Source organism: Caenorhabditis remanei, chromosome III, assembly GCF_010183535.1.
Source record: "Caenorhabditis remanei strain PX506 chromosome III, whole genome shotgun sequence".
In the NCBI taxonomy this organism is placed as follows: domain Eukaryota; kingdom Metazoa; phylum Nematoda; class Chromadorea; order Rhabditida; family Rhabditidae; genus Caenorhabditis; species Caenorhabditis remanei.
Genome location: NC_071330.1, coordinates 5,030,903 through 5,313,385, shown reverse-complemented (window position 1 = coordinate 5,313,385; position 282,483 = coordinate 5,030,903). Strand labels below are relative to the sequence as shown.

At 38.6% G+C, this 282,483-nt stretch overlaps 55 protein-coding genes and 1 pseudogene across 56 annotated transcripts in view; 28 read left to right on the top strand and 28 right to left on the bottom strand.

The window, feature by feature from the left end:
• GCK72_009200 (uncharacterized protein) overlaps positions 1 to 2,691 on the bottom strand; it is a gene marked incomplete at both ends in the record, with an annotated part of 4,979 nt that extends 2,288 nt beyond the window's left edge. The window contains 4 exons of the mRNA XM_003095787.2: positions 1 to 20; positions 932 to 1,298; positions 2,404 to 2,496; positions 2,549 to 2,691. The exon at positions 1 to 20 is cut by the window's left edge and continues 556 nt beyond it. Of these exons, the coding sequence (XP_003095835.2) occupies positions 1 to 20; positions 932 to 1,298; positions 2,404 to 2,496; positions 2,549 to 2,691 (623 nt within the window). The remainder of the gene's footprint in view (positions 21 to 931; positions 1,299 to 2,403; positions 2,497 to 2,548) is intronic.
• Positions 2,692 to 3,964: 1,273 nt separating this feature from the next.
• On the bottom strand, positions 3,965 to 6,535 carry GCK72_009199 (uncharacterized protein; the record flags this gene model as incomplete). Its single annotated transcript, XM_053727258.1, has 4 exons — positions 3,965 to 4,102; positions 4,380 to 4,628; positions 5,668 to 5,858; positions 6,364 to 6,535. The coding sequence occupies 4 exons, from the start codon at positions 6,533 to 6,535 to the stop codon at positions 3,965 to 3,967; spliced, it is 750 nt and encodes a 249-aa protein (XP_053586835.1).
• Positions 6,536 to 8,199: 1,664 nt separating this feature from the next.
• On the top strand, positions 8,200 to 10,411 carry GCK72_009198 (uncharacterized protein; the record flags this gene model as incomplete). The annotated part of the gene is made up of 3 exons (XM_053727257.1): positions 8,200 to 8,274; positions 9,526 to 9,680; positions 10,144 to 10,411. 3 exons carry the CDS (start codon positions 8,200 to 8,202, stop codon positions 10,409 to 10,411), a joined length of 498 nt encoding a protein of 165 aa, XP_053586834.1.
• Positions 10,412 to 11,098: 687 nt separating this feature from the next.
• On the bottom strand, positions 11,099 to 12,828 carry GCK72_009197 (uncharacterized protein; the record flags this gene model as incomplete). Its single annotated transcript, XM_003095766.2, has 3 exons — positions 11,099 to 11,197; positions 11,398 to 11,470; positions 12,611 to 12,828. The coding sequence occupies 3 exons, from the start codon at positions 12,826 to 12,828 to the stop codon at positions 11,099 to 11,101; spliced, it is 390 nt and encodes a 129-aa protein (XP_003095814.2).
• Positions 12,829 to 17,619: 4,791 nt separating this feature from the next.
• On the bottom strand, positions 17,620 to 19,099 carry GCK72_009196 (uncharacterized protein; the record flags this gene model as incomplete). Its single annotated transcript, XM_003103191.2, has 3 exons — positions 17,620 to 18,189; positions 18,846 to 19,034; positions 19,082 to 19,099. The coding sequence occupies 3 exons, from the start codon at positions 19,097 to 19,099 to the stop codon at positions 17,620 to 17,622; spliced, it is 777 nt and encodes a 258-aa protein (XP_003103239.2).
• Positions 19,100 to 23,114: 4,015 nt separating this feature from the next.
• On the bottom strand, positions 23,115 to 24,452 carry GCK72_009195 (uncharacterized protein; the record flags this gene model as incomplete). Its single annotated transcript, XM_003103190.2, has 3 exons — positions 23,115 to 23,261; positions 23,958 to 24,122; positions 24,165 to 24,452. 3 exons carry the CDS (start codon positions 24,450 to 24,452, stop codon positions 23,115 to 23,117), a joined length of 600 nt encoding a protein of 199 aa, XP_003103238.2.
• A 7,974-nt stretch (positions 24,453 to 32,426) lies between these two features.
• GCK72_009194 (uncharacterized protein) lies at positions 32,427 to 33,572 on the top strand (the record flags this gene model as incomplete). Its single annotated transcript, XM_003103164.2, has 3 exons — positions 32,427 to 32,705; positions 32,761 to 33,309; positions 33,354 to 33,572. 3 exons carry the CDS (start codon positions 32,427 to 32,429, stop codon positions 33,570 to 33,572), a joined length of 1,047 nt encoding a protein of 348 aa, XP_003103212.2.
• A 3,578-nt stretch (positions 33,573 to 37,150) lies between these two features.
• GCK72_009193 (uncharacterized protein) lies at positions 37,151 to 38,365 on the top strand (the record flags this gene model as incomplete). The annotated part of the gene is made up of 3 exons (XM_003103192.2): positions 37,151 to 37,219; positions 37,993 to 38,154; positions 38,264 to 38,365. 3 exons carry the CDS (start codon positions 37,151 to 37,153, stop codon positions 38,363 to 38,365), a joined length of 333 nt encoding a protein of 110 aa, XP_003103240.2.
• A 2,674-nt stretch (positions 38,366 to 41,039) lies between these two features.
• Positions 41,040 to 41,766, top strand: GCK72_009192 (uncharacterized protein; the record flags this gene model as incomplete). The annotated part of the gene is made up of 3 exons (XM_003103186.2): positions 41,040 to 41,258; positions 41,312 to 41,522; positions 41,582 to 41,766. 3 exons carry the CDS (start codon positions 41,040 to 41,042, stop codon positions 41,764 to 41,766), a joined length of 615 nt encoding a protein of 204 aa, XP_003103234.1.
• Positions 41,767 to 48,853: 7,087 nt separating this feature from the next.
• GCK72_009191 (uncharacterized protein) lies at positions 48,854 to 50,932 on the bottom strand (the record flags this gene model as incomplete). The annotated part of the gene is made up of 4 exons (XM_003103198.2): positions 48,854 to 48,956; positions 49,600 to 49,926; positions 50,642 to 50,770; positions 50,895 to 50,932. The coding sequence occupies 4 exons, from the start codon at positions 50,930 to 50,932 to the stop codon at positions 48,854 to 48,856; spliced, it is 597 nt and encodes a 198-aa protein (XP_003103246.2).
• A 209-nt stretch (positions 50,933 to 51,141) lies between these two features.
• GCK72_009190 (uncharacterized protein) lies at positions 51,142 to 54,173 on the bottom strand (the record flags this gene model as incomplete). Its single annotated transcript, XM_053727256.1, has 7 exons — positions 51,142 to 51,270; positions 51,552 to 51,795; positions 52,412 to 52,667; positions 52,711 to 52,787; positions 52,834 to 52,982; positions 53,034 to 53,171; positions 54,096 to 54,173. The coding sequence occupies 7 exons, from the start codon at positions 54,171 to 54,173 to the stop codon at positions 51,142 to 51,144; spliced, it is 1,071 nt and encodes a 356-aa protein (XP_053586833.1).
• Positions 54,174 to 54,418: 245 nt separating this feature from the next.
• On the top strand, positions 54,419 to 56,930 carry GCK72_009189 (uncharacterized protein; the record flags this gene model as incomplete). Its single annotated transcript, XM_003103111.2, has 5 exons — positions 54,419 to 54,598; positions 55,583 to 55,660; positions 55,706 to 55,798; positions 55,851 to 56,049; positions 56,590 to 56,930. The coding sequence occupies 5 exons, from the start codon at positions 54,419 to 54,421 to the stop codon at positions 56,928 to 56,930; spliced, it is 891 nt and encodes a 296-aa protein (XP_003103159.2).
• Positions 56,931 to 57,457: 527 nt separating this feature from the next.
• On the top strand, positions 57,458 to 60,181 carry GCK72_009188 (uncharacterized protein; the record flags this gene model as incomplete). The annotated part of the gene is made up of 7 exons (XM_003103117.2): positions 57,458 to 57,546; positions 57,591 to 57,674; positions 57,734 to 58,499; positions 58,547 to 58,704; positions 58,980 to 59,192; positions 59,245 to 59,746; positions 59,969 to 60,181. 7 exons carry the CDS (start codon positions 57,458 to 57,460, stop codon positions 60,179 to 60,181), a joined length of 2,025 nt encoding a protein of 674 aa, XP_003103165.2.
• Positions 60,182 to 60,844: 663 nt separating this feature from the next.
• GCK72_009187 (uncharacterized protein) lies at positions 60,845 to 64,591 on the top strand (the record flags this gene model as incomplete). Its single annotated transcript, XM_003103152.2, has 6 exons — positions 60,845 to 61,011; positions 61,080 to 61,392; positions 62,308 to 62,423; positions 62,471 to 63,461; positions 63,854 to 64,124; positions 64,170 to 64,591. The coding sequence occupies 6 exons, from the start codon at positions 60,845 to 60,847 to the stop codon at positions 64,589 to 64,591; spliced, it is 2,280 nt and encodes a 759-aa protein (XP_003103200.2).
• A 239-nt stretch (positions 64,592 to 64,830) lies between these two features.
• Positions 64,831 to 67,119, top strand: GCK72_009186 (uncharacterized protein; the record flags this gene model as incomplete). The annotated part of the gene is made up of 4 exons (XM_053727255.1): positions 64,831 to 65,010; positions 65,223 to 65,619; positions 65,901 to 66,152; positions 66,971 to 67,119. 4 exons carry the CDS (start codon positions 64,831 to 64,833, stop codon positions 67,117 to 67,119), a joined length of 978 nt encoding a protein of 325 aa, XP_053586832.1.
• An 804-nt stretch (positions 67,120 to 67,923) lies between these two features.
• GCK72_009185 (uncharacterized protein) lies at positions 67,924 to 71,497 on the bottom strand (the record flags this gene model as incomplete). The annotated part of the gene is made up of 4 exons (XM_003103098.2): positions 67,924 to 68,244; positions 68,843 to 69,003; positions 69,793 to 70,286; positions 71,349 to 71,497. 4 exons carry the CDS (start codon positions 71,495 to 71,497, stop codon positions 67,924 to 67,926), a joined length of 1,125 nt encoding a protein of 374 aa, XP_003103146.2.
• Positions 71,498 to 74,669: 3,172 nt separating this feature from the next.
• On the top strand, positions 74,670 to 75,646 carry GCK72_009184 (uncharacterized protein; the record flags this gene model as incomplete). Its single annotated transcript, XM_003103140.2, has 2 exons — positions 74,670 to 75,471; positions 75,531 to 75,646. The coding sequence occupies 2 exons, from the start codon at positions 74,670 to 74,672 to the stop codon at positions 75,644 to 75,646; spliced, it is 918 nt and encodes a 305-aa protein (XP_003103188.1).
• An 11,556-nt stretch (positions 75,647 to 87,202) lies between these two features.
• On the bottom strand, positions 87,203 to 87,448 carry GCK72_009183 (uncharacterized protein; the record flags this gene model as incomplete). The annotated part of the gene is made up of 1 exon (XM_053727254.1): positions 87,203 to 87,448. The coding sequence occupies one exon, from the start codon at positions 87,446 to 87,448 to the stop codon at positions 87,203 to 87,205; it is 246 nt and encodes an 81-aa protein (XP_053586831.1).
• GCK72_009182 (uncharacterized protein) lies at positions 87,271 to 90,063 on the top strand (the record flags this gene model as incomplete). Its single annotated transcript, XM_053727253.1, has 5 exons — positions 87,271 to 87,684; positions 88,182 to 88,298; positions 88,487 to 88,993; positions 89,667 to 89,975; positions 90,040 to 90,063. The coding sequence occupies 5 exons, from the start codon at positions 87,271 to 87,273 to the stop codon at positions 90,061 to 90,063; spliced, it is 1,371 nt and encodes a 456-aa protein (XP_053586830.1).
• Positions 90,064 to 100,596: 10,533 nt separating this feature from the next.
• On the top strand, positions 100,597 to 104,309 carry GCK72_009181 (uncharacterized protein; the record flags this gene model as incomplete). Its single annotated transcript, XM_053727252.1, has 4 exons — positions 100,597 to 100,742; positions 101,461 to 101,680; positions 102,927 to 103,053; positions 104,050 to 104,309. The coding sequence occupies 4 exons, from the start codon at positions 100,597 to 100,599 to the stop codon at positions 104,307 to 104,309; spliced, it is 753 nt and encodes a 250-aa protein (XP_053586829.1).
• Positions 104,310 to 105,376: 1,067 nt separating this feature from the next.
• On the bottom strand, positions 105,377 to 113,058 carry GCK72_009180 (uncharacterized protein; the record flags this gene model as incomplete). Its single annotated transcript, XM_003103113.2, has 7 exons — positions 105,377 to 105,751; positions 106,802 to 106,986; positions 107,532 to 107,795; positions 108,753 to 109,148; positions 109,826 to 110,366; positions 111,226 to 112,020; positions 112,954 to 113,058. 7 exons carry the CDS (start codon positions 113,056 to 113,058, stop codon positions 105,377 to 105,379), a joined length of 2,661 nt encoding a protein of 886 aa, XP_003103161.2.
• A 220-nt stretch (positions 113,059 to 113,278) lies between these two features.
• Positions 113,279 to 114,311, bottom strand: GCK72_009179 (uncharacterized protein; the record flags this gene model as incomplete). Its single annotated transcript, XM_003103138.2, has 2 exons — positions 113,279 to 113,387; positions 114,091 to 114,311. The coding sequence occupies 2 exons, from the start codon at positions 114,309 to 114,311 to the stop codon at positions 113,279 to 113,281; spliced, it is 330 nt and encodes a 109-aa protein (XP_003103186.1).
• Positions 114,312 to 114,594: 283 nt separating this feature from the next.
• Positions 114,595 to 117,688, bottom strand: GCK72_009178 (uncharacterized protein; the record flags this gene model as incomplete). Its single annotated transcript, XM_053727251.1, has 9 exons — positions 114,595 to 114,693; positions 114,755 to 115,002; positions 115,255 to 115,352; positions 115,449 to 115,882; positions 115,933 to 116,066; positions 116,258 to 116,327; positions 116,375 to 116,570; positions 116,627 to 116,757; positions 117,287 to 117,688. 9 exons carry the CDS (start codon positions 117,686 to 117,688, stop codon positions 114,595 to 114,597), a joined length of 1,812 nt encoding a protein of 603 aa, XP_053586828.1.
• Positions 117,689 to 120,311: 2,623 nt separating this feature from the next.
• On the bottom strand, positions 120,312 to 120,764 carry GCK72_009177 (uncharacterized protein; the record flags this gene model as incomplete). Its single annotated transcript, XM_053727250.1, has 2 exons — positions 120,312 to 120,480; positions 120,532 to 120,764. The coding sequence occupies 2 exons, from the start codon at positions 120,762 to 120,764 to the stop codon at positions 120,312 to 120,314; spliced, it is 402 nt and encodes a 133-aa protein (XP_053586827.1).
• A 754-nt stretch (positions 120,765 to 121,518) lies between these two features.
• On the top strand, positions 121,519 to 121,980 carry GCK72_009176 (uncharacterized protein; the record flags this gene model as incomplete). Its single annotated transcript, XM_053727249.1, has 1 exon — positions 121,519 to 121,980. One exon carries the CDS (start codon positions 121,519 to 121,521, stop codon positions 121,978 to 121,980), a length of 462 nt encoding a protein of 153 aa, XP_053586826.1.
• A 518-nt stretch (positions 121,981 to 122,498) lies between these two features.
• GCK72_009175 (uncharacterized protein) lies at positions 122,499 to 123,074 on the bottom strand (the record flags this gene model as incomplete). The annotated part of the gene is made up of 1 exon (XM_053727248.1): positions 122,499 to 123,074. One exon carries the CDS (start codon positions 123,072 to 123,074, stop codon positions 122,499 to 122,501), a length of 576 nt encoding a protein of 191 aa, XP_053586825.1.
• Positions 123,075 to 127,322: 4,248 nt separating this feature from the next.
• GCK72_009174 (uncharacterized protein) lies at positions 127,323 to 128,433 on the bottom strand (the record flags this gene model as incomplete). The annotated part of the gene is made up of 3 exons (XM_003103110.2): positions 127,323 to 127,458; positions 127,514 to 128,296; positions 128,345 to 128,433. The coding sequence occupies 3 exons, from the start codon at positions 128,431 to 128,433 to the stop codon at positions 127,323 to 127,325; spliced, it is 1,008 nt and encodes a 335-aa protein (XP_003103158.2).
• A 976-nt stretch (positions 128,434 to 129,409) lies between these two features.
• On the bottom strand, positions 129,410 to 129,785 carry GCK72_009173 (uncharacterized protein; the record flags this gene model as incomplete). The annotated part of the gene is made up of 2 exons (XM_053727247.1): positions 129,410 to 129,548; positions 129,595 to 129,785. 2 exons carry the CDS (start codon positions 129,783 to 129,785, stop codon positions 129,410 to 129,412), a joined length of 330 nt encoding a protein of 109 aa, XP_053586824.1.
• Positions 129,786 to 129,833: 48 nt separating this feature from the next.
• GCK72_009172 (uncharacterized protein) lies at positions 129,834 to 130,178 on the bottom strand (the record flags this gene model as incomplete). The annotated part of the gene is made up of 1 exon (XM_053727246.1): positions 129,834 to 130,178. One exon carries the CDS (start codon positions 130,176 to 130,178, stop codon positions 129,834 to 129,836), a length of 345 nt encoding a protein of 114 aa, XP_053586823.1.
• Positions 130,179 to 130,181: 3 nt separating this feature from the next.
• On the bottom strand, positions 130,182 to 130,547 carry GCK72_009171 (uncharacterized protein; the record flags this gene model as incomplete). Its single annotated transcript, XM_003103167.2, has 2 exons — positions 130,182 to 130,410; positions 130,459 to 130,547. 2 exons carry the CDS (start codon positions 130,545 to 130,547, stop codon positions 130,182 to 130,184), a joined length of 318 nt encoding a protein of 105 aa, XP_003103215.2.
• A 9,616-nt stretch (positions 130,548 to 140,163) lies between these two features.
• Positions 140,164 to 141,792, top strand: GCK72_009170 (uncharacterized protein; the record flags this gene model as incomplete). The annotated part of the gene is made up of 2 exons (XM_053727245.1): positions 140,164 to 141,089; positions 141,186 to 141,792. 2 exons carry the CDS (start codon positions 140,164 to 140,166, stop codon positions 141,790 to 141,792), a joined length of 1,533 nt encoding a protein of 510 aa, XP_053586822.1.
• A 285-nt stretch (positions 141,793 to 142,077) lies between these two features.
• Positions 142,078 to 143,221, bottom strand: GCK72_009169 (uncharacterized protein; the record flags this gene model as incomplete). Its single annotated transcript, XM_003103175.2, has 3 exons — positions 142,078 to 142,219; positions 142,266 to 143,084; positions 143,133 to 143,221. The coding sequence occupies 3 exons, from the start codon at positions 143,219 to 143,221 to the stop codon at positions 142,078 to 142,080; spliced, it is 1,050 nt and encodes a 349-aa protein (XP_003103223.2).
• Positions 143,222 to 143,602: 381 nt separating this feature from the next.
• GCK72_009168 (uncharacterized protein) lies at positions 143,603 to 149,915 on the top strand (the record flags this gene model as incomplete). The annotated part of the gene is made up of 7 exons (XM_053727244.1): positions 143,603 to 143,691; positions 143,740 to 144,139; positions 144,419 to 144,549; positions 144,596 to 144,724; positions 146,475 to 147,278; positions 148,894 to 149,700; positions 149,750 to 149,915. 7 exons carry the CDS (start codon positions 143,603 to 143,605, stop codon positions 149,913 to 149,915), a joined length of 2,526 nt encoding a protein of 841 aa, XP_053586821.1.
• A 4,072-nt stretch (positions 149,916 to 153,987) lies between these two features.
• On the top strand, positions 153,988 to 154,371 carry GCK72_009167 (uncharacterized protein; the record flags this gene model as incomplete). Its single annotated transcript, XM_003103196.2, has 1 exon — positions 153,988 to 154,371. One exon carries the CDS (start codon positions 153,988 to 153,990, stop codon positions 154,369 to 154,371), a length of 384 nt encoding a protein of 127 aa, XP_003103244.2.
• Positions 154,372 to 161,327: 6,956 nt separating this feature from the next.
• Positions 161,328 to 161,703, top strand: GCK72_009166 (uncharacterized protein; the record flags this gene model as incomplete). Its single annotated transcript, XM_003103193.2, has 2 exons — positions 161,328 to 161,488; positions 161,535 to 161,703. The coding sequence occupies 2 exons, from the start codon at positions 161,328 to 161,330 to the stop codon at positions 161,701 to 161,703; spliced, it is 330 nt and encodes a 109-aa protein (XP_003103241.2).
• A 1,086-nt stretch (positions 161,704 to 162,789) lies between these two features.
• Positions 162,790 to 175,592, top strand: GCK72_009165 (annotated as a pseudogene). The gene is made up of 5 exons: positions 162,790 to 162,883; positions 166,578 to 167,018; positions 167,467 to 167,601; positions 172,611 to 172,738; positions 175,344 to 175,592. Coding segments are annotated over exons 1-5 (1,047 nt in total).
• Positions 174,249 to 181,404, bottom strand: GCK72_009164 (uncharacterized protein; the record flags this gene model as incomplete). Its single annotated transcript, XM_053727243.1, has 9 exons — positions 174,249 to 174,260; positions 174,307 to 174,420; positions 174,582 to 174,685; positions 175,379 to 176,444; positions 176,518 to 176,939; positions 177,316 to 177,473; positions 178,221 to 178,560; positions 180,059 to 180,577; positions 181,332 to 181,404. The coding sequence occupies 9 exons, from the start codon at positions 181,402 to 181,404 to the stop codon at positions 174,249 to 174,251; spliced, it is 2,808 nt and encodes a 935-aa protein (XP_053586820.1).
• A 3,002-nt stretch (positions 181,405 to 184,406) lies between these two features.
• On the bottom strand, positions 184,407 to 191,545 carry GCK72_009163 (uncharacterized protein; the record flags this gene model as incomplete). The annotated part of the gene is made up of 8 exons (XM_003103118.2): positions 184,407 to 184,690; positions 185,352 to 186,208; positions 186,969 to 187,121; positions 187,175 to 187,479; positions 188,183 to 188,817; positions 189,242 to 190,172; positions 191,171 to 191,283; positions 191,428 to 191,545. The coding sequence occupies 8 exons, from the start codon at positions 191,543 to 191,545 to the stop codon at positions 184,407 to 184,409; spliced, it is 3,396 nt and encodes a 1,131-aa protein (XP_003103166.2).
• A 642-nt stretch (positions 191,546 to 192,187) lies between these two features.
• Positions 192,188 to 195,806, top strand: GCK72_009162 (uncharacterized protein; the record flags this gene model as incomplete). The annotated part of the gene is made up of 10 exons (XM_053727242.1): positions 192,188 to 192,241; positions 192,325 to 192,382; positions 192,798 to 192,928; positions 193,170 to 193,263; positions 193,583 to 193,673; positions 193,721 to 193,823; positions 194,239 to 194,319; positions 194,368 to 194,477; positions 194,721 to 194,976; positions 195,759 to 195,806. The coding sequence occupies 10 exons, from the start codon at positions 192,188 to 192,190 to the stop codon at positions 195,804 to 195,806; spliced, it is 1,026 nt and encodes a 341-aa protein (XP_053586819.1).
• A 5,726-nt stretch (positions 195,807 to 201,532) lies between these two features.
• GCK72_009161 (uncharacterized protein) lies at positions 201,533 to 204,872 on the top strand (the record flags this gene model as incomplete). The annotated part of the gene is made up of 6 exons (XM_053727241.1): positions 201,533 to 201,645; positions 201,953 to 202,034; positions 202,301 to 202,388; positions 203,739 to 203,827; positions 204,002 to 204,223; positions 204,711 to 204,872. The coding sequence occupies 6 exons, from the start codon at positions 201,533 to 201,535 to the stop codon at positions 204,870 to 204,872; spliced, it is 756 nt and encodes a 251-aa protein (XP_053586818.1).
• Positions 204,873 to 204,964: 92 nt separating this feature from the next.
• Positions 204,965 to 206,025, bottom strand: GCK72_009160 (uncharacterized protein; the record flags this gene model as incomplete). Its single annotated transcript, XM_053727240.1, has 3 exons — positions 204,965 to 205,253; positions 205,862 to 205,929; positions 205,984 to 206,025. The coding sequence occupies 3 exons, from the start codon at positions 206,023 to 206,025 to the stop codon at positions 204,965 to 204,967; spliced, it is 399 nt and encodes a 132-aa protein (XP_053586817.1).
• Positions 206,026 to 206,575: 550 nt separating this feature from the next.
• On the top strand, positions 206,576 to 210,754 carry GCK72_009159 (uncharacterized protein; the record flags this gene model as incomplete). Its single annotated transcript, XM_053727239.1, has 6 exons — positions 206,576 to 206,695; positions 207,452 to 207,667; positions 207,731 to 207,921; positions 207,975 to 208,039; positions 208,798 to 209,021; positions 210,533 to 210,754. 6 exons carry the CDS (start codon positions 206,576 to 206,578, stop codon positions 210,752 to 210,754), a joined length of 1,038 nt encoding a protein of 345 aa, XP_053586816.1.
• A 1,485-nt stretch (positions 210,755 to 212,239) lies between these two features.
• GCK72_009158 (uncharacterized protein) lies at positions 212,240 to 220,704 on the top strand (the record flags this gene model as incomplete). Its single annotated transcript, XM_053727238.1, has 9 exons — positions 212,240 to 212,376; positions 214,043 to 214,212; positions 214,965 to 215,350; positions 216,376 to 216,522; positions 216,894 to 217,228; positions 217,879 to 217,996; positions 218,268 to 218,687; positions 219,849 to 219,998; positions 220,573 to 220,704. The coding sequence occupies 9 exons, from the start codon at positions 212,240 to 212,242 to the stop codon at positions 220,702 to 220,704; spliced, it is 1,995 nt and encodes a 664-aa protein (XP_053586815.1).
• A 507-nt stretch (positions 220,705 to 221,211) lies between these two features.
• On the bottom strand, positions 221,212 to 221,924 carry GCK72_009157 (uncharacterized protein; the record flags this gene model as incomplete). The annotated part of the gene is made up of 2 exons (XM_003103151.2): positions 221,212 to 221,436; positions 221,820 to 221,924. The coding sequence occupies 2 exons, from the start codon at positions 221,922 to 221,924 to the stop codon at positions 221,212 to 221,214; spliced, it is 330 nt and encodes a 109-aa protein (XP_003103199.1).
• Positions 221,925 to 224,091: 2,167 nt separating this feature from the next.
• GCK72_009156 (uncharacterized protein) lies at positions 224,092 to 224,754 on the bottom strand (the record flags this gene model as incomplete). The annotated part of the gene is made up of 1 exon (XM_003103108.2): positions 224,092 to 224,754. The coding sequence occupies one exon, from the start codon at positions 224,752 to 224,754 to the stop codon at positions 224,092 to 224,094; it is 663 nt and encodes a 220-aa protein (XP_003103156.2).
• A 1,532-nt stretch (positions 224,755 to 226,286) lies between these two features.
• Positions 226,287 to 227,300, bottom strand: GCK72_009155 (uncharacterized protein; the record flags this gene model as incomplete). The annotated part of the gene is made up of 1 exon (XM_003103157.2): positions 226,287 to 227,300. The coding sequence occupies one exon, from the start codon at positions 227,298 to 227,300 to the stop codon at positions 226,287 to 226,289; it is 1,014 nt and encodes a 337-aa protein (XP_003103205.2).
• Positions 227,301 to 228,668: 1,368 nt separating this feature from the next.
• On the bottom strand, positions 228,669 to 229,658 carry GCK72_009154 (uncharacterized protein; the record flags this gene model as incomplete). Its single annotated transcript, XM_003103179.2, has 1 exon — positions 228,669 to 229,658. One exon carries the CDS (start codon positions 229,656 to 229,658, stop codon positions 228,669 to 228,671), a length of 990 nt encoding a protein of 329 aa, XP_003103227.2.
• Positions 229,659 to 231,347: 1,689 nt separating this feature from the next.
• GCK72_009153 (uncharacterized protein) lies at positions 231,348 to 232,316 on the top strand (the record flags this gene model as incomplete). The annotated part of the gene is made up of 1 exon (XM_003103201.2): positions 231,348 to 232,316. The coding sequence occupies one exon, from the start codon at positions 231,348 to 231,350 to the stop codon at positions 232,314 to 232,316; it is 969 nt and encodes a 322-aa protein (XP_003103249.2).
• A 1,401-nt stretch (positions 232,317 to 233,717) lies between these two features.
• Positions 233,718 to 234,668, top strand: GCK72_009152 (uncharacterized protein; the record flags this gene model as incomplete). The annotated part of the gene is made up of 1 exon (XM_003103168.2): positions 233,718 to 234,668. The coding sequence occupies one exon, from the start codon at positions 233,718 to 233,720 to the stop codon at positions 234,666 to 234,668; it is 951 nt and encodes a 316-aa protein (XP_003103216.2).
• A 1,179-nt stretch (positions 234,669 to 235,847) lies between these two features.
• Positions 235,848 to 236,798, top strand: GCK72_009151 (uncharacterized protein; the record flags this gene model as incomplete). Its single annotated transcript, XM_003103204.2, has 1 exon — positions 235,848 to 236,798. The coding sequence occupies one exon, from the start codon at positions 235,848 to 235,850 to the stop codon at positions 236,796 to 236,798; it is 951 nt and encodes a 316-aa protein (XP_003103252.2).
• Positions 236,799 to 237,405: 607 nt separating this feature from the next.
• On the top strand, positions 237,406 to 238,350 carry GCK72_009150 (uncharacterized protein; the record flags this gene model as incomplete). Its single annotated transcript, XM_003103119.2, has 1 exon — positions 237,406 to 238,350. The coding sequence occupies one exon, from the start codon at positions 237,406 to 237,408 to the stop codon at positions 238,348 to 238,350; it is 945 nt and encodes a 314-aa protein (XP_003103167.2).
• A 6,071-nt stretch (positions 238,351 to 244,421) lies between these two features.
• GCK72_009149 (uncharacterized protein) lies at positions 244,422 to 245,498 on the top strand (the record flags this gene model as incomplete). Its single annotated transcript, XM_003103149.2, has 2 exons — positions 244,422 to 244,572; positions 245,230 to 245,498. The coding sequence occupies 2 exons, from the start codon at positions 244,422 to 244,424 to the stop codon at positions 245,496 to 245,498; spliced, it is 420 nt and encodes a 139-aa protein (XP_003103197.2).
• A 1,173-nt stretch (positions 245,499 to 246,671) lies between these two features.
• On the bottom strand, positions 246,672 to 248,183 carry GCK72_009148 (uncharacterized protein; the record flags this gene model as incomplete). The annotated part of the gene is made up of 4 exons (XM_003103173.2): positions 246,672 to 246,904; positions 246,967 to 247,138; positions 247,755 to 247,796; positions 248,127 to 248,183. The coding sequence occupies 4 exons, from the start codon at positions 248,181 to 248,183 to the stop codon at positions 246,672 to 246,674; spliced, it is 504 nt and encodes a 167-aa protein (XP_003103221.2).
• Positions 248,184 to 249,220: 1,037 nt separating this feature from the next.
• On the bottom strand, positions 249,221 to 250,838 carry GCK72_009147 (uncharacterized protein; the record flags this gene model as incomplete). Its single annotated transcript, XM_003103131.2, has 4 exons — positions 249,221 to 249,646; positions 249,789 to 249,941; positions 250,397 to 250,472; positions 250,543 to 250,838. The coding sequence occupies 4 exons, from the start codon at positions 250,836 to 250,838 to the stop codon at positions 249,221 to 249,223; spliced, it is 951 nt and encodes a 316-aa protein (XP_003103179.2).
• Positions 250,839 to 254,914: 4,076 nt separating this feature from the next.
• On the top strand, positions 254,915 to 255,352 carry GCK72_009146 (uncharacterized protein; the record flags this gene model as incomplete). Its single annotated transcript, XM_003103172.2, has 3 exons — positions 254,915 to 254,986; positions 255,030 to 255,245; positions 255,290 to 255,352. The coding sequence occupies 3 exons, from the start codon at positions 254,915 to 254,917 to the stop codon at positions 255,350 to 255,352; spliced, it is 351 nt and encodes a 116-aa protein (XP_003103220.2).
• Positions 255,353 to 256,333: 981 nt separating this feature from the next.
• On the top strand, positions 256,334 to 259,673 carry GCK72_009145 (uncharacterized protein; the record flags this gene model as incomplete). Its single annotated transcript, XM_003103124.2, has 7 exons — positions 256,334 to 256,445; positions 256,494 to 256,684; positions 257,281 to 257,390; positions 257,435 to 257,679; positions 257,734 to 257,945; positions 258,626 to 258,950; positions 259,561 to 259,673. 7 exons carry the CDS (start codon positions 256,334 to 256,336, stop codon positions 259,671 to 259,673), a joined length of 1,308 nt encoding a protein of 435 aa, XP_003103172.2.
• Positions 259,674 to 282,483: the final 22,810 nt, after the last annotated feature.

The following is a 282,483-nucleotide window of genomic DNA, read 5'->3' as shown; positions in this document are numbered from 1 at the left end:
GTTGTGTTGAAGATGTTCAGCTGAAATTATAAGTATGAGGTGAGGTTTTGGCTGAAAAATCCTATTCCTAGGCTCATTTTCCATCAAAAAGCTTCAAAATAAAAATTTGTGTGTAGAAAAACATATGAAAACGTAAAACTCAGTGAGCTCTAGGTCGATGACTGAATATGGGAGGGAATGGGGTCAAAAATCATCCGACAAGGTTGAAAACAACAAATTCACATCAAAACTGTCAAACAATTCACAGAAATGTCAAAAAGCTATGATTTTCATGAAAAGATCTTCGAACTGGTTGAAAATGCTCATTTTCAGACGATTACAGTCTCAAAATCATGTTTGATATCGATTTTTGCAATTTTCGACTCATAAATCATCCCGATCAAGAAAATTCTGTGGATTCCAAATCAAAAAAAACGTCAAAAATTGGCAAGAAACTCCAGAAAATAGTCAAAAATGCTAATTTTCTGTCAATTTTTCGCATTTTTACCTTTTTTTAACGTTTCGTACTACTATGAACCATAAGCCAATTCATATTGAATCACAGACATAGAGCTCGCTGAAATCAACATTTTTATGTTTTTCAGCTCACTAAACTTGCCAAATTTCGGTCCCGCTTCAAGAAAAGTAACTATTTTTTGGCCTAACTTTTCAAATTTTTGAAAATTTCAAAAATCAAATTTCTTGATTCATGAATACTGAAGTTCAGTGAAAAATTCGACATTTTCGGAAAAAAAATTTGTTTAAAAATTAGTTCAAAAACGTTTTCGAGAGTGTAAAATTGAAAAAAAAGACGTGCTGGCGGGCCGGGACGAGAAAAATTTCGATTTCGGACAGGCCCGTGACAAGTTTGAATTTCCAAACTATCACAAAAACTGAAAAATCCTTCTCAAGTCCCATTTCTCCCTAAAATTCCCTGCTATACCTCCCTTACCGTTTCATTATTAGCTCCTCCCTGATCAACAGACATATCGACTTCTTGTCGATCCGTCTGATTGAACAATGCCATCGTATCATCCTGTCCACTTCCACCTCCATCATCCGTACCACTACCCGGAACCGTCAGAATTCTTTCCGTCGTTTTCGTCGTTACTTCTGTCGTCTTCTCGTAGACTAACGTCTTCTCACGAGTGATATCAAATAGACGGGCGGTCTCGTTGTTCAGGGTTCGGTCCAATGACATATCCATCGAGGAAACGTCCGTATCCTGTCGATTCGTGTCGAAAATTTTGAATGGTGTTGTTGTTGTTTGAGATGTCGACGATTCGCTGACGTCCATATCCACGCTGGCGACACGTGGTCTGAAAAGGAAGAATCTATTGGATTTTCACGTTTTTTTTTTGAATTTTGGCGCCGTGTTTACTAGGGAAAGCCTCTAGGTGATCGTGAAGTTATGGGATGTGACCTATATCATTGAAAAAACGGAGAAAACGCTGATTCCAAATATATTCAGTTTTTGCCCACGAGGTCTGGTATTCGAGAAAAACGAGGTTAAAATTAGGAAAAATGACAAATTATTGCCTTTTTGACACGCGAAAATTTTGAAACGATTTTTTTCGCAGTTTTCGCGTGTCAGAAAGGTAATAACTCTCTTTTTTTCTAAACTTTGACCTTGTTTAACTTAAATACCAGACCGCGAGGGAAAAAAACAGAATATACATTTGAAATCAGCGTTTTCCCAGCTTTCCAGTGATATAGGTGCCGTTACATAACTCCACGGTTACCTGGAGGCCTTTCCTAGTTAGAATTGAGATTTTTAGCTAAAAAAAACCGAATTTTCGAGGAGGAATCTGTTTCAGAAAATCGAATTTAGTGACGAAAGACCTCAAGAAACAGGTGAGATGTGTTGTAATTGGCAGAAAATTGAGATTTTTTGCCAATTTTTGTATAAAAATGCAAAATTTTCGGAGAGAATAGAAATTTAGATTACCGAAAGAGGTTTTCAGACATAGAAGTCCCTAAAAAGTGAAGTTAATCGTTGACATTTGCTCAAAATACCTATTTTCTGGCGAAAAATATCTGAAAATCGCTTTATAATCTCATTTTTTCATTTCGGAAACCTATTTTTAGCTCAAAAAGCTCAAAAATTTAAAAGAAAGCAAGAAACTGGCCCAAAATATTCAAGTAAAAATTCGATTTTGCAAAATCGAATTTTTACTTGAAATACCAGTTTTTGAGAAATTTTGTCTGAAAAAATCACCATTTTTGAGCAAAAATCGAAAAATAGCTCAAAAACCTCATTCCTGCTTAAAATACCGCGTTTAATGCGATCATTTTTCGTATTTTTGCTGTATTTGCCACGTGGCGCTGAAAAGAAGGTGAATATTCGAAAAATTGCGATTTTCGTTAAAAAACGAATTTGCTGCAAATTTAATCTGAAAATTTCGGTTTCCCGTCGAAACGTACGTCATAGCTCCTCCATCAGAGCTCATCGTGTCGAATGCCTTCTCTCTGACAGGCGTTCCATTGATAATCTTTCCGTATTCTCGGTCGTATTCTCTAGAAAAAAATTGGGATGATTTTCAAATAAAATCCCCCTCAAAAAACTCACTTGACCTGTTTCGTGGCATGAAAACTGACACGTCGATTCGTGACTATCGCCGTCTGAGCTCCTTCGACCACATTCTCATCTGTAATCTCTTCTGACATGGCACGTGGCTGCCTCAGAATCGAACGCCGTCGGTTTCCCTCCATTTTTCGAGCGACTGAAGCGAAAAAATCAGCGGAAATCAATAAAAATTTGTCGAAAAATCAAAAAATCATGCAAAAACTCAAGAAAAACATCCCAAAATCCGCAAAATTCATCACGAAACAGTGGAAATCGCAGCCCTCGGAAATCGAAAATGCATTTCTCCCGCGCAAAAGTGAATTTGAAAAAGTGTGCGATGGCGCGCATTTGCTTCACTTTTTTGGAAGGTGAGACCCCACAAATTCCGAGGAAAAAAACTTCTGGGAAAAATGCTAATCAGCAAGATTGCGCAACTGATTAGCCAATCAGTGCGCTTGGCCCCGCCTTTTGTTCAATTTCCGTCTTTCTTTTTCTCATAAATTGCTTTTGTGTATTTTTCTTCAATCTAGAGATTAATCTGTGTGAAACGGTAAGAGAAAACTTTTGATTTCAAAAGGAATGACGTGGAAGAAAAACAAAAAACCGAAAAAATGCATAGAATATCAAAGGAGAGAAATTCAAACAGCACGGGGACCTTAATAAGAGAGAAACACGTCTAGAACAAACTAAAAAGAATGGGATGGAAATTTAAGGATAAGAAAAGTGGCTAAATCTTTGGATGCCTATGATGACGGGGAAGGGGTGTGAAGGTGGAAGCGGCGACATCAGAAGTTAGACGAAGGCGACACGGTCCTGGAAATAAAAGTTAGAAAATGAGATTTCTGGAGGGATTTGGGATTAAGTTGATCCTTGAAAACTGAAAAAATGTCAAAATGTCGAATTTTGAGTATAAAAAAGTTATTTCTGAACTGGAATTGACTGAAAATGTAGCTGAAACTGAAATCTGGGCGTTTTTCTCAGATAAATCAGCTGAAAAATTGGTTTTTCGAATGAAAATATGGATTTTCAGCCCAATCTAGCAGAAAAACGTTCATAAATGCTTCAAATCTGAAACGGATAATTCAGATTTGGAATAAAATTACTGGGAATCAAGAGAAGCGTCTCTTAATTCAATCTGTGTTATTTTGACAGAAAAAGAGTAATTTTGAACGAAATTGCTTCCGAAAAATATGATTTCTTCACTAAAAATGTCATTTTGACACACAAAAAAGAGTTAAAACGTGAAAAAACACTTGAAAACTGGATCTAAAGCCTACAGAATTGTTGACTACAGGTCTTTTAAATTGGAAATTGTACTGCAATTTTCGATATTCAAACTAATCAGAAAATATGCATAAGAAATGTCTCAAAATCTATTCAATTCATTAATTCTATAATTCAAGAGTTCACTATTTCTCCTCATTTCGTCGATACCTTCTTCTGGGTGAATTTTGCGAACACCGAGTCGATATGAGCCTTGACGTCGGCCATTGGTTTGGCGGCGTCGACAGCGACGTGGACACCGTGCTTCTGGTAGTAGTTGACGAGTGGAACAGTCTGGAAATTGCAATTATAGATGTTTAAATTTTTTTATAATAGCTCGGTGTGCGAAATTGAGAGACGCAGAGAAAAAGAGACATTTTTCAAGGGTATTTCGGTGGAGCGCAGTTGTATTATAGTTCTTACAACTGCGCTCCAGCGAAATACCGTTGAAATAAGTCTCTTTTTCTCTGCGTCTCTCAATTTTGCACACAATTTTCTTCGGTTTCGGTAGAGCGCCGTTGTAAAAAGCGTGCCGTGCTAATAGGTAATTTTCCCTCCAATAAAACCGTACCATCTGATGATACTGAACCAATCTCTTTCTAAGCGTCTCCTCATTATCATCGGAACGACGGATCAAAGCCTCTCCGGTGATATCATCCTTCATTGGGACCTTTGGTGGCTTGAATTCCAAATGATAACTACGTCCCGAAGCGATATGGAACAGGCGTCCGGTGATACGACGGACGAGGAGATCATCGGCAATGTTGAATTCGACGACAGTATCCAATGGCGTCTTTCGGCGTTCGAGAATCTCGTCGAGCTGCAATTATGAGGGTTTCTGGGAGAAAGCAGAGGCTGATTTTGAGTCAAAGTGGGAAATACTGTGAAAAAAATAAAGTTTCGACAAGGATTTTCAAAAAAATTTCGCGTGCTGAAAAGCGCAAGCGCAGGGAGCTGTTGGCGGAGCTTAAACTGCAAGCGGCGCCGTTCTTTTTGAAAAAAACAACTGGAATTAGTACCGCGCCGCTTGCAGTTTAAGCTCCGCCAACAACTCCCTGCGCTTGCGCGTTTCAGCCCGCGAAAATTTTTTGAAAATCCTTGTCGAAACTTTATTTTTTCCAGACTTGTCACGGGCCGGGCCGGGCCGGGCCGAGACCAGGAAAAATCTCGGCCCGGCCCGGCCCGGCCCGCTCGGCTCGTTTTGAAACATTTTGAGTTTTTGAATTTTTTTTGGAATTTTTTGAAATTTTCTGAAAAATGTGAATACTATGTATGATAATTTAAGCATTTTTACTCTATTTTTTCTAAAAATTTCAAATAAAATTTGGTAAAAACGGGTTCCCATTTTTGAATCCGGGCAGACCGGGCCAAGAGAAATTTCGGCCCGGCCCGGTCAAGAAAAATCTCGGCCCGGCCCGGCCCGACGGGCCGAAATCAGGAAAAATCTCGGCCCGGCCCGGGCCGGCCCGATTTTTGACAAGTCTGATTTTTTCATAGTACGGCTAACTAGGCTCCGCCCACTTTCGCAATTATGCCGCACAGTCAATTTCTGGATTCTTCGTCTCATTTTCTAAAACCGCATACTCCCCAAAAGCAAATTGTGCGCCAAAATTGCGAATGGGCGGAGCCTAAGCCACGCCCCTTTTGCTTCGTATTTGAACTATTTGTGAGCTGTCAATAAAAGCGTTATCAGTGGGAAAAACTGAACACAATTTATGACACTTTCACTAATGTCAATTTATGGCGGAAAAACGGAATTTTGATGCTTGAAAATGCGTCGAAGGAGCGCCCGATTTCTCAGTCCATAAGCGCCGAACACGCGCCAGACTCGCGATTTTATGACAATATTCAGCAGAAACCTTCTCAGCTTGTCCACTGGTACGTGGGAATCCATCCAAAATGAATCCGTATTTACACTCGGGCTTCTCCAACTTTTGCTCGATGAGCTTACAGACGACGTCATCGCTGACGAGCTTTCCGGCGTCCATTGTCGCCTTCAATTCTTTTCCGAACTCGGAACCGGAGGCCACTTCGGCGCGGAGCAAATCGCCTGGAAATGGATGGTTTTGGAAAGGAATTTGACAATTTTAAGTTTTTTTCAGGCTTGGAAATCGCATAGAAAGAGCAGAAAATGAGTCTTCACTGTTTTCAAACAGGAAAACGGGCATTTTGACTGGGATATAAGGTTTTTAGCCGATATTCTATAGAATTTTATCAAATTTAATAATAAAAATCTGCGTTTTATCTATTTTTAGACAGCCTACGATAGTTTTCTATAGGATTTCAGCGATTTTTGACCAAAAATAAGCCATTTTGACACATAAAACACCTTGATGAAGCATTTTTGGGTTCTTATTTCGAAAATCGAGTATCAGAATAGATTTCCAGCTAAAATCTAACGTTTCGATCGAGTTTGAGCAATTTTCGCGAAAAAACAATCGATGCTCAGATAATCGGCAACATTTCCATTAATTTTCATCGAAAATGACCATTTTTGGCCAAAAATCCCGATTTTCCGCTTTTTTCCATTGAATTCATCGATTTCTTCTACTAACCAGTCGCCAAATGACATGAGAAGTATTTCGAAGCGAACGCCGGCGCCTGAGTTCCCTTTCCGGATCCCGGTGGTCCGATGAAGATCGCACGGATTCCACGTGCCAATGTTTCCGTTGGTCCAGCGGATTGAGTGGCCGCTTGGCTGGATTGTTGAGTTTTTGGGACACCCATGGCTGAAAATGTGGATTTTAGAGAAATTTAGGGAATGAAAACGCGCAAAATCGAGAAAAAATGGTCCAAAACAGCCAGAAAATAGCATTTTCAGCGCAAAAATCGATGAAGCGCAACGAACTTGGATCGGTCCAATTCAAAGAACAATCGTCGAGTGAACGAAAGAGGGCAAAATGAAGTGAAAAGATGGAAAATCGGAGAGAGAAAAGAGGAGAATTGATAAAAGGAAAGGGGGTAACACGTAACAAAAATGACAATGTTTGATCATATTTTCGGGGAAAAAGTGGAAAAAAAGTGAGGTGATTTTGAATATGATGATGGGAAAGTGAATACGTGGAACGTTTTGAAAAAGTGATTTATGACTGAAAATGGTAAATTTCAGAGGGGAATACGTGTTTTTTTGTCAATTTTTGGAATTGCAGATTTTTTTTAGGTCGAAAATTCATTTTTTTGAGGAATTTAGATCGCAAAAAGTTGATTACTGAACAATGACGAATTTCTGCTGAAAATGGTCATTTTGCATGAAGATCGCGTGGCTGGCGCGCTTGAAATTTCAGCGAAAACTGAGAAATCTGGCGCGCCTTGAACGCGTTTTCAAGCATCAAAACTCCGTTTTCGCGCCATAAATTGACACAGAAGATTAGTGAAAGTGTCATAAATTGTGTTCAAATAATTTTTTTTTTAACGTTCAAATTTTCTCCGAAATTTCAGACTTTTGCATCATGTGTGCTGAAAATGGTAAAGTTGAAAGGGAGATTTCCGAAAAACCATTAAAAATAAGTCGGAAATATGACGGAGTTAGTTAAAATTGTTGTTAACTTTGAGAGGAAGTGATCAGTGTTGTCATGGAGATAAAACTAAACGGAAATTAAATTTTTCCAGCTGTCAGGGTGGGTTTTGTGTGGAAAAATGGAATTTCAAGAAGGAATAGCCAGAAAACGTTGTGATAGAAAGAATATGCCCTTAAGTATTGAAATTCAGGTTTTTCAGACAAAAAATTCTTCTTGTTTCTTGAAAACATACAAAACTACAACATTTCTCAATGAAAAACACTAAAATTGGCTCAATTTCCCACTAAAAAAACCATACTTGTCAAGGGCCGGGCCGGGCCGGGTTTGTTTTTCAAAACGTCAGGCCCGGCCCGGCCCGTCAGGCCCGTCTTTTTGGAGGGAATTTTTTTTTTCAAATTTGATTAAAAGTGTACTAAGGGCTTTTTACGGGCCGGCCTGTCATTTGACAAGTATGAAAAAAACCGAAAATGAGCCTCATCAGAACTTCCTTTTACAAAAAATTAGTTTTATTTCATTTTTCTCTCCAACTTGAATAAAATTATGCTCACAAACTACAAAATTGAGGTTTCCTTGAAAAACACTGCTTAAAAAGTTTATTTCCGTGTTTGATGACTCTATAAAATTTCAGAAAATAGCTGATAAGAAACAAATTGAAATAGACAACTCTAGACTACAAATAAGAGCTCTTTAACTTTTATATTCTTTTTTTTTTGCTGCAGGAAAACTAAAAATCCAAATTTCTCACTCAATTTTAAACAAAACTTAGAAAATTAGGTACCAAAAGATGTAGAATTTTTTTCTAAACCTCCTAATCGAAAAAATAAACAAAAACCGTCGGTTTTCAGCGAGAACAACCATTAAAACTGTTCAAACATGGAGCTCGGGTCCCGCCACGATTTGTGTTGGCACTCGTCGTGTATTTCTCGAGGAGAAGCTGAGAAAAGCGCGGTAATTTGAAAAAGAACGGCTCAACGTGGAAAAAAAAGATTTTGAGTTGATATTTGAAGTACTGAACTAATTTTTCATAGAATAACACAAAAATTAAAAATTTTTATCAAAAATCGTTCAAAAACTGAAGATTATAGCTAAAAATCAAGTTTTTTGTCAAAAAATTGGTTTTTTCTGAAATTTTTAGGCCCAGTCTCAAAAAAAGTAGAAAAACTATTCGCACCGCCCATGTATAAAGATATAAAATGACGATTTCTCTGCGCGTGTGTAGAAAAAAGAAAATGAGAAGAGATGGGAAAAAGAGAGAGAATCGGGTCAAGGAGACAATGTGAAAGAGGACGAATAGACGCGTTTGCGCGCCCGAAATTAATAGGAAATTCGGAATTTATACTTGGAAATACACAGTTTTTGTAGTTTTCGGCGGAAAAATGGCAGGTAAGTCTGAAAATTTCGTCAAATTAGGTTGAAAATAACTGAAAATCACATTAGCAATCATTTCAGGCCGATTTTCATGCAAAAATATCATCAATTTATGCGTCAGAATCCCTCTGGCAACGTTTTTAATTCATTATTTTTCACATTGGCTTTTCAGCAAAGAACGAGCGATTCAGTTGATAAAAGTGAGTGTTTTTAGATTGGGAATGACGAAAAATTTAAAAATTTATTCGATAAAGCGGGAAAATCGCAAAAAAATCGACGAAAAACTGCTGAAATCGAGCTGAGAAAATCTGAAAAATGCTGAAAAGCTTTGCTCGTCGAGTTAAATGCATGGTACGCAATCACCGACACGCAATAATGCACAACAACATTTTGGCGGGAGTTTAAACTCTAGTTTTTCAATAAATTGAAGTTTTCACAGGGTCTCAGGATGAGTAGTGAAAATAAACGCGCTCCGCTGAAATCAGCTGAAATTTTAGCGCGAAATTCAAAATAATTTTTATATTTAAAAATTTTATCTATTTTTTCAATAGAATTGATCTCGAAAAGACGCGCGACGGTCGAAAAACTGACTGAAAATGCGGGAAAACAGACATAAATCGGCTCAAAAAGTGGTCGATTAAGCTGCGTATCAAAGTGCCACAGTGAAACAGCGAATTAAAAAAATTAAAATTTGAATTTACCGCCAATGTCTAGCGGAGCGCATACGATTTCACTACTCACACCTAGACCCTGTGAGTTTTTAATTGAAAAACTTGGAATTTGAAAGGAATGATTTTAAAAAAAGGGAAAATTAAATTTTAGTATATTCAGTTCTTCACCGCCAACCCATCATTCCAATTCGCTGGGCGTGCCGCCCGTGATTTGAGCACAATTCAGAAAATGACTCGATTTTGGCCACCACATCAGGGATATGGATTGGGAGAGTTCTCGCTGGTCTACACGATTTGTTTGATTCTTTTCATGAGGTAAGACAACTGAAAGAATTGAGTAGAAGCTTTTTGAAAGGGGAAAATTCGCACCAAATAATATTTTCACTATCAAAATCGTGTTCAGCTCGCCAAGAGCTTTCAGAAAAGTCTAAGCATGCCTATATTCTGACAACTCTTGTTTTTGATCTACCAATTTTCGCGGTGAGACCCATAACTCTCAAATTTATGCTTTAAAACAAAGAAATCTAAATTTAGCTCACCAAGAGCTTTCAGAAAAGTATAATCATGCCCTGGTTCTGATAAATTGGGTCCCACAACGAAAACCGTCCGTTTTAAAGGCGCATAGGTAGATCAAAAATGAAAATGCAGGGAACATGGGCATTATTATACTTTTCTGAAAGCTCTCAAAGAGCTCGACACGATATTTTTAATTATTTATCGCGAAAATTTCAATTAAAGATTTTGGAGACCAAAATCCTATCAAAACTCGCATTTTCAGACTAATCGACATGCCTACCGTAACCCAATCAGTCGTCGGCACTCGTTACAACTCGAGAATCTTCAACTTCATCGCCACTCCAATTTACACCTCCATCATCCCATTCATCCTGTTATTCCCCATGATGCGTCTCTCCGAAATGCACATTTTCGTCTTGGCTTTGAACTTTTTGCACATTTTGGGATCTTGTTATATCGTCTATTCGGTTTGGTACTTTTTGAAATCTGATAAGACGGAGGTGGAGCAGGAGAAGAAGAAAGTCGAGTAATTTTGATTTAACAAAAATGTATTTTTGAAAGAAAAAAAAAAGAAAAACTGGTGAAAGAATGATATTATTATTATACTTATTAATAACTTTTATTATAATTATTAAATCTTAAATAAAATTATTAATTTTTCAATTCTCAGCACGCTCCAGTAGTTACTCGACATTCCACTGTGAAGTCCGATCGACCGCTGAAAATAGAAAATGTCTGTCTGTGTGTCCACGAGAGGCTAATGTCCGGATGTCCCTTTGTGTCTCCGGATGTCCAGATGTCCACTTTTTTCAAAGAAGATTCGAAAGTTCAAAAACTTTTTGATAGTGGGAATCATCGGATGTCTGTGTGTGTGTAAAAATACACCCAGGTGTCTGTCTGTGTGTCTAGATGTCCAAATGTCCAAAATTTTAGTCTGTCTGCATGCGTGTCTGTCCGGATGTCCGCAACTCGAGGAGACTGGCTCCGAATGTGTGCAGAAGTAACATCACCTCTCCAGACCAGATGCCTGTCCGTGTGTCCCAATGTCCGGATGTCTGTTCTGACGTCCAGATGTCTTTGCAATTTTCTAGATTCGGATATCTGTGTGTAGGAATGTCCGCATGTCCGAGTGTCCGGATCACAAGCATTTTGACGTCTGCCTATCTGTCTGTCTGTCCGTACATCCCCATATCCAGATGTCTGTCTTTATTCCCAACTCACTTATAAGTCCACACATTTCCAGTACTACACAACAACGCATTCGCCACAGAACTAGCCGACCCACATCCAGTGCCCAGAGAGGTACTTACGGAATCCTGCAAAAAAAACACTTTAAAAAAAGCTTTTTTGGCTCTAAATAAACGTTTTCCACGAACTTTTAGTATGTGAACAGCGAAAATTCGTCCTCAAAACTAACTATGGTTTTGACGGTTCAAATAGGTTTTTTGACTTTGAATTCATGTTTTCCGCGAATTTTAATTGTAAAAACCGCGAAAACTCGTTCAAAATAACTTACCACAATAACGTTGATGGCGACTGTCTGCATACCTCCGTCCTCTGGAATACAGTTGATTTGGGCCACGTCGCACCTGGAAATACGGTAGGTTTGCAACATTAGACATCAGGACATCAGCACAGACATTTAAGGACCAAAGTATGTCAGTAGACCAAATACCGTAAATACTGTATTATAACGGCATGCCGTTATATTTTTCAACTGCCTCCTAGAGAAATTTTGAGGTTTCAGAAACTCATTAAAATTAAACGGAAAAAACTTTTTTGGCCGTTCTTTTTGCTGATCAAGAAGTTACTAATTACGCTGCTTCTAATCAGAACCAAGAACAAACATCGGGATAATCATATTCTTGAATTCTGAATGTAGATGGGGTGCCGTTATAATACAGGTGCCGTTCTATTACAGGTGCCGTTATAATACAGTATTTACGGTATGCTTAATATGGACATCCGGATATGCGGATACACAGACCGAAACAGTTTCTTTCGAGGTAAGAGACTTTTAGGACACCCTGGCAAATTCGAGAGTCAATGGTTTCAAACGTTGAGGTGTTTCGGACAGATCGTAAACAATGGAGACGTGCGAACATTCAGATATGCGGATGTAAGAACACTAACCCAGTGACATTTTAGTTGATTTTAGTACGTTGATGTCTTATAGTAATAAAAAAACAGAATACGGATACACGAAATACAGTACCACTCAAAAAGTTATGAACTTTGGCTGTTTTCAGTGGAAAACAACAGACTTTTACAGTGTATTTCTATGTCACCTGAATGTCCGATAAACTCAATTTTGTATGGGTTGCACAGAGCAAAAATCGCACATCATTTTTGTAGTTGATCAATTTTTTGTAGGGACACTATCTTGAAAGTTACAGGTAATCATTGTCATTTCTCCTTGAAACTGACTATTTTCAGATTAGCGAGAACTTAAAGCTTTTCACTTTGACACCCTGTAACTTTTAAGGTGGTGTCCCTACAAAAATGTTCAACTACAAACATGATGTGTTATTTTTGCTCTGTCCAACCCATACAAAATTGAGTTTATCAGACAATCAGGTGATACAGAAATACACTTCCAAAATTCGAAATTTTTCATTGAAAACAGCCAAAGTCGATTACCTTTTGAGCGGTACTGTAGGTTTATATCAACCATTGAAAAAACTATCGAACATCCTTAGGTTCACACCAAGACTTTCATATTCTCTTACCAATTCACCGGATCGACTCCTCTCAAAAAATAAGCAGTTCCTGGGGTCTGAGTAGCTGTTGGTGTGAAAGAGGATCCAGAAAGAGTTGAGACATCGCAAGATGGACAATTTCTTAGAGCAGGAATAGTTCCAGTGGTTCGTGTTGACATACAAGTCCAGACGAGAGGGATTTTAAGAGTAAATAGAGTTAGAAGGAGGTATTGGACTGGTGTTGACATGATACGGAAAGTGAGGGAAATGAAGAGAAAATGAAACGGAAATCTTCTCTGACAGACAAAAAAAATGGTGAAAGTCGTCGGCGATTAACCAGGTCAATTCAAATGATAATCGATGGTTAATTATAGGTGTGATTTCTGAGGGAAATCTGGGGAAAACGATTGGAATGTGAGACATCAGAAATCGGATATGACCACTTTACCAGATAGCGGAAATCTTGTTTTTGCGCTGAAAATGATAAGAATGAAAATTTGTGGAATTTTCACATTGTATAGGAGCTTAAAATGTAAAGAACTTTTTCAAAAGTATAATCAGAGTGTGATAGATTTGTTTTTAAACCTACTTTTGTTGTCAACTTTATCAGAGAATGTACACAGTTGCCAACTTGAAAGTCATTTGAAGGCCCTCTAGTGTTTTGCCAACATAACTTGAACCTTCTGAGGGACGCTTATTTGACTCACTGAAGTTGTTTGAGATCATCTGCCGCCCAAATGCATAATTTCCCAGACAAAGACTCAATTTTGGACGTCAAAAAGGAGAAAAATAGCATAAAAATATCTTTAAGGTTTCAAATGGCCAAAACTCTGCTCAAAATTTCTCCAAAACATGGACTTCTGCTAAAAAATTAGATTTTGATCGATTTCATCAGAAAATCTTTGTTGCTCATCGTTCTCGATGGGAAAAAATCTGAAAAATCGATAAACAGTGGTAAAATCCGCCGGGCGTCATTTGATCTGTTTTATTCTATCTTAATTCGGAAAATTTCATCGATTTTGCTCCATTTTTCATAATCATGAGCAATCATGAGCAATAATACCCGTAAATCGACACGAGTTTGAAATCCCGTCTGAAAACCCTAAAGCCGAAATTGCGTACAGTTGCGGACTTGACGAGCGCGAGCGAAAAATATATTTACCTAACATTTTTTATGTTCCGTTGATTTTTGTCCGTAAAATCGTGCTTAAAAGTTAAATTATGGGATTATTTCAGCAACGTGATGTCGGAAGACGGAAAATCGCCAACCCCCGCGCCATCTGCCCGCGACGTTTACAAGGACGCGTCAAAGACGACTCCCGCCGACTTGCCTGAACCAACACCCGCGGATACCAGCTCCACTCAGAGCGAGGTTAGTAGATTTAAAGTCAAATATAGAAAAAATACCCCGAAAATTTGAAAAATTAGAGAAATCTCGACCAAAAACTATAAAAAGCTATAATTTTTGTCTAAAAATCGTCAAAAAATAGCTGAACGCTAGAATTTTGGTGTCAAACTAAGATAATATCACTAATTTTTAAATAAAGGGAAAAGGCCAGGCTTTCGGCAAAATTTAAGTCGGTTACCCTTAAAAATCCTGACATTTCGACAAAAAATGCTAAAAATCAGAGATTTGAGGCCCTTTTGAGTTGGAACTCAAGTTATTCTGCATAGTTCCTAGTAATACTGCTACGAATGGGTATAAGCTTCACAGCTGACACCGTTTCTTCCCAGTTTTCTTGAAAATTTGAGGAATTTCTCGAGATTTTCAGCCGAAACCCTTATTCTTGGCAAACAAAAAGGTTTTTCGCTGCTTTTTTTCGATTCACGGAACCAGAAAATCAGCGTAAAACTATTAAAATTTTTCGCTGATTTTTAAATGTTTTTCGAGACATGTGCTGATTTTCTTTTTTCGTGAATTGGAAGGAAGCAGCGAAAAACAATTTTTCGCTGGAACATGCCTTTTTTGACACCGCAGGTCTCGAAGCAAACGGTAAAAACACCAACGAAAAACGTTTAAAAATCAGCGAAAAATTTAGAGTTTTTCGCTGATTTTCTGGTTCCGTGAATCGAAAAAAGCAGCGAAAAACGTTTTTCGCTTGCCAAGAATAGGCCCATTACAAGATGCAAATTTTCGAATCTTAGTGAGCGCGCCGCGGTCGCGGTTCGGTGCAAGGCTGGGCAAATTATTTGAATTCTTGTTTTGAATGTGTGATATCATTGGTGAAAGTTGACCAATTTGTTCAAAACTTTCTCATCTGTTTTTAATCAGTAATTCTAACATTAGGTGACTCAATTCAGGGAACAAAGTTATGCGGTCACTGTGAACTGAAAACGTGGTCAAATAATTTGCCCAGATCTGGTTCGGTGCGACTTTCGAAAATATTTCGGATATATACCAAATAACTGGATTATTGCTCATCCCTCACTTTTTGGCCACTATTTCGTTAAAAGTTGAAAGAAATACACTTGAAAACACTGATTTAAAGCATAAAACTCAAAACCCACTCTCATTACCCATAAAAACCTTTTAATTGTACTGTTTTTATTACAGATGAGCGACAACACCAGCGACAACAATTCCGGTGATTCGGACGAAGACGTCTCCATCCGCATCCTGAGTGACACTTCAGCACGCTTGCGAGCAATTCAAGAAAAGATGACAACATCATCCGCACCTTACAAGCGAACTTCTTGTTGTTCGGCTAGTTTCGGACGCAAAGAGGAGGGCAAGGAAAACATGCCAACGTCATTCGCAAAGAAGAGAGGAGCCAAGGTCACGGAGACTCGTGGGACGGAGCCACAGATTTTAAAGATAGTAAGACTCTCCGAGCCAACACCCGCAGCAGTACAGCCACAAGACTGGGAGGTCCGACCTGTTGTCTTCAAACCAATGGATACTGCATTTGCATATGGATCTTCTAGCATAGGTAAACAATAAGCATTTAAAAAGCCTAAAACCTTTTAACGTCATGTCTTTCAGAAGACAAGAATCTGCGTCAGACAATCGATTTTGTCAAGAACAAGTTGGACAAGTCCGCAGAGGACGAGGTGACTCCAGAGTGGATCAGATCAATCGTTTCAAAACTCTTTTGTATAGAGAAAACCATCAGAGAGCGGATCCTGGCCAACAACAAGATCGGTGATTCGGTCCGAAAACTATGTGATTCGGTTCGAAAACTATGTGATTCGGTCCGAAAACTACGTGATTCGGTCCATAAAAAATGTGATTTGGTCCAGAAACTATGTGATTCGGTCCAAAAAAAACGTGATCGCCAAGAATCTTGGCTAAAAGACATGGCTAGAGTAGTTGAAAGCTTCGAAGAGAATCGCAAATTGGTGAGCTCTCTCATAGCACCCATCAGCCGCATCGAAGGCCTCTTGATGGCGACTGCTCCCGGAATCACTCACGCAATTCCATACAAACTGGTCAACACTAAAAGTGGAAATCCGAGGAAAAGATCCGCAAAACGCAACGTAAGTTATCTTTTGATTCATTTGAACTACAACTGATTTAATTTCAGCGCGGTTGCACACTTTGTAACAAGCGCACCCACAACACCAAGAGTTGTCGTAACTATCCGACTTCAGTGGACAAGATTCGCCGTGCCAACAAACTCAACATCTGCCTTCAATGCTTGAAAAAATTTCCGAACAACGACACTGGCTTTCATAAAGGATGTATGATGAGAGACACAAAATGCCGCCGCTGCATTCACAAGCTGGACGACCCAAAGGCCGTGAATCACCACTCGGTGTTCTGTAGCCTTAAGCGGCAGAATAATGGAACCGGAGGACATCGCATGCCACGAAACAAGTCAAAGACTCCACGCATCAAGGTATAACCTATTATACAGTTTGATAGTAAGCAATTATTGATTTTTCAAAAACAAAAGGTTTATGAATATAGTCGTGAATATATTTTTCTGAAAACTCTAAACAAGCTGAATCCAACTATTGGGTTATTCCAATGATATTATTCCAATTAATCACCATTTCCAGACTCTCAACATCTTCTCTTCAACTGGCTCACCATCCGTCGAGTCCACTCCAGTCTCAACTGATGACACCGCTCCTCCAATCTACGCTGAAGACGTCGCCGTTCCCGCCGCTCCAGAATCCTCTCCACCACCACCAATGTTCATTCGTCAGCCGGATGGAACTGAGGAGGTCAACCCGGAAGCTTATATTCGTCGTGGATACGGATGGGACGGAGCTCATCGTCAGAAGTGGGCGGGTCGATTGGCAAGAGGACGAATAATGGCATTGTCCCGGATCCAGAGATCCTAAACTAACCCTGACTGTGTTTTTCTTATATCTCTTGATCAAAGTTGATCAAATGAATTTGAGTGTTATAATTTCAAAACGTTTACATGTCCGGCATGATTATACTTTTAATAAAATTTCTTTTGTTCTAAAAGTCTTCATATCAAATCAATTTCCCTCATCTGAAAAAAACGAAGACCTTTTTTCTGCATGCAATTTTTATTCAAACTAAGAAGTGCGTCGTTTACATACTAAAAGAGTAAGAAACAAAAAGAATCGAGAGATACATATTAACGGGGGTGTGAGGGGGAGACAAGAATCTAAGAGATCTCAGTGAAATTCAGTCGGACAGGAGACAACTTCAGGGAAAATGTGTAAATTTGGGAGTTAGAGACCTTATTACATCTATTTTCTGTAAACGTTCCTGCCACATGGAATTCAATAAATACAATGAATATGAGGAGGGGATATCAGGAGAATCGGATGTACAAGAAATTTCAATGGGGTATTCAGATTCACCACGTCAAGAGCATTCAGAAAAGTATAATCATCATCCCTCATGCACCGTTTTTCTCAGAACTGGGGCATGATTATAGTCTTCTGGAAGCTCTCGGAAAGTTGAACATGAATATCAGATTAGAAACAGAGAAAAGAGGAATGAGGAGTGTAGATCAAAATAATTATCACGGAGAGGAAGTAGAAATCGGGTGAGTGGGAGGGGTAAGTGTGATATTTGTATTTAGGAAGTTTAGTTGTAGATCAAAAGAAATGAATTAATGGTTTTCCTCCTCAGTGCCCTCTTCTTGTTGTCCTTCCTCTTCCTCCTCCTCTTCGTCCTCAGCAACTGGAGTCTCTTGAGAAGTTGGTGATGGAGTTCCACTATAAGGAAGTGGAGAATTTGGAGAGTATCTCTGTGAATCTGGAGTCTTGGATCCAGATTCAGATCCCTCAGAATCAGAGCGAGCTCTCTTTGCCAATGGCGAGTCGGAGTTCGAGCGACTGCGTGGTCTTGCACGATAATTTGGGATCTCTGGATCCGGGATACTGTCATAATCGTGTCCTCTTGCCAACTGATCCGCCCATTGCTGACGATGAGCTCCGTCCCATCCGTATCCACGACGAATATAAGCTTCCGGGTTAACCTCCTCAGTTCCATCCGGGTGACGAATGAACATTGGTGGTGGTGGAGAGGATTCTGGAGCGGCGGGGACGGCGACGTCTTCAGCGTAGGTTGGTGGAGCTGGGGTGTCGGTTTCTGGGCTAGTGGCAATGGTTGCGTCAGCAGTTGAGTGCGGAGTGGACTCGACGGATGATGAACCAGCTGGAGTAGAGATGGTGAGAGTCTGGAAATGAGGATTACTAAAATGTTTTGACTTTGAAAACATAATAGTTGAATTCAGCGTGTTTAGAGCTTTCAAAAAAGTATAATCATGCCAATATTCCATGAACGTTTGTCTTTGATCTACCATTGAACGGGTTTCGTGGTGGGACCCAACTTTCTCAGAACTGGGGCATGATTATACTTTCTGAAAGCTCTCGTCATGGTGAGTTCAAATATTCCATTTTCTGATCGACAAATTAAAAACTTGACTAGAAATCGCGCTTATCACAAAGTATGAAGGTTAAAAAACTGAACTTGTCAAAACCTTGGAATGGTAATACTTTGATCAGAGGAATTTTAAATTTCGCAATTTTCAGACTTTGAAAACATAATAGTTGAATTCGGCGTGTTTAGAGCTTTCAGAAAAGTACAATCATGCCTATACTCCAATCGAATTGAATTTTGATCTTCACCATGCGCTTTTAACGGTTTTCGTGGTGGGACCCATTTGAGCAGAAGCATGGTATGATTATACTTTTCTGGAAGCTCTCGTCACGCTGAGTTCAATTATGACATGAAAAAATGCGGAAAATGAAGTTTTCGGTCTCGAATCTCACAGAACCTAGACATGTTTATACTTTTCTTAAAACTCTAAACGACCTCAACCCATCTACCAACCTCTCCAGCTTCTACAGCAGCTTTTGCAGCGGCTGCAGCCTCAGCAGCAGCCTTTGCGGCGGCAGCTCTTGCCTCCTTCTCCCTCTCGATCTCATCCTCGTGCATCGCCAATGGAGAATCCGAATCCTCGCGTTGAAACGTTGGTGACACGTAGCTATTACGTATTTTGGCAATTCTTTCCATCATAATCTGAAAAAAGGATTACTGTAAGAGAGTACGGTAGTGTAAACACTTACATCCTCGGCGATGTCCATAGTTGCAGTTGAGATATTCCAAGAAAACTGAAATTCAAGGAATTAGGAAATTGTTTAAATTTGAGAAAAGAAGTCAACGGGGCCTTAGTTACCGTAAAAACTCTATTTGAATTGCCCCTCTAATAGAGTTGCACTCCGACGGACCCGTTGAACAATAGAGTTGTATGCACCTCAAATAGAGTTTTTACGGTAATAAACATGAGAAGTGGGTGTGGCATAATAAAAATGGGAGGAGTCGAAAAAACAGTAAAAATTTCAAGAAGTCTCAAAAAGTTGAAAATAATCAAGCAATATTGATATGTGTTTAAAATGACAATTACCCTAAAGTGGGCGTGGCTTGAGAAGGGGCGGAGCTTGAATAATGAAATCTCAAAATTCAAAGTAAGAAAAGGGGCGTGACTTAAAAATGGGCGAGGTCTTAAAAGTAAAAACTTGAGAAAAATCAAAAAAATTCAAAGTGCACAGAATCGTGAAATTCTTCATTCGACTTCCAAATCGAAAACTCAAACATTTTGGTAGTGGGCGGGGTCTAAAAATGGGTGGAGTCTAATAATGAGAACTTCAAGAAAAAAATGTTTCAAAATCTCAGAAATCCCAAATTTCAGAAAGTATATGTGCCCTGACAAGAACTAGTAAGAAGATAAGCTACCTACAGCCAAAAGGGGGCGTGTCCTAAAAGTGGGCGGAGTCTATTCTCCATAATAATGTTGAATTGAAATCGGCTAACACCTGGAAAAGGAACCCAACCAGAGAAAAAGTTTGGAACTCGAGAATGAATTTTTTGAATTTTTCAAGGTTTTGAAAAAAACTAATTTCTTTTCAGACAAAGAATTTCAGACTACATATGCGTATAATATAACTGAATTGAAAAGAGGATTCAGTTCAAGAAGAAGCTCAAGTGAAGTAGAAGAAGAAGAAGATTCTGATGGTGGGACGACGAAATGTTTATAAAAAACGAGAGAAGAGAAATAGTGTTGCAGAAGAGTGAGAGAGGACAAGGAGAGAGAGTGTGACTGGGTGAGAGACGCAGAGAGCGTGGGAAAGAGACGCAGAGAAAAGTGCAGTGGTGGTCGAGTAGAATTGATCGTGACGAGGGAGAGTGAGGGTGACCTTATGCAGATGGCTCAGGGGGGGAGGGGGGCTGTGAGAATACGAGAATACGGGCGGTGCAGTGGATTATGAAAGGGGACTGAGAGAGACAGGCAATGGATGATTTCAGAGGACAGAAGACAGGGAATGAATGAGAAAAGAATACACATGTTTGAAGATAGTGCAATGAGTCTGTAGGTGTAAAGCATACTTGCAAACCGGGCCGGCGCATAGACAATAGAGATTTATATTCCAGCAACACCTTGTGATCATCTTGATCCTTGTGGCCCAAGAGAAGAGGTATCTGAAGGTATATGAAGTATTATACAATAAAAGAATTTTGGGAAAGAAGAGGCTCCGCCCACATTATTGAGTAGCAATCAATTTTCAGAGAAGAAGAGATGGAAAAAAAGTGTTAATGAGATGACGATGACGAACAATTTAGGGTTCTGGTGAAAGAAGCGGAGGAGGTGTAGCAATTTTAAACCGCGCATATTTCCGACAAAAATTAAGAATTGGTCTGACTGTCTCTACAGTCTAGAATCCAACCACTTTCAGGTATTTCAAGAAATACTTGAAAAATGATAAAGCATCATCCAATTTCAATTTCAATTCAATTTCAATACGACGATTACTTTCAGCAGACTAGCAAAATCTCGACCCGGCCCGGCCCCCGTCGGCCAGGAATCAAAAAAATTGGAATTTTTATCAAAAAAAATCGAAAATTTTATGTATGCCCAATTTTTCATCTAAAATGTGACTATTTTTGATGATGGGAAACACAAATAAAATCGGGCGGTGCTCCTGCTCGCTCTCTTAGCCACAAAGGTTAGGAGCCGCCCGTCATGCTTCCGTTTTCTTGAAACCAAACCCAAGACTCCGCCCCACAAAGGAGCTCAGCTCACAGTTGAGAGCGAAATGTAATCTGATGTTAACTTGGGGGGAGTTTGTTAATGAAAAAGAGGACATACATGTACACTCTTCACTATTCGATATAGCAGGAAACCTACTGTCTAAGCTCCGCCCACATTTTCAGAGCTTATCCACCACTTCCGTGTGACCAAGACTGTCAGAAATCGCGGCCGGTCGAGGAGGGCCGCGGCCGGCCGCGGCTTTGTCCTGAAAATTTATAAAAGTCGCGGCTTTCTAGAGTTTCAACTGAAACATGACTTGATATACTTTTGGCTTTTTGGTACCATTCCGAAAACCAGGGTTCGACCACCACTGGTACCAAAACTTTTTTGGGCCGACCGCGACTATTTCAGATTTTCAAGAAAAAGCCGCGGCCGGCCGTGCGACAGCCTTCCGTGTGACCCATTTCCGAAGAAACACAGTGATAAGTCGGAAATAAGAATGAGAAAGTGGCTGACTAGATGTTTCCTATGAAAGATTTTTCATAAAATTGGAGAAATTGGAAATTGGAGACGAGAAAAAAGAAGTAAATACTCTATTTCAAAACGTCAAACAGTTTGTAATCCTTTTCTTTTTTGTTTCGTCAAACGGATTCATTTCAGTCATAAAAAAAGATTTGGAGATTAATCTGGGAAATTCTAACAAGAGAGAACATTTATAACAGTGGATAAGGGTCCAAATCGTGTGCGAAATTGAGAGAATCAGAGAAAAAGAGACATTTTTCAAGGGCATTTTGATGGAGCGCAGTTGTAAGAACTGTGCCAAGCTAAAAGATCAAACAAACCAAAAGTTCCATTTTGGTTGTTGACCATTTTTCGGTACGAATCTAGCGAAGATTCTCAGGAAAGATTCACCTTTTTTCAGTCGGAGACAGAGTTAAGTGGAAAGGGGAAGGCAGAATAAAATGTCAATTATTGTAAAAAGTCCCTAAAATGATTATATTTGTGATAAATTTCATTTTTTCTCGTAAAAACTTATGAAAAAAACCTCAAAAATATCAGTAAGTTCAAGTAGGCGAACAAATTTTTCAAGTTGAGATCCTATAGGAGCAAGGAGGAAAAAATCTTAATATGACCGAACGCGTAAGGCGCTCAACCCTGGTCGAAGTTAACTTCCTAGAAAAGGTCCACACAGAAAAGATGTAAACTGTATAATGGTATTTCTTTCACAAAGCTCATAAGACACCCGACTACTCTTCGATTTGTTTTTGAACTTTTTCTCTATTCTGATCAACTTTTTGAGGATCGCTGCAGCTCATCCTCATAGCCATATCCAACATATAATGCCTGACCAGTAGTTTCGATACCAAGATTCATCTCCCAGCTACAGTAAGCTAGTGAATCAACTCACCACACAAATAAGTTCAACAAATCAGAGACTCATGACTACTAGTGCGTGAGAAAGGTGATGTGAACAATATTTTTTTTTCATATTTTTGTTTCTTACATCTCCTCACATGATAAATTTTTGCAGAAACATTGTGTGGGGACAAATACGTTGAAACAATCAATCTACAGTATCATCGAAAAATAAATATTAAAAGGGGACTGCTCCCTTTAAAGCAGAGATGTTTTAAGATGATGCGGGAGAGCTGAAACACTTATTATGATTTTGATGTGCTATAAATTTGAATTCGTGTCAGTTTTATCTAAATAAAAGAAAAGAGAAAGAGCAATTTTCAGGGATAAGAGTCGTGTAGTGCAAAATGGACATATAGGTGAAAAGGAGAATGAATAAAACAGAAAGTGGGTGGCGCCATAGACAGGGAAACGACTAGGGACAGAAAACAGGAGTGAAATGTATATTCGAAACTCCGCCCCCAAGGGCGGAGCCTACTCGAGGAAGATTTCGGCTTCACAGATATAATTATAACGTCACAGAAAAAACTATCACAAAAATATTGATTGGTTTCGAGAGTTGTAAGTTCGCTCTAATGTGATAATCAGGATGAGTGGCATACGGGGGTAAAAGATAAGTCGATCGGTATCAAAATATGGAAGGGGGCGGAGACTATTTAATAATCTCTGAACGGAGTCGTTGACAGGTTCCTCAATGTCTCGTTCTCCACTGGTGTCTTCCAGAATTCTTCGTTACTGTTGAGTTCAGCGGGGATCACGAAATGAGTGAAGGGGACCGGATAGAAGACTTTGACACAATCATGCTGAAAAATGAGTCCGGTTACCAAGGACAGCTCGGAATACTTGATAATTTTAGAAAACGCGTCACGTACTCCGTTCTTGTCCAATTTCAGAAAGTTTTATTGCAGTTTTTACAGTAAATCTATCACTACAAGATTGTAGTTGGCTAATGTTCTGTTGGACCAATTGAAATAAGAGAAATCATACTTTTAAAGGGTAAGCTTACAGTACCAGTCAACAGGTTATGGACTTTGGCAGTAGAAAATGTCACCTTTGAGAGTGGGTCATGGTAATACGAATTGTCCCATCAAGTAGATTTTTATGAATCATACAGATCAAAAGTAGAGCATTATTTTTGTAGTTGACAACTTTTTTGTACGAACAGAGTTATGGTTATTTTAAAACAAAAAATCGCACCAATTTGCACTATGAGAGGAAGAAACTGTTTTGTCGATATGCAACTTAGTTGGAAGAGTCAGTACAAAGAAGTTGTCAACTACAAAAATGGAGTTCTACTCTTGGTCTGTTTGATCCCATAAAAAGTTATTTTGTGTGACAGTTAGTTTTACTATGACACACTCTCAAAGTTGGGCATTTTCAACTGAAAACATCCAAAATTGAAAATTTTTTGACCGGTACTGTAACCAACTTCAAGCAGCTGTTCAGGGTGACGTTGTACAAAAAAGTTTCTAGTCAAGCTTGAAAACTCAAAAACTTACAATAGCCGTATAAATATTTGAGTTATTCGTAATCAGGTAGTATCTGTACAAACATTCGACTGAAACATCAACAATCGTCTTATGGAAGATGCTTGGGAACGGTGGGAGCACTTTGGTCTCCTCGTAGTTTTGTTGCAAGTAGTCGACGAATATATTTATCATTTCCTATAAATGAGACGTAACATCCGGATATACCAACCCACTTACCTTTACACGTCTTGTGCAGAGTCTCTTGAAATAAACCATATCTCCACCGCCGATCAAACTCGGAGTGTTGAAGAACTCACGGAGGTCGAGAATCTCTGAACGCGTCAAGTCGGTTCTTTCTCCAATGTGATATCTGATATTCTCATTTGAAGCTTCGGCGGAGGCCAGTTGATAGTAGAGAAGTGGCGATGGGGAGCGATTAGGGACTCCGAAGAGGTTCACATCTCGGTGGAGATCTGAGATGGTTTTTGGTTTGGATGGTGGTTGCTGGGATGTGGAGGGTTGCATCTGGAAGATAAGAGAAGTTGTAAAGAAAAAAGTAACAGAGGTAAACATGGAAGAGAGAAGAAGTTTTATGAGCTGAAAATATTCAAAAGGGGAGATCTTTGCGAGTTCTGTCTGTGACTTACAGTACCGGACAAAAAGGTATCAACTTTGGCTGTTTTCTGTGGAAAATGACCAAATTTGAGAGTGTGACGTAGTAATTCTGATTGTCACACCAAGAACATTTTTAATGGATCATACAGATCAAGGGTAGAACTTCATTTTTGTAGTTGACAACTTTTTTGTACGGACACTCCCTAGCAAGTTACATATGAGATTTTTGAGGTGTTGTTTTAAAATGACCATAACTCTCTAGGGAGCGTCCGTACAAAAAAGTTAACAACTACAAAAATGGAGTTCTACGTTCAATCTATATGATTCATTAAAAATTTTCATGATGTGACATTCAGAATTACTATGGCACACTCTCAAAGTTGGTCATTTTCCACTGAAAACAGCCAAAGTTGATACCTTTTTGTCCGGTACTGTCACAGACAGAACACGCCAAGATCTCCCATTTTGAATATTTTCAGCTTATAAAACTCTCTATTTGAATCAAAATAAGGAAAATAATAATAGAACTTTTGGCACAGAAAAAAAAATATGGGGACGCAAGAAGAAAATACATTTATCAAAAGTCTTTCGGTGAAGCGTGATCTATAGCTTTTCATTATCAAATTGCAAACATTTTAACTATAAACATCTCTGGTTGGTCAATAGAACGGGTAAAAATTCAATCCTTTAAAATAGTTAGTGGACGATAGAAATCTTACTACTTAAATTGATCTACACAACTAAAAATAAACGTTTTCAAGCTAAAACCCATAACTAAAATTCTAATTTCCGGTCATTTTCCATATAACAAAAAAAACATTTTTCAAAGAGCTCAATCTCGATAAATGACGTCACATAGAGAGCATTTCATTTTACCACTAATCTACTCACTTTAGCAAAGATGAGTAAGTTATTAGTCAGGTAGAGCAGTCGAGTCTAATTTTTGCATTGATCAAATTGGCTCCAGGAAGTTTTGAAACTGAGACACGCATCTAACAACCGCGCTCTTCTGAAACCGAAGAAAATTGTGTGCGAAATTGAGAGACTCAGAGAAAAAGAGACATTTTTCAAGGGTATTTTGGTGGAGCGCAGTTGTAAGAACTGTGCTGGGCTAATACTCCGCCATCAGGTAAATGAGGCATTCTCTGTTAGAGCCCAAAAAAAAAAACCAAAACCTCAAAATTCAAAGATCCCGGAGCCCACTCTCCTAATAAGCTCATCTAAGGAGCACTCCTTGTTCTCCTTGTTCTACGTGGTAATAAATCTCAAACTCCTTTTTCCCATTTACTACCATCAATCCACCTCAAGAGGGGGTGTCCCTTTCAATATTAATCAAAACTAGTACGACTCATTTCTCTGCCTTTTTTGAGCACCAAAAAAAGAGAGAAATCTCGTAAAATGAACAAGTTATACTACAAGTTTAATGTAATGTGATGTTGAGCGGAGAGAGCAAGAGAGAGCATGATGGGGGAAGGGGGGAAGGCGTACCTCTCGAGAAAGTACCAATTAGATATCTTGGAGCCTTTGAAGCGGATGAAATTGCAGGGTTTCGGTATGTTATGAGATGTGCCAGGTATAAACATATTGATTATTATCAACCTTCTCGAGTGATATGGGAATAGAGTAGAAAAGCTCTTTGTGATATTGCAACTTCGGAAATTGGTGAAACTTTTGTTGAAATTTTTGTTGAAAAAGATACCTTCACACGGGTAGTCTTCGGAGATGCGGCTTTCAAACGATCTATAAGTTTGGTTGTAGGTACTTTCGACTACGTGGATTTTTTCTGCAGTCACAACATTTCTGGAGTCGAAACCGGCTAACAAGGGAACCCCAAGGGGTCGCAAGTTTGGAATCGTTCCAAATTTCTACCATGTATTAAGGACAGCTTGAATAGACATATCCCAAGTTTTTGTTTTGTGCTCGTCACTTGCCGCTGAGAAAAACCGTCTTCACCCCTGGTTTTTGAAGCCATTTTCTGATTTTTACAGGGTTTGACCACAAAAATGAAACTTTGAGACGGTTTTTCTCAGCGGCAAGTGACGAGCACAAAACAAAAATTTGGGATGTGCCTATTCAAGCTGTCCTGAATACCTGGTAGCAATTTGGAACGATTCCAAACTTGCGACCGCTTGGGGTTCCCTTGTAAATGTCTCTTTGACCCGAGTTTTGAGCTCTCAAACTTTTCATATGTGCAAGCTTTTTCACATGGAATTCCAAATCGACCGCATATACGCCACTTAACCTTGAAGCTTGACCTTAAAGCTCATCCATATGAAAAGTTTGAGAGCTGATAACTTGGCTCGCAGAGACATTTAGCCGGTTTTGACTGCCGAAATTAACTCGCCGGAGTCAAATATAACCAAACTTATAGATTATTTGAAAGCCGCGTCTCCAAAGACTTCCGTTGTAAGGGTTTCAAATAATCACAAAAGTTTGAGATTTTCCGAAATGTCTGGTGTCAAAAGGTTAGGGTTGCCAAATGTCCCTATTTCCCATTTTCTGATTTCGAAACGTCAAGGAGTTCTTTTAACACCGGATTGCTTTGCCGGGTTTGAAATTTCGGTTAGCTATTTCAAGCCGGCAAACGCCGATTGCCGACTATCAGTTTGTCATTTGTACATTCAGAAAAAACTCGTCAAGAGTTCAAAATTCCCAATGCTAAAAATTCTATTTTCTGCGACACTGCTTGAAACCTGAGCACAGAGCTAAAACTGGAGTGTTTTATGTCCCAAACATTCTTGAGAATGTGATAAAACAGAAGAAAACGCGCCACCGACACGCCAGTCAAACAAATATTAAAATTCAAACAATTCTAAAAACAATTATTTCTCCTCGCAGACTAGACTTTAGCTATACAAATACGCTCCATTGATAAAATTTCAAAATTCCAAAATTCCAACTCGGTGTGCAATAGAGCGCATCAGCCCACTATGCATTTGTCGAACTAACATAAACACAAGGTATCAATGATTTCATAACAAAAGAAGTCTCTAGACTGAAAATATACAAATTATATACACAACAATTCCTCTGAGATAGGTATATAACAAAATAAGGGGGGAAGTGTCTTCTATATTACCTATAAAACACCGGAAATGGAACAAGCCGGGGAGGGGGCTCTTTTTGGGAGGGATAGGTAATTAAAAGGTAGGGAAGGTATGAGGGTCTTACCAAGGATTATGGATATATCGAGAAGAAGCAAATGGATTCAGTTAAAAGTGTATCGTTTTGTAATTGGAAATTAGGTGGTGAGGGGTAATGAGAGATGATACAATAATCTTATGAGTGACTGCTTAAGAAGGATGGAGAGCTTGTTTTGTAGCTCGAAAGCATTTCACAGGAACGAAAAGAAATACAAGTATGTATCTAATGGGGTTATTAATCACATGTAAAAATGTATTTTTATACAGTTTTCCTTATTCACATACGTCGAGAAACTATTTTTTACAAACCACTGTTTACCGTTGGAATAACTGCATTTTTCGACATGCGTATGTAGAAAAACTGTTAAAAATGGGGAGAAATGTAGAAAAATGGGGAAAAATACATTTTTTATGATCTGAATAACCCCATTACGGAATCAAAGAATAGCAAAAGGAATGGCAAGAAATATTCTATGAAGGGAAAAACTTTGACAAGGAATCAAAATAATGTATTCACGAAAAAAATGCATTCTCTCATAGATATGATATTTAATGGAAAAACTGTATTGTAACGGAATGCCGGTATGTTTGCATACTGCCTTTCAGAACAAAATATCGGATTCCTGAAACTTCTAAAAATTTATTATCTGATCTAGAGGCTTTGGTAAATCCTTTTCTAAAATGTCAAAAAAATTCTAAAATCTAATATAATGATTAATAAAAATGATGAACTCTGACTATAGACGGGGTGCAAAAAAAAGATGAACTCTGACTATAGACGGGGTGCCCTTATAATACAGGGATAGTTCTCAGAATCGCAAAATTCCAAGGATTTGAAATTTTCGAATTTTTTTCACTACAATTTTAAAAATTTATTTTTTGAAAATTTTACCTTTTTTTCTCAAGCATATTCGTCAAAAACAATTGAAACCTACAAAAGCCAGTCTTACAAAACATTATTCCAAAAAAAAAAATTTCTAAAAAAAAACGGCCGGAGAATTTCTAATTTTGGCCCGGGTCGTCGCAAGTCTTCCGAAAATTGTCTTTATAACAGAAAAGTACTGAATAGCAATAAATGTATGTCACATTAGGTTACTATTCTAATTATACGAACAGTTATTGTTTCAGAATCTGATTTCAATGAAAACTTCTTAATTACCCTAATTACCCTTAAAAACTGTAATAGAGGCGCCCCTCCAATAGAGGCGCACCCTCTGTCAGAGACGCCACTGTAATAAAGGCGCACTTTAAGAAGTGATTGAAAAATAGAGGCGCATGCGCCTATAATACACTTTTACAGTATCATATCGAACACAATTACAGTACCGCTCAAAAGTGTATAAAGCTTTGCTTTTTTCAGTAGAAAATGTCCACCTTTGAGAGTGTGTCATTGTAGAACTAACTGTCCCACAAAATAATTTTTTATGGGATCAAACAGACCAAGAGTAGAGCTCCAATTTTGTATTTGACCACTTTTCTGTATGGACACTCGATAGAGAGTTGTGGTCATTTTTAGACGACGGCTCAAAAATCGCACTGAAACTGGTCTATTAGAGGAAAAAACTGCTTTGTGGATGAGTAACTTACTAGGAAGTGTCCGTACAAAAAGTGGTCAACTATGCAAATGAAGCTCTGTTTTTGATCTGTAGAATTCATTAAAAACCAACCTGATGGGACAGTCAGTATTACCATGACACATTCTCAAAGTTGGGCATTTTCAACTGAAAAAGGCAAAATATGATAGATTTTCGGCCGGTACTGTATCTAATACAATTATAATTAGAAGCTTCCGTTAGAAAGCCTATATCGAAAATAGACACCTAACCTATTAATGACCTTTGCAACCTTTGAGACAGATGTTCTTTTTGTTTCTAACCGTTCATCACTTACCTAATCCTCCCAGCGGCATAGACCAAGAAGAAGAAGAAGACCAATCATGGAAGCCTTATGGATTAACCTCTCTTTTCGATTCGAGTGACTCAAATTTCACACAATGTTCCCCCTTACCCCCACTAACAGGTGGTACTAATAATCGGTTGGACCCGGGAAAGGGGAAACCCCAATGACTCGAGCTTATGATGAACCAGGTATAGTTACAAACGGAGCGGTTTCGCAGGTGTTGGATAATGGGCAGAATAGTGGAATTGGATGTTACACAAGAAGGAAGAAGGAGAGAGAGGGGGGGGGGTGTGAGTTTTTTTGAATACAGATGTGTGGTTGGGTAGATCACAAATTAATAGTGGAGGGAAGTCAAGGAAGAGTTGAACTGTGATTTATCTCCAGTTTTCGCACGAAATTAAATTTTGAGCTAAAAACGCAAAAAAGCAATTTTAGTTGAAAATCTTTGCAAAACTTGGCTTACAGAGTTTTCATAAAATTGAAGTGAAAAATTAAGAAAAATGTTTAAAGGAGGTGAGAACGCAAAAAAATTGTGATCGAAATTGTGATTGAGAAGCACCCACATTTATCACAACCCCGAGTGGGCGGCGGCGTTCTCGGCCGTTTAGCTCAGCCTGTTGCGGTTTTGTACCCATGCGCGTTCTGTCATGTGTTCGGGTCCCACAGAGCAATCACTTACCGAATTTTGAGCCAACTTTTTTTTTTGAGTTCTCACCTCCTTTAAAAAAAGTGAAAATTTAAAACAGAAAGTGCACTTTGACTGAAATTTTCCGGTTTTCGTAAACTTTAATGGTAGAAATCTTATTTTTATATCTGGCATTGCCAAAAACTCTTTTTTTGGCAAAATTTGTAAAGTTTTCGCGAGTTTTCTTCCTAAATTGAGAATTTCAGTTCAACGTTTTTAGCATATTTATTTCTTTTCCAAAATAAATGTTTCATTTTTTATTCACCTCCTCAATCTACTTCTCATTTGATAATTCATCGATGGTTAATATTAAATCAGCCATCTGAAAATTTAGCTGAAAATGGGCGGAGCCAAAAAATCAAAAAATAAATGGTAGAGGCGGATTTTTACACAGGCTAGCAGGAATCGGGGATTCGGAATTTTTTCAGCATGCTATTTTCTGTTGCCACAAGTAACCGATATGCAAAAGCAATTACAAACATGAACATTTAAAAACCAAAAAAAATGCACAATAAAGACTTGAAAAACAGAGAAAGCTGTAAACAGATTCCGAATGAATACATACAGTTGAAAATTCTGGGTCTGAAAAAAAGCTATTGTAGAATCTAGATGAAAATTTATAATTGTATGATTCATTCGGTGTTTGACTGACTTCCTGATGTTCGGCTCGAAAAGATAAAAAGAGCAAAAAAATAAATAAAACGAAGTCTATCGAATTTCCTGACTGCTTAAACGACTTTTCTTCTTTCCTTTCACGCCGCCCATGTTTCTCATTGCGCAATCACCTCGTTTGAAATGGCGGCTCTCTTTAGTGACCCGCTGGATGATGATGTAATTTTGGGTGTGAGAAAGTTCCGAAAATAGTCATAATGATTCCAGAAAATTATTGCATCATTCAGTACGGTGATGATTTGAAACTGAGATTTTGAAGGAGTTTGTGGCAGTACACATTCAAAGCGTTACTAAACGAAAATAAAAGTGGAAAATGGGAACAAAATAAAGATATATCATCAGAAGAGCTCGTGTCTTGTAATCATGGCAACTGGACACGTGAGCCGTGTCTAATCTCCACTAATTACTCTGTCTCCTCGGGTGACACCTTCCGTCCTCGTATTTATAAGCGTTTAGACTTTGGACTCTAAGATTGGTTTGGTAAGAACGGTACCATAGTCAACTACGGTCTTTTTGAGTTTTGGAGTAGATAGCAGAGACTGAGGAATTAAATATGATGAAGGTTAAATTAACAATTAGTGAGAGAAGTGTACGATGACCATTGAGAAACTGAAAATGTGTCATTATACATTACTATGTTTTCATTTGAATCAACAAATATCATTTAAAATTCAAAATTTAGAATTGTGTGATTCATTCGGTGTTTGACTGACTTCTTGATGTTCGGCTCGAACTATCCTTTTCTTATTCCTTCTTCTTCTCATCTGGAAATGATCGATTCCTGATAGTAGTGTGTAAAGAGGAATCAGAATTTCTGCTGGTACGTTGAATCATATTCTTGTCCATGTTCTTCCGATTAGTGTCGGATTCATCCAGAGTTTCGATCTCGTATTTTTTTTTTCATTTATTCCAAATTTGTGTAGGATTCATCCAGGTTTTCTATACTCTTTCTGCATCTCATTTGTATTCTTTTTATCCTTTTTCAATGTTTTTTCCCTATTTTTTCCCTATAATACAATAAACTATGTGTTTATGGTTTAAATTCAGTTTTCTCTACATGAGACTGTTTTCCGATTTTTCTGCCGAATTATGGTCAGTAAAAAATTGAATGTAGTTAAAGTAGTTAGTTTGAAAAAAAAAACTTATTGTTTACACCTCTTTACTAATGAATGGAAAATTACTGTTGGCGCTATTTTTGCCAGTCTAGGGCCTAGTAAATTAATGCAGGGTGTTAACAAATGAAACAAAAAGACCAGTTTTGTTTTAATCTGAAAAAGTTTCAGATGAGTTGGCGCACTTCATCAAGCAAAAGACTACAGAGTGTGAAATTCGAACAATAACAGAAACACGTTGGAACAACACTTATCGAAACTTCTAATCAAAAGTTGTCAATGCCTTTCCATTTAACAAGGTGCCCCGATGGCTATAAAACTTGTCTAATTTTAAAATTCATTCGAACTAATCTTTACTTTTCTCGTGTTTTTGATGTCTACTATTCCCGTCTCTCATCGTGCTCTTATATTCGATGAATACAATGGGCCACTCGAAGTTCGTCAGTTTCCAGTCCCTGAACCAGAAGATGATGAGCTTTTGGTAAAATTAGAGTATTCTGGAATATGTCATTCGGATCTTCATGCTTGGTGTGGCGACTTTGCCTTTGCAACAGTTTATCCATTGATTGGAGGGCATGAAGGAGCAGGAAGAGTCGTGAAAATGGGAGCAAAAATCAAAGATTGGAAATTGGGAGACTTGGCGGGTGTAAAGGTTTGATTCAATTGTCTCCTTCTATGTCATATCTACGTCTTGAACTACTTTATAGCTTGTCAATGAGAATTGTTTGAATTGTGAATATTGCAAAACTGGAAACGAACCATTATGCGACCGTAGTCGAATGTATGGTTTAATACGCCACGGGATGTTCCAAGAATATGTTACAATCCGTGATGTGGATACTATCAGGATTCCAGATGGGATGAGTTTGGCAGCAGCTGCTCCCGTTCTTTGTGGTGGAGTAACTGCTTACAAAGCGCTACAAGAAACAAATGTAAAAGCTGGTCAAATAGTTGTTATCACTGGAGCAGGTGGAGGTCTTGGATCATTTGCTATTCAATATGCAAAGGCAATGGGAATGAGAGTTGTTGCAGTGGATCACTCGAGCAAGAAATATCATTGTGAGCAACTTGGAGCCGAGTGGTTTGTCGATGGATTCGAGACTCATGATATTGTGGATCAAATCAGAAAAATCACAAATGGAGGCCCACATGGAGTTGTCAGTTTCGCCTCTTCAAAAAAACCAATGGAGCAAGCACTGGAATATATCAGAAAAAGAGGAACTGTTGTTTTAGTTGGACTACCGAAAGATTCGAAGGTGAATTTAGTCACTCAACCTTTAAAATAATCTTAAAATTTCAGATCCTAGTTGATACAACGCCACTTATTTTCAACGCTTTAACTATAAAAGGATCTGTAATCGGATCTCGTCTTGATACTGATGAAGCCATGGACTTTGTCTTTCGTGGAGCTGTAAAGGTGCCGTTGGAATTCGTCAAACTAGAAGACGTTCCTAATGTTTACGAGAAGATGAAAAAAGGACTAGTCACTTCTCGTGTTGTGGTTGATTTCTCTTTGTGAAAATGAAGTGATGTTCTTATCAAATTAATTAATTTCACTGTCTATTGGATGTTTTGTTTTTTTCAAACTAACTACTTTCAATTTTATATTGACCACAATTCGGCAGAAAAATCGGAAAATAGTCTCATGTAGAGAAAACTGAATTTGAACCATTAACACATGATTTATTGTATTATTGGGAAAAAAAAAGGAAAAATTACATTAAAAAGATGAAAAGAATACAAAAGAGATGCAGAAAGAGTATAGAAAACCTGGATGAATCCTACACAAATTTGGAATAAATGAAAAAAAAATTACGAGATCGGAACTCTGGATGAATCCGACACTAATCGGAAGAAGGTGGACAAGAATATGATTCAACCTAACAGCAGAAATTCTAATTCCTCTTTACACACTACTATCAGGAATCGATCATTTCCAGACGAGAAGAATAAGGAATAAGAAAGTGAAAGAAGAGTTCGAGCCGAAGATCAAGAAGTCAGTCAAACACCAAATGAAGCACACAATTCTAAATTTTGAATTTTAAGTGATATTTGTTAATTCAAATGAAAATATAGTAATGTAAAATTATGATTGGGTAGTTGAAGATAAACTTCTTTTCCGACCCGGCCTTTGGGTGAATCTTAGAGCACGTATTTATTGATTTATTCAATAGAATTGTCGACGTTTCGGCCACATGGCCATCTTCAGTGCAGGAGAATTACCCTACAATTGGTAAAAAATCTAATATGATACAGTGAAGAGAGTTTATCTTCAACTACCCAATCATAATGATGAACGCACAACAGCACAAGAAAAGATCAGCCGAAACATATACTTGTAATGTGTAATGACACATTTTCAGTTTCACAATGGTCATCGTACACTTCTCTCACTAATTGTTAATTTAGCCTTCATCATATCTGATTCCTCAGTCTCTGCTATCTACTCCAAAACTCAAAAAGACCGTAGGTGACTATGGTACCGTTCTTACCAAACCAATCTTAGAGTCCAAAGTCCAAACGCTTATAAATACGAGGACGGAAGGTGTCACCCGAGGAGACAGAGTAATTAGTGGAGATTAGACACGGCTCACGTGTCCAGTTGCCATGATTACAAGACACGGGTTGAGAGCTATTCTGATGATATATCTTTATTTTGTTTCTATTTTCCACTTTTTCGTTTAGTAACGCTTTGAATGTGTACTACCACAAACTCCTTCAAAATCTCAGTTTCAAATCATCACCGTACTGAATGATGCAATAATTTTCTGGAATCATTATGACTATTTTCGGAAAAGGTCGGAACTTTCTAACAACCAAAATTACATCATCATCCAGCGTGTCACTAAAGAGAGCCGCCATTTCAAACAAGGTGATTGCGCAATGAGAAACATGGGCGGTCTCATTTCGGCGTGAAGGGAAAGAAGAAAAGTCGTTTAAAGGCGTATTGTGGTCTGTTGTGATGTTTTCATATTTTAATGTATGAGTTTCGGCGAGTTCATTTTCATAGTTCAAGAATTTTTTAAATTCGATCCACAACCCGCTGAGACCGAGCGCCGGAAAGTTTGGTCATTGAAAGGGTCGCAGAAAATTGGGGTTCACTTCCATGCAACTCTGGGACACCGGTATTCCAAAAATCGAGATTTTTTGATATGAATCGACTCAAAATTTTGTGGAATAGAGAAAAGTCTCTTGGAGCCAGGTCAGAAAATTAGTCTAAAACGAGTTATGAGGCCTCAACGTGTCAAAAAAGGGTCCCTCGCATGGAATTCTTCATTATATTTCAACATTTTTTCACGTGCACGGCGAGAGAATTTTACGTTGAAATATAATGAAAAATTCCATGCGAGAGAGTCTTTTTTGACACTTTGAGACCTCATAACTCGTTTTAGGCTAATTTTCGGACCTGGCTCCAAGAGACTTTTATCTTTCCCGCAAAATTCTGAGTCGATTCATATAAAAATCTCGATTTTTGGTAGTCAGGAAATTCGATAGACTTCGTTTTATTATATATTTTATTTTTTGGCTCTTTTTATCTTTTATCACCATGCACAAGACCGCGCTCTCCAGTATTTTCCTATCCTAGAATCGGGTGCTGAATAAAATTAGGTGGTTATACTTTTTAGCTAGTTCTCTAAACTGTAAAGTCTTTGTGCAGAGAGCACGCAAATAGTTATTAAGAACCGATGAAATCATTTTATACGAGTTACAATGTTTTAAATTCTGAGAAAAATGACGGAAAATGTAGATTAGTTCAATTTTTTCTTAATTTTTTGGTTTGGTTTGAAAAATTCAAGCAGCCTGTATAAAACAGAAGCGTTTTAAAACATTTTGAGAACATATCCTTCTTTGCATTACTTATTAGAGCAAAAAGATTACAACTGCGCTCCACAGGCACTAAAAATAAGTTAACAAAACAGTTGAAAGCAGAGGAATTGCAGAAACAACAAAACTTCGGTAGAGCGCACATGCCAGAACCACTATGCGGTGATGCAAAGTCAAGCAGAAAAACTCCAAAAAATAACAGAAAATCGTTGCATTGATAGAGTTTGGCATTGTAGTAGCTTTAGTAGCTCATGATCTTTCTCGAAACAAACGTCACAAATCGAAATGAAATAGGCTACTAAGATCTTATAATCTACGGAACAAAAGAATCAATGATTCCGATAAACATACTAACATTGACTCATATCATTGCAATATATTTCGAATATTCTCGAAACGAAAAAAATCATTTCAAAAATCAAAAACACTCTTTTGTCCTTCTCTCCTGACACATTCTTCTACTGAGTTTTCTTCTATCCCGATTGCTTTCAACACATGGCTACAAATTCACCTTCTCATTGAAATGTACTCTTATTTTAGAATGATTAGAAGTACAATCTGCGTTACTCCTCTGACTCAAGTCATCCGCCAGATAGAAAATTGAAAAAAATTTTCTGACAAGGGAGCTTTAAGTCGAGGGTCAACACCATCAAAAACTAACCGTATTGATCGAAACGGTAACTACTAGAACCTGTAAATCCGTTTTCAATAACTGCACGTGGAAAGTCAAAAGTTTTAGGCCAAAAACGTTTAAACAAATAGTTTAAACCAGAAAATAACAATGTAGGCTTGAACTTGAACCTGTGAAATACAATTTCAGTTAGACAAATGTCTCTTCAGCACATTTTGAATATCTAGGTTTTCAAATAATCTCTTTTCATTTTCTTGCTAGGAAGTCAACATACTTTATTAAAAAGAGAGGGGACCGGGGTACTGTAGACTTGTTCTTCTATTCAATTATGAAATTTTCTACGAAGATGACTATGATAATTAAATTATTTTGTTTGTCTCGGGAGAAATTGTGTCGTTTTGTACAAAAATAGTCGAGTACATTGTCAGGAAAATGTATTGGGGGATTGGAACTAGTCTTAGCTTACCACGTTCCTGTTTTAAGTTTTCATCTAATAGGATTTCATCACACACTGAGCAGTTATGAGTCATGTACCATAAGGAATCGAACAGAAAACCTGTTGACCAATTTCAGAACATATCTTCTCTTAATTCCGTTCAGAATTTATTATCTAACAATACTTGTATATTTTTCCAGCCAACATGACCACCTACTACTTCCCGTTTGCACAGATTCAAAATGCTCGTAACCAAGTGTTGATGGAGTGCAGAGTGAGTTTACAATACAGAATTCAAGTCTGTCATGGAAGCAGATTGCTAGAATAATAAAAGTTTACAACAACCCCAAATGGGGTTTGAAATTCAGACATTTTTTCAAAAATTTTTGGAAATTTTTGGAAATTTTTTTTTTGAATTTTTTTGCGAGTATGTCGAATTTTTGACTATACTTCAAAGTTCAATCAAAAGCTAGTTATGCATCAAAAAATTGATCTTTTGATGTAACATTTTTATTTAATTTTAAAAATTTGGTTAAATAATAGATACCTTTTCTTGAATTAGGGCGAAATTTGACAAGTTTCCTTTTTTTCGAAAAACATCATGACCGTCTGCAACCCGGTATAAGTTGAGCTAATTGTACTCACGACCGGTCTAGAATGACTTTTTGAGATTATTTGTTGTGACACCTTAGCAGTCTGACATCCTTTCCAGAGTACGCCGGACATACAATACCGCTCAAAAGGTCATAAATTTTGGCTGTTTTCAGTGGAAAATGACCATTTTTTGATGCCCTATAACTTTCAAAGTAGTGTCCCTACAAAAAAATGGTCAACTACAAAAATGATGTGCTATTTTTGCTCTGTCCAACCCATAAAATTTAAAATTTGTCGGACAATCAGGTGACACCGAAATGCGCTGTCAAGCTTGGTAACTTTCAACTGAAAACAGCCAAAGTTGATAACACTTTTGAGCTGTACTGTACCAATAGTTTATGACTGAAATGTTTCACTCCAGTATCTCTTCTCACCTAAAACACCATGTTCCAGGACCTGATCCTGTGTATTGCCAACTACGTCGAGACCACCTACCGTAACCACGGACACGTCACAAAAGTTCCCCAATGGACAGTGGTCATGATCGATGAGTTGCTCCCAAGAATGAACAATATCGGCATCCCGTTCACTTCGCTGAATATCATCATTCCAGCGGTAAGTTGGAGGTTACTTTTTCATAAAGTTTTGAAGTTTTTAATCTTCTCCCAAATAATGATATACTGTTGGATAATACTATTCCTAGTACTTATACATATTATTTCAGTACTTCACTGCCTGCGTCCGTATCCATAATCCATCTGCCGCCAGAGACGTCTTCTACTTCCCGCAACCAGCAACCAACGATACTCCTCTTCCATTGTTGTAAATCATATTTTCTTAGTACAAAATTTACATGAATAGATAGCTAAAAACCATAAGGATTCTGAAATTCTTAACAAGTTTCGTCCACTATCAAAGAGGTCAAATCCTTTAAAACTTTGCAACTCGCCTTATTCAGGTGACAGATAAACTCTGAAAACAGTTACGGAATCCTCATGATTTCAGCTTTCTAGTCATATAAATTTTGCATGTAAACTCATTTTTCTTCATTTTTCATTATCTTTCCATAATGCCCCTCACTTTCCAATTAGTAACTCTGATGTCCTCTCTTTTTCCCACCGGATACTATTTTTCCTTTTTTTGTGATGATGACAATTCTTCTCTTATTTTCTTTTTTTAAAGATTCGAATAAACATTTCCTGAGCTCTTCAAACTTCGTCATTTCCAAACATCAGAACTTCCAGATTTTGATTTTTTTTCCGGACTGATAGGAAATCATCTTTAAATTTAGTATTACCTAAATTCAAGTTTGCCCGGGACGCGTTTTCGTGAAATTCTGGTACAAAATTCAAGATGTTAGAAAAAGTCAAGACTGAAAACAGGTACTAACAAAGTTTTATATGAAAAAATTGTATAGAACTACTTTTTACTGGAAATTTCCAAATTTGCAGTATGGGGGAATCTACAAATTTCGCCGAACATCTACAGAGTCAATTTATGGGCTTCTGAAAATACTAAATTTACCGTAAAACCTATAATAAATGTGCATCCAGCGGTGTCCTTTTGAAGCGGTATATCTCGGTTCTCACAGGATCTATCAAAAAATTGTTAACTGACAAAAATATTCTTCAAGTTTATAAAGTATGGATTTTGGTGGGATAAGTTTAATAACTCAAAGGCCAGTAGAAGTTCTGCTCAAAAAAATGGTAGTAGATGCGTTTTTTTTCGAACAGTTTTTACAATACATTGCGAACCGGGCCGGCTCGTAACTCGCTTCAAACGCAATATTATGAGCTGAAAAATATACCAAAATGTAGATCTCGACGAGTTCTATGTCACTGAAATTATACGGGCCGGATGGCTATTCGTTAATGTGCCGCGGGCCGGGAAAAAGTGCCGAAAAACTCGAAAATAGCCAAAAAAGCCATTCTAGCCGGGTCCGCGGCACATTAACGAATAGCCATCCGGCCCGTATTACATCAGTGACATATACCAAAATGCAGATCTCGACGAGTTCTATTTTTCAGCTCATAATATTGAGTTTGAAGAAAGTTACACGCCGGCCCGGGTCGGCCCGTTTTGGCCCGGCTTGCAAGTATGGTTTCTACGGTAGAACTGAAAGATCACACAAAAGTGAATCAGCAGAAAATTTGCAACGGAATAGTCTACACAATTTTAAAACTTTATGTGTAGTATCCTTCCTCTTATGTGTAGTATCTTTTCTCTTATGTGTAGTATCTTTGTCCAGTTAGATATAGTCTTCTCTTGTTTGTCACCTTCTTATTGTTCTGCCTTTTTGAAGTTTCATTCTTCTTATAATCTCTGCACTTGTCAGTTTTCCATCCTCATTACAACTCTTCCATCTCCTGTACAATAGAGCCTTTTTCCCTCTCTAGGCAACTTGCCAAGAGACATGACCTCTTTTCTTCTTTCTCTCTCTCTCTCCATCCTCTCACTCTCTCACTCTCTTCGCGCCTGCGTCTCTCCCTGTATCAGAATTCAAATCTCAATGACCATTGCCTCTTTCAATGTCATTTCTCCTTCTCTTTCTCTTCTTTTTTTTATATTTGAATTCAAAAAAGAACAAACATTTTTTTATGGGTTCGTAGAAGCTGTGAAGATGTACAGTAAGACAGTAGTTTCAGACCAAAAAAACCTGAAAAATGAGGTGAAAATTGCGTGAAATCCAACGAAAGAATCCAAACAACACGTGGTTTTCCGAACAAATAAACAAGACTTCCCTCCGTTTTTCATTCATCTCTGGTCAGTCTCAGGATGCTTTCTTTTTGTATGAAATACTTCGACAGTCTGTACATCCAGATGTCCGGATGTCTTTCTTTTTGAAAGCTCGTGTTTTCTCTTCCAGCTATGTACTATTGTCTACTTACAAAGGCTGTCAGTTTTCGAGCACAATGAAACGGAGATGAACGAAAACTGAGCTTGATATAAATCTGGCATATTCACTGCGCAGCGACTCAATTGGATACAGAGATTGTGTATGCACCGACACCGGGCCGACGCGTAACTCGCTTAAAACTCAATATTATTGGCTGAAAAATATACCAAAATGTTAGTCTAAGTGAGTTCTATGTCTGTGACCTACTACGGCCCGGATGGCTAGTCGCTACTGCACAGCGTACTGAGCTATAATGGTTTTTTTGATAATTTTTACCTTATTTGGTACTTTTCCTGGTCCGCGGCACATTAACGATCCGCCAATCGGCCTGTAGTAGGTCTCAGTCATAGAGCTCTCCGAAATCTACATTTTCGTATATTTTTCAACTCATAATATTTATCTTGAAGCGAGGTACGCACCGGCCCGGTTTTTAAGTGGATGGGATTTCGGCGGTTCCGATTTGTACCTATGTATTTGAACCCTTCTTTCCATATGTCTGACAGTAAATACTTCCTAGATTTGTCTGTCTGTGTATCTGTTTCTCCTCATGTCCAAATGTCCTTCCCCTCTCAATCCCTCTTTTTTTCCAGCCTCATTCCCCAAAATGGGTGCCTTAAAAGACATGGTCCTCTTCATCTACACTATGGCCCTTTTCGTCCTTCATGCCGCCGGACTCTATCATCTCTTCCATTCCGAGTGGACATCCGGATTCGAGTACAGAGAGATGGCATTCTATTTGGGAGCAATCACCGCTATACAGTACCTCGACATACCATTTTCGTTCTTCCTAACCCGGTCGAACCCGTATGCAGTTTTTGTTCAGGTGAGATGGGTTCATTCGATAGAGCGCACTTTCACACTATCCAACAATTTCAGGTCTCCGGTCGGCTCTTCACCCTCTACGCCGCCACTTACATGGTTGGCTGGAAGTATGTCGCATTCACCCTTGTAGCAGTCTACTTGATCAGTGAGCTCTGCCGTGGGCCCTACTACATGACCAACTGCCTCAAGACACCCAATAAACCGTTGACATGGCTTCGTTACAACGCCTTCAAGGTGTTGTACCCAATTGGATTCACTTGTGAAGGTTAGAGCGCGTTTGCAATGATTCAGTGGAGCGCACTTTCAACAAGACCTGTTTTTCAGCACTAGTCTTCATCAATGTGCTATTTGTCTCTGGAAGAGTCCCAATTGACATCAGAAACAAGAATTTTATGTTCTCCCTGGTCTTCGCCGCCTTCTTCTTCACAATCGTCAATTTCCTATACCAGTCAATGAGCAAAAAGGCGGAGCAAAAGAATAGACAATTGAAAAATATCAAGACTAAGTAATTAAGTAATTATCACCTCATAATATTATTTTCTATTCGAATAAATTCCTTTTATCTGATTTTCCCACACAAACATCTGTATAAACACAGCAGTCTGCGCAAACGAAACCCGTTCGGTCTTTCTTATTGTCGACCCGCATACAAGATTAATTTTATTGATTTTCTCTCTGTTTAACGCATTTTTCTTGTAGAAAGTCTTTGAAAAAGCTTTTAAAAAGTCGGAAAAAACGGGAGAAAGTTCAAAAATTAAATATTCCCTCCAACCGTAACTTTAAAGGCGCATACCAAAATTTTGTTTTGGGGTTTCAGAGCGAAAAGTCTGTGTACTCCTCTCGGACAAACCAATAAATAAATAAATAATGATTTTTCTACTGAAACTATCGAGTTTTCTCGCAATTTTTCTCATTTTTCTATAATTTTCCACAAATTTTGACTTCTGAGTGTTGGCCGCGGCCTAAAAACATCTTAGACCACCCGATGATTTGGCACATAGCCAACATTTTTTCTGTTGGAAGAACCCGCGATTTTAAAATTGAATTATTGGAATTTTAACAAATAAAAGTGATATTTTTTCAGGTTAAGGAATGACAGAAGAAGCACCAGATTCACCAGTAAGAAGATCATTTAGGTATTTTCCTTTTTAATTATTTTTTAAATAAAAAATTTTGTTTGCAGACTGAAAGACAAACCGACGCCAGAGTATTCGTATAAGAACTATTTAAGGGTAATTATTTTTTTTTAATGTTAAAAATCGATAAATTACCGATTTTTAACCAAAAAATCGTTTTTGTTGAGTTTCAGAAGGATTATCTCCCACCGGCGGTGATCGAAACCAACAAAAAGTACGAAGATTTATTTTCGAGTGTCGTTACGAACGCTTTGTCGATGGATATACAGAAAATACCGGACGAATTTCGCGTAAGTTTTGCGAGGAGAAAATTAATGATTTTTAGAAAAATTCTTCCTGGATTTGCTTTTTTTAATATAAAAAATGTATAAAATGCTAAACCGAAATAGAAAACAGGATTTTTCCGTCTTTTAATGTTAAATATGATCAATTTTCTGCTGAACTATTGCTTCAGAAAAAAAAACTTTCGAATTTCGAAGAAAACTTTACCGAAAAATGACATTTCTTTAATTATTTGTTGTAAACTGATGGAAATCGCTCAAGTTCTTTTATCAATAGCATTCCCATCTAAAAATGAGATTTTGGCCGATTTTTAGGCGGAAGTGTGGAAAATTGGACGGAAAATGGCGATAAAACAAGAAAAATCCGTTGAAAATGCGAAAAATCATCAAAAAATTTACTGAAAATAGTGGAAATCTGGACATCCGGACAGACAGAAATAGAAACAGAAATTTTGAGCATTTCCTTCTAAAATAAATGAGTTTTCTGCACGTTTTTCAGCCGGAAAACTCTTTTTTTCACGATTTTCGACTGAAAATACTCATTTTTGTAATGTTTATGCTCCGTCTAGTAAAAACTGTTTTTCGGCCGAAAAATGCTTTAATTCGTCGTAAAATGATTGATTTTGAGCATCTCCATCTAAAAGAATGAGTTTTTTGGTCGTTTTTCTGCCAAAAATTTCATTTTCACTATTTTTTAATGTAAATGCTCGTTTTTTCTTCACAAATCACAAAAATCGCGGCATTTCAATAGTGTTAGCTCAAAATCGTCCAAAATAGCTGAAAATCCGAGAAGTTTAGTCGAAAATACTCAGAAATTATTTAAAAAAAGGGATAATTTCTAGCTATAATTCAAAAAATCTGACTTCCAGACATCCATTTTTCTTGCAGACTTCAAAAGAAGTATCCCAGAAACGTCGAATATCTTCATCAGAGGAAGAGGAATCTGGAGATTCAGATGTCTCAGAAGACATGGATTCAGATGATGCCATCGAATCATATCATGAAATTCAGATGAGAATTGAAGAGGATAATTTATTGCGTCGAGAGAGAAATCTACCGAAGAAAAAGAAGAAAAGATATATTTATAAAAAGAAAAAAGAAATTTCATTTAATGAAGCGAAACCCGATAAACAAACTGAGAAAATGATGAGCAAATTGAAGAATATAGTGGAGAAAATTGAGAAAGGAGTGGAGAGAATGAAGAAGAATCCAGAAGTAATCAGAAGACTTTCGGAAAACTCATCCGATTGTGAAATTGTTGGAATTCTTGTGAAGGAATCCACGTGTTCTTGTGGAAAAGAACTGAATGATCATATGGATTGCCATAGACATATTTATGAGGAGGTACGGACACTTTTCAGCAAAAAAAATTGCAAAAAATCGGGAAATTCTAATGAAAAAGTGTTTTTTTAAGGAAAAATTGAAATTTATGAGTGAAAAATGACTAAAATTTATTATTTTTGGTTGTAAATTTCGCTTCAGAAGACGTCAAATCCCTTGTTTTCTGAATTTGACGTCTTCTGGAGGCTTTCTGACACTTTTAACGTTTAAAAGAGGTAAATTTGTGTTTTAAATGGATTCAGAAGACGTTCTGAAGATTCTGAGACTCCAGATTTCCTCTTCGGAAGACGTCTGGACCATCTGAATTGATTCTGACACCTTCAGAAGCTCCAGAAGCCAAAAAAAAACAAAATTTTGAATATTCAGAAGATGTCAAATGGCTTTTTTTTTCTGTATTTGACGTCTTCTCCCGGAATTCCGCTCCAGAAGACGTCTGAAATAGATTCTGACGTATTCTGGGTGGCTACGGAAATGACCAAAACTCTCTAAACGGATACTAGGCTATTCTGACACCTTCAGATGCTTCAGAAGCCAAAAGTTAAGATTTTGAATATTCGCAAGACGTAACGCTCGTTCTAACGTCTCCATATTATGCTTTCACTGCCAGAATCTTCCAGAAGACGTCAGAGTCTCGATAGAAACTGATTTCAATGATTCTTATAATTTCGCGCTCTTTCTTCTGAATCCCAAAATTTCCCCAAAATTTGAGCTCAATAATTATCGAATAATCGAAAACGAAAGAGAAACCGGGAAAAAATGACAAAAAAGTTTCTTATCTTTCTAAACCGTTCCTGTCAAGTTGTTAAGTTGCCATATTATTCTGAGCGCTGTCAATCAGATTTTATCAGCCGGTTATCAGCAGAATTATCAGCAACATCTGCATTTGAGCGCGGTAAAATCACAAATTTCGATCCAAATCTCATTAACTCACTAGGGAAGGTTATGAAGTCAGTTTGGAGTTATGAGACGTTATCTATATCATAAGAAATCTGAGAAAACGCTGGTTTCAAATATATATTTAGTTTTTGCCCTCGAGGCTTGGTATTCGAGAAAAACAAGGTCAAAACTAGGAAAATAGAGAATTTTTACCTTTTTAACATGCGAATTTTTTTTGATTTCAAATAATGTTTCGCGTGTTAAAAAAGGTAATAATTCTCTATTTTTCTGAACTTTAACCTTGTTTTTTTTCTCGAATACCAGTCCTTGAGGGCAAAAACAGAATATATATTTGGAATCAGCGTTTTCTCAGCTTTCCAATGATATATGCCGCGCCTCATAACTCCAAACTGACTTCATAACCTTCCCAAATGAGGTAATCAGATTTGGAACGAAACTAGTGAATTTACACCACTCAAATGCAGATTTTTGCTGATAAACTGATTGACAGTGCCCAGAATAATATGACAACTTGACAGGAACGAGTTAGAGAGATAAGAAACTTTTTGTCATTTTTTCCCGGTTTTTCTCTCGTTTTCGATTATTTGATAATTATTGAGCTCAAATTTTGGAATTGTAGGTTTATTTGTGCAAAGAGAACCACGAAATTATAAGAATCATTGAAATCGGTTTCTATTGAGATTCTGACGTCTTCTGGAAGTTTCTGGCAGTGAAATCAGGATATGGAGACGTTAGAACGAGATCTACGTTATCTGAATATTCAAAATACGAATTTTTGACTTCTGAAGCATCGGAAGGCGTCAGAATAGCCAAGAATCTCTTTTAAAAGTTTTGGTCATTTTTGTAGCCACCGAGAAGACGTCAGAATCAATTCAGATGGTCCAGACGTCTTCTGAAGTGGAATTCAAAAATAACCTACTAGCTCAAAATTCATTTTCCAGCACTTTGACAACGATATCAATGCGGACTGCAACAAATGTGGATGGCGTCTTGAAGAGATTCGTAAGCATCACGCATGTCCAATATGCTATCGATTCGCTTTGGATCTGGAAGAACATCTCGCAAGTCACTACCGTAATTGCACTTCGAAACACGCTGTGATGGAGTGTCGATTCTGTACGAAACAGTTCAAAAGTAAGAGGACAAACACAGACACACAGACAGACATTTAATTATTTCAGCCGTAAAAGAGACAATGACTCACGAACAAGAGAAACATTTGACTAAACCACTCCGAAAACTGCCTCTATGTTACAAATGTAACGAGTGTCCATCTGCATTCGCTACTCAAGAAAATCTCACTTATCACTACAATTCACACATCGATCTCAACGAATTGAGTGATAAAATCGATGAGCTACAGTATAAAGTCGATGGTGAGTTGGTTTTGAAAGATCTGGCGTGCCTCTGACGCTTTTAAAGTATAGATTTATAAAAACTGGCGTGCCTTTGACGCGTTCTCGAATTTTTCAAAAGTTAGAAACTTCCGGACATATCGAACACAGAAAGTACAAAAATCTTTAATTACTGTCATCTGGCGCGCCTTTGACGCGTTTCTGCCTTTTGAAAATTTCACCTGAAAGTGTCAAAAATTAAGTTACGAAAAAAGTAATTTTTTGATTTTTCCTGAAATTTTTCTAATTTTGTATTCAAAAACATGTTTCTGGGGGTCTATCCTTGAAATACTTACAGTTTTCATATAAATTCTCGACGTTTGCTTTCGAAAAACTCATTTTTTCAGACAATTTTCTTGAATTTTTCGATTTTTTTGGTTCGAGGTTTTCGGAAAAAAAAGTTTTCGCAAGTTTTTCGGAGAGATTATGACACACAGATAAACCTCGGGGCATCTGGGAACCTGAAATCACGTATAGACATGCTCAAAATTCAGAAACGGGCGTGCCTTTGACGCGTTTTGGGATATTTTTTACTTGGACACACATAAGTACAACAAATCAAGGTCTGGCGCGCCTTTGACGCGTTTTCAAACTTTTTGGGATATCCGGATGCACAGACATACCAACGGACATCTGGGGGCACTTTTGACGCGTTTAAGCATGTGAAATTACTGGAAACGACTGTCTGGCGTGCCTCTGACGCTTTCTTTTGTAACCAAACCTACAAAATATCAAAAATCAAACAACTGGTGCGCCTTCGACGCGTTTTCACTCAATTTCATTTAATTTCAGCATCGAAAGAGGAGTGTCCATTCTGTCGTATAAACTTGGTATCCCGAAAGACATTCCGTGCTCATATGCTCAAAAAACACTGGAATGCATGTAAATCTTTGTTGAAAATGACACTGAGTGAAGTGCAAACGGATCGAGAGATCAAACAAGAAATCGATGAATTGACGAGACTCGCCGAGATTCAAGAAACGGCTGAAACGACGACGCTGAAAGAGGTTAAGAAAGAAGTGAAAGAGGAGATTCTCGATGATGGATACGATGTTATCACGCTGGATTGATTTTTCGACTGAAAATACGCGGGAGTTTTGAAATTTTGGGTGAAAAATGGTGGAAATTCGATTCTCCGTACTCGAAAAACTATTTATTATTCCAGAAACAAAAAAGTTTCGCCACCGTGGGGATTGAACCCTGATACTTTGGAACCTTAACCACTCGGCCACCACTTTTTTCCAAAGACTCTTTTTTCGATAGTCTGAATCAATCTTTGCGGTTTTTAAGGTTGGGATTAAGTTCCCTGATTCTTAGACAATTTTTTATCATTGAAATCAGTTTCTATCGAGATTCTGACGTCTTCTAGAAGATTCTGGCAGTGAAATCATGATATGGAGACTTCAGAACGAGCTCTACGTCTTCTGAATATTCAAAATCCGAATTTTTGGCTTCTGGAGCTTCTGAAGGCGTCAGAATAGCTTAGAATCAGTTTAGAAGACGTCCGAATCAATTTAGATGGTTCTGTTTAGATGGGTCTTCTGGAGCGGAATTCCGGAATTTTTGACGTCTTCTGAAGTCTCAGAATCTTCAGAATCAGAATTTCATATTTTCGAATGTTTGAAACTCCAAAAACTCGAAAATCATATCACGACGTCTTCTAATATAGGAAAATTTACGTCTTCTAAACATTAAAAGTGTCTAAAACCTTCAGAAGACGTCAAGTACAGAAATAAACCATTTGACGTCTTCTGAATATTCAAAATTTTGGCTTCCGGAGCTTCTGAAGGCGTCAGAATCAATTCAGATGGTCTAGACGTCTTCTGAAGACGAAATCTGGAGTCTCAGAATCTTCAGAATCAGAATTTCAAGTTTTCGAATGTCCAAAACTTCAGAAGACTTGAAATTCATATCACGACGTTCAAATGGAAATTTACTTTTTCTGAACTTCAAAAGTATCTGGAAGCCTTCAGAAGACGTTAATTTCAGTAAAAAGCTAATTTTACAACCAAAAATCCAAAAATTCCATCATTTTTCACCCATAAATCTCAAAAATTCCATTTTCTCCCCTCTACTTTGCACATACTTTTCACCATTTAGGAGGCTCCGCCCCCTTTTTCCCAATTTTCTCATTTTCGCCCCGATTGAAATTTTTTTTGATTTGCTTGTTCAATTTATAGACTCCGCCCATTTAGCCCCCGCCCCCTGTTCTAATCACTCACTGCTCCTGAGGCTCCGCCCATTTTAGGCCACGCCTCTTTTTTGTCTAAATTCAGGGCTGTGCCCGTTATATTGATCCCCCGTTACTGTACAATTGTCCCTCGATTTTCGCATTTTTTATAATTTTATAACTTTAAATGTTTTTTTAATTTTTACTGTAACTTTTCAAAAAATTACCCACTTTTTTATCCTGTAATCACTTTTTTGTATTGTACATTTTAGGATTTTAAAAGGTTTTTTTGGCGGGAATTTTTTTTTAGTATTCATATTTAAAAATTTTATACAGATTTCTATTCATTTTTTTAAATTGATAAAAGTTGAAATTATTTATTTCTCAAAAACTTTATTGGTCATTTCAATGAGATTCGGATTGCGAATAACGGCTCCAGTGAATCCTATCTGACGGAGTATTTCGAATTCTTGGGTCGCGCTGAAAATTTTAAGGGAAATTTGAGAAAAAACCGACATTTTGAAACTGGGACGTTTCGAAACGGTCGTGGTTACGAAATGATTAGTTTTGAAACCACGAACGCGGCATAGTTGCGAAACGTCACAAATTTCGAAACGTCCCGAAATTTTGGATTTTTTCGAAATCAAAAAAAGAAATTGCAAAAAAGGTCTAATTTTCGACTTGATTTTTTCAGAATTGTTATGAGAAAAATAATTCGAAAATCGGCTAATTTCGGATAACGCTCGAAATCTCCCGAAAAATCGAAATTTTCTGCATTTTGTCGTCAGATATGGTGCATTCGGTGTTTGCGGAACTTGGTGAGCGGGAATTTGAAATTTTGATTGAATTTTACCGATTTTATGTCACAAAACCTATATTTACTTTGAAAACCTTGAAATTCAACCAAAATTTCGAATTCCGCTCGTCGAATTCCGCAAACACCGAATGCACCAGATCTGACGACAAAACGCAAAAATTTGATTTTTTCAGAATTTTAAGAAAAAAAAGGCGAAAATAGGCTTAAAAAACTCAAGCTTATATAGGATTTTGACTAATTTTCGAGTTTTTTATTGATTTTTTTTTGCCAAAAAAAAATCAAAGGCCTTGACAAGTATTCACTCACCTGTCCATATCTCTAAACCTCAAAATCCTGGCGGCCAATGGTTGAATATCATGATCCAACGATCCCTGAACAGCCGTCCGAATACTACTATTCCAGTGGATATCTCCATCATTAATCCGATGATAACTGATGATCGAATGAGTGATTCTTCGCTCTTTCGTATCCCAAATCATCGTGAATACCGTATTGTCCCACGACTCGACGTCTTCTGAATTTAGATTTCTCATCGCGATTCCGGCTATCGATTTGTCGGCGATCAGACGGGGGATCCATGAGTTGTGGGCGTGGTTGACAGGGTCGACGAGCAGTTTCGGTAGAGCGAGTTTGCTGGAAGTCGTTCTGTGTGTCCAGATGCCCAGCTCAGATTGCACTACATCTTAGCATTCAGAGCAAGCCTCAGTTTATCCAAATGTACAAGAAACGCGTCGCAGGCGCGCCAGATAGTTGCTCGGCGTAATTGATGCTTCCGTGCGGGGGCTTGCCAGATGTCTTCGTTTATGGGGCTTCTGTGAAACGCGCCGAAGGTGCGCCAGAGTTGTTGAAAGTCCCTCGCGCCAAAGGCACGACAGCTAATTCTGTCTCTCTATGCTTGAGATTTTCGGATGTCAGTCTGTCTGTCTATCCGGATGTCGATAGGATCACCTATCACGAAGCATCCAAATGTACAAGAAACGCGTTTCAGGCGCGCCAGATAATTGCTCTCTGCAGGCTTCCGGAGGTTTGCCCGGATATCTTCGTTTTTATTGGAGCTTTGAGAAACGCGCTGACGGCGCGCCAGACTTGTTGAAAGTCCCTCAACGTCCAATCTGTGACAGATCGCGCCAAAGGTGCTCCAGCTTCAAAGCAAGTCTGGTTTTCAATCAGCCTATCCAAATGGCAAACAAACGCGTCTCAGGTGCGCCAGATAGTTGCTCGGCGGAATTGATGCTCCCGGGGGCTTGCCCAGATGTCTTCGTTTATGGGGCAGCGTCTTCTTTCTCTCTGTATGTGAGATTTCCGGATGTCTGCCTGTCTGTCTGTCCGGATGTCTATAGACACTCACCTATCGCGAAGTTTCATAAAACTCGCAAGCTTATAATCATCCACTCGTCCCTCCCTCCTCTCCATGTCGATCAGAAGACCGTCGGCCCCATTACACCGGTTTTTGACGTAACGGTCACTTGGGAAATATCTGGAAATTGAGGGGATACTGTAGGAGATATGGGCGGTACGGAATTATTTTCGAAAATGGTTCGAGCCCAGCGACCATGACTGTTGTATCTTCTGAGTCGCTGCTTAGCGAAATTGTAACTCACTTGGTTAGTCGTACTCTTACCAGAGAGCGAAGATGCATAGTTAGTAGTTAGTTGATTAGTTGATTAGTAGAAATAAAAGAGATTTTTGATTTTCGAATGAATCTTTTTTTAAACGTCACGTGATCTTTCATTTGTAAAATGTCACGTTTTGAGAGAAAAATATAAAATTTATTTGAAAAAAAAGTGAAGAGAGATCAAATTATATAGAAAAAATGAGCAATTGTAGTATCAGTAGAAGGCAGCACACTTAATGGCGTCCACTTTTTCGAGTTTCTGAAAAATGGAGATTCAGAATAGATGACGTCATCAATTTCTGAGGGTTGCCTGAAATGTCGATTTTGAGAACCGAGATTGGCTTTTGAGATCCAGAATCTATCTGAAATTTCTTGAGCTTCCGGACTTTTTCAGTTCGCGGAAAATGCGCTCTGCCACACAACAGTTGGCACTGTGCCAAAAAAAACTTGGCACAGTGCCAAGGATTTTTACGTTTATGAGTCGTATTTTAGAGGCGAACTTGGTTTGAACCGCGACGCGCACGCAACGCGGCTTGGAAAAATTCCTATCTATTCGTCGACGTTCGCTGCTGTGTAGTTTCGAAACTTCTGATTTCGAAACGCGTTGGAGCAGAAGTTTTGAGTAAGACTTCTTCCTCCTCACCTTGATCTTCCCATCTGGTTGCTTCATGACAAACGGTCTGAACTCGATTCCCCGACATACTCTAGTCGGTGCATTCAAGAATCTTCTCGTGAATCCACCAGATACCAGTACATCCGACAATGCATCAGGTACTTGAGCATTCTTGAGTGCTTCAATGGGGATACTTCCAAAACAACGGTGAAACACTTTTGTGGTGCCATCGGAGTCATTGAAGAAGAACTTCCACAGGCAGCAGGGTTGGTCGCTGGAAAGTTAGATATCTCGGAAAACGGTCTAGCTGTAATTCCAGAATGTGAGCTACCTAGATGTCACTATGCTAGATACAATCTAGGACGCTAACCAGGTGTAGATTGAGATCTAAACAACTGAATAGACCCAAATCCCAGCTCCTGTTAGACCACCCAAAAATCTAAGCCCATGCATGAAATTATGGATCGTCTAGACCTATTTTTGGAACTTGGAAGGTTTTTAGCATACTTGCAAACCGGGCCGGCTCATAACTTGCTCCAAACTCAGTTTTATGATCTGAAAAATATACCAAAATGTAGATCTCAGCGAGTTTTATGTTTGTGACCTACTACGGGCCAGATGGCGGATCGTAAATGTGCCGCGAGCCGGACTAGAATGGCTTTTTTGGCCCTTTTTCCCGGCCCGCGACACAGTAACGACCCGCCATCCGGCCCCAGACATAGAACTCGCCGTGATCTACATTTTGGTATATTTTTCAGCCAATAATATTGAGTTTTAAGCGAGTTAAAAGCCGGCCCGGTTTGCAAGTATTTTTAGCTTTATTGTTCTGCGATTACAGTAGTCCGGACTCCAGACCACTCCCCTAATCTGCTCAGAATCTGACTACTTACGTTCCCTTATCCATATCACACTCCTTGTCGAACACCACCCTCGGAAGAATCGAATCCGAGTAGACCGTCACCAAACCACTCAGTTTTCTCGGAAGCAAATATCGATTATTCCAATAATCATCCAGTTTGATCATCACTTCTCTTATCCGACATCTCTCATTATACGAGTTGAAAAGCACCGTTTTATGGTACCGCCCATCTTCCGTCCAGTCGGTGGGCTTCGTTTCGAATGGTAGTAATTTGAGGAATGAGTCGCCTGGAGTAAGGGTCAGAGCCTACAGTAATCCTCAAAGTGTTACCTTCATAGCAAATATAGATCAGTGGGGATCTTTCAGCAATATTTCGAAACCATCGAGTTGGTATGTGGAATGTTACACTGAAAAAGATTGATAGAGACCACGCCCACTTTCAGCATTACTTACTTCAAAACTGGAATAGGAATCGGCTTTGATGGGTTGAACCATACACCGTCTCGATATGCATCCGGTACATGAAAGAATTGGTTGGTAGCTAGCCGACCACAGAATTGAGACACCTCGTTTCCAGAAATACGGTTACCGAGAAATGTTGCCTGGAATAGAGACACAGGATGATCTAGATTACAGTAACCCAAACGGCTCACCGACATACTCACCGAGTAATTCGACTCCGCCCATCCTCTAGCATAGTAGTCGATTCCGTTCTCTTCTTCGATTGCATCTTGAAATGCTTCCTTCACCATTTCGTGTAATTGGTGGCGGAGTTCAGTTTTATTGTCGGCCTGGAAAACCGGATTCTGGGATTTTTGTCAGAGCTAATTCACAAGAGACCTAATTTTCACTGTTGAAGCTGTGGTCTCGAAAATTTTTAATTTGAACCAAAGTCTATGAGTTATAGACAGTTAGAAGGGAAGTTGCTTTAAAGAGTGACTATTCCTACCGCTGTGACGCGTAGACGTTTAATGGTTGCCAGTCATTGGCGGAACTTTCAGAAATCGTTCTTCCGACGGACACTGTCATAACTCTCGTAGCCCTCTACAACATGGTTCTTTCAAAAAGTCTCAAAACTCAAGAGTCTCTGTGGTACAAGACATTGAGAGGATGGGCCTGACAGTTATGCTCGGCTCATTAGGGCCTATTTTCTTTTCAAAAGGAGTTACAGTACCGCTCAAAAAATCAACTTTGGCTGTTTTTCAATGGAAAATGATCAATTTTGACAGTATATTTCGGTGTCACCTGATTGTCCGATAAACTCAATTTTGTATGGGTTGGACAGAGCAAAAATAGCACATAATTTTTGTAGTTAACCTTTTTTTGTAGGGACACTACCATGACACTTGCAGGTTGTCAAAGTCAGTCCTCCCTGAAACCAACTAATTTCAGTATTGGCGAAATTTTGAAGCTTTTCACTTTGACAACCTGTAACTTTCATGGTAGTGTCCCTACAAAAAAAATCATAAACTACAAAAATGATGTGCTACTTTTATTCACTCTAATCCTTACAAAATAAAGTGTATCGGACATTCAGGTGACACCGAAATACACTGCCAATGTTGGTAATTTTCCACTGAAAACTACCAAAGTTGATAACCTTTTGAGTGGTACTGTATGATGTAAACCGGCTGTCCGATTTTCACCGAATCTGGCTACAGTAGTCCTCTCTCCATAAGACGTGGAACAAACTTAAAACTACAGTACCCACTAACCTGCATTCCCTCCCGTCGTTTCGCCTCTATGATATACTTTGAGACTGGATCCATTAGTCGGTATCCAAAAGCACTCATAACAAGCAAAACGAGCAGAACAATGTGGGGTTTCATTCTAGTTTCAGAAAATTCCAGAAAAATCGGAGAGAGAGGGAGCAAAATATGACACAATGAGGGGGTGCTGCTCCGGCTCTCTATCTTATCATTTTGATCTTTCACAATTGAAAAAAAAAAGTTTTTTTCAGAAAAAAATCTGAAAATCTCCTGATTCTCTTTTCCTCTTATGATGAAAAACATTCCAGCAAACACAAACAAAAGCAACGATGAAACGCCTCGTGACGTCATCATCCACGGCGGTTACTGTAGCTGCGGATCTCGAGGATACTGTAGTTGTGAAATGGAGACGTGACGTCGATTGGATTCAGAAGATGAGGAAGGATATGATGGCGCCGGTGGATACGATGGGATGTCACAAGTTGGCGGATCCGTTGGCCAAGCCGGAGGTGTGTCTGCTTATCCGGATGTCCCATTCCAAACTGAAAAACGCGCAAAACGCGCGCCAGTGGTCTATTTTATTTTTGAATTTCACCGATTCGTTTGTGGCTAAGTCTGTCCAGATGTCCGTTTTTGCAAATGTTTCGATTTGAAAACCGCGCCGAAGGCGCGCCAGTCTGTTCTGAAACGAATTGTTGTCAATTTTGAATGAAAACGGCTTTTGAGAAAGTCCGGATATCCCAAAATCGAGCTTACAAAAGCGCCAAAGGCGCGCCAGACAGTGTATTTAATTGAATTTTGAAAAGTTTCACCGATCCGTTCGAGGATATGTCTGTCCAGATGTCTTTAATTAGAAAAACGCGTCAAAGGCGCGCCAGTATATTAAAAAGTACATAAAAATCTTATTTTTCTTGCGAAAAACCTATGGAAATTCATTATTTTGTTGATCTGAATCCCCGGATAACCAAATTTTGGTCTGTCTGAAAATTCTGGATATCCAGATTTTTGTATTCATCGTCTATCTGTATGCCTCCCTTTTCCGAATGTCCAATTTGCTCATTTTCGCCCAACAAAACTCGTCTGAGGCACGCCAGACAACAAATTTTCTAAAAAAAATGATATTAGCTCGGCACAGTTCTTACAACTACGCTCCACCGAAGTGCCTTTGAAAAATGTCTCTTTTTATCTGATTGTGAGTCTCTCAATTTTGCACACAATTTTCTTCAATTTCGATAGAGCGCAGTTGTAACAAGCGTGTGACCTGCTGATATTAGCACGACAGGCTTTTTACAACCGCGCTCTACCGAAATCGAAGAAAATTGTGTGCGAAATCGAGAGGCTCACAATCAGAGAAAAAAAGACATTTTTAAGAAATCTCGAAAATTGGTTATCTGGCGTGCCTCCAGCGCGTTTTTGTTGAAAATCGTCAGCAAATTGGACATTCGGAAAAGGGAGATTTTCTGTGTGTCCTCCCATCCTGATATCTTTTCCAGGTCCACCGATTTCAAGTGCTCGTCGCCCTGATGCTCTCCAGTCAAACCCGAGATGAAGTCAACGCGGCTGCTATGAAAGTGGGCACTCTTCGAGTCTTTTCCAGATAATTTTCAGCTTTTTAGAGACTTAAAGATCATGGATTATCGATTGAAAAGATTCTGGAGTTTCCCGTACCAGATTTAGAGCGAATTTTGTGTCCAGTCGGGTTTTATAAGGTTTTATTTTTTTTTGGGATAATTTTCAGAGAAATCATGTTTTTTTTTTCAGCGAAAAGCAGTGTATCTCCAGCAAACTGCGAAAATTCTCGTCGATAAGTATTCTGGAGACATCCCGGATTCACTAGACGGCCTGTGCTCTCTTCCAGGTGTCGGACCGAAAATGGCGAATTTAGTGATGCAAATCGCGTGGAATAAGTGTGAAGGAATCGCTGTGGATACGCATGTTCATAGGATTTCGAATCGATTAGGTACAGGGGGAATTCAGGAAATTAGAAAAATTAAAGGAGGACTGATGTCATATTTTTTATTTCAGATTCTGATACTTCAGAAAATTCTGAGCAACTTTCTTTATTGGAGCATAAGCCAAAAATTGCTTTAAACGCTCTAAATTCCCGTTTTAACGGCTCAAAAAAAGAATTCGTGGAAGAGTTTTTCCACCGTGTAGTCCTCTCGGACAAAATTATTTTTCAATTCCTTGTTTCCTCGCTTTTTTCAACAAAATCTCAGGTTTTTTTTTCTTTTTTTACGATATAAATCGAAAAAAACACGAAATTTTGTAGAAAAAAGCGAGGAAACGAGGAATTGAAAAATAATTTTGTCCGAGAGGACTACACGGTGGAACAAACTCGCGTGGTATAACTCTTCCACGAAGGCTCAGAGAGTAGGGAAAACGTGAATTTAGAGTGTTTAGAGCGATTTTTAGCATATGCTCCAATGATGAAAGTTGCTCAGCATTTTCAGAAGTAACAGAATCTTAAAAATTGAACAAGTTTGAATTTCTTTTTCAGGCTGGATCAAAACGGACACTCCTGAGAAAACGCGAAAAGCCCTTGAAATTTTGCTCCCAAAATCTGAATGGCAACCGATTAACCATCTTTTAGTGGGATTCGGTCAAATGCTCTGTCAGCCATTGAGACCGAAATGTTCCACGTGTCTTTGTCGATTCACTTGTCCCAGTTCGACAGATAAGAAAATGAAAAAGGAGGAATCGGATGAGGAGGCGGGGCCGAGTGAAAAACCAAAAAAACTGAAAATCGAGGTGGAGAAGGAGGTGAAAATTGAGAAAATTGAAGAGGAAGAATCAGTGGAAATTGAGAAACCGAAGAAGTCAAGAAAAGCCACGATATGAATTCTAACATTTTTTAAATAATGATTTTTAACTGAAAATAACGCATTTTTGTCATATTTTTTTATGAAGATCTCTATTATTCGTTTGTTTTTTCGTTTTTTTCAAGCGAAATCACTTTTTTTTTCATTTCTTGACACCTTTTTTGAGCCCACGACAGATGCCGCCTTAGAATTTAAGTACCGCCCCTTTTCAGCAATCTCGGGCAGGGTTTTACGCAACTCGCCGCGCACTTTTTTTTCGCATTTTTAATTCGAAAAAAAGTCGGAGAATTATTATTTTGTTGTTGTTAAAATTGTTGTTTTTTCTTGAAATAAAATGAAAACTGTTGATTTTTCATATTTTCTCAAAGCGTTTCAATTGCTGAAAACTATATTTTCAGTCCATTTTTTTGGTTTTCATCATTTTTCCTTCTCTTTTTAGAACTCATGGACCAACTAACCTCTCCCAAATCCTTGCGAAAATGCATACTTTTCGAATTTTTCCGCGGAAAACCAGTTTTCGAAACTTACAAAAGTTTCTGTGAAGTGATGGGATACGAAGCAATCACACTCAAGGAATTCGAGATTTGGTATAATCGATTTTCTCGCGGAGAGTTTGATCTAGAATACGATATCAGGTAGAAGACAAACTTTTGACAATTTGTAGTTCAATAAATTTCAGATTGGAACCAAAAACCCGCGATTTCTGTCAGCTGCCGACTTGTGTCATTGAGAAAGTATTGGAAAAAACGAGTTATAAAGACCAGTGAGTGAAATAATGCAGTATTTTTAACAAAATTTTAATAAAAATTCCAAAAATCACAGATTGACCGTCCGAAAAGTGTCTCGTGACCTCAAATCTATCGTTGATTCCATGAGATCCTCCCTGAAATCGATTGAAATGATTTGGCATTCGGATCACATTAAGTGTCGCTTTGATGACCATTTAGTTGTGTACTCGAAGAAAGAAAATATCAAATGCGTTGGTGATGACGTCATCAGAGTAATTGATAAGAACTATGAAGGATTGGCGCTTCGTGATTGGAAATTTCCGATGAGAAATCCGAAACTTCGATTGGATATTCTCAAAATTGAGTGCAAAGAGCCTAGCAATAGAATGAGGGAGAACACGAAAATCGAGAAGTTGAGCGAGTTTGTCATGGACCTTCATGACGCTATCGAGTCAATTTGGAGAGTTAATGTTCAAAAGCTTCAAATCGATAGTTTCCACCCGAAAATCAATCATGTCGAATACATTCTCCAACATCTTGTACCAGGATACCTGAAATCCATCGTAATGCCAGATTTTGATCTGAAACGTGATGAGTTGAACGTCGAAATGCCCACTGACCCGGCGCCTGGGGTGGAACCAAGCGAAGCTTATAAAAGAGCAAAATCCAATTATTGGAGAGCTTGGTCCTTGAAGAATGACATCTACGAAGTTATCAAGTTCAAGCAATGGAAAGAGGCGGAGGAGTTGCATTTGAAATATAACTGGGATTACTTCTATGATGAAGATCTCATTCATTTCAAACGATTCCATTTCACGGATTGTAATCTTGATCGGAAAAGATTGATTCATTTGAGAGAGGTTGGCAGTTGTTATAGACAGTCCATCACTAAATTCCTGCATTCCAGATATTCTCCGAATCAACTAATTTCGAGTTATGCACTCTCACTTCACCCAATTTCCAAATCTGCTCTGAATATCTCGAATCGTTCTGTGAAAAACTCGACTCGGGAGATCCATCCGTTCTCATTTTAAACTACAAGATTCCTGACGATTCAAACAAAATGTTGGAGTTTAAATTAGACTATAATCAGCGGAAAATGATAATTTCGAAGAAAATTTTTTAATTTATGCTTTTTTTATTGCTACTGTTATGAAATGTTGATTAGAATTGTTCATTTTTCTCATTCTTATGCGTCCTTAGCGCACCACTTTATTTTCTCTCGAGTTTACATGTTTATCTTCTTTATTATTCAAGAAAAGCGAAATTCCAGAATTCATGAACCAACTCACCTCCCCCAAAATCCTGCGATCGTGCTTACTTTTCGAATTTTTCCGCAGAAAACCAGTTTTCGAAACTTACAAAAGTTTCTGTGAAGTGATGGGATACGAAGCAATCACACTCAAGGAATTCGACATTTGGTATCATCGATTTTCTCGCGGAGAGTTCGATCTGGAACACAATATTGGACCGAATATGTCTGCCCTCGAATTCTCCAATTTGCCCACCGACGCAATTGGGAAAATCATTGAGAAATGTGATCTCAAAGAGCAGTAAGTAACCGAAAAACCGCTCGGAACAAACTAAAATTATTCGAAATTTCAGATTGACTCTCCGAAAAGTGTCGAAAAACCTGCATTCTCTAGTCGATGAACAGAAAATTGCATACAAATCGATCGAAATCTATCTGGAAGATTCGTTTATCTTTTGTGCGCATAACGACAAAAAAGTTGTGTATGCAAGCGAGAATCTGGATGAGAAGAAAGGATATGGTTACATTTTCAAGAGATCTTTCATTATCAGAAGCGAAGATTATGTGAAAATCGCTTTGAATGATTTGTCGATTGCACTGAAAAATCCAAAATTGCGGTTGGAATTCTTTGATCTGAAAGTCTTCAGTGACTCCAATGATATAATGAATCGATTGGAGAGCCTTCTGAAACATCAGAATCACAAACAATACGTCAAAAGAGTGTCAGTCTATTCGGAGTCCCCTGAATGTCTTCTATCGGGTCTCCCCTGTCTCAGACCGAAAGTGCTTGAGGGTATTTCAATTTACGGAAGTGGCGAAGACAGGGACTTTTGGGCATCGAAAGAATCGGAACGAGTCAGAGAAATCGCGAATCTGGAGCAATGGAAGCAAGCGGAGGAACTCTTTCTATTCCCTTTCAATCATTTCCCGTTGGAATTTCTCATTCAAACGTTTCCTGATTTTCGATGATGTCGGCAAGGATTTCTTGATGGTTCTGAAAAATGTTAGTTATTTTCAGTAGACAAATGATTATTTTCGAATGTTATAAATGTCAATTTATCGATTTCATCATTGCAGTTATTCTCCACGTCTACCGAATTCGAGTCATGTACTGTCGAATTATTGGGACTCGAAAACTGCTCTGAGTACCTAGAATCGTTCTGTGAAAAAGTAGACACCAAATATACATCCGTTCTTCTCTACCGCTTCAAGATTCCTGACGAGACGAACAAAGTTTTGGAGTTCAAATTAGATAAAGATGAAATCATTATCAAGAAGAAGAATTTCTGATTTTTTGCTGCACTTTAGATTTCTAACTGAAAATATCGAATTTTTGTCATATTTAAATGAAGATCTCTATCATTTCTCCGTTCTTTTTTCAAGAAGAACCACTATTTTTCACGCACAAACTCGCGTTTTCCAGCTAAACTTTATGCACCGTCCGACAGTAAGTTTCTGTCGTCAAATTAAATGCCGCGTCCGCATTTGCGCGTGTTGGTGTTTGCGTACAATTTTTGGCGCGGGCGCTAAAAGCAACGATTTGAATCGCAACGTTTTACCGCATTTCGGGCGAAGGTGTCGGTTTTTGATAGAAATTCTCAGTTTTTGTCATTTTTCAGGGTTTGAGTGAGTTTTTCAGGTATTTTCTGATGATTTTGTGTGATTTTCAGTAGTTTTTACCCCTAAAAAGCGATATTTTTCTGTGGGAACAGTTTTCCGCATCCGTAGATCCGAAATTTGTGACATGAAAAATGTTTTCCTATTACGTTTTTGTGTTTGGTGATTTCCCGCATTTTTCTAAGTTTCAAGCTGTTTTCCAGTAATTTCTGTTTTTTTTTTCACCTTGACGAATAAAAATTCTTTTTTTTAAACCATTTTCCCACTCTTTTCTGTGATTTCTCTCTATTTTCTCATTATCCTCTCTATTTTGCAGTAATCCACACTAACACCACCATGTCGAACCTCGACAACCCCGGAATCTATTACCAGGAGCGTTTCTTCGCCAACGACGGTGTGCCAGACACTGGAAAAGAGTTGATCGCCGAATATCGTCAGTTGATTACTCAGTTCCGCAACTTTATTCGAGATTTCTCGACCGGAGGATTCGGAATGATTTACAGGTATGGAAAATTCGAAATTACCACATTTTCAACTTCCCAATGATATAAATTATGTTATTTCTTTCCAGAGATCAACTGAAACGCAACTACTTCAGTCACGAGTACCGTCTCGAAATCAATATGAATCATTTGAAGAATTTCGATGAGGATATCGAAATGAAACTCCGAAAATTCCCGGGAAAAGTGATGCCAGCATTGGAGGAGGCTGCGAAGATTGTGGCGGATGAGATTACTGCTCCACGACCAAAAGACGAAGAGAAATTGCATGATATTCAAGTTATGTTGACACTTGATGAGTATCCAACATCACTTCGTCAAGTTAAATCTGCTCAAGTCTCGCATATTGTCAAGATTTCCGGAATTATTGTCGCTGCTGCTCAGGTAAAGCTCAAATCGCGTCGGTGATGCGCTCGGAATATGTAAAATCCGGGGAAACACGTTGCAGGCACGCCAGCCTTGAAACAAAATGTAACTGTCTATGTTCGTCTGTCAGTGTGTCTTTGTGTCCGGATCCGAAAACCCGGAAATGACAAAAAAACGCGTCGCAGGCGCGCCAGACTACTCAAGACTGGATCTGTCTGTCCGGATGTCCAGATTCCTCAAAAAGAAGCCGAACGCGCGCCAGTCTGAGCCGTTGCAATGCAAACCGAAATTTGATGTCTGTCTGGCGTGCCTTTGAAGCGTTTTTACTTTTGTATTTTCTTTTTGTGAAAAGATCGTTAAAACACGCGATCTCTTGAACACATTGAACGATTTTTTCCTGAATGCAACACTTCTCAAAATGCGCCGAAGGCACGCCAGACAAGACACACGTCTTAAAGTATGTCTGTGTGTCCGGTTGTCCATTCTTGCTGGGTGAAAACGCGTTGCAGGCGCGCCAGCCTTGAAAAAAATGTAATTCTTCGTCTGTCAGTGTGTTTTTGTGTCCAGATCCGAAAAGCCCGAAATGACAAAAACGCGTCACAGGCGCCCCAGACTACTGCATGTCTGTCTATGTGTCTGTGTCCTGTTGTCAGAATTTCACGATCTTGGAGTTTTGCGAAATGCGCTAAAGGTACGCCAGCCAGTATCCACTTTTCAAGTGCTTAAGTGTCTGTCTGTGTGCTCGAATCTCCACATTTTGTGTAACAGTTAAAATCAAGGAACGCGTCAAAGGCTCGCCAGTCTGTTCCGATCTTGAAGTTTACTAGAAATGTGCTTGGACATCTGGACGTTTGGAAACAGGCACAAACCAATTTTTCAGTTCCGAACGAGCGCTCATTTCTAAAATTTCCCCTTTCAAAAGCCTATCTTCAGGTTCGCTCCAAAGCCACCAAAGTGACACTCCAATGTCGTCAATGTAAGCACACCATTCCAGATGTTGTCATCAAGCCAGGATTGGAGGGATTCTCCCTGCCAAGAACTTGTGCTGCGTAAGTGAAAAAATTCCACCTAAAACTATAATTTTTCGATTTTTCAGCCCACAACAAGGACAAATGCAACGTTGCCCAATCGACCCATACGTTATGCTTCCCGATAAGTGTGAATGTGTCGACTATCAGACTCTGAAGCTCCAGGAGAATCCAGAAGACGTGCCACACGGAGAGATGCCACGTCATCTCCAACTCTTCGCCGAGAGATATTTGACAGACAAAGTGGTTCCGGGTAATCGTGTCACTATTGTCGGTGTCTATTCGATTAAGAAATTGGTACAACGAAAAGGAGGAGACAAGACACTTCAAGGAATTCGATCGCCGTATTTAAGAGTATTGGGTATCCAAGTGGAGACTTCCGGCCCCGGAAGAACTAATTTCACCATTTTCACACCGGAAGAAGAGAGAATGTTCAAGACATTGGCACAGAGAAAAGATGCATTCGAACTCATCGCCAAATCTATCGCCCCCTCAATCTACGGTTCTGCTGATATCAAGAAATCGATTGCCTGTCTTCTGTTCGGTGGATCTAGAAAGAAACTTCCAGATGGAATCACCCGACGTGGAGATATCAACGTTCTCCTTCTCGGAGATCCAGGAACTGCAAAGTCTCAGTTGCTGAAATTCGTAGAACAAGTTGCACCGATTGGAGTGTACACTTCTGGAAAGGGATCATCAGCTGCTGGTCTCACTGCATCCGTCATTCGTGATCCACAATCCCGTTCGTTCATTATGGAGGGTGGAGCTATGGTGTTGGCTGATGGAGGAGTCGTTTGTATTGATGAGTTTGATAAAATGAGAGAAGATGATCGAGTGGCGATTCACGAGGCTATGGAACAACAGACTATCTCTATTGCTAAGGCTGGAATCACTACTACATTGAACTCTCGTTGCTCGGTGCTCGCGGCGGCTAACTCGGTTTACGGACGATGGGATGAGTCGAGAGGAGATGATAATATTGATTTCATGCCGACGATTCTGTCACGTTTCGATATGATCTATATTGTCAAGGATACTCATGATGTTAACAGAGATTCGGTTAGTAGGAGTGCTGAAAATCATACTTTCAAACCGGGCCGCCCGTAACTCTCTTCAAACTCAATATTATGAGCTGAAAAATATACCAAAATGTAGCTCACGGCGAGTTCTCTGTCTGTGACCTACTCCATAATGGTCGTTAATGTGCCGTGAATGTTTTTTTTGCCATTTTGCCGTTTTTGACCATTTTTCCCGGTCCGCGACACACTACCGATCCGCCATCCGGGCCGGAGTAGATCACAGATGTAGAACTCGCTGAGATCTACATTTTGGTATACTTTTCAGCTCAGAATGTTGAGTTTGAAGAGAGTTACGCCCCGGTTTGCAATAATGAACTGCAGTAATTTTCCCTTCTAATAAACCACTTCAATCCCATAACTCTTTTATTCCAGACCCTCGCCAAGCACGTCATCGAAGTGCACGTCAACGCGTCCGCCGCCAAAGAACGTGACAATGCAGGAGTACCAAAAGCACCGGCAGTGGATTCAGATGGTGCAATGACAATGTTCGATACTGATGGTTACTTGACCATCGAATTCCTCAAGAAGTTTGTGACCTACGCTCGTTTGAATTGTGGACCACGCCTGACGCCACAAGCCTCCGAGAAGTTGGTTAATCATTATGTGAAAATGAGAAATCCAGTGGTTAATGCAGATGCTTTTAGTGAGTTTATATATAGTCAAAGCACCTAAACTCCTTGAATTTCAGAATCCGGAAAGAAGGCTCACCACTCAGCCATCCCCATCACTGTCCGTCAACTCGAAGCCATCGTTCGTATCGCTGAAAGTCTCGCCAAGATGGAACTTCAACAGTTTGCCACCGACAAACACGTCGAGGAGGCTCTCCGTTTGTTCCGCGTCTCCACAATCGAAGCGGCCGCCACTGGAAATCTGGCAGGAGTCGAAGGATTCACATCGAACGCCGATCAAGAGGCACTGAATCGTATCGAGGTGCAAATGAAGAAGAGATTCGCCATCGGAACACACGTCTCCGAGCACTTGATCGTTCAGGACTTTGTTTCTCGACAACATTATAAGGAGTCACTCGTCAAGAAAGTTATCGATAATCTCGTTCGTCGTGGTGATCTTCAGCAGAAAATGCAGAGAAAAATGCTCTATCGTGTGCGATAATTCTCCCGATTCTCTCTAACCCCTCTTTTTACTCGGATCTCTCATTTATTATTCCTCACTTTTTCTAATTTTGATTGAAATTTTAAACTTGAATTGAATTGCAAATATTGTTGTCAAATGAACCCTTTTCAGCGTGTCCCTATTCTCCAATTGACCCCTCAAATAATTTTCAGCGCTGCGAAAAAATATCAAAATAGTCGAATTCGCGATGCTCGAAATTCATTTTCTATCAAAATAAAATGTCAAGAGCATGGTCGACTTCAGAAGAAGAAGAAGTCGTCGATGAAAATAAAGAGGATTATTCATTGTTACTATTTTATATGATTGGCACACACTTCTGCTTCTTCCTTATCACTTATTTCTGGTTGTATCCGACGGCCGAACCACCAAAAAACGCCATTATGCACAAGTTGACTTCGGTGAGAGCGCACTTTTTTATATGACTTCGATGGTGCGGCGAACTTCTGTGCGCCGTGGTGTAGTGGTTAACAGTGTGGGCCAGGAATCTGAGGGTTCCTGGTTCGATTCCCAATGGTCACAAATCTTTTTTGCTTTTTTTGCAAACCATTTTCTTCGTTTCTAGATTTCCAAAATGCGCTCCATTGCACAAAATGCACAAAAACTGTTACAGGACTCGAAAAAGTCTCGACTAACCGGTGAACCCGTCCGCCCGGCAACTCGTCTCTCAATCCGTGAAATCAGTTTTCTGAGTCGTCGTCAAATGTGTCAAGAGAGAAAATATCAGTTGACAGAAGAGGATCAGAAGACGTTGATGATGGCACGAGACGGAGAAGTGAACTATTTGAGAGAAGCATCTCAAATGCACACTGATAAGACGATGAACTATGGGTGTCTGATTGTCGAGAGAGGTGTACCCATACCAACGGATACGGATTTGAAGCAAGATATTATGGAACCGATTGAGGACGACGACGCGGCACCTATTGAGGATCTTGCCAGACTGAAACGACATAAGGAACCAGAGAAACCGAAAACTAAACGGAAAAAGACAAAGGAGAGAATGGAAGGTGCGTTGGAAAGGGAAACAAAAAATGTTTTTAAAAAAGGGAGGTATTGGGAATTGAACTCTGGTACCTTGGTTTTAGGGTCCGAGTTGTAACCGGTTGCGCCATGGGGAGCTGCCGTCTAGAGAAACCTTTATATCTGCCTTCTTCACCGCGCCGCCGGCTTGCCTATTTGGTTCACCTGGTAACAAAGCAGACTACCATTCTATCGACCCTGGTTCAATCCCCCCTCCCTTCCCAATTTTTTTGTTTTCTTTGGGATATCCAAAAATCTTTTTTTCCAGCCCTGGACCAGCTAACACGTGGTGTGAGTGCTGAGAAGCTATCACTATTCAAACAAAACACGACACCGGATCAATCAAGGAAGCTCCAACGGACGATATCATCTATGCTCCGACCCGAACGGACACAGGATGGAGCAGCGACGATAGAGGATGATAAGACTCAGCAGAGGGTGATTGTGAAGAAACCGAGTAGTAAACCAACGCAAAGACCGTCGACACTGGAAGTGAATAAGAAGAAGTCGAATACACAACGTGAGTGGACATCATAGTTTTCCGGAATCTTGATTCCGAAATTCCGGGTTTTTTTTAAATCATTCGGTTTCCGGATTTTTGAGTTTCCGATTTCCGGAATCCGGAAGTTAAAAGTTTTCAATTGTTTTTGAGTTTAAAAGACGATTAAAGTACTTCATTTTCAAATTTGATCTTTAAAAGTATCTTTATTTATAATGAAAAACACTCGAAAAAATGACTTGGTCTTGCTAATTAATTTAGCAAATTATTCGATATTCCGAAATTCCTAAATTCCGAGTTTTCGTCATTCCGGTTCCAGATTCCGGATTCCGGAAATCGATAAATTTCATTCCGTACAACAGAGCTGTGCGGAATTCCTTCCTTCGACTTCCTTCTTCCTTCTTCCGTTGAAATTGTTTCACAAAAATTTTGTAATTTTCGACGGAATTTCAGCGGAATTTTGGTGGTTTTTAATGAAATTTTGTATGCAAAACAACGCCAAAATTCGTTTTCAGAGATGACTAGAAAAAAATTTCCTCAAATTTGTCATTTTCAAAATTAACTTCCGAATTCCGGGTTCGGACCCAACTTCCTTCTTCCTTCTTCCGGGCTTTTTTCACTTCCTTCTTCCTTTTTCAAAATGTTACTTCCGCACAGCTCTGCCCTACAACTATGGTAGACATCGGACATTCGGATGCACAAACAGACAGACATAGTCTTAAAGATGTCCTGTACAATATCTTGTAACCATTTCATGACGAGATCTTTGTCTGTCTGTCGATCTGTCTATCTGTCTATCTGCGGACAGCCACCCCAATATCTATATTTCCATTTTCCAGGAGGGGATAACTCAAGGAAAGTCCCCCACCTTGTTCGGGTTCCCCAAGTTGAAAACAAAACCAATACTCTGGAGTCTTCAATGGCACGGACAATAGAGGAAACGACACGAACGAAAGGGACTGGATCCAGGGAGCCGCTGGGTCCGTGATGGAGAATTATGGAGGAGTTTTATATTGTTTGTGTTGGAAATGAATGTTGGTTATCTCTTGACAATTGTTGATTGGATATGAAGGGATACGGACATCAGGACAGACAAGCACACAGACAGGGGATTTCGGAAAGCTACCAAAATATTGTTATAGGAATGGGGCATCTGAAAGTCCTGAATTCCGGACACTGGTAGGTACAGACAGAGCAAATATCTCGCAGCTTACCAAAGCGAGTAATCACAAAGAATGTGCGCTCTTCTGCATATAATTTTATATTTCAAGAACTCTGGGACATCCTATAATACCATTTTTTGGTTATTTCAATTTATTTCATCCAGAATTAAAAATTTTTTTCGAAAAACAAGACTTTTTCGAATAAAGTAAAGTTTATTTCTGCAATTTCCCCTGCAAGTGTTTAAATGTTTCTATATGAATGAACCCTCCTGTTTTCCGTCAGTCTCTGGAAATTATTCAGTCTGAAATTCCGTCTTTTAAAATAAAGCTTTATTTAACACTCAATAATAAAAACTTACAACAACACATAGATATTTATAAAAAGTTAAAGAAAAAAGATCACTATATGATATATAAATGAAATGGAATTTTTGGCTGCGGAAGAAGAAAGAGAAAAAACTTCGAGATTTTTGGTAAGACATTGACAAGGAACATGGAAAGAAGAGAGAGAGAGTCATGGGAGGGTAATATGAAATAAGTTTTATTTTAAAATTGGCGTTGAGCTGGGAAGAAGCGGGAAGAAATGCAAACGCGCTCTATCGCACTTTTCCCGAAAGAGCGCACTTGCATTACTCATAAACTACATGTCTAACTGCTCCCCACTGTCTGATGTATCTAGGTGGTGGTGGTCGTGGATCAGCATTCCGAACCGGGTCAGCAATCCCGATAAGTCGTCCATTCGGTGGTCCCTGATCATCGATCGGATCGATATTCGCACGATGAGCATTCACTCCACGACGACGTTCCAACTCTTTGCCACGACGAGTCGCATTTTTTGCCATGAATTCAAGCACGGCGAGTTGAGTCTTCTCGGAGAGATCACGCCAGTACGTTTGTGCACGGAATTGTTGTGTTGTTTGGGTGACGGCCACGTATTCCACGATGATGCGCTGCAAAATTAAATAATGTTTTTGAGATAAGCGTCACCTATTAATGGGGAGTAAGCGCCTCTTCTGAGAGCGCGAATCTCAAAAACGCGAATAGTTTTCAAAAAGTTGTTAACTATTGAAGACAAGCCCTAGAAATTTCCTGTATTTTTGTAGTTGACAACTTTTTAAGAACTCTTCTAGGTTTCGAAATATGCATCTTTAAATATAAGCATTTAAAATGGAGAAGGAGGGAAGGATGTGGAAAAGCCACTGTCTTTAATGACGTGTATCTAGAAAGCGAAACAAATTGCCAAGAAATTTTTAACTATCAAATTAAAGCCATTAAAAAGTTCTTCATTTTCATAGTTGAGTGTATTTTGATAACTCTTCTAGATTTTGAAATATACACCCTTAAAGGCAGGTTGCTAGATTCAGGGAGAGGTTGAGAGGGCGCAGAGAAGTGAGTCGCTCTCGGTTCTCTGCGCCCTCCGCTCTCTAAGAACCTGGACGTTTATCTCTATATGATCTACACAAAAATGTAGAATTCAACTCAATCGAGCAAACCACTCTATTCTGTTGAACAGACGCTCTCTGTACATCCAGATGTCCTCCAACTCACCAAAAGTCTCTGCATCTTGAACTTTTCGACATACGAGAAGCATTTCTCCGTCTTCTTTTGATACTCATGATAATGGGCACACATGAACATCTCACATGCATCGACCATCGGTTGACACTGATAACGATCCGCCATTTGGAGAAGGAAATCCAACGATTTTTCTGCAAATTTTACTTTTTAAAATCAATTTTTAGTTCAGGTTTTTTCTGTCACAGTAGTTCTGGCCTATGATCCGTCAACTCGGTCATCTCCACGAAAACGGCGTCATTCGACACAGCGGGAAACGAGTGCTACCGTAATATTTTAGGGGAAAAATTCGAATTATGTTTTATCATACTTGCAAACCGGGCCGGCACGCAACTCGCTGAAAACTCAATATTATGAGCTGAAAATTATACCAAAATGTAGATCTCGTCTAATTCTACGGGTCGGATGGCTCCTCGTTAACATGCCATGGAAAAAAACTCAAAAATGGTTAACAAAATCATTCTAGCACAGCCCGCGGCACAATAACCATTTGCCATCCGGCTCGTAATAGGTCATAGACGTAGAACTCGCTGAGATCTACATTTTGGTATATTTTTCAGATCATAATATTGCGATTTAAGCGAGTTACGAGGAGGCCCGATTGAAAAGTATGTATTTTCCTTTTTCGATTTTCCACCGATTTTCTTTAAAACTTTTATCGATAGTCAACTATTATTTATCATTACAAAAAAATCGTTTGAAAATGGCCCGAATATTGGTGCCGAAATTCAATTTTTTCCCAAAAAAGTCAAATTACGACTATGTTTCTGAATTAGAAGAACTTCTGAAGAATCATCAATAATGTTCACAATTTTGATGAAAACTTAAAATCTGTCAAAAAAAACTTCGAAAAAAAGGTTTTCTATTGAAGCCGGGCCTTGACAAAAATGAATGTCACATAAAAAAGGAAAAAAGGAACTCACTCGTCACAGGTTGTCGATGTGGATAAAGACATCGAATGAAGCAAATCATCTCTCTGAACTTCTCCTTCAATTCATGAATCTCGAGATCTTGACCGAGTTCTCCATAGAAGAGAGCTTTGAAGAATGGAGACATCATCGACAGATATCTCTTATTCACTCGAATCAGTCTATCTTCCACTTTCAAAAGAGTGCTCTCTCCATCTGGCATCATATCGAAATATTCATAGACCATTCCAAAGTTGTGAACTCGCACCAGATTCATCACCAACTCCACTTTCAACGCCTTGATATTCTCTCTTGAAATATGCTCCTGGAGTTTCAGAGCACGGAAATAAATATGATTGTTTCCAGTGAAACGAGCGACAAACTTCTCGGATCTCACTGAGTTCGTGATGTGGGTTCGGAGCTCGAATTCGATTTCAGCTGACCACGTGGCGGGCGCTTTGAAGTAGGCGGCGAAGCACTCGAGTGAGTTGGCACGCAACTCGATTTGCCTAAAAGAAATTATGATTGTTTACTTGTGATCAGAGAAAGAGAGCTGGAATCTAGATTGTAGCTTTTTTAGTGTTTTGGTAATTCGAGGGCGCCTATCTCAAAACCTGAAATAGCTACTAAACAGTTGTCAACTACAAAAATACAGAAGTTTTTGAGGACTTTCATCTGTTGGTTTACAATTTTTAGCAATTTGTTTTGTTTTCTAGATACGCGCCTTTAGGACAATAGCTTGAAGCCTCTCCCATTTCAGCTCACATTTAAAGGCGCATATCTCAGAATCCAGAAAAGCTATCAAATTACTGTCAACTAAAAAATTAAAGAATTTTTTAAGAGCTTTAATTTAGTATTCGACAATATTTGACAATTTGTTTAGTTTATGAGATGCGAGCCTTTAAATACGATAGCTTTCCACATACTCCGCTTCACTTCCATTTCAGATGTGTATATTCAAAGATGCGTTTTTCAAAACCTGAAATAGTTGTCAAAACACTGTCAACTAAGAAAATATACAACTTTTTATGGGCTTTAATTTGTTAGTACACAATTTTTCAGCAGTTCTCTTTGTTTTCTGGATACGCGCTTTTAAAGACGGTAGCTTCTCCACATCCCTCCCTTCTTTTTTATTTCAGATGCTCATATTAAAAGGTCCATATCTCAAAATGTAAAAAAGCTATCAAAACACTGTCAACTACAAAAATAAAGAACTTTTCAAATGCTTCATTTTTGTTGTTACTAATTTCTTGATAATTTGTTTAGTTTTTAAGATACGCGTCTTTAAAGACAATCGCTTAAATTTCCTCCATTTTCAGATGCCTATATTTAAAGCTGCATATCTCAGAATCTAGAAAAGCTATCAAAAAATTGTCAACTACAAGAATGAAGCTGATAGTTCGATCTACATGAGAAATTAAAATTTTAAAGGATTCGGATTTTTCATTGTCCGAGTTTTATGTAAACAAGTTTTGGAAGAATTTCTCAATTTTTGTTCAAATTCTAGCTTTTTTGTTTCTCTATTTAGCAAGAAACGCGTCAAAAACGTTCCAAAACAATCGAAAACTCACCACTTCATACACTTCAAATAGATCCAATACCGATGCATATGATTCTCTTCGTCCAGAACCATTTCCAACGTTTTCATCGGCTGAAAATCATCCTGTAAATCCACAATATCCACCGGATACTCTTCAGCAGACGGGCGGTTCGGTGGCATTCTGAAATTCAGGGAAATTTCAGAGAATGAGACTAGTTTGGCTTGCTAGCTGAAAATGAGAACGAATGTCGTCGCGAGAGCGAACGGAAAGCGAGAAGAAAGAGAGGGGGTGAATCGATAAACAACTGGAGAAGAGAGAGAGGGTGAGAGAGTGTGTAGAAGGGAGAGACGACAGACACATTCAACCACACGTGGAGTTCTCTGCGTCTCTTATCTATTGGCTCTGCGGGAAAGAAGCGAATAATGTGACCCCAACTGTGGTGTATTCGGAGAAGGACACCACATGTGACTAGTGGAGAGAATGTAGACAGTGTTAGCTAAGGAGGTTATGAAGGAAAGTTAAGAAATAGGGTGTCTGAAAGGTCATAGTGTCATGAGAAAGAAATTGTCAGCATTTTACAGTACCGGCCGAAAATATATCATATTTGGACTTTTTCAGTTGAAAATGCCCAACTTTGAGAGTGTGTCATGGTAATACTAATTGCCCCACAAAATAAATTTTTATGGTATCAAACAGACCAGGAGTAGAACTTCATTTTTGTAGTTGACAACTTTTTTGTACGGTCACTCCCTAGAGAGTTATGATGATTTTAGGGCGACCGCACAAAAATCACTCTATTTTGCACTGAAATAGGACGATTTGAGGGGGAAATTACTTTGTCGATATGTAACTTGCTAGGGAGCGTCCGTACAGAAAAGTTGTCAACTACAAAAATGAAGCTCTACTTGTGATCTTGTATGTTACTGCATGGTACTGTCGCTATAGTTTAGCTGCGTTGCGATCCAAAATGAATCAAATTAAAACAAAGTTCTTGAATGTTACAACGCAACCAAAAAAGGACCGTGCAGTAACATACAACGTCACAAGTAGAGCTCCGTAAAATCCATCTGAAAATGATTAAAAATGCAGAAGGCACCTGTATTATAACGGCACCCGATCTATACTCAGAATTCAAGAACATGATTCTCCCGGTGTTTTTTTTGGTTCTGATAGGAAACAGCGTGAATAGTAGATCAACAAAGATCAACAAAATTCAACAAATAAACGCCCGAAAGACTATAAAAATGAAGATCTACTTTTGATCTATATAATTCAATAAAAATTTACTTGTTGGGACAATCAGTATAACCATGCCACACTCTCAAAGGAGGTCTTTTTCAAAACCAAAACTTAATATACTTTTGAGCGGTACTGTATAACTATAAAGGCCTTGATTTGAGTTACACGTTCTTCGTGGATCGAGTGACTCAAGATTTTGCTGCTTCTGATTTTCTATCCTTCGACATCCGTTTTCAGAAATTACTGATTTCTATTAATTTGTGCGCTTATTGTATGTCTCGGCTTGGACATCCGGACATCTATACACACACACACAGACTAAACACTCCATCCCACCAACGTACATAATATTTCAATCGGAATGTTGTTTTAAACCTGATAATTGCCCTTTTATTATCACTCTGATACTTGAAAAACTGGATTTATTCGGAATGAGATCATAAAATATCTATCCTTTATTTTAACTTTTCTCAATAAATCACTCGAATGTACTTTTCATAAGATCTTCAGATGCGGAGGGGATCATCAGACACGACGTCAGCTAGAACATTCCCAGGGTGGTCTTCTGATGTTCGGTTAGTCGACGGAAGAAAAAAAAGGGATGACCGTGAAAAAGAAAAAGAAGATGAAAAAATACAGGTTTTTTCGCACTTTCCCCTCTGTTCATCGGTGAAAGCGGAGAAAAAATCAGATAAGGATGTGGATGGAATTTCGAAATGTTTCGGAAAGAAACGTGGATTAAGAGTACTGTAAGAGGAATGAATTGTCTAATTATGGAATAAGCTCAGTCAAACTAAAATTTCAAAATTGTGGGAAAGCTGGACACAGAACATTTCAATTTCAGATGTCTGAAATTTCACTAATCTTGTTCTTTATTGGGTTGAAATCCATTCGCAACTCTCAAAACATTATTTGACTATTTTTCTTACGACAAAACTATCTTGAGAACTGGTATGAGCTTAAAGCGGGTCGACTACAAAAAATTCTAGTGGAAGTGAAAATGTGACAAACGAAATTTCACTCATAAAGTCTTTTCAGATAAGATTCGTTGGTCCGAATTTTCAAAGACAAGATAGGATTATTAGTACCGATCACACTAACTAGGGAAGGCCCTCGAGTCAGTGTGGAGATATGGGACGTGACTTATATCGTTGGAAAGCTGAGAAAACGATGATTCCAAATATATATTCAGTTTTTGCTCTCGAGGCCTGGTATTCGAGAAAAACGAGGTCAAAGTTTAGACCCCTGGCAAGTCATTACCACGCTGCCGATATTTTTAACACGTCAGGAAGGTAATGACTTGCCAGGGGTCTAAACTTTGACCTCGTTTTTCTCGAATACCAGGCCTCGAGAGCAAAAACTGAATATATATTTGGAATCAGCGTTTTCTCAGCTTTCCAACAATATAAGTCACGTCCCATATCTCCACACTGACTCGAGGGCCTTCCCTAGTTAGTGTGATCGGTACTAATAATCCTAATTGTTTCTGTGCTAGAACTTTCTCAAAAATTCATGTACAAAAGGGTCAACTAGAAATCTACAAAACACAAGTCACTGGGGCATTCTTCCGAAAGTCCAACTTGATGTCTAAGTTTTGACTGAAACTATAACCTTAATATGTACTAAAAATACCTCTCTGGCTTGCTCCACTATTTCGTAATTTTGGGCTAATACTGTACGTGGATAGAGTCTGTTGGCTAGAAACAGGCTGAACTGTCTAAAATTTGGGGTTCCGAAATGTTTCGATAAGTTTCGAAACCGAGCCGTTTTGAAACCATGACATTTCGACACCACTTTTCCTTGCTCAGCACTTCCAACCTGTCTTCTCTATCATTCCCTTTCCTGTTAACCCAATTCCAATTCTTAATTATTTCATAAATTATTCCACTAATCACCCACTCATCTCCATCAATCATACCCATTAAAAACATCATTCCAATTGGAATAAGGAAGGCAAAAAAACTGTTTGTCGGTGATTTTTTTCGGTTTTTTTTCTCCCCCTCGCCGCACCCACCGGATCAAGTTTTTTCGTCTTTCGACGACCTATCGAGAAGGAGTATAAAAAGGAGAGGAGGGGAATATTGAGTATTCATCTGAATTCAACAATTCAAGATGTCTACAATCGGTTACATCGGCGCCTCGTTGTGCCTCGTCGGCGTTCTCTCTTCCCTCTTCTCAATCAGTCATATCGTGTCTGATATCAACTCTCTTCGCAGTGAAGTCGAGGGACGTGTCGATGAGTTCAAGGTTCTTGCCGATGACACGTGGCAACGTCTTCTGATTCTTCAATCTCCAACCGGAGAGACCGAGAATGTGATGCCATCGATTTTCCGTTCCAAGAGATTCGTCTACCCTGGAATGTGTAATTGTGATAGCAACTCCCAAGGATGCCCAGCTGGACCACCAGGACCACCAGGACTTCCAGGAAAGCGTGGAGACGAAGGACAGCCAGGAGACCTCGGACGTACCGGAGCCACCGGAATCTCTCTTGCCGCCGTCCATCACATTCCAGGAGGATGCATCAACTGCCCAGCTGGACCAGCCGGACCACCAGGACCACAAGGACCAGTCGGAAACCAAGGATTCGCCGGAGTCGTCGGACCATGCGGACCATCTGGAGACGATGGACAACCAGGACCACAAGGAGTTCAAGGAGACAAGGGAGCTCAGGGACCAAAGGGATTCGATGGAGCAGATGGACCAGACGGTATGCCAGGAACCGCCTACTTCCCAGGAGCACAAGGACAGCCAGGAGAGCCAGGATGGTTGGGACAACCAGGACTTCCAGGAAAGCACGGAGAGCCAGGAAAGGACGGAGAGGAGGGACCAAAGGGACCAGAGGGAACTCCAGGAGCCAACGGAAGAGATGCCTATCCAGGACAACCAGGAAAGGCTGGAGAGCCAGGAGCTGTTGGTGAGTTCAACTTTCTTAAACATTTTCTTTCTCTTATTAATTTTCTCATTCTCTTGCAGGAAAGGACGCCAACTACTGTCCATGCCCAGCTCGCCGCGACTCGAAGACCGAAAGTGTCCACGAGCCACCAGCAGCTTCCCAAAACGGAGGATACAGAAAGGCCAAGAGACACTAAATCTCAATGGATTAACTTATTTTTTGGACTTTGTTCCTTTAATAAAGTCATTTTTCATTCTAGTTTTGTTTAAGCGCTGAGTTAGCTCCATGACGACAAGAAGACAAGAAACTTACAAAATATACAGTACCGGCCAAAAAGTTATCATATTTTTTCTGTTGAAAATGCCCAACTTTGAGGGTGTGTCATGGTAAAACTAACTGTTCCACAAAATACATTTTTATGGGATCGAACAGACTAAGAGTAGAACTCTATTTTTGTAGTTGACAACTTTTTTGCACAGTTACTTCCTAGAGAGTTATGGTCATTTTAAGACGGCAGCTGCTCAAAAATCGCGCTTTTTGCACTGAAATTGGTCGATTTGAGGTAGAAATAACTTTGTCGATACGTAACTTTCTTGGGAGTTTTCAGAGATGAATGAACTGCTTTAAAAATTTGCGTAATTATGATTCTAGGTATTCTGAGGCATTCTGAGACTCATGTTCAAAGTTAAACAATTATAAAATGTCTGGTTTCTAATTCTCGTAGTTTCAAAACGCCAGAATTCAAACTATTTGAAACCATTTAAAACATAGATGTTACAAATGTGTGGATGTCTGTCTTTGTGTTTTTCCAGATGTCCATTTCTATTCAGATCCTAAATCTTGTATAATTTCGAAAATAAAGAATTTCTCATCTGATGGTGAAGCTATTTTCAGAGCTTTTGGATGTCCTAATCTCTGTGTTTCCGGATGTCTCATGCTCCTATCTCATGTCTATCGGTCTGTCTGTCTATCCAAATGTCCGGATGTCCACATATCTTCTGGCGCGGCACGGACTTTTAAAATATCCTAAACGGTCAAACAACACATTTCAAATTTGGGGTTTCTCAAATTTCCCTTCTTTCCCTGCTTCCTTTGTCTCTCGAATGATCACATCGTAGCTGGCGTACCTTAGACGCGTTCAGCGAAAAAAGTCTGTAAACCTGTCTGTGTGTCGGTTTGTCCAACTTGCTCCTTAGACAGATTCTGAAATATGTCAGCATGTCCGGATGTCTTCATATCCCTGATTCAAAAGTCTATGTTGTTTTTGACGTGTTCTTCTAAAAACACCTTGTTTCTGCGTTGTCCGTCAAAAAAGGTCAACCACACCCTATACTAGATCTTTTTTTCCATCATTTTCTTTTATTATAAATTGATATCAGACAGTTGTCTTCGCTCTTCCCAATAACCTAGTTTTGTCTTTTCAATGGAGCGTGCCCTCTCTCATGGTTTTTGGTCAAATACAAAAGAAGACAAATGATAATAAGTTGACCCACTAGAGAGAGAGAGGGACAAAAAGAGAGATAAGAGCGGAAGGAATGTGAAGAAGAGAGAAACGAGTACAAGTATACATATACTAGCATGTTTTTATTATGATGATTGTTATTTTAGTGCTAATAATAGGTGGGAACTTTGTGGGGTTGTAAATGCGTTAGAAATATATGTTATGATTATGAAATGTTTTAATTAAGGTAGATTTACTTTTAAAGTTGACAATTTTCTAATAGGGGCTCTAGGTTCTTACTAGGGAACGATCCCGAGTCGAGATGGAGTTACAGGTCGAGATATATATCACTAGAACGGAAATTTTGCGCTGATTTCAAATCTGTAGTCCAATTTTGCAAAACTATTCTTTGAAAAAAGTTATTTGCGTTTTTGTGGCTTTTCAGTGCAAAAATGAGCATTTTCGAGACTCTCAAAAATAACTTTTTTCTCATTTTTTTCAAATTTTTTTGTGTTATACGTGTATTTCCAATCATGTAGTTTGTATTGTTTGTGTTGGAACTTCAGAAAATTTTCAAACAAATTTTTTGTAGATGCGTCATTATTGAACATTTAAGAAACTCTACAAAAATTTTTCTGAAAATAAATTTTGAAATTAAACTATGCCAAAATCATCTTTACATCCGTAATCATACGTTCAGCACAAAACAATTTGAAAAAAATTAGAAAAAAAGTTATCTTTGGGAGTCTCGAAAATGCTCATTTTTGCACTGAAAAGCCACAAAAACGCAAATAACTTTTTTCAAAGAATAGTTTTGCAAAATTGGACTACAGATTTGAAATCAGCGCAAAATTTCCGTTCTAGTGATATATATCTCGACCTGTAACTCCATCTCGACTCGGGATCCTTCCCTAGTTAGCTATTCAAGGTAGGTACCGAGAGAGGCAGGCTCTGCGTTCTCTTTTCACCATTGTATTTCAAGATCTGAAAAAAGGTATCAGAAAGTTGTCAACGTTAAACATATAAAAAGTATTATGTAATTGTTGATGTGGGTACATATTTTGTGATAGTTTTTCTAGATCCTGACATATATGGGTATGTAGGCTGACATCGGAGTCAAGTAGGAAGGGGGAAAAGTCATGGAGTCAGTTTGGAGTTATGGGACGAGACTTATATCGTTGGAAAGCTTGGAAAACGCTGATTTCAAATATATATTCATTTTTTGCCCTCGAGGCCTAGTATTCGAGAAAAACGAGGTATCAGCGTTTTCCCAGCTTGCGAATGATATACGTCTCATAACTCCAGGCTTAGTCCATGACCTTCCCTAGTTAGTACAAATCTACCTATCCACTATAACTTTTTGGGTTAACAACTTTTTTCTCACAAGTGGACCTTGCAACGTTATAAGTCCCATTTTAGGAAGGACACTATAAATTTGACTGTCCGAATCTTTCTTGACATGCGCCCAACTTGAAGGGCGTGCTACCGTATCAAGAAATGTTTTTATTTCCTTGAATGTAAACATTTTTGATATATCGAACTTTAAGCTGTGTTTTTGTAGACAACTTTTTGATAACTAATCAAAAAAGGGACCGTCCAAACTGGGTACCTGATGTCTCTCGCAATAATTTTAAAGAGAGGATCCGTACAAAAATAAAGATCAGTGGTCAAAAATATTTCATATTTTGCCTCTTTCAGTTGAAAATGCCCAACTTTAAGAGTGTGAGATGGTAAAACTAACTGTCCCACAAAATAGCTTTTTATGGGACCAAATAGACGAAGAATAGAACTTCATTTTTGTAGTTAACAACTTTTTTGTACGAACACTCCCTAGCATGGTACCCCTCAAATCGTCTTATTTCAGTGCAAAATAGTGCGATTTTTGAGCTGTCCACTCAAAATGACCATAACTCTCTAGGGAGTGTCCGTACAAAAAAGTTGATAACTACAAAAATTGAGTTCTACTCTAGGTCTGTTCCATCTCATAAAAAAAGTTATTTTGTATGACAGTTAGTTTTACTATGACACACTCTCAAAGTTGAACATGTTCAACTAAAAAAAAGCAAAATATGACATGCCAAAACTCAAATAAATACGTCTATCTCTGTAATTGGTACAGTACGCTAAAATCGGATACTTTAGACTAAAAGAAGCCAAAAATTTTTATTGCTTCTCAACTTTCAGGGATGACTCCTATAAGAAAGTTGCCAACTTCAAAAATGATGATCTAGAGTTGATCTACAAGAATAAAATAAAATAGGAACATCGAATCTAGGTTCCATGGCTCTCTGTCAAAGTTGAGCATTTCATTTTACGTTTGTCTCTTGACCCCTTCAACTCTTAAAATTTCTGGACAAACCGCCACACCGATAGTCTTTTTTCCCCGCATTCTCTAGTTTTTGTCTCTTCTTGAATAACTTTTCGCAACATCTAAAAGAAATCGACAAACAATTGTTGTCTTATCATTTCCTGGCCGTTATCATCACAATGACTTCCACGTTTTTCCCAACAAATTGCAACATTTCCACTCTCCACTACATACAAAAAAAACTTCCCCTTTTATTCCAATACATATTCTCCACTTCGTCTTTGATCATGGGGCCGCCCGTCTATTTGTCCAATCTCTTTCTCTCTTTCTCTCCCAACTCTCCGCTCATCCCCATACTATTTCTTCCCCTGTGCGCGGAACACATCGCCCCCAGAAACCTCAGTTTCTTTCCTAACCATACGCTCTTGGCGCGGCGCCAACTTTTTGTGAGGGGCCCCGAGTGTCTGCGTCTCTTCGAAGACTCTATCTATCTCCATACCGTATGACACTACTATTTGTCATGTGTCCCTTTGTGTGGTCGACAGTTGAAAGAGAAGGGCGCCATGGGAGAGAGAGAGTAGTCACTGAACAACTTTTTCTCTGATTCTCTCTCGTGATGACGTCGATACGCCGCGGATTCTTCCATTTATTTCCCCAAAAAATTCAAATTTAGCGCGACTTCTTTGTGTCTAACGGGGGATCTGTTTCTTGATGTGCGTGATTTATGGGGGTCAGCCATCAGGATACATAGTGTCATTGTACTTCCTGACTCCGCCCCTTTGAAAAAGTGTCTTGAGAGTGGTTACTATAGAAACAAGGTAGTGTAAAAAAGGGGCGGAACCCTTAGGGTTCTAAACAAAATTTGAAAAAGAGATTAATAAGTTCGACTAGAATTTCTGGCTGAAAATTGATAGTAATTAAAACATGGAGAATAATTTAGTATCTGAGATATAGAGAAAAACGGGAATACCGTAAATCATGGAATAAAAGCGCAAGGTCTCTGACGAGATGGCAAAAAGTTATAAAATGACAAAATATTGATTGATTTTCGAAGAATATTCCCATCTGCTGGAAATAATTTTATAGAATTGAGGTCCGAACATTTCTTAGTGGGTTTGATCGGTTGTACGATACCGTCTGTCACTTGAAAGCGCTGGAAATCAGCTTAAAGGAAATAGGCTCAGAAAATATGTAACACTTTTAAACATGAATCTCTAAAAGTTTCCCATATTTCACTGGCCAATCCATCTGTACTTAGGTAACTTTTTCGAAGCAGCAATAAGAATCCACTCGTGTCGAAATATGCAGATCTAACTTTTCTGTTTGACTAACTAGGGAAGGCCTTCAGGTTCCCGTAGAGTTATGGGACGTGACCTATATCGTTGGAAAGCCGAGAAAACGCTGATTCCAAATATATATTCAGTTTTTGCCTTCGAGGACTAGTATTCGAGGTATTCGCCTCACTACCACCTACACCATGTTGACGATTTTTTTGACACGTCGGTAAGGTAATGACTTGTCAACGGTCCGAACTTTGACCTTATTTTTCTCGTATACCAGACCTCGAGGGAAAGAAACTGAATATATATTTGGAATCAACGTTTTCTCAGCTTTCCAACGATATAGGTGACGTCTCATATCTCCACGGTCACCATGAGGCCTTCCCTAGTAAATACTTCATTCTCTAATTCCTAATTTATCTTTGGATTTCTAGGCCACCTGCAAAGAAAGAGCGAACGTGTCTATTGAAATTATAGAAAAGTCGAAAAAGTGTGCATTTTGACGTGACGGTGTAAGCACCTTTTCTTGAGCATACCGTAATCATTGATACTAAACTACTGAATGTTGACTGTTAAGGTTTGGAATATATTTACAGTACCGCTTAAAAGTATATTAAATTTTAGTTTTTTGAGTTGAAATTATCCAACTTTGAGAGTGTGTCATGGTGATACGGATTATCCCATCAAGTAGGTTTTTAATGGATGTTATAGATCAAAAGTAGAGCTCCATTTTTGTAGTTGTTTTTGTAGTTGGCAACTTTTTTGTACGGACGCTTCCTATCAAGTTATATATCGTCGAAGTAATTTCTCATTCAAATCGACTCTTTTCAGTGCAAAATTGTTTTTTTTGAGCTGTCACCTTAAAATGACCATAACTCTCTAGGAAGTGACAGTACAAGAAAGTTGTCAACTACAAAAATGAAGCTCAACTCTTGGTCTGTTTGATCTCATAAAAATTTATTTTGTGTCATAGTTAGTTTTGTAGCAGTGATTGATAACCATGTTTTTGTACGATTCGTTTTTTATCGTATTTCACCTTATGATTTCCAGGTAGTTAAACCTAGCCCTGAAGATGGTTGTAAAACCGAAATATTGGCAAATAAATACGTGCAATTTACCGTCTTGCAACTTATGTACGAATACATCATATAACAAAAGGTCCACCAAGAAGCATACTTCATTCTATGAGAATAGTTAGTTTTACTATGACACACTCTTAAATTTGGGGATTATCAACTGAAAAAGGCAAAACTTAATATACTTTTGAGCGGTACTGTAGATATTAAAATTCTTGTAACATGTTACTCTGCAGTATAACAAAAAAGTGAATGCTCACAGAAAACATTTGTCCAAATTTAAGGCATCGGTCTCAGTTTACCGTAACAATGCCTAGGACAAGTTTGATTGAGTTCAATAATAAAGTATCACCGAAATTTCAACAGAGAGAGAATCAGAGTCTGGGATCCTGAAAGTCTGAAAACTCATCTACCTCCCCCCAGACACGTGCAGCATAATCTCATTCTAACATTACTTATTCAGTCTTACATAAATCGAATCAGTTACTGTAAGTCATAACATCCCTGGATTGACATTAATGCGACATTTCAAACTGACTTCTGATTCTCATCACTAAACCAAAAACATTATAATTTTTTGGAAATCTTGATTAATCTCCTCACCCTTTCGGTATCCTTTGAATACTAGAATCTCATTCATCTATTCCATTTATTGCTTTCCTATCCTCCTTCTTCTAAATCTTCTGAATCTCATTTTGGGGCAAATAGAAGGGAAGCGGATTTTAATTATTTTCTTCTCATCCTACTCCAGATGGAAAAGGCTTACTTTTATTGGGATCCTCAAATCTTTGGATTTGAAAAAAAGGAAAAAAAATCTTGGTTTATTTTTTCGCTTGATTATATAGAATAGTAGTGATCTGGAGAGCAGGAGTTATGGATTTGAGAAAATATAGAGTTAATTGCACACGATTAGTTAAAATTCAGATAAAATTTAAAAATTCCGTACCACAACATACTTTCAGAGGTCATTGAAGAATATACACTTTTGATTGAAAGTGCCCAATTTTGAGTGACTGTAACGCTTTCCTCATGAACTCTATTTCAAAAAAATTACAATCAGAGTATAGATCAAATCTAGTACTATATTTTTGTAGTTGATATCTTTTTGATAGTTTTTATTGTTTTAGAGATACACGTCTTCAAAGATCAGTTTCTAAAAAAGAAATACTTTCACTTTTCCAAATACAAGTGAATCCATCAAAAAATGTTTAATTACAAAAATTTAGCCCTGACTATATTCTACAAGTTTACAAAACTGTAAAACGATGAGGCAATCCATGAGACTGTGACGAGCAGTTGGACTGCCTCACTATGACATCAAAAAATGATTTTTGTATTTGATACGGTAATGAAAATTTCAAAAAAAAAGACCAAAGTGTGTACTGTTTAAAAATATTTCAATTTTTGATGACTGGGTGGTCCTTGGCACCCCGCCAACGTTTTGCTTAAATTTCACTGTCAGTCTCGGTTCCGTAACTTCCTAGGGTCGCATCTTACAAAAAAGTTGTCAACTGCAAAAATGTAGTATTAGTATTGTAGTATTATACTTATAGTATTTGAAAGCATTTCAATTTTAAATAATCATGCAGTTCTTGGTAGCGCGAAACGCTCTCAAAGTTGATCAGTTTTTACTTACTTAAACTTTCTCACTACCGTAACTTTCCAGGGATACACCGTACACTTAAGTAATCAACTGCAAAAATGTAGATCTAGTTTTGTAATATCTAAAAACCGTAATTTAAAAAAATTTTGAACAAATCTGAGAGCCGTGTGTTATGCTCTCAAACTCGGTACCGTCACTTTCTAGGGTCGCATCTTACGAAAAAGTTATCAACAGCTAAAATGTAGTTTTGAATTTGAATAATTCGAAAATATGTTAATTTGAAGAAATAGAACAGTAATTGACTCCGTCCCATACTCTCAAACTTGGTTCTTTTTTCTAGATTTTCAGATTCTTTATTTCCCACAATATTTCTCTCTGCAAATTCTCCAAAATCCCGTGTGACCCCCTACCTCTCTGTCCCCAAAGATAAATCGATCACTTCCGATTGGCTTCTGCTCTCTCTCTCAGTGAGTAAATGAGTCAGAGAGAGTCGATCAAAAATAGTGCCACCTGTCTTCTTTGAAATGTGACCCCCACTCACTCTGGATTCTTCTACTCCTTCAACTTCTGAATGGTCCCCCACCCCCCTCACAATTTTTTTTGTGGGTGCCCTCTCTCTTTCCCTGGTTATCCCTGTGATGCCCCCAACTGCTCCTCCGTCACTCTGAAGTTTTACGAGAACGAGCCGCAGCAGGAGAGATCCTCTAGATCTTTTTATTGGAGGCTGGCGTGACTTTGGCGCGTTTTCCCTACAGTGTCGTTGACAGAACCTTCTCGATCGTTGTCTCTTCTTCCCATACCCCCATGACGTGGCAAACAAAGAGAACCGTGATCTACAGTAATCCTAGTGCCCCTCCTACCACATCAAAATAACAATAGTAGAGACGGGTCCTTGAAATGGGCGGAGTCTGGGGGTCCGCACTTTCTGGGAAAAGGAGATGCGTCGTCCTCGTCTCTCTCTCTCACTCAACACATACATGTCTCCAGAATCCCTCCCCCCGATGACGTCTTCTTCTTTTTTCTCATTTTTGGTCCCCCTCTCCACCCGTTCGCAACGGTTCCCTCATAATGGGCCCTTCAAGGTGTGCGAGAGTTCCCACAGGTGTGGCGCAGGTGGTTGAGCGCGCGCACGGCAAACAGAGGGTTCCGGGTTCGATTCCCGGTTGGATTTTTTCAAATTCTTTCATTCTCTTATATACCTTTCAAGCTAGTGAGAGATTCGGCAGGTGTAGCTCAGCTGGGTGAGCACTCGGCCAGCAAGCAAAAGGTCTGCGGCTCAATTTTCATAATTTCTCGTTCTCCCCTTCCTTCATATATTCCCTTCAAGATGACCAAGAATTCCGTAGGTTTGGCTCAGTTGGGTGAGCAGTCAACCGTCACCCGACGAGTCCCTGGTTCGATCCCTCTTCCAAAAGTTCTCTCATTCTACTCATTTGAATTCAAACTCTCCTTTCCTTGATTTATGACCTTCTATCCTTCTGGGCGCCCGCGCGCTCCATCTTTCTCCTTGTCGTTTTTTCTACTTGGGTGGCCTTTCCGATCTACCGGCGCGGCGACACGCCCACTTGGCACCATGCCAACTTCTAACGTGTTTGCTTCTCTTTCACCCTGTCCGCCCCAATTTGCCTCATCATTGCCCCGAGCGCTCACACTGGTCATCTCTCTCCTCGCCTCCTCTCTCCCTACCGACCGCGTGTCGACCGCTCCGCGTGAGCGAGACATTGTGTCGATCGAAGAGACGCCAGACGTCAAAAGATGGAATACCGCTACTCTCCGTTATTGACCTACTCTCTATCTTCCCCTGGTCCTCCTCATTCATTCGACGCGTAGAGGGAGGCCCCTGTGTCCACCATCACCCAATCCAACAAACAACTCGTGATCAGAAAGAGAAGGGGGGTCTCCCCCTCCCTCTCTAGGACACTCCATATGCCTTGGCATCGTTCCAAGCCCCGCCCACTTTCGCCTCGCGGCCTGCGCTTCCCCTCACGGCCACTATTTCTCTTCCACCGTTTGTGTGCTGCCCGCGCGCGATCTCATCTCTTCTGTGTATGTGTGTGTGAGGGGGGCTACGCGCGCGCGTTCTTACCAGCCCTCACCACTTTTTTTTTCTTGGCACGCTGCCAGCTTTGCCTAGACTCTCCTTTTCGAGAGTGAACGCGTCGATGCATGTGACCAAACGTCAATCGATTCGCTGCTTTTTCAGTTTTGAAAGAAAAAAGGGGGCGGGGCTTAGATGCTTCAGAGAGAGAGAGAGGGGAATCCACTGATAAGGCAGTAAAGGGCGGGGCTTAGGAAGTGTACTGTAGATGGGTACGGTATCAGAGATTTAGGATTCAAGATTCATTGGGTTAGCTGGGTTTCAGAGGATGCGCAAAAGCCTGGTCAATCCGACAAGTGATCCTATGGGGGTACTGTAGAAAATTTTTTTGGGCTGTGTATCCCATCCCAAGTTGATTGAATACGATGTGTCCTTGACGTTTTGGGGGAGATAGAGATGGACACATCCATTCATTCCCTTCTTCTTCTTTTTCTTTCTTTTTTTGTGAGTATGTGTGTGTGTGCAGGAGAGGGGCCGAGATGGATGATGGGTAGTGTGTGTGTGTACGGCCGGGAAGGCCGACCTCCCCGCGCGAGTGAGTAGTCTTCCCTCCCTCGTCTTCTCCCTTTAGTTTTTTCTCTGCTCACTCTCTCCCTTGTTACCATATCCACCACAGTACTTTTTTTCGTATGTAGTTTGATCGGGTGGTTTTGTAGGGGGCGGAGCTTGCGGCTTGGGTGGTCCCCCCCCCCCCCCCCCACCCACCATCTGACCACCATTAGACCTATTCTCTAGGGAGGGAATGGAATGCACTTTTTGATCATTGATGCATTAAGTTTTGATTTGACCCCCACTGCTGCCCCCCGCTAAAAGTTCCGCGTTTTCGTCAGGTGGTGACGGTGGTAAACATTTCTTCTTCACCATGCCCTTTATCCGGCGCCCTTGAGGTGTCGGTGCCGGCGCCATTGTTGTCCGCTGATTTTTTAAATTTCTTTCTCTTCCCCTCACTTTTATATACATTCTTTCCCATCCACTTCATTTCATGCAGACGTGGCTCAGATGGGAACGCGTTCCAAGGGGTCGGGTTCAATACCCCGGCACAGCATAACTATTTTTCTTTTTACTTATGAATCATCACTATGCCCTTTCATGCCGCAGAGCAACACTCACAAAACCGTACAATTCCTATGAGTCACAAGCTACAGTACCCCCATTCTTGTTTTTCAGTTTTTTTTGGAATGTATGTCCCCCTTCTCAAGTCCATTCGATTCCTATGTCCGGGACGCGCGCCGGTCAAGGCCGGGGGTCTTCTTCTTGTCTTCTTGCGCACTAAGAGAAGAAGAATGCCCATTTTTTATCCTCCCTCCTTACTGTGGGGTCATTCTCATTTCTTTTAACTTCTTTTCTTCTTTCTTTCTGTTCTTCATGTCATGATCTTATCTCTCTCTCACTCTTCTCATTCAAATTTCAAATATCTACCTAACTTTTATTACAGGCCACGTTGCTTTCGACACTCCCATCTACCGTCTTCACTTAATCCATCCCCTCTATACCCAGTCTCCTATAACCAACCAATAACTTAACCGAGGTAAGTATAAAGAACTCAATGTTTTCTCTCTGCACCTCTCTATCTCTATCTCTATCTAGAAATTGCATGTTTTCTTAAGTGTTTTAGCACTTCTCAAAGGGTGACGATCTCACATCTTATCACGTCTTCTGTGTTTCCCATCTGGACAGAAGACGTGAGTGACGTCACACCAGAAATTCATCTTTCTCTATTTGCATGATGTTGGTGGTCCGTAGGCTCTCTTTCTCTTTCTCTATCTTGTCCTTTATATCCACCCTAACCACCTCGCGTCGCCTTCTGCCCTGGTGGCCGAGGTGGTAAGGAGTCTGATCGGCGTTCCGAGGGTCGATGGTTCAACCCCCGCACGGCGCCAAAACTTTTTTGCTTTTTTTCTTTTTCTATCCTTTCTTGTAACTTTCTCTTTCTATATCTTTCTATCCTAAAAATATCGCTTCTCACTGTTGTTTCTTGTGCTGTTTGCAGCGTGTTGGCGATTCGTTACCACCGATGCCGCCAACTGCCCAGAACTCGCAACAACAATCGTATCCGAGAAGCGATAAGGGTGGCCTTCTGAACTATCCACCACCACCAATTCCTCAACACCATCATCATCAACATCAACGAAACCAACCATACCACCAACATCACTCATCTTCCACAAATTCTCCTCAAACTCATTCTTCATCTCCTCATACTACTTCATCTAATCAATACCATCATCATCCTCCATCACGTACCAACAACAATCACCATCAGAATTCACACTCCTCTCAACAAGCACATAATTCAAGAATGAACACGTCTTCGGTTGCCGCTCCACAACAGCAACAACAACAACAACAGCCGCAAGGGGCTCCTCAACAAGGTGGTCAAGGACAAGGACCACCACAACATCATGGTCAACGCCAATTCTATGGAGGGGTGAGTTATGGAAAAAAAAAGAATTTTTAGAGGGTTCTAGGTGGTCTAGAACAGCCGAGAACGGTCTGAAATAGTGGAAATCGGTTGAGATCGGTTAAGACTGGCTGAGATAGTGTTCTACCGTTTTCGACCGTCCCAGTCTGTTTCAGAAGGTTTTGACTGTACCAGACCGTTTTAGACCGTTTTAGACCGCTTTCGACCGTTTTAACCCGTTTTCGATCTTGACAGACCATGTTAGACCATCTGAGATTTCTTCAAGTTTCAGAACGGCCTAAAACGGTTTTAGTTCTTTTTACCGTTTTGAACCGTTTGCATTTGTTAAGACCGTCAGAAATCGAAAATCGTCTATGAGGGCCTAGAATGTCCTTAACGACCTAACACGGTCTAACACTGTATCAACCGATTTTTTTCCGATCTTAATAGTTCTTGACTGTCCCAAATCCCCCTTTCCATTTACCTCCAGTATAGAACTCTCCAATCAACAAAAATCATTACAGCGTCCCCAAAACCATATGAGAGGAGGAAGCGGACCGTTCGGAAACAGCAATGGCTACGGTCGTTACACGGCTCCACGTGACGGTCAACAACACCATGACTCGACTCCATTGAGCTCGGTGAGTTCGCGACGAGTTCCTCTTCCACCATCACAACCACCCACTTCACAACGTCAACCTCATCCCTCCTCGAATTTCGCCACCGCCACGCCCAGTTCTGTACGGCCAAAAAATCATTAGTAGACGTTAGACGTCTCAATTCCTCATTTTATTCGGTGCCGTTAATCTGACCATTCCCATTCTTTCAGACCAATCTCTACATCCGTGGATTGGCACCAAACACGAATGATGACACTCTTCGTGAGATGTGCTCCAAGTATGGAAACATCGCCTCGACTAAGGCAATCATGGACAAAGCCACCAACAACTGCAAGGGATACGGTTTCGTCGACTTTGAGTCTCCACAAGCCGCCGCCGCCGCCGTCGATGGACTCAACACTGAGGGTGTCCAGGCTCAGATGGCGAAGCTTCAACAACAAGAGCAAGACCCAACCAACTTGTACATTGCGAATCTTCCATTGGATTTCACTGAACAAATGTTGGAGAGCGAGTTGAACAAGTACGGAATGGTCATCTCGACACGTATCCTCCGCACTCCGGACAACAATTCTCGTGGCGTCGGATTCGCGAGAATGGACTCGAAGGAAAAGTGCGAGGTGATCATTTCGGCACTCAACGGAGGACGATTCGAGAACATGACTAAAGAGGGACCGGCTCTCCTTATTAAACAAGCGGATACCGGCAGGAAGAGTAAGGTTGGTACCGGTATACCGAGACACCCATTCCAACAGTTTAGCTCTCTGGGACCGCCTGTGTTGAACGCGTTTTTAAATGGACAGGTAGGGAGGCCTTGCGCACGTCTCTGTGGGGTTTTCTAGGCCCATTTTTAGAAAAGGTACTAGCCTTTATAGACTATCTTATTGAAAAAGTTCATTTAGGTTTTTCTAGTTTTCTGTATAAGGGAGTTAAAATTTATGAATTTCGCTTCCAAGAAAGCATTTAAAATTGCATTTTCTTTTTAGTCCTTATAGAAAAATTTAGTGGAATTTGGCTCTGAAGTTAGTGGACTAACTTTTTTGGGTTTCTACGTCATCACGCTATTTTGCGTTTTTCTAGGTTTCAGGTACAATTTTTTTAGGTTATGAATTATAGCAAATGATTATAACTAAGTTTTACATATTCTTATTAGAACATTTTTTGAAATTTCCTTGCGAAAATTCGTAGAAATTGGTTGTAAGTTGGCGAATTTTTTTTGAATTTTCTAGGTTACTAGTGGGTAGATTTACAGTTTTTTTGTAGAATTCGATAAGACACCCCTACCTGTCGCGCCTAGTTTTACACCGACCGCAACGCACGGTCGACCACGCGCGTTGCGTATTGCACCACACCACATCAGTGATCCAATTTTCAAATTTCTTTCACTTTCAGCACTCGATCAACAACCCGGACATGATCCAACGTATGCAGTACCCACAAGTCTATCAATCGTACTACGGTTACCATCCGGCCGCCGTCTACCAACAACACTACGACGTCAACTCGTTGGCCTCGCAGATGGGCGGTATGCACGTCGGTGGCGGTAATCCACAGGCTAACGGTGGAAACGATATGTACGGAGCTCACATGTACGGAGCACAGAACGCCGGTGGACAGGGTGGACAAGCTGGAGGGCAAGGCGGACAGGGAGGCAATCAACAGTTCTACAACATGAATCCAAACAATGGACGCAACAAAAAGGTGTGTGGCGTTTCGGCGGCCGACTCCGCCCACTTCCAGATTCAAGCAGCATCCTAAAATTTAGTATTTCCAGCCGATTCCACAATAAGCGAGCCGCCCGTCCTGAACTTCTCTTTCTCTCTCTGAAATCCTCAATCACTCCAATCCTCAAAAAACCCCAACCAAACACACACAAAATGCGCCGCAATCAATACCCATGTTCATATTGTTAGCCGCCCTTCTCTCTCACTGAAACAATCCCTCTTTTTCATTCATCAACTCTGAAAAAAATACTTTTTTTGTTTTTGTTTTTGATCTACCACTTGTCTAGTGGAGCCTCCCTTTCCACCATTTTCCTTCACTTTTCTATACGCCCTTCGCGATTGATGTTCTCATCGCGGTGAGGTGGCGCAGGTGGGAACAGGGATGGATGAGACTCCGGGGGTTTTTGGTTCGATTCCTCCCACTTTTTTTCTTTTGCATTCTTTGAAAAAGTCAAACAACGTGAATGGAATCAAACCTAAAACCATCGGGATCCTCACACCTCCACTAGACTCCACTAGATCAAACCTCTCTCTCTTCTCTACACATGTTGTTAGGCGAATCAGATTACACCACCACCACCACCAGAAATCCCAAAAATGTTGATGAATCTCTCCAAGAAATAATCGTTTCATGAAGACAACAAGCGAACCCCCCACCCTCGAAACTCCTCCCCCCTGAAAATGCACTGGTTTTTTTGTTGATTTCTCATCATCTCTCTCCGTCTGCGTCTCTCTCATTTCAACACACTCTCTCTTTTCTATAAATCTAACTATATAAATCTATCCTAACTAACTATATGAACTGATATTCCCCCCTCTATCTATAACTTTTTCTGTCTCTTTGACTGGTTTCAAGTGCTCATTTCTTTCTTTTCCTCCTTTCTGTCCCCCTTTTAAACGAACATTTCCCCTCATTTCACTTGTACATAGACCCCCCATCTAGGAACTGATTGTCCTTTTTCTCTTTCATACACATTTTTGACCTCTCTCTTAAAATAAGCTCCGCCCCCTCCCTAATTAAACTAATTGTTGATTGACCGTTTGTTCTGTTATTGTTGTTTACTTGGGTCCACTCTCCACCGTACCGTCGCTCCTAACCATACATACAAAACCATACAAACTCTCTTATCCCTATCTGAATCCTCCCCCCACTCCTCCCGGTGACAAGTGTTGCGTCATCGTCGAGTAGTCCTTTATTCATCCACCCCTAAATCTTCCTACTCTTCTAAAATGATTTCCATTTTTTGAAATTCCTAACCATTTCAATGACAATCACATTTCCTTCCCCACCACATCTTCCCCCCTTATTAAGTAAATTGTTCGTTCCTTTCCACCCCTCTAAAATTATTTCATTTTGAGACTCTCTTTGTCTTCCCACAAACAAAAAAATTCTGATGAGCAAGAATGATGTAAATAAATGATTCCAGATAATTTCATCTTTTTATTTTACTTTTATTTGGACATTCAGAGACACAGACATCTAGATAAACATACAAACATATAGACTCATAACCTTCAAGATTTGAGCAGCCTGGTGCGCCTGAGACGCGTCTTTTGATACCCTAACTGAGATAGTAAGAATTGAAGTGTTCGAATCACTGGAAAAGGGACATTCGGACACATAGACATATATCCGGACATACGGTTAAACAGACACATAGACAATCTCATAAGATTTGAGCCGGCTGGCGTTCCTTTGACGCGTTACATGATTTGAAAATTTATCACAAAATCTGGACATTCGACAGACACAAATAGACATGTAGGCACTTTTAAAAAGTGGATACTGGCTGGCGTACCTTTAGCGCGTTTCCAAAAACTCAAAAATCGCGAAGATATCTGGACAAACGGACACACGGGCCCACGGACAGACATAATCAAATCCGGAAATCCGGATAGACAGACACATATGCATTACGCTGGCGTGCGTTTGGCGCGTTTTTTGTCATTTCGGGCTTTTCGGTTCCGGGCACAAAGACACACTGACAGACGAACATAGACAGTTACACTTTGTTTCAAGGCTGGCGTGCCTGCAACGCGTTTTCCCCCAGCGAAAATGGGATATTTGAAAATTGACAGGCGTGCCTTCGGCGCGTTTTGAGAAGTGTTGACTTTAAGAGATCCCGTGTTTCAACGATATTTTCACAAAAAGTAAAAAACGCGTCAAAGGCACGCCAGAGAGGGAAAATATCCGTTTTCAAAAAAAAAAATGCGACTGGACAAACAGACACACATACATACATCGAATTTCAGTATGCATAGCAACAGCTCAGACTGGCGTGCGTTCGGCTTCTTTTTGAGGAGTCTGGACATCTGGACAACCGGAAACACAGACAAACATCACTTTCAGGTTTTAAGCTTATTTCTCTACAGTAGTCCTACCGGACATCTAGACATCTGGACACACATACCTCTAACCTATCCTAATCTACTACAGTAATCCGCGCGTTAGCTCTCACCTCCAGGATTACTGTAACCTACACAAATCAAATCTAATCTCTCTGACAAGGAAAGGGACCGCCAATATGACGGATGCCTATTGTCGACTCACTCTCTCTCTCCCACACCAACCAAACACTCGATATATTATAATAAGATCAAAAGGTTTTCGATTGAAGAGAGAGAGAGTGTGCGGAGGCGAGAGACGCAGAGTACATCGTGTCAACGAAATTTTGTGCAACGGAACGGCAAACGACGGACCAAGTGGTCAGCAGGGAGAGAGACAGAGTGTTCTCTATCCAATCACGTGAACGGCGTGAGGAGAAGAAGGTGAACGACCTGATAGAGTAATAATACAGGTAACTGTTCTTTTTTTTGAGTGGGAAGGGACCATTCATTTTTTATGAAAAAACTCAAATATTCTGACAAAATTGACCATCCATCTTTCAAATGGGCCAACCTCGTTGGAACAACGCGTCGAACGTGCGCCAGACTCAAGGCACAAAATGTGATTTGCTATGTTCGCCTGTCTGTGTGTCTTCATTTTAAAAGTCAGAAAAGTCAGAAACGCGTAACAGGCGCGCCATACCGAAATTCGATGTCTGTCTGTGTGTCTGTTTGTCCAGTCGCAATTATTTTTCTGAAAACGGACGTTTTCCCTCTCTGGCGTGCCTTTGACGCGTTTTTCACTTTTTGTGAAAAGATCGTTAAAAACGGGATCTCTTGAACACATTGGACTATTTTTCATGAATTCAACACTTCTCAAAGCGCGGCGAAGGCATGCCAGCCTTGAAACAAATCCATATTTGTCTGTCAGTGTGTCTTTGTGTCCGGATCCGAAAAGCCCGAAATGACAAAAAACGCGCCGAAGGCACGCCAGAGTAATGCATGTGTGTCAGTCTATCCGGATTCCCGGATTTGATTATGTCTGTATGTATGTCCGTTTGTCCAGATGTCCGAATATCAGGAATTTGCAGTTTTTTCAGACTTTGCAAATGCGCTAAAGGTACGCCAGCCAGTATTCACTTTTTTGAAGTGTTTCAGTGTCTGTCTGTGTGTCTGTGTGTCTGTGTGTCTGCTTATCCAGACGCCTCATAGTTTTCAGAAAAGGCATGGTCCTAGCTAGTCTGTCTGTATGTGTGGATATCCTGATGTTCAATGATAGAATTTGGTTAAACCTCGTTATGAGCAAGACAATCGGACACACTGACACACATACAGACACAAATTTTATAATCCAAACACTGAAATTCATCGAAAATGATGATAATATTGAACATGTAGATTTATAGGTGGGACATCGACATCGGGACCGACTGACACACAGACAGACGGACTTCCGGATAACACGTACATCCAGACAGACTTCCAGTCATCTGAAGCGTCATTCAGTCTCCATGGACTCAACGACTACTGTAGTTACTTTCTATTCAGACATCTGGACATTCAGACAACAGACAGACATCCAGACAGATTTAAGATATTTGAACACACAGACAGACAATATTTTTTGTAAATTCGGACGCCCGATACTTCTACGATTCAGATAGTCTCAGTCTCTGGTGACGCAGTGCTTAGGCGTCTGAGTTAGGACATCCGGACAAACATACATACCGACAGACATTCGATAATCTGAACATCCGCACATACATGGACATCCGCTTTTATAACGAAAAGTTGTTCTGTGTGTCTGTCAGTCGGGATGTCTTACTTTTATGAAAACTCTTAATGCAACTCTAAATAGTGATAATCTTGAATACTGTGTCTGTCTGTGCGTCTGTCCATCCAGATGTCCCCGTCTCTCCGAACACTGTAATTACCACCAACACTTACTCCCCATTACCTAATCCTAGCAGATCTCTCTCTCTGCCAGTGTCATTCATCAAACAAAAGAAGAAGAAGAAGACTGTTCACCAATTGGTAGGTGCCAAAAACCCGCGGTCTCCCATGAGAATCACGTGAATTGTGTGTTGGTCTATTGGTGTAAGCGACGACGGTGGAGAGAAGTGGTGGGTGAGGGACCTGAGGATTACCTTTGAAGGAGAGGGAGGATTTGAATACGCTTATGGTATGGAGATTAGAAGGAGTGGACGGGAAGCGTGGTGGATTTGAAATTAGATACTCAAATTACCTATATTTTCAGAAAAAAACAGGATTTTCAAAAGTTGCCGAAAATGTAACTATACAAACGGCGTCCAATTTAAGCCGAGTTATGGCGATTTGAAGTTGGTGGCCTAGAAAACCAAAAACTGAAAAAGTTAGATCACAAACCTATTTTTGATTTTAGAACACCTCCGGTGCCTAAAACAATATTCGAAACTCAAAAATACCCAATTTAAGCTGAGTTATTACGGTTTGAAGCCGATGACCGAGAAAACCAAAATTGAAGAAGTTATGCCACAGACCTCAACTCCAAGTTTTTGACTTTAAGTCCAGATGTATGTCTGTCACTCAATCCTGATGTCCGGATGTCCAAACATATTTGATTTCAAAAGACTTCTGAATCTGAATCAGATGTCTGTCTGTGTGTCCGTTTGTCCGGATGTCCCAATACGAAAGTATCCTGATGTTTTTCAATAATGTTCTGAACGTCCAGACAACCGCCTGTGTGTCTGTCTGTCCGGATGTCCAAACTAAAATTTTAAGACTATCGAATTCCTAGACGCTTAAACGGGCAATTTCTGTGGGTTGTAGGCACAAAACTTACAAAAGTTGAAAAAATCGGACAATCTGTACGTTTCCCGACGTCCAGATGTCCACATCTTTTCAATTTCAAAAATTTTGAGATTCGGGCTCATGTAATTTGGAAAAATGAAGAAACTTGGGCTGACTACTGTACGTTTTTGTATGGCTGAATGTAAGTCTGTGTGTCTGTATATCCAAATGTCCAAATTTTGAGTTTTTGTTTAAAAAAAAGGATATAAATGTTCTTCTGTCTGTCCGGATGTCCAGATGTCCAAACTGGAATTACGAGATTCCTATACTCAAATTTCGAACTTTTCCCGATCTATCTGTGTATTCGGACTTCCGGATGTCTTCAGAACCCCAAAAAACCGCCCCAAAAGCCCACCAGCGATTCCTAGCAGTCTTGCAATCAAGATTTCTTAAGCCAAGCTGACCTACTTACACAACGCGTCAACGTCACGCCAGCCACGCCACCTACTTACCGAGAGATCATATCCATTGAAGAAACGCAGAGACACACTGGGGGGATTCCATTTGTCGTTGAAATATACAGTTGGATTAGTTGAGTGAATCTCTGATCAGACTACATACAAAAAAAGTGATCAGGGTGTATTTGTATCTTGGACGGACCTTCCCAGAGGCAGGGGTAAACACACCCCCCTCCCCGACTGTCATGTTGACCCCTTGATGACGTCAGATAAGTGACGTCATCAATCTTCGATTGCCACGTAGTACAGTACTAATCTTGTGAAAGGTGTCGTGTTTGAGTGGTGGTAATGGAGATTTACTGGGAGACAAGTGAGTTGTGGGAGACACTGTGGTGGATGCTACGGTAGAGGGGGACCAGGAATGTTTTTGAGAAATTCGAATTGGATCTGAAATCCGTCTGAATTCGAAATTGTTGAATAGTGGAACAAAAATGGAAGTTTTAGCAGATACAGTTCCGGCCAAAAATCAATCATATTTTGCCAATTTCAGTTGAAAACGCCTATCTTTGAGAGTGTGTCACAGTAAAACTAACTGTCACACAAAATAACTTTTTGTGGGATCAAATAGACCAAGAGTAGAACTCCATGTTTGTGGTTGACAACTTTTTTGTACGGACACTCCCTAGCAAGTTACGTATCGACAAAGTCATTTCTCCCTCAAATCTTCCTATTTCAGTGAAAAATAGTGCGATTTTTGACCTGTTGACTTAAAATTACTATAACTCTCTAGGGAGTGTTTGTACAAAAAAGTTGTCAACTACAAAAATGAAGTTCTACTCTTAGTCTGTTTGATCTTGTAAAAAGTTATTCTGTGGGACAGTTAGTTTTACCATGACACCTTCTCAAAATTGGGCATTTTCAACTGAAAAAGGTAAAATATGATTGATTTTTGGCCGGTACTGTAGGTGTTAGAGTTGCATGGAAGTAAACTCGGTAGTTAGACGGAAGTGAGTTTTATTTCGACAATATGAAACGAACTTCAAAAATATGAAGTTAATATGTTGTATTAATGGTATTACTACCCTTCGAGCATAAAAAATTCCGAATTTTTTCTTATCCCCTACCAGTAGACCTGAAAAAGTCTTCACTTCCGACTTCCGACTTCTGGGCTTCGAATTCGGCTGCTTTTTCAGGTCTACTGGTAGGGGATAAGAAAAAATTCGGAATTTTTTATGCTCGAAGGGTAGTAATACCATTAATACAACATATTAACTTCATATTTTTGAAGTTCGTTTCATATTGTCTAAATAAAACTCACTTCCGTCTAACTACCGAGTTTACTTCCCAACAACTCTGGTAGGTGTGCTACCCAGGTTTACCAGTAAAACGGAACAATTTGTCTTTACAAAATCGCAGAATAGAGACAGAGCTATGAGTTTCAAGCAATTTTGGATCCGTCTGTCTGTCTGTCCAGATATCTGGATGTCCGAGCTCAAACTATGAAGACAACCCAGAGTTTTCAATTCATGTCTGTCTTTGTTATACAAATTTCCAGACTCTGTCGAACAATTTCAAAGCAAAATCTGAGTGAAAATTTCACAAACTTTTTGTAAAGTTTCCGAAAATCACGTAAATTTGATTTTCCTGAAAATTCTGAATAACGAGATCGAGACATCCGGATTTACTGACACACACAGGCATCTGGATATCAAATGTGGAATTTCATCTTACAGAAACAGAGAAAGTGAACATTTGGACTTCCGGATACACAGACAGACAACGCGGACATCCGGATGGAGGGATTTTGAGACAGACACCTCAATACTTGAGTGCAGAAGAGCAAAAAGCTTTGACATTTTTGAAATTACTGACATCATGACTCTCGGATATACAGTGCGCGTCATAAAGATAGCCCCCCTTGCGATTATGTCGGATCTGGCTCAGCCGTAAGTTTTCATGAAAAATGGGTAACAGCATTCGATTCCTCGTGCGAAATAACCCCTGAGCGCAAAGTTTCATGAATCTCCTACGAAAACTACGGGTACATCATCGAAAACTCGAAAAATAGACCGCGTCATAAAGATAGCCCCCCTTGAGAATTTTCAATTTCTCCATGATTTTTTACCGTTTTTTCACTAAAAAACGTTTTCAGTCAATAAAATTCGAATTTTTATCAGCGTTATCTTATTTTTCTCCATACTTTTACAGCAAAAATTCTACTTTGAAGAGCCAGTTTATGCTAAAAAGTCCAAAAATCGGGATTTTTGAGGAAAATGATCGTAATTCGCATTTCAAATAAAGGGAGCAATGTTTTTGCACGGTATTTTACTTTTTTCGGTACTTATCTGATAATTTTATCTTACTTTTGGCTGAAAAAAACGGCTCTGAATGCTCAGAGGCCATCCCAATGTGAAGGAGATTCACTTAGGAAGATGGTTTCGAGCTTCTTCAAGATGAAGAACGTCTGAGAATCTGTTTTTATGGTATAGTTTTTGAAAGAAATAGTAGAATCAAGTCTCATGTTATTACCAAGACATAGCTGAACTACTTCGACCAATTAGTAACAAGTACTAGTCTTTCAAATCATGATCTAGTGTCCCAAATCTTTTTTCACTAGTAAAACACTGGATATCGTGAGTTTAACGATGAGTAGACAACTTTTTGAAAAGAAACTGCAAACATTGTTTTTGTTTGAAGGTTTCACACCCATTTCGGATAATTCTAAAACTTTTGAATCTTCTATTGATTCGAGAACACAATATTCCTTTGTGAAAATAACTTGACCATGATTTCTACTGCTAGTACTTATCTGTAACCTGGTAAGGTCTTTTAGAAATGTCTTAGTGACATAACAAAAGTTTATTTGAATCATTCTCGCAAAGGTTCCACTTCAGAAGCAGATTCTCAGACGTTCTTCATCTTGAAGAAGCTCAAAACCATCTTCCTAAGTGAATTTCCTTCACATTGGAATGGCCTCTGAGCATTCAGAGCCGCTTTTTTCAGCCAAAAGTAAGATAAAATTATCAGATAAGTACCGAAAAAAGTAAAATACCGTGCAAAAACATTGCTCCCTTTATTTGAAATGCGAATTACGATCGTTTTCCTCAAAAATCCCGATTTTTGGACTTTTTAGCATAAACTGGCTCTTCAAAGTAGAATTTTTGCTGTAAAAGTATGGAGAAAAATAAGATAACACTGATAAAAAGCGAATTTTATTGATTGAAAACGTTTTTAAGTGAAAAAACGGAAAAAAATCATGGAGAAATTGAAAATTCTCAAGGGGGGCTATCTTTATGACGCGGCCTATTTTTCAAGTTTTCGATGGTGTACCCGTAGTTTTTGTAGGAGATTCATGAAACTTTGCGCCCGGGGGTTATTTGGCACAAGGAATCGAATGCTGTTACCCATTTTTCATGAAAACTTACGGCTGAGCCAGATCCGACATAATCGCAAGGGGGGCTATCTTTATGACGCGCACTGTACAGACAGATATAGGAAATTCGGACATCAGGACATCCGGGCACACAGACAGACAGAGATCACAGCGATAAGATCCTAAAAGTGCTCAAATCGCAAAAACTTTTAATCCGATATTTCAATGCTTGTGACAGTAAACAGTAAATTGTAAATCTAAATTATCTATAAAAAATGTACAAAAAATACGAAAATCGTTGAAAAATCTGTGAGTAATAGTCAAAAATCGGTAGAAAACCTACAAAATGCGTTGCAAAATAAGAAAAATCATTGACTTTTCTCTCCAAAAGCTGAAAATTCTGTGATCTTTTAAAGGCGTATTGTGGTCTGTTGTGATGTTTTCATACCATAATGTATGAGTTTCGGCGAGTTCATTTTCATAGTTCAAGAATTTTTTAATTCGGTCCACAACCCGCTGAGAGCGAGCGCCGGAAAGTTTGGTCATTGAAAGGGTCGCAGAAAATTGGGGGCCGTGGCCTAGAAATTCGACTTCGAAAAAGTTGATTTTTTGAATTTTGACGGTATTTTCGATTATTTTTGTTGTATTTCTTCAATAATTTCGATAGAAAACGGCAAATATTGATAGAAAAACACTAAAAACTATAGAAAAGAACGCCAGAAATAGCAGAATACTGAAAAAACAACTTTACAGAAGTAAAATTTCTAGAAAATTCTCGCTGACCAAACTTTCCGTTGGTTTTTTCAGTATTCTGCTATTTCTGGCGTTATTTTCGATAGTTTTTAGTGTTTTTCTATCAATATTTGCCGTTTTCCATCGAAATTATTGAAGAAATACAACAAAAATAATCGAAAATACCGTCAAAATTCAAAAAATCAACTTTTTCGAAGTCGAATTTCTAGGCCACGGCCCCCAATTTTCTGCGACCCTTTCAATGACCAAACTTTCCGGCGCTCGCTCTCAGCGGGTTGTGGACCGAATTAAAAAATTCTTGAACTATGAAAATGAACTCGCCGAAACTCATACATTAAAATATGAAAACATCACAACAGACCACAATACGCCTTTAAGGAAACTCGAAAAAGTGGACATCCGGATTTCGGACACACATCAGGACATCTAGACATCTTGGGTCTTACAGACAGACAAGCAGTTTTTCGAAGAACTTCACAAACAGACACAGTATTCAATATTTTTGTCTCTGGACAGACATCCGGACATCCGGACACACAGACACACAGAGAAACTCACTCGATGCCCTTCGCAGCGATATAAATCATAACTGTGTCACCTGAAATCACATTCTTGTCATAAAAAAGACATATTCGTTGCATCAGATCATTTCTTATCAACTTAAACAAAATGACACACACCGAACCCTTTTTCCTTTCATTCCTACTGATAAACACTGTTTATCAGAAACAATCGTTTCATTGTGGCTGTCAACTTTCCGATTTTTTTCTCCAATTCCCCTCTTCTATTAGCTCGACACAGGTCTTACAACTGCGCTCCACCGAAATCCAGTTCTTCTTCGGTTTCGGGTAAGCGCGATTGTAAGACGTGTGTGTAGGGCTAATAGTTTTCCTCTTGAAAATACCTTGATTTCCAGCGTCATGGTTCTGACGGGAGTCACTTCCAAAGCTGTCCGCAAAGGGGACCCCGAACCACCATTGGCTCCGGGGAAGTTCAGAGTTTACAACATGAGATTCTGCCCGTGGGCTGAGAAAGCAATGATTTATGTCGCTGCGAAGGGCATCGAGTGAGTCAGTCTGTGTGTCTGTGTGCCCGGATGTCCGGATGTCTGGTCCATGTGGATTTTGTGTCCAGAGACAAATATGATAAATAGTGATGTCTGTCTGTAAGCGGGGGTGTCCATATGTCCGTTTTGCTTTTTTTTTCATCATAGCTCACAAACTTCTATGGTTTCCAGAAGAAAACTATAATTTTTCACGATTTTTTCAAAACAAAATTGAGAAATTTCTCTACGATTTTCCACCTAATTTGATGAATTTTAGGCGATTTCCGATAATTTTTCAATCAATTTTCGTGTGTTCTAGTCATTTTTCAATGAAAAATTTCCACTTTTCTCAATTTTCGAGTCACAATCATTGAAATATCGTATTTTTTCCATTTTTTGTGATTTGGTCACATAGTTGTGATCTCTGTCTTTCTGTGTGTCCGGATGTCCGAATTTCCGAAGTTTCCCCATATCTGTCTGTGTATCCGATAGTCCACACGCGCGAAGCGCTCAAGTATTGAAGTGTCTGTCACACAATCCCTCCACCCGGATGTCCTCGTTGTCTGTCTGTGTGTCCTGATGTCCAAATGTTCACTTTCTCTGTTTCTGTAAGATGAAATTTCACCTTTCCTGCCCGTGATTTTCCGCTTTTTCGCTCTTTCACTTTGTCTGTGTGTCTGTGGATCCGGATGTACATCCAAAAATCCAGATGTCCTCTCTAATTCCTTAAATTTTGCAGTGCCGAAGTGATCAACATCAATGTGACCGACAAACCAGAATGGTACTTTTCGAAGCACTATCAAGGGAAGGCGCCAGCTATCGAACACAACGGAAAGATAGTGATCGAGTCTGGATACATTCCAGAATATTTAGATGACGCATTCCCGGAATCTCGAATTCTGCCGACTGATCCTTATGAGAAGGTTCAACAGAAATTGTTGACGGAGAGATTGACTGCGGTAAGCAAAAAAAAGGGACCCGGAGAAGCAAGAGTGTCTGACTTCTCTGCGTCCTCTCCCTCTCCCCCCATTCCAGCCATCTATATTTACAGACGCATATCTCGAAACCTAGAAAAGTTCTAAAAAAGTTGCCAACTACGAAAATGTAGAAAATTTTATGGGCTTGTTTTTTGTAGTTAACAACTTTTTGACAACTATTCGCGTTTTCGAGATACAGTACGAGCCAAAAGTTTATATAATTCTGCAGTTGAAAAGACCAACTTTGATAAGATGTCTGGGTATTCCTGATTTACCTACAAATAAAATTGTTTATGGAGTATACAGATCAAAAGTAGAACTCTATTTTTGTAGTTGATATTTTCTTTGTACGGGCACTTCCTAGAGATTTGTGGTCATTTTAAGAGGACGGCTCAAAAATCGCACTATTTTGCACTGAAAAGAGTCGATTTGAGGGAAAAATTGCAAATTATAGTCAATTAAAGTAAAACGGTCAAATCATGTTAATTCAAGTAAACCAAATCTTGTTAATTCAAAAAATAAATATATTCACCTTTAATTGACTGTAACTTGCTAGAGAGTGCCCGTACAAAAAAATAACCAACTACAAAAAAGAAGTTCTACTTTTGATCTGTATACTCCATACAAAATTTTCTTTTTTCGGTCAATCAGGAATACCGAGACATCATCTCAAAGTTAGTCTTTTCAACTGAAAACAGCAGAATTATATAAACTTTTGGTTTGTACGGTATCTCAAAAACGCGAACAGTTATCAAAAAGTTGTTAACTACAAAAAACAAGCCCATAAAATTTTCTACATTTTCGTAGTTGGCAACTTTTTTAGAACTTTTCTAGGTTTCGAGATATGCGCCTTTAAAGATAGATGGCTGGAATGGGGGAGAGAGGGAGAGGGAGCAGAGAAGTCAGACACTCTTGCTTCTCCGGGTCCTTTTTTTTTCGCTTACCTAAATTATATAAATTTTTGGCTCCGAGGCGTTTTTCGACCACGTGTTTCACAGCCTCAATTTTCCCGTTTTTTCAGGGTTAACTTGAATTTTCCGGACAATAAATTGTTCGAAAAAGTCAAAAATCGTTTTTAGTGAATTTCATCTTCGGATAGTTCTACGAGAAAAAAACAGTTTTCAGCTTTTTCGAAAAACAACTTTTTTTTGGTTTTTTTGCACAAAATTTCTTTACCGTCTCGGAGCCAAATTTTTTGGCCGTACACATGGACAATCCATACTTCCAGGTTGCCCACGCAGTGCCACTTCTGTTCGCCGTAATGCGAGATCGTTCTCTGAAAGAGGAGAAACAGCCAAAGGTTTTCGAAGTGTTGAAGCAAGCCGAGGACTTGTTGGCCGATGAATTCTATGCCGGTATGTCTGTGTGTCTGTGTGTCCCGATGTCCGAAATACTCCAATTCGCGAAATGTCCGAATGTCGGTCTGTTTGTCCGGATGTTCACTACTCACTATTATTATCTCGGCACAGTTCCTACAAGTGCGCTCCACCGAAATTCCCTTGAGAAACGTCTGTTTTTCTCTGAGTCTCTCAATTTTCTTCGATTTCGGTAGAGCGCGGTTGTCAGAAACGTACCGTTCTAAAAATATAGGTGCCTCCATTTCATTTCTGTCTGTACATCCATGAGTCCAGACGTCTGCATTTGATTTTCCGGATGTCCTCTGCATAGTTTCGAGTCCAGAAACGTCAATCCGTGCGTCCGGATATCCGAGGGTTGTCTTTTTGTCCGGAAGTTCATCTGTGTATCCGTGTCCGGATGTCCGATTTCTTCGTTATCTGTCTGTGAATTCAGATATCCACAATTTATATCTGTGTATCCACGCATCTGGATCAGGCTTGTTCAAAACCGGAAATCGGAATTTCCGATTTTTCCGATTTTCCGACTTTTTTCGGAAAATTTTTCCGACGGAAAGTTTACCGATTTTTTTTTTCGGAAAATTTTTCCGTATGGAAATTCTCCGAATTGTTTTTTTCGGAAAATTTTTCGAATATTTCCGAAAAATTGATTTTTTGAGGTACTGAAAAAAAAGCAAAACATTCGGTTGATGGATTTTGACTATCAGAATAGCGGGCCTGACAATTAATATGTTATTTTTCTTGGTTACTCTCGATAATATCATTGATATTTCAATTATATTCCTTGATTTTAGACCCGAATAAGTCGTTTTTGTCATTTTCCGATTTTTCCGAAAAGGAAAATCGGAAAAAAATTTTCGTTTCCGATTTTCCGAAAAGTTTTTTCCGAACAAGCCTGATCTGGATGTCCGCATTCTTTGTTGTCTGTCTTTTTGTGCACCCGGATGTCTAGATGTCCATCTGTGTGTCTGCAATTCCTCACATCCACTCTTCCAGGCTCCGCCCCCGGCTATCCAGACTATCTCTCGTTTCCATTCTTCGAGAAATGTTGGTGGGCAGCGAGTCTCGACGGCGTCGTCGATCTCCCGACGACTTCGTTCCCCGGAGAAGAAAAATATCCAAAGTTGACTCTTTGGTTCGACAGAATGCTCAATTCCGACGCTATCCAATCGGTCACCCAATCCATTGAACATGGAGCGGCGTTCATGAACGCGTACGCGACACACCAGCCAATGGATTATGATTTGGGATTGTAAATTGATAAATGAATGGATTGTGTATTGAGATATGAATAAAATTAGTACATAGAGCAGGTGGTGGGACCAGTGGGGAATTACAGATAAAAAGTGGATCGTTTCAATGAGAATAATCGAGAATAAAGCCTAATTATGGTCTGGGACCGACAGGTGGGTGGTTATGAGGAGAAATCGTAGATAGTTTCAGCGATTTTCAGTTGATTTGAGACCAAAATTTTCATAATTAAGAGATTTTGAGCACAAAAATACAGAAATTTTCAGAAACCAACAATTTTCTGCACAAAACATACGGAAACTCAAAACTTTTCAGAACTTCCAGAGAGCCGCAACTGAAAAATCCGAAAAATTCGAATTTGGAGCAAATGTTGATCTAAAAACCAAAAATTTCAGACTTACAGCAACCAAAAACTGAAATTTCTCTGAAAATCTACCATTTTGCCGAAAAACCATGAAAATTCGTGAAAAATAATACGGTGAAAAAGATCGAAATAGGGGGATAAGGAATGTCATACAATCGTGAGATTTTTAAAAAGAGGGAGATTCTGCAATTAAATAATAGAAGTTTGATATAAAAAGGAAGAGGAATTATAGAAGTTAGGTATAGACAATGGCTGAAAATCTCATTTCTATCTCTAGGATAAAATTCTACTTCTAGGAGTTTCAGCGATTTTCAGGAAATTTCAGTTTGAAACCGAAATTTTCAGATTTGGTTTTCAGACCGATTTGGAGCATTTTTAGGCGTTCCGTCAACAATTTTCAGCTCAATATTTTTTAGAATTCGAATTTGGAGCAAATTTTGATTCAAAAACCAAACAATTTCAGACTTAAACACTTAAAAAAAACTGAAATTTCTCTGAAAATCCACCATTTCGCCTTAAAAACCAAGTAAATTAGTGAAAAAGGGGGGATAAGGAATGTCATACGAGATTTTTAAAATGGGCGAGAGGCTGCAATTAGGAGATTGATATAAAGGAGGAATTTCAGAAGTTAGGTACAGACCTTGTCGGCTGAAAATCTCATTATTTTGGCTTAAAAGGGGGTAAAAATGGGTAAAAATGGATAATAAATTATTCAAAATCCATGGAATCGTCTTCATCTTCGACTGGATTCGCCGGTTTTTTGAATGGTTTCTCAACTGGAGGTGGCGGTGGTTCCTGCTGCTCTTCGACTGCTGCCAATCCCTGCATTCCATCCAATTCTTTGAATTTATCCGCGTGCATTTCTCTCTTCAACATTGTGATTTGCATTGAATTGACTCGTTCCTCCAGTGACAACGTCTTATCGTCAGTCACTCTCACATTTCCCAAATTGCAGAGGAAAAGACATGAGAGAAAGTATCGACTGATTTCAAACCACGGACGACCGATCACCAGATCAAGGATACTTTTCGTTTCTCCTATCTCTTCGTACTCGTCGATCACAATTCGGCTGACGAAATTGACCTGAAAATAGGGGAAGAATTTGAGATATGATTTGGGAACAAGTTTGAGGGTTTTTGATTGAAAAATAGGCTATTTTATGAATGGAAAACTAAAGAAAAATTGGTAAATCAAAAAGATTTTGGTTAGACAGTCTTTTTTCCAACTTTTTATGCTTTAAAAATGACGAATTTTGATTTTTTTTACGATCGAGAAATTGTTAATTATGATGTGATTTTTTAAATTGCGTTCTAATCATATCGGTCTGAAAATAGTGTATTTTGATCATCTCCATGCAACAAACGTGATTTTTTTCTGATATTTCAATTACAAACTCAACATTGTCGTCTAGTTTGAGCGACAATCGGAAATTCCGACTATTTCATTTGAATACTGTACGGTTTTTACTATTTCCATCTGTAAATCTACCTGTTTTGAAGGGGGGCACCACAGTCTGGAACGAGTTATGAGATCTCAAAGTGTACGTGCACGACGAGGAGCGGTTTGTTGGCACTTTGAGGTGTCATAACTCGTTCCAGACTGATTTTTGGACATATCTTGAAGACGATTTTCTCTTTTCCCCGGCTTTCTGAATCGATTCATATAAAAAAATCTTGAATTTTTGAAATAGTGGTGTCCCCCTTTAAATAAAAACCGTACAGTATTCAAATGAAACAGTCAGAACTACCGATTGTCGCACAAACTAGACGAATATGTTGAGTTTGTAATAGAAATCAGAAAAAAAAATCACGTTTGTTGCATGGAGATGATAAAAATATATTATTTTCCAGACATGGTATAATTAGAACGCAATTTTGTGAAATTATATCATAGTTGACAATTTCTCGATCGTAAAAACATCAAAATTCGCCATTTTTAAAGCATAAAAACTTGGAAAAACGTTGTAATCTGAAGGCCAAATATATAACAATTTCAGATGAAAAATTCCTGGTAAACTGACAAAATGTTGTTAATTATACCTATTCAATAAAATTCCCGTTTTGCCAGTGTATTAATATCAATTTTCCTTAGAAATCCCATATTTTTCAGCCCCTCCCCCTTCCATCCACTCACATCATATTCCTTTCTCGTCTCTCCCTCCTCAAGAATCGGTTCCATTTTCGCGTGCCACGTGTCGACTTGTTCCTGAAGATTCGACACGGCAATATCGACGTCTTCATAGGCTTTCGCCATCTCGTACGCCATTTGTTCACGATCCGTTTTGTGTTCGGCAAACTTTTTGAGCAATGGGAGGGCCTCTGCAATGAGTTTTTTATGGAATGAAATTCTTGAAGAATCACTTGAAATTTCGGTTCCAAGACATTTCGCAGCCATGAGTTCCACAGCCTCAATTTTCCCGTTTTTTCTGTGATAACTTGACTTTTTCAGATAAATTATTGTTTGAGAAGTCTAAAAAATAAAATGTTTTGTAATTTTGATAAACGGGACCACAAGAAATGTTGTCCAAAAAAGCTGAAAACAGTTTTTCTGATAGAATTAGCTGATTTTGTCATTTTCTGAACCCTCAAACCTTTTGGTTGTACGGTTAGTTCTTCGAGAAAAAGTTTTCAGCTTTCTCAACAAAAACCATTTCTGTTTTTTTGGACAGAAATTCTTGTGGGCCCCTTTATCAAAACTACAAAAAAAGTTCCTTTTGACTTCTCAAACAATAAATTATCTGAAAAAGTGAAGTTATCACTGAAAAAACGGGTAAATAGAGGCTATGGAGCTCATGGCTCTGGCTGCGAAACGCCCCGGAGTCGAAATTTCAGCAATTTCTGATCATTTCTACTAATAAACTCACTATCGATGAACAAATTTCCGGGCAAATTAATGACACTATTCAATTCGGCATCATCAATATCCTCGAAAAGCAATGGTTTGAAAGTAGAGGGACGTGGAGCAGCAATATCAGAGGGAGCATCGAACTCATAATTCGGAATATCTTGATTCACTTCTTCTGGAGCAACTTCTCCACGTGGTTCCACATCATCGTCATCTTCGAATCCACCACCGAGCACCGAGAATTCGACTTCAGCGGCGAGGTCTTCGTCGACAACGTCGTCGTCTGAAACATTGGAATGAATTAGGTTGGAACATCGAGATCTTGTCATTTTAAAGCTGCTAAACAAGATTCTGACTTTCGACGGAAATAAAAAAAAAACACATCGCTAAAATTTCCGAAAGTCAGACACTATTAGCCAGCACACGGTCTCCCTCACAGCGAAAAAGAACTGCAAGAAGCCGATTTTTTCCACGTTTTAATTCAATTCTTTCATTTTTTTGCACTGAACATCCAGTATTTCCAGGTTTTCGGACGTCGCAATGGATCGCAAAGGTCCCATCCATCAGAATTGTAGAAAATAAAATGCTCTATCAAATGAGCCAAAAAACGTGAACATTGGTGAGAAAATTGACTTTTTTGACACAGAAAAACTGATTTTCAGAAGATTGAGTATAACTTTTTTCGCAGAAAACATTTTCGACCAAAAATCGCACATAATTTACTTAACGATGTCCTGAAACTGTTACAATGTTCAGAAAATGAAATGTTAGCTGAAATAGCTGAAAATCTCATTTATCTGAAAATCTCATTTTTCTGTATCAGAAAAGTCATAAATAAAAAATTCCATTTTCCACAATTCTGATGGATGGGACACTTTTTTCATCCGTTACGACGTCTGAAAGCCAAAAAAACTGCATTTTCAGTGCAAAAAATGAAAGAATTGAATTAAAACGTGAAAAAAATCGGCTTCACGTTTCTTGCAGTTCTTTTTCGCAGTGTGGGAGACCATGCCGCGCTAAAAATCAGAAGTCTATCAGAATTTCGGCTCTGCTATTAGCACCCGCTCTACCGAAACCGATGAAAATTGTGTGCACAATTGAGAGACGAAAAAGAGAAATTTTTCAAGGGACCTTCGGTGGAGCGCAGTTGTAAGAACTGTGCTGAACTAATAATTGTTAATTAGCGCCACAAAAACAAACGGAATCTTCTAATATCTTTCCCCATGTTCCAACAACTAACATTCCGCTCCCATCGTCCGTCTATTCGGCACTTCATTCTCCTTCTCATCACCCATCAACGCCGCCTCATAATCCTCCAATGGTATCGTTCCACGTGTCGATCGTTTTCTCTGCACATTCTGAGCGCGAAGATCCCTGATTTTCGCCGTTTTCTCCTTGCATCTTCTCTTTTTTTCAGTCAAAATCGCCGTACGCAACGCCTCGATTTTCCAGTCTTTATCCGGATTAATACGGGCGGCGCTTCTCCAATAATAATTATCTTGAAGGTAGTTGTGAGTTTGCATGAATTCGTCACGTCGAGTCAATGGGATCTTCGCCTCGCGAGCACGTTTCTTTTTGAGCAAATTTTGGACAGTTTGTTGCGGTTTGGCGAGAACTTTCACTGGTTTTCGGGTCACTGAAAACATGAAAATTATGAGAAAATTTAGTAATTTCAGCTAAAAACCAAAGATATTCCAAGATTTTCAGGCAAAAACCACATTTTTCACACACAGAAAGGAGTTCTAAATAGGGAAATCTTGTTTTCAAAATAAAAACTACAATTTTCGGCAGGAAAACTCAATTTTTGAACAGTAATCACAATTTTTCGATGGCTAATCGAATTTTTACAGTTCAAAGCTAGTTACAAGCGCAAAAAACCAATTTCCCCATCAAAAATGTAGTTTTAAACTCTAAAATTCCACATTTTCAGCGAAAGACTGTAATTTCCGATACAAACTCAATTTCAGTCTCGAAAGTCCAGAAAACAAGCTGAAAATTATTCCAAATGTGCTAGAAAGTTTTTTTTTGTAGGAATTTTCTATATTTGAATTAGCTCGGCTCATTTCTTACAACTGCGCTCTACCGAAACTGAATAAAATTTAGTGCGAAATTGAGAGGCTCAGAGAAATTTTTTTCATGCTGAATAGCAGATTTTCCGTGCCTAACATACATTTTTCCACTCCACAGAAACATTTCAGATTTTCAGAACTCACTCAAAACCTTGATTTCCAGCTAAAAATGTTAGATTTCCATCAGATTCTCTTTGAAAAAACGGCCGAAAATCCCCATTTTCATTCTCAAAAAACCCCTTACCTGGAATATCCTCATCTCCCGTATACATGGGAATCTTGACTTTCTCCAAATCATCCCACGGCACCGGTGCTTTTCTCTCGTGTCTTCTCGTCAAATTCCTCACATAATCCTCTGATCCATCGTCATCGTCATCGTCATCATCGTCGATTCCTCCGAAATCATCATCAAATATATCATAATTTCCAGAAGTCGGTGGACGAGTATTCTCTCCTCCATCCATATCCATATCATTTCCAAATTCATCGACAATCATATTGACTAATCCAGCGTCGAGATGAGTGCTCGGTCGATTACTTATCTTTCGCCCCTCGACAAACGAGACCAAATCATTGATATTATAACGGCGACGTTCGATGAATGGCTGGGAGAGACGTTGGCTCTGTTGGCTACCGTATCCCTGAGAGTCACGGATTTGTTTTGTGATGGCTGCTGACGTGGCACGTGATGTGGCACGGGATTGAGCTTCCAGATTCTGACGAGTCGCTTCTTTTTCGATGAACCAACGGGGTGGAGCGACGACTTCACGGCCAGAGAGAGGGTCCTGGAATGAAGGGAAATAATGGGGAGGTTATGAGAAGATAGGGAATGGAAATGGAATCTACAGAAAGTCGACTCGTAACTAACTATAAACACCCGAAGCTCATACTTGCAAGCCGGACTGAAACGGGCCGGTTTCAAGTATGGTAACTCGCTTAAATCTCAATACTATTATCCGAAAAAATAACCAAAATGTAGATCTCAGCGAGTTCTATGTCTGTGACCTAAGACGGGTTGGATGGATAGTCGTTAATATATATCGTGGGCCGGGCTAGAATGGCTTTTTGACCATATTTGTGTTTTTGGCACTTTTTCCCAGCCCGGGGCACATTAACGACTATCCATCCAACCCGTCTTAGGTCACAGTCATAGAACTCGTCGAGATCTACATTTTGGTATATTTTTCAGCTCATAAAACTCAGTTCGAAGCGAATTACGCGCCGGTTCGTTTCGGCTCGGTTAAGTATGCAAAAAACTATCATATTTTGTAGTTTTCAATAAGAGTTTGAAAAATTGATCTCAACACGTATGTGTTTGGTACACTAAAAACCATTTCCGACAAAGTTAATAGAAATGTATATTCTGAGATGTTCCAGATCATTATTCATTCCTAAAAACTGTAATATAACGGCACTTTCTACATGCTCAAAATTCCTCACTAGTATTCTCCTGGACATGTTCCATGATTCTGATTAAAATTAGCGTAACTAGAATAGCATTTTTAATAGGAAACAGAAAATCTAGAAATGTTTTTTAATGAACTCGAAAACCATCGAAACTTATTTGGAAGGCAGTTGAAAAGTATAATGTTATAATACAGTTTTTACGCTAAGCCCGTCATCTCAACAATTTCCAATCCTTACCGTAAACGGTCCATATGCATTGATCTCCGTCTTATTCTGCTCTCTATCCAACTCTACTTCCACATCAGCCACTCCGAAATGAGCTGCCAACACCTTATTATCCGGAACCCAACGGGCACCGGGCAACGTGAATACATCAACATTCTTCCGATAGTCATCATGTGATACAATCACTTGTTGCTCATGAAGAATCTCTCCCTTCTTCAAATCGAAATCCTTCACTTTTCCAATCACATCCGCCCGTTGTTTCGCATTATAAATCTGCTCGTCAGTTCTATTCAATTGTCCATAATTGAGTTTAAACATGAATTGCGTCGGTTTCGCCACCAAACAACTTCTCCGCTCATTTTGTGCCTCAGCGATCTCCACAGTCTCCACTAATCTCAACGAATCGATCGCCTTCTTCTCCTCTGCCAACGCCTTCTCATAGTTTTGAAGTCCCTCTTCTTTCAGTGATTTGATATCAATTAACTCGTAATCAGTCGATCCGAAATTCAGATTCCGTCGACCGCCTCTTCCACCTTTCCGTCCTCCATTTCCTCCTGTTTCTCCTCCTTTATTCTCAATCAAATCCACGACGGACAGTGTCAATTCGTAGACATGATCTACCTTCTTACAGTAAACCGACGTCGATCCTGACAGAATTCGACTCGCATTCTGGAAATCGAAGAATCGAAAAACTTCCGGTATCACTTTTCCCTTGTCGTCTAATTTCGGATTCTTCGCGTATTCTCTCGAGTGTTCCTCATTTCGAATACTTTCATCTTGGATTACTTGCAGATAGACGGAGAGACACTGAAAATGACAAGAATTTGACAAGTTTGGGTTAAAATTTATTATATTTTTCGGAATTTTGAGCTCAAAATACAAAAATTTTCAATAGTTCGATTTTGTTCTAACTTTTGCCTTCCGATCACAGCTAGGAGCTAAAAATGTAACTTTTCCGTTGAAAATTCAGTAAAAATCGGGTTTTTAACCAAAAATATAAAAGTTTACAAGAAAATTTCTTTAAAACTAGCAAAAATTCATTTCAGAAAGATTTTCAACTGAAAATTCACATTTCTCGGCTTGAACTTGTCAGAAATAGCTTTGAAAGCTGAAAATTCGCTGAAAAAGCTACAAATTTTATTTCAACCAGATATACGGAGAGACACTGAATATGACAAGAATTTGGGAAGGGAAATGGGGTTTTTAAGCGAAAATTCATTATTTTTTGGGAATTTTCAGTTCAAAATACATAAATTATCAATTCTATGACCACAATTTCAACTCTAAGCTAGCAAGTAATGGGTTTTTTGAATGGAAATGCAATAATTGGCAGGTTTAAAATCAGATGAGACAGAAAATCCTCTGAAATCCGTTTATTAGCCGAAAAAACCGGTATATGTGCTTCTGAATACGGAAAAAAAAAACCAATTTAGTCAAAATATATTCAAAATCTCTGAGAAAATCCAAACTTTTGTCTGAAATTTGCATTCCAGAAGCTAAAAATGTAATTTTTCCTTGGAAAACTTTGAATTTTACGAGAAAATTCCCGTGGAACTAGTAAAAATTCATTCAAAAAGCTGTGGGAGCTCTCTCTTGAGCTGAAAATTCAGTTTCCGGTTGGAACATGTCAAAAATAGTTTCGAAAGCTTAAAATTCGCTGAAAAATATCGAAATTTTGCATTTTCCCGCCGTTTTGAAGCAACTTTTGCCCAAATTAGCATAATTTTCCACTATTTTTACCTTCAACACATCAATTGAGAAATTCTCGACTAAATCTTTCGCCGGTTGGATGAGATACGCTAAATTTGATCGCTCCTCTCCGGTTTGAGGATTGATATTGCTCATTTCGGTCTGAAAATTGACAAATTCGGCTGAAATTTGAAAAAAACAGGTATTAGTGGTTAAAAAAAAAGAAAAATAAGAAATCGGAAGAGAAAACCGAGTTGAAATGGGAGAAAATAGAAAGAAAAATGTGGTTTTATCGTTTATATAAAATCTACAACAGATGGAAATCTAAGGGGGAAAATTCTATGAATTTCTGAAAAAATACAATTTTCGACATTTTTTAGAAATTTTTCTTCTCTGGAAGCTTCAATCCAACAATACGGGCGCTCTCTTCAATACTCTTCTCGCCACCTTTGTATTCCTGTTGTAGAGCATTAAGCCGGCGATTTCTGCAATTATTTTTTGAATTTCATTCCCAAATTTTTTTAATCAATGATTGGTTGGCAAGAGGGAATCAAGTTAAAAAGAGAATAGGAATCGTCAACATGGATTCGGAGAAGTTCGTTCAAGATTTAAAAGACAGTAGGTGGTTACGTGAGCTGGGAGCTTACTTGGTAGCGGAGTTAAGAGAACAAAGGGAATCCGACAGAAGAGCTGCTAGAAGAGCTGTTAGGAAAGAAAGGCAGGAGATCAAACGTCGTATTAGGTCACAGAAGAAAAAATGGAAGATGGTGCAAGAGGAGCTTCAAATTGCTAAGAAACGTAAGATGAGAAGTCAAAGAAAAACCAGGAAGTTATATAGAAAAAAGATGAAGAAAGCAAAAGATCGACATTGGCTAAAGTTTCGGGAATTGAAGTACAAGTTCGTGTTTTGTACTCGAGTAATAATGCGGCCGCCAATCTTGTGTGTTTCACCTGGTATCTATCGTGTAAGGTCTTTGCTTCTCACTTTCGAAGCTTCTTTTAAAGCAAGAAACAAGAAAAGGAAATACAGTAAATGAAGGAAGTTCACGTTTTTAAGGATAACGGTCACGGACATATTGAACTCTCAACTCTTAATTTTCACGTACCTTGCGTGCGTATTCAAAATAAATAAAATAAATAAATAAATAAATAAAAAAATCGGTCAAAAAAATCAATAAATCAACGAACCCTTGAAGATAGCTTAAATAAAGCTTGGCGACACTCTCCGACTCATTTTCCGCCTTTGAATACCGTCTTGTGGTCACTTGATCGGCTCTCATTTGCTCCATTAGGTACTTATATTGCTGGGAAGCCGGAGTGAACGTCTTATCGATCTTTTTGAGCTCCGAAATTATGTTTTTGATGGTGTTGAAGGCGGTAATTCCTTTGCGAGCTGCTTCGGCGGCCATTTTTTGCTGAAAAATCGATGAAAAAATATGAAAATCGATGAGAAATCCGGGGAAATCGGAAAAAGAAATATTTGCATTCAAATCGCGCGCGCGCAAACGCGTATTGTTTAGCGGAAAACGGAATTTTGGAGTGTCGTTCGGGAAAAATAAATGCGAGGGAATTCAAATGTAGTTTTTTCTAAATAAAAAGTTTTTGGAGTTTATGGAGGAAAATAGATTAAGTTTATTGCATATTGGAGTACAAATATTTATAAAATATAATAAAAACAATATTTTCTCAAAATTAATACCAAATCTCAGGAAAATAATCTGTCGAGATATTATCCCACTCGGAAATGCCGAAATTTCCAGTGCCAATCACAAATAACGTGTCGTTTAGAGTCTGAAACAGGAAATATTGAATAAAAAATACAGAATCTTCTAGAAGAAGTCCATTACAATACCTTTTCAATGACATCTTCAGGAATATCCACTGACGTCATCACCAATTGATTCCCAAATTTCACAAAAAGGTGAGAATCGATTAAATGGATAGCAAATCTGTAGAATTTGCCGAATTTGATCTCTCTTCTGGCTTGAAATTCAGCAATTTCAGTTCGATGGACAAAATCGGAGAAAACTTTGGTTTTCCCGGTGGAAAAGTTGATTTCTACGAAGATTCCACGACAATTTGTCACTTCTATATCGCATCCTGCAAAAATTAGTGGTAGAAAGGGAAAGATTGTGAAAAATTTTAAAATTTTCTTTTTGAACATCGCCGGAGACTCCGGAAACACCCTGACAACCCCCGAAACGCGCGCGCTCATCTATGCCCGCGCTACCTCTTTCTATTTCGTTAAAGTGGGGCAGTCGGTAGCGAGCTAGTTTTTGGTTCACACGACCCTGGTTCGATTCCTTCCCCCGGTTAATATTTTTCGTTTTCTTCAATTTTTCTCCTACTCACCACTACAATTACTCCGAAGTCCCAAAATAATGGATTCCGCTGTAGAATTCTCGGGAATCGTCACATCAGCTTTCAGTAAGCTATTCTTCCCGCGGTATCTGTAAACTATGGAAGTGCGCTCCACTGACAAAATGTTAAAATTTCAAATACTTAAAAAAAAACCAAGAATCTAAAATTAAAAAAAAAAAACTCACGCCATAACAGCATACGGTGTCCTTGTCCTCCCTGTACACCAACTGATAGGCGGTTCCGTGACTTTTTGCACCGCCCGTCCCTCTCTAACCACCCAAGACCCCTTTTGAGGCATCCAGAATCGAGGTTCCTCATCTGGTGAGTATTTCGAGAAGTCATCGAAATATTTCAACGGAAATGCCGGAGTGGGTACAGTAACCCGCTGGGGTACTGTAACTGGAAGTGTGGTTAGCACACCGAATGAGTCAATGGGAACGGAGAGTTCGATGATGTTTTGGAGGAGGGGAACGGATTGTGGGGCGACGAAATTTAGGGAAACATTTAGTCGATTAACTTGGAATTGGGAAAATCCGGTAAATTCAAAACGAATATTTTGATTTGTTTTGACAGAGTAGGGAAGTGGAGATGAGTATTGGCAGAGGGAGGATTCATAGCTCTGAAAACAAGTTTAGAGGGACATCTGGAAAAAAAAACAGACACACTTACCATAGTCTCCACAAAAATGGTGAAGTCGTGGCCATCCGTGTAGGTCACATAAGTCCCGCCCCCTTCAAATCGGCCGCTTCCACGTCCGTGAGATAGAATCCGCCAGCCACGTTTCACATGACCAGTCACGTATTCTATAAGTTTTGAGTTGAGAGTGGAAGTGCGCTCTAATGATAATTGTGCGAAAGTGCGCTCCATGGAGAATAAGAGTGCAAGTATGCTGTTCTGAGAAGCAAATGTAAACGCGCTCTATAGAGAAATCGTGAGCTTTAACTCTCTGCTTTGCGTCTGCAAGGTATGTAACAGCGCTCCACCGCAAACTCACTCAACACGTGAAACGCGTTTTCCGTCTCAAATTTCTTCTCATCCACCATCGACAATCCACACCGCCACCACTGGATTTGTGGGTAGAATGCAGACATCAAGTGCCAGGAGAGCATACTGTAAGTTTCATGGACATCTGGACACACAGACAGACATACGCAGTAATATTTCCATCGACATAATTCCAATTCATCACCCGAGCCATACAACCTAATCCACTGCCTCGATTGTCAGTACTGTAGTCCTCGCTTGCCCAGATTGTCTTTCCACTTTTTTGGACGCTAGGAGGGATGCGACCACCCGGATAGTGGACACTAAACAAGATTAATACATAGTTCTCTTGGATAAGTGGACACACAGACAGACATACCCAATAATATCGTAATCATTGATAAAGTCATTATCCAGTAGTCTGCGATAGCTATCATCCATTTGAAAACCTTCGCCAGCGACGATAAGAGTTTTATTGAATCCAGAAGAATTGAGAGTTCGGCGGAGTTCCTGAGAGAGAGAAGTGCGCTCTATTGAGAAAGTGCAAATGCGCTCTAAAGTAAGCATGAATGACAGTAAACTCGCTCTAAGGAAAATAGTATGAAAGTATGCTCTATTAGTTACCAACATATTCAAACGCGCTCTATTGCCAAATCTGGCTGAAAGTGCGCCCAACAGAGTTGCATGGATTTCCAACTTCCGATTTCCGACTTCCAGCCTTTTCTCCATTCCGACTTCCGACTTCTGCCATCACACTATGAAATTTACGAAAAGTACATTTCGCAGAAATACATTGAAAAATGGTCTTAAAGGACAGAAAACAGGCTTTTCTTCAGCCAAAAACTAATTTTTCACTGATTTTCGCGAATTTTATGATGTTTTTCTTAGAGTTTTTGCATATTTGCAAAGAATCTAATTCCGACTTCCGACTTCCAACTTCCGGATAAGAAATTTTCACTCCCATGCAACTCTGGAGTGTAAGCAAATGCGCTCCACAGCCAATTCTGTGCAACTGCGCTCCACTGCACCCTGTCCTTACCCTAACATAACTCTCTGAGAAGTTTCTCTCATTCCACACTCCAACACAATACGTATCGAATCCCCATTGCTCCTTCCCTATTCTCAACCAATCCACCACGTATCCGGCAGTCTCTTTCTCATTTTCATACGGTTGATTTCCCAACCATCCAGGGAATGACCACGGTAAGACACATATCGGAATAGAGGGATTGACTTGGAGCACTTCATGAATCAGTTGGAATTCGTAGTTGGTTTTTGAGAATTCATGTTTTTGGGATTCATGGGAAGACTCGGTGCCTTCGGTCGATTGATCGTCACCGCCCATCTCTACTTTCAGCATTTGGAGTCCATCGTTTTTCTGGAATACTTCGAATTGAGTATTCAGGGAGTAAGTGCGCTCTATGGCCAATGCTATGTGCATACAACATATACCGGCTATATAAGTTCGAACGTGCACCGTGACGCAAAAAATGTACCATTACTGCCAATAGGGCGCGGCTGCATTGGTAGCCCTAACCTCATCGTGTGTTCGTTAAAAAGTCAGCTGGAATTTGATCCGCGCCACTTGCAGTTTAAGCGTTTCAGCCTGCGAAACTTTTTTGAAAATCTTCAGCCAAACTTTATTTCTTCATAGTGATAAGATGTGAATACGACACGGTAAGTAAGAGCGCTCTAATGACAACACAGTTTTTTATAACTTTTTCCCTAAACTCACATTAAACAACACTTCCAGCACCTTTTTCCTCTCAATTTCTTTTGGAAAATATGTGAAAAACAGCTTAGAAGTTGCCTGAAAACCCAAAAAACTGTTGATTTTCTTGATCTACCCGACGAACTCCCCCGCCATTAACTGCACCGAATCCATCGAAAATTTGAGATGATTTCCAGGTGTTTAGGTCGATTTTATAAGGATTTAGAGGGTGGAACAAGAGGAAAAATATATAGAGAATCATAGTTGAGTGAACGAATGAATTGGGACGAGAATAGGAAAATTGAAATAAACAGAAACATGAAATAGGAGCTGAAATTCGATATATGTTGATGATTTTTAGAAATATGTCACAAGTTGAATGTATGTATGTGTGTTTACTATTGCTAAACTAGTCCAGAGGCGAGACGCAGAGAAACGAGACACTCTAGCTTCTCTGCACTCTCTTCCCTACAATCTTTTTTCTGAAAAATTGTGAGAATTTCGCTTCGAACATGCGATGTTACCGTCAAAGTTGAAAAATGCCAATTTTTTCCAGAAAATAGCCTAAATAATGTATATTTACTGATTTTTCTCAAAACTCCCTTCCCTCTTCCCTATTACACAGACCTCTGGGACGCGTTCGCACATGAAATAAGTTTGAATGTGGCTGAGAAAAACGTAGTCTGAAATATGAAAAAAAAAACTGTTTGTTCTCTCTAAAAATTTATTGAAAAATGTAACTTAAAATATCAAATATTTTAGAAGAAACTTTTATTGATAGAACCTTGAGGTTCCAAACAAATAATGGTCCTTCCGACAGTGAGACGATCCCGATATCCAACTTTTACAAGATTATCCGATATATTTTTGACTTTGAAGTAGTTGGTTTTTGGAACATCGAATGGCGCATTGAACACAATAACTCGCTTGAAATGTTTCCAAACTATTTCATTTCGTTCTCTGGCTCAAATCTATCCGGTTTAACTTCGATTGAAACGCTTGGAACAGAGCGCCGCGGCTTTGCCTTTGGAACGATTCGACTCCGGTGCTTGAATGCGTCCAAGGATAAAGGTCTCTTTAGCGGAAGATTTTCTACTTCCTGATATTGAACATATAATAGGACAACATTTCCGGCAGAGTCAAGTCGGTCGTCTTGCGATTGTCGGCTAACTGGTCGGGATTTCGGTTAGCTTCGAACCACGCTTTCATCAGTTCATTGGATTTTTTCAGCATATTTCCAGCTTTAACAGCATCAATTCCTCGAGTATGTGCCATCAACAAGTGGTGAATCGATTTGTAGCAAAACGTTTCACCAGTTCCTCCAGGTCTTCTCACTTACATCAACTCGTTGATCAATATGCTCCAATATCTGCCAATATAAATGTATAAACACCTTTTGTTTTGAAAATACAAGAACTTATCTTAGAAGTGGCCAAAACCTCTCTTCTTAGGCTAGGTCCCGAAAACTCTCGTCACCCATTTCATGTAGACTCCATCCCCATCTCCGAATCTACAGTAGTACGGGATCTGGGTCTATTAACCGACTCAGATCTCAAATTCGACCTTCACATTTCCAAATTATCCTCGTTAGCTTTACTCCGCTGTAACCAACTGCTGAAAGCCTTCAAGTCTAGATCTCTATCACTCTACAGACATCTTTTCAACAACTATGTACTTCCCTTGCTTGAATACTGCTCTGTTGTTTACTCTCCTTCACCTTCTAGCGTTCTGTCTCAAAAACTTGAAAAACCACTCAGATTATTCACTAGAAAAGTTCTACAACGTTGCAACATCCCTTATTCTTCTTACCTCGACCGTCTCGAAATTCTCGATATTTACTCAGCCCGCCATCGCAGACTTAAATCACAATTAATCTTACTTTATAAATTTATATGCGGCGCAGCGTATTTTCCAAATATCCAGTCGTATGTCAGACTGTATAATTCGGCTAGACGACCCATGACTTTAATTTGTGTTTGGCCTGACGTTAATGACTTCTTCTCTTCTACAATCCCCATATGGAATTCTATCATATGTAATACCCATGACTTCCTCCCCCCCGGTAAATTTGTCTCCCTGCTCAATAATTCAATTAATAGACTATGATCTCCCCCTGTGAATTTGCTCTTTACCTTGCCCCCTCTTCCCCTTTTCGGTTATTTCACCCATTTCATTCTTATTTTCTCTCCTCATGACAATTAATTCTCGTTCCCCCCATTTTTCCCCATACCTTCAGACCTAATATCTTGCTTTCTATTTCGCCCTCCTACCAGGTCTTTAGCCTCGTGAGGGGCATGATCCGGACTCCTGTTTAATTTGCATGATTTATATTCCAGTCAATAAATAAATTAAATTAAAGTGGAAGCACAGGAGGAGGGGAAACTCTAGTATTCAATAGAGTACGGATGATTCGTCCCAAAATGTTTCCAAATGGCATATTTGGATTTTGACAATTCACGTATTTCTCTCGAACCTCCGGACAGTTGTAAAGAATGTTAACAATCGTTTTAATAGCTTCGGTGCTTGAATGCGTCCGATAAGAGTGGTCTCTTTTGCGGAGGATGAATTCCTACTTCCTGATGTTGAACATATAGTAGGACAACATTTCCGGCAGAGTCAAGTCGGTCGTCTTGCGATCGTTGGGCAACTGGTCGGGATTTCGGTTAGCTTCGAACCCAGCTTCCATCATTCGTTTTGATTTTTCTTTCAGCGTCTTTCCAGCTTTTGCAGCATCGATTCCTCGAGTTGTGAAGTAGACTTGTTTGTGCTCTTCGTGGATGTATTGTCGGTATATGCGACGATCCATGCATCGGAAAACCGAAATATACCAGGCGGCTTCACACGCTGTCATGGCGCACTTTCATCTGAAATAACGACGATTTACTTTAGGAATTGTTTCGAAAATACAGGAACTTACCTTAGAAGTGGGTGTACAGGGAAGGGGAATCTAGTATTCAATTAGAATCAAGAGAATGGGATGACCAACCATTCCGGTAGGCGGTCTGAGAGGAAGAATGAGATGGGAGATTGTCTATGGCTTACGTCGAGTGGAAACATATCTGCGTACTCTGCGTATTAGCTTGAAGAGCGCGCACCACATTCCTTCGATGATTTTTCCCAGGACCCAAGACACCCTACCTTTGACCGTAAAATTGGTGCGCGCTCTTCCCAGAAGGCAATACGCAGAGTACGCAGATATGTTTTCACTTGACGTAAGCCATAGACAATCTTCCATCTCATTCTGCCTTCCAGACTGCCTACTGTATGGCTGGTCACCCCATGCTCTTGATTCTAATTGAATACTAGATTTTTCCTCCTCCTGTACTCCCACTTCTAAGGTAAGTTCCTGTATTTTTAAAGAGGAGGCGCAACGGTACCTGACAGGTTCTTGAACGTCTGATGAGTTGAACTTGGCCATCAAGATGGGATACGAAGTCAAGAGGATCCACGAGGTTTGGCATTGGGATGATCACAAATGGTTCAAAGGAGGATTTTTCGAGTAGTTTTTGGCTCCGCTTTTGACGTTGAAGCACGAGGCTTCTGGATGGCCGCGCCCTGACATGCCCGCCGCCGAGAAACAGAAACACATCGACGACATTTTGGAGAATGATGGCATCCTGATTGATGAGGCAAATGTTGCGAAGAACCCGGCACTCCGTCATCTTGCCAAACTATTCTTGAATAGCGCGTGGAGGAAGTTTGCACAGAACCCACTGAAGACGGAGATCAAAATGTTTGACGTAAACGATGGAGACGCCGTTTTTGAGTTTTTCAATTCAAAGCTTCATCAGCCGGTGTCTCTAGACACATTCGGGAGCAAGCATATCATTGCATCCAGGGAGCCACTCAAAGAAGGATTAATTGGCGCAAAGTACACAAACATTGTGTATGGATCCATCACCACTGCCACAGCCCGGATGCGTCTAGACGTTAGCAAACAATCAAAACAAGACCGGATGATATATGTGGACGGATGCACAGCTAATCGAAAATTCTCAATTTTTTTTAATAAAATGAAATAAATATTGTACAAATTTTCATGTTGATTGCAATCACAGAGCATACATAAACTTTTACAGCATAAATAAACTCTTTGGAGTTGGTAGTGTACTGCATATGCAGTTTACTCGTCGACTTCAGACAACATCGAGCCGGTCGATTACAAAATCATGGAGCTTAAAATTCTGCACATTTTATTTTTTAGCACCTTATATGGAGCATTGAGGAGTCGAGGCATATACACTGTGGATGAAGAGAGGAGACGCAAAGAAGCGAGAGTGTCCAACTGTCTGCGTTCTCCTCCCTGATCTTTCATTTATTTCCTTCAATTCTCACATTTTTCAGATTTTCATACTAAATAAATCAGAAAATTTCCAGAAAATTACAACCAAAATGTTAATTTTTCTCGGATGTTTTCTTTTACTTGAAAACCCACAAACAAAGTTTTTTTTAAGATGAACTTATTTGTTGATTGAAAACATCGAATATTTATTAGTATAAGATACATTTGATGTCACATTAAAAATAAATTAAAAATAGTTTAGAATTTTCGATAAGCTGTGCATCCGTCCACATATATCATCCGGTCTTGTTTTGATTGTTTGCTAACGTCTAGACGCATCCGGGCTGTGGCAGTGGTGATGGATCCATACACAATGTTTGTGTACTTTGCGCCAATTAATCCTTCTTTGAGTGGCTCCCTGGATGCAATGATATGCTTGCTCCCGAATGTGTCTAGAGACACCGGCTGATGATGCTTTGAATTGAAAAACTCAAAAACGGCGTATCCATCGTTTACGTCAAACATTTTGATCTCCGTCTTCAGTGGGTTCTGTGCAAACTTCCCCCACGCGCTATTCAAGAATAGTTTGGCAAGCTGACGGAGTGCCGGGTTCTTCGCAACATTTGCCTCATCAATCAGGATGCCATCATTCTCCAAAATGTCGTCGATGTGTTTCTGTTTCTCGGCGGCGGGCATGTCAGGGCGCGGCCATCCAGAAGCCTCGTGCTTCAACGTCAAAAGCGGAGCCAAAAACTTCTCGAAAAATCCTCCTTTGAACCATTTGTGATCATCCCAATGCCAAACCTCGTGGATCCTCTTGACTTCGTATCCCATCTTGATGGCCAAGTTCAACTCATCAGACGTTCAAGAACCTGTCAGGTACCGTTGCGCCTCCTCTTTATGTGTGCACTTGCCACCATTTTATTGGATTGCGCACGTCCCACACAGCGGGAGCAACAACTTGTTATTTGCCCGGAAGGGTAGGACCCTGAAATCCAATACTGAGGGTGGAAGAACGTCACAAAAGACAAGTCCGCGATACCCTGTTGGTTTTCTTTTGACGATGATTTTGAGGTTGTCACGAATCACTGTTGGTTGACCCTTGGGGTAATACGCACCCTTCATGTTCGTCCACGGGTACAGGCTGCAGTAGTCAGGTATTCGATGGTGTAGGTAACACACGCCTGGAACGGTTGCGCCCGACCGCCAAACATTGTTTGTGCTCTTCGTGGATGTATCCTCGGTGAACGATATGCGACGATCCATGCATCGGAAAACCGGAATATACCAGGCGGCTTCACACACTGGCGTGGCACACTTTCATCTGAAATATTGACGATTTATTTTAGGAATGTTTTGAAAATACAGGAACTTACCTTAGAAATGGGTGTACAGAGGAGGGGAAAATCTTGTATTCAATGAGAATCATGGAGAAGGGGAGACCAGCCATACAGTAGGCAGTCTGAGAGGCAGAATGAGATTGGAGATCGTTGCTGGCTTACGTCGAGTGAAAACATATCTGCGTACTCTGCGTATTGCTCCTTGGAAGAGCGCGCACCACATTCCTGCGATGATGATTCCCAGGAGCCAAGACACCCTACCTTTGACCGTAAAATTGGTGCGCGCTCTTCCAAGGAGCAATACGCAGAGTACGCAGATATGTTTTCACTGCCAGAGACGATCTCCCATCTCATTCTGCCTTCCAGACTGCCTACTGTATGGCTGGTCACCCCATTGTCTTGATTTTCGAGTCAGACCCTGAGGATCCCTATAGCCTGGATGATGTTGATCTTGAGGAACATGATGACGTCAGCCGCCAACAAAGCCCTGAAGAGGACGATCACCAAGATTTTGATATCTCGGGAAAACTTTTTCGATAATGCTGACTTCGACGCTACGCAAAACTTGGAAATACCTGAAAGAGAAATCCCGGAGGAAGACAGCTCTGAAGATGATGATGATTCTTCAGTCGATTTGGAGATCGGGATGTGCAACTCAGATTTGGGAAGATTATCATGATGCGAAAGAATGCGAGATTCTGATTAACTTGATTTTAAAAGGATACGGTCTGTATTTTTGTTTAATATTGTTTCTGTTTTGTTTATTTTTTCTGTCAACTTGTTAATAAATTTTTTATGTGGTTTCATGAATTTAAAACAAAACAATTCAAGAACCAGTGAAAGAAAAGTTATAGCAAAGAAACTGCAGCGAATTCAGATTTTCTATGAATTTATAACATTGCCAGAAGTTTTCTTTGAACACACCAAAGTCTTTTATAATATCTTTTAATGCTACAAATTCCATAGCTTGCTTGTAAAGTGGTTCCAGTGGTGATTGGATGATAGTTTATTAATTAGATGTCAGAATACAAATCTCAGAAATTAGAACTCTTAACCAGAGTTCTGCAAAGAATGAATATATAGTGTAACAAGACAACTATTTATACTATTTTCTTCGGCTCCGCCTTGCCTGCTCCTCTCATCTATCCTTGATCTTTTCCTGTGGAGGCGTTGATGGGACGTTGTGACATACTGATACACTGTACTGCATGTGACCTTTCTACTGCGGCTGCTCCTTTGATTGAGGTCGATTCTCTGCTCATCCTGGGGTCACCTGCTCCCTTCGTCGTACTTCTCCTCTAGGTGTTGGGGTACCAGTTGTTCGTCCGATTGCTTATTCTTGCTAACCACTATCATCTTGATCCACGGTCTCCTGCGCGTAAAAAATTCTAAATAAATTTCCACATCATCTGACCTTTCACGCTGAGTATTGTCCTTGGCTATTTTTGAGAAAAAAGTAGGGCAATTGTTTACAACGCTCTAGCTTCAAGGAAAAGTATCAACTTGACAGGAAGTTTTCAAAACGAATAGAGGAAAAAAATCCCTACATTTTGATATGCAATAGTAATGTGAACTTAGACTTTGGACGCCAGTGAACGAGAAACAGAAAAACTGGGAAACTTGACCGAATTTGAGAAATGTAATCGACTAATTGTTGTTCATGCGCTATAATTTTGTTGAACAAGTTGTTAGTGATCGTTTAGCTATGAAAAACCAGCCGGAAATCTTTTTATGTTCCTATACACTCCGTTCTCAACCAATATTCAGTCACCTGAGATACCGTATACCTAATTACGACATTTGATTAAAAACTGTTTCCATGGGGTTGTAGAAATTCTTGATCTGATCATTATTCAAGTAGAATGAATCTTCCTGGAGCAAAACCACAAAAGCAGATCCCAATTTTCGATGTCAGTTCAAAATGGCAAATTTTCTGCACATTTTCCGATTTTTCTCAAGAATTAGGTCAAACTTCAAAAATGTGGCATCTTGCAAAGTTTCTAAATTTTATTCTGATTTTAATGAGCCGTCAATCAAGAATTTTCATTGGAAAATAAAAAAGTTGATCTAGTTTTAAGAAGTTCCTTCGACTGAGTAGTAATTCTTATATATGCATCTACTTTTTTATTTTTCAACGAAAATTCTCGATTTATGGCTCATTCGAATCAGAATGAAATTTAGAAACTTCGCATGGGGCCAGTTTTTTGATTTTTTACTTTGTTTTCAAGATATTTGCCAAAAAGTACGAAAAAATCGTATTTTTGTACTGAAATTGAATTTTTGAATCAACTTTTTCAGTTTTTGCCTAAAATCAAAATTTCAAGGTGCAAACTGATTAATTTCAGATTCTCTAAAAACTCATGGCAAGCGATTTTTGAAATACATCGTAATTAGGTCATCGGCAGTAGAAAATCATCGTATTATCTACTGAATTCCTAATTTTTTCATCCATCTGATGTTTTTCTGAACGGTTTCGGTGTACAAACTGCTTACGGAAGCCTTCATTAACAGTCTTCTATCCAATTTTGAACGAAAAGTAGACTACATCTCCGAAAATGGGTCAAAACACTCCATTTGATTACACAAGAGATAATGAGCTCCATAGACGGCAGAATGATATGTTTAATATATGAAAATGCTGGGAATGTCTTCCTCCATCTACTTTTCATAAAAATCAATCAAAATCCTGCTTCTTCCAAGTCACCAGATAGCTTAAAGTTACGTCTATAAAGAGAAAACGAGAGATAAAAATCACAGTGAGAGACGCAGACGACGTGCAAATTAATAAAAAATTTCACGTTTAGGAGACCGTGAATGCATAGATTTTTCGCTTAAAATGTTCGAAATCTTTGAAAATTTAATGGATTATCGTGTTTTTCGTTCATTTCGCAACAGCTTATTAATTATTCCATTTTTTCCAGTAAAAACCTTCAAAATGGTCAATGTTACCGGGAGAAATCCATTGGCTATTCGCAGGCGTATCCTCGAAGAATACAAAAAAGTTTACATTGCAACTAACCTGAAACTTTGGAGATCAGTGACAATTAGAGCTCATGAACAAATATGTGAAGAAAGTTCAACAAGTGTTTTTTCTCTAAACACGCCACAGAGGACTCCCTCACGCAGGAAAGAGGAAGGATTTTGAAGGAAAATGAACGGGTTTTTGAAGGAAAAACACTGTAAAATCAATATTTATAAACTTTTCAATGACTTTACAATCCTGTGTACCCTCATAAAAATGTTCCTTGAATTTGTTTAGAATATTGAGATGGCAGAAGTAATTATTGTTATCATGGGAATGGGGAAACGTCTCTGATTGGCAGAATATCAGTTTATTTCAAGGAAAAGTAGGAAAAAAGGAAAACGGTTAAGGGAGGGATATGTTAAGAGAAAAGTCAGTCCTTCGTAGTTCATAATGGAGGAAAGCAAATTGTGAAGACACAAAATCACTTAAATTTTTAAAAAAATCACTTAAATTTTTCAATCATTATTTCTCAAAATTCATTTAAAAAAGCAAAATAAACCCCCAATTTTTTCGTTCAAAGTACTGCAAATTATGGAGGTTTCGTGTAATTTTGTCAGAGAAAATGTTGTTTTGGTTGAAAATTAACGACTTCAGAGTCTCACAAATAGCCAAACGAACAGGTTGAAAAATAGAAGCAAATGCGCCTATATTACAGTTTTTACGGTAAGCTTAAACTTAATCTTAAATTTGAGATAATATCATTGATCAGAATGACACTTAATTTGTCCAATCTGGCCAAACCATTAACGCGAACATATTGTGAAAACCATCGCTGTGATTGGTAACTGTACCAACAACACCATCCTCTCTATCAATATTGAATCCACCGTAGATCGGGTGCACATCTGACTCACTGGAAACAACAAAGTTAAATGCTCGTATATCCTAACTCCATTCATTCCACTTACCTCATTTTATATTCTTTCTTTTCTATAAACATTTGATACATAATTCCCTCTAATAACTGATCAAGATCTTGATTGGTTGTTCCAAAACGTCCACATTTCAAATGTGACAGCAACTCTCCGTGTTGCCATCCTTTCAGAATCTCATTAATGTCTCCACAAGAAAACGAAGTTCCTTCCAGAGTAAGCCTGGTGCAGTTCATGTAATTCAAATGCGTTTTTTTGAGCCAAGATCCTTGAAAAATACTCAGATATTCTGTTGGAATAGCCATGAGTGAAGTCGTCGGGTTATTGGTGCGAGATCCATTAGCAGTTGAATTGAATCGAATATTTTTGAAGTTATTGAGCCCTTCGATTGCATCTTGATTACAGTCAAGCCAACAGTAAGTGAATACTGTATTCCGACTACTCATCCATTGGAGAATCCATTGAATTTCTGATGACATGGTGAGATGTGAAATTGCAAAACTACTAATTTCGCAGTTGAAACATTCCATCGAGTGTTCCACTACACGTTTGATAACTTCTAGTGTGTTCTTACAGTAGATCGTCATATTTCTTTTGCCCATTTTTGCAATTACATTGCCGACTTTTACATTTTCGAAATGCTCCAGATTTTCATTCTCCGAAAACTTTGAGACAAAAAGAAGTGGACAGTCTAAATATTGAATACGAGATGGCTCGTTTCCGTAGAAAATCAAGTGCAAAGAATTCTTATTTTTCCATTTGTTAGGAGTATACTTTATGACTCGGGCAGCTCTTTTCGAACACAGAGAGATTTGTATTCTGCAATAAGTTATGTAAGAGGATATCCAAAAGAAAAGAAATACTTACATTTCGTCAGGAGTTGTTGAATTGAACACTTCTGATAGTACAATACGAGGAAGACGAAACAGAGGAAACGGAGACGAGGTAGACGTCATCTCCTTTTGCAGGGAGAATGAATGAGTGGACGTCGATTCTTCTTCACAATGTGCACGAATCCCTCTTTGGTATTTACCCAGCAAACAATGAGACTGCCACGTCACTCACGAAATGATGAATTAGTGGAGAGTGTGAATCAGAAGATGCTACCTTATGGGAAGAAGGATCAGTACGAGAGATCTCAATAAGAGTGCAAATATATCTGTCCCGTAATGCCCACTATCTCCATCCTACATCTTCTCTTTCCCACATTAGTTGTCCCAGTTGAGTTGAGTGACGTGACTGTCCCTTATTCATTGCTTACCAAGTGTGAAAATATAGAATTCACAATAAATCCCTTTATTCAACCAGATGCGAATTCGAAAAAACTAACTATTAGGGTGCTTCAAAAGTCTTTGCACTTTTTCTATCAGTTTTTGATCAAATTTTTCTTAATGAGAAAAGAGTTCTAATAAGTTATATATTGTTAAGAAAGGTTGATATAAATTTTGGCCAAGTTTTATCTTATTATGGTTCTAGTTTTGATGAAGTTGAAGTAGTAGTGCACGTTGTACGACTACACCTAACAACTGTAATGCACAAAGGAAATATGGATCACTCGGGGGAATGTTTTAATTGCGAAGTTAGTAGTTTTGCAATTTCACGTTGTCCATGCACTGAAATTAGTCGGTTTCAGGGAGAACTAGCTTTGATTACCTGTAACTTCCAAGAACGTGTCCCTACAAAATAATGATCAACTACAGAAATAATGTCCTATTTTTGCTCTCTCCAACCCATACAATATTGAGTTTATGGCATTCAGGTGACACCAAAATACACTGTCGAAGTTGATAATCTTTTGGGCGGTACTGTAGGTTTATAAGGAACATATGAAAAGCTCTTAGAAATAGAAAAAATATATTGAATTCTTGAAGAATCAGTTTATTAAACCAGAAGCCATTTTTAAAAATTAAAAAAATACACCGATAAATGTTGTTAAGAAGCCAACTTTGACCAGACTGCAATTCTTAAATGTGTTATCGGAAGTTCAGGATGAGTTTCTGTGCATACTGTAGCAATGGTTCCATCATGCCGTTTGATATCGTAGCCACCCGGAAAGTTGATCGGCTTGTCCCTGAGAACAATATTTACAATTATAGAATATTTCCACATGTACTCACGATAATATTATGTCAAACTCTCTTACAATGCCTTCTGGCACTTTAACCCCATCCAATCCTTCAACCACTTCTTCCAAATTCAAGAGTTTCGGGAATCCCAAATCTAGATATTTCAGAAGAGGACACGCCTCTCCAGCCTGCCATTTTTTCAAAAAACTATTGATTTCTTTGTTAGTGAATAGAACGTTCATAATTTTAATGAAGCGACAATTCATTGAAAGCAAATGACTCATTCTCATTCAAACTCCAGCATAAAAATTCACGACGTTTCTTGGAAAAGTCCAAAATTGACTTCGTTGATGTCGATAGGTTTCAGGAAAGCGTCCATTTAGACAGGCAATTTTACTGATCTGGATGTTACGGAAAAAGAAGTTCAGATCATCCGTCGTTACATTATTACAGTCCAGTATGAACAAGGAGAATGCAGTTTTCCTTTTAGCCATCCATTGGAAAATATAGTGAATCTCGGATGACGTCGCGTCTTCGGTTATATCAAAAGTTTCGATTTCAGAGTTAAAAATGTCCATGACGTACTCCATCACACTTCTGACTCCTTTTAGCTTATCCTTCCAGTAAGTGACCATATTTTATGTGTTCGCTGGAACAATTGACTTCCCAATCTTCAAATTCTCTAGATATCTCTGATTGTCTGCTTTAGAAATATGAGAGACCGATAGAAGTGAGAACTCCTTATATTTCACAACGGATGGTTGGGTTTCTTGCAAAATCAATTCCAAATCTTTTCTTTTTTTCCATTGGCTAGAAGTATACTTTATGACTCGGGCAGCTTTTTTCGAGCACAGGGAGATTCGTATTCTGCAATAAATTCTGTAAGAGGATATCCAAACGAACTGAAATACTTACATTTCATCAGGAGTCGTTGAGTTGAATACTTCTGATAATACAACATGAGGAAGACAAAACAAAGGAAACGGAGAAGAGGTAGACGTCATCTCCTTTTGCAGGAAGACTGAATGAGTGGACGTCGATTCTTCTCCACAAGGAATGCTAATCCCTTCTTTTTTATATACTTGGCAAACAGTGTATAAGGGACAGTCACGTCACTCAAATGACATCTAACATCTGTCCCGTAATGCCCTAGTATCTTCTTTTCCATCCTACACCTTCTCTTTCCCACTCTCCATTAGTTATCCCAGTTGAATTGAGTGACGGGACAGTCTCTTATGTTTGCTAGGTAAGTCAGAAAGTTAGACGTGACAACGGTGTCGCGCTAGCTTCTGGTAAACAGACAATAAGCGGAAAGACGAGAAAATCAATAAACACAATTGTCTAGATAGTTACGAATTTATTCTAGTAACAATCAATCGATTATCTGCTCGATAATCGATTACAAAAGAGCGAGAAAGTAATAATGAGTCTAACAGCTACCCTAAGCTAGAAAGACAAACAAAAGCTAATTAAAACAATAGAAAAAAGGTGACAAAAACCACCCAAAAAGTATAAACGGGCGAAACTTGACTGAAACGGGTAAAAATCACCTAACTCTAGGTGACCCCAAGCTCAAGAATGATTACAATTCTCCTTTTCTCTTCACTTTTACATGTTCGCGCCGGAGAATAGATACAATGCGCTAGAGCGCAACTGCATCGAGCCCGCGAGTTATGAAGGCAAGTCTAAGACTTGGAGTGACTTTATAGACTATTTAGAGATAAAAACCGGTACGTACCGGACATCTCCGGGTCCTTTCGAGTCCCTTCTCCCGTGGCTTTAATGAATGACACGGAACAGTTGTGAAGATACTAGGAGATACAAAATATGGAGCTTTTTGGGTTTAAATTAAAACAAGATAACTAATTAGCAAAACAACAGAAGAAGTTAAAGACTTCTCGATAAAGGTTAGGACAGGGGGGTAATCGTCGGTGGAAGGGGGGGATAGAATTTAAGACTATAAAACAAGAACCAGATATAACATGAGATGATTGGAGAGTAATTAAGGAATAAATGTGAATAACAAAAGACAAACAATTTAGATAATTATCAAGGAAACTATCCATATCAGCGATTGTGCCGGAATTTTGAATATGATCCCAATCCGTATGATCCCGATCTGCTTCCTCTACTATTGTGAGCTCGAATGGGCCCAAATCCAGATCCACTTGCTCCTGTAGCTTCAGTGGCAGCAGGTTGATTTGTTTCCACTGCCTCCAAAGTGGCTAGTTTGAGATGTGGCCAGATAATCTTTTCTTCTTTCACAATGCGCACCAGATCCTCCCAATATTTTAAGCAGTTGGACCGGTCGGATACGTTCAACAGCGTCCTATTCAAATTGAACTTCTCTGTGAAGTCTGGGCCAAGCACGGTGAATTTTCCCTCCAATCTGTACAGTTCTTTTACCAGTTGAGTGAATATTTCTCCTTCGGCGTGATCGAATTGAGTGACGTGGCCAAACACAACGATGACATCGATCTCTTTGGGTACAGCATGAATCGCTTCCTGCCACGAATCCTTAGACTGTTCAGATGTGGAGAAAGGGATTACGAATACTGCCACATTCACTTCCTTAGTCTCCAAATTCTTTCTGATTCGTTCAGCTACAGTGTCTTCATCTTTCAATAGTTTCACATGTTTCAATGCCAAAGCGACCGATTTCAACTCGACTCCGGGAAAGCAGAACACCATGGCTGACATGGATTGCAGCAGTTCGGAGCCTAGACACTTTTCCAGAGTCATGGCATACTGCAATTCAAAGGCTTCTCTCCACAATACAATATCCTTCACCCAAATATTGAGAGTGGGACATTGACCAAGAATCATCCAAGCCTCCTCTGTTGGTAATTCTGGGAACATTGGTAATCGTTTTTGCACGAGCATCATCATATCATCCTTTTTCAAGTCCTTGTGTTTCTGCAGAAGTTGAGACGCTCTTGCAAATTGTGTGGGCGAGTGGAACCGCAGATCCTTGTTGTGTGGAAGGAAGAAGACGCACGGTTTTTGGCATCGGCACCAGAATAGTTCACTGAAAATACATAAGTCATGATTATTGTCTTCAACCATTTTCCCCGAAATTTCTTCTACAGCTGTATTTCTTAACCGCGCGCGTCCCTTTTTAGTTTCAACTGGAGTGTTATCCATTTGAGGAGGAATATTACGCAGATTCTCAAATGGAACTTTCAGTAATTCCCGATTACCTCCAGCAACTGGAACAAGCATTGCTGAGTTTTCAGAACATGAGATTACTCTATATGGACCTCTCCATTTGTTTGTCAGTTTTGGGTAACGAGCTCCCATCTTCTCAGATGGAATTTCCACAAGTACTCTTGCTCCGGGTTGTGGATACGATTTCTGGGAAATGCGATGTTTTGCGTCAAATAACACTTTATGCTCTTGCTGTTCCTGCAGAGCATGCTCCTTAACAAAAGCGTATGCTTTATTTAATTCTTGCACTAACAAGTTCTTGTATTCATCCATGTCCACATAAGACACACCGCAGGCGTCATCCCCGATTTTTTCAAGTCCGCCTTTCGCGTCTCTGCCATACATTAAAAACATGGGTGAATCTCCCGTAGTTTTGTGGACAACTGAGTTGTATGCATATACTGCAAATGGAACTTGGTCGTCCCATTCTGCAGCTACCGCATTCTGCTTCTTTATTGTATGCATTAGTGTTTTATTGAATCTTTCTACACATCCATTTGCTCTACTGTTATAGCCTTTAGTGGTGATATGTTTCATCTTCACTAGTTCTGCGAACTTTTGAAAATGTTCGTTACAGAACTCTTTCCCTTGATCAGTTAATAATACTTCCGGAACTCTTCCTTCTCCAATGGCCCATCTCTCAATGAAAGCCTTCAACACTGTTACACCTTTCTTGTCCGGAATAGGAACCCCGATTCCGTATTTAGTGAATAAGTCTATGATTGATAGAATGTATCTATTCCCTTGGGTAGATAGCCCAACATCAATAAGGTCACATGCTACAATCTGCAATGGATACTCTGTTTTGTATGGATTCAAAGGAGCCACCATTTTTGTATAGTCATTTGTGTAAAGGCACTTTTGACAACTTTTCACGTGATTTTCCACTCTAGCTCTCATTCGTAACCAGAAGAACTTTTTATTCAATTGGCGAAGCATTTTCTCTGTACCAAAATGCCCAGCTAATTCTCCTTCATGAGCCTCCTTGATTAATGATGGAATGATTTCTTCAGGAACAACTAACCGACTACAGTTTTCATCTTCTGTGTTTCTCAGCGATTTACCTATAATCATATAGTTGTCAAGCCATATCCCTTTCTTTATTCCAGGGATTTTCACGGACCCTGTTTTCTCTCCATTTTCTAGCTTCCCTATAACCTCGCTCCATCCTTCTTCCTTTCTCAACTTTCCGAGCCATTCACTAGTGTCGAACTTATTCCCTGCTTTTATCATTTTCACTTCCCCAATGATATTTGGCATATCTCCTGTTTCCATGTCATCTGGATCAATCAGTGGGCATCCTCCCCTACTCAGCGCATCAGCTACCACATTGGCTTTTCCTTTGACATATACAATCTTTGGGTTAAACTCAATCAACTCTATCGACCATCTCATTAACCTGTCTGCCAACCTAGAACCACGCATGAGTGATATCAATGGTTTGTGGTCTGTAAACACAATTACTTGTGAGCCATAGATGATGGTGCGAAATCTTCTCAAAGCGAACATCATAGCTAGTGCTTCTAGATCAGTTATGTGATACCTTGTCTCTGCAGAAGTCAACGATTTAGAAGCGAATGCAATAGGGTGCTGTTCACCATCATTTGCCTCTTGGGCTAACACGGCTCCCACTCCCTGACGACTTGCATCCGTGTATATTAGATACGGGCGAGCTCCACTGATTGCTGTTTCAGGATCAGGTTGTCTTAGCACAGGTGCGGAACATACCGAGCTTTTTAACTGCACGAAAGCATTTTCTTGCTCGGTACCCCAGACCCATGCATTTTTCTTTGACGTGAGAAAATTCAACGGATATGCTATCTTTGAGTAACTCATAATGAAGTTTCGATAATATCCTACTAATCCTAGAAAAGATTGCAATTGTTTGACGTCTTCTGGTCTAGCAAATTTCTTCATTTTGTCTACTTTGGCCTCTTCTGTTTTTACTCCTTCTGGAGTGATCATATGGCCCAAGTAGTCCACCTCTTCCCTTGCTATCCAACATTTGCTGGCTTTCAGCTTCATTCCACTTTTTTCGATTCTTTCTAGAATCGTTTGGACATGGATAGCGTGTTCTTTCATGTTCTCACTAGCAATTAGCAAATCATCGACATATACAAAGACACAAGTCCCTAATAAATCTCCAACAACACATTCCATAGCTGCTTGAAAAATAGCAGGAGATGTGGCTAACCCGAATGGCAAAACATTCCATTCGAATAACTCTGATCCGATGGCAAATGCTGTAATTTCTTTACTTTCCTCTTTCAGAGGAAGTTGCCAGTACCCTGCAAGAAGATCAAATGTGGTGAAAACCTTCTTTCCTGCAAGTGAAAGAAGCGTTGTTTCAATGTTCGGTAGCGGATGCGCATTGTATTTGATAAGCAGATTCACTTTTCTGTAATCAATGCACATTCTCACTGATCCGTCCTTCTTCTTCACTAACACAACCGGACTCGCCCATGGAGATTTACTTTCTCGTATGACTCTTTGTGACAACATTTTCTGAATCATTTTCCTGATTTCCCCTCTGATCGCCAACGGAATAGGTCGCGCTTTCTGCCTCACTGGCTGAGCTCCCTCTGTCAACTCAATCTCGCACTCAACAACATTAGTTCTACCCAACTCAGTATCATCCGTAGCAAATATATGTTGATAGTCTTTTATGACCTTCCACACATCTTCTTCTTCTTCGGACTTAGCACATGTTTTCTTCAACTGCTCACAAAGAATGTCCCATCTTTCCCCACTATTAACATTTGTCTCGATCAGATTGATGGTCTCCATATCTTGTTCCAGAAGTTTCGACCTTTCGAAGAATTCTTCCAGCAGTTTCATGTTTTCTTCGTTTTCTTCAATGACGTCAAACCCCTCTACTTCTCCACTAGCTATGAGTTCACCTTTTTTCAGAAAAATTGCTTTTTTCCCTAAATTACTCATTTGAACCCTCGCTTTTCCAGACTTTCTGATTTGATAAATAGCTGGTGCAAGACACGAAACCATTGGTGTAATCAGACAAAGACTCTTGTCTTTTCTAATTGTTCCTTCAACTGAAACCTCAACAATTTTCTCACTTCCTGGCGGTATTTTCACTTGTCTAACCATTCGAATATCTCGCGGTTTCTTTTGAAAACTCATCTGTATGCCTAACAACTCAAATTGATCAATTCCCAAGATTACAGTATCTCTGTCAATATCAGTGACATAGAACTTTAGATCCCTTGTGCGAGAATGGAGCGATGTTTCCACCTTTACTTGGTATAACAAGTTCATCGGAGTGTTGTTTGCAGCGTAAACATCGATCTTTTCTGGGTTTTTAAGAATTGCTTCTTTTTCCCATTCTTTCCCTCCATTCTTCTCCACAACTTCTTTCCAAGTGTTCTCCGAAATGACTGAAATGCAAGCCCCGCTATCAATCACAAAGTTTACTTCCGCTGAGCCAATCCTTCCTTGTTCAATTCGAACTGGTGTACGACTATTCTTATTTTGTTTGGATTTTTCAGCTTCTGGCATTTCCAGACACTCCTTTTTATCAAGTGTTTGCACTTTTGCCATATCCCCTTGGCTATTTAGTTGTTGTGCACTTTTCTGCGGACAGTTTGGAGCAATATGTCCTTGTTCATTACAGCGGAAACAGACAACAGGATTGCTTTTTCTTGGTGTGCTTGACCCCGGTGCTCTCGAGCACTTTGGGTCATGACATCCAGTTAATCGACACTCTGAGCACTCACTAAACCCCACCGACTTATTAACCACATTATTACCACCAGCATTGTTTGTCGGAACAAACTTTCCCTGAGATCTTTCTCTCCAGTTCTGCGACGTTTCATCATTGCCTACAGTTTGCTTATTTCTTGAATATGAAGTGTTTTGGTTTGAGTAGTTGCTTTGCTGGTTTGAGAAATTTTGATTCGACTGCTGTCGATTCACTTTCTTCTCATTCAGCTTTGCTTTCCCACTTCTCCATTCTTCATCGAAACGCGTTGCTTCTTCTCGGCACAGCTCGTATTGTTCCATTTCAGGACATTTTCTCAGCTGTGACCCCAGAATTTGCAACGACACCTCGAATATAGAGTGTTCTTTCATTTCATCGAGCAACTTTGTAGTTTTCATAGAGGAAATTTGATGTTCTGGTACGCCTTTGTACCCAACCCGAACTATTTCATCCATTTGCAAACAGAAACTCTGAATGGATTGTTCTTTCTGTAGCTTTAGCCCTTGAAATTTGCTCTTAGCTCGGCGTGATTCTTCTGGTTCTGACTGACTCAATCGTCTTTTGATAGCGTCTAGAATGCGCGAAACCGAATATTTATCTGATTCTGGCAAGCCTTTGTATACTGTCAACGCGTTTCCCGCCAGGAATCTTGTTTCCAGAAAGCTTTTCTGTGCCTCGATATCAAAGAACCTATATTTCATGTAAAATGCCCTTTCAAAAGTTTCTGCATTGACAGAATTCTTTCCTGCAGAGAATACCGGAGGATCTGGCAGAGCTTGTGTCATTCTCCATTGCATATTCATGTTCGGCATTTCATGTCCATCATGGACAATCATGCTTCTTTGAGCATCTTGTTCAACTATTCTTTGATTCCAATTTCCCCCAGAATCACGCGATTCTTGGCGAGTAATTGTATCAATTATTTCTGACGTGTCTGCATTGTAAAAACGCGCATTTTCTCTTGACTCCCCCACTTTTCCGTTTGTCTCACCTTGCCGGTGCATTCCATGTTGTGGCGTTGATGTTGCGAACATGGAGTGCCTTCCCGTAGTCTGAACAATATTGTTATTTTTCTCAGTAATGCTTTGACGTTGCTCACCATAGCGAGTCAGACTATTTGACTGATTATTCGCCGCCACAGTGTCATTCTCCTTTTTCAATTTCTCGTTTTTCTCCTCTTCAGCCTTCAGTTTTAGTTGTAACATCACGATTTGTTGTTTTGCTTGGAAGTATTCTTCTTTTGATCGGTCCGACTGCTCACGTGCTTTCTGCAATAATTCTTTGTGTGTACTTAGCTCATTTCCCAGCTGCTCTATTTTTCCGAACAGTTCATTCAATGCTTCTTCATTATGAATTTCATTTACTTCTAGCAAACTCACCAGCTTCCATCTTTCCTCATTTCCTTGTATCGATTGCCCGGACAACACACTTGTTGTTGGTGGCTCTTCGAGTGGCGTCGGCGGCTGTGGTGGACTTTTTCTTTCCAATTCGTCCTGCAATGACAAAACAGTTTTATTTAGTTTGACATTCGTATTTTCCCAGAATTCACTTTCTTTCTTTTTCCCACGGAATTGTTCTTCTACTTCTAGAATTTTACCAATGAGTGGCGACAACAATACTCTACACTGTTTCGTGCTGAATTTTGTCTGGTTTTTGATGTCAGTGCAGGTTTCATTGATGGCCTTTTCAATTTCCGCTAATCTCACCTCCTGGACTCGTTTCTCTTCCTCTCCTTCCTCCATTGGCTCTTCTTCTTCCAACAATTCGTTTTCCAGTCGAATTCTTTCTTCCTCAGCCAATCGATTCGCCTCTTCTTCAGCCCTTCTCGTCGCTTCGTCTTCGTCGATGTCCGCCATTTTCTCGCAATGATAGAGTTTACCCTGGAAAATTATACTTGATTATTCAATTTCGCAAGGCTATGTTGACGAAAAAGATGTAAATTCACGATGAAATGACGATTATTTCGAAGAAATGATACAGCTTCTCCGAAGAATTCACACACAGTTATTCTCTGCGAACAATTTGAATTTTCCGACAAGAAAATACTTGAATTTTAGAAATTCGCAATGTTTTTGCCAAATTCTAATTCAAATATTAGCCTTTTCGAAAAATTTTACTGTTTCAGCACGAAATTTTCACCGAAAATTAATTTCCGACGAAAAAAAATCAATAATTTTCCCGGAAAATCGACGTTTCCGTTGAAAATTATGTGCCGAAATCAGTAAAACTGACAAAAATTGAGTGTGCTTCCGGGTTCACGTTTAGCAACACTTAATTTTTGTAACACGAGGCAGAGAAAACTGAATGTGCTTCCGGGCTCACGTGTAGCACACACAATTTCCAACAAGAGACAAATAAAAACTGACTGTGCTTCCGGGTTCACGTGTAGCAACAGACAATTCTTATACTAGAGGCAGCGAAAACTGATTTTTGCTTTCCGGGTCCACGTGTAAGCAAAAAACAGAGTTCTTATCACTTCGCTAGTTTTTCTTTCCGGGTCCACGTGTAAGAAAAACCAACGAAATGAACAATTCTCGTCTTCCGAAGAAGATTTCGGTAACGAGAGGTCAAACAACGGCGTTCGGCCCCCAAGTCAGAAAGTTAGACGTGACAACGGTGTCGCGCTAGCTTCTGGTAAACAGACAATAAGCGGAAAGACGAGAAAATCAATAAACACAATTGTCTAGATAGTTACGAATTTATTCTAGTAACAATCAATCGATTATCTTCTCGATAATCGATTACAAAAGAGCGAGAAAGTAATAATGAGTCTAACAGCTACCCTAAGCTAGAAAGACAAACAAAAGCTAATTAAAACAATAGAAAAAAGGTGACAAAAACCACCCAAAAAGTATAAACGGGCGAAACTTGACTGAAACGGGTAAAAATCACCTAACTCTAGGTGACCCCAAGCTCAAGAATGATTACAATTCTCCTTTTCTCTTCACTTTTACATGTTCGCGCCGGAGAATAGATACAATGCGCTAGAGCGCAACTGCATCGAGCCCGCGAGTTATGAAGGCAAGTCTAAGACTTGGAGTGACTTTATAGACTTTTTAGAGATAAAAACCGGTACGTACCGGACAGGTAAACGACAAAAATAGATTAGCCTTCTTTGCGGAGAAGAATCGACGTCCCATTCAGTCTCCCTGCCAAACTAGATGACCTCAGCCTCTTCTCCGTTTCATCTGTTTAGTGGCTTCGCCGAAGTTCTACATTCTCGAAACCCATTGGAAGAAAAGAAACAAAAGGAGAAAAGGCACGTGGAATCTGGACGACACAAGCCACGTCAAAGGCTAAGGTCAAAGGCTGATGTGAAATTGAACTTTCCTTAACTAATCAGTTCTAAGTTCTAAGTTCCAAGTTTTGCTTATTGGCAACAAATAAACGCTCTTTGACTTGTAAGTTTTAGTTGTGTTCTTAGTTCTCAAAGTATGTTTCTGTCCTAAGTGATAGAAATAGATAACTTGGGGGCCGAACCAAATTAGTTGTATTAGCAGTAGTCAGACGCTGGTGAAGGTGATAAGACATGATCCGAGCTCCTTCGCTATTAGAACTATTTCTCAATTCGAATTCGAAAAAAAACCTCTCGTTGACTAAACATCAGCGAACGTTCGAAGAGTCGGACAAATAGAAACGGTGAGACCGTGGTGAGATACTTTGGTGTGATATTGGTGAGACGGTGGTGAGAAACGGTGATGTCGTTCAGTACGGAGAGAACTAAAAAGAGAAGCTCGAGTGTTACTTCTTCCGAGATGTCATGGGCTGTCCAAATGAACGAGGTGACACTGAAGGAGAGACGCAAGTTGGTGAAGGGATTCACTGACTTTTTGGAGTCTTCGGGTCGTATGGAGAGTGATATGTATGAGGCACTCAAGGCGGCGTACAAAGGCAATGAGAGACAGTCAGAAGTGCTTGTAGAGCCGGTGAAAAAGTACTGTCATGAGTTGCGAGAACGATTTGAAGAACTTGGCGGAGAGAGATGGCCGCTAGAGATTATTGGAATAATGAGGGAAAATGGAGTGGAAACGGTAGAAGAGTTGCGTGAACTCTGTGAGAAAGGTGTAGAAATGGTGCCAGGTGGCATCGTGGAGAATGCCAACAAGGCCCAGGATGAGTTGGCATTGTCACAAGATGCTTGGAATGAGGAGAGAGAGACGTTGTTTAGAGAATTGAACAAGCTGAAAGAGGAGAAGAGATTGGCTGAGGAGGCTGTCTCGAAGTACAAAAAGACGCTAAAGGAGGAGCGTAAGGCAAGTAGCGAGTTGAGAGGACTGCTCAGAAAGCAGGAAAGTGAGCCTAAGAAGGCTGGACATTCCCGTGATACTAAGGAAGTTCCGGTGCCCTCGAGGTTGGAGGTGGTCAGAAAGTGGTCCCCAGGGTATTCGGATGACGAATTCTCGAGGCATGGAAGGCGTGGAGAATTCTCGGATAGTGAAAGAAGTTGGGGTGAAGATTGGAAGAGTGGCAGAAGTTCCAGGTATAGCGCGAGGAACGAGGTTATGATGGGAATGGTGGCATCTATGGGGAGAATGATGAAAGCGTTGGCGTTGACAGAGCCAAAAACGTTTGACGGTACTGGGGACTTCAAGGAGTTCAAGAGAGCGTTCTTGCTGAAATACCAGTAGGTTACGGATGAGGATAATGAGCTAGTAGCCATATTGGAGGAGAGATACTTGAAGGGGGCAGCGAAGTCGTTGTTCAAGTCACTGGGAGATAGGCAGGAGAGGCCGATTGCTGAGTTGTTTGTGGAGTTTGAGAGAAAACTCCGGAAGAGACAGGGGGAGGCTGAGGCCTTGCATGAATTCGATTGCCTTCAGAAGGCTCCGGGACAGAAGTTGTGGGAGTACCTGGTGGAGGTAGAGAAGTGGTCGAAAAAAGCGTATCCCGAGGTCGAGAAAGCGACGTTGTCGCAGATGAAAACGACAAAGTTGATGAGAGCTACGGAGGATGATGACATGCTGCAGTCGGTGCTGGTAGCTAAACGGTTGGAGTTGCCACTGGCGGCGCAGTATGACCAGTTGAAGGATATTGTACTCCAGAGGGAGAATGAGAAACTGCGGAAGCAGAAAGAGAGAATGGGGAGATTGGGAGATCAGAGAAACAGTGATGGTCGTCGGTCGCCTGAAGGTAGTAACGATGGTGACCGGAAAACTGTAGGGGAGAGAAGAGATAGTGGAGCGAAAATGAAATGCTTCACTTGTGGAGGAATTGGACATGGTTCCTGGCAATGTGTATCGAAAAGAGTCGATAAAGTGCAGATCCAGGAGGGGACTGTCGAGAATGCCCTCAAAATTGATACGAAAAACTTTTCACCATTCTCTTAGGCTTAGGTTTCTTAGAAATTGGGAAAAAATTGACAAAACCGGTTATTAATCGTATTTGTCAATTGTTTTCCGATCTTCTAAGAAACCTAAGCCTAAGAGAATGGTGAAAAGGGAATCCCAGAATATTGCTAAAAAAGTAATTGAGTTTTAAAAAAGTAATTGAATTTGAGCAAGTATAGAATTCATGAAGAATTAGTTTATTTAACCAGAAGCAATCTTTGAAAATTGAAAAAAAATTGAATATAATAGAAAGAGGCTAGCAAGTCTAGACCTTGATAAATGTTGTTAAGAAGCCAATTCTGGTGAGACTGCAATTTTCAAATGAGTTTGCGGAATTTGAGGAAAAGTAAATATGCATACTGTAGCCATGGTTCCATCGTTCCGTTTGATATTGTAGCCACCCGGAAATGGGATATTCTTGCCCGGACTGAAATCAATACTTATAATTATTGAATACTTCTAAATGTACTTACTACATCCCTATCTTATACTCTCTAATAACGTCACCTGGCACTTTAATCCCATCCAATCCTTCAATTATTTCTTCCAAATTCAAGAGTTTTGTGAAGCCGAAATGTAGATAGTTCAACAGAGGACATGCCTCTCCAGCCTGCCATTTTTTCAAGAAACAATTGATTTCTTTGTTGGTAAATGGAACGTCCATAACTGTAATGTTGAGACAATTCATTCTAAGTAAATGACTCATTCTCATCCAAGACCCATTGTGTGCATTTATGAGGCCTCTTGGAAAAGTCCAAAATGAATTTCTTTGGTATCGATAGGATTTAGGAAGAAGAAATCCCTCTAGACAGACAGTTTCATTGAATTGGATGTTACGGAAAAAGAAGTTGAGATCATCCGTCGTCACATTATTCAAGTTCAGTATGCAGACGGAGAAGACAGTTTTCCTTTTAGCCATCCACTGGAAAATATAGTGAATCTCGGATGACGTTGCGTCTTCGGTTATATCAAAAGTTTCGATTTCAGAGTTAAAAATGTCCATGACGTACTCCATCACACTTCTGACTCCTTTTAGCTTATCCTTCCAGTAAGTGACCATATTTGATGTGTCCACTGGAACAGTTGACTCCCCAATCTTTAAACTCTCAAGCTGTCTCTGATCTTCTACTTCAGAAATATGGGAAATCGATAGAAGGGAGAACTCCTCATATTTCACAACGGATGGTTGGGTTTCTTGCAAAATCAATTCCAGCCATTTTGTCTTTTTCCATTTGCTAGAAGTATACTTTATGACTCGGGCAGCTCTTTTCGAGCACAGGGAGATTCTTATTCTGCAATAAACTTTGTAAGAAAATTTCAAGACGAAAAGAAATACTTACATTTCATCAGGAGTCGTTGAGTTGAATACTTCTGATAATACAACATGAGGAAGACGAAACAGAGAAAACGGAGAAGAGGTTGACGTCATCTCGTTTTGCAGGGAGAATGAATGAGTGGACGTCGATTCTTCTCCACAATGTGCACCAATCCCTCTTTGATATTTACCCAGCAAACAATGAGACTGCCACGTCACTCACAAAATGATGAATTAGTGGAGAGTGTGAATAAAAAGATGTTACCTTATGGGAAGAAGTGTCAGTACAAGAGATCTCAAGAGATGTGCATATATATATTTTCCGTAATGCCCACTATCTCCTTCTCCATCCTCTCTTTCCCACTCTCCATTAGTTGTCCTAGTTGAATTGCGTGACGGGACAGTCTCTTATGTTTGCTAAGTAAACTACAAACAGAGGTTAGTCTCCTTTGTGGAGAAGAATCAACGTCCCTTTCAGTCTTCCTGCGAAACGAGATGACGTCAACCTCTTCTCCGTTTCCGCTGTTTCGTCTTCCTCATATTGTATTATCAGAAGTTTTCAACTCAACGACTCCTGATGAAATGTAAGTATTTCTTTTCGTCTGGAAATTCTCTTACAAAATGTATTGCAGAATACGAATCTCTCTGTGCTCGAAAAGAGCTGCCCGAGTCATAAAGTATACTTCTAGCAAATGGAAAAAGAGAAAAGATCTGGAATTGGTTTTGCAAGGAACCCAACCATCCGTTGTGCAATATGAGGAGATCTCCCTTCTATCGGTATCCCATATTTCTGAAGTAGAAGATCAGAGACAGCTTGAGAATATGAAGATTGGGGAGTCGATTGTTCCAGTGGACACATCAAATATGGTCACTTACTGGAAGGATAAACTAAAAGGAGTCAGAAGTGTGATGGAGTACGTCATGGACATTTTCAACTCTGAAATCGAAACTTTTTATATAACCGAAGACGCAACGTCATCCGAGATTCACTATATTTTCCAATGGATGGCTAAAAGGAAAACTGCATTCTCCGTATGCTTTCTGAACTGTAATAATGTGACGACAGATGATCTGAACTTCTTTCTCCGCAACATCCAGTTCAATAAAATTGTCTGTCTATAAGGACGTCTTCCTAAAACCTATCGATACCAAAGAAATTCATTTTGGACTTTTCCAAGAGGCTTCGTGAATTTAGACAATGGGTTATGGATGAAAATGAGTCATTTACTTACAATGAATTGCTGTATGATTACAGTTTCGTATGTTTCATTTACCAACAAAGAAATCAATTTTTTCTTGAAAAAATGGCAGGCTGGAGAGGCATGTCCTCTTCTGAAACATCTACAATTTGTATTCGAAAAAATCTTGAATCTGGAAGAAATGATTGAAGGATTGGATGGAATTAAAGTGCCAGATGATATTATAAGAGAGTATAAGATATTGTAAGTACATTCAGAAGTATTATATAATTATCAACATTGTTTTCAGTCCGGACAAGAATATCAGCTTACCGGGAGGCTACGATATCAAACGGAATGATGGAACCATTGCTACAGTATGCACAGAAACTCATCCTGAACTTCCGATAACACGCTTAAAAATTGCGGTCTGGCCAGAGTTGGTTTATTAAATACATTTAATACCCATTCGCCGGTCTATCTACTTTCTATTCAATTGTTATTAATTTTTGATAATTGATTATGGTTTAATAAATAGATTATTTTTTAATTCTGTGTTTGTCACTTTTCCAACACGTTTTTGTTAGTTTTTCGGCCGTCGCGAGCTTTTTTGAGATTAATTCTATTAAAAATGATTAAACATTTTTAGTTAAAAATTTTCGCTGATTTCAGCGGAGCGCGATTGATTTTAGTACTCACTACCAGACCCGTGCCTACATGAAGATTGTTATTGCAAAGTAAAAAACTATCTGATTTCGCTATCCACAACTGACCCAATTCCTCACAGGATAATCTCTCATCCGTACGGATTTTTCCTGAAAACTACATTCTGAGCCCTGCCGGCATTTTCAGACCACCAAAATTAACAAATGATAGCTTAAAATGAAGCAAACAGCATTTCCTATCAGATGGTCGTTTTGGATTTTCGGAAAAAGCGTTCCCACGTAAATTTTAGATCAAAATTTTTTTATAGATCACAATAATTATTGACGCGGGAGGCTTCGCGGGCTACACGTAAAACGCGTCAGTAATCGATAGTCTGAACTGGATTCGCTGTTTGGAATACCGTGCCGTTGTTTTATCTCTTCTCACCCGCGTAAACCGACTATTATCTCCTGAGAAGTTATTGATTTTTGACATAATCTCCGACGTCTGTTCAGAAATTCCCACTCCATTTGTACCTATCCAATGTCCACTGTTTTCCCCCTGTTCCGTTTTCCTCATGTTGTATTATCAGAAGTATTCAATTTAACGACTCCTGATGACATGTAAGTCTTTTTTCGTATTTAAATGATAACTGCCATTTGGGGAATCATATTTTGGAGTTTGTAGTTATGAATGCAGGTAGTGTTGATTAAGCGCATTTTGCAGCCTTTTTTCTCGCAGGAAAAACCAATTTCTCAGGAGACGACTTGACATTTTCGAAAACTTTGAGACGTAATAGTGCTTGACGAACTTTTTTATGGAGTTTATGCTTAAACCATATTTGTCAAGGCTGGGGTCGGACCAGGGCGGGCCAAGGAAAAATTTTGAAGGCCAAATTTTTTTCTTGACGAAAATTACACTTTTTAGCAAAAAAGTTTCAAAAAATACTTTAGAAAATTGAATTCTCAGTTTTGGCGCCAATTATCCGGACCTAATGCCCGAACCTTAACTTTGCTGACAAGGCCTGTCCCGGGCTTGACAAGAATATCCTAAACAGTTCCAGAGGGCTGACGGAAAAAAGTTATAAACTTTGACCGTTTTCAGTGGAAGTTGTCCTACTTTGAGAGTGTATCATAATACTGATTGTCATACCCAGTAGATTTTAAATGAACCATACAGATCAAAGATAGAGCTTCCTTTTTGTAGTTGACAACTTTTTTGTACGGGCACTCCCTAGCAAGTTAAGTATTGACAAAAATTTCTCCCTCAAATCGACCTACATATTTCAGTGCAAGATAGGGCCATTTTTGAACTGTCCCCTTAAAATGACCATAAAATGACCATAACTCTCTAGGGAGTGCTCGTACAAAAAAGTTGTCAATTACAAAAATGGAGCTCTACCTTTGATCTGTAAGGTTCATGAAAAATGTGCTGGGTGGAACAATCATTATTACTATGGCACACTCTCAAAGTTGGGAATTTTTAACTGAAAACGGCTAAAGTCAATTTCTTTTTGACCTCGTCGAACGAATTCATTTTTACAGAATAAAACTATCATTGTGCTCTAAAAAGGCCGGACTCATCATCAGATACACTTCGAAGAAATGGAGAAACCTCGGACGTTTGAAGTTAGTTCTTCGAGACACCGAACCATCCACTGTTCAACACTCTGATTGTACACTTCTCGCAGTTTCTGATGGTTCTGCAATGAAAGATCCAAGATACCTTGTGGATTTCAAGATTGGAGAGATAATTGTACCCGTGAACATATCAAATATGATCACTTACTGGGCGGATAAACTAGAAGGAGTCGGAAGTGTGATGGAGTATGTCATGGATATTTTCAACTCTGAAATCGAAGTTTTTGATATAAAAGAAGACGCGACGTCATCCGAGATCCACAACATTTTCCAATGGATGGTCGAGAGAAACACTGTGTTTTTTAGCGTTGATTTCGATAGTGGTCAGACTACATCCGAAGACCTCAACTTCTTTTTCCAAAATATCAAAACTTCTGGATGCCTGCAAATTCGCGGATCACCTAACAGGGACTATCGTAATCCATCAAATTCATGCTTCTCTTCTCTGAAATATTTCATCAATATAATTGATGCGTTTTGGCTGGAAAAGTGGCATTTGGGTTCATTGAATTGTTCTATCATCTGTCTATTCAACACATCGTTTTCTTGTGTGGATATGAATGTTTACTTGAGAAAATGGAAGAATGGACAGGCGTTTTCACTTTTGAATATCGGATTTTTTGAAAGTTCTGATAGGAATGTGGATCAGTTGCTAGATGGATTGGATTCAACGGAAATACCAATTGACACGAGAAGAGAGTATAGAAGGTAGGTAGAGAATCAGTAAGATATACAATTTGACCTATTTGTTACAGTATCACTGATTGTCCCACAATGTAAATTGTGTGTAAACCATACAGAACAAAAGTAGAGCTTCATTTTTGTAGTTGACCATTTTTTGTACGAGCACTCCCTAGCAAGTTACATATCGACAAAGTGACAAATCGTCCCATTTCAGTGCAAAATACTGTAATTTTTGAGCTATCCACTTAAAATGACCATAACTCTCTAGGGAGTGTCCGTACAAAAAAGTTGCCAATTACAAAAATGAAGCTCTGCTTTTGTTCTGTAAACTCATTACGAAATTCACTTTGTGGGACAAACAGTAATACCGTAACACCCTCTCAAAGTTGGTCATTTTTAACCGAAAAAGGACAAATTGTATATCTAATTGCACGGCACTCTAGAATATACACATGAAAAGTTATCATTTTCAGTCATCTCAATGTTGCTTATGAGCTTTACGGAGGATTCGATATCACACGAAACGATGGAGTACTTGCTACAATAATTTTTCATAATTGTCCTGGTCGGAATATTTTCTCGTTTTTCGTTTGGCCGGCTTGAAGTCATGGAATGCATTTAACTGATGAATGAGTGGACTATGCTGACATTAATTTTATATATTTAACATTATTTTTATTTCTCGATTTTATTTTTCTAAAGTACTATTAAATGACGTTTAAGACTCTTCTTCCTCATATTATCGAAATCTGTATAAAAAGAGGAAATGGTCTAGGATCCGGAAAATCCCTTGAAAATCGAAAATTCTTCCCAGAAGACAGTGTCTCTATCGATTCTCCTATTTCTTCTCTGCAGGGAATCAAGAATCCTCTCTTTAATAGAATGGCGGGTCTCCTGGTAGGTCAGATCACAAAAATCAATAGAGACGGGCCTCTGGGAAAATAATACAACTGGTTTGCGCGGGAACCTCTTATATACATCCCAACCCACACTCTCCCTCATAACTCTCTATAGAGATGTCCTCCACCCATTTTCCTCTTTTCCATCTTCCCCGCGTCGTGTTGTCAGAAGTGTTCGAAATGACGGAACCTGGTGAAATGTGAGTTATTATGATTTCAAGGGGTCTGGGGAGTTAGGACTGTAATTAAACGCGCTCCACTAGACTTGGAGGGAATTTCAAATATTAATTTTTTTCAATTTGACGTTATGCGTGGCATTTTGATACGCAGCTTATTCAACCACTTTTTGAGCCGATTTATGTCAAAGTGGCCCGAAATATTTTAAATTAAAAATTTCGAAATTTATTGGTTTTTGTCGTTTCCTCTCGAAAATATCTCAAAACCCATTTATTTCGAAAATTCAATCGAAAAATCGAGTTTTTCAGCAATTTCGGATTGAAAAAGAGTGCATTTCGAGAATAAACGCTCTGAAGTTCAAGATAGATTTGAAGCAATAGAACCGATATTTGCTAAAGCAACATCCAAAAAATCACGGTATAACGAGTTTTTAAATAAAAAATATCTTTTGAATTTCGCGCTGAAATGTTCGTTGGTTTCAGCGGAGCGCGTTTACTTTCAGTACTCACACCCAGATCTCGTGCGCTTGCCGGAGGCCTGAATTCACAATAGTTTCTTTTCAGTGTTAGAATATATATGTGCTCCAAAAAGGCGTCTCTCATCATAAAGTACACTGTGATAAAATGGAGAAAGAAACCTGGAATGACATTGGAACTTGAAGGAACAAAAGCATCCGTTTTGAAGTTTTATGACCACACACTTCTTTCGGTCTCTGATGTTTTCGACCGTCAGACATTGGGCACATGCAAGATGATTAAAATTGGCAACTCGATTGTTCCAGTGGAAACAAAAACGATGATGACCTACTGGGGGAATAAACTAAAAGGAGTCAGAAATGGAATGGAGCACGTGATGAAGATTTTTAGTTCTGAAGTTCAGAGTTACACGATTTCGAATGACTTGAAACCGGATGAAATTCACTGGCTCTTCCGATGGATGGCTAGTCGGAATATTGTATTCACCGACTGTACTCTTCACTTTGGACAAGCTACCATCGAAGATCTCAACTTTTTTTTTCAAAACATTCGATTTGATTCCAAAGTGATCATCCTTGGAAAACCACCTGATGGCTTCCAGATGCCTTCCACTTCCTTCTTGGGTTATCCATCCAAATCAGTAGAAGTTTACAATGGAAATTGGCTGAAAATCAGTGATATTTTTTCTATTGAGAGTTATACGATTCTATTAGTAGACACCCCATTTTCTAGTGTGGATATGAATGGATTCTTGAAACGATGGAAGTGTGGAAAAGCGACTACCAGACTGAAAGTTGGACTGTTTTACACGAAAGAACTGAATATAGATGATGTATTTAAAGACATCGAAAAGGTTGAAGTACCAAAGGAAACCAGGAGAACATTTAAACTGAGGTGAGTGAAAATTTCATTCCGATTCTATTTTATACTTTAGTCTTTCCAGCTATGATCATTCACTCGATATGGATGGTGGATACGATATCAAAGGGCAGGATGAAGTCATTGCAACCATTTGTGAAGTAGTCATTGAAAATGGAATCCATGTTCTATTCATGGCCGTTTGGCCGGATTGGTCAACTGGCGAAGAAAGCTTCGATGAGTGTATTTAGTTTGAGAAACAATAAAGTATAAAAAGTTATTTCGCTTAATTTTTTGATAATTGTTGTCATCAGAAAGAGTGAGCCAGTTTCACTTCTCAATGGGTCCCCCTCTTTCTCATTGATCTGTATCAGGGACGTGCTAAACAACTTGTACTCGGGAACTTCGTATCGAAAAAATCGGGAAACTTTTTTTTCGAAAATTTTTGACCGAAAAAACTCAAAAAAATTAGCAAAAAAAACTGTCTGAAAAAAATGAGTTTTTCGGAGGCAAGAATCTTGAATTTGTTTGGGAACTGGAAGTCTTCAAGGACAGACTCCCAGAAACCTGTTTTTAAGTACAAAATTGCAAAAAAATTCAGGAAAAATCGAAAAATTACTTGTAACTTAATTTTTGAAATTTTCTGAAAAAAAAACAGACAAATATCAGGAATTCTGTACTTCTAGAAGTCTGAAAATTAAGGATATCCAGGCACATAAATCCACAGACAGACATCAGGATAACCAGACATAGATACAGTATTGGCCATGAAGACACGCCACTACAGTCTGTGGTCAACTTTGTGAGTGTCAGACGGCCTCTCTGATTGTATTACAATATCGATTGTTTATGGAGTGTATACAGTGCGCGTCATAAAGATAGGACACCCCCTAAAATTTGTCGTTCTGAAAAATCCTGAATAGTTATCAAAAATCGGTGAGTGCAGTCCGATTCAGCGACCCTAAAAACCCTATGAGACAACTGATCGTTTAGATTGAGAAACTTTGAGTAGCTCTGTGCTCAAAAGTCACTTTTGAGGCCGCGTCATAAAGATAGGACACCCTCAAAAAGCAGTACTTTGCGAGTCTTTTTCCTAGAAAATGTGGAATTTTTTGATCGGAAATTGCTTGAAATGCTTTAATTAGTCCTATTTTGAATGTTTTCACAAAAATTATTCCTAGAAAACTTGTTCGAAAAAACTCGTATAAATGCGATTTTCCAATTTTCCAATTATTCTTCACTTTTTTCGAATTTTATCATGAAAAGTGATATCAATCACTTTGAAGACATTTCAAAGTTGAAAATATTAATTTTCAAGGCGTGATTTGTTATTCCGGATACATAAGTATTGAAAATTTATTGGTGTTTCCATATAATTCATTGATGAAACTCGAAAAAGTGAAAAATCACTAAAAAGTCTAAAAATCGAATTTTTAAAACAAGTTTTCTAGGAACAATTTTTGTGAAAACATTCAAAATAGGACTAATTAAAGCATTTCAAGCAATTTCCGATCAAAAAATTCCACATTTTCTAGGAAAAAGACTCGCAAAGTACTGCTTTTTGAGGGTGTCCTATCTTTATGACGCGGCCTCAAAAGTGACTTTTGAGCACAGAGCTACTCAAAGTTTCTCAATCTAAACGATCAGTTCTCTCATAGGGTTTTTAGGGTCGCTGAATCGGACTGCACTCACCGATTTTTGATTACTTTTCAGGATTTTTCAGAACGACATATTGTAGGGGGTGTCCTATCTTTATGACGCGCACTGTAGATCACAAGTAGAGCTTCATTTTAGTTGTTGACAACTTTTTTGTACTGGCACTCCCTAGAGAGTGATCAATCGTCGAAGAAATTTCTCGCAAATGTTGTCATTTTTTAGTGTAATAACTTCTTAGGATGTGCCAGTACAAAAAAGTTGTCAACTACTAAAATGAAGCTTTACTTGTGATTAGAGTTGAGTGGAATGCGATTTTTGAAATGGCGGAAGGTGGAAGGCAGAAGCGAAATTTTTCGGTGGAAGGCGGAAAGCGGAATGAAAAAATTCGCAAAAAGGGGCCTTATTTTGTTGTAAAAAGCTTTGAAAAATGATTAAATCTGTATTAAATTTCCTTTTTTGGTAAAAATTGTTAGTTTTGCTGCAAAAAACTCAAAAAATATCAGTAAATTCGAGTAGGCGAACAAATTTTTCAAGCTGATATCCTCTAGGCGGAAGGCGGAAAAAAATCTTAAAACGGCTGAAGGCGGAAAGCGGAAATAGGCAAAAATTTAGCGGAAAGCGGAAGGCGGAAGGCGGAATTCCGCTCAACTCTGCTATACACTCCATAAACAATCGATATTGTAATACAATCAGAGAGGCCGTCTGACACTCACAAAGTTGACTACAGACTGTAGTGGCGTGTCTTTATGGCCAATACTGTATCTATGTCTGGATATCCTGATCAGGGCTGTGCGGAAAATTTTTCCGACGAAAAATTTTTTCGGTTTTTTCGGTGGTTTTCGAAAAATTTTGGGGCGAAAAATTTTTCGGTCAAAATTTTCCGAAAAAATTTTACGGCGAAAAATTTTTCGGTGCGAACTTTTCGAAAAAAATTTTCGAACGAAAAATTTTCGGAGAGTTTCCGAAAAAACGGTTCCAAAAATATTGGAAATTTTCATTGAAATTGTCAAAAATTAAGTAACAAAATTAGTGATTTTTCGATTTTTCCTTAAATCTTCTCTATTTTTGTACTCAAAAACATGTTTCCGGAGTTTTTCCTTGAAATGGTTACAGTTTTCATACAAATTTAAGATTTTTTCGTCCGAAAAACCCTTTTTTTTCCGGCCATTTTCGTGAAACTTTTTTTTTTCGAATTTTTCGGTTTTTTCGGTCAAATTATTTCGAAAAAAAAGTTTTTCGATTTTTTTCGGTCCGAAGTTTTCGAAAAAAAAATTTTTTTCGATTTTTTCGGTACGAAGTGTTCGAAAAAAAAGTTTTTCGAAAATTTTTCGGAAAAGTTTTTTCGCACAGCCCTGATCCTGATGTCTGTCTGTGTATTTATGTGTCCGGATATTCAAAAATTTTCAGAAATTCGGTTTCTTAGATTTTCAGATTTCTAGAAGTACAAAATTCCTGATATTTGTCTGTCTGTGTGTCTGTGATTCCCAAAACCCACAAGATTTTTCTCTCCGAATATAAGGTCCCCTCTTCCTATTCCGATTTTCGAAAATGTCATCATGTCTAATCCAGCTCTTCACAATAACAAAAAACATGTCAACGACTTTGAAACAATAGATGTCAAGGTCAAAGGTTCCGAACTTCACATATGTAATTAGCACTGTCAGATCTGTCAGAACGGTAATGCTATTACAAGCTATAGAGATCAGGAGACGCTCGATTTCTCATGTCATAAATGGTCGATTCAAGTTAATTATGTGATGTTTATTATTATGTCATATTATTGACTCTAAAACAAATTTGATGTCCAAATTTGATCTACTGATGGGAAACAATTATTGAAGGGGGTTTTTTGATCTACTTCCACGAAAGTGTAGGGAATTCTGGAGGGAATGTGGGGAAGATGACAGAAATGGAGGAAAAAATCATTTGAGTTCGTGTTCAGATGATCAAATGACCATATTAATTCTCATTTCGAAATTCAAAGAACTTTCTTTACTAAGGAATGGAGTCAGTTTGGAGTGGTGGGGCGTGACCTATATCATTAGAAAGCTGAGAAAACGCTGATTTCAAATATATATTTAATTTTTGCCTTTGAGGTCTGGTATCCGAGAAACACTAGGTCAAAGTTGGGTGAAATAGAGAATTGCAAAAAAAAAAATGCAACAAAATGTTCGAGTGTCAGAAAGGTAATAATTTGACATTTTTCAGAACTTCGATCTTTTTTTTCTTGAATACCAGGCCTTGAGGGCAAAAATTGATAATATATTTGGAATCAGCGTTTTCAGCTTTCCAATAATATAGATCCCATCCGATAACTCCAAACTGACTTCATGACCTTCCCAAGTAATTTAGACTATCTCCGTGGTTGTGAGGATTCATTAGAACCGTCAAACTCTGTGGTATTCCATATCTATTCTAGTATTTCCACTCTTCAAGACCCCATCTTTTAAACCAATTTTTTGAAAACTTGTTATTATTTTCATTTACACATTAACAACCGTAAAACAGTGCTAACACCGTCTATGACAACAATATGTGAAGATGAAGTCGATGACTCCGCCCCCTCTCCCCATATGAGGATAGTGGTCCACTGTCACTCATTCATTCCCATTTTGGTTCTCCCACCAAATCGTTCTTATTCTACTCTCTAGAACTCTACTATTCCCAATGCCGTCCGTCAAGCCTACGAAGCCACATATAATGGCTCTTTGTAATAAAGTTAAGGCCCGACAGGCCGGTTTGGAAAAAAGCTGGGACAACGAGTCTAACAAGGAGACCGAGAGTCCTGCTGAAAAGATGGCCGAGAAGAGCACAAATCAAGTTTCAAAGCCCAGCAGAAAACGAGCGGCCGACTCATCTAGTTTGCCGAAAACCGATAAGACAGTCCCAGTGCCTCCGAAAGTTCCGAAGATCGAGAAAATCATCAATATAACTGTTAATCCAATAAGCCAAGAGGAGACAGATTCAGCTGTTCAAGGACTTCTGGAAGCGGAGGAACGAGAGGAGAGAATTGTGGCAGAGTACGGAGAGTACATCCCGAAGAGATGGTAGATAATCTCCACTTCGGATCATCGACAACGACGATGTCTTCATAGGATTTTAATTATTCTCGATTCTTTCATTTACTTAATTCATTCATTGGCATATTCATTCCATCAACCAACTCAAACTGATCTCCCGTTAAACTTAATTGAAACTTAAATTCTTATACTTATATACCGACTATCTCTCCCCATCTGTGTCATATGATCCAACAATTATTCGAAATGTAAATGAACTTATATAATTCTAATCAAGTGGTTTTTTCTTTTACACAGAATCCAGGGATGTCTTATAACTCGAGAAAGAGGTGCTCTTTACAGTACTCCATGAAATTGAAGCCGTGTTGAAACGTCAGAAACGTTAGATGAAATTTCGGAGTAAATATCAAGTTACTCGAGGGTTACTGTTAAAAACACTGCGTTCATATCAAAAACTCTGAAAATCGGCAGTTTTGGAAGATTTTTACTGAAATTGCAATAGTCGCTTCCAGTCATTTTCATTCAGCGGAAAATTTGTTTGAAACTATTGGAACTTTTTCCCTTGACATCTTTTGTTTAAGATCGTTGACATGTTTATTGTTATTGTAAAAGAGCTAGATTAGACATAATGGAATTTTCCAATACCGGAATAGGAAGAGGGGAGAGAGAAAAATCTGGAGGCTATTCTATATTTCATATTTTTAGGTAAAAAAAAACCAAAGTTTCAGAAGGAGGAGCACATGGCAGTGCTAACTTAGAGTTTTGGGAACATCTGGAACCAACAGACACACAGACACAGAGACAGACAAATATCAGGAATTCTGCGGATCAAAAACTCTTCAATAATTGTTTCCCTCCAGTAGATCAAATTTGGACATCAAATTTATTTTAGAATCAATAATATGACGTAATAATAAACATCACATAATTAACTTGAATCGACCATTTATGACATGAGAAATCGAGCGTCTCCTGGCCTCCATGACTTGTAAATGCTATCGTCCCGACAGATCAGATGGTGCTAATTGCATATGTGAAGTTCGGAACCTTTTACCTTGACATCTATTGTTTCAATGTCGTTGACATGTCTATTGTTATTGTAAAGAGCTGGATTAGACATGATGACATTTTCGAAAATCGGAATAGGAAGAGGGACCTTATATTGGGAGAGAAAAATCTTGTGGGTTTTGGGAATCACAGACACACAGACAGACAAATATCAGGAAATCCGTACTTCTAGAAGTCTGAACTTCTGAGAAACCAAATGTCTGAAAATTTAGGAATTTAGGACGAGAAACTGTGATGGTTGTCAGTGTGGCTGAAACATGCATATCGTAAAAACTGTATTTGAGTTGCCCCTCAATTTGAAGTGCCCCTCTAATAGTAGTGTCCCCCCCCCCCCCCCCCCCCACGGACCCTTTGAACAATAGAGTTGCACCCTCTAATTGAGGTGCCCCTCTAATACAGGTGCCCTCCAGCAGTTTACACTTTTCTCTAAAATCATCATTAACTGACTTCGAACTGTTCTCTCACATTACTATTTCAGCGTTTTTGTTGTTAAAAACGTAGTTTGCTATGAAAATTCAGGATGTTCTCCGTTTTTTACGAAAAAGTTCGATTAATTCGGCATAAAAAACTAATAAAATCAAACAAATTCCAAAAATAGTCGGCTGTGAAGTCGGGCGAATTCGTCGAAGAAAAATAGAGGTGCATTCTCTATTTGAATTGCCCCTCTTATAGAGTTACAGTCCGACAGACCCTTTGAGCAATAGAGTTGCATGCACCTCAAATACAGTTTTTACGGTAACTACCATCGATGTCCGCTTTTAAGTAACCGCACTTTTAAGTCTTTGCACTAGATAGAAATGAAAACAGTCAATAAAAATCAACAATTTTATTAAGGGAACGTCTTAAAGATGTCATTAGATGAAATACAAGAAAAAATCAAATTTATTGTTTATCCTGCTCGAATGAAAAGTCTGGCCAAACAACCATTTGCACGAAGTGTCTAGTTCGATTAGTATCGTAAATAGATTCTTGGCAAAAAGAAATTGTAGCAATGACTCCATCGTTTCTTTCTGACGATTTCCTTTGGTATCTTCCTTACTTCAATGTCCTCAAACAGATGGTTTGGATGTTGGTTTTTCAAGCTAAAAACTCCCAATTTTAGACGTTGACACGCCTTTCCAACCTGCCATTCTCTCAAAAAAAAAATTCATGTCTTGGAATAAAAGACGAATATGATATCGAGATGATCGATCGATACTTTTTTCACATCTCTGCAGTTTCTCATTTCTTAGATTAGTACTATTAATGTGGAGAAGATCTTTTTCAATTTACAGTGTAACTTGAAATGCGCGAAATGTGCCATGTCCAGACCAGCCCTGACAACATCTGTGAAATATTTTGTGATAAGACAGATCAGAGGAATGATTAGATAAGGTTTGTATTACTTTTTTTCAAGCTGACTGGAATGGATAAAGTTTCAAGCGTCTTCTTCGCTTTTCTGACTTTCATCCAGTTTTTGACAGCTAGTCGAAGTGTTGCAAAACAGTGAAATAGATAAAATAACAGTTGAATGAAACAAAAAAATAAATCAAGCCATGGCATCCTAACGTGATGTCTTAAAAAGCCAATGCATAAAATGACGACGATCAAGAAAATGAAATAGAAGATGTGCAAACTGATGTAGAGGATATCCTGGAAATATTTTGTTTCTTTTAAAATCAATTTATTAAAAGAATACCTACCTCACGATTATTTCGGTTATTCAAATTCTTGTGTACAGCTTGCTCCAATGCCTCATCCTTCAGTTTGGAATGTTCTATGTCTTCAGTGACATACCTTCTGAAACCAATGTACTCCATTTTAAGTTGTTTTTTTTTGAAGCAGAGAAAAGTTCACCATTGAAATTTTAGTAGTCAATCCGTATAAAAATTGAGTTTGAAGCGGATCACAAATTTTCAAACTGCTTTGTTCTATATCTTTATCATAGATGGTCCAAGATCTTCTGATACAAAATCACAAAAAAATTGGCTCATTTCAATCAATAAAAACTAATAATTTGCTGAAAACCGAAAAATGCTTCTTTGTAGAGATATTGATGAAATCTCAACAGGAAGTGAAAGTAGGTATTATTTGAAGGCTTTTCTTGTTTAAATCAAATTACCAATCAAATCACAGAGAAAAATGACATTTTTGATGAAAACTTTAAAAAATGTTACTTCTTCTCAGGGAAAACGTTGGCCTGAAAAATGTTTGTACTATGTCAAATGAGATAATTTTAGAATATAAAACCAGTGGTATGTTTTTACAGAACCATCTCCTATCAGAAGCGTGCCTTGTCAAAACTCTCTCTTTCCAGAACTGTTGCTCAGTAGAACTCATTTTTACGTGATAAACTGAACAAAATGAACTAAAGCAATCAAAAATCTCTCAATTTTTCCCCCTATTTTCGATTCAGAACAGTTCTGGAAATTTACATTTCTGAGAAGGGACACAGTTCTCGAGAAAAACTGTTCTAAAAAGGGAATTGCCAGAAATCCGTACTGAGAAAGATCCATTTCCAGTTTTAGAAATGTCTCATTGGGGTTGAGATGTTTTTTTGGTGCTATTCTTTTCTTTAATCAACCATCAAAAACAATAATGATAACAAAAATGGACAGACAGACAGACACCAAGTCTGGAAACCTAATGTTTCAGCAATATCTTATCTACAAAAAATAAGTTTTAGCAAATGATCGAAGCATTTGGAGAAATTTTATCAAAAAATAATTCAACATTATTTCTATGCAAAAACGCTCAGAATGTTTCTAGAAACTGTTTTGTGATACATCATTTAAGTTAAAAACGTTTTTGCATAGAAATAATGTTGAATTATTTTTTCGGTAGAATCGACAAAGATTACGATTTGTGTTTCTTTTTGAGTATCAAGTGTGTACTTTTTTTTCATTATTTTAATTTTGGATAACTAACTCGATAGCCCAGTGGTGACAAAGTAGGTGTTCCATCGTCGTCCACCACTCTGAATAATCAAGATGGAGAAACGATCCAAGAAGTAATATAACTCCGCACAAAATAGGCAAAACGAGTGTGTTCCAGTTAAAGACAGTGCAGCCGAAAGAGATCAGAAGAGCGACCGAAAAGAAGAGGCAACCTCGGATAGTGGAGCAGTTCCTCTGAAAAGTTTTGAGAACGTTGAAAATGTTTATATGACAACGATGAATTATATGAGAAGTTGAGCACACTCTTTATATTATAACTCGTTTATAATGTAACCGAAATCTATGATTTTGGGCTCAATTGGAAGCTCTGATTAATTGCAGAAATGTCGGGTTAAACGATCTATGAATAAGAAACAATCTGGTCAATTAACTGACAAGGGAAGTTCATGACGAGGTGAGTTGAACTTTTTCTAAAAATTGGACCCCTGGTACTTTCGACCCTGCTGATTCCAAAAATGCAAGAAAAATCAGCGAAATGCTCACGTGAACCGAGTTAAGACCCGTCAAACTTGCAATTCTACAGCACAAGGGTCGATGAAAACGTGAAAAGCTTAACCACGTGAACAAATTGAAAAGTTTGACGATTTGAAAAGTTTGATAACTCGGTTCACGTGATCATTTTGCTGATTTTTCTTGCATTTTTGGAATCAGCAGGGTCGAAAGTAACAGGGCCCAATTTTTAGAAAAAGTTCAACTCGCCTCGTCATGAACTTCCCTTGTGAGTGTATTCGAAAAACAGATGTTTTCAGTTCATGTTTTGAATAGAAATAATTCTAGAAATATCCAACCGAAAAATCTGCAAAAACCAGACTTGTCACGGGCCGGGCCGGGCCGGGCCAAAATCAGGAAAAATCTCGGCCCGGCCCGGCCCGCTCGGCCCGTTTTGAAACATTTTTCAAAACATTTTTTGTTTTTCAACTTTTTTTTGGAAATTTTTTGAAATTTTTTGAAAAAAGTATAGTTTTCGAATAAACATTTAAAATTGAATCAAAATTTGAATATGTATGATAATTTAAGCATTTTTACTCTTTTTTTCGAAAAATTTTAACAAAAAAAATTGGTAAAAATGGGTACCCATTTTTGAATCCGGGCCGACCGGGCCGGGCCGGGCCAAGAGAACTTTCGGCCCGGCCCGGCCCGGTCAAGAAAAATCTCGGCCCGGCCCGGGCCGGCCCGATTTTTGACAAGTCTGGCAAAAACTCACGTGTTACCGATCCCTTTCCCGACAAAACTGTGTGATAGACTTTTGGAAAATGCGCTGATCACTGAGAAAATTAATAATAACCTCATTCCCCGTTCAAAAATCTTCGCACGTTTGTTTTTTTAATTACAAATTAACGTCAAAAACGTTTTCACGTGAACTCTAGTAGTGTATTTGCGAGAAAACGCGCCCAAGGCGAGTCAGACTTAGCTGGTAAAATTATATTTTCCTGAAATATAGAAACCACGAGAACTTACAAAAGCTCGACGTTGGACTTCCAAATCTTCCAAGCTGCTGATGAACCGTTCAACTGATCTCGATTTCATTTTCAAGTTATCAGGATAGCACAAAATATGTATAAAATGTGGGGAAACAGAGAACAACTATGCTCAATGGTTCGTCAGAGAGAAAGGAGAGAAAGGAAGAGAGAGTGTGCGTGCGCACCTTTGTCTGCGTCAATGGCTTACTATTAGGCGTGCACTGTCTCCATGGTGAAAAAAGAGGAAGAGAGGGGACCTCCTCTCTAAATGAAGAGTGCCTGAATCCCTCTCGCCTTCCTTGTCCTCATCCTTTTCCACCCCTCCTAGGGTCCCTTCTAATTACCGACAATAACTGGAGACGCAGACCTTCGTGAAATGAGAATGGAATCACTTGTTTTCTTTTGCATCAAAATTAATGTGTTGCTGAAATTTACTCAGCGAAAGTTTGATCTTCACGCTGGCTTTTTTAGTGACAACACAATATCAGTGCTGAAAGTGTCGAGCGAAATTCAAAATTTTCAGGAACATCTTCTCAGATCATTCTTGTCTTATCCTAAAAGTTTCCGCCAAAAAAAGGACTTGCGTGGTGTTGAAGTTTCTTGTCAAGACTGACTTTTCATAGGTTTCAAGGGTTTTTGAGAAATATATTTGAAGACAGATTATGGAAAATTTTCAGAAAAAAATATTGTTGAAAATTCTAATGAAAATAATTCAATAATTCGATTCCGGATCGAACGAACCGGCGGGAACCGTCCCGAATTTTCGCAGGTATGATTTCAACCATCCTATCACGTTTGGGCGTGCGGACATGATCTCATGACATGATGGTCTAAGGACCGAAACGTCGGATAAAATCATTCAAAAATTTGTGCCAAACTTCTACTAAGGACACCCAAAATTGTTCTAAAATGCACAAAGACTACACCACCTCTATCAAATACCGTAAAAACTGTATTTGAGGTGCCCCTCAATTTGAAGTGCCCTCTAATACTAGTGCTCTCCGACGGACCCTTTGAACAATAGAGTTGCACTCTCTAATCGAGGTACCCCTCTAATACAGGTGCCCTCCAGCAGTTTACACTTTTCTCTAATATCATCATTAACTGACTCCGAACTGTTCTTTCACATTACTATTTCAGCATTTTTGTTGTCAAAAACGTAGTTTACTATAAAAATTCAGGATTTTCTTCGTTTTTTACGTAAAAGTTCGATGAATTCGGCATAAAAAACTAATGAAATCAAACAAATTCAAAAGATAGTTGGCTATCGAGGTCGGGCGAATTCGTTGACGAAAAATAGAGGTGCACCCTCTATTTGAATTGCCCCTCTAATAGAGTTGCACTCCGACGGACCCTTTGAACAATAGAATTGCATGCACCTCAAATACAGTTTTTACGGTATTTTTACGGTACCGTCCGGTAGTCTCCCACATTTATAAATATATCACGACATGGAGAAAAATTGGGAAGAAGAAAGAAGAGATTATTTTTCTCAAACGATGCCAAAAGTTTAATATCAAACCATGTTTTATTATGGAAAAACTGAAAAATGGAAAGTTGGAGAGGCGTGTCAACGTCTGAAATTGGGAATTTTCTACTTGAAAAACCAGAATCCAAACCATTTGTTTGAGGGGATTGAAGTAATGAAGGTACCGAAGGAAACTGTCAGAATAAATAAGCTAAAGTAAGTTTCTTGAATTAAATTTATATAAATTTCGAAAATTTTTCAGCGCGAAGGAAGAAGTGGCAATTTTTGGAGGATTTGATATCAGAAGAAACGGCGTAGTCATTGCTACAATTTCTTTTATTCAAGAATCTATTTACGATACTAATCGAACTAGACCCTTCGTGCAAATGGTCGTTTGGCCAGACTATTCATTCGAGCAGGAGAATTATTAAGTTCGACTTTTTCTTGTGTTTCATTTAATGACATCTTCAAGACGTTCACATAATAAAATTATTGATTTTTATTTATTGCTTTCATTTTTATTCAATGCAAAGACTGTGGAGACACCAGAAAGCTGATACATCGATGGTAATTATTCAAGTTTCAGCCACACAGACAACCATCACAATTTCTCGTTTCAGTAATTATCAGGGAACACGAAAAATTAGTTTTTCTTTCCAACATAACTTTTACTTATAAAATTTATTGAAGAATCTTTAAATGTCACTCCTCTGTCAGGGACACATTCTGCGTGTCCAGTATTTTACTTTCTATCTCAAATATTCGTCACCTACACAAATATCTTCATGCGCTCACCCGTCGGTTCTCGTCCTTTCTTTCATTCGAACAATTTTTCTCAACATAAAAATGTACTTTCTTCGTTAGTTACTCGGCTCTGTTTATTATATGTATTTTGACCTGTAGTTCTCGGAAAATAATCATCATAAAGCTGCTAAAAATAGCTTTAATGGATGAATCCTCACTACTCTTTGACCCTGTACGACCCCATCTCTGACCCCATAAAAGATTCGGAACAAAATAATAAAATATAGCAACAAGAGTTTCCTTATACTGTACAGAGCCAGTTATTCTTTGGTAAATTCAGGTTGTATATTTATAACGTTTTTTTGTAAATGACAGTATTTCTGACTTTTTGTCATTCTATCACAGCCATGACTGAATTCAGTGCACTGATTTTTTCACACTTCTAATTTGAATCTTCGTCTCACATTTCGTTAAAGTTTCATATTTGTTTCATAGTTGCAAGCGCCTTTTTCATATTTTCTTTGTCCTCCCCTTTTTTCATCTTACCACCTGCCAAAACCATTAATCTTCTTTCATATCCAACACGCCTCATGTTTGTATTCTCCTCCTTTCTGCCTTCGAGGCGTCCAAAAGTTTCTTCTTTCTTTATTTCGTAAGTTTTTTTTCTCGAAAATTTTTTTAAACTGATGTAGACAATGCTTCTGACTATTTATTGTTGGAAACTCTATCGTAAATATCTCTTTACCTTATTCCCATCTCATTTAGCAACACTAATGTACAATCTATCAAAAATTTCAGATTTGGTTCAGCACCAGCGAAAACATGGAGTGGAGATGTCGAAGAGTCAACAGATCGCAGTTTCAGTATGTAAGTTTTTCTGAAAAAAACAGCCTATACCTATGATTAAAAATATTACGATAGGTTAACTAAAAAATTGGAAAAAATTGGACCGGCCCGCCCGGTCGACGCGGATTCAATTTTTCTGTTGAAATTTTTTTTTGAAAATCAGAGACTCGCCTTCGTTTTGATTGAATTTTGAATTTTAGTCAAAAACTGGATTTTGAGCAAATTTCGCTGTTGAAACATGCGAAAACCTTACCTAATTTTCCAAATTTTTCAAAGTTGAAAAGTATATCCGGTTTAATCTTTGCCTAATTTACTTTTATTTCAGGTTAGGTGTTATCTGAACACCCGTTTCCTTCGATGGGCAATCAATTTGTTTCCTATTATCAGATAAGTCAATCTTTTGTATTGTCTCGTAAATTAATGTTCCCGTTGGTTCAACAATACTTTTCATCAGATACTGTACTTCTTCGTCATTCGGCCAATTGATTTCATCCTGAATTTGCTTCAATTTCCTTTGCGATGCAGATCACTATTCCCAGTACAAATAGGTGAGTTCGTCTTGAAGTGCATATTGTACCATAACTAATCGTTTCACTGGGACAGTAAAATCCAATTGAAAATGGCTAAAAATGCAGATATACATACCGTAAAAGCTGTGTTATAACGGTACCTCCAACATGCTCAAAATTCCTCCCTAACATTCTCCTGGACATTTTACATAAGTTTGATTAGAATCAGCATAAATAATATAGCATTTACAGTAGAAAACAGACTTTCTAGAAAAGTGTTTCGATGAACTTTTAAGAGTCTCAAAAACCATCAAACCTTCTCTGGAAAGCAGTCGAAAAATATAACGGCATACCGTTATAATACATTTTTACGGTAGTAATAATTTTAACAAAATAATAATGAAGATAGTGAAAAATAGACGATTGATGTCTTTAAAAGTAACAGAAACAAGAAATTAGGTAATTTTTGTGATCATTTTGAGAAAATTTGTGTGTCTCAGCATATATATTTATTTATAGTTTCAAAAAAAATTTTAATGTGAAAATTTTAAATATTCAACAAACTTACTTTATTGATTTTTTTAAATCGATTAGTCTGAGCAACCGACGTCGCGCCGCGGCGTCGCGCCGCGGAGTCGCGACGTCGCGTCCGTACGGGTCTCGCCACGATTAGCCATAGAAGATGTAACGGTTACGATAAAACTTTTTCAATCGATATCATCCGATTTCGCAATCACTTAATTTCAGATCACAATTTTTGCTGAAACATATTTTTGTGAGTAAAATGTTTGATTATCAAAAATATCAGTTTTGATATTTTCGAAATTTCATTTTATCTTCTTATAATTGAAAATTGACCAATTATTACAATAATTGACACCTCACACCATCCCCCTCCTCTTACCCCCTATTTCTTGTGGTTCCCCCATTTTCCGCTATATTGCACAAAATGTTTCGAAAAGCCTCAAAACTGAGTGCTTCATCTCAAATTGATTATGTTGACATTCATGTGAGTACCACAGACAAACGGATCATTTTCGAAACTAGTTATGAGCAACGACTGGCAAACGATTACATTTTATATAGCTTTGTCAGTCGTCTCTTCATTTTTGCGGTGATTCTGCTTAAAAAGAAATGATTTAAGGAATTTTTGTGAAAATTTAATGACTGTATTCAATTTGTTGTTAATTTATTGGCCCAAAAGGGAGAGATAGTTCTAAGACATGTTTTCAGATGGTTCGTCTTAAAGATGTAGTTGTGCAATGTGTAAAGTTTAGGTTACCGTAAAGTCTGTGTTACAACGACATATATATATATATATTTGCAAAGGTCTCGCTGAGAAATTTTCAATTTTTTGGCCTCTTAGAATTTCTCAGAAAAAAACGTTTCCGCTTCTTCAGTTTACTGTAGTGAGTTAATGGACCGCAATGGCCCTAATCAGATTTAAGAAACCATTTCAGAAATTGCATGAAATCGTTTTTTTTTAGTTATTGAGCCACATTTTACGTCTCATATAGCTATAAGGGATTTTTCTAGTGTTTATTGTAATTTTGGTTCATTTTTTCTGACGTGAATATGCAAAATAAAGTTACCGTAAAAACGTCATGCCGTTATATTTTTTAAACTGTCTCCCAGAGAGACTTCGAGATTCTAGAAACTCATAATCATCGCTACCCTAGAGGTTACTAAATACGCTGATTCTAATCAGAACCAGGAAAAAATACCGGTATCATCATATTCATGAATTCTGAGTATATGTAGGTCGGGTGCCGTTCTGTTACAGGTGTTGTTATAATACAGTTTTTACGGTATCTTTGACAATTTTTTCAACTCAAACCACTTAAATGTTTCTTCCGCCTCCCCAAAATAATAAATGCAGTTTAATTTCAACTTTGCAGATAATCTACTAGAAATGCGTTTCGGATCGATTAATTGGAAGAATCTGAAAGTAAGCATAACCCCCCATAAATTCAGTGAAATATAGTTTTTATTCCAGATAACAATTCTCCACAATTCGGGTCGATGTGGTTCGGCTCACACTCTGTTCCGACACAGAAATGACTTCTCGTGTATTCTGACAAAAGAACAGAGAATTGAGCTGGAAAAACTTGAGAAATTTCATAAAGATGTTTCAAAACATCATGAGTGTGAAATGAAACAAAAGGAGGAAGTACAAGAAATGGTGGATGGAATGAAGAGGAAGTTTTTTTGTTTTATTAGTAGATCACAGACGAAACGCCTTAATTCGTTTGGTCAAAAATTTCAAATATTTTGAGAAAAAATTGTGCATACAACATTCAAAAACTCGTAATTTTGGTATTTTTATTTTTCCATACGGTTAAGCTTTTCACGTGAATTTTCAATTCACCGAATAGTCTTCGTTAGAGGGGTCAAAACTCAGTTCATGTGAGCATTTATCAGATTTTTATTGGAGTTTCGAATCTTCTAGGCCCAAATTACCTATACGGTCAAATTTATAGAAAAAATTCAACTCGGTCAGTCATATACAGTACCGCTCAAAAGTATATTAAGGTTTGCCTTTTTCAGTTGAAATCGTCCAACTTTGAAACTGTGTCATAGTAAAACTAATTGTCCCATCAAGTAGATATTTAATGAATTGTAGAGATCAAAAGAAGAGCTTCATTTTTGTAGTTGACAACTTTTTTGTACGGACACTTCCCAGAGAGTTATGGTCATTTTTAGAAGACAGCTCAATAATCGTGTTTTGCACTGCGACGATTTGAGGGAAACATTATTTAACGATACATAACTCTCTAGGGAGTCCGTACAAAAAAGTTGTCAACTACAAAAATGATGATTTTTTTTAATCTGTATAGTTCATTAAACATCTACTTGATGGGACAATAAGTATTACTATGACACAGTTTCAAAGTTGGACGATTTCAACTGAAAAAGGCAAACCTTAATGCTTCAGTACTTCCTTTGTAAAAAAATTGAATGCTAATTATAAATAAAAATAATTTGATTAATAACTCGACTAGGCACGGTTTTTCCAAAGAACTTTGTCAGTTGGACGGCAGAAAATAATAGCTTCTGAATGTGAGACTTGATGAAAATCCGGTTTGTGTTAGATTTTTGACGAGCAATGCTAGCTTTTTGAAGAAAGTTTTTTTCAGGTTTTAAGTTGATATTTTGGTTAGACAATCTCGTAAGGCGTAAATGTTCTTTAATATTTTTTCTTACAGAAACCCTGAAAAAAATTGAGGAAAAATTCGTCAGTTTTGTTCAGAAAATTATACACGAAAGCAAGCAAGCAGTGGTAACGTTTATCCCTGGAGGACTCGTGATTTTCTTCCGACGGAACCTCAATGAAGACGATAAAATTTGGAAGATGGTTTGTTCGGATGGAATCAGAAAAAACATTTTTAAGGATCGTGAGGAAATGAAAATGATCACTTTATTTCGATGCAAAGAGAAGGATTGCAAGTGGAAAGGAAAAGGTCATCACTGGTATGTCTGGAGTTCCCATGAAGTGATGGACAAGGAAGTTGGGAACAAAGAAGGAACATTTGTCGAAATCAACGAGAAATTAATATATGATGAAAATGAAACTCTTCTTCGACTCGTCCGAGAAAGTCACCCAAATTATGAAGGAGATAACGAAGAACTAAAGATTCAACTGAAAAGTGGGTTTATACAGTACCGGTTAAAAGATTATCAACTTTGACAGTATATTTCGGTGTAATCTGATTGTCCGACAAATTTGATATTGTAAGGGCTGAACAGAGCAAGCATAGCACATAATTTTTGTAGTTGGCAATTATTCTGTAGGGACACTACCATGAAAGTTACAGGTCATCAAAGCCATTTCTCCCTGAAACTGACTTATTCCAGTTAGCGAAATTTAAGAGATTTTCACTTTGACAATCTGTAATTTTCATGGTAGTGTCCGCACAAAAAAAAGGTCAACTACAAAAATGATGTGCTATTTTTGCTCTGTTTAGCCCATACAAAATTAAATTCATTGGACATTCAGGTGACATCGAAATACGCTATCAAACTTACCTTTTTAGCGGTACTGTATTTCTACGATCCGAGAAAAGTTATTGTATCTTATAAATGTAAATATTGCAGGGCAACTGAATATGCTCATTCCAACGTCCAGTGAGAATGAAACAGAAGACGATTCGGAAAAATCAAAAAAGAAAATGAAGAAAAAGAAGAAAAGGAAGGATGAGGGGAACTCAATGTTGGAAAGTGTTGATGAGAGTAAGTTACTTTTATTCTCAGGTCAAACTAGCTCGGCACAGTTCTTACAACTACGCTCCACCGAAATACCCTTGAAAAATGTTTCTTTTTCTCTGAGTCTCTCAATTTCGCATACAATTTTCTTTGGTCTCAGTAGAGCGCGGTTGTAAGAAGCGTATCGTGTTAGTATACACCACAAATTCAATAGGAAAGTGGGTCCGGGATGTTTAGAAACCGACACGTTTTTAAATAATAGCTCAGTTCCCAAACATCCGGATATACTAGTATATACACACAAGGGGGCATTGAATTTTTAGGCTGATTTCCCGTGGATATTATTATTCACGCGGAGAACCTCACGTCTTTTTGGCTAATGTCATTTTTCTTTTGTTGAATTATGAACAAATTTGACATTTTTTCATTTCTTTATTTCTTTATTACTTTTTCGAAAGGGGAACAACCGAATCGATAGCTCTTTTAGTAGCTCTTTAGAAGACGAATAAATTGATTAACTTGTTTGAAGAGGAGAATAAAAAGCTACTCTCTACTGCTCGACACTGTATGTTGTAGCCCTCATCAATTTTATAAGCATCCAAAATTGATACGGTTCATCATATCCGCATAAATGTATCATGAATAAACTAGTTTAATTTTTTGAAGTCTCGAATGTTCGTAATGAGTCTACTCACGAAGAAAATTGTTCTATTCACAATTGCAACTTTATCAAGCTTCATGAAATAAAAAAGGCAACATTTCATTCGTGAATAGAATTAAATCGCAAGAAATGTATTAAACGATACATGCTTTCTTTGTTAGTAGGTCTTTAAAACAGGACACCCTGGAGCTTGCTCTCGCCCCGCCCCTATGCTCAGCGTCCTGGAAGTAGTGATTACCTTAAAACAGGACACCCTGGAGCTTGCTCTCGCCCCGCCCCTATGCTCAGCGTCCTGGAAGTAGTGATTACCTTAAAACAGGACACCCTGGAGCTTGCTCTCGCCCCGCCCCTATGCTCAGCGTCCTGGAAATAGTGATTACCTTAAAACAGGACACCCTGGAGCTTGCTCTCGCCCCGCCCCTATGCTCAGCGTCCTGGAAATAGTGATTACCTTAAAACAGGACACCCTGGAGCTTGCTCTCGCCCCGCCCCTATGCTCAGCGTCCTGGAAATAGTGATTACCTTGAAACAGGACACCCTGGAGCTTGCTCTCGCCCCGCCCCTATGCTCAGCGTCCTGGAAATAGTGATTACCTTAAAACAGGACACCCTGGAGCTTGCTCTCGCCCCGCCCCTATGCTCAGCGTCCTGGAAATAGTGATTACCTTAAAACAGGACACCCTGGAGCTTGCTCTCGCCCCGCCCCTATGCTCAGCGTCCTGGAAATAGTGATTACCTTAAAACAGGACACCCTGGAGCTTGCTCTCGCCCCGCCCCTATGCTCAGCGTCCTGGAAATAGTGATTACCTTAAAACAGGACACCCTGGAGCTTGCTCTCGCCCCGCCCCTATGCTCAGCGTCCTGGAAATAGTGATTACCTTAAAACAGGACACCCTGGAGCTTGCTCTCGCCCCGCCCCTATGCTCAGCGTCCTGGAAATAGTGATTACCTTAAAACAGGACACCCTGGAGCTTGCTCTCGCCCCGCCCCTATGCTCAGCGTCCTGGAAATAGTGATTACCTTAAAACAGGACACCCTGGAGCTTGCTCTCGCCCCGCCCCTATGCTCAGCGTCCTGGAAATAGTGATTACCTTAAAACAGGACACCCTGGAGCTTGCTCTCGCCCCGCCCCTATGCTCAGCGTCCTGGAAATAGTGATTACCTTAAAACAGGACACCCTGGAGCTTGCTCTCGCCCCGCCCCTATGCTCAGCGTCCTGGAAATAGTGATTAACTTGATATTCCGAGTTCGCAACAGGCAAGTATCTATTTCTTAATTCGACAATAGAAAAAACAAAACAAGAGCAACCCTCGTTTTCATCGCGTGAAATGCACAAAAATGCGCTATTCAAGTGTGAGTGTTAAAAACGAAATTGACGTGAAGTTATTGGCTCCGGGACATTTCGCAGCTAGACGTTTCGCAGCCGAGACATTTCGCAGCCAGACGTTTCGCACCCAGACGTTTCGCAGCCAGACGTTTCGCAGCCGAGACGTTTCGCAGCCGTGAGCTCCACAGCCTCAAGTGGACCGTTTTTTCAGTGATAACTTGACTTTTTCAGATAATTAATTGTTTGAGAAGTTATATAGAACATTTTTTGTGATTTTGAATAAGGGGACCACGAGAAATTTTGCCCAAACAAACCACAAAAAAAACTTTTGTTGAAAAATTTGAAAAAATAGGTTTTTCTCGTAGAACTAGCCGTACAAATAGAAAGTTTAGTTTCAGAAAATGACGAAAACCACTACTTCTACGAGAAAAGCCTATTTTTTCAAATTTTTCAACAAAAGTTTTTTTTTGTGGTTTTTTTGGGCAAAATTTCTCGTGGTCCCCTTATTCAAAATCACAAAAAATGTTCTATATAACTTCTCAAACAATTAACTATCTGAAAAAGTCAAGTTATCACTGAAAAAACGGTCCACTTGAGGCTGTGGAGCGCACGGCTGCGAAACGTCTGGCTGCGAAACGTCTCGGCTGCGAAACGTCTGGCTGCGAAACGTCTGGGTGCGAAACGTCTGGCTGCGAAATGTCTCGGCTGCGAAACGTCTAGCTGCGAAATGTCCCGGAGCCAAGTTATTTTGAGCAAAAATTTTCTTTCTAAATGTGGCCGCTTGGAGAAGTGGTTAACGTGGATGGATTTGAATCGAAAGGTTCTTGGATCGATTCCCACCGAGTGCAAATGTGTTTTGTATTCGAGGTGGGAGTCATCCAGTCCACCGCTATGCCCCCTAAAAATGCCCCTTAAAAATGCCCCCTCGTGTGTAGATACGGGCGCGTAACATCCGGTTAAGAAACGAGAACCGGCTGGCAGAAAAAGAATATATCTGGATTTGCTCACACCCAGACAGGCATGTTCAACTATAAATTTTCAGATAACAACACCAAGTAATTGCGAGAAGAGGTTCAACACACGACTCTCCTCATCAGCAACCTCATGGCGAATGCCCAAGAACTGTCATCACGGTACGGTATCGTTTGAAATCAGGACGGTTTAGAACCGACCTATTTTAGATCAGACGTGGTTCAAAACAACATTTGTTTCGAAACCACACTGGTTTGGACAACAACTTCCGCCGACCTGCTCTCCTTTCACCGTACGGATGAATTTTAAAAATTGACACCAATGATTTTCCTTTTACTTGCGGAACCAATGAAGTGTAGACCAGAGTTGCATGGAATTCTGATTTCCGACTTCCGGATAAGAACTTGTCTCTTCCATGTGATAATTTCAACTCTGAATTTCGGTAGACCGCAGTTGTAAGAAGCGTGAATAGACTCATGATCAACCGCAAGCTGAGGAATGAATGTTTTTTGTTATCCAGGGTTTTTATAATCTCAATTTATGTTTTTCAGGCACTGCAGGTAATCAGCAGCACGACGATTCTTCGCTAATTTATTTTTGACTTGATATTTATTTATTCTATTATTATTTTCTTGTCTCTATTTTCTAATCACTCTCGCCAACAAACACCCAGTTGTTTTAAACCCCCCGGTATAGGTTTAGTATATTTTTCCGATTCCCAGTTTCAAATCTAATACCCATGTATGTATGTTTTCTTTTCAAATGTTTCATTATGTTGAATACCAGCTGGCTGGTGCGCCTCTCGCGCTGTTTCTTATAAATTGTGAGAATGATATTCTGTATGGTCCAAATAAATTAATGGATACCTGATTGTCTGCAGCGCGAAGCATCGACTTGAATTTAAGCCCCGCCCACCAATCGAGAAAGAAAAAAGTAGGTGAGAGATGTTTGCGTCAGTTCCCAGAACAGAAGAACTAGTGAAGCATTTTTCAAGTCTGTAATTCATTGTTAACATTGAAACCTTAAAATTGAAAAAAAATTAATTCTTTATTGCACATTATTTGAGAAAGACAACTGTCAATGCGATAAAAAGCCACGAAACCATCGAGTTCACAACACCAATATTACTTTCCTTGCTTTCTTGTCCACTTCCAGTCGCACCACCTGTCTCCATTTCAGATCTCGGAGGAGCAATGCACAATCCTTGTCCTGTCTGTCCATGAGTACACTTTGAGCCAGGCGGACCACGTTGAAAATCAGATACGGAGAATGTTCCACTGAAATTATTGTGGGGATTTGATTTGATAATTTTGGGGAAGTGTGACGGAATGTCTGAGCAATTCACAGTTTTCTGTATTTCATGGAATCAGAACAGGTATAGCTGTTCTCTTCTAAACCACTAAACTCACCGATATCTATAAATAGAAATTGTTTTTCGAACATAGGTCGTGTTCTCTTCATGAAAAGGGAATCTACACTCGGCGGTCAACGATGTACCCTTTTTCGATGTACCCTTGGATTATGGGCCGAAAATCTGTTTTTCTGTATCAAAAAAATCAATTACTTACAAAAATTTACGCTTTCTGGCTCATTAGATAGAGAATTCAATTTTCCACAAATCTGATGGATGGGACCTTTTTTCATCCATCGCGACATCTGAAAACCTAAAAAATACTGGATTTTCAGTGCAAAAAATGAAAGAATTGAATTAAAACGTGAAAAAATCGGCTTCACGTTTTTTGCAGTTCTTTTTCGTTGCGTGGGAGACTGTGTATGAGAAAACATTTTCCGTTTTAGGACCCGTGGTAGTCCACATTTTTGTAATAGTTTTTAGAAGCTCGTCGACAATTTTCAGTTTGATCTGTCAATTGCACTCAATCTTGTTATACTGATATTGTGATGAGTTCTTGGCGTCGTGATGATACAAATTAGCTCTGAAAAGTTCTTCCATATTGTGACGGTTATTAATGGAATAACAGTTTTTATCAATTCGTTCGGGATATACTCGACTATTACTTCTTTCAAAGAAGCTGGTTAGTTGAATTCGAATTTGAAAAAAAAGCAAAACTCATTTCAGCAACTTATGAAATGGGACCTGTTCTTTCTGTTAGTAATCTTCCACTTAATTTCAAGTATGAGGAAATAGATGAGTTGGTGAACGATTGTGATTACTCCTGGGCACACATTTTCATCGGACAAACTCAGGTTTCTTTCAATTTGAATCCCATTTGAAAAAGAGAAAATTTCAGAAAATACTTGTAATCCGTTTTTCCTCGAAACAGAAAGCTGTTTCGTGCGAGAACAATTTATTTGGAACCATTTATGCCGGAAACATGATTATGGTCTCCGTCTTGGACTAAATTATTATTTGAACTTATTATGATATGCTCAGTGATTCAGAATAACAGACGATAAATGTTTGACAAGGGAACCTTTTAAGTGGTACCTAATGCCATCAAAAACGACCTATACAGGGTGAAAGAGCATGTTTCAAAACCTATAAATCAACTTTCAAAAGTTGCTTACGTGACCTGTAAGTGTCTGAAATTGCCATCTGAAAATTGACCATTTTTACCATTGATTTGCTGCATTTCGCCCTCTCGCCTCCTCCAAATCCTATCACGTTTGTAATAAACTGCGGCGGCACTTTAAAAACGTGTTCGAGTGGCGCAGGTGGTTAGCGTCTACGCGGAGGAAAATTTTGGGCTGGTTCGACCCCTTCGCCATTTTTTCTTTTTTTTTGTGTGATTTCTTTTTTTCCAGTTTTTTTCATTGGTTTTTGGAAGCTATCATAAAAGTTTGGCGGCACCTCCATCTGTCAACCGGCAGATCTCTCTTATAATCACCAATTGAAAGGGATTCAGAAGGGTATCACGTTGATGGTGGTACAAAAAAGACTTTTATGATAGCTTCCAAAAACCAATGAAAAAAACTGGAAAAAAAGAAATCACACAAAAAAAAAGAAAAAATGGCGAAGGGGTCGAACCAGCCCAAAATTTTCCTCCGCGTAGACGCTAACCACCTGCGCCACTCGAACACGTTTTTAAAGTGCCGCCGCAGTTTATTACAAACGTGATAGGATTTGGAGGAGGCGAGAGGGCGAAATGCAGCAAATCAATGGTAAAAATGGTCAATTTTCAGATGGCAATTTCAGCCACTTACAGGTCACGTAAGCAACTTTTGAAAGTTGATTTATAGGTTTTGAAACATGCTCTTTCACCCTGTATAGGTCGTTTTTGATGGCATTAGGTACCACTTAAAAGGTTCCCTTGTGAGCCTCATATGTATACTTCTAGTTTTTTAAAAGTATTCAAATTTATCGATTTGGTCTCTCATTGCTTCATCCTCCTGCGTTCACATGCAAATTTGATGATGTTTATCAAAAACTATTATGGTTCGACACTTCAAGGTTGCCTTCGCTTCACATCTTATTAAATTGCCGGTCTGGATCTGAATGAAGTCCTATTTTGCTCATTTAAGAAATCTGAATGAAAACCTTAATTTACACGTAAAAACACTATAGAGAACACATTTGAGAACGAGATTTGAAACTGGGGGAGCGGGTCGTCAAAATATAAAACGGGTCATTAGAACGAAATAGGTGGGGGTGGGAAATTTGAAGAAATGATTATAAAAATTAAGACAAGGAAAATATTATAAATTTTACAAAAAAGTCAATTAAAAATTAGAGAAGAGTGTTCGTCGATTCATTGCTTCACTTCGAGGGCTGAAAATATCAGAATTAGATTAATCTGAAACTGAAAAAAACTCACAAAGAATCTCTCAATGAGTGGCTTTTCGTGCTCAAAGTGTCCACGCTTCACGAGTTCCGCAAGCAGACGAGAGATCACTTGGGTGTCCGCATTGTATCCCCAATCCGACTCGGCCTGCAACTATTTGATTGGTTAGAAATGTGGAAAATCTAGAAAAGTTGCGGAATGGGATGGTTCTGTAACGTCCAGTTTCGAAACTCATTCATTTCTAAAAGTGAACAAATTCCCCTACTAATCGATTGAATTGCGGTTCCGTTTCGAAACAGTAACCCTACCTTGACACCAGTTCCTTGGCACTGTGCCACAATGTTGTTGATGAGTTGAGTGGTGGCTGGAATCGGGTTGCGCTTCACCGCTTCCACTCGTTTCACAATGTTTTCTGAAATAAGAAAAATGTTGAGAGGATTTCTGCTTTTCACAGTTCCTAGATCGCTGGCCCCACCACGAAAATCTACAGTAACCTATGGCTAGTTAAGCATGCCCTGCCTCTATTCCCACGCGTCATATGGCGGATGGCGGAACCCGTGAGATGTCGGACGGATGAGAAGGTGTACCCTTATAAGCGACACTGGTTACTGTGATTGTCCTATCCCTCAGTGAGTAGTACTTTACAACGTCCTGAGGGATATGTCAGGGATTCATTCAGATGCATCAGATACATTCGATTCGTTGTCTGAATGGATAAACGATCACTGCCAATTCCTCAGAAATTGGTGTTCCTGAGGAGAATATCGAACAGAAGAATCGATCGACAACTATTAGAAATGGAATTAATCAATGCATGTCATTAATTACATCTGTAATTGGAGAACGAATAAAACAAATTTTTTGAATCTTTTCGATATGTTGGATATGGATCATAGTTGTCCGGAATTCCGGGTTTTTTGATTCCTGTTCCCGATTCTGGATTCCGGAAAATGAAAAATCTCATTCCGGCTCCGGATTCTGATTTTTTAAGTTTCCGATTTCAGGAATCAGTCGAAACATTTAATTGTTTTTGAATTTAATATACGGTTATACAAAAAATCGCTTTTCAGAAAATCGACATCTGCTCTTCTAAAACAAAACTCACCCGCCACTTCAACAGCTCTCCCAAACGCCTGCAAACTCATTCCACAACTCTTCAAAGGAGCGGAAAGTTGAAGAATGACACGGGCGGTGTCTTCCTGGAATCTGCTCTCAAAATCGATATCCAACTGATCGATACGATCCATCGCTTGCTTCAGATGATCGATTGTTTCAATGACTTGAACACCATCATCATCATCGTCGTCGTCATCATCTGACACAACGTCATCTCCATCAGAATCCAAATCGGCGTCATCTGAATCCGACGATTTGCTATTGTACTCCTCCTGATCGCCGTCCAAACTTCCCAAATCATCGTCGACATCTCCAACATTCACATTATCCGGAGCCATCGCAGCGACCTCATCGAACTCGTCACCGAATGAATTCGTGTGAATATGGAGAGTGGGTTTCGGTGTGAATCCATCAAACTTCTGAATCCACTTCTGAATCAGAAGTTTCGCCACGGGAGGTGTCAACTCATTTCCACACAAATAGACGTGTTTCAGATGACGATGAAGCTGAGGATTCAGATGATCGATGACATAATTGCATCCGGCGTCACGAAGAAGACAATCCGAGAGATTCAAAACCTCGAGTTTCGGCCATGATTCAAGAGCTCTCGCCAGCGCTTTCGCTCCTTTCGGTAGTACTGTATTGTCTTCAAGCCACAGATGACGCAGGTTTCTATTGTGTTTCAGAGCAGTGACCAGAGCACGGATTCCCTCTTCATGGATTCCATTTTGACGGACATCAAACCATTCGACTGTCTCAAGAGACTTGAAAGTCGCAGCCAACGCATGAGCTCCCGGATTCTCCAATCGATTTCTTCCGGCGACGAAAGTCTTCAATCGAAGACGATTCTCTCCACCGACTGCAATCGATTTACGGAGACATTCAGTCAGAGATTTGGCAATTTGTTTTCCACCAACACCCAATCCATTATTATTCAATTTCAGAACTTCCAGTGTGTAGGCAGATGGAGATTCGAGGAATTCCTTAAGAGCATCTGCTCCAATCGGTCCGAATGCGTTGTCGGAGAGGTCGAGTTCGCGAATTTTGCAGCCAGCCTGAAGAAATGAAGGAAGTGAATGTTGAAATTATAAGTGAAATATCAAAAATATTGCTGAAAATCGACCAAACCTTAATCATGGCCTTTCCTAACGCCTCCAAAATCGGTGGAATCTCATTTTTAAGTCTTCCGGTGAACAGATCGCTCCAAAGACATCGTTCAAGTTCCGGATGTTTCTCCAGTGCCTTCGCAATCACATTTCCCGCCGCAATTCCAAGTGTATTTCCACGTAATTCCAACGCTTTCATTGTTTTCGCCGAGTTGATCAGTTTGACCACTTGTTCCGCACTTTCAGCCGTATCCAATTTCAGCGATTTGTCGAGGAATGTGACGAGACCTCCGTTTGGTGCTGATTGATCGGAATCCGAGATTTTGAAGCATCCGAATCCACGTGTCAACATTTCATTCATCATGTTTTCGGCGAGAACAGCGTCTGCTGGTGATCGCTCGATTACTGTGTTGCCAGAAGTGTTGAGAACATCAGAAAATTGACCTGAAAATCATTTTGAGAATAATTTGGGAAATTTGGCTCAAAATTAGGGAAATTTGGCTCAAAATTAGGGAAATTTGGCTCAACATTAGGGAAATTTGGCTCAAAATTTGTGAAATTTGGCTCAAAATTAGGGAAATTTGGCTCAAAATTTGGGAATTTAGGCTCAAAATTGAGGAAATTATGCTCAAAATTAAAGAAATTGGGCTCAAAATTCAAGAAATTAGTTTCAAAATTAGGGAAATTAGGTTGAAAATTTGGAAAATTTTGTTCAATTTTCCTGAAAAATTTCCGCTATTTTCACATTAAAATCGTCTAAAATATTTCAATTTTTCATCCATTTTCTCTAAAATCTCCCTGAGACTCTCATATCACTCACCCTCTTCCATACTGGCATCCTCCGCCCCTTGTTCCTCTCCATCTGAAGACAACAACTCGTCGTCTCCACGTCTTCCAAAGTCAATATTTCCTCTTCCGTGTCTCGCTTTTGCTGAATCGAAATCCTCACCAAACATGTTGAATGATATGTCTACGTGGCTGCAAAAATTTGGTCTTTTAGTGAATAGGCTTTGAAAACGATATTTCTTGAAAAATCAGTTTGAAATTTCTGAAAAAACCAGAAAAATTCGAGAGAAACTTTCAAATTCACGAATTTCGCTCCAAAATTTTCATTCGTGGATTTACGCTAAACAACACGCGCCAGGCGGAATATCGGAGTGTCGTTGTTATTTTATCGGATTTTCCGAGAAAGTTTCAGGTGAAAATAGACTGAAATTGGTGAGTTTTGAGATCTAAAAGTTCCGAAACACGACGCCAAGACTATTTATGTGATTCTGAAGCATAATTTTTGAGTAATCCGTGTCAAAATGAGGGTTTCAAGTTTTAGCACTTTTGAGTGCCAAAAAAATCAATTTTCAGCAGAAAACATCAAGAATTGTGTGATGTATCTGAATTTGTGAAAGGAAAATCATATATTCTCAGCGAAATGCATGATTCTCATTTTTCTTGGTAAAATCAGTTTCAAACTTTTCTAGCATATTTCGATAAAACTTCTCTGCAAAAATTTTAGAAAAATTCCAAAAAATTTTAAAAATTCCAGACTAGAACAAAGTCACGGCTATTTGTGTAATTCTGAAACATAATGTTCAGGTAAACCGTGTCAAAATGAGATTTTCAAGGATTTTGTCACTTTTCAGCAGTTTTGAGTGTAAAAATTGACTTTCAACAAAAAACAGCAAGAATTAATGTGAATTTTCTGAATTTTTAATTATCGATTTTCCTTACACATGAGACATTCTGGCGGAATTGAAGAAATCTCCGATAGCATCAATGACATCCGACGTGATATTATTTCCACTTAACACAACTTTCTGAAGACAATCACGTCTTCTATCGAGACCCGAGAGAATCGCCACAACTCCAGGATCATCACAGACACAATCTCCGAGATCCAAAACTTGAATATGATGAAGTTCTGGAAGGACTTCAGCCAGTTCGAGAGCTCCTTCTGGGCAGACGAAGTTATCGTTTATATCAATCACTCGAAGATTCGGATTCGCTGCGAACGCCTGAGCGAGTGCTTTGATCGCTTCACCGCCGATTCCGTTTTGTGGAAGACGAATTTCTGGAAAATAATTGATTGAAATGAAACCGTTTTTGTTGAAAATGTTGTTTTTAGGTGGAAAATGTTAAAAATTGGCCGAAAATCGTGGTTTTTATCGACTTTTGTGTGGAAAATATCTGAAAATCGGTTGAAAATTTTGCTTTTTTGACAATTTTTAGATGAAAAATGTCTAAAATTGGCTTTTCCGTTGAAAATGTTGTTTTTGAGGTATTTGTGAGCAGCTGCGAACAGTGGATTTTCGAGTCTTCCGAATAGTCAAAAATAGTCCAGTACGCTTAAAAACCGGAAAATTTCTAATTTTTCAGAAAAAGCGAATCCGACGTCTTCTGGAGACTCGATAAGAGCCAGAAGATGTCAAAACTCCCCGAATATCCAGAGGCTTTCGGCAAATTTAAATTCTTTTCCGAATTATTTCTGACGTTTAGACTACAAGGTTCAGAGGGAATTCAGACAGAATCAGATATCTTCTGAAGCGATTTTGAAGCTCTCAAGTCTACAAAAAATCTTGAAAGCGTTACAGACAAGGCAAAACAAACCCTAGACATCAATTTAAGTATTCCGAAGCGTCTATTACCACGGCACTGTTCTTACAACTGCGCTTCACCGAAATGCCCTTGAAAAATGTCTATTTTTCTCTGCGTTTCTTAATTTCGCACACAAATTTCTATGGTTTCGGTAGAGCGCGGTAGTAAAAAGCGTGCCATGATAAAAAATTATCAAAATTCAGGCTTTTTTGCAATAAATTTGTATTACTATGTCGCAAGTGTACCTAGAAGACGTCAAATACATTATAAGAATTCTAAGAGACGTCAGAATCTTCTATAGCATTCAATTTCACTTTTCCTGATTCAGATTCTCCCATAATCGCTAGTAAATACATATATGAATGAAAAGTCTGCAATTTCAGGGAAAACACTTTCGGTAAAAAATGTCGGAACTTTTTTATTCCGATAATAGAAGACCATTAAAAAACAATTTTATGACCTAAATTCCTAAAAAATTACCTAAATTTCTTTAAAATAACCTAAATTCTTCAAAAAAAGACGATTTTTTCGACATAAAAGTCTCCAATTCCAGACAAAAAACCACGTATACCATACTTGCAACCGGGCCGAGTCCGGGCCGTGAGCGGGCCTTTGAATAACTCGCTTCAAAATGAAAATTAGGAGTTGATCAACCTGTCGAATTGTAGATCTCGGTGAGCTCTACTCAAATCTATTTTCATTTTCATTGTGAGTTCAGTGAGAGCCGCAGTACAATCCATTTAGTGGCCGGGCCGTGAACAGCCGGGCCTTGAATCACGGCCCGGCCACTTAATGGATTGTACTGCGGCTCTCACTAAACTTACAGTAAAACTGAAAATAGATTTGAGTAGAGCTCACCGAGATCTACAATTCGACAGGTTGATCAACTCCTAATTTTCATTTTGAAGCGAGTTATTCAAAGGCCCGCTCACGGCCCGGACTCGGCCCGGTTGCAAGTATGACGTATACCGTACCTTCAAGTGTTTTCATCATAATGAATGCATTTGTCAATGCAATCGTCGACACAATTTCCAATCGATTCCTTCCACAAACGAATTTCTTCAATTTCAGTGGTCTTCCCTCCTTCCTCGACGTCGCAATCAACTCACAGAGTGCCTCTCCGACAGTTTCTCCCGCCAAACCGAGTCCATTATTGTTCAAAATCAGATTCTCGAGAGAAAACAGTGCTGGAGACTGGAGAAAATTGAAAAGTGAATCCCTTAATCCGGCGCCAAACGCGTTATCCGACAGATCCAACGTCGTCAAATGACATCGAGAAGCCGTCAACGCTTCACCGAAATAATCCAAAACAAGGGGAATCTCGTGTTTGAGTCGTCCAGTGAACATATCACTCCATAAACATTCTCTCAGTTCTTTCCTCTTTTTGAGAGCTTCGGCAATTCGTTTTCCTGCGTCGACGCTGATTGTGTTGCCACGGAAATCGAGAATTTCCAAATTCGCATGTTTCGAGATTAGGTTCACCACTTTTTCGACTGAAAATATAGAGAGTGATGGGGTGGGTTATATGGGGGCGATTTGAAGCTAACAAGTTGAATTTTCGTACCAAAATGGCTAAATTTCGTGCCAAAGCAAAGGTTTTTAATAGTTCTAGAGCTCAAAAATCTGATTTTTGTTTAAAAAATGGGAAAACATCGTTCTAAACTTTAAAACTGAACATGACCGAAATCCAGTTTTTTTCAGAAAAATGTTAAGCTCAGAAACTGGGATTTTCATTCGGAAAGCAGGAACTTTCATAAAAACTTTTTCGACTGAAATTATAGTAAGGTTTCGGTTGGATTTGAAGGGACGCTTTTGAACATTAAAGTGGAATTTTTGGTGACAAATAGCTTTCGAGCTCAAGAATCTGATTATGGCATTAAAAAATGAGAAAACATCGTTTTAAACTTCAAGACAAAAAATTACAGAAATCAGGTCTCTTCAGATGAATTTTTAGCTTAGAAACTGGGATTTTCAATCGAAAAGCTGGAATTTATTATGAAATTTCATCAAAAATAATCAAATTTGATGGAAAAATCAACATTTTTCATTCAAAAGACGATTTCCATCTTGAGTTTGGACATCTAGACATCCGGACACTTTTTTCGCTACAAAATGAATATTTCGGAATCAAAATTGCTCAACTTTATGGAAAACTGATCTACAATTTTCCAATTTTCAACATTTTCTGGTCGAAAAAAGACCGTTTTTATTCAAATTTCCACTCAAAAACTGGGATTTTTCACTAACTTTCTTCTTCCGAATCCAATTTGAGCTGATGTCCGAAGAAGGACAACGTATTCTGCTTCCCACTGATGTCCATTTCGAATAGAAGTCTCTGAAAATGGAAATTTCATTCTAAAAATGACAAAATTTCAGACATATTTTCCATGATTTTGAGTGGATTTTTCACCAGAAAAATTGGGAGAGCAGACAGGAAGAATAGTGAGAAATAGACGGGGTAGCATTGGATGGGCGGGGAAAGGAATATTCGAATTATTTGGGAATTTTAGAGAACAAGGAGGTGGGAAGTGGGAGAAAGGACACAGTTGATCGGAGAGAATAGATAAGAAAAGTTATGAGAGAGAGAGAAGTTAGAGAAAAGAAGTATAAAAGAATAATAATATTGATGGGGAAAAAGAAGACGAATGATAAGAAAACAGTGTCTGACACTTTGCCATCAACAGGGGGTAATTACGATAACAAGTGTGTCATTCTGGAGACAAGTTTACTTTTTTTGCAAACTTGTCACGGGCCAGGCCAGGCATGTGCGGAACGGAAATCGGAAATTCTCATAGTTGTCAAGGCCCGGGCCGGCCCGGAAAATTTCCCGCCAAATTCAAAAATTCAAATTTTTTTTTCGAATTTTTGATTTTTTTTTTCGCGAAAAAGTCAAATTTTCGACTATAACTCAGAACTAGAAGAAATTCTGAGAAAGCATAAAAAATGTTCACATTTTTGATGAAAAATTGAAAAAATTTCAAAAAAAATTTTAGGGAAAAAGGATCATTTTTTGAAGCCGGGTCTTCGGGCCGGCTCGGGCCTTGAAAATTTTCTACCGGGCCTTGACAACTATGGAAATTCCGAAATTTCCGACATTTTTAGTGAACTTTTTTCCGTCGGAAAATTTCCGATTTTTGGAACTTTCAATTTCCGAGGATATTTGTGTGGAATCACATGAAATTGCTGCAAAATCACCGTGAACGGTGCCAAAACGTTACATCTGTGTCAAACTTTACAAAATTTTCAGTTTTTACTGCATTTTTACTGATTTTGACTATGAAAAATTTGAAAAACCGAGTTTTCGAATTATTAGCTGAGAAAGTTGGAATTTCGGCCTCGTTTTATGCTGAAAACTTTCAAAAATTACTTTTTTTCAAAATGACTACACTTTGATGTTCCACTCCATATTTTTGACTTTTAAGAATAGAAAAAATATGTAAAATTTCGACTGAAAAAACTGAAAATTGTTTCCAAAAATAGACCGTTTGGAAGCTAAAGGAGGATTTTGGCACAGAAAATGTAAATTTAAGGGAAAATGAGAATTATGGAGCGTCCAAATTTCCTACAAACAACAGAAGCGACAAATCTGCACCGTCTGAAATGAAATAGTTGAAAATTAGAGAAAATCAGCATGAAACTTGCAAATTTTTGAATGAAAACTGCAAAAACCTTTCGAAAAACTGACACTTTGGTTCGATTTAATTCGAAAAAATGTTGTGCATAACGCGCACCCGTAATTCCCGAGTACGGGAGCATAACGGCCAAGTTTTGAAATAAAAATTATAATTAAAATGATATACGTGAGCCCCGGAAAACACTTTTCGAATACATTTTTTCATTTCCAAGAATTTTACGTGATAGAAAATGTTCCCGATACCAAACTTGAGTTTTCAGTTATCCCGCTGTTAGATTTGAAGCAAAATTTTGTGCGAGCGGTTATTGAGTTCACTAAATTGAGGTATACAAATAGATAAAAAGAGAGTAGGAGGGAAAAGAAAGCTTCCGAGGGTCCCTATTTAAAGTTAATCGCTACTTCCGGGGGTCGTGAGCCAAGAGGCGGAGCGAGAGCAAGCTTCTGGGCGTCCCAGTTTTAAGGTAATCACTACTTCCAGGGTGCTGAGCCTAGGGGCGGAGCGAGAGCAAGCTCCAGGGTGTCCATGTTTTAAGGTAATCGCTACTTCCAGGGTTCTAAGCCAATGCGCGGGGTGAGAGCAAGCTTCTGGGCGTCTGTTCGTTGAAATTCACATTCCATGGCAAGCGGAATAATTGGTAATGAACAAGAAAGTGGGAAACACGCGGTGAGAAAAAAAAAAAACCTCCCTGACCTCACGTGGTCTACAAAATTCTGAAAAATTAATGTGGCCTTTATGCTCCCGTACTCGGGAAATACAGAGAGGCGTGCATAACAACAAAAAACTAGTTGGATTGCGAAATTTTAGACAAGTACTTTTATTATTTATTTTTTAACTAAAAGAATATCCGAGTCTGAAAAATGTCTGGAAATTTAAAAATTGAGATTAAAACTGGAGAAAATACAGATAAGCTGGAAATGCTGAGTCGGATTGTTCGGGTTTCAGTAAAATTCGAGCTAATCTCAGTCTCTTTTGCATTGAAAATCGTCTGAAATCAACTAAATGAACTGAAAATTTCCAACGTCAAATTCCGTTTTCGGCGATTTTTCTAGCTGAAATCCGTCTCAAAATCACTTTTAAACCAATAAAATTATCTTTTCAAAACTAGACCAGTCCACCACTAATTGTGTGTCAGTTGACCTTTGAAAAGATGAAAAATAGAACAACAAATAGAAAATAACAAGAGAGAAACACCTGATTTTTGCTCATCTTCAGTGAGAAAGAGAGGGGAAATTTGAGAAGAAAAAAGTATAGAAATCGGAATTTTACGACTTTTCTCTTACAAAATTTCAGCTTAAATTCAGGGAGTAAAGTGGGAGTGAATAAATTTATCAAAAAAAATGTTAAATGATTTCAGATGAAATCGACTGCGGCTAAAACTTACAGATTGAAAAAATAACTTAAAATAATGAAAGAAAAAACATGATAATTCAACAACAACAACCGTGGAGATCATATTGATACGATGGGAAATGAGCGGGAAAATGTAAACTCGGACAAATTTAGTGTAGATCAAATCGGAATTTTGTGAAAAATTACGGGGTTTTAGTAGAAAAAATTCAAGTTTCTGTACATTTTGACACAGAAATCTTGAGAAAAATACCAAATTTTGAGAGAAAAATGCATTTTCACTCTAATAAAAACAAAAAGGGGAATAAAATATTAGAGCAAAAAGAGTAAAAATGCAATATTATTGTCCAAGTCTCTTCTGTCTCATCTTCAGAATCGGTCCGAATCCTTCCAACGCCGCCTGCCCGAACGATCCGACTTCCTGGGTATCCGGATGGAAAAACGAGGATTTCGGAGTCTTTGCCTTCTCGACAAGCTGCTCTTGAACCCATTTGATGTGTCCTTTGATCCATGACGAGTGATTTCCTGTCGTGTTCGCCGTCGCCTCTTCGAGAATCAATTCCAGATTTTGTGGGAGAATGATCATACGGGAGAGGGGAACCCACGCGGGGAATGAGTCTCCTTCTGAAAGAGAAATTGGGTTAGAAGAGGGGGATTTTTCATTAGGAAATGTTTTAGGCGTAACTCAGGTACTTCTCAACACGCTGATTCCGAATATGTGATGCAATTTCGCAGAACGCTCCACTGAACAGAGATATATGCATTTAAACTCATTTCCAGTGCAAAATTGCATTTTTCAAGAGACTCAAAATCAATTTTAATCCCAATTTTTCCGATTCTTTCCGTGTAATACATGTAAACAAAGGTTGAAACATTAGCAACGTTTTCTGATTGAAAATGTTTTCAAAAAAGTTTAATCAAAACTGCTTAACTGTCAAAAATGAAAGTGATACAATATTTTTCTGAAAACTTTTTTAATTAGAAAACGTTGCTACCCTGCTTTTTCAATCTAAATTAACATGTACTACAAGGAAAAAATTGGAAAAGTTAGGTCTAAAATTGATTTTGAGTCTGTTGAAAAATGCAATTCTTGCACAGGATATGACTTGGAATGTATATATCTCTGTTCAGTGATGAGTTCTGCAAAATTGGATAACATTTTCGGAATCCGCGTGCCGAGAAGTACCTTATAGGATATGAGCCAATATGAAAGACCGAGTCACGTCTCTGCGTCGACGTTTCGAACCCAGAATCGTCCGGTTTCAAAAAGCTGAGAAATACTCACGATCCGCCGGGAACTCCTCGATCAACCACTTGCAGAACTTTCCGAACATTGTCTTCTTCTCGACGTCGTCCTTATTCCGAATCTTCGTCCACTCATCATAATCGATCAACGCCTTCCACGTCTTCTCGATCTTCTCCTTCAACTCAACAGAATCCAAATGGAATACGAGAAGATCCGCAAGCAGATGGAACGCCCGAGCGAATCCTTGGACTGTCGCCTCGTCATTCGGCTGGTGAGCCATATTCCACTCGAGCATCTCTTCCACTGACATCATTACATCCAGATCGTCTCCATATCCAGTTTTCAGAATTTCCAGTGGAATTCTCATTCGATGCTTCATCTCGGGGTAACGGCGTTTGTAGAAGTCTACGACTTCCGAGACATCCGTCCCATCCCTACAACTACACGCACAATAATAGGCGCGGGTGAGGAAATCCGCGAATTTCTCGAAGCTCTTCGTCTCCGTGTCGGCGAGACTCATCAGAGTGTGAGCAGCCTTTCCGAATTGCTTATTAGCAATCTCTCTGGAATATCTGAGCTCTTTGAAGTTGTCCAAATAGGCGTCAACTCGTTCTCCGCCCTGTTGCAACAGCACATCGTTCCGTCCGTTTCTCTTCAAATAATCACACAGATACATCTCAAAGTCATCGTTTCGATACGCGTTCTTGAATCGTTCGAACGTCTTCTGTCGGGTACGGTTGTCGACGGCCAAGTAGTGTTTGATGAGGAGTCCAAAGTCTTTGTGACGTTCGGCGAGTTCCATTGCGTCTGGCACCTTTCCGAGATTTATGAGCTCCTGGAGAATCTTGTCGTTGTCTGGACGGAGATCTGACTCGTGGAGGTAGAAATCGTAGATTCTGGAAAATGGAAGCATTTATATAGGGATGGACGGATACACAAATGAACCGGAAAACAGAGTTCAGGACATCTGGATATACAGACAAATTCTGAAAAAGTGTGAGTCTGTGTTTCCAGAATTCCGTATGACCGGAATGTTCGAAATTCTGTTTTTTTTTCTAGATCAAGATATCCGGATAATAGGTTTCCTGAGAATCTGAATATGAGGTATCTTGTCTGTCTGTAATTCTAGATTTCCGGATGTCTAGATTTTTAGCTGTTTGTATATCAACACGTCCGGATGTCCACAAACTACTGAAGCTCGAGTTTTTGCTTCCAAATTGTCCGTTCGATGTCTGTCTGGGCGTCCAGATGTCCGGATGTCCACATTCTCAAAACTTGAAAAGTCTGTCTGTCTCTCCAAATGTCCGGATGTCCGCACATGCGAAATTTTCAAAGAATCGCTGTTTTTGCATTGAAAATTCTGCTTTTTGAATGCACATTTCAGGATTTCTGTCTTTCTGTCTGTCCATGAGCAAAGATGTCCGGATGTCCATATGTTTAAAACTTTAGAATGTATGTCTGTATGTGAATCCGAATATCCGGATGTCTGAAAATCGCTCTACATGTGAATCACGACGTTCAGGTGTCAGAAAGTCTGCGTCTTTATGAAATCATAATGTCCGCATGTCTGTCTGTCTGTCTGTATTTCCGTAGATCCACCTGACCATTTTGTGTCCAGATGTCCTCATTTCCTTCCTCTTTATCTCCAAAACTCACCCCAAAATATACAACATGAGACGAGTCCTCTCACTCTCCGACGCTTGTCCCTCCTTCAATTCCTCAATGATTCTCTCGGCAACCTGTCGATACGAATCGACGAACGTCTCGACAGTCCACCAGAGAATGATCTTCGGTACGGCGATTCTCGTTCTGCAACTTTGGGAGAGGGGTTAATTGGGCTCTAATTAAATTGGGAAACTTACTTTCTCCAGCTAATAATCGCCTCGCGAATATCCATGAGCAGATCACACACCGAATGGAAAATTTCCAATCGGTGATTTCTCGTCTTTGTCAGAATCTTCTTATCCAATTGTTGAGCGGCGACGACCGGAATCAAATGGAGCAGATTGCACCGTCCGAATAGCGCATCCTTGTCCTTCAGTCCGAGACTCGAGACTTCTGGAATACGGAGAACTTTCTCGATGACCACATCGAATATCGCCGCGTTCGCCTCGTTCGTACACTTCCATTTCCAGATTGCGGCGGTGGCAGCGACACGCTCACTGACCTGAAATTAGAGATATTAAAAAGGGGAATGGAGGGTTTCTATAGGTAAGAATGCTTGATGCTAAGATTATGGTAACGTCTGTATGTGCGTCCGGATGTCCAGGGAGCCCGATTTTGAGACTTTTACTGTATTTCTAGGCGAGGATGCCTAGGTTCCTGAAAACCGAGAATTCGGATGTCTTGATGCACAGGACACGGTAATGTCAGTATGTGTGTCCGGATGTCCAACAAGCCCGATTTTGAGCCATCTTTGAGACTTTTACTGTATTTCTGTGGATTTAGGTGAGGATGCCTAGGATCCTGAAAACCGAGAATTCGGATGTCTTCATGCCCAGGGCACGGTAATGTCTGTATGTGTGTCCGGATGTCCAAGAAGTCCTATTTTGCATATTTGCGAACCGGCCCGGCACGTAGCTCGCTTAAAACGAAATGCTATGGGCTGAAAAATATACCAACATGCAGATCTCGGCGAGTTCTACGTCACTGACTTACTACAGACAATGGCTTTTTAGCAATTTTCGCGTTTTTTGGCGGTTTTTCCCCGGCCCGGTTTGCAAGTAGCCTATATTGAGACATCTTTGAGACTTTTACTGTATTTCTGTGGATTTTCAATGTACATCTGTCTGTTCAAAAGTCCAGATTTCCTGGTTCTCTCTGTGTCTCTCTGTGTGTCCGGCTGTCCCAATTATCCCCTCAAACCGTACCTCTCCGAGCATAATCGGTCCGACTCGCTGCACCGACACGCCTCCTCTCATCACTGGACACTCTGTCGCCATCATCCGATCGAATATTGCCATATGCTTCAGAAATAGATTCATTCTTGACGTGAGGACTCTCTTCGCGTGCAACTCCGTGTCCGTCTTGTTCGCCGCATCCGAATAATCGATAATCGCGTTGAGGAATTGAGCAACGACACGTGTCAACTCTTGATCGTTCATCTTGTGAATCTCTTTCAGCTCTTTCGCCGAATTGACCATATCTTTCTCGGAGAACAGCTCGAATGCCTTATGCAACGACTGGAATACCGGCGTTTTCGGCAATCCGGACGCCACCATTTCCGACAACAAATCACCGAGAACTCCCCAGTCTTCGGGTCCCGCAGCCAACGAGGGCACCGCGATCTGATGCTGTTGAGCATACATAACTGAGCCGTCTGAAAATCCACGTGGCAACAGGCGTACTGTAGAGATGCCACCCTCCAACATGATCGTGTAGACGTATTGTTTGCCGACAGCGTATCCGATGAGCTGATCGCTGGCGGGAAGAGCAACGTGTCGAGAGATACATTGATATTTCTTCGGTGGATTCATCAAATTAATTGGCAAGTAGACGGAGAGCGCTGAAAAATGGAGAGAAATTAGGTGACTTGGGTAGTTTTACAGCAAAAATGACGAAAAAAATCCGCCGCTCTGACTAAGGAAGGTAATAAAGTAAGTTAGGAGTTATGGGACATGACCAATATCATTGGAAAGCTGAGAAAACGCTGATTTCAAATATATATTCAGTTATTGCCCACGGGGCCTGGTATTCGAGAAAAATGAGGTCAAAGTTCTGAAAAATGACAAATGTTTAACCTTTCTGCGTTAAAAGGGTAATATTTTGTCATTTTTTCAGAAATTTGATCTTGTTTTTCTCGAATACCAGACCTCGAGGGCAAAAACTGAATATATATATTTGAAACCAGCGTTTTCTCAGCTTTCCAATCACATAGGTCACGACCCATATCTCCAAACTGACTCGATGAGTGAATTCATCCTCCTTACCGAAGAAAGAGTGAAGGAAGATGATTCCATCAGTCCTGTCGGCTGACTTCGAATTCGCCGTGTCCTCAGGAATACAAATAGTTAAACTCGAGTAGACTGACGGGTCATTCTTCCCGAGTACAGATCGGTACTCGTTGAGTGTGATCCTTGCCGACCATTGGATCTCTTTCGGCTCTTCCGTCTGCCAATTCGGTCCGAACCAGCACGTGAACATGTGAACTTGATTGGAATCTTCATGTGTTCCACCGACCAACACTAGAAGACCATCACGGAACACGGCGGCGTCGATCAGTTGACATTTGACGAGATTGGCGATTCTCTTCAAATCACTCTCGAAGAATCCACAAACTTTCGGCTGGAAGAACTTGTCAGCTCTCAGTGTCCACACTTCTTTCGGTGTCAACATATTGTATACAGACACGGCGTCCGTTGATATCGTCACAACGAGCAACGCGGCCTTCGTGTCATACTGGAAACTGTTCATGACGAGTGACGTGTCCTCTTGTCCTCCGAACATTATCGACGAGAGACGTCTTCTGAATCCACGCGAGTCTCTTCCAATCACTTTAGTGCACGTCAGAGCTCCCGTCTTCCCAGAATCCGAACCCTCTCCACTCAAGAAATAAATGGTTCCTGATGTAGTCGTCAGCAGGAACGACGCCGACTTCCCTTCAACCGGCTGATCCGTGATCTGCACTCTCAACGCCACTTCACTATTGATATCCAACGTCTTCTCGATATAATTCTGAGATTCAATGGATGGCCAGTGACGGAGGACGCCTTCTGGAGAGATGATAAGCACTCCGGGAATCGGAAGTTTCGTCTTCTGACTGATGTGTGAGCTATCGTAGACGACGACACATTTAGCCGAACGGGGAAGGCCACTGGTGGGGAGAGGCAGTTGAGTTGGGTTGGTCGCACGGTGGGAGGTCTGGAAATTGAGATTTTAGAGAATTTTCGATGAAATTTTCATTATGAAAACGGCTAGATTCCACCCATTTTTTGCAAGTTTGCCGCGTGGTTTGAAGCAATTTTTAAAATTGTTGCGTTAATTTGAACCGATTTTTGTCATTTTTCAATTCGCCGGGTTGTCCAGATGTCCCGATTTTGCTTCCTGATCATGTTTTTCATTGAAAATGTTTTTTTTTTTGCTCAAAATACCTCGAAAATCATCAATTTTAAACTTTTTTGCATGAAAAACTTGAGAAAAAAAAGATTTTTTTAACCTGTAACCTTCAAAACACCAGTTTTCTCAGAATATTTTTCATTTTCCTACTATCTAACTGTCTGCATGTATGATTAACTGCTGGTAAGACCGCTTTTCCAGTTTCTGTCGCAAAATTCAACAGATTTCCTCATTTTTAAGTAATTTTGTTGAAATATTAGCCATTTCGCTGATTTTTCACTGGAAAGCCTTTAAAATCGCCCTCGCTGAAATCAGGAGATATTCGACTGAATTTCACTGTTCACTTTGAATTTTCGACTGACAATCCGTGATTTCTTGCTTATATAGACCGAAAAAGTCTTCAAAAGGCAAAAACCGTGCGGAAAACTTGCGCAAGCAATTTTTACGAAATTCTTCATATTTTCAGCGATCTTTCGGAGAGAATCACCGAAGTTCCCAAATTTTCCAGAGAAAGCCCAATTTATAACCGAATTTCAACAAATTGAAGAGGCTCTCGTTGAAATATTAGCCATTTCGCTGATTTTTGAACTGGAAAGCCTTGGAAATCGCCTTTTTCGACCGAATTCCAGCTTTTTCGATGAATTTTCTGCTGAAAATTCGTAATTTCTTGCTATTGTAGACCGAAAAAGTCTTCTCAAAACACAAAAACCCCTGTTAACAAGCGATTTTTGACGAATTTCTTCTTATTTTCAGCGATTTTTTCGGGCAGAATCACCGGAAAATGTCAAATTTTCTCCACGAACCTTTGCTCGTTCCCAGATGAACATCTGATTCCGTGACAAGACCCAACAATGTCTATCGTTGAGAGATGCGCAATTCGTCGTAACCTCTGTCTGATGAGCTGAAGCATGCCAATCTGAAAATAAATTTATATTTTCAATAGAAGGAGAAGTGGAAATGACTTTTTCTAGCTGAAAAATGACTCATTCCAGCTGAAAAATGACTTTTATCAGCAAATAAATAAATAAATAAATAAATAAATAGAGAAGTGGGAACTCACTGTTCAAAAACGCTTCCTTCACGAGCGCCGGATACTCAATCGGGACTTTGTCGAGTGTCAACTCGAGCTCTTTGTCTGTCACCATTTTGACATGAGTATACGGCTCCGGCAACGGCATTTTCAGCGAAATCGGAGAAGGATTAGCTGTAAAATGGATGAAAATTGAGTGAAAACGGAGAAAAATTCACGAGAATGGAGTGAAAAAAACGAAAATTCAAATTTTGGCGCCAAAGCGAAAAATAGTAGTCGTTGTGAAATGAAACCAAGAACATTTGTGAAAGCATGCGCCTTTAAAAACATACGGTATTGGACAACAATTTTTAAATATTCTGAAATAAAAAAGTATCACAGAACGGAGTATTGTCATGAAATATATGCAAATTTATAACATTTTTTTCTTTATGTAACTTAGTAGTTTTAATTTTAAAAATAGCGCAAAACAGCAGAAATTCGAATGTTCAAAATAAAGCCACCGCGAGACTCAAAGACAATTTTCTGGCGTGCGCCTTTAAAGACTACGGTATTTATTTTTTATTTTATTCTTTTTTCAAAAATAAAATCATTGAAAAACAGCTTTCTGAACAAAAAACAAGCGATTCTGCGTAAAAAAGCGAATAAAATTCAAATTCCCTCATTTTTATGTGCCAATAATCTCTCGCTGGCACACTTGCCTCTCCATTGACGCCTCTTTGCCAACAACTCTCTTTTACAGGTGGCAATGAACAAAAAAGAGAAAGAAATTGTGGCAAAAATATTAAAAATGAACGAAAAAAAGCCGGATTTGTTTATGCAAGATTTGGAAGAAGAAGAAGAAGTGAGTTTTATCGATTTTTTGGTCTGAGTGTCGTTTTGAAGTGGAAATAAGTGATTTATTTGGAAATTTCTATGTGTTTTCAGCAATTCTATGAAACAATCGACCCAGCACAACCATCGACTTCAAATCGTTATATGCACGGTGAGAATTAAGTGAAAAATTAGCATTTGAAGACAAAAATTGTTTAAAAAAAATGAAAATCTGTCAAAAAACACATTTTTCCTGTGAAAAAATATTGGAAGCATTGAAAATAAAGTGAAGTCAGCGAATTTCATTTCAAAACCCACTAAAATACTTGATTTTCGTTGCGAAACTAAGAAAAATACTGTTATTTAACAGAAATATCTTTTTTTTTTAACATTTAACTCAAAAAAACGCAGTATTTGAATGAAAAAATTTATGAAAATACTGTGAAATCTCCATTTTCCAAGTCAAAATCACAAAAACTCAAGAAAAAACAAATTTTCTTACAAATTTCGCATATTTAATCAATAAAATCCAGTTTTCAATCAAATTTTCACTACTTTTTGCTCAAAATTCTCTATTTTCTTCTCAGAAAAGTTCCACTACGCCGTCGCAGTGCCATCACCGCCGACTTCATCGAAAAATCGTCTGAGAGCCCAGCGACAGACATCGAAAGCAGTTGCAGAGGCGGCTATCAAGAATGGAATGCAAACTGTCGATAGGGTGAGAAAACTCATTTTTTGAAGTCAAAAAAGTGAAAAAAAACTCACTTTTTTGTCTAAAAAATCGCTAAAATTCATGATTTTTCCTTTAAAATGTTTAAAAATCCCCCAAAATTGCAATTCTTTGGTCAAATAAGTAAAAGAAAAGATAAAACAACACTTTTTTTTGTCTAAATTCGCTAAAATTATTGATTTTTCCTTCAAAATCTCCCAAAATCCGTCATATAATTCATTATTTTCAGTCCGGTTCGAGTTTCGTCGTTCCCATCACAATGCAAGCACATCCAACACAATTAAACGATAGAATATTGGCAGAGAAAGACGATATTTTGAGCCGTAAGTAGGATTTTTAGACGAAAACTTTGAAATTGTAATGTTTTGTTGAGGAAAACTGGAGACAAAATCAGTTTTGAGCTAGAAAAAGTGATTTCCCATCTAAAAACGTCATTTTTCAGCTTAAAAAGTTATTTTTCAGCTAAAAAAGTCATTTTTCTTCTAAAATCGTCATTTTTTGGTTTAAAAAAGTCAGTTTTCAGCTAGAGGAAGTCTTTTTTCAGCTAAAAAAGGCATTTTTCAACTTAAAAAAGTAATTTTCTCCCTATTTTCCCTCAAAACTCTGAAATTTTCTGCTTTTTTCCCATATTTAGTATTCCAGAAAGCACAGCATTCCCATATTGTTGTTACTGTCACTCGATTTTCAAAACGTGGAGAGGATTCGAGTATCACGTGCTACAAGTTCATTTAAAGTGAGTTTTGAGGCGCTGAAATCACTCAAAATCTCTTCTTCTTTCAGATACCGCCCATTCCGTTGTTTTCATTGTCAGAAAGAGAGTTTCTACACAGAAGAAGAAGGACGATTCCATTCGAGTACTTGTCATCCAAATGAGGATATTACGGTAAAAATTGACAGCAATCCTTTTTTGACCGAAAATAGAGCATTTTCGACTTGAATTTTCTGCTATTAGCTTGCTTTTTTCCGAAAATTTTTGACCGAAAAAAAAAAATCAAAAATTTTGACTGATAAAACTGAAAATTTCAAAAAAAAAAAATCAAGAAAACAGTCTAAAATGAGTTTTTCAGAGGCAAAAATCTTGATTTTGTATGAAAACTGTAAGTATTTCAAGGAAAGACTCAGGAAACATGTTTTTGAGGGAAAAGTTAGAAAAAGATTTCAGGAAACATCAAAAAATCACTGTTTCTGTTACTGAATTTTTGACATTTTCAGCAGAAACTACCAAAATTTTCCCATTTTTTTCGAATTTAGTGATATAAAGAACGAATTCCGGACACCCTGAAACGTCTATTTTTCAGCTCGTCAAGGAGTTCAAAGCCGCGAAAGAAACCGAAGCACAAGAGGCATTCAAGAGCATTTTCCTTATGTGTAGAGATGGAGTGAGTCTGAAATTTTTTTTTTTAATCTGGAAATTTTCAATTTTTCAGCCAGAAGTTACACGAGAAAGAGTGTTCCAATGGGAGCAGGAGGCGTTTCAACAAGTAATGAAATTTCATTATTTAAAGTTCAAAAGACCAATTGTAGTGACCAAAAAATTGTAAGTTGGTGCTAACAAGCCCCGCCCCTTTTTGCAGTTTTGCCGCGTGCTTTGTAAATTTAGTTATTATCTCGGGGCACAGTTCTTACAACTGCGCTCCACCGAAATCCCCTTTAGAAATGTCTCTTTTTCTCGGTTTCGGTAGAGCGCGGTTGTAAGAAGCGTGCCGATGGAGTGTGCGGCAAAATTGCAAACGTGGGCTGAGCCTCAGGATCGTGGGCGTGGCCTAATTCCTATTTTCAGACCGACAATGTCCCGTGAGTCTCAAACTGAAATGGTGAATATTCGAATGATGATTCCGCCACTTATCAGCCATGAACACCAGACTCCGCCCATTTTTCAAACCCCGCCCCCTCAGAATATATCATTGGGAGGACCATCGACGTATGTATATCAGGGATATCATCAAATGACGTCACAGCCACGTCATCAAGTCATTGGAAGACCGAGAAGATCCACTGCAACACAACATGATGAGGATCCAAGTGATAGGGACAAGGTACGGACAGACACGTGGATGTACAGACAGACCAATAACTGAAAATTTGAATTTCAGCCAGATTTTTACTATAATTATCGCAATTTCAAATTATCCGTAAAACTATAGGTCTTGAACACAAATCTCACTATTTTCTTCAGATTTTTAAACTTAATTTCTTGAAATTCAAAAATTCTGGACATCCGGACACACATACACACAGACAGACAATCCAATAACTGAAAATCAAAATTTCAGCCAAGTTTTTTTTTGTTTTTCAAGGTTTTCGCTTCAATTTTTAGCTGTTTTCATGAGAAAAACTTTAGAATTTTCAGAAAAGTGAGTTGAAAATCGATTTTTATAAACAAAATCTCCTATTTTAGTCTGGACATAGGGACATTCTGATGCACAGACTGGCAGACATCCAATAACAGAAAATCAAGATTTCAGCCAGATTTTTACCATAATTTTCGCAATTTTTACATCGGAAAACGGATTTTTTTGCTTTTCTGGGTTTCCGCTTCAATTTTTTGTAATTTTCGGTTTAAAAAAATTTCAGGAAAATCGATTTTAAAAAACGAAATCTCCAATTTTAGTCAGAAATTTTCAGTCAGAAAATTATTTGAAAAAAATCTGAAAAAATTTTTAAAAAAACACTTAAAAATCGCTTTTGAATCCAAATTTCATATTTTTCTTCAGATTTTTCAATTTGATTTTCTAAAGTTTGAACATTCTGGACATCCGGACACACAGAAACACCGACAGACATGTATCCGAATTCTTGAAAAAATCAATAATTTCAGAGAGTCGCCGCCCTGATGCTCGCTGTCACGTCATCGAATAATCGATAATCGATAATTTCTTCTTTTTTGTTCCATTTTCCCCGATTTTTCGTTCTCTTTTTTAATCAATTCTAGTTCCAGAATCATTCCAAATTTCTAGTTTTCTTTTCTGTTAGTCACAAAATATTGCCAAATTTTCAATTGTAGTCCTTTCATTGAAAAATACGGTTTTAATTTCAAAATTTGATATTTTTTTTGAATCCAAAATGTGGAATTACAAGTTGGATATCTTTTCAATTTCTTTCTTTGTTTTGTCTTCTTTTTCTAGATTTTTCTCCTATTTTAACCATTTCTCCCCCGTAAAAGCGCCCACGTCACGCCAGTCACTCAAAAAAGTCATTAGCCCTCGGAGGAACACAAGTGAGATTTCGATCAAATTGCGTCCATTTATGTGGGGAGGAGAAGGTGTTTTATGAATTTATTGGGTGTTTTTAGGAGGAATAGAGGAAGGTCAAACACACACACTCTTTCCGCCACGTTTAGCATTCTGTTCTCATAAGAGTGTCTGTTCAAAAGGTCATTTTGGATCGTTTCTTTGGGAGAAATGATGTCTTTAAGATATATTTACCGCCTGGTTTAGTACTAGGGCTGTGCGAAAAAACTTTTTCGTTTTTTTCCGGCGGTTTTTGAAAAATTTTACGACGAAAAGCTTTTCAGTCCAAATATTTCGAAAAAACTTCGGATAGTTTTCGAAATAACCGTTATTATTTATGAAATTTCTACTGGAACTTTCAAAAATTAAGTAACAAAAATAGTGATTTTTCGATTTATCCTGACCTTTTTCTAATTCTGCACTCAAAATCAGGTTTCTGGGGTCTTTTCTCAAAATATTTACAGTTTTCATACAAATTCAAGATTTTTGCCTCTGAAAAACACAGTTTTCTCGATTTTTTTTCGATTTTGTTCGGTACGAAGTTTTCGGAACAGTTTTTTGAACAGCCCTGTTTAGAACTGAGTGCTATAACATATTTCTACCAGATTTTAGTATACTTCATGTTGAAGACCGAAAATTCAGAAAATTCCAGATCAAGCCTGGAAATCACCTTTGTTTCGAGATTACAACCTAGAAATGGTTTGGTTTGGTTTTCTCGGCCACCATTCATAGCTTACAGAACCGCAGAATCAATTAAAACCTGGAATATATCAAGTTTCAGCTTCTTTAATGACAAAGTTTATAGACTGACAGTCTGAAATTCCGACAGATTTGAATTTTGGGGTTTCGAAGCCCGGAATGCACATTTCTTGGCTTAATTCTTGATTTTTTGACTGTCAATATATTTTGTAGAACACTTCTGATCTACCGTAAGTCTACAGTAAGCATTCTTGTGAATAGTCGATTTTTTTTCAAAAAGAATCTGATAGTAATGGAAAGCTGATGTCCTGAGGATTCCGAATCCGTTTTCAGATTCTGTCTAGCATCAAAATGAACGGAGATACATCTATTTTTGTCTGGAAATGGGTGTAGCTCGGTTCATTTTGAGGATAGATGAAATTTGCCAATAGATTCAGAATCCTCACGACGTCACATTTCGAGCGAAATCGAATTTTTCTTAGTGAATTCAATTTGACGTCAAAGGTGCACCAGCTTCCATTTTTTTTCATTTTTGAAGATCCCGCTTACACCAGGATTCCGTTAAGCGCCCAAGGCGCGCCAGTCTTTCCTCTGATCCCTCTAGTTCTGCTAATACAGCAACCAGAAGCAAACAAACTTTTGCAAAAACCATATCCGGCTCTGCAAAAGTCGAATGTTTCATGATTCAGACAACGAATTCCACGTGTATTCAATCACATAGCCTACCCACAATATATCTATCTGCTGTGCAAACATAGTTTCGTCTCTGCGTCTCTCTCTCTCTCATCTTGCGGGAAAATTTGGCGCAAAACGGTAGGAGAAGGGAAGAATCGACGTGTCGTCCATCCCGCCTTGTACAGTTGTTCCCTTCCCTCTGTGTCTCTTTCGATGTCTGCGTCTCTCTCAATCTGTATACTCTCTCACTCTCTCACTTGTTCCTGATGAGAAAGAAGGCTTTCTCTTCTTTTCCCATCGGTCACTTTTGGACTTCTGTTATGTTTGCTTATCATTGATTAGGTCAGTCAGCAGGTGGTGAAGCTTGTTTTGGACGGATATTTTTGAGATATTTTTTTTGGGAATTTTGTAGTTTTGAAGTTCGCTCGAGATTTCGCAAAATTTGCAGTTTTTTGACTGATTTTCAGCTCGGTTACTGTAGTTTTGATGGGTTTTTTCAGCTTAGTTTTGACCGTTTTGACTTTATCAGCCTTACAGTAAGATTTGAGGACTGTAACACATTTTTTATCTCAAAAATCCGCTTTTTTGACAGTTTGGGTTTGATTTTGAAGATTTCCAGAACATTTTAGGTTATGATTACTGTAGTTCCTTTATATTTCTGATTGCGACAGTTTTAGTATCAATTCGTCTGAAATTCCAGGTGGATATCAATGAGTTATTTCATTTTTACAAATTTTCAGCTTGGTTCAGTTTTTCTAGAATTTTTGGCAGTTTTCTGCCCACTTTACAGCGCAGGTTACTGTACTTCATTTTATCCTCCGAATTTTTTTCGAAATTACCTCCGATCAACTTATTTTTGACCGTTCAAAGTTTTCCATAGTATTTGTATGATTTTAGCGAACTTCAACCTTTTTTAATATTTTTGCAGTTTTCTTACTGTAGGTGACTCGGATTTTTATTTCTGACAGTACTACTTAAGCAATCTTTTAAAAACATATTTTCTGAATTTTCAGTCGGTTTCTCTGTCTCAATTTATCATTTTCTACTCTTTTAGATTATTTCTCAATTTTAGCAATCGGGTTACTGTAGGCATCTCGATCTTGAAATACTCAACAATTTGAGCGTATTTGTGAGTTTAGAGTAGGGTTTTGTGACATTTCTAACTAACTTCACGATAAAATTTTTTTTTTGAAAATCTCAAAATTTTCAATTTTTCTCAATTTTCTGTTGGAGTTTCGAAACTTTTAATTTCATCATTTTATAGAGTAAGTTCAGGATAGGGACAGACAGACACACAGACAGATCGATTATGGAAGACGCGTCGAAGGCGCGCCAGATCCAGCTCCATCTTTTTTGAAAGAATTCCCTGGGTTTTTGGCAGTATTCAATAAAATAGAAATGCGCCAACGGCACGCCAGAATTCCCCCCCCCCCCCCCATTATCACGCTCTAGTCGTTCTGTGTGTCGAGTTTGTCCGAGAAAACGCGTCAAAGGTGCGCCAGACGCTCTGAAGTCATCAAAAAAGCTCATTTCATTGAGAGTTTACCACCTCAAAAACGCGTCGAAAGCGCCCCAGATCCGACCTGATTGTGAATCTCCACTGTCATAAATCACTTCAATTTTTCATCTTCCCACATGACACGTCATCTGAATGTCATCCTTTGCACTCCCGTGAACGAACAATTGAATATTCAATTGGTTTCTCTCGTTCTCTACGTCTCTCTCTCTCTCCTTTTCCCAATTGTATGTATAACTGTTTCTATACATACATTGGGGCGCTGTACCCGCTTTGATGTTGATTAGTTGCGGAGAACACGTGGCATTGTTCTCAATGAGTCATCGGGATTCTATTAAAGAATTGAGAAGATTGAAAGTGCGCTCTATTGATGATAGCTCACAGTCTCAACAATTTTGACAATAGAGCGCACTTTCCTTCTCTAAGATCTCGATATCATCATACCTAAACATATATATATATATATATATATATATATATATATGTATGAACTCATCGACCTTTGTTCTGATGTGCACAATTGAGCCCCCATTCCCCGTCTCTCCTCAGCGACGGAGGGAATGAAATGTGTCAAACAAGGAACTCCTGATGTTTGCCAACCAACCACGTCGTGCTCATATTGAAAACTGTTTTCACTATGGGGGGACGGCTTTAGTCGTTCTGTGTGTCGGGTTTTTCCGAAAATACGCGCCAAAGTCGCGCCAGGAGGGCTAAATTTCAGTTTTTGTTGTCGAAACGCGCCGAAGGCACCCCAGACGTTTCAATTAGGATCTTTTTAGTCGGTCTGTCCGAAAAGACGCGTAAAAGTCGCGCCAGCCTCTAAATTTCAATTTTTGTTGTCGAAACGCGTCGAAGGCACCCCAGACTTTCCGATTTTGATCTAACGATCCGAAGTTCCCAGTTTTAGTCGTTCTCTTTGTCAAGTTTCTCGGAGACAGTGCGTCAAAGGTGCACCAGCTCATTTCAACTAGTTACTGAAAAAAACGCGACAAAGGTGCGCCAGATTCATATTTTTCGAAGGAACGATTATGTTCCTTTGATTTTTTGGGGTTTTCGGTAAAATAGAAACGCGCCAACGACACCCCAGCCTTTCTGATTTTGATCTGATGAACCGAAATTTTCAGTCTTCGTCGTTCTGGGTGTTAAGTTTGCCCGAAAACACGCGTCAAAAGTGCGCCAGACGTTCTAAAAGCATCAAAAAAGCTCATTTCATCGTCAGTTTATCACCCAGAAACGCGCCCCCATATCTAACCTTGTTGTTCTGAAGGTAATCACTTGGTTTTACCTGCTACAGTTTGAAAAAACGCGTCGTAGACGCCCCGACCTTTGCAATTTTTGACCAAGGGTGGTATTATTTGAGGGTGTGAGAAGTAAGGAGGTCTTTTCTAATCCCCCTCTTCTTGATTCTTCTCATTTCTTCTTCTTCTTCATTTCTATTCCATTACTACCACCCTACCTCCATCTCAAATTACTCCCTCCCTCTACTTATATTCCTCCTTCTTCGCTCTTCTCATTACTTACTTTTCCCTTCATCTTTGTTTCCCGTCATTATCGCCTTCTTTCTCTATTTGAAGATCCGGTTTTGAAACGGGGGACCCTGTTTTCAAAGGACCTTTCGGAACTGTAAATAATAAGACAACGAAGAATTCACTTATTATCATCACACCGTTGCCTTTTTTCTTTGATTTTTAAAAAAGAATCAAATTTCTTCAATTTTGCAGATGACGGACGGCGCGTCGGCCGCCAAGTTCATGTCAGGCCTGGTGCCTTCGACCATATTTGATCGGAGTGAGTTCTTGCTTAATTGAATTCTGAGTACAACAGAATCTAGGCTTTGGTCATAAGCACAACCCCCTTCGGATTCAAATGACGAGTGTTTCAGAATCTTCTCTTTTTTTGGAATTTTCTAAACCCAGATAACATCTGAAAATATAGCAATCCATAATCTGGGTCATTGGAATACAGGAGGGTCAACCCTTCGACTCCCTCCATGTTTTGTTTTTTAGACACCAAGCGATTATAGTCTGCATAATCCCTTTCCTTTGTTGTTTGTTTTCACAATTCAGTCAATTCAAATTCTTTTTTTTTTTGGTTCGATTCTTTCAAAAGTCACATTTCACTTATGAAAGTTTTTTAAATCAACAACAAAATTGTAATTTTTGTATTAATCTGATATTCTAAAAACTATGACAAAGGGTAATCACACGTTGAGTCCCATGCTACCTATGCAAACGCGCTCTGAAAAAGACATGGTCCGCAATACGTGGCGGTGAACATTAGAATCTATTTTCCTAAAGAAAATTTTAGGATACGTGAAAATATTTTCATTTCCACGTAGTTTCTCGTTAGAGCGTGTTCTCATAGGTAGCCTGGGCTTCAACGTGTAATCAATTGGTGTGAAATTAAAAATAGAGCATGACATAATTAACCCAAAATCTCTAATCTTCTATTTCATTTTCAGTCCACTCGGACATGGACGTGTCAGAAGAGATGGAAGAGATCCGAGAGGTTCTCTACGAGATGATTAAAAAGAACTTTCCGATGGGAGTGGCGGCGACACATCTTGCTGAGAAATATCATGAGGAGTGAGTGTTTTGGAAATAAACTGCAGAATTTAAGCTCCGCCCACTTAGAAGAATAAAAATCAAACATTTCAGAAATCGGGCCGGCACGGATTCAAGAATTTAACAAAATTTTTTGAAAATTTTTGAAATTTAGATTAAAAGTGTTTGAATTATCATACATATTCACTTTTTGATTGAGTTTTGAATTTTTGGTCGGAAACTTGACTTTTTCAAAAAAAATCATATTTGGTTTCACCAAACTATTGAAGTGTGCGGCAGAATTGCCAAAAAATTGGCGTTTTTCAGTCAAAATCTGAAATTTCTGCAGATTTGTGTCGAAAGGACTCGGTCGAGAACTACCAGACGACTGGATTCAACAAGTCACAGCGGCGGAGGAGTTCGAGGCGCAGGTGAGAAAATTTCAATGAAAATTATGAGAAAAATAGATGAAAAATACAAAACAACCAACAAAAAACACAGAAAATATATCACAAAAAACACCATAGCACCAAAAAACACCAAAAAAACAAAAAATCACAAAAATATCAGAAAACCTCGAAAAAACAAAAAAAACGGCTTAAAATTCGATTTTTAGCGTATCTCGCAATAAAAAAAGAAAAAAACCCAGATTTTTAGACAGAAATCTATAATCTCTGCAACAATTATGACCTTCCAGACCCGTGGCCCCATCACTATTCTCTTCGTCCGACTATCCAACACTTCATCTTTCAAACGACCACCGATTAACTCAGTCAATGTCAGAGGTACTTCATCAGAATACACTAATTTTCTCAAAGAAATTACATAATTTGGACACGACAACTTAATTGACTAATTATGGCTAACTGTCCTTTTCTTGTCCTTCCGGCGATGCGTCTGTCTTTGTATCTCTACGTCTCGGAGTCGTTTATTCACAAAAAATTACAAAAACTAGGCTCCTCCAATACTTACAGTTTCCGTACAAATTCAAGATTTTTGGATCCAAAAAACTAATTTATTCAAACAGCTTTCTTGAAACTTTCTTTTCGAATTTTTCGGTTTTTCCGGTCAAAAATTTTCGATTAAAAAAAGGTTTTTGGTTTTTTCCATGCGAAGTTTTGAAAGCTTCTAAGTCGCTAAATATTACAATCGCGGAAATTTCCTATTAGCTCGGCACAGTTCTTACAAGTGCGCTCTACCGAAATGTCCTTGAAAAATGTCTCTTTTTCTCTGAGTCTCTCAATTTCGCACACAATTTTCTTTGATTTCGGTAGAGCGCGGTGTGTCGTGCTAATAAGTTCCGACAAAAAGAGTTTACCATCACTAAAGCTACAAAATAACTGAACGCGTCACAGGCGCGCCAGTCTTAGCTTCCTGAAACATCTGTCCAAACATCCGTGTTTATTTACCTATATTCCACTTCATTACCATTTTCAATAACTGCTTTCACACACTGTCCCATCTCTATATTTCTGACTAAACAATGCTTTGCTCACGTAAAGTCCAGGACAATCTATGCAGACGCGCTCTATTGCCAAGGGGGTTACACATTGTCGTAGCGGTGAACTTTAGAGCTTTCTGTGCATACCGTGGTGAACATTAGAATTTATTTTTTAACATTAAATTTTTAACGTTGAATTAATTCTAATGTTCACCACGGTATGCACAGAAATTTCTAAAGTTCACCGCTACGACAATGTGTAACCCCCTTGGCAATAGAGCGCATCTGCATAGATTGTCCTGGCCTCAATGTGGGCTTCTTCTCTAACATCGCATGATATATCTAATACACTATCTCCTGCTGTGTCCCCCTTCCTAATCCATACTTTCAGTCATCTCCTCCTCATCCATCAAATCCGTATTAACACCACCACATCGTCGCTTATTCTCACACACATTTTTCCTCATGTTTCTCTCTTTCTAACCAAATTGATGACGTCATCGGATTCAGAAGACGTCGAGAGGATTCAGAATTTCAAGCTTTCTACTAATACAGTGAGTTTCTGCTATATTAACCGTTGTGTATGTGGTCTCCGTGTGGTTTTTTTGGTTTTTGCATGCTCTTTAGGCTCCACGCCTTTTGTGGGCGGAGCTTCATGAAAAGTGGGCGGAGTCTAACCAGAATAGTCTTACAGTAATCAATACGGATCGAGAGCCAACGGCAGATGAGTTGAAGAAAATCAAGCAGAGGAAGGAAAACGAGCCGCCGGAGCACGCGAAAACGGTAAGACGATAGGAGCTACAGTAACCCGAAGATTGAGAACCTGCGCATCTACGCTGCGAGTTTACGTTACAGTACAGACTACAGTATCCAAGACTTCTATTTAGATGTGCAGGTCTTCTTACTGTACTTTAAGCTACAGTATGCATAGTTACTGTACCCCGTTCTATTTTCCAGTTATCCCGCCAATCATCTGCTCTAAAAGAGGGTTCAACCGTCTCAATTGTCTACGCCGACTCGCCTCGTCGCTTCTTCATTCGAGCACTCTCCGACGACGATCAATACGAGAAAATCGGAACGACACTGGCGGAAATTTATGCTCAAGAATCACCGCCGAGTCCACTGGATAGTCGAGTGGCGATTTATGAAATTGTGGCAGAGGGAGCCTATGCATTACAGGTGGGAAGGAAGGGTTTCACGCTACGAGTTTACTATTTACGCTGCGAGTTTACTATTCAACGCTGCGAGTTTACTGATTCACGCTGCGAGTTCGCTATTCCACGCTGCGAGTTTACTGACTCATGCTGCGAGTTTTCAAGACGTTGCGAGTTCCCTATTTCACGCTGCGAGTTTGCTATTTTACGCTGCGAGTTTACTATTTTACGCTGCGACTTTACAATACACGCTGCGAGTTCCCTATTTCACGCTGCGAGTTTACTGTTTCACGCTGCGAGTTTACTATTTTACGCTGCGAGTTTTCAAGACGTTGCGAGTTTGTTATTTCGCGCTGCGAGTTTTCTATTTCACGCTGCGAGTTTACTGTTTCACGCTGCGAGTTTATTAAGTTCACGCTGCGAGTTAATATTTCACGCTGCGAGTTTACTGATTCACGCTGCGAGTTCGCTACTTTACGCTGCGAGTTCTTATCGCAACGTCATCTTTTCAGGATTCCAACGGAACATGGTTCCGAGTCATTGCCAAGCAACCCCCTCAATCCGGGCAAGTTCTTTGCCACTTCGTAGATGTCGGAGTCTGCGAGAAGTTCCCCGTCGCGGCGATTCGTCTGTTACCCCCAGCAGTTCATCCAGTCATGTCGAGTGAGTTTTAATTTTAAGATTAACGGAAAACTATTTATTTTACAAAAACTGATATCGATAACTCTTGATGATTCCGCTCTTAATTCGCCCGGAAATTCTTTTTTCATCCAGCGAATTTTCTCGAATACTCGCTGAAACTGATCATCCCATCCTGGTTTTTGTCCATATCACTGATAACTTGATCCACTTGAACCTCAATACTCTCCACATCGATTTTCTCCATCTTTCCACCATCCTCATCCGCGTGTTCAATTATCAATTTGAACAGTTCGATGCCATCCAAATTGTTATCTTTATTCGAATCGCCCACTTTGAAATAATAGAATTTTCGATCACCGGCGGAAGTGTGCTTCTCGATATCAATCTTATTTCCGTAGTGCTCTTTTAGGTGTCTGAAATAGATTGTTGAGCTGGTGGCCTAGAAAATCGGGAGAGTGGGAAACTAGTCCGCGGAATTTTCGGTGGCCTAGAAAACCAGATTTGGAAAAACTAGTCCCCCATTTTGTAACATTCTAACTTTTAGCGCCGTTTCCTGAATGAAACACGTTTGGTGGCCTGGAAAATCAACGTTTGGGAAACTAGGCCATTTATAATTTCCTCGTTTTTAGGTTGAATTTTCGCATATTTCTTACTAGTTTAACGGGTTTTTTCCGGAAACCAGAATAAAAAATTGATGGCCTAGAATACTAAAATGCTGGAAAACTAGTCCCTCACTTAAAATCGTCTCATTTTTCTGGAATTATCTCTAGTTTTTATAGTTTTTGCTCTAATTTCAATCATTTCGGTGGCCTAGGAAATCAACTTTTTGGAAAACTAGTCCCCCAGTCAAAAACGTAGTAATGAGTGGCCTAGAATACCAAAAGCTGGAAAAACTATTCCCCCGTACCGAAATTTCACTTTTGATCAGTTTTTTGCTGAATTTTCAATATTTTTATCTTAAATTTTGTCATTTTTCGTTATTTTTTTAGCTAATTTACAACAGAAAAACTGTTGAACTCACTCAATACTCAAATCGTCATCCGAAGCGAAACTACGAATTCTCGATCGACTCTTGAAACTGCTCACACACTGAAAAAATTTAATTTCTAGATGAACTTTTAGAATTTTCTCGAAAAAACGTACCAAAATCATAAAACTTGAGAGAAAAACGAGTGAGACTTTCATCTTCACAAAGTAGGGAAATGAAACGATTCTTGTTGAGAGCTGTTGGATTTTTTCAACTCCACGTGGCGAATACGTGGAATTTTCGAATCGAAAATTCAAAAAAAAAATCACAAAAGTTCACGTTTTTCACGTGAAAATTCTATTTTTTCGATTTTTTTTTTTTGCTCAAAAATGTCTGAAATTTTCCTTTTTTTTAAGTTAAAAAAAACATTTAAAATTAAAAAAAGCTGAATGTGTATGATAATTTAAGTACTTTTACTCTAAATTTTCAAGAAATTTCAAAAAATTTGTTTAAAAATGAAATTTTTCCGATTTTTATTCACAAAAATCTCAAAAGCTGGCCTGTTTTGAACCAAAATTTGAATTTATTCGAATTTTTTCTGAAAATAGTCAAGTTTTTGACTGAAAATTTATAATTCAATCAAAAGGTGAATATATATGATAATTTAAGCACTTATACTCTAAATTTTCAAGAAATTTCAAAAAAATTTTTTAAAGAATTAGTTTTTTTCGATTTTTTTCTCAAAAATGCAATATTTCAGTCGGCGCAATGGCTCGAGAAGTATGTTTGGAGATCAACGAAGAAGACGCTTTGAAATGGAATAATCGATTCATTGATTTGACATTTGAGACGAAAGATGATGGGGTCCAGGTGCCCGTGAATCTTACGGTACGTCAGGGATGTGCCTATGGAGGCGCTTTGGGCGCTGAAAGATTTCAAAGTGGGCGAAAATGCGACGAGAGAGAGTGTGTAAAATCGAGAGAGTGTGTCTGCGTCTCTCCATGTCGCACACTCTTTCTCGTCGCATTTTCAAATTTCGGCTGAAAATGCGAGGCGCTCAACGCCACCCGGGCACATACCTGCGGTACGTCTAAAAATAGGAAATTTCAGCGATTTTCAGAAAAACATCGTACCGAAAAATCGGAAAACGTTTTTTTTCGAGATTTTTTGACCCATAAAAACGAAAAATTCGAAAAAATAAATTGTTTTTCGGAGTCAAAAATCTTGAATTAGTATGAAAACTGTAAATATTTCCAGGTAATATTCCCAGAAGCCTGTTTTTGAGGACAAGATTAGAAAAAATTTCAAGGAGATTTCGGTGGAGCGCAGTTGTAAGAATTGTGCCGAACTAATAAAAGCTTCATATTTTCAGAATGCTTAAATGCTCTAGACACATCGATTAGTAGTACTGTAGGCTACATGATTATGCTTTTTTTTTAAAGTACAGTAATTCTATCCGGTCAAGAATCTATTAACTGGGACACAGTTCGTACAACTGCGCTCCACCGAAATCCCCCTTAAGAAATGTCTCTTTTTCTCTGAGTCTCTCAATTTCGCACACTATTTTCTTTGGTTTCGGTAGAGCGCGGTTGTAGGAAACGTGCCATGCTAATACCCGAATCCCAATATTTCCCCCATTTTCAGCTCTCCAAATTCGACGCCTCCACCACCGATTCCACCCTTCCCATCGTCGACCTAACGAATTCAGAAGGCTCATCGATCACTGAAATTCTCAAAAAACCATCTGGAGTCGTCCGTCTGACGACTCCAACGAAGACAGCGACGTCGTCCCCAGTCACTACAGTAACCCCATCGTCGACGGCGTCCAGTTTGACGTGTCTTTTCGATAAACCAGCGACGGTGAGTGGATGGCCTAGAAATCCAAAGGATTGGAAAACTAGTCCACCAAATGAAAATTTCCAGATCCAACCAATGACCGTATCCCAAATGCCAATGTCCGCGTTCCCAGCCAATGCGATATTCGCTGCGGGACCCACCGATATCTCGTTGAGACAACTCTCCCTGGATCCAATGCCAGATTATATGTATGCAAAATTGAAAGAGGAATGCACTCTACCCGATTCTCAATTAGACACACCACCTGAGTTGGGAGCGTAAGTGTGGGCGGGGCTTAGGGGGAGATTTGATCTACAATTTTTTTTTTCAGATTCTACGCAGCGTTTATCGACGAACGATGGGAAAGGGTTCAGTGTATTCGGGCGAGTAAAATTGGTGAGTAGGGGGGGGGGCGTGGTTTAGAGAAGACAGGTGTGTCCGCCCACTTTTAGAAAAAAGTAAAAATGGACGGAGCTTATTCTCAAATAGTGGTTAAGAATTGAATTAAGCTCCGCCCACTTTTTGATAGAAAAAATGTGAAAATGGGCGGAGCTTCTTCTTTTCAGTCAGATAGTAGTTAAAATCTTACTTAGGCTCCGCCCACTTTTTGATTTAAAAAAGTAAAAAAAATGGGCAGAGCTTTCTTCTCAAAGAGTGGTTAAGATTGAATAAGGCTCCGCCCACTTTTTGATAGAAAAACGTGAAAATGGGCGGAGCTTCTTCTCAAATAGTGGTTAAGATCTGAATTAGGCTCCGCCCACATCTTCTTTTGGAAATTCGAAAATGGGCGGAGCCTAACCATGAAAGCTCCGCCCACTTCTCGCAGTCAGAACTGAAAAATGGGCGGAGCCAAAAGAGTGAAGCTCCGACCACTTCTCGCAGCCAGAACTGAAAAGTGGGCGGGCCTATTCACGGAAGCTCCGCCCACTTCTTGCAGCCAGAACTGAAAAATGGGCGGAGCCAAAGGAATGAAGCTCCGCCCACTTTTTGTTTGTTTTTCTCCAGAGCAATGGGCGGAGCCTAATTATTTCAGAAGCTCAATTCAAGATTATGTTGTAGTTCGTACCCAACCTATGAAAAAGTAGTCGTAGTCTTTAAAAGCTCCGCCCCTTTTGCAATTCTGCCGCACACTTCCATTACACATCTCATTCCAGACAAACAAGCCTATTGTGTGTATCTTCTCGACGTCGGCGCATTCCAATACGTGCGAAAAGAAGCGATGCGTCGTCTGAATTCGACGTCTCCATTCAAGAAGATGCTCATGTTTAAATGTAAAATTGGAGGCATCAAACCGGTGACTGGCGGAGAAGTTTGGAGTCGAGAGTCACATGAAGCAGTCAGAGAATTCTTCGAAGCGGCGTGTGGGGAACCCGTTGTGGTCAGTTTTTGGGGATTGGAAAGTGCGCTCTATTGAGAAATCTATTATTGGCTGTGATGTGAACGCGCTCTAGTGAGAATGTTAAAGTAATATTTAACAAAAGTAGAATGGAGCTCAGTTACTGTTTTTTGACTATTAGAACGACACGTTTCTTACAACCGCGCTCCACCATAACCGAAGAAAATTGTGTGCGAAATTGAGAGACCCAGAGAAAAAGAGACATTCTTCAAGGGGCTTTCGGTGGAGCGCAGTTGTAAGAACTGTGTCGAGCTAATATACCTTTTTCGAAAAATTGAAAAACTATTCTAATTAGAGCGCACTTGCTTTTTGATAAAGTGGGCGGAGTCTAACTTATTGATCACCTCAAAGCTAAAAACTGCATTGAAAAAGTGATCAAATCAACTTGATATTTTATCCTTAAATTCACATTTCTTACTGTATCTCAATCAGTTTTACCCCACAACCTCTGAAACTTATATATCTGAAATCAGCAAGTTGAGACGCTTCGAATGAGTATAGTCATGCCTAGGTTTAGAAAATTTCGGATTTTGGGTCTCGCCACGAAAACACTAAAATCCTCGTATCTCAGCGAATTTCGTGTTTTGAAGAAGAATAAAACTACGGGTAGAATCAGCAACACGAGGTGGTTTCAATGATTATTATCGGAATAAAAAAGTTCCGACATTTTTTACCGACGCGCAAGAGTCGCGGCACTGGTAGATCAGAAACGCCCACTCATCATTAACATTTTTTCTGCAATATCAGGGCACGGTTTCAATTCTATTTACCATACTTGCAAACCGGGCCGAAACGGGCCGGCGCGTAACTCGCTTCAAACGCAAAGATATGAGCTGGAAAATATACCAAAATGTAGATCTCGGCGAGTTCTCTCTCCGTGACCCATTACGGGCCGGATGGCTATTCGTTAATGTGCCGCGGGCCGGGCTAGAATGGCTTTTTTGGCCATTTTCGCGTTTTTTGGCACTTTTTCCCGGCCCGCGGCACATTAACGAATAGCCATCCGGCCCGTAATGGGTCACGGAGAGAGAACTCGCCGAGATCTACATTTTGGTATACTTTTCCGCCCATAACATTGAGTTTGAAGCGAGTTACGCGCCGGCCCGGTTTGCAAGTATGCTATTTACATTGATCTCGCGGGTAAAATTTTGATTTTTGTCCCTCAAAATTCTATAGCGGAATTGAAATTTCAAGGAAAATAGATCAAATTTGATGAAAAAGTGGTATTTTTAACAAATTTTACCCGCGAGATCAATGTAAATAGAATTGAAACCGTGCCCTGATCTTGCAGAAGAAATGTTAATGATGAGTGGGCGTTTCTGATCTACCAGTGCCGCGACTCTTGCGCGTCGGTAAAAAATTTCGGAACTTTTTTATTCCGATAATATATTAATGAAATTTTTTGAGATTTTTGAATTTTCGGAATTTTAGCCGATCTCAACCGATCTCAACCGATCTTAACATATTTTACTCCTCTAAATTCTCCTTTCCAGGTCGAACCCACCCCACCCGGCTGGTCCCAATGGAAACAACTCAACGCCCCCGCAGTTCCGACGTGTGAAGCCCGTCTCTCGTGTTGTGGTCGTGATATCGGTGACTGGTTGATTGCGTGTGGATTGGCACTTCCACTCAATGCACCCGTTCCCAGTCCAAATTCTCAGTCATTGCTCACTTTCGTCCCACCACCCATCAATATTGTTGGCGGACGGATTTGATCTACTGTTTTTTTGCTTAAATTTGATCTATATCCTATCAGATTCACGCTTTATCGATTTCTTTTCTTGTAAAATTTTATTGAATTTTCATAGATTTTTCCCCATCCCCGAGTAGATTTCTAGAACGTCTTTCCACCCAATTTCGCTCATTAATTTTCAGTTTTTCTTTATTAGAAGTGTTGGAAACTGTGTAATCGCGCCCTATTGACAATGATGAGACTCTGCGTCTCTCATAGAGAGATAGTTATCAATAGGGCGCGATTGCTATAATTTTCAGCATGGTTTTTTCAATTTTTTCAGTTTTTCCTGTCTCTGTGATATTTTTTCTAGAATTTGCTCTACTTAATTTTAAAATTGGTGCTTTGCTTTTCTTTCAGATTTTTTATTTTATTTTTTGAAAAAAACCTTTTTTTTTTTTAAACTTTGCCCTCATTTTTTGCTCTTTTCGTTTTTCAAACGTGTTCAACTGATGCCACGTGTCAATTATCTCTTTTTCATTTTTTATATCAATTTTGTCTTAATTTTGTGTAATTTTTGGCGATTTTTGTTGAATTTTGTGTAATTTTTCGATATTTTCAGCAAAAACTTTAACTAGAAACTCGATTTTTGACCGAAAATTGTAGTTTTTGCTTTAAAAAGTGGAATTTTTCGAGTTTTTCCGCAGTTTTGCTCAAATTTTCTCAGTTAAAACTGTTTTATAGTGCAAACTGCAAATATTTTATTGTTTGAATTTTTTTTCTCAATTTTCAGAAATAAATTCAAAAAACTTTAACTGAAATAATCCAAAAGTAGTAAATCATTCAAATTTTAGTGACCAAATGATAAATTTCGCAAATTTAGCATTGGAGCGTCTTTGCTGACTCATGAATTAGGTGTATAACTTTCATTTTTTCAGCAAAGCCTGCCAGCGTTTCATTTTTGAGAAGAAAAATACTTTTTTAATCGAAAAGTTGAAAAAATAAATTCCGATACATTCACTTCCTTGTCCAATGACGGGATGAGCAATAACGCATAACTGCAAACCTGCAAATCTACAAATCAGCTTTGGACACCGCAGATTTGTCGTTTTTGCTGTTTTGTAGCAACTTTGGACGCACCATAATCTTTTCTCCTGATTTCAAGTTTTTTTTGCGTTTTTTTATGTGATTTTCCCTTAGGACTAAAATGGGCGGAGCTAAACCTTTTTGTCTGAAAAAACTTTAAAAAATACCAAAAACTTTGTCTAGCGGCCGGAACTTGAAAATGTTCATCTTTATATTAGCTCAGCACAGTTCTTACAACTGCGCTCCACCGAATTCCCCCTTAAGAAATGTCTCTTTTTCTCTGAGTCTCTCAATTTCTCACACAGTTTTCTTCGGTTTCGGTAGAGCGCGGTTGTAAGAAGTGTGACTAATAACATTTTACTAACGAATTTTGATTTTCTCTATTTTTTCTCTCTGAAATACCCTCCAAAAACTCATTCATTTTCAGCCTCTCCCGTCTTGAATGCTGAGCGTTGGCGGTGGTCGTTCGGCGGTATGTCGTGCCGTGATAGCCACTTCCATCGTCTGGTTACTCATTGACGTCGTCATTTTATTCTATTATTTGGATCCGTCGTCGACGTCGCAACAAGATGATAATAGGTAAGCTGTTTAGAGATTATCTTGTAATTGCGCTCCACTGATACTCAGTGGAGCGCGATTGCTCGATTCAATTTTATTTCCGGCGGAAATTTCAAATTGGCGGTGGAGGGGCCTGTGAATTTCATAATATTTCCAACAGATTTCGGGTCGAAAGAACGACGAAAAGAAGCTGGGAAACGGATGAGAGCAGCGAGTTGGTTGTTGACAGCCAATCAGTTTTTGATATTCTTTTATTCATTGACGAACGATTTTGTTATTATCGGTTCGTATCTCAGAGAGTGAGAGACGGGAGAATTAGTTTAACGATGTTCTGGTGGTTTTTGAAAACTTAGGACATCCGGACAAACAGACAGCGATAATTACAGATAGAGGTTTCGGAAAATTGAAATTTCGTTGAATTTTCTCATTAAGTAAATCGGATTGTCTAGCATAAGATCACATTTTTAGACCGATTCTAGTCTAAAACTTTTTTTCTCAAATCTTATTTTTTCCAAACTTGTCAAATTTCGGCACGGTTTCAAGAAAAGGTACCTATTTTTGACCGGATTTTAAAATTTTTTAAAGATTTTACATTTAAAAGGTCCAATTTTTTGATGCATAACTAGTTTTTGATTGAATTCTGACGTATAATGGGGTTATTCAGGTCATGTAAAAATGTATTTTAATACATTTTTTTCTTATTCACGAGAGTCGAGAAACTATTTTTTACAAATATCAGTTTACCGTTGGTCTAACAGCGTTTTTCCCCTTTTTTGCATTTTTCGACATGCGTATGTAGAAAAACTGTCAAAAAATTGGGGAGAAATGTAGAAAAATGGGAGAAAAATATGTATTAAAATACATTTTTCACCGGTCGTGAATAAGGAAAAAATGTATTAAAATACATTTTTACATGACCTGAATAACCCCATAATCAAAAATTCGACATTTTTGGGAAAAAATTCAATTTCAAAAAATTTGCCCGGCTCGCGACAAGTTTGATTTTTTTCCATTTCATATTCTAGTTTTTGTCTGAAAATCCCATTTTTCTCTTGCTGGCAGCTTTTAAAACAATTTTTTAATGGAAAAATACGAAGTTATTGTTTATTTTTGCGAAAAATTAAAAATACGCCGGAAAACTTCAATTTTTCGTTCTGAGCAACGAATTCTCAGTCAAAAAATTGCAAAATTGACGCGAAAAGTTACATCAGGTGTTGGTTTTTAAACAAAATAGTCGAAAAATCGAAAAAAAAAACAAACAATTTCTGCTTTGAAATTTCTAGAAAAGCCTAATTTTCGATACGAAATTGAATTTCTAGTCTTGAACTCAGTTTATGGGCTGAAAAATCAAATTTTCCGGTATGAAATTTTATATTTTCGAAGAAAAAAGAAATTCATAGCACATTTGGACACACAGACACACAGACAGATTATCCAAGTATGATTAGGAGCATCGTTAAACGCTAATTCTCCTCTTTCTCCCAATCAAAACCGATTTCAACAAAAATCCGTTCAAAAAACTTCAATCAATCGCTTCAAGACCCATTCTGATCCCTAGCATCCTCCTCGTTTTCCTCCTCCAAAAATCCTTAGTTTTCTCTTTAGTTTTCGGGTTTTTTCGTTCTAAATTACAGCTGAAAATACCTCCAATGAATCTCCTCTCATCACTCCCTCAAAGTATTTTCAGAATTCTGACACGTGGCCAACGACGGATAGACGGCGCCGACGCGTTGCATCTGGCAGCGCCACGTCATGAATCGAATGTCGATGCGATTAGAAATAAACCAGAGAAAGCGGTGGAACAGGTGTTCCCAGTGGATAAAGAGACGGCCAATCAGTTGAGAAAATTGATGGAGAGTGAGTTGAGAAATGGAATGGAAAATGGGGGAAAAACAGAGATTTTGATGGGAAAATTGCCGAATTTTGAGCCGAAATATTAGCACGGCACGCTTCTTACAACCGCGCTCTAGCGAAACCGAAAAAAATTGTGTGCAAAATTGAGAGACTCAGAGAAAGAGAGACATTTTTCAAAGGGAGTTCGGTGGAGCGCAGTTGTAAGAACTGTGTCGAGCTAGTACTAGAAATTCGAGAAGATGGACATCTGGACACACAGAAACGGCTTCTGAAAGTTCTGATAGAATATGAGAATATACATTTTACAAATGTTCGAAAAATACAGAAAAATTAGCACTCAGAAATAAGAGAGATAGGACATCTGGACAGACAGACAGACATCTGGAAGGAAATTGATACATAGAGGACATTCGGACAGACTAACACACAGCCACTGAATGTGTAGGACACCCGGATCCGGGCTGTGCGAAACAACTTTTCCGAAAATTTCTCGAAAAACTTTTAAAAAGCATTTTTGACCGAAAAAACCGAAAAACTTCGGAAAAAAGTTTTAAGAATACTGCCTGAAAAAATTAATTTACCGGAGGCCAAAATCTTGGATTTGTAGGAAAACTGTTAATATTTCAATGACAGACTCACAGAGCCACTGAATTTGTAGGACAATAGACAGAAATCTGAAATACTCCAAGAAAATTGTGTCAAATTTTCTAATTTTGAAATATGATTGAAATCGATTCAATTTTCCAATTTTGCAGCGCAAGCATTCGGACCGGGATATTATGGCCAAGGAGGTACTGGAGTGACAGTACCTGAAGACAAAAAAGATATCAAAGAGAAGAGATTCCTTGAGAATCAATTCAATGTCGTCGCATCCGAAATGATCTCAATCAATCGAACTCTTCCCGACTATCGATCAGAAGCGTGTCGAACCACTGGTAACTCGTTGAAAACCGAGGGATTGCCGACGACTTCAATCATTATTGTATTCCATAATGAGGCATGGACGACACTTCTCCGAACACTTCACTCAGTTATCAATCGATCGCCACGTCATTTGTTGGAAGAGATTATACTGGTGGATGACAAATCGGATAGAGATTATTTGGTCAAGCCCTTGGATGCGTATATTAAGAAGTTCCCGGTAAGAAGATAGAGGGAGACATCGGGATGCACAGACATTTTAAAGTTTTAGTTTTGGCGAAAATAACTGAAAAGCTCGCAGGACTTACAGACACACAGACCGACCGTATATCAGCTGGTGTACGGACATCCGGACGGACTTTTTTCGCACAAAAACGCGCAAACGGCACCCCAGGCATTCGGATCAGAGCTGTGTGAAAAAAATTTTTTTCGAAAGTTTTTGACCGAAAAAGCCGAAAAATTCGAAGAAAAAATTTCAAGAAAACTGTCTGAAAATAAGAGTTTTTTTTTGAGGCAAAAATCTTGAATTTGTATGAAAACTGTAACGATTTTAAGGAATGACTCCGGAAACATGGTTTTGAGTACAAAATTAGAAAACATTTCAGGAAAAATCGAAAAATCACTAATTTTGTTACTTTATTCTTGAAAATTGCAGAAGAAATTTCCAAAATGTTTCGAACGGTTTTTTTTCGAAAACACCCCGAGAATTGTTCGCCTGAAAAATTTTGGTCCTAAATTTTTTTGAAAACCGCCGAAAAACCCTGATTTGGACTAACTTTCCGCTTAAAAACGCGCAAAAGGCACCCCAGACATTCGGAAATTGACTTTTGGAAAACAACAGATTTTTCTAGAATTTGGAAAACAAAATTTTCCAACTAAAAACGAGTCCGAGGTACGCCAGACACGTGAAAGTTGCAGTTACGATTTTCAGCCCAACTTGTTATGTCCTTTGGTGGAGGAGAAGGGAATTATAAAACCATTTATTTACATGGTGAGAATCAACAACTAAGAGTTCTCTACATCTTATATAGGCAGATCTTCTTGCCACGTGTGACCTCGGGGTTGGACGTTCACTAGGCTAGGCCATGCTAGTTCACGCCACAACACCTCCCTTTCTTTAATGAAAGTTCGTTTGTCTACTGTCTTGCATCTTCGGTTCTTCCACGACAGCCGCTGCCTAGACTCCACAGCATTTCTTCTTTTGGACCCATGTCCGCATCATTGCTTCGATTTTCTGATCTTCAGCCAACGATCTTCAGCAGATGTCATTTCCCTATGCATCTCACAGCTTCCACACGAAATCTACCATTCGAAATCGTTGAACACGAGTACCTCGATCCATCTTCACTCGGTGCTGCTGCTGCTGGTTCTTCAACGGTGTCTTCCTTCCGGGTGATCCCATGATCTCGAGCTCGTCACTCTCCAACCCTTCTTACCGCTGGTTTGTTGTCGATGTTGTCCACCGGGATCTCTTTTCTTCGGCCTTCTCCGTGCGCACCAGTCAACGGTCCCGTCCGGCATGCGCGTCCCCGGAGCGTCGGTTCGTTGATCTCATCCTGATCGCCACTGTTATGTCCTTTGGTGGAGGAGAAGGGAATTATAAAACCATTTATTTACATGGTGAGAATCAACAACTAAGAGTTCTCTACATCTTATATAGGCAGATCTTCTTGCCACGTGTGACCTCGGGGTTGGACGTTCACTAGGCTAGGCCATGCTAGTTCACGCCACAACACAACTAAACCTAAATCTGATATTTTTAGGTGCCAGTCCACTTGGTTCATCTCGAAGATCGTTCCGGTTTGATCCGTGCTCGTCTCACTGGTTCCGGAATGGCGAAAGGAAAGATTTTATTGTTTTTGGATGCTCACGTTGAGGTGACTGACGGATGGTTGGAACCACTTGTGACACGAGTGGCAGAAGACAGAAAACGAGTCGTCGCCCCGATTATTGATGTGATTTCTGATGATACTTTCGAATATGTGACTGCTTCTGAAACGACGTGGGGAGGATTCAATTGGCATTTGAACTTCAGATGGTACGCCGTTCCGAAGAGAGAGTTGAATAGGAGAGGAGCTGATAGATCAATGCCGATTCAGTGAGTTTTTTGAGGGGAGACATCTGGATACACAGACAGACAGAAAGATAAAACTATAACTTTTTTGTTAATAAAATGATGAATTTCATGTCTGAAACTGGAATTTTACTAGAAAATTCACAAGAATTTACTAGAAATTCTGACAGACAGACATCTAGACATCAGGACACACAGACCTCCCAACATACTTGTCAAGGCCCGAATACTTGGCGCTAAGGTTCAATTTTCAAATTTTTTCGAATTTTTCGAAATTCACCACATTTTTGAGAGTAAAAAAGAAATGTTGTGTGAAAAAATCTGCAAAAAATAAGATTTTCCACTGAGAATAGCTCAAAAATCGTCTTTTTCGCAGTTTTTCGACCTAAAATTTTCATTTTGAAATGAAATTTTTTTTTAAAACTCAAACTCAACAAACAAAATCAAAAAAATTTTTGCTCAAATAAGCGATTTTAGTCTCAAAAACGTGATTTTTTTTACTTAAATTTTCATTTTTTCTGCTAAAACCCGTTTTTTCAACCTGAAGACTCGGTTTTTCCAAAAAAAAAAACCAAAAATACATTGATTCTATTGAAAAATTCACAAGAATTTACTAGAAACTCATTGCACAGACATCAGGACACACAGACATCTCAATAACATCCAATTTCCAGAACGCCAACGATCGCCGGAGGTCTCTTCGCCATCGACAAACAATTCTTCTACGATATTGGAAGTTACGACGAAGGAATGCAAGTTTGGGGTGGAGAGAATCTCGAAATATCGTTCAGAGTGAGTTTTTGACTGGAAACTACAGTAATCCAGAAGATTACTGTAGTTGATTTGTAATAATTTGTTGGATTTTTCAAAAATTTCGAAAATTGCGAAAACTACAGTAACCCGGTCGGTTTTTGTCTGGAATTTATTAAAATTGGAGATTCAGAATCTGCAAGTTGGGTCTCACCACGAAAACTAACGTAATCCGGATCTAAAATACTGTAGTTTTTGTGTCGACACCCCGAGAATTTGAGATCAACTTTCTTATATCAAACAATAATTCCAGGTTTGGATGTGCGGAGGTTCTCTGGAGATTCATCCGTGCTCGCGTGTCGGTCACGTCTTCCGTAAACAGACACCGTACACATTCCCCGGTGGAACTGCCAAAGTCATTCATCACAACGCAGCCCGAACGGCAGAAGTGTGGATGGACGAATACAAGGCATTCTTCTATAAAATGGTGCCAGCCGCCCGTAATGTCGAAGCGGGCGATGTGACGGAACGAAAGAAATTGAGAGAGACACTTCAGTGTAAATCATTCAAATGGTACTTGGAGAATATCTATCCGGAAGCCCCTCTCCCTGCGGATTTCAAGTCATTGGGAGCAATTGTTAATCGATTTACGGAGAAGTGTATTGATACGAACGGAAAGAAGGATGGACAGTCGCCTGGCCTTCAAGGATGTCATGGATCCGGTGGTAATCAGGTTCGTATAAAGGGGAGAGGGAAATTTAATGGTTTTTTCTGTAGAAAAATGGCTAGAATTTTAGATAATTATGTGCCTTTCTGCACTAATTCTTGTTTAAAATCATATTTTTGTTCGACTAGGCAAAAATTTATTTTTCGTGAATTCTGGTGTATTGTACGTAGTGACAAGGTAATTGCGTACAATGTGCCAGATTTGACGACAATATTCAAATTTTTTTTGCGAATTCCCACATAAAAATCACGGTTTTCGACTAGAAATCATTTTGAACCATCAAAAAAAAAAAGAAATTTGTCGTCAAATCTCACGTTTAGTACGTAATAAACCGTGATTGTGTACGATGTGCCGTAATTGACGACAATATTCAAAATTTAAGCAAAAATTGACGACAAAATTCAAATTTTCATGCGAATTTTGACTCGAAAATTCCGTTTTTCGACCAGAAACTATTTCAAAACTCCAAATTATCACATTTGTCGTAAAATCTGACGTGTTGTACGTAGTGAACCGTGATACGATGCGCCGTAACTAACGACAGTTTTCGAAAATTGAACGAAAAATAGAAATTTTCAGCAGTTTTTCTCAATGTTTAATCCGATTTTTGATTCAAGAGTCACGTTTTTCGACAAGAAACTGTTTCGGAACGCCAAATTATCAAATTTGCAGTCGATTCTAAAACTTGGACGTAATAACACCGTGGCTACGTACAATGTGCCACATTTGACGACAATTTTCAAAAATTGAGCGAAAAATCCAATTTTTCATCCAAATTTTGACAAAAACCCCGTTTTTGTTGACCAAAACTTGCCAAGCCTGACGAAAATATTATTTTACACAATTTGAAAAAATTCAGATTTAATCTTTCAAAAAAAAAACGCAATACTAACCCGTCCGTCACTAACAGACATTCCAATTTGCTGACCGTCACAAATTACACATTCGAGTACTCGTCAATCGATTTGAACGGTCACCGTTATTGGTTAACACGCAGGTTCTGAATTATTATGCAGTGATCTCACTTCTTTTGGGATTTTCGGGACTTATTTCTTATGGGTTTTCAGTTTTTTTTGTTGATTTTCCTATCGGGTTTCCAGGGCAATTTACTCCCATCCTCTGACTATTGAGTTTATTCCCCCTTACTCATCACTGAAAAAGTTCCAGGCGTGGTCGTTGACTGGAAAAGGAGAAATTCGATCGGATGACTTGTGTCTATCGTCCGGCCATGTCTATCAAATTGGATCGGAGCTGAAATTGGAGAGATGCTCCGTGAGCAAGATCAATATCAAACACGTTTTCGAGTTCGATGAGACGGTAAGTGAATTTCCCGAGTCACCACGAAAATTACAGTAACCCAAAAATATCTTTATAGTTTTCTTTCAAATCGAAGATCAAGATACGGTAGGGTTACTGTAGGTTTATGTAGCGAGACGCCAAAACATTGAATCGACTACTATACAACTACAGTAACCCAGCCTCTTTCGGGTACTGTAGTTTGAGTGGCGAGACCCAAATAGCTTCAAATCTAGATCTCATTGGGGATGAATTGATGAAATGATGTCCGGATCAGGGCTGAGCTAAAAAAAACTTTCCCGAAAAATTCGTACCGAAAAAATCTGAAAAATTCAAGCAAACGTACTAAAAAAAGTTTTTCGGATGCAAACATTTTGAAATTATATGGAAACTGAAATTATCTTAAGGACAGACCCCCAGAAACCTGTCCGAAAACATTTTTGCACCGCCCTGGTCCGGATTAGAGGTCTGTTGGGTCTCACCACGAAGACACGGTAGTCAGAATGTCATTACTACTGTAGCTATAGTTCCGAGACCTAACTTATTCTAAATCGAAGAAAAATATTTCAATTTTCATAATTTCAAATTCTTGCAGGTCGGCTCACTTGTGCACAAGAAAACCGGTAAATGTGTGACGGGAGCGGATCAACGAGTGACTCTCGACGAGTGTGGTGTCGGAAGAAAAGATCAATTATGGCAGTTGGAAGGATATCAGAATTCTCATTAGATTAATTTTTTTTCATTTTATTTCAAATTTCCCCAAGTCACAACAAGAGCCGCCCTTTTTCAGTATTTCCTTCATTTCCTGATTTCAGTCTCTCTTTTTCAACAATTCTCGGTGTCCATAAAAGTCAAATCACACAAAAAGTGTGTCCCCATACCACCAGTGCCTTTCCCTCTCTTTTTGAGTGATGCAAACGCGCTCTAATGATAATTATCAATAGAGCGCGTTTGCATCATCCCCGTTCTATAATAATTGTAATTTATGTAATGTGATGACCCGCCAAAAGCATAATTTATTAGATTTTTGTTGTCGTTTTTCAGCATTTTTTGATTTTCCGTAATATCCATTTTATTGCATTTCACTTCTCCTATCCATTCCGAAATCAAATCGATTTGGTTGTGAACTTGTCCCCCCTTTTCTCTTCTATTCGCAGCATTTTACGAGTTTTTTTTTGGTTGTTTCCCCCCTCCTCCTATAAATTGATGTGAAAAAATATTTATTATAATTCCTTCAAGTAGCCTTCATCAGAATAGTCGCATCTCCTTGATGTGCTCCCCCTTTGAACGGTGCTTGTGGCTCAGTCTCATCCGCCGGAACCTCCGCCCACAGAATCATTAATTTGTCGTCTTTCACTGGTCCCTCCAAACGGACGATCTCGAATTTGGTCTTTCCTTTCGCCTCGATGAAACCGAACACCGGACGGACACGGTAGTTTTCGTTGTTCGAACTTTTCACCTGCAGAGAGTTCGAATTTTTAGGGAATTGTCGCAAGGACTTGGAAGTGTTGGCGGGAATTCAAAAATTTGAATTCGAGCGGAATTTGTCGTGAAATGGAACTAAATTGATATAGAGGGAATTTGAAATTTTGAATTCCCGGCAAACCGAAAGTCTGCAAACACCACAAAATTTGCTCGTAAAATATGGTGTCTGCGGACTTGGCGGGAATTAAAATATTTCTCGAATAATTGAATTCCCGCCAAATTTCTCGAGTCCGCAAACACCTTACGACAGTTTTTTTTTCAAAAATTTGAAATCACGATAAAAAGTCGTAATTTAGGGACTTACGAGACTGTTTGAAAATTTTCTAAATGCAACTGCGCTCCATTGCCAATCCCTACCTTAAAAGCGATTCTGGATTCATATGTGGAATTGATGAAATGAGTTGAAGTGCCTCCAGAAGCAGGGAATGTTGCATTCGGTGGATCCACAGTTACCACAGACATTTTTCAGACAGAAATGAGGGAAAATGATGGAAATTGGAAAAAAAGTGAAATGTGATAAAACATTTGAATTTTAATGGGGGAACATTTCACGGGGAATAAAACAAATTTTTAGAAATTTTTTATCGTTGTTTCACGTCTTACTGTACTTCTAGCTATGGCATCCCACGCGCACTTTATTTGAAAATTTCGAAATCAGTTTCTATTTTGAATTCTAAATTTAAATTAGTAGCACGTTTTAAATCTTTGTCTCGTGCTTCGATAGGAAAAATTTCCCAAGAAATTCTCAGAGGAAAAAGGGAAAAAAGTTCGATTTTCTTCGAGTTGCTCTCAGCTCCTTTTTGATCTGTTGTAGAACATATCCTTGCATCGTGTGCCTGTCCGATATTTCCAATCCAAATATCGAACACCAACTGGCTCCTTTAGCTTCATCGTCAGCCAGAATCGCTTTTCTGGCACTGTCACTCGTGTGTCCAGTCCGCGGATTTCTCAATTTTTTCGCAACGTTGACTTCTGCATTCTCTGTATATTGTCGATGGTTACGTCTTTATTAGAACATAGAACAATCACCTCTATAACGAAACCTCAGTGGCTTTTATACATAGAAAAGGGCCCCCCGGAGGAGTTTTAATATACATATGAAAACAATAAGTGATATGGGGGAATGTCGGGGGATAAGAATGTGAGGATGAGGAAACAATATCAATCAGGAAGCAAAGGGGAAAGTGCAAAATAGATTGATTCATCATCAAAAAGGCACCCGGAATCGGGTTCAGGATGTGTCCGTACAAAAAAAGTTGTCAACTACAAAAATGAAGCTCTACTTGTGATCTGTATAGTCCACTAATAATTAAAATTGTGAGACAATCAGAAAGGCCGTTTCACAGTCACAAAGTTGACCATTTTCAACTGAAAACTGCAAGTGTCGATGGAAGCATGAAAGATAGGATGATTGAAGTTATTCAGAATAATGAAGGAGAGACCAGTTATTTAATTGTGCGATGTTTTTTTGTGTTTTTGAATAATCAATAAAGTTTTAGAGCTCTTTCATACTAGTCATATTCGTGAAAAATCGAAAAAATCGAGGGTGTCTTATCAATTTTGGACGGCCAAAAAAGTGTTTTTTTGAGGTCACGTGCTCAGAAACAGGTATTTTTGTCGAGAAATTTGTTTGTGGGGGTTTTCAAAGGTTCTGAATCGAACTGCATTCACAGTTTTTCCAGAACACATCCAATTTTCTCGGAACCTTCGTTTTAGGGGGGGGTGTCTTAACATTATTGGACGCACTGTAGAAGCAACTTCCATCTCTTTTTACTTCACCGTAGGGGGCGTTGAAATTCTGTACAAAAAATAAACTGAAAAAAAATGTTTTCCTAGTTAAAAATTGTAAAAATGATGAAGATAGAAATGGCGAAAAAGCCACGCAAGGCCTTTCGGTAGAGAGAACATTCCGTTAGCCATTTCTCAGTAAACACAGAAAATTTTTTTAGGAATTTTTGAAGAAACAAAGAAGCAATTTTGAAAAAAAGGCAGAAGTTTGAAAAAGAAGGTAGGAATTTTGAAAAAAAACACAATTTCTAACAAAGTGTTTTGCTTTGGTAAAGCACGTACAATCATTGCTCGATTCCGTTTTATGACATTGTTTAAAAATCAAAACATGAATTATGTTGTTTCAGTTTTTGCTTTGCTCATTTGTATACTACTCTTCCCAAAATTGTCCGTTTTTCATTTGCTAAGATCTTGTTTTCTCCTCCTGATTAAAAACACAGAACGATTTCAAATTTTCAACCTTTATTTTAAAGTAATATAAAGAACAAACAGTTCGTAAATGTTTAAATTGAAAATAAGGAAGATGTTGTTCACAGAAAAAGGAAGAATAATTGAGATAAGAAATTACTGTTTAATAGTATTAGATTTCAACTAGAGTAGTAAAACGTACAGGAAAAGGTTAAGAGACATGGAATGTTATAGAAGGAACAAAAAAGGATTTAGTAATGAGAAAATTCAAAAACTGCATATTGAGTTTATTAAGAAGGATTATAGAAAAGGAAGCAGTTAAAAAAGTTTTGTAAGCAAGAGAATGAGAAAATGAACTATAATGAATTAGAGAGATTGGGCGACAGTGCGGAGTTACAACATTTAAGTTGTGGAATTAGTTAACATCAGAAATTTAAATACTCATAAACTCTTGGAGAATAAATTGAAACCAAGTATCTTCAGAGTAAACAATAGCCTTGGTCCCATCCTTTCTTCTGATATAAGAACCACCTGAAATTGTTTCCGTACGTTCTTCGGATGTACCCATGCATATCACGCATGTCATCTTCTCCCCATCAGCCATCTTTCGGTAGTTTATTCCATGCAACAACTCCATTGCAAACTCCTCTCCATCATCCGTTTTCGATTGACCTCCAACCGAAAGATACTTCAGTCTCGGATTCGATCCAGCGATCCAATGCTTCAAAAACCGATTGAAATCTTTCCCGGTCATCCGAGTTGTAACGATTTGAATTTCAGAGATATTCATAAGAAGCAAGTCATCAAGATTCAATAACGAAGCTTCTTCTATTATAATATGATCGAGACTTTGAATGAAAAATTGGCTCATCTTGGTGTGATTCCAGACGAAAAGCGGGCTTCCATCCAAAAAAAAGCTACGTGTAGGCTTTATCGCATTCAAATATATCATTGCGTCGACATCAGAATTTCCTTCAGAAAAATAAAGATCTCTTATTTCTAATCCATTAATAAGTTGCTGCATCGACTCAGGTGGATACAGATCATTACTTGAAACCAAAATCTCGTCAACTCTATCGTGATGGAGTATCTCCATGAAATGATCGATGAAATCTCTCACTTTGAATGTTCTATTCACCCATCCAAAGAGCTCAGATTCGAGTCTATTGTTAACTATTCGTGTGGCGTAGAGCTTAACTATTAACGGTATCTCTGTCACTAGAGCCTCTCTCAGAGTTCTATTTTCAAAAATTTTGAAATCAATCCTTATTTTGAGGTCAAAACATCTGATTTCCAAATCACACGATTCAGTCGTGCCTAATGTGAATCTATAAGATTGAAGGTTAAACGAGCTTACGATTTTTTTCGTTTTTGTCGATAAAATAGAGATCATCATTCTGGAAATGAATTAAATATAAAAATGCAAAAGAATAAAAGAGTTAACTCACTGCTCAACTGTTTCCATGCTTTTGATTACTGATAGGATAACATTGTCCGGTAGAAGAAACAGTGGGAAATCGGGAAACATTGCAGGAATCAATAGAAAGTGTGTTTGAAGAGAACATACACACAGAATAAGGGAAGAGATGTTAGCCCCGTCAGCCGATGAGATTGTGAGGGGGGAGGTACTGTCATGACGTCATCAGATCTCATTGTCACCCACTCGTTGTTAGTCTTCTTACCAATCGTTTAGCGGTTCTTGACACCTTTCTGTCTGTCTGTGCATCTTTCTGTCCTGATGTCACATTTTTCTGATGTCAAATAGAATCGAAAAGAAATGATACAAAAAGCAAAAGTTTGACATTGTTTGGAGCTAAAAATCAAGAAAACACTCCAGGCGGATCGTAAACTCACAATGTTGACCCCGCGGTATTTAAAGGAGGTGAGAACTCAAAAAAAAATGTTGGCTCAAAATTCGGTAAGTGATTGCTCTGTGGGACCCGAACACATGACCGAACGCGCATGGGTACAAAACCGCAATCACAATTTCGATCACAATTTTTTTGCGTTCTCACCTCCTTTAACAGACTTCCAACTTTTGCAACAGAAGATTTTAGAATGAAGACGTTGACATGCAAGGGAAATAATATCAATTATGTTGCTGCCGTGGTGATTGTCACTATTCTTGTTGCTATAATCGAGTCATGAGGACGTCTACTAACCCTTGCCAAGATCAAACGAACTGGCTAAAAAAACGAGCAATTACTATAAATTTTGTCATTACAATCACAATCTTTCTTGTTTTTTGTCCTTTTTTGTATCGTTATTTTCCGAGATTCGCAGAAATTGGTTTAAATGAAATGGCTTTATGTTTGGATAATGTTCATTAACAAGTAGAATATACATATCTGAAAAAGGAATACTGAATGAAATCACTCATAAAGAAGTAAGAGTGAGAGGGAAAAGGTTAAGAGGCATGAAATGTTATAGAAGGATCAAAATAGAATTAAGAAACGAGAAAATTGGAAAAAAGCAAATTGAGTTCATTGAGAAGGATTTTAGAGGAAAGAGCAGTTAAAACAGAAATTTGTAAGCAAGAAAATGGGAAAAACGAGTGACAGAATGAGAGAGATTGGACGACAATGCGAATTCCCCATTTTAGTTGTGAAAATAGGTAACATCAGAATTTTAAAAGTTCACCAACTCTTGGAGAATCAAATGAAACCGAAGATACTCAGCGTGGACGATAGCCTCAGTCCCATCTTTTCTTCTGATATAAGAACCACCTGTCATTTTTTCCCTACATTCTTCGTATGTACCCATTCGTTTTATGCAGGTCCTCTCCTCCTCATCCGCCATTTTTCGATGATCAATTCCATTCAACAACTCCCTCTCGAACTCCTCTCTATCATCAATTGTCGAATCATCTCCAACTGTAAGATACTTCAATCTTGGATTCGATCCAGCGATCCAATGCTTCAAAAACCGATTGAAATCTTTCTCGATCATCCAAGAACTATTGATTTGAATCTCTGAGATATTCATGAGCAACAAGTCGTCAAGAGTTAATAAAGGAGCGTCTCCTATCACAATGTAATCAAGATTTTGAATGAAAAATTGGCTCATCCTGGTGTGATTCCAGGCGAAAAGCGGGCTTTTATCCAAATAAAAGCAACGTGTAGGTTTTACTGCTGCATTCAAATATATTATCATATCGTCATCAGAAATTCTCACATTTCCCTCATCAGAAAAAGAAAGTAGTCTTATATCCAATCCATTAACAAGCTGTTGAATCTCCTCTGGTGGATACGCATCATCGCTCATAACAGACAATTCATCAATCCAATCGTGATGGAGTATCTCCATGAAATGATCAATGTAATCTCTCACTTCGAATGTACCATTCTCCCATTGATAATCCTGTTCCATTGTCCCATTGATAAAGTATTCGAGTCCTTCGAATGTTCTATAGTCAACTATTCGTGTAACGTAGAATCCGACTTTCTCTGGTCTCTCAATCTCTACAAGTTCTCTCTCAGCGTTCCTTTTTTCGAATTTTTCGAATGCCACGCATATTATGAAAGGAGAGAATCGGATTTCCAAATTACACGATGCACGCGTGTCTAATGAGATTTTCTCAGGGTGAAGATTCAACGAGCACACGATTTCCTTTGTTCGCATTGATATCATGGAAAGTAGCATTCTGGAAATAAATTCAATATAAAAATGAAGTAAACGTTAACTCACAGCTCAACTGCTTCCATGCTTCGAAATACTGATAAGACAACATTGTCCGGCAGACGGAATAGTGGGAAGCCGGGAGACATTGCAGGAATCATTAAAAAATGTGTTGAAGAGAACACCGAATAAGGGAAGACTTGTTTGCCACGTCAGTCGATGAGATTGGGAGGGAGGGGGTACTGTCATGACGTCATCTAATGTCCTTGTCACCCATAGTCATGAGAATGGACTCGTTGTTTGTCTTCTTACCAGTTGGTTAGCGACTTGTGTTGCGACACGTTAGAGGGACCGTCTGAAAGAAGGTATCTCAACATTCTGCCGTGGCGAAAAGAAACTAAAAAAAATTATTTTCTTCTTCCAAGTCCTGAAAAATGTTGGTATGTAACTTCAAAATTCCGTTTTTGATTGACTCGGTAATTTCTTTAGATTTAAAGATGTATTGTGATCACTTATGATATTTTCATGGCATATATGTAGCTTAATACTGGCGATAAAGAATATCACACTTGGGGTTTTTAGTTGAAAATGGTCAACTCTGTGCGTGTGAGGCGGCCTCCCTGATAGACTTACAATATCGATTGTTTATGGAGTGTAAAGATCACAAGTAGAGCTTCGTTTTTGTAGTTGACAACTTTTTTGTACGGGCACTCCCTAGAGAGTTATCAAACGCCAAAGAAATTTTAGAAAATGTTGCTCTTTTCGTGGTAAAAGGAGAGATTTTTGAGCTGTTTGCCTCTAACTAACTGCCTCTAACTTCTTAGGATGTGATCGCTCAGAAAAAAGTTGTCAACTACAAAAATGCAGCTCTATTTGCGATCTTTACATTCCATAAACAATTAATTTTGGGATACCATCAGGGGCCTTCTCACACTTGTTCATTTTCAACTAAAAACTGCAAGTGTCGCATTTTTTATAACCAGAACATTATGCGTTTCGCCGAATTCATTTTCATACTTCAAAAATAATCTCATATTTTCCGAGTAAAACATGAATTTATTGAATTAAATGGTTTGAATAATGTATATTGACAAGAAGAATAAACAGATCTGAAGAGGGAAAACTGAATGAAATCACTGATAGAGTAATAAAATGGACAGGAAACGGTTAAGAGACATTCAATGTTATAAAAGGAACAAAAAAGGATTTAGAAACAAGAAAATTTAAATGCAGCATATTGAGTTTATTAAGAAAGATTGAGGGAACAGTTAAAGAAAACAACTTTGTAAGCAAAAGAATGGAAAATACGGGTGACAGTACTATAATGAAAGAGAGAGAGAGAGATTGGATGACAGTGCGGATCTACGATTTTAGTTCCGTAATTTCAGAAATTTAAATACTCATAAGCTCTTGGAGGATCAAATGAAACCAATGATATTCAGCGTGGACGATAGCCTCAGTCCCATCTTTTCTTCTGATATACGAACCACCTGTCATTTTTTCCTTACATTCTTCGTATGTACCCATTCGTCTTATGCACATCCTCTCCTCCTCATCCGGTATCTTTCGGTGGTCTATTCCTTGCAACAACTCCCTCTCGTACTCCTCTCTATCATCAATTGTCGATTGACCTCCAACCGTAAGATACTTCAGTCTTGGATTCGATCCGGCGATCCAATGCTTCAAAAACCGATTGAAATCTTTCCCGGTCATCCGAGTTCTATTGATTTGAATCTCCGAAATATTCATAAGTAACAAGTCGTCAAGAGTCAATAAAGGAGAATTAGCTATCACAATACAATCGAGATTTTGAACAAAAAATTGGCTCATCTTAGAGTGATTCCAGACGAAAAGCGGGCTTCGATTCAAATAAAAGTTACGTGTAGGTTTTATTGCATTCAAATATGTTATCATGCCGTCATCAGAAATTCTCACATTTCCCTCATCAGAAAAAGAAAGTTCTCTTATATCCAATCCATTAACAAGGCGTTGAATTTCCTCTGGTGGAAACGCATCACCCCCCGTAACATACAATTCATCAATCCAATCGTGATTGAGTATTTCCATGAAATGATCGATGTAATCTCTCACTTCGAATGTACCATTCTCCCATTGATAATTTACATTTTCGAGTCCTTTGAATAATCCATAGTTAACTATTCGTGAAACGTAGAATCCGACTTTCTCTGGTCTCTCTATCACTACAATTTCTCTCTCAGCGTCCCTTTTTTCGAATTTTTCGAATGCCACGCGTATTATGAAAGGAGAGAATCGGATTTCCAATTCACACGATGCACACATGTCTAATGAGATTTTATCAGGGTGAAGATTCAACGAGCACACGATTTCCTTAGTTCGCATTGATACCATGGAAAGTAGCATTCTGTAAAAAAAATCAATATAAGAATAAAGTTGTGTAAAACTTAACTTACAGCTCAACCACTTCCATGCTTCGAAATACTGATAAGACAACATTGTCCGGTAGAAAAAACAGTGGAAAGCCGGGAGGCATTGCGGGAATCAATAGAAAATGTGTTTGAAGAGAACACAGAATAAGGGACGATTTGTTTGCCACGTCAGTCGATGAGATTAGGAGGGAGGAGGTCCTGTCATAGCGATAAGGTCATCTAATCTCATGCCGACTCTTCTGATCCCATTGTCATCCATAGTCATGGGAATGGACGGACTCGTTGTTTGTCTTCTAACCAGTTAGAGATTTGTGTTGCGACTAGTTAGAGGGACGGTGAGCCCGTGTCACATTTAGAGTGCGTGAGGAACAAACGGAAGGAGAGCAACTACAACTTTATTAGCATGCCAGTAGAAAGTACTGTTGGCGTCCGAGGTCGAGGCATTTCATATCGGTTGCTTGTCACAGGGGATGTGTCATACTGTTTGACCAACAAGACCCTTCCGAACCACGGTGTCACAGGATCTTCATAGATTGACAGTCGAACGCAGAGAGTAGGGAGTAATTGATAGATGACGGTATTCAGACGACTTCGCCTTCCTTTTATGTATTCAAAGCAAATGTAGGGTAGTTCCTTATCGCAAGGTCACCAGGTTGTGAGACTGGTGGCTCAGGAGTTATAAATCAAATTGCAAGTTAATAACTTGTTAATTCTGAAACAAATGTATCTGTAAGTCCTGATGTAACTTCTGAATTTCTGAAAGAAAGATGCACACACAGACAAAAATATAGGTTTTTTAAGAGTTGTTGCGGAATTAATAAGTTGCAAACTTAATTTATTGGTCCTGAGCCACCAGTCTAACAGTACTCTGTACTGTAACTTTAATAAAATTTTAGTTGCTCTCCTCCTTTTTATTCCCCTCTAAATGTCTCTAAATGTGACACCGTCCCTCTAACTAGTCGCAACACAAATCGAATCGACTGGTTAGAAGACAAACAACGAGTCCATTCTCATGACTATGGGTGACAATCAGGGTTGCCGCCGAAAAAAATTTGACCCGAAAAAAAATAAATTTTTTTCGGCCTCCTGAAAAAAAGCCGAAAAAAAAATTTTTTTCGGCCTCCGAAAAAATACCCGAAAACTTTTTTTGTTCGCCTAAAAAACCTCTCAAAAAACCCGAAAAATCAAAAAAATATACTGAAAACAGTTAGAAAATTAATAAAAACACCTTAAAAATTGACCTTCTTTTCCAAAACCGAAAAAACGAAAACTTTTTTTTCGGGAGACGAAAAAAAACCGAAAATTTTTTTCCCGTTCCACGGAGGCCGAAAAAAATAAAATATTTTCGGCTCCATACACCCGAAAAACCCGAAAAACCGAAAAAAATTTTTTTTTTCGGCGGCAACCCTGGTGACAATGAGATCAGATGACGTCATGACAGGACCCCCTCCCTCCTAATCTCATCGACTGACGTGGCAAACAAGTCTTCTCTTATTCTGTGTGTTCTCTTCAAACACATTTTCTATTGATTCCTGCAATGCCTCCCAGTTTCCCACTATTTCATCTGCCGGACAATGTTGTCTTATCAGTATTTCGAAGCATGGAAGTGATTGAGCAGTGAGTTAACTTTTACACATAAATTATTTTTAATATTGAATTCAGAATGCTACTTTCCATGCTATCAATGAAAACTAAGAAAATCGTGTGCTCGTTGAACTTTCCCCCTCGGAAAATGTCATTAGGCACGTGTGCACCGTGTGAGTTGGAAATCCGATTTTATTCTATTATAATTCACGTGGCATTCGTAAAAAGTGAGAAAGAGGACGCTGAGACAGGACTTTTAGAGATAAAGAGACCAGAGAGAGTCAGATTCAACGCTGTACGAAAAGTTGACTATGGAATAGTCGAATCTGTGAGTTGTCAATGGGAGAATGGAACGTTCGAAGTGAGAGATTACATTGATCATTTTATGGAAATACTCAATCACGATAGAATTGATGAATTGACTGTTACGGGGGATGATGCGTATCCTCCAGAGTCAATTCAACAACTTGTTAATGGATTGGATATAAGACAACTTTCTTTATCTGACTGGGTTTCTGATAACAACGTGAAAATATATTTGAATGCAATAAAGCCTTCACGTAGCTTTGATTTGGATAGATGCTCGCTTTTCGATTGGAATCACACCAGGATGAGCCAATTTTTCGTTCAAAATCTTGATTACATTGTGATAACAAATGCTGCCTTATTAACTCTTGACGACTTGTTACTCACGAATGTTTCGGAGATTCAAATCAATAGAACTCGGATGATCGAAAAAGATTTCAATCGGTTTTTGAAGCATTGGATCGCCGGATCGAATCCAAGATTGAAGTATCTTATGGTTGGAGGTGATTTGACAATTGAAGATAGAGAGGAGTACGAGAGGGAGTTATTGCAAGGAATAGAGCACAGAAAGATACCTGATGAGGAGAAGAGGACCTGCGTGAGACATATGGGTTCATACGCAGAACATATGGAACCCTTTTCAGGTGGTTTTTATATCAGAAGAAAAGATGGGACTGAGACCATCGTCCTCTCTAAAAATCTTTTTTTTCATTTAATTCTCCAAGAGTTGGTGAATGTTTAAATTTCTGATATTATCTATTTCCACCACTATCCATAATGGTATATCCGCACTGTCATCCAATCTCTTTGTGTATAATGTCATTCGTTTTTCTCATTCTCTTGCTTACGAAGTTCTTTTTTTAATTTCTTCTTTCAATTTCTAATATCCTGTTTATTCTTCTCATTTCTAAATCCTTTTTTGTTCCTTCTACATATAACATTCCATGTCTCTTAACGGCATACTTGTCAACGGGCCGAAACGGGCCGGCTCGTAACTCGCGTCAAAATGAATATTATGAGCTGAAAAATATACCAAAATGTAGACCTCAACGAGTTCTATGTCCGTGACCTACTACGGGCCGGGGGCTATTCGTTAATGTGCCGCGAGCCGGGAAAAAGTGCCAAAAAACGCGAAAATGGCCAAAAAAACCATTCTAGTTCGGCCCGCGGCATATTAACGAGTAGCCCCCGGCTCGTAGTAGGTCACGGACATAGAACTCGTCCAGATCTACATTTTGGTATAATTTTCAGCTCATAATATTCATTTTGACGCGAGTTACGAGCCTGCCCGTGTCGGCCCGTTTCGGCCCGTTGACAAGTATGGTTTTTTGTCCCTATCATTGAGTGATTTCATTCGATGATTTGACTCTATGAGTGATTTCATTCAGTTTTCCCTCTTTAGATCTGTATATTCTACTTTCAATAAACATTATTCAATCATAAAACCATTTCAATCAATGTATGTGTAATAATATGAGATTGTAACCTAATGTTTTGTTTTTAAACGCGATTTCAACTACCTTTTACAGACATTAGATCTGTTAGTTGCAACTTTTCTGAAATTGTATTGCATCTGAAAGTTATAAACTTCTACTTTAGAACTTTTTCTAAAGCCTAAGAGAAGAATTTTCAGATAACAAAAATTGAAAATATCGAAATGTCTCTAAAAGATAACATTTTTTAAATTTCAAAATTATTCGAAGAACCCAAAAAGACTTGTTTGCCACGTCAGTCGATGAGATTAGGAGGGAGGAGATACTGTCATCGCGATAAGAAAGATGCACAGACAATCAGAACCGAACGTGTCAGAGCCTCTAATCGACTGGTAAGAAGACAAACAACGAATCCGTCCGTTCTCATGATTATCGGTGCCAATGAGATCAGATGACCTTGTCTCCATGGCAGTACCTCCTCCCAATCTCATCCACTGACTTGGCAAACAAATCGTCCCTTATTCTGTGTGTTCTCTTCAGACACGTTTTCTATTGATTCTTGCAATGCCTCCTGGTTTTCCCTTATTACGTTTACCGGAAAATGTTGTGTTATCAGTATTTCGAAGCCTGGAAGCAATTGAACAGTGAGTTAACTGTTAATTTATTTTCATATTGAATATGTTTCCAGAATACTACTTTCTATTTTATCAATGCGAACGAAGAAAATCGTGTGCTCGTTGAACCTCCACTCTAAGAAAATCTCATTAGACGCGTGTGCATCGTGTGGATTGGAAATCCGATTCTATTCCTGCGTAATAAGCGTGACATTCGACAAATTCGAAAAAAATGAGAGAGAAATTGTAGAGATAGAGAGACCAGAGAGTGTCAAATTGCATGTGGCACGAAAAGTTAACTACAGAGTTGAATATGAGGATTATCAATGGGAGAATGGAACATTTGAAGTGAGAGATTACATTGATCATTTCATGGAAATACTACATCACGATTGGATTGATGAATTGACTGTTAGGAGTGATCATGCTTATCCACCAGAGGAAATTCAACAGCTTGTAAACGGATTAGAGATAAGAGAACTTTCTTTTTCTCATGACGGAAATTTGAGAATTTCTGATGACGGCATGATAATTTATTTGAATGCGATAAGGCCTTCACGTAGCTTTTATTTGGATCAAACCCCGCTTTTCGTCTGGAATCACTCCAGGATGAGCCAATTTTTTGTTCAAAATCTTGATTATATTGTGATAGGAGACGCTCCTTTATTAACTCTTGACGACTTGTTACTTATGAATGTTTCGGAGATTCAAATCAATAGAACTCGGATGATCGAAAAAGATTTCAATCGGTTTTTGAAGCATTGGATCGCCGGATCGAATCCAAGATTGAAGTATCTTATGGTTGGAGGTGATTTGACAATTGAAGATAGAGAGGAGTACGAGAGGGAGTTATTGCAAGGAATAGAGCACAGAAAGATACCTGATGAGGAGGAGAGAACCTGCGTGAGACGAATGGGTACATACGAGGAACGTACGGAAACAGTTTCAGGTGGTTCTTATATTAGAAGAAAAGATGGGACTGAGGCTATCGTCCACGCTAAGTATCTTCGGTTTCATTTGATTCTCCAAGAGTTTTTGAATGATTAAATTTCTGATGATGTCTATTTCCACTGCTATCCATAATTTCTGCTTCCTCTTCTATAATCCTTCTCAATAAACTCAGTATGCTGTTTCTAAATTTTCTCGTTTCTTAAACTTTTTTCTTCCTTCTATTCCATGTCTTTTAACCTTTTCTTTCTCACTTTTTCTACTCTATGAGTGATTGTATATTCTACTTTTCAATAAACATTATTCAACTAAAGTCTATTAAGGCTAAAGTTCCAAGAATTGAGGTACAAGTTTGTGTTTCAAAGTCGCGTAATAATGCGGCAGCCAATCTTATGTGTTTCACCTGGTATCTATCGTGTATGGTCTTTGCTTCTCACTTTCGGAACATTTTTCAAAGCAAGAAATAAAAAGAGGAAATACAGCACATGAAGAAAGTTCACGTTTTTAAGGATAACAGACACGGACATATTGAACTCTCAACTCTTAATTTTTACGTACCTCGCGTGCGTATTCAAAACAAAAATATGTAAAAACTATTAAATCATCTTTACAAACACCAGATTCTGTATGTTTATGTGTCTGTCGCCGATCCTACCGTCCTTCCTACTGAACCGATTTTCTTCAAATTTGGACCAAAAGATCAGAAATTTTCTCTTAATGATGCCCGTCTATTTTTTTAGTTAAAACAAATCTCAACTAGGTCACTAGGTGAAAAAACGTGGTTTTCAAGCCTTTCAGTGGCTGTCGTTTCCGAAATAGGGAAATAGGAGTTCACGGGGAAAATAATTATAGAACTTTTTCTTTCTTCAAATGAATTCATTTCTTCAAATTGTGATGTAGAAAAGGAGGTTTAGTCGCCGTCAGGCGACGTGAACCGACTGGTTTAATTCAATCAGGCTCAGCTGTTTGACTGTTCAGAAGACAAACAACGAGTCAGTCCATTCCCACGGGTGCCAATGAGATCTGATGACCTTGACAGTGACCTTGACAGTTCCTCCCTCCCAATCTCACTCGCTGACGTGGCAAACAAGTCTTCAAGTCTTCCCTCATTCTGTGTTGTCTTCAGACACGTTTTTTTTTATTGATTCCTGCAATGCCTCCCAGTTTCCCATTGTTTCTTCTGCCGGACAATGTTGTCTTATCAGTATTTCGAAGCATGGAAGTGGTTGAGCAGTGAGTTAACTTTTACTTTATTTGTATATTGAAATTATTCCCAGAATGCTACTTTCCGTGGTGTCAATGCGAGCCAAGAAAATTGTGTGCTCGTTGAACTTTGACCCTAGGAAAATCTCATTAGACACGTGTGCATTGTGTAAATTGGAATTCCGATCATATTCCTTCTATATCAGCTTGAGCTTCGAAAAATTTGAAAAAGACGCTGAGAGAGAACTTGTGGAGATAGAGAGACCAGAAATAGTCGAATTCTACGTTGCACGATTAGTTGGCAACAGAATTGAATCTGAGAAGTATCAATGGGAGAATGGAACATTTGAAGTGAGAGATTACATCGATCATTTCATGGAGATATTCCACCACGATTGTATTGATGAATTGACTGTTAAGAGAGAGGATGCTTATCCACTAGAGTCAATTCAACAACTTATTAATGGATTGGAGATAAGAGAACTTAAAATTTATGAAAGAAATTCTGAAGACGACGTGATGAACCGTTTGAATGCAATTAAGCCTTCTCGTACCCTTTATTTGGAGCGAAGCCCGTCTTTCGTCTGGAATCACACCAAGATGAGCCAATTTTTCATTCAAAACCTTGATTATATTGAGATAGGAACAGCATCTTCATTGACTCTTGACGACTTGTTACTTATGAACATCTCGGAAATTAAAATCAATAAAACTCGGATGACCGGGAAAGATTTCAATCGGTTTATAAAGCATTGGATCTCTGGATCGAATCCGAGACTGAGGTATCTTACGGTCGGAGGTCAATTGACAGATGGGTACGAAAAGGAGCAGTACGAGAGGGAGTTGTTGCAAGGAATATACCACCGAAAGATGGCGGATGGGAAAAAGAGACCCTTCGTGAGATATATGGGTTTATACGAAGAACGTACGGAAACAATTCCAGGTGGTTCTTATATTAGAAGAAAAGATGGGACTGAGGCTACCGTCCATTTTGAGTATCTTCGGTTTCATTTGATTCTCCAATAGTTTTTGAATATTCAATATTCTGTCTCTCGTTTTTCCCATTCTCTTCCTTACAAAGTTCTTTCATTTAACTGTTCCTTCTTCTATAATAGTTTTCAATAAACTCTAAATGATGTTTTTATGTTTTCCTTTTTCTAATTTTGTTCCTTCTATAACATTCCATGTCTCTTAACCGTTTCCTGTCCCTTTTTTACTCTATCAGTAATTTCATTCAGTGTTTTCCCCTTTCAGATCTGTATATTCTACTTTCAATAAACATTATTCAACTATTAAATCATTTTATTCAATCAGGCTCAGTTGTTTGACTGGTAAGAAGACAAATAATGAGTCAGTACATTCCCCAAGGGTGACAATGAGATTTGATGACGTCATGACAGAACCTCCTCCCTCCCAATCTCATCGACTAACGTGGCAAACAAATCTTCTCTTATTCTGTGTGTTCTCTTCAAACACATTTTCTATTGATTCCTGCAATGTCTCCCGGTTTTCCTTTATTCCGTCTGCCCGACAATGTTGTTTTATCAGTATTTCAAAGCCTGGAATTGGTTGAGCAGTGAGTTAACTTTTACTTTATATTCATATTGAATTTATTTCCAGAATACTACTTTCCATGGTATCAATGCGATCTAAGAAAATCGTGTGCTCGTTGAACCTTCTCCCTGAATGTGAAGAAATCTCATTATACAAGTATGCATCGTGTCATTTGCTATTCCAACTCTATCCCTTCAGAATACGCGTGACATTCAAAAAATTTGAAAAAGACGCTGAGAGAGAACTTGTGGGGATAGAGAGACCAGAAATAGTCGAATTCCACGTGTCACAAATAGTTGGCAACAGATACGAATCTGAGCAGTATCAATGGGAGAATCGAACATTCGAAGTGAGAGATTTCATTGATCATTTCATGGAGATACTCCATCACGATTGGATTGATGAATTGACTGTTGTGAAAGAGGATGCTTATCCACCAGAGTCGATTCAACAACTTATTAATGGATTGGAATTAAGACAATTTAAAATTTATGAACAAAATTCTGAAGACGACATGATGACATATTTGAATGCGATAAAACCTACACGTAGCCTTCATTTGGAGCGAAGCCCGCTTTTCGTCTGGAATCACACTAAGATGAGCCAATTTTTCATTCAAAATCTCAATCTTATTGATATAGGAAAAGCATATTCATTGACTCTTGACGACTTGCTTCTTATGAATACTTCGGAGATTCAAATCGTTACAACTCGGATGACCGGAAAAGATTTCAATCGGTTTTTGAAGCATTGGATCGCTGGATCGAATCCGAGACTGAGGTATCTTTGGATTGGATGTGAATTGACAGATGATTTTGATGAGGAGCAGTACGAGAGGGATTTGTTGCAAGGAATAGACCATCGAAAGATGGCGGATGGGGAAGAGAGGACCTACGGGAGACATATGGGTTTATACGAAGAAAGTACGGAAACAATTTCAGGTGGTTCTTATATTAGAAGAAAAGATGGGACTGAGGCTATCGTCTTCTCTGAAGAAATTTTTTTTCATTTGATTCTCCAATAGTTTGTGAATATTCAAATTTCTGTTTCCCGTATTTTCCATTCTCATGCTGACAAAGTTCTTTTATTTATCTGCTCCTTCTTCTATAATTCTTTTCAATAAACTCAATATGTTGTATTTAAATTTTCTTGTTTCTAAATCCTTTTTTGTTCTTTCTATAACATTCCATGTCTCTGAACCGTCCTCTTTATTACTCTATGAATGCTTTTATTCAGTTTTTTTCTCTTCAGATCTGTACACTCTACTTGTCAATAAACATTATTCAAAAATAAAATTATTTAATTGTATTTATTTATTGTAGGAGGGACATGCCACTTAGGCTACACCAGTATAAGGGGATTTTCATTCAATCAATTCATATATGTTTCACAGAAAATATGAGATTGGAACCGAACGTTTTGTTTTAATCACTATTTCAACTGTTTCAGAATTTTGATCTGGTAGTTGTGACTTCTCTGAAATTGCATTGTGCCTGAAAAGCATAAACTTTCAGTTTAGAACTTTGTTTTACAAGGGAATCCCAAGCACTTGTAAATTTGGATTTGATGAAACTTTGGTGGGAGATCAAGGACCCCTCCTATAGAGCTCCCTCAAAATATACTTTCCGGAAGGTTCCATATGTTTCAATAAAAGTGGATTTTGGTGCTTTGATTCACTTTTGTTTTCCCGGTTCCCAACTTTCTCTAATAGCTTGATTTCGTTTTTGAAAATTAAAAAAATAATCCAAATAGTCAATCAATAGCCACATTTCGCATGTAAAGGCCAAAAGTTTATACCCACATCTAAAATTTTGTATGGACTATACAGATCATATGCTCACAAATTTGGTATTTTTCCAATGAAAGTAGTTATAATTTATCAACTGTTGGCCAATAGTCAATTTATTCAATTTCTGTGGTGTTTTCAAATTAAAATAAGAATCAGGCCCAAAATAAAATAAACATACAGTAGCGAGCATAAGTGAGTATACCTCCATACTTTCATATGTATCTCAGCTGAAACAAGTTCGTTTTGCATAAACTTTTTTTTCAAAGATAGCTGAAGTGACCAGTAAAATTGACAAAAGTTTTTTGTTTCAAGTGATCAGATGATTTTTTAAGATTATTGATTTTTCCTGATCTTGATTTCAAAATCCGAAAAAAAAACTTTTTATTTTTGTACTGGACCCTATGATTTTTTGAGTCCAAAATGTTGAGCAACGTTCATAAAAACAAAGTATAATGTTAGAATGCTTCTGTGAATCTTGACCATCGTGCTACAGCTTCAGAAGTCCAAAATGGTATGCTCGGCTAAATCATCATAACTTATCGAAAAATGATTCAAATTGGTTGAAAAGTGCGGGAAAACATGCGTATTATGTTTATCAACAATCTTATATTTAAAAATAATAATTTTGAAAAAAAAATTTTTCGAATTTTTTTCACTCGAAAAATTTTGGTTTCCAACTTTTGCTCAATTTTTTATGTTTTTTGATTATAAAACAGTAACAATTTGCGAGTTTGAGTTGAATTTTACATGAAACATCAAATTTAGATTTACATTAATTTAATTACAGCTGTTTCAAAATCAAAAAACATGAAAAATTGGGAAAAAGTTGGAAATAAAAAATTTTCGAGTGAAAAAAATTCGAAAATTTTTTTTCTCAAAAACATTATTTCTAATTATAAGATTGTTAATAAACATGATACGCATCTTTTCCAACATTTTTCGGCTTATTCGACCCATTTTTCGATAAGTTATGATGATTTAGCCGAGCATACCATTTTGGACTTCTGAAGCTGTAGCACGATGGTCAAGATTCACAGAAGCATTCTAACATTATACTTTGTTTTTATGAACGTTGCTCAACATTTTGGACTCAAAAAATCATAGAGTGCAGTTCAAAAATAAAAAGTTTTTTTTCAGATTTTCAAATCAAGATCAGGAAAAATCGATAATCAAAAAAATCATCTGATCACTTGAAACAAAAAACTTATGTCGATTTTACTGGATACTTCAGCTATCTTTGAAAAAAAAGTTTATGCAAAACGGACTTGTTTCAGCTGAGATACATATGAAAGTATGGAGGTATACTCACTTATGCTCGCTACTGTACAACGAGAAAGGCGAGAATAAATATGTAAGATGAACTACAACAACATGTTCCAGTTTTGGAGAAAAAACATATTTTTCTAGTCTCCTTCCGCTGCGGAAGGAAGTTGGGATACCTTCTGAAATATCGCTTCTTTCCAAAACATTTTTTTCTCGATAACGTTTTAGTTGCCCGCGTACGAATACGGGGTGATAGGGTCCTGATAAAATATGACGACAAAGAACACAGTTTCTTACAATAAATTTACTTTATTGCAAGAAAATAAATAAAGAGAGCGTAAAACTTACAAAACAATAGTTAAAACAACCAACGCTAAAACTAGAACTAACTCTGAAAGCCAACCGACTCCAGAAACTACTTGTTGCCACGTGGAGTACACGTGTCCACGTGAACTGACGCGCTGAGGTTACGGTAGGCGCGTGAGGCTTTGACGGAGTGTCGTTGCGTATTTATTGTGAGGACTCGGAGACTACAGGGTTATGAGGGTACCTTGCCACCGGCAACTTTTTAAAAGGAATATATATTTTCAGTGGTTCTCAGAAGAAGTTTGATGTTTTCTCTATTAAGAACTGTTCGAAATGAAACTGGAACTAATGAGAACCGGCTAAAAGACGGTTGTACGGTTCATTCCCAAATTTTTTTCATCAATGATTGGTTGGCAAGAGGGAATCAAGTTAAAAAGAGAATAGGAATCGTCAACATGGATGTGGAGGATATCTTTCAACATTTAAAAGAAAGTGGGTGTATCCGTGAGCTGGTAGCGGAGTTAAGAGAACAACGGGAATCCGACAGAAGAGCTGCTAGAAGAGCTGTTAGGAAAGAAAGGCAGGAGATCAAACGTCGTATTAGGTCACAGAAGAAAAAATGGGAGATGGTGCAAGAGGAGCTTCAAATTGCTAGGAAACGTAAGATGAGAAGTCAAAGAAAAACCAGGAAGTTATATAGAACAAAGATGAAGAAAGCAAAAGATCGACATTGGCTAAAGTTTCGGGAATTGAAGTACAAATTCGTGTTTTGTACTCGAGTAATAATGCGGCCGCCAATCTTGTGTGTTTCACCTGGTATCAATCGTGTAAGGTCCTTGCTTGTTACTTTCGAAACTTCTTTTAAAGCAAGAAACAAGAAAAGGAAATACAGTAAATGAAGGAAGTTCACGTTTTTAAGGATAACAGACACGGACATATTGAACTCTCAACTCTTAATTTTCACGTACCTTGCGTGCGTATTCAAAATAAATAAATAAATTAATTAATTAATTAATATCATTAGACCTAGATTTGATGGTTCTGATTTGTACCAGTTCTATTTGGGACAGTTCTGATTTGTGTTCTCACCCACAAGGACTACACGGATCACGGAATTAATTCTGTTAACAAGAACGTGCTTATTTTCTTTTTTGCGTTATTCTCATTTTCAGACAAAAAAATTGAAAAGATACACAAAGTCTCTGAAAGAGAACATTCAAAATTTGAAATAACCCTGGTTTCCAAAACTCTCTCTCAAAAAGGCGCCTACGGCGCGCCAGCATTCCTCGGTCATTTTGATCTTCCAAAAACCTTCCAGAAAACAACTTTCATCTCTCCTTCTTATTATTCCATAGATTACATCTTGCCCTCCCCCCTTCTCTATATTTTTCAATTGTCCATTTCCGGCTCGATTCCTTATTCTCTTCTTTTTTCTTCTTTTTTTTCGTTTCCAGCATTCCAATTTCACACCTTTCTCTTCTTTTTTTCCTATAAAAATTCAGGAGTTGTCCGTATGGAATGTGCATCTGAAGCGGTATGTCAACGGAGGGATAAAGAGATCTGCTATCTCGGATGGATCCTTTTATTCTCTTGGTTGATTATGGTCATTTATATTACAAAGGTACATTTCGATCTTTTGATTTTTTGGTCTTTTGATTCCTGGGGTGTCTTGAAGTGCTTGTAGACTTTATATGACTTTGTAATATGCTGATAGCAAAGATAAAAGCGTCTGGCGCGCCTTCGGCGCTACCGCTACCTAACTTCGAATTTCGATTATTCCTTAATGGAGGCTGGACTACTATGACTTTTAAGAAAAAAGGAGAGTTTGTCAATAAGAATTTTTGGATTAGTTTTAGAACTGGAACTGCCCGTAGGCTGGAATATCCCAAAACTAAAAAATAAATTAGACCTATGAATCGGAAGACCTGGGAGCTAGAAACGGATTCAGTTTTGTTTGTTCCAGACAAAGTTGAATTCGAAAATGCTCATTGAAATGGAAATAGTGTTTTTCTTCAATCTGTTTTTTTGGATTTAATGTTCGATGGAATTCATTTGAATAGGATGTAAGAATACACTTGAAAGTTTGGATTTAAAAAAAACGTTATCAACTTTGGCTATTTCCAGTGGAAAATGAGACACTTTGACAGCGCATTTCAGTGTCACCTGATTGTCCGACAAACTAAACTTTGTATAGGTTGGAAGGAACAAAAATAGGACATAATTTTTGTAGTTGATCAATTTTTCTGTAGGGACACTACCATGAAAGTTACAGGTTGTCAAAGCCATTTCTCCCTGAAACCGACCAATTTCAGTGCATACTAGCGAAACTTTGGAGCTTTTCACTTTGACAACCTGTAACTTTCAAGATAGTCTCCCTACAAAAAAATGATAAACTACAAAAATGATGTGCTTTTTTTACACTGTTACAACATTGAGCTTATCGAACAGTCAGATGGCACAGAAATACACTGTCAAAGTTGTTCATTTTTCACTGAAAACAACCAGTTGATTAACTTTTGAATGGTACTGTACCATTGGTCATCAGTAACAGATATGCAGAAATTTTAACTCGGGTTACGGGTTACGGTAGTACTGTAGGGCTACTGATGACTAATGATACATTTTGAAAAATATTGCTAGCACCCATACCAGGACGAGCGGCAACGGAAAATTTCGGCAACCCGGCAATCCGGCAATTGCCGATTTCAAAAACCGGCAATTTTCGGCAGTTTTCTGCAACTTTTGGCAATATGTAACAATAAGGGTTTTCCTAAGTCAGGAGAAAAAATGCGAGCAAAGTACACTTTATTTTGCCAGTGACTGTTTTTTTTTGACTAAATGAGAGTATTTTCCAATTTTTTTGAAAAATATTCAAAAAATTCTATTAGAAAAGCAAAAAATATCGATTTTTGTATCACTTTTGTCGAATTCAGCCTAAAATTGAACAGATTTAGAAAAAAACCTTCAAAAACCAGTGCCGAAAAAAGTCGGCAACCCGGCAGGCAACGGCAATGCATTAAAAAAAGTCGGCGATTCCGGCGATTCGGCAACACGGCAAAGGCATTGCCGCTCGTCCTTGACCCATACGTGCTCAAGTCTCACTGAGAATGCGTTATATGATTTCTTTATTTTAATTGAAGTTTAGTGTGTACAATTATTAGATGTGAGAAATTGTGGTTGTCTTCAATTACGAGCGTATAGCTCTTTAGTAATGTCTTGTGCGAATAGTTGCCAACTACAAAATGTAGCCCAAATATTTTTCTGTAACATACATAAAATTCATAGCAATTTGACTATACGTGACTCCACAACACCTTCTCAAACTTTCCCCCAATTTTCTCTCTTCTTTCTCAATTTCTAGCGGATATCCTTAAGTAGACTTTCCGTTAGAATTTTCCAGAAGTCTAGTCCCCCAACTACTTGATCTTTTCAGTATTCCCTCAAAAAAGTCACGTCCGTTTCAGGAGATCTGGTTTGGCGCCCCTCTGTCCACCCCTTCAACTTCCCTGAATTCACTTTCACGTGACGTGAAAACGACGTCTTCTCGAAGAAGAAGGAAACTATCCGATGATGACGTCATCGAACTGGATTTCATCCGGAATTAATTACAGGAGAAAGGCCAATATGCAAATTATACTCAAGTGTCCCCCCTCCCCTTTTTCTTCTTTTTTTTCACTTTTTTTCAAAAAAAAAGTTTGCACCCAAATTCACGTCTTTCCTGAACAACCTACTTCTAAATGTCTATACTCTGTCTTACTGTACTCATCTGGGTTACTGTAGTTACAGTATCCCATGCGTGTGCACCACACGGTGTATCTCAGCCGTGGACAAAAACAACGAATGTCAACAATCATCATCATCATCATACAGTTGAGAATATCTATTTTGGTAGGTCAAATTTTGTTTTTTATGGGGAGGAAGGCATCTGGATGACAGAAAGACAGAAAATGAGTCTGGCGCACCATTGGCGCGTTGAAATTGTGGGGAAATCTGGACAAAAAGGCGCACAGACATACTAAATTGTGTCTGGCGCACCTTCGACGCGTTTCAGTAAATGCTCTCTTCATGGTCTCAAGAGTTTAGATTTGTGAATTTATGACGGACATTCGGACATGGCGTACAGACATACAGAATGACACTGAAATTCCAAGTCTGGTGCGCCTTTGGCGCGATTTATATCATATTTTTGGATGTTTGGCCCCAAAAGCATACAGACAGACATCCGGACATCAGGATCTACAGATAGACAAACAGAAAGTAAAAAAAACAAGTGTCTGGGGTGCCTTTGGCGCGATTTTGCATAATATTTTCGGATTGTTTAGACGAATTTAGCTAGATGACATGAACACATCCGGACATCAGAATCTACAGAAAGACAAACAGAAAATAGAAAACCAGTGTCTGGGGCGCCTTTGACGTGTTACGATCACTAGGGGTGTTATTTGAAAATCATATGTCTGGCGCGTCTTTGGCGCTTTTTGGTAGTTTGTTTGGATTTATTCACCATCCGACACTATGTTTTATGCAACATTTTCCAATTTCCAGACAACCGAACAATCTACAACAAAATAGTGGAAATCGAGAAACGTATCGATAGAATTGAGGAAATGGAGAAAATGATACCGTTGGAACCGGAAAAACCGAAGAATCCATTAGTTGTGAATCCACCAGTGAAGCCACCAGTTGACCCAGGGAATCCAACAATTCATCCAGTGGAACCACCGAAAAAGACTGATGAGGTTACTGTACCAGAGAAGGAGGAGGAGCCAGAGCCGGAGCCAGATAAGGAGAAAAGCGAGTATCTTCGGATATGATCAAGTGTGCTCTATTGGACATTCGGAAAATGTCCAATTGAGCACACTTGCTCTTCCTTCATACCGCCTAATCTTCCATTTTCAGATTGCCTGTCGTGTCCTTCCAAACCGCCCGTCTTAGAAGACTGTGAGAGTTGTGTGTCTGTGATAACATCGCCTCCATTCGAGTATTATGCGTGTAAAGCTGTCGAGATAAAATGTGCAGATGGAGCGAAGAAATTGAAGATTTCGGAGAGCAACACAAGATTTATTGTTGAGAATAAATTCATGTTGGAGTGTCGCAAAGGTGGGTTAAATGTTAGGTTTTTGTGATGGTCTCGAGAAACGCATCAGTCATACAGTACCGTCCAAAAAGGTTGTAACCTTTAGCCGTTTTCAGTATAAATTGTCCACTTTTGAGAGTGTGTCATGGTAATACTGATTGTCACATAGAGTAGGTTTTCGTTGAATCATACAGATCAAAAGCAGATATCCATTTTTGTAGTTGACACCTTTTTTATACGAAAACTTCGTAGAGTTATAGTAATTTTAAGTCAACAGGTCAAAAATCGCACTATTTTGCACTGAAATTTGTCGATTTGAGGTATAAATTACATTGTTGATCTGTAACTCTCTAGGGAGTGTCCGTACAAAGAAGTTATCAACTACAAAAAATGGAGTTCTATTCTTGGTCAGCTCGATCCATAAAAATTTATTTTGTCGGAGTTTTACTATGACACACTCTCAAAGTTGGGCATTTTCAACTGAAAAAGGGAAAATTTGATTTTTTTTTGGAGAGGTACTGTATGTCTATGCTTTGGAAATTTATCATTTTGGTAGACCCAGAAGTTCCAGATTTTTTCGAAAATCCGACGAAAATGAGTCAGTATCGGGAAAACATCAATGCCGCTATTTTTTTCGCTTTTTCAAAAAAAAATCTCCGACTTCGCGGAAAAGCTCCAAAAATGCTTCAATTTTTAGACACCGGCGATTTTTGGCGCATTTCTGGGTACCCTGTCAAATTCAAATTCTTTACCTAAAATATCAAATATTTTTCCAGGTGACTGGGTGCTCACAGCCGCCCATCAGGAGCACAAAATCGACACGATAAGTTGTCTAACAATGTGATTTTTTTCTCTTTTTCTTCCAATTTCTGTACAAAAAATATTTTCTTTAAATAAATAAATAATTTATTCATTTACACCTAAAACATTTTGTCTCCCTGCCTTCTTTATAGATCTTGCATCTGAAGCCCCGCCCACATGTCTCACAGCTGATAGTCTCAATATCATAGTTGATGTCATCCAACACTCGATCCGTCACCACTATCGCCGCTTTTCCAGCCACCAATCCAGCCGAGGCTCCGCCCAAAAACGAGCCCACAGCCGTCCCGATACCGGGCATGATCAGAGAACCTACTGCACCGCCTGAATTTTTTTTTTGAAATTTTCCATAAATTCTCAATAGAGCGCATTTCATTTCCACCCACCAATTGCTGCTCCACTCCAACCTCCGAGCACACCTCCGGCTACAGTAGCCGTTGAGCATACTGTATTTCTTGTCGTATTCTGTCCTATATCGTTGATAACACTTCCAGTGACTTTCAGGCCGTCCCACGCCCATCCTGCTGCTGTTCCCATTGTGGCGAGCCATCCAGAAGACTGAAAAATAAAAAAATGAAGAGGGAAAAAAAGACAAAAAAGATTTGTCACGGGTGGGGGTTGAACCAGGGACTGTTCGGGTGGGAGACAAAAATGTTACCAGTACGCTAATCGGGATACTGCAAAAGGGGAAGGGAGGCCGTATAGGAAAGTGGGCATTGCGGGAAGTAGGCGGCAAGGGATGTGCGGAAATAAAAATTTCGGAAATTTCGGAAATCGGAACTTTTCCGAATTTCATTTTCGGAAATTTTGGAACTTGGAAATTTTCCGAATTATTCTTTTCGGAAATTCCGGAAATTTCGAAAACTCGGTTTTTCAAACTTTTCATAGTCAAAATCCAATAAATATGCAGTAAAAACTAAAAATTTTGTAAATTTTGCCGACGGAAAACAATTTTTTTTCAATTTCCAAACCTATTTTACCATGAGGAATAAAGAAAAAGAAGAAAACATATTTTGGCCTGAGAGGGAATTGAACCCGCATTAGTAGATTGTGAGACAAAAATGTTATCCACTACACGATGCCGATCACTGAGAGGGATGGGGGCAGGGTTGTACACAAAACTCTTGATTTTAATTTTTTTTGCGCGTTCGGAGAATTTTCAAAGAAAACATACCGTCGCCTGGCTTCCAGGGATCACATCTGATGATGAAGACATCTGGAAATGTATATTTTTTTAAATAAAAAAAAGATCTAATCAAAAGTAAAACGAAAGAATCGATAAGTACATACATATGACATCTGAAATAAGAAAATAAAATAAGAAAACAATAAGAATGAGAAATAGAAAAAGAAGAACTCGGAGACGCAGACAGTGTCAATGTGTGACCATCGTTTCTGTCTGTTGCTCTCGTCTCTCTTGATTTTTCTCTCTATTTCCAAGGTTATTTCTTCCTCGTGAACAAGAAATGAGGAAGATTACGTGTTCTGGCGGATTCTGGCGGGAAACAATTTGAATTTGAATTGGGAAGCGTGGATCCATACTCACCGGGAAAGTTTGAAAGGACATCGGAAGGTTTATGGATGGAAGGGGATAACGGAGCATCGCTGGCACATTTTCAAAAATTCAAATCGCTTTTACAACTTGGCCCTTTGAGAATCAATTAAAAAAAAAGAGCAAAGCAAAATACAGACTATTTTAATGATTTCTAAGCATATTCCGTATGTCAGAAAATAAAAATTTTATATTACCGTAAAAACTGTAATAGAAGCACCCCTTTATTTGAGGCGCCCCTCTAATAGAGGCGCACCTTAAAAAGCGGTTTGAATAATAGTGGCGCACCCTTAATACGTTTCGAAAATTTTTTCTGGTTTTCAGTCATTCTTTTTCAAAGTTCGTGAAATAACACAACTAAAACCCAACTTTTTCGTTCAAAGCACTGCAAATTTGGGGATTTTCGTGTAATTTTGTCCGAGAAAATGTTAGTTTGGTTGAAAATTATTCACTTAAAAGTTGAAAAAATAATCAATCGAACAGGTTGAAAAATAGAGGCGCACCCTCTATTAGAAGCGCCCCTGTAATAGAGGCGCATCTGCGAACGGTGGTTGAAAAATAGAGGCGCATGCGCTTCTATTACAGTTTTTACGGTATGTTGTGTTTATTTCTTGCTCTGCATCATACAATATGATGAATAAAATTGTAAAAGCAATTTGAATTTTCAAAATTTTGGCAACGAAGCACTGATATCCCCTTCCATCCATAAACCTTCCGCCGTCCTTCCAAACTTTCCCGTTGAGTATACCGAAGGTCCTCTCGATTCAAAAAAAAAGCGGGAAAACGCCATTTTTCAGTGAAGCGCGTTTGCGTTTCAGTTTTTTTCAGCAAAAACACTGGGTCTAAAACTCTAATCAAGCTCGTTCCTCAACAATAATCTATAGGATACAGGGCAGTAGGGCAACGGAGTTATTTCAATAAGTACAGTAACCTGAAATGTTATTCTAGAAAAAGAATAAAAGAGTTGATAAATCGTTTTTGTATTTTATTGATCAGAAAACAGAAAAATCGTAATTATGATTAACAAAATGGAAGATGGACATGTAGGGACAATAAACCCGAACGAAGGAAAATGAGTAGTTTCGCATTTAGACAACATTAATCTCTGGCTCAATTTCTTCCTGATCTTTCTCTTCTACTTTAACGGAAGGTTGGGGTGGAAATGAAAGAGGTGAGAAGCATGGAAAGCCAAGAGGAAATGGAAATGGGTTGGGAGGTAGGACTCCAGTGGTGAATTGAGAGAAATAGGGAAGAGTATATATGAAAGGATTGATGGGTGTGGAAGTTGGAAAATGAGAATTCGGGAATACTGGAGGTGGAAGACGTGGCATTAATGGAGAAACAAAAGCAGTTATTGATTTCTTTGGTTGAGGAGAGGAGACTTGAGAAGTACTTTCATCTGTAGTTGAGTCATCTGCAGACGGAGACCTTCTCTTCCGGTCTCCTTGACTTCCTTCTCTTAATCCTTTGGCATATGGATTGAATTGAATCTTGAGTTTTTTGACAGCATCGTTCTGAAAAGAGAGAGAATAAGTGTGAATAAAAAGATGAGAAACATCGATTACATGAAAGTTCACACATGTGTTAATACACGTGTTAATGCAACAACAAAAGTTATCTAGATATGCATTCAGTAGTTGTGTTTTCGGGTGTTACCTGGTATGCAGTGACAGCTATGAATTCTGTGTAGTCGAGTCGTACTGAGGTGACGAGACGAGTTGATGGTTGAGGGATTCCAATTGGTGTCTCGGATTGGCTTTCGTAAACAGAAAGCACGGGCGTGTATTTATGCATTGAGTGAAGGAAGATCTAAAATATCAGTAAATACAGTACCGCTCAAAAGTATATTAAGTTTAGCCTTTTTCAGTTAAAAATGCCCAACTTCGAGAGTGTGTCATAGTAAAACTAACTGTCCCACAAAATAAATTTTTATGGGATCGAACAGACCAAGAGTAGAAATCCATTTTTGTAGTTGTCAACTTTTTTATACAAACACTCCCTAGAGAGTTATAGTAAATTTTTGGAAAAAATTTCTTTGTCGAAACGTAACTTGCTAGGAATTGCCCGTACCAAAAAGTTGTCAACTATAAAAATAGAGGTCTGTTCTTGATCTGTTGGATCCAATAAAAACGTTATTTTGTGTGACAGTTAGTTTTACCATGACACACTCTCAAAGTTGGGCGTTTTTAACTGAAAAAGGCTAAACTTATTATACTTTTGAGCGGTACTGTACTTTGAGTTTAAGGACATTTTAGATAACTTACCATAGAAGCATTCGACGAATCAACGCTGTTTGTAATTTTGACACGGTCGAAACAGATCGGATTGGTCATCCAGTCTCTGGAATTAATGGATAAACTGCGGAACTTTCTCAACTATGATTGTTCTATTAGCATTCCAATAAACTCACTTTCCACTTCTCACACCATCTGGATGCCACAGCTTCTTTGGTTCTTCGTGCTGTTCAGCTTTTCCAGATTTCATCCATTCTCCACTACTGAATTTATATCGACAATCATCCGACTGCTCGATATGAAGCATCATTGCATAAAGCTTGTTCTGACAGAGTCCTCGAATCACGTATTCCAATTTTGGAAACAATTTTCTTCCGGACTTCATCACAATCATTTCATTTCTGTGAGAATGAAACAGTTTCCATAGTCTATCTTGTTCTTCTTTGAGTGATATTTGTACTTGATTCGACATTTTTTAACTGGAAATCAAAACAGGTTTATTGAGTAATCAAAGTCTGAAAAACAAGAATCCGAAAAAATAGGAACGTAGCGTGAATAACTCTTAGTTGTGAGCAAAGATTATCGGTCGACAATGTCTAGCCGCGTTGTCACGCCTAAATGGGCGGAGACTCGAGATACGGTATCTCTGTGTTAAGGTGCGAGAATCTTTCTGCACTCAATCGATAGAATGTATGAGATAGGCGTGGTTTTTTAGGAGTTTCGCGGTTGAGTGAAAGAGTTATATCAACGGTTTATGAAGAGTTTAGGAGACAAAACTCATAACGGATGCCAGGAAATTTACTAGAGGAAATCTTTGGATCGGGACAAATCAGCCATTATAAAACTTCTTCTTTGAATTACGGTAATAGAAAATTTACAATAAATTTCAAAAAATCATCTCAAATTTCTTATTTTTTTCAATTCAAAAAGAAGACACTTGGATAGATTTATCATTTTATTGTTCCTCACTGAAAATACAGTAGAGATATTGTCAAGAAGATGCCATTAAATGCAGTTCATGGCCTGCCTAAACAAATAAAGTGGGTTATTGCTGATATCGAGATTCTGGATATCAGAATGAATCAAATTTTCAGAGAAAATTGAACTCAACCGAATTCTGCAAATGCCTGAATAAGTTTTAAAAATGACAGAAATAGGAATATTGAGAATACGGTGGCCACTGTTTCAAAAAGCTCTGGGTGGAGATGACATCTAAACTAAACAATAAGTGGGAACGGACTCATGATCATTTGATTTGTTTCGGGCGGATAGTTGTAAAAAGTGTGAACTATGCACATGTGCGAGGACGTGTTCTTCAACTTCAGATGATTAAAAAATGTTTTAACAAAAACTACAAAACTGTGATTAAGAAAACTCAACAATGAATTGAGAAAAGATAGCATTGCGGGATTATTGAATGGAAAAAAGAGGCATTCTCACGTTAAGACTGTTCTTCCCACGATATAATAGACTGAATACTCGAAAATAGTTGTAAATCTCTGATCTATCTTTTACCTTGACAGGAGGGTGCTTCTTTTTACAACTATCTTCGAATAAGATAAGCTAAAACAACATCATCAACAAGACCGTAAACGTACTCTTTGGAATTTTACAATGGGAAACTGAGGAATGAGAATATTTGGTTTGGATGGAGTTTACTCCAGGTGAGACGAATGACCTTAAGACACATTCTCTGTGAAACTCGAGCACCTAGCTGTTATCCACTGCACAGAAAAAAGTCAAACTGGTTTTTATGAGTTGGTATTATGCATAGGTGGTACCTAAACAACTAATAACACATTGGTCTATATTTCATTTGGCTCCGCCCCCTACCGTCTAAAATAGCCCCTATGAAGGGTGAAAATTCTTTTAAAAAATCTGTAAGTTTTTTCGATTAAATTTTGACGGGAACCAATAAAAAACGTTATTTTGAGCACTTTTTGTGTTCAGACCATATTTTTAGCGCTTCAGATTCTGAATCTACATAAAATTTGGAGTAAAAATAAAATTTTCGAAAATTGCATATTTTGCTCTGTAGAAAAACTAGGTACCCCGAGATTTTTGACCGGACACTGCCTATATAACTCCAAATTTTATGAAGATTCCGAATCTGAAAAGATCTCACCTAAACAAATAATGTTTTTTTTTGAGATATAAGCAAAAGTTTGAAAAAATTCCCAAAATTTCATGAAAATGTCATTTTTTCTCGGTGAAAATGAAGCGCTAAAAATATGGTCTGAACACAAAAAGTGCTCAAAATAACGTTTTTTATTGATTCCCGTCAAAATTTAATCGAAAAAACTTACAGATTTTTAAAAAGAATTTTCACCCCTCATAGGGGCTATTTTAGACGGTAGGGGGCGGAGCCAAATGAAATATAGACCAATGTGTTATTAGTTGTTTAGGTACCACCTATGCATAATACCAACTCATAAAAACCGGTTTGACTTTTTTCTGTACATCGCCATGCTCGCGTTTCACAGAGCGTGTGTCTTAAGTGTGAATAGACGGCGGCTTTTAAGAATCGAATTCGCACTTTTTATTATCTGATGAATTGTGACATTCGTTGTTGTCAATTCAGTTGTTTCAAGACATGAGGCATACAGTATGCCAACATGACACGCGTTCCACTAGAACAATAGAATTGTCATGAAAAATAATAATTTTATTCAATCACTTCTACACATTCACTTCTTCGGCTCATTTAGAAGAAACATCTGCGATTCATATACAATCATCAAAGAGGAGTCGGTTTGAAATCCCGCAAAATGAAAACCGTTTGTCGGAATTGCGTGATTATTCACTGAAAGAGGGCCTGTTCCATGTTACATCACCATCTACATGAGTCCAGCCGGGTGCCGACTGTCGGCTGTAAACTTGAGCAGACGTACAACTGGCGCATTGCGAGGCGGCTCTTTTTATGTTGTTGCATAACGAAAATGGATGGATCATAGCAGAGAAGAGAAGAGAAGTAGTTGTTGTGAAGTTTCTTAAATAATCTTGTTGGTTAATGTCAGAGCTGAACTCCGCCCGTTGTCGTTTTCCAAATAAATCAGAACTCTCTACTACAACAAAAATAGGAAAATGAACAATGTTGAACTCAAGGTGTTCGACCACTGAAACCTCTATTCTCGCATTCAAATTTATTTATAAATCATCGAATATCTTTCTGCAAACTGAAGCTGAAAGTTCGAGAACAGAGTTGCGCGGAAGTGGTTTTTTCTAAAAGGGAAGTCGGAAGTCGGAAGTCGGAAGTAAAATTTCTAATCCGGAAGTCGGAAGTTGGAAGTAGATTTTTTCGCAAAGATTAAAAAACTCCTAGAAAAAGTTCATAAAATTCGTGAAAATCAGTGAAAAATTAGTTTTTGGCTGAAGAAAAACTTGTTTTCTGTCCTTTTAGACCATTTTTCTTTGTATTTCTGCAAAATATACTTTTCGGAAATTCCACAATTATGGAATGACGGAAGTCGGAAGTAAACATCCGAAAACGGAAGTCGGAAGCTGGAAGTCGGAAGTAAAATTTTCAAAACGGAAGTCGGAAGCCGGAAGTCGGAAGTGAAAAACAGCCCGGAAGTCGGAAGTCGGAAGTCGGAATTCCGCGCAACTCTGTTCGAGAAGTATAATGTAGCTCATATTGAACTTTTTGTAACATCGATATAAAAATGATTTCCGAAAAAAATGTCTGCAAAATGCTCAAAATCCCAACGTGATCAGAGTGATTTTTGACCGAACTTTTACTTTTGTAGTTCTAGGCCACCGGAAGTTTTTTTCCGTCGAATTTGAGATTGTTCTCAAATTTCCATTGGGTTTTCAATGTTGCACATCCATTGATATTGATGTAAATATGCTTAAAAATAGAATAAATGACAACGTGAAGAACTTTTAAAAATCTTATTTATTCTTCAAAAAATGAGAAACGTGTAAACTCCTTCTTGCCACGTCGAAAAATCCAATTCACCACTTTTTGCAGTTCTTTTTCAAATACTTTGTTTTTTTTTCGGATTCAGTTTGATCTTTTTCTTCGCACTCCACACAATTTTGACTGGTATGTTTTTCAGATGCCTGTATTTACATCCCAGCGTGCATGGGGGTGGAATGTAGAACACGCGTACATCCCAATAATAAATTAATACTGTGGAAAAATAAAGTTTCGACAAGGATTTTCCAAAGCAGTTTCGCGGACTGAAACGCTGAAACGATAATTTCTTAACAAGCAACTCTGAATTTTAAGACAAAATCATATTTTAATCGTTGTTTTCAACATTTTTATTGTATATTTTCATATTTTTCATGTTTATTCAATCAAATACGATATTTCTCAAAATTTGTTTCGAGTTTAAAAATCAGCTGAAATTTCATCCGCGCCACTTGCAGGTGAAGCTCCGCCCACAACTCCCTGCCGCACTTGCCTGTCAGCCCGAGAAAACTCTTTTGAAAATCCTTATCGAAACTTTCTTTTTTTCACAGTAGACGTAATTTTTGTGTTATTCTAGAGTGGAATTTTCCCGCGAAAAATCAAAAACTAAAAAATATTATTTCCCAGAAAATATGAATGATGTTATTCTGGAAACAAGCGAGTCAATTGCAACTTCTGAAGACACATATCAATGCATCCAAAAGGTTAGCGTGATTTAAGCCATAGCATAACATGATTTATTTTCAGGACTTAGATTTCATCAGGCATTGTGCGGAGAAACTGGCGAAATCAAATGATCCAGTAGACAAGGAATTATTTGATGAGCTATACTTGGAAATTAGTCAGATAGCAATGAAGTGGAAAGAGAGATTCCCCAAATACATACCGACATTAACTTCTCAAATAGATACGAACACCCATGGAAAAGATGACAAAGTTCGTGCTGGATTCCCGTCAAAAAAAGTTTGTAAAAGTGTATTTTTGTCTCCATAACAACTAGATTTCAGCGCCGTCGTGTTGTGAAACAAGTGAGACCAAATTATTCGGATATCGATGAAGACAACATCTGAAAAATATGGTGGTGTCTGCACTTGCTGTAATTCAGACTACATTGAACTTGAATCATTTTAAAGTTTTCTCTAATTACTTGAAAATTACCGTCTACTGATCTTGTTAGTTCTTTGGAAGTAGTGTCGAAGCAGAAAACATGTTTTTGTTGTTCACAGTTGTGCATTTTCCAATATACCGGAAAATCTGTATTACAACGGCACCGCGTGACCTATATCATTAGAAAGCTGAGAAAACACTGATTCCAAATATATATTCAGTTTTTGCCCTCAAGGCCCGATATTCGAGAAAACGAGGTCAAAGTTTGGACCACTGACAAGTTATCACCTTACCGAAAAGTCATACTAGAATCAGCGTAATTAACAACCTCAAAATAGCGAATAGGACGCCCAAAAATTTCTCTTCCTGTTACTTTTCCAGAATTTCTGAATCCTTAAATTTCTCTTGGGGGCAGTTGAAAAATATAACGGCATCCCGTTGTAATAAGTACAGTTTTTACGGTAATAACTAATTAACTACTAATAAACTAAAAATTCATTGTAATATTTCAGTAATTTACAGAACTTCATCAGTAGTCCATTTTATAGGCAGAAGCGCTAGACTATGACAAAATCAAACTTTGTTTCTGAAAATTGGGTCACGTAGATATTAGTTATGACGTGTTTTATAAAATTTCACAATTATGGATATCTGATTTCACAGGCTTTTAGATTTTTCGTGTTTCCCTTTCCGAAAAAATTCAGTTTCACAATAATCTTGGTTTCATAACTTACAGTCCGAAAACCATTTTTCCAGTTGAAAATTCAGAATACCAAGCCCCGCCCCCCATAATCGTTTATGAGCAACCTGATACCATATCAAATTACTCAATTCAGTCAAGTCCTGCTGTTATCCAATACGTATTTCGAATATAAACAAATTCTAAACAACTCGCTCTCCACCCACCTCATTCATAGCTGCCAACTATCTTCTTGCCATTTGTAATGAAAATTCTCATATTTTTTGTGTTCATTTTTGTTTTCTACCTTCCTATCCAAAAGAAACATGTGAATTCTCAACAACAAGGAATCGATTCAGAGGACGGTGACGCTGCAAGTAAGCTCTATTGAGAACTCTGTTTTTTAAATAATGATGAAATTCCAGCGTTTTTCAACAAGAGTTACTCCGAGCATCAGTCTAGTCTGGAGCTAAAAATATTCCGTGGCTATAATCCGAAAACCCGCCCAGTCAAGAATATCTCCCAGCCTATTGTAGTAGATGTTCACTGGCATATTATCCACGTGTCGATTAATCAATTAGAACAGACAATGACAGTTCATGGGCATATTTATATGGTAAGTGTGGGGATGCTGGGGTACCTGAAAGTCAAGCCAGTAGAATATTTAAAATCTCCATAAAATTTCTGAAATTTTGAGCCCCATATCGACTATATTCCGAAATGATCGAAAACCGGTCCCATATTTCCGGCGCCTTTTGAACTGAATATAAAAGTTGTCCGAATCTAGTCAATATGGGGCTCAAAATTTTGGAAAGTTGATGGGAATTTTGAATATGACACTTATTTTTGCTCCAGGTGACCCCGGGTGTCCAAAAAGTTTAATTTTGAGAAGAAGAATTTCGCAGAAATGGGACAAGTGGGACATTGGGGGTACCTGGTAGTCATAGGAATAAAATGTTTGAAATCTTTATAAAATTTCTGAAATTTTAAGCCCCATATCGGCTATTTTCCGATAAAATCAAAAAACCGGTCCATATTTTGGCGCCTTTTGAACTGAAAACAAAAGTAGTCCGAATCTAGTCAATATGGGGCTCAAAATTTTGGAAATTTCATGGAAATTCCAAATATGATGTTCGTTTTTGTCCAGATGTCCCCGATGTCCCAAAAGTGTAGTTTTGAGAAGAAGAATATTCAACAAACCAAAATTTTCAGAGATGGTACGACGAATTCCTAGTCTGGGACCCTAAAGACTTCAACGGAATTCATTACGCTCGAGTCAAGAAGTGGCAAGTCTGGCAGCCAAAAATCAAGGTTTCCAATAGGTAAGACGGCCTGACTATTCCTAGACCACCTAATTCTCTTCCAGCGCCTCCGGTCTCGGTTCCGCTTTCGACTTCTCCACCAGTGCTCACGTCATAATCCAAATGATAGAAAAAGATCGTGCAAAAGTGGAAATGTATCCGACATTCTCTATCAAAGTCGGTTGTTCATTTGATTTCGGTGATTTTCCAAATGACGCCAACAAGTGTGCAGTCAACTTGTTCTCCACGGCGACAATGAACGAGGTGCAACTTCAGAATCTGTATTCCATTCCGCCAACATTAAGCTTCGGTGAGTAACAGTGTCTGTCTGTGTGTCTGTATTTATATCCGGATGCCCATTCAGGTTGGGAGGAACAAAAAATGAAGCGGATCATATCCGATTTCAAAATCCAAAACGTCTCGTGCTCCTCGTTCTACTATAGTCAAGGAAACATAAGTAACACTGCTCCAGTCACTGGTTTCGATGCTGGAATTACTTGGTCGATGTTGGCAATTACAGTCAATTTTGTGCGACATTCTCCGCTGTTTTTCAGCGCTATTTTGGCACCGTGTTGGGTGAGTTTAAAAATGATTGGCGTCAAGGATCACTAACTTGGTTAGTGTATTTAGGTGTGACCTGATTGCCCGACAAATATTATTTTGCACGGGTTGGGCAGAACAAAAATATCACATCATTTTTGTAGTTGATCTTTTTTTGTAGGGGACACTATCTTGAAAGTTACAGTTTGCAAATAGAAAAGCTCTAAAATGCTGCTAATTCGCACTGAAATTAGTCGATTTCAGGGGATAAATTTCTTTGATGACCTGTAGCTTTCATGGTAGTGTCTCTACAAAAAAGTGGCTAACTACAAAAATGATGTACTATTTTTGCTCTGTTCAGCCCATACAAAATTGAGTTTATCGGACAATCGGGTGACACCGAAATACACTGTCAAAGTTGGTAATTTTCCACTGAAAGCCAAAGTTCATAACCTTTGGATCGGTACTGTAACTGTCCCTCTCCAAACCTGACCCTTTCCAGAAACGCTGTTTTCAGATCTAGAAAAACGGGCGGTTCTAAAAAGGAACAGTTCTGGAAAGAATTTCTGGTAATTCTTCTGATAGTGATAACCCGGCGGTTCTTCTCAGAGACAATACCAGATTCTCATCCTAGTTGGTTACATAAAGACCTGCGAGCTGATATAAAGCATGACTACCAAACCTCTCATTCTCCGATTAATTCATTCCCCATTCAGATCACCGCCGTCATCACTGTCCTATCCTTCTACATCATTTCCATTCCACTCTCCATCTACATGCTCATCATGAACACCTACGTCCAGATGATATTCTTCAATGATTTCACCAAAAAACTTCCGTTGACCCTATCCAAAACTCCTCCATCTGTCACTTTATTCCACACTCTCGTGATTTCAAACGGAGCTATGATATTCGTTCAAGCACTGCTTCTCACTTTTCAACATCATCGATTGGTGGTCCCCCTTCCATTGCAGAAGATTTATATTGTCAAGGAATACATGCCGATGATGTTCAAGGAGGAGGCTGTTGTCAAAAAAGAAGGTATGTTTTTCTGGGTTACTGCACTTTTGGGGTTACTGTAGTTTTGGGTTATTGCAGCTTTCGGTTACGGTACTTTAGTAAAACAAACAACTGTATTCACAAGGAATTAGTAGCCCGTTTTAGCTAAACAACGAGAAAAAACCCACAAAAGCAAAAGAGAAACGACGATTATTTAAGAGGAACCAATACAATTTATATCAAAACCACGTTTGATGTAAATTAAATTTGAAACGCGCAAAAACCACACAAAACGCAACTGTTTGAGGAATAATCTATTTATTCCAATGCCAAGCGGCTAAAAACCCAATAAAACAATAATAAACTATAACTTTGCTCTAAAAACCAAAGAGAGAGGTTAAATCTACTAACGAGAATAACGGAGCATCTAACGTGCCTCCGCCAGCGCCCAAGAGTGTCGAAATTCTCCATTCAAAAGCGAAATTGACAAAATAGCTGCAAGAAATGCGCGTGCGCCCGTAGGTCAACGCGGCAACACAGTGACATACGGAGGGAGTCTAGAAACTCAAGTGACTTTAAAGAAATTTTTTGGAAGAGCACACGGTCCCAACCGTACACTTTCAGGGTTACTGTATGATTCCAAACGTTTCAGAGGCCACCAACAACTGGGGAGATTGGGTGAAGACTGCGAGACCACTATTCGGTTTGATCCTGCTCATATTTTATGTTATTGTGTTTGTTCTTTTTGCTTTTATAGGAATTTGAGATAACTGTCTTATGTCTTGAAATTGGTAAACTCTTTAAAAAAATTTATTTTGGTGAATAAAAAGGTTTGGAATACTGACTACACTTTCGACAAGGAACAATTTAAAAAAATTTCGCGGGCTGAAACACGCAAGCTGTGGGCGGAGCTTAAACTGCAAGCGGCGCGGATGAATTTCAGATGATTTCTTCACGATCAACACGGAATATATAGGTAAAATCGTATTTTAATCGTTGTTTCCGACGTTTTTTGTTGTATATTTGCATATTTTTCATGTTTAATCAATTAAAATACGATTTTTTCCTCAAAATTCAGTGTTGCTCGTTAAAAAATCAGCTGGAATTTCCACCCCGCCGCTTGGAGTTCAAACTCCGCCCACAACTCCCTGCCACACTTGCGTTTTAGCCTGCAAAAATGTTCTGTTTTGAAAATCCTTGCCAAAACTCTATTTTGCAAATCCCGACATACTCGAATTCTGCAGAGTTCAAATTTTTTTTCTTTATTTAAAGTGTGAGCAAGGAGTTTCGTTTACTGCCTGCAGATCAGACCGACAAAAACTTCACCTGCTCCGAGAAATTTCACTTGTTTTACTCGAGGCACTTACATATGAATTCAATTATAATTTTAAGCTATGATCGCTCTAATGACACTCATCCATTCAAAAGTGAAGTTATTTCACTATCTCTCATCAAGTTCATAGAAACTTATAGCATCATTATGATAGTATTCAGTAATGCCACTTTTCTACTTCTCATTTGTTATAAATCACGGAAGAAGTCCCTTCCCCGTTCAGCAGATTCTCATGGTCTCATTTTCAAGCAACTATTCTACATAACATTATTCGCTATTTTTATGTATGACCTATGCTTTGGACTGAGATTTGTAGCAGTACCGAATGAGAAAGATGTCAAACAATCTCTTCTCACAATTATTCTTTTATTGATTGAAATTGTATTCAGTGATTATAATCATGTGATTTACGCGAGTATAATACTATTCACGTTCTTGGCAGTATTACAGAGATTTCTGATATTATGTTTTCCGAGTTATGTATGGATATTCTCAGGGTTAGTCTCAATTAAAAAAAGGATGGAACCATTTTCGAAATGTTCGATTTTTTATATGGATTGATGTAAAATTTCAGCTGAAATCGAAAATCCTCATGAAGGTAGGCCTGATAATCGGCCTAGAAAAAGATATTTGGAAAAAAAGGGTCAAAAAGGGGGTTCGTCGTGCACATTTTGGGGGTACTCGATTTTAGAACTCGGAAAGATAGAACTGCGGCAAAATAAAACTGTAACAATGTAGAACAGACAAAAATAGAACTGAACAAAGTGGAACTACGAAAAAATGGAACTGCTACGGAACAGAACTCGACAAAATAGAACTGAACACAATGGAACTGTTACAAAATAGAACTCAACAAAACATAACTGAACGAAATAGAACTGCTACAAAATAGAACTCTAGTTCGAATGGAGCGCGTTTGCATTCGTGACTTTTTAGAAGAATTATAAGAAATTTTCGAGAAGAAAAGTCGACTAAAAACACTTATTTTATGGAGATAAAGTCTTTGTCCCCCCATAGTCAACAAAAAACTATATAAATTAATATAAGATAAGCCAAATAAGCATTTTCAAAACCAGTGGTAGAGTTCTATTTTGTAACAGTTCCATTGTGTTCAGTTCCACTTTGTAGCAGTTCTAACTTTCACTGTTCCACTTTGTAACAGTTCTATTTTTGTCTGTTCTATATTGTTACAGTTTTATTTTGTCGCAGTTCTATCTTTCCGAGTTCTAAAATCGAGTACCCCCACATTTCAAAAGGAATAATTCCCGTCGTAAACGTGAAGAAGTAAAATTAGTAGAGAAATTCGAGAACATTTTTTTGTCAATACAGTTTTACGGGCACGACGAGAAACCTACAGTAATCTGTCCTAAACTCAATCCTATCTGACCTCAAAAACATCAAAATGTAAACGGCCCACTGAGGAGGTCAGTGACATTGAGCTCGCTTTGCACAATCTAAAAAGTTATCAAGCGTCAAAACATTTTTCGAACTTTTTGTCGTTTTTCAGTGCTAAAAAGATAAATTTTTGAGCTGTTCACATTGACTGACTGTAACTTCTTAGGATGTGCCCGTACAAAAAAGTTGTCAACTACAAAAATGAAGTTCTACTTTTGATCTATACACTCCATAAACAATCAATATTGTGAAACTATCAGAAACGCCGTGTCACAGTCACAAAGTTTACCATTTTCAACTAAAAACAGCAAGTATCGCATTCTTTATGGCCAGTACTGTACGTGCCGGCTCGTATCGGCCCGAGCAAGATCTTCAGGAAGTCAAAAAGAATGTTTCAGATCATTGCTGAAATCTGCTATTCTCTTCATATATGGAATACTATCACATTATTCCTGGGTTATATGTAAAAAGTTTTGAAGTTTATAATTAAAAAGTTGTCACAGATTTCAGATCATTGCTCTCCGGATTCGGGTAATTTTCAATGCAAAAATAAAAACAAGAACTCAGTATACTATATTTACAATGTTATATTTCTAGTTTTACCATTTTTGTCTGCTCTATTTTATATCCACGTTTTTAACCTACTCGGAAAGTTATCACCTGAGCACCGGAGATCAAGAATCAACCTAATGATTCAATTCATTCCACTCTGTTTATTTCAAATGGTAACCTGATTCTATTTTTAATGTGTATTGCAATTTCGAACTCTATTCAGATATATTCTATGATTCATCTCGCAGCATTATTCATTCAAAAATATAATGAGTCAACTCTCGATAACTTGCTGCATCTTTATAGTTTTGTTTTATCGATACCATGGGTTCCTGTTATTGTATCTTTATCATATATTGCTTCGAGGGAAAATCTTAGAGTCGGGTTTTCTAACGTTGCCACCACGCCGACTACCTAAGCGAGATTGTCCTTCAAATTTTTAACTTTCACTAGAAAAATAGTTTACATAACTGAGTCAGTTGTGAACGCAGAAATGTTTGAAATTTAGTTTTCGTAACAAAAATTTTTAAAACTGGGGTTTCATGAAGTATTTTTGATAACCAAATGCTTCCGGTGATTGATATACCTAATTGCAAAACTGCACCTGCATGATTCAGTAAGAAAAATTAATTTTCATATTAACCTTGTTGTCAGAATCTACCTGGTTGCTCTCAATTGTTAACCCAAAGAGTGCTCTATAGCTTCTAGCTTACACACCCTAAATAATCGAAATGAGGCTTGAATTTATTCGAATACGCATTTATTTTATAGAAAGTTCTATCATAACACTGACACCGTAACATTTCAATTTCATAATTTCGGCTTAGCACGAGTTTCAGCAATCGTATCTTGGTCATTTAAGCGAAAGTATATTGACAATCTATTTTCGAACTTTTACTGACTTTGTATTCTTTAAGTCTCTAAATATTTTGCTGCCCTTTCGATTCTTTTTCACCTGACGAGATATTGAACCAAAAATTTCTGCATTTCAGTCACTTGTATTGCTTTCAAATGAATACTCTAATTCTTTTCAACGACTATTTTTCAAATGACACGCATGAAATGAATAGTGAAATTGTTCCAAAAGAACTTATTCATTTCTTGGAAGTATACAGTATTATGATGACTCTGATCAGCAATATTTCATTCATTCTCCTCATAATTTATAGAAATCAGAAGAAAAAAAATGTCCGATTAACTGATCATCACTCATTGATTTTCAACCAATTATTTTATATTTCTACATTTGCCATGTTTATGTTTGATCTATGTCTTGTTTTGAAACTTGTGGCTTCACCTGTATCAGACAATCTACTATTAATGTATTCGGCAGTATTTCTCGTGCTATTGGAATTCATCTTGAGCGATTATAATTATTTCATTTTTGCTGGTATAATAATATTCCCGTTTTTGGCAGTATTGCAAAGACTTCTGATAATGTACTGTCCGAAGTATATCTGGATTGTGACGGGGTGAGTGGCCAGAAAGGGGTTATGAGTTTATAAACTTTTTAGGTTTTTAATAAATATACTGATTTTTTATTGATCTAATTTTTCAAAAATAACAGATTTTTTGTATTTAAGAAACAGAAAAATAACCGCGTGTTATATTTTATTAAAGACATAATAAAGAGCGATCAAAAGATTATCAATATGCAGAAATTTAGAAGTGAACTTGAGGAAAAAATACACAATTTTATAGAAAATTATATTGTGAAATAGTTTCAAATTTTTCCATGTTTACACCAGAGTTGTCCGGAATCCGGATTCCGGATTCCATCCGAAATTCCGGAATTTCGGGTTTTTTCGACATTCCGTTTCTGGATTCCGCATTCCGGATTTCGAAAATTTGATTCCGGTTCCGGATTCCGGATTCCGGAAATCGAAAAATGTCATTCCGTACAACTCTGGTTTACATCCAACGAAACTTTCTTGAAAAATACCTCTTTTTTCTTCACGCTTTCCTATTTCCCACATAATTTTATCAGCTTCGGTAGAGTGAGGTTGGAAAAGCTCCAGTCTTGTCACAGGCTGGTTTGAACCAAAACTTGAATTTCTTTTTTTTTAAGTCTAATTTTCGACTAAAAATTTAAAATTCAAGCAAGAGGTAGCCGAGACGGGCCGGTTCAATATTTGACAAAACTGAATAACTCCATTATCCTAATATCTGTGTCATTCAGATTTTGGCTTCATCTTATAATTCTAATCATTTATGTAGTGTTATCTCACTACACTTGGACTATAAGTACTGTTTTTGGCTTAAAATCTTCTCTTCAATACAATTGATCACTTTCAGTCAAATGTGGTCCTGCCTTCCATTATTTTCAGTGTAAAAACGACAAATACACTAGACAATACTATTTCTACAAAATAACATTTCTCTTTATGCCATTCTTATCTGGTGTATTTTATATTTATGTTTACAAACTATTAGGTCAGCTATCCCCAGCACATCGGAGATCAAAAATCGATTTAGTTATCCAATTCATCCCAATTTATACGTTCCAATTGGTATCCCCATTTCATCGAAATCTCACTACAATTAACTTCTTTCAGATTCATTGTATTCTTCATGTATTCGTATTGTTTATCAATATTCCTAATGATAATACTCTAGAAAACATTTTGTATATTTATGATTATTATTTGTCTCCTCCTTGGGTTCCTGTTATTGTCTCGTTATCTTACATTGCTTCCAGACATAATTTTCAGACCGTGCTTTCAAATTTTGTTGCTCCGGCAACGGCTTTTTAGAATTATGTTGGAAAGGAATATTAAAGGATACTTGAGTTTTTTATTCATTCCATATTTTTACTGAAATTCATAGATGAAAAGTTATAAGGATTGCAGACAAACACGCGATAAGTGAGCTCAGACAGAAAATGTTCTCGTTAGTAGACGTCTCCGTTTCAGATCTCGGAAGAGCAATGCACAATCCTTTCTTGTTTTTTTTTTCCACGGGTACACTGTGAACCAGGCGGACCACGTTGAAAATCGATTTGGGAGAAAGTTTTACTAGAATTTACCGCATTTTTCAAATATTTTTAGTGATTTAAACTTACCGATAGCCGAACAATTGAGCCTCAGAGTGTGGCGCCTGGACTACCTCAGCGGCGACGATCGACATGGCTGTGGGACATTCAGTTGTGAATTTGCAATATATTATTATTATCATTATTATTATGAAAGCCGTTTGAAGAGGATGACATGCAAGAACAGCCCAAATAAGTTTTTCGAGAACATGTTTTCTGCAGAAACTCACAAAAAAGTGAATATCTTTGCTACCAAATTTCTGTAGCAAAAACAAGTTACAGACTCGAAGTTGGCGTGAAATTCGATATAAGACATCATTGGCCTTCAAATAAAATGTCAATTAAAAAACAAGCAGTGTTTAGATCCTTCACATGTTCCATTAATTTTTGTTTTGTTTTTCTAATCACTATATATAATTTTATCGAAAGGAAGTGACACAAAACAGTTGTTCTCTTTTTCCTTTCCCCCATTCCCTTCCTCAGAAAGTGTCACACCTGCTTCTGCCAAAAAAAAAGGAAATCGGAGATGATTACCCATTGAATGATTGAGAAGGAGAGAGAGACAGAGAGCAGGTGCACCTTCTCTCCACTCAAGCAGTCGAAATACGGAATGAACACCTGCCATCCCCCCATGTCTTCCGAATTGACACACAACCAACGGAAAGGAAAACGGAAAGGGGGGGGAGGAGGCACAAAAAATGGGAATGTTTACGTGTCATGTATAATGGATGGCTTTCTTGATGTGTGTTCTTCTGTGTATATAAGGAGGATACCGTTGGCTCAGTTAGCTACAAAATGATGGCCTAGAAATCCGAGGTTCATTTTTTTGCTTATTAATATTTTCCTTGTAATTTAGATTCAATTTTGTTTCAGACAATTCCGAAAATAGTTTAAAGATTTATGTCACTGTATTTTGTCAGTGTAAATTGTCAGTGTATTCGGGCACTGTAAATTTTGCTGTATGTCGCGGCATGACCTAGAAACCCAAGTTTTGGAAAGCTTGTCTCTGAGTTGTTTTCTTCTGTTTTTGCATTGTTAGGCGGCCTAAAATACCAAGATTTCGAAATTTAGTTTTTCGTGAAAAACATGAATTTTTTCCATTTTTGATAAGGGACTAGTTTCATAGTCTAAAATTTCTAAAACACTGTTCAAATTCTGCATTCCAGCAAAAAAAACAACTGAATTTTCAGTCAAAATTTAGTGTTTTGAGTGAGAAATTTAATTTTTTGTGGTTTTTCTTTAGGTCAGGGACTAGTTTTCCAGAATTTGGATTCCTAGGTCATAACTGCAAAACTGCTCAAAATTTCCCAAAAATTTTCCAAATCTTTCAGTGTTTTCTGGTGGAGGGACTAGTTTTCCAAAAATTGGATTCCTAGGCCATCACCGAACAACTGCTAAAACTTTGATTTTTAACAGGTTAAGTTAGTTTTTGAGTCAAATACAGGGTTTTTGGGAAGAAAAATCCCTTTTTGTTGTTTCTTTTAGGTTTTCCAGAATTTGGATTCCTAGGCAATTACCGCTAAACTGCTTAAAACTGCTTAGAATTTCACGAAAAATTCGATTAGGAGTCGAAAGTCAGTTTTTAAAGTGTTTTTGTAGAGAATATAACTTTTTGTTGTTTTTTAGGTCAGGGACTAGTTTTCCAGAATTTGGTTTTCTAGGTCAGCTACTTGAATACCATTATGTAAAGGTTATTTTTTCAGTATGCTCCGAATTACCTAACTTTCTCCTAGTCCATGTTTATTTTTTGTCCGGATATACTGTAACATCACGAATCTTGAAATTTTGGATTCTGAATGCTGACCTCACCCCTCTCATCTTGCCATAACTTTTTCCGAGACAATCTCCTTCTTCCTTCTCCTCTTTCTATTCCAATACGTATTGTCACCTCCTCTCTAAGAGAAAAGACAAAACGGACCGCCTGTCGTTCCATTCGATCACTTCCCGACCGAAGCAAAAAAAAAGTTGTGAAACAATTAGAGAGTCTTCTCTCGAGGTCGTTGTCCACAATCCATTTCGGACCCCCCACCTGTCTTTTGTGTGTTCGTTCGCGCGTATCCAGAAGAGAGAGGGGGGACCCTCTGTTTGGAATATGCCCTAATAGCCAATCAAGGACGCGCGCTTGTCTCCGGTAACCATATTTGTGTAGGTTATAGGGGGAAGTGGTAGGCTGGTCGAAAATATTTATGATAGTGCGTTTGGAGAACATAAGCTATTAGGCTTCAGGTAGATGCAGTAGTACTGTGCAAAAAGATACAAACTATCGCCGTTTTCAGTTGAAATTGTCCAAGAGGGTGTTACGGTATCACTGATTGTCCCATCAAATAAATTTTTAATGAGCTATACAGATTAAATATAGAGCTTCATGTTTGTAGTTGACAACTTTTTTGTACGGACCCTTCCTAGAGAGTTACATATCGACAAAGTAATTTCCCCTTCAAATAGACCAATTTCAGTGCAAAATAGAGTGATTTTTGAGTTGTCCCCTTAAAATGACCATAACTCTCTAGGGAGTGTCCGTACAAAAAATTTGTCAATTACAAAACCGGAGCTCTAGCTTTGTTCTATATGGCTCATACATTATTTACTTTGTAAAAACAATCAGTAATACCGTAACACCCTCTCAAAGTTGACCATTTTCAGCTAAACAAGGCTAAATTGTATATCTTACTGCACGGTACCAGGCTACCGGACAAGCGCTACGGACACCCTGCTACCACCAATTAACCAATTATGAGCTCTCTCCCAGGGCACCGTGCCGCCCGGGGTAGCAACCACCCATATGTTGTTGTCGGGATAGAGAGAGAGAGAGCAATTATTGTTTTTACTCCCTCCGGTAGGCTAGGAGGAAGGAAGAAAGCAAAAGAGGTCAGTAATTGGAGGTATATGGGGTAACAGATGCTAGCAGTGGGAAGGGAAACCCTTTTTCGTTGCGGCTTCTTTTGCGTTTTTCATTGTTTCTCGGTTTCTAATTTTGATTTGACGCCTAATTTTTCATTTCTTTTTTTTCTTTTGAAATTATGTAGATTTTTACTATAGCACAGCAAACTTTTTGCAACTGCGCCCTATCGACACTGAAAAAAGTTGTGTCGGAAACTTTGAGAAAACCATTTTTCCAGGGTCACTATCTGAAAGTTATTTTAGGAGGGACTAGTTCGTAAAGTTTTGGATTTCTTAGTCCATCGAACCACAAATTGCTGTTTTTTAGTTTTTACAAAATTTGGGTTTCTCGGCCACCGAATCAAATTTGACAGATTTTAAATCATTTCGAAGTTTTTGGTAGTCTAATTTGATTTTTCATACAATAATAGTCATTTTCTGACAAATATATGACAGGGACAGGTTTCCCAAATATTGGGTTTCTAGGCCACCAAGTCAAATTCATCACAATTGATGCTATTTCGGCTGTAAATTGTTTTTTCACACGACTATTTTGAATAGAAGCATTGCATGGACTAGTTCTTCAAAATTTGGTTTCCTAGGCCATGTATCGAAAATTCAATTTTTTGCGATTTAGGCCATTACATATGGATTTAGAGCATGCTTTCAGTCCAAATCGGTTTTTTGTGGAATCTGAATAAGACACCGGCAAAAGATTTTCAAAAGATATTTCATAAATTTTGTAAGGTAATAACCCAATACCATAATCCTAATGACGGCATTTATCAGTAGAGCGCACTCAGCACTCCAGTTTACCCTGTGTGGCCTAGTAACCCAAAATTTGGGAAGCTAGTCCCCCCACTACACTGAACCATTCCCACTATGCTAAACCAATTCATTCCCGGTAACCAATATGTTCCCCCTCTAATTTGGCTTTCCTTCGAGACCTCCCCTCCACTAATTACCAACCTTTCCCCCCCCCCCCTCTCTCCACTCGAATTGAAGTGTTCCCTTCCCGGTGTAAATGAGCGTATATATCGGAAGTGAGAATAGTGACAATACGGGGTGTCATATACATGTACCTACTAATAAACAGAAACAAGTGGAGGTAGTAGTGACTGACAGGTTCGCCCAACCCGACACTTATCCACCAATACAGCCTCTTTTTAGCCGGATTCGACCTTCTAGAGACAGAAATTGACACCTGAGAATGTATATGTTGAACATGCATCTTAATGAGGTGGTTGACTGAAGAAACGGTATATATTTTTATATTAGCAAGGCTGAATTCTGGCAAATGCGCTCTATAGAAATTTTGTTACTAGGCTTTGAAAGTTTGGGTTTCTCAGCCATTATGGTCATCCTGTTGTCAATTTTTAGAATGTAGAGGACTAGTTTTGGATTTCTAGATCCATCAACAGAAAGTTATTTCGATAAGGACTAATTCCTAAAGGTTTGGTTTTCCTGGCCACCAAACCACAAATTGCTGATTTTCTGAATTTTAGCGGACTAGATTTCTGTATATTCAGTTTCTAGACCACCAAATTGAATGTTGCTGATTAGGGACCAGGGACTAGTTTTTACAAAATTTGGGTTTCTAGGCCATCGAATCAATTTTGTCACATTTTATAAAATTTCGACGGTTATTGTAGTATAATTTGATTTTTCATGCTTAAATATGATTTTTTTTCCGGATGGAAAAGGGGAGGGACTAGTTTCACAAAATTTGGCTTCCTAGACCATTCACCAAGAATTAAAATTTTTTGTGGCTTTTCTATTTTATAGGTGGAAACTAACCTTATTTTTAAGTAAAAATTCACAATTTTCGCTGAGGGACTAGTTTTCCGTTTTTGGTTTTCTAGGGCACCAAACTTCGATTTTCAAAAAAAACAAGAATTTTGGGGACTAATTTTCCAATTTTTGGGTTTCTTGGCCATCACCAATCGAGAACCCCCGAATACCGGAATACCGACGTGAGAAAAGTATTTTTGATTTTTTAAAGGGACTAACTTTTCACAATTCGGGGTTTTAGGCCATCAACCAAAAATTTCTTTGAAATGTTTTTGAAAAAAGAATAGTTTTCGACCAAAAAATTTTTTTTAATTCGCTAATTTCATTGTTTTCCAGTCAGAATTTCAAAAATAAAATTTTAATAAAAAAAAAAAAAATTTCAAAAAAAGTAAAGGATTAAGGATTCTATGACATCAAGCCCGCTGGCCTAACTTTCCCATCATATTCTAGTCCCTCGTTCCCATTTCGTGCTTCTATCATGCGAAAACCCGAAAACCGAAATACCCGCGTCAGCAAAGTATTTCTTGGTATTTCTAAGAGGGTCTAATTTTTTACAATTCGGGTTTCAAACCAATTTTTGGGATTCTAGGCCATCTCGCTGGCCTAACTTTCTCACTCCCTCCCAGTCCGTTCCATTTTCAAATCCAAACCCCTTCACCCCCATTCATATATCTAATTCGAGATTGTTGTCCTTCACACAACTCCCTTCGACAGTGCCAATTGTCTTTCCGATGGCGGAAGAGAGAATGGGCGGTCTCTTTCCTCTCTCTTCGAGTGTAGTTCACACCTCTACAGGTCCTTCCCTCTCAATCCCTCGTTTCCTCTCCAATCCAATATGTCCTTTTGATATGCTAATTTGTATTGGTTCTTCTTCTTTCCGCCAATCTCTGTCCCTCTCCCCAACCTAATCCAATAGATTCCTTCTTCTGGTTTTACCTGTCATATACTTTTTCATTTGATTCATTCATTTCATTTGTTTGTTTGTATGGTGAAAGCTTATGTATATACATGCGGCTATTGCTAGGGGACGGGTTTTAGGCTTTTGGGTATCTCTAGGATTTCTAGAAATTTCCATAGGTTTTAAGGTTTTTGGCAATTTGAAAAACTTTTCTGGAATCGTCTATTCGCTTGATAGAGTTTTTACAACTGCGCTCCACCGAAATGCCCTTGAAAAATGTCTCTTTTTCTCTGTGTCTCTCAATTTCGTACACTATTTTCCTTGGTTTTGGTAGAGCGCGGTTGTAAGAAGTATGCCCTGATAATAATGATGCTGAAATGTATTGAAGCGTTTTTTATTGTTTTAATGAATTTTTCCATTTTTACCAAAAAAAAATCGAGAAAATTTCCAAAACTCCCAAACTCAATTTTCACTCTTTCAGACCATTTTCGCTTCGATTTAATTTAATTTTAGCCCGAGAAACGTGAGTTTTCATCATTGCCAGCAAAAATTTGCTCCGAAATCACAAATTTTGCATTTCATCCAGTTTTCCGTTTGAAAAATCACATTTTCAGTCTTAAAATACTCAATTTTAAACAATTTTCAACCGAAAAACAGTCAAAAACAGTCATGTTTCATCATTTTTTCTTAATTTATACCTCATAACCGTCAAGAGAATTTTTTCTAGTCAGGGAATTTCACGAAATTCAAATGTTTGACTTTTTTTTAAATAGTTTTTGAAAAATCAAGTCTTTGACTTTCAATCAAAAAGTGGGTATGTATAACAATTTAAGCACGTTTACTCTGAAATTTTCGAAAAAATTACAAACGTTTTTGTTAAAAACCCAGTTTTTTTGAATGCGGCCTGATTTTTGACGAGTCTGTTTTTAAAATACTGACTATTTTTAAGATTTTTCTTTTTTCGACGTGTCTTATCTATTTCTAAGTAAAAATATAATCCGGATCGTCTGTTTAAAAGTGAATACAGCAACCCAAATAACCCCAGGGTCGCGGGGCCGCCACAAAACGTTAAGTAATATTTTTTCTCCAAATTTACCTGGACCAATTTCAAAAATACAGAACATTTCAAATTGACTAATTATTGAATACGGTATTTGAAACTCTTATTTACAGTTCCGATACGTAATAAAAGTGGTCTAGATCTTCTGATATAACTTTTTTTTCTAATTTTTACCTTCCTCCTCAATCTCATGAATCACTTTCCTTTCATCATTCCCCTCCTCATATGTACATTTTTTATTTGTTTCTAATGAATAGCCATGCGTTGTCTTCTCCCCCTTCATTTCCTTTTGGTCCTCCAGTCGGCTGGCACCTTTTGTTTATTTGGAAAGACACCTATCGGAGGATGATTTGTGGATGGTATTATATGTTTGAATATGTTTGCTCTCGAGTATTCATGTTCGATGACAGGGGGTTGTGATGAATTGTGTTAAGATAGTGTTGAGAGGAAAGGAGGAGGGTTGATTACTGGTGGAATCAACAGCCAGATATGGGTTTCAAAATCTGAAATTTCCAATTGTATTATTACAAGTGGAAACTAACGAATTTTGACATATTTAAACTTTACCAAAAACAAGTTTTTTTGATTCGATCCAACTCTCATTGGCTATAAGTTTTTAGGGGAAGTCCCCACAAACAATTGTGTTTAAAATTTTGTTAATTTTGTTGACATCAGTTCGGTTCCGAGATTTTGAAGACTCGTTTCATAAATTTTGTCAAAAATTAAAAACGCACATCTCGAAAACTAAAACTGCTCTCAAGAAGTTGACAAATACAAAGATTTTTTTTGACATTCAACATAATTTTAGGATAGTAAAGTAAAACACCGTATTGATACGTTATGATCTCCCTTCTTTTGCAGTTTTCAACCAATAAAAGAACAAAATGAATTTGAACAGCCCCTAAAAAAATGTTTTGGTCATTGTAAAGTTACACTGACAATTTTGATTTTGGTCAGTGTAATTTCGCTTCACTGACAATTTTTTAAAAAACGTGCGTAATGTTAATCGACGAAAAATAAAAGGCCCCTACGAAATTCAGACATAGTACATTCCTCTAATTTCCAAATCGACGAATACTATGCAATAGGTCAATCTCTGCTACCGGATCTAACACTTTCATTTAATGAAAATATTCTCCAACTTTAAATATTTCAAATCATCATCGGGTCATCATCCCTCCCCCTCTATACATCTTCTTCTTCGTCCATGTTCCACTTAATAACCATGATACCATCTCTAATTCCCTTCTCTCCTCCTTCCTCCTCATCGTTTTCCCGAACAAACACTTCTTTTCCTCCGTCACAGAAGAGACGACGATTCCGAAATTATGCAATCCTATCCTCCTCCTCTTTTCCCCGCCGTTTCACCTCATTTCGTCGCCTTCTTTCTCTGCTGTATCCTTATTTCGAAGGATTCTTTGAAAAAAGGCTCGCTTTCTTTTTATTTCGATTTGAATAGGTATTGTCTTGTTGGTTTTTGAAAGAAACCTTTTTTGATTCTTAGGGAAGATGGGTACTGTAGATTTAAGGAATACGGTGGGTAGACTGTAGGTACTGGGATATTGTAGTTCAGATGAAAGGGTTACTGTAGATTTTGGAGTACTATAGGATTACTGTATCTAACGATTATACTGTAGATTCTAGGAAAGTTCTGAAATAGACGATTTTCTTCACTTCTTCGCATTATTTTGAGATTTTTCAAATCTCAAATCCAAACTGCTCTGTCTTACTGTAGGTTTTTTGAGTTACTCTAGCTTTAAAGATGTTGTAGTTACAGGAGTACTGTAGCAGATACTGTAGCTAGGCCAATGACTCTAGAAATCGTTCCATTTTTGCTCCGATACTTTCAAAATTGTTTTTTTTTGTTTTTTTTTGATGATTTTGTAATTTTTGCATACTGTAGGTTCTTTAGAGGTACTGTAGGTACAATATGAGATTACTGTAGCTGGCGTAAGCGATAAAAAAAATTAAAAGCCAAAGTTTTGATTTTTCCTTCATTTTTGTACTCTTGCTCGGTAGTCAGTATTTTGGACATCCGGACATCCGGACATACCGATAGACAGGCAGACGGACATCTGGACACACAGATACACAACCGAACATGCGGACAGATATCTGCATTTTCAAAACACCGGAGGACATCCGTTAAAGCAGACACACAGACAGACACACGTCTGCATTTTTTGACATTCGGACATCCGGACACACCGACAGACATCCATTTTTCTATTCTCCCTGATTTTTGTGTCTTTTTCCTCCCGTTTCTTCTCAAAATTCTTCGTTTTTTTCCAAATTTTTCACCAAAATCTCATAATTTTCAGATCAATGCCCACTAGATGACAATACGAATATCTCCTCTTCCAACACTACTTGTTTTCTCACTACTTCTGAAATTCTCTTGGCAATTCTCTGAAGAGACGATCAAATTTGCGGTTTCTGAAGGTACATTTTTCACTTTTTCTCCACTTTTTTTGTATGACCAGTTATATATAGACATACAAGAGAAATAAAAAGAAATAGGAGAGTAGGTAATTAGGTGAAGGAGAGAGAGACATTTTTCGAAAATTGGCGGTCGATGAGGTGTGAAAAGAAACATGAAAATAAGAATAAAAGATGAGTGAATAAATAGATGGAGAAAGTCAAGAAGGGCGACATCCGGACATATGGAGGGACAGACAGACAGACAGAGATCACAGCGACTAGATCCAAGATGTGCTCTAATCTCAAAAAAATGGAAAAACTCAGACATTTCAATGATTTTGACTCAAAAATTAAGTATAGTGCCGATTTTTCATTTGAAAAATGACTAGGAGACACAAAAACTGTTTGAAAAATCATAAAATTTGCTTGAAAATCGTAGAAAAGTTTATACTTTTTTTTTTTAATCGAGAAAAATCATAGTTTTTTCTGAAAGCCATATAAGTTTGTGAGCTATGACGAAAAAAATCAAACTGGACATCCGGACAAACAGACAAACAGAGATATAGCAGGACCAGGAAATAGTAGGATCGTAGATTTGCCACATTTTTGAGGACATCTGAATTTTTGGACACACAGACAGACATCTGGAAAAACGTAAAGTTGACAGGAATCCCCTAGCTAGCTGACCTAGAACCCCTTGGGCATCTGGACATTTGGACACACAGACAGAAACTTTAAAAGTCTAAAAAACACGCAAAATTGCAAGATTTTTTGTTTTTAGAGAAAAAAATCCCGAAAAAAAAACTCTCGAAATGTACAAAATTAGTCATTACACACAAACACATTCCAGATGCACCAATCAACACTGTTATCGGCCGTTTGGAAGCGGAGAAAGGCTTCACTTATCGGCTCTCACGCGGCAATTCAAAAATCAAATTCGATGATCAAACTCTTGAGGTAAATTTTTGGTTTTTTGAGAAATTATCCCAGATTTTCTAGTTTTTTTTGAATTCAGCTCGCTGAGAGCTTTCAGAAAAGTATAATCATGACTAGGTTTGAAGCAAATAGGGTCCCACCACGAAAACTACAGTAATCCATTTTTTCCGGATTACTGTAGTTTTCGTGGTGAGACCCAGCCTAGACATTCTAAAAGCTCTTGATGAGCAATATATTAATTCCAGTTTTCCGTCTCCTCTCTACTCGACCGTGAATCCGAAAACGCGATCGATATGCTGATAGTGACGTCACCTCCATCAATAATCCACGTCCTCATCGACATCCTCGACGTGAACGATAATCCACCCCGGTTCCCAATCGACATTCAGAAAATCGAAATACCGGAAACCGCACCCGTCGGTTGGCGTGTCTCCATTTCCGGCGCCACCGATCCGGATCACGCGGAAAATGGGACAATTGGAAAGTATGAATTGGTGGAAACTCTGGTTACTGTAGACACTCCGGCACCGTTTGGTGTTGTTCAGGGATCGGATGGATTTGTTTATTTGGAAGTGGTTGGGAAGTTGGATAGAGAGCAGAGAGAGTTGTACTCGATGAGATTAACAGCCACGGATAATGGACGACCTGAGTTGTAAGTTTTTTTGTTGGAGGATTTTATCTCGGAAGCCGAAAGAGATGCATAAACTACTAAAACATGCAAAATGATACATACAACAATTTTATAGTTAATAACTTTCTTCTATTAGCACGGTACGCTTCTTACAACCGCGCTCTACCGAAATAAAAAAAATGTGTAGGAAATTGAGAGACTCGGAGAAACAGAGACATTTTCAAGGGTATTTCAGTGGAGCGCAGTTTTAAGAACTATGCAGAGCTAATACTGAAATTGTCAAATCATACTTTAATAATAAATTATGTAAAATTTTATAAACTACATTTTGTTACTAGTTTCTTATTAGTTAAAATTTGTTTAATAACTCTTCTAGTTTTTGAGATACAGCTGCTAGCAGAAGTAGCAGAATGAGGGAGAGAGATCCTTGGTCGTATTTTACCGACCTTATAATTTATATTATCAAGATACATTGTTAAAACATGCAAAACTTTACGAGCTACTTATTTTGGTTAAAAGTTTTTTTCTAGCTCTTCTAACTTTTGAGATAAAACTGATAGAAGATAGTTTTCCTTACAGCTCAACTAATACGACGCTTATTTTCAAACAGTCGTATCTTATTAACCATTGTATTTGTCAAAATATTTCAAATTACTAAACTATGTAAAATTTTATGAGCTACATTTTTTTAGTTGGAAACTGTTTTCTAGAACTCATTGCTTTAAAAATACGACGCAGTGAAGAGGAGCCTCTGGGAAAAGGAGATGCAGAGCTTCGTGCTTTCGAGCTCTGACAAGATTATACTCATTGAAAAGCTCTTAACATGCCTATCTAGAAATTTGTAGCCAAAACATCTCGTAAATCGAAACACAACCCTATCATCAAACCATCGAGGTCATTCTCCCATTTAATGGTGACATATGGTTGTCCCCCGCCAAAAGGCACTAAAATAAAACCCCTTCTGTTGCATATCCTGGTCTTTTCATGAAACCAGTGTGGAGACAGGTGTCTTTTCCCTTTTATGACACCAATCATCTTTTTCGGATTGATTCGGGAAAGCCAACGGATCACGTTTACATAGCGATTAAGAGTGGGGGAATGGATTCGATTGGAACAGGGGCATAAAGTTTATGGAAATGGTTTGAGGTGGATGGATTGAGGGAAGAATGAATCTGAAATTAGAGAGTAACGGGTTGGGGCTATGTTTTAGCTTGTGAGTGGTTAACAAAAAAACAGTATACCAAGTTAGAAACGTAAACATATTTACAGTACAGTGCAGTAAGATATGTATACAATTTGGTAACGTTTAGTTGAAAATGATGAGCAACTTTGACAGTGTATTTCGGTGTTACTGATTGTAAATTTTCAATGAACTATACAGATTAAAAATAGAGCTTCATTTTTGTAGTTGACAACTTTTTTGTACGGACACTCCCTAGAGAGTTATAGTCGTTTTAAGGAGACAGCTCAAAAATCACTTTTTTGCACTGAAATGGGACAATTTGAGGGAGAAATTACTTTGATGATATGTAACTTGCTAGGGAGTGCTCGTATAAAAAAGTTGCCAACTACAAAAACGGAGCTCTACCTTTGATTCCGTAAAAAGTTACTTTGTAAGACAGTTAGTTTTACCAGGACACACTCTCAAAGTTGGGCAATTTCCACTGTAAACGGCAATACATGATATTTTTGGCAGGTACTGTATTTACACTTTATTAAAAGCTCTTCTCTTGCTTATTTTCAAAAATCACTCTCCCGAATTCCAGAAGTGCCTCCTGCACCCTCAACATCATCATCCTTGACACCAACGACAACCCACCTGACTTTGGAATCCGCTCCATCACTCTACACTGGAATGGTCTCCCAAATACCCAACTTTTCCAACTCAACGCCACCGACGCGGACTCTGGTGACAATGGTCATTTGATCTACCGTATCCATGGACCCGCAAGTGAGATGTTCTCGATAAATGAACACTTTTTGGTCACTCAAGTGAGTTCTTCTATTTGTTTTACCTGTTTTGTGTTTTTGTGGTTTGTGTGCCCCGTATACAAGGAAGGTTTTTGATTCATTGTTATATTTAGTAACCCCTCCGGAAGGTACTTCAGACATTGACCCCAATACGTTTTTGCAGAATAATACCGAATGTTTGCCACGTTGCGAATTCGTCATCGAGGCGAGGGATTCTGGAGTGCCGCCGTTGTCGACGACGCTGAATGTGGAGGTTATGGTGGAGTATGGGAATGAACATGAACCGAATATTAATATTAGGTTGGTATACTTCCCTATAGGGGTCTCGTCGTCTTAAGAATCGAACCAGGGACTTTGAGAATTGTAGTCAAGATCATTACCATCTGATTTACTGCGTTCGTCTAAAAAAAGTTAATTTTTGTGTGGGAAACAAAATTTTTGGGATGGTAAAAATAGGGACTGGAAAATGCTGAAAGAATTTGGACAGGCTGGGGCGCCTGCGGCGCAAATTTGTTAGCTTTGTGGGATCTTAGAGAGATCTGGACAAACAGAGACACAGACAGACCATTTTTCAATCAAATGGAAGGTGAAATGAATCTGGTGCACCTTTGACGCATTTCTCAGAAATTTTGAAAATAGGAAAACGTTTCAGTCTGTGTGTTTGTGTGTCCGGATGTCCAATTTCACTGGAAAAAGGGAAATCTAGATAAACCGACAGATTTTCTAGGAAAAAATTTAAATGTGGAAAATCTGGGTTGGCTGGCGCATCTTTGGACGCGTTTTTCGGAAAATCGTAGATGTGGACAAACAGACACACAGGCCTAACTAAGGACAGACTTTTCTAAATCAGTGAAGAATGAGGTTGGGGCGCCTTTGACGCGTTTTTATAATAGAAAAAAGTTCAGGGTAGCGCAGTGGCTAAAATTCTTGACGATCGTTCAAAGGGTTTCTGGTTTGATTCTTCGCCCCGCCCGTACTTTTTTTTTCTTTATTTTTGAAAAGTTTTTTTTTCAGATTCTACCCATCCGACTACCCATTCATTGTTGTTCAACCAGAAGACGTCAACGGGAAAACTCTAGCTATTCTATCTCTAACCGACCCGGATGGTCCTCTAGGCGAAAATGCGACGATTTGGATTGAAAATGGGAATGAAAACTCGATTTTCTCCTTGATTTCCCGCCAATCAATCAATATTCTCACTTTGAAAAATGTAGAAAACGCGGAAAAAGAGCAATATATTCTGGAGTTCGCCGCTAATGATGGACAGGGGCCAATGGAGAGAATCACCAAGAAAACGCTGAAAATTTTCTTCAAAAAACACATCAAATCTACAGTAATTCAAGTGAAGAAGGAGTATCACGTCACTTTGGAGAGGGGTACTGTACCTGGAAGTTTCGTGGAACACGTGGAAACTAATTGCTCCGAGATGTGCACATTTGAGTTGATGAATTCTGATATTTTCCGGATTGATGAGAGTAATGGTGAGTTTTTTTTGAAATGGCCTAGAAATCCAAAATTTGGAAAAACTAGGCCATGAAAACTATTTATTCAGAATCAGCTCGTTTTGAGCTTTCAGAAAAGTATAATCATGCCCAGATTTGAAGCAAGTTGGGTCTCACCACGAAAACTACAGTAATCCATTTTTCCCGGGTTACTGTAGTTTTTGTGTCGAGACCCGGATTGCTTCAAACCTAGGTGTGATTATACTTATTTGAAAGGGCTTGAAGAGCTAATTTCGAAAAATGATGTTTTTTGAGAAAAAATCTTGATTTTTCTACGATTTTTTCCAATTTTCTCATATTTCAGGCATCATCGTGACCTCCTCCTTCCTCCCTGATGACGTCACCAGCTACCATCTTCCCATCCGAATCCATCCACCACCTCCGAGTACTCAAGTTCTTGAAACCGACGTTTTTGTGGAGATTATCCAAGAACTAGCCCCCAAAAACTTAATCCGCAGTTCCGATGACACTACAGTACACCTGAAACGTGCTTACACGTTCTCCACGTGGCAAAACGTGTCAGTGGGTACTGTAGTTGGCAGATTGCCAAGAGGACAAGTCTACTCAACAATCGACACGAAATCTGAGTTGGGCGTTTTTCCGGATGGATCGATATTTGTGGGAAAAACGATTAGTGGGGATATGGTCACGTTGCCAGTGATTCTGGAGCATCGGTGAGTTCGGGGGCGGTCTGTGTGTCCGGAAGTCCGGATGTCCGAAGCAGCCATTTTTACAAAAAAAAGAAGTTTTCACATTTTTCGAGTGCAGAATTCTCAGACCATTTTTTTTTCAAAAGCTATCAAAAATTTTGTTTAAAAACTGTTACATTCTTTAACAATGTCTTCCCGATATCTGTCTGTCTGTGAGTCGGTGTGTCCGATTGTCCGGATTTTTGTCTGTTCACATATCCCAATGTTCAGATGTCCGGAAATCCTCCAAATCTTATCCATAAGTAAAACCGGCCCACAAAAACCCGAAAAAAACGAAAAAAAAATCGTCGAAAAAAAAACCGAAAAAAACTAAAATTTTTCAATCAATTCTAAATCAAAAGATCAGGGATGTTAAACGAGTAAAATGACTGAAAATATTATATTTTTTTAAAAACGAAAAATCGAAATATATTTTTTCAAGGGCCGAAATAAAATACGAAAATTTTAGAAAATTCGAATTAATTTTTTCCGGCGGGAACCCTGACCTATCGAAAATCCTGAAAATTCTTGATAAATAAAGAATCTGAGTTTTCGAGAAAACCAGGATCTTTTTTACTTCCAAACTTTGGAGAATTAACTTTAAAAGTTACAAAAAAAGAAAAAAGTTTTATATTATGCCATCTGCGGGCGGGACCCGTTTTTCATGTGGGCGGAACCCGTTTGACTAGCCATAGGTTACTGTAGATTTTCGTGGTGGGACCTAACGATATAACAGTAACCGATAGCAGGCGGGATATCGGAGTGGTGTTGCACACAGATTTCTGTCCATTCTCTCTTCTTCTAACTAAACCCATCTGTTTTTTCAGCAACACAACTCAATTCTCCCTGGTCACCGTCCTCATCAAACCCCTTAACCTTCACTCCCCAATCTGCCATGTCACTGAAATCCACGTCTCGGAAAACCAACGAATCGGAAGTGTCATCGGACGCCTTCATGCCACTGACCAGGATTCTGGAGTCAATGGAATCGTGACGTATTCTGGAGAGTCTTCCGAATTCTACGTCGACTCGACCACCGGAGAAATTCGAAACCTGAAAGAGTTAGACGCTGAAAAACGACAAAACTACAGTATCTCTTATGAAGTTCGGGATTTGGGAACACCCTCGAAGTCTGCCAATTGTACAGTAGCAATATTGATTGATGACGTCAACGATAATGCTCCAGAATTCAGTTCCAAATATTATAGCGCAAAAATTTCTGGAAAAATCAACGAGACAGTTGCGATTCTTCACGCCGAGGATCTTGATGTGACGGAAGGCAATCGGCAGATCGAATATCGCCTTCTCAACCATCTGGAGCACTTCCACGTAGATCAGGATTCAGGAAAAGTGACGACGATTCAGAATCTTCAGAAGACGTGGAATAGAATTAATGTGTCTGTGGAAGCGTGGAATCCAGAAGGCTATTTGACATCCAGAACTTTTCTGCTGGTTACTGTAACGAATTCTAGTCAGTTGAAGATTGATAGCCTCCACGACGTCTTCAAAATCTTCAAGAATGACAAAATCGGCTCCAGAATCGGAAAAATCGACGTGACGTCTTCAGAATCGCTCTACTGGTATTCAGAAGACCCCAGATTTCACGTGGATTCTTCTGGAGACGTAATTCTTCTGAAACGAGAAACGGCATCTGAATCCTTTGACGTCATTGTGACTTCTGAATCCGGAGAAAGTCAAAAATTAAATTTGAAATTGGAATATGTGGATTCTGATAGGAATGACGACTTGGAGAAAGTGATGGATGTGGTTTTGAAGGTAAGCGGAAATGACGTCATTTTCAGTTTTTTTTTGTTATATATTTATATTTTTGATTAGATCAAACCTACCACTTCATTTTTGCTGTTAAAATTTTTGAGATAGCTAATTTAGGTTTCGAGATATGGGCCTTTAAAGTTAGGTACCCTTGTAGAGAGCTCGAGGAAGCTAAAGACTTTAAAAGCGTTTATCTCAGAATTTAGGCTTGCTATTAAAAGTTATAAACTACAAAAATGTAGCAAATTTTATGTAGATCATTTTTGTAGTTGATAACTTTTTGATAGCTAGTCAGGATTTTGAGATACACACCTTTAAAGATAGGTCCCTAGAACCAGGTGCGAGAGGGTGAGAGAGTGCAGAGAAGCGATAGTGTCTGTTTTCTCTGCGTCTCTTCTCCTTTCCTTTTATCCAATGCGAACTTTACTTTTCTTATTGGTGTGCCCCCAAAAAGATTAAAAATGAGAGAGAGACGCAGAGAAACGAGACACTCTAGCTTCTCTGCTCTCTCTCACCCTCTGTCCGGGTAGCTATCTTTAAAGACTTCTATCTCAAAGTCTAGAAGAGTTATCAAAAAGTTGTCAACTACAAAAATGTAGCCCATGAAATTTGAAATATTTTACCAGTTGAAAATGTTCTGATATCTAAATTCCTTGGCGAGATACAGCGTGTTGAAGTTTAAGAGATTGAGAGATTGAGGGGGAGAGGGCGC